The following is a 288358-nucleotide window of genomic DNA, read 5'->3' on the forward strand; positions in this document are numbered from 1 at the left end:
TATGTAACCACCTTCTCATCACCACTGTTACCCTCCCCCAATACTGATACCCTCACGCTTTAGGAGTTCTGACACTGTCACCACCTGCCACCCACACTCAGACACTGACACTCTGTACTGGCCACCACCCTGCCCTGGGGTGGCACTTTCTATAACCCATCTGGTCTCTGATACCCTATGCGGGGGACCCCTGATAAAAAGCCCTCCATGTGTTACATGGGTTTCAATATCCCCTGCCACGTGTTCCCCATTCTGAAACTTTCCTTGCCCTGCTTGGGTCCAGTCCCATCCCAGGCTGGTTCCCTTGTGCAAAAGGTCTTTTCACACTGCTCAGGCTCTTATACCCGGCACTGTGCTGCCCCACCTTCGACTCACCCCCCTCATGCTCCAATATTCTGGACAGCTTGTCTTCCAGTGTAGACTCTCTACTTGCTCTGTTCATGCTCTGACACCCTGCACTGGGGTGACCTCCCTACGTGGAAGTCTGTGTGCTCAGGCTCCAACTACTCCACAGTGGACTTCCTCCCCTGTACAGAAGTCCTCCTCCCCTCATTTAGGCTCAGAAACCTCACATTGGGCAACGCCCGCTCTACACACACACACACACACACAGGTAACCTCCTCGCCTGGCTGGTTCTTTGACTCCTCATGCTGGGCCACTGCCCTCCCATGTGGATATCCCCCTCACCCTTTTTTGGCACAATATTCCATGCCAGGCTGCCCTTCCCTGACACAGGGGAGCACTCCTCACTCCGGTTGGCCTCTGACACCCTGCCCTCAACTACTATAGCTTCTCTCCACTGGAAGACCATTTGCTTGGCACCACATAATGGCTTTTGACCTGAACTGTTCAGTAACAGGATGGAAGGGAAGAGAAAGAGGAGATAGAATCTGACACCTGGAACATGGTGTCAGGGAAATGTGGGTACAAAATGAGGCAAGTCCGAAAGGTATAATTGTGTATATGGGGAGCACGGTGACTATCATGGTTTCTCTGGAGCATAGAGTACATTAGGGGGCTTAACTTATTATAGGTGAAGATACAGAGCTAATTTGTAATGCTATCGTGGAGGGCCTTAAACGGTTAGGAAATGGTATCTCATTGGTGATTATTAGTTAGGCGATGGGTGTGATTGGTTTTGCACTTCAGAAAAATAAATCACAGCAAAGTGTGTAGGAGGTGTGGGACGACAGAATATTATTAGAATAACTTCACTAAGAATTGAGAAACTGACCTGGACCAGGTCTACTCTAGAGGGCATGAGAGGAAGAGATGCCCTCACAGGACTTTATCATTCCAGGATGCCAGACTGAGCCTGCGCTGGTTTGTGAAGGTCTGAGATTGCACGTGAGATAAGACGTTCAGCAAACAAGCTGCCAGGTGTTTGGCTTTTTGTGGATGTTCTGGATACTGGAATTTGACTGCTGGCAGCTCACTGCTGAGTCCCTCCTTATAATTGTCCTAAGCCAGAGGAAGCTGCGTTGCCCAACGTTATTCTTTCTCTAAAGGGCAGCCCCATTTAATGACTGGTCCATGAGGAGATACAAAACTCTGGCCCCATTGCCTCATTCAATGCAGGACAACTGTGAGAGGCCATTACGGCTCCAGAGTTACCACTGGGGTTGGCTGGGACTTCCTTTGCAACTGTGTCATGTTTCAACTTTCTCTCTGACCATTTCAGCTTCCCTCACCCCTCATGGGTTTTCTCCTGAGAGCATGACCCAATATACCTCCTGCAGGCAAATCCCGGAGTCTCAGGTCTGTTTCTGGGAAACTGGATTTAAAATACACCCAATCCCAAATGCAGATGTTAGTAACCATTCTCTGTCATTGGCTACATTCCCTGTTGGTCATACATAGAGATATTAACTTAGAAGTAATTGCGCCTTCCAAGAGCATTTTGTTGACTCTCAGGAACTAGTTCAGACATTGGGGAAATCTAATTCTTTAATGACTGTACTGACAGAGTTTAAATAAGCTTTGTCATCTATAGGTAGATTTATTATCTTCCTGTGAATCACGGTAGTTATCATATAATGAATCACTCTACACATAATGTGAATATGAATCACTTCCAGTGTGGTACTGTACTTCCAGGAGAGCCATGTTTGTCACTGTGGATGTCATACAAAGTTATCTACTTGTAAATAATATAGATTATATGATTTTTTACACATAAAGAATACATTTATTTTTATTTTCCTGTGTCTATTATTGTTGCTTATTTGTCTCTTCTGTTTGTTCATTGTTGGGGTCAGGGGAGATAGAAATAAATTAATGACAGGTTATTGGAAAGATGAACTCCTGAGAACAGGGGTATAAGTTTTATTCTTAGACTATTACCAGATATATAGTAGATATCAATAAATACTTGTTAAATAAAACTCAGTAAATAAATAATTAAATAAAATTTAACGCGAAATCCATAGGAGCTTTCTGGGTGCAAGAGATGGGCGATGATACAGGGCCTAGCAGACACTTTTAATCATCAGGTTAATGATGATTAATGATTAATCAATATCAAGCTATTCTAACTGCATTAAACTGAGTTTAAAATGTTTTTGGATTTATTAGCATATTTTATGTAGTAAGGTGATAAATTCTAACGTTGAACTAGAAGTTTGGTTTGATACAAAGAATAACTTTCAAAGAGTAGGGGCTTGCACAGGTTATGAAGCAAAATACTTCAGCAGAAATGCAGATAATTTGATAAAATAGAAATATTTTAGATTTATTTATCTAAATAATTCAGTGTAACCATCCCCCTCTGCTTAAAAATCGGCATTCCCTATCCCATCCGATCTTGATTTAAAATAGAAAGTTAAACAGTGTTCCAGCATGTCTGTAATGGTACAGAAGTCAGTTGGAAGCCTTACCTGGCCGTTGTCCAGCTGACACAATGCCCGAGTCCTCTCACCTGAGAGAGGGGAAGAGGAAGTGTTGCTGTTGTGACCGCTCCTTCTTCATGGCTTGTTGAGATTCCTAAGTCTGCCCTTGCTTTCACCTTCCCTCATTATTGCTTGGAAATAGTGTGGGCAAGAGCGTCCTTCAGGACAGGGGTCCCCAACCCCCGGGCCATGGCCTGCTAGGAACCGGGCCGCACAGCAGGAGGTGAGCGGCGGGCATATGAGGGAAGCTTCATCTGCCGCTCCCCATCGCTCCCCATCACTTGCATTACCGCCTGAACCTCTCCCCATGTCCCCCACCCCCACCCCGTCCCGCCACCCGTGGAAAAATCGTCTTCCAGGATACTGGTCCCTGGTGCCAAAAAGGTTGGGGACCGCTGCTTTAGGGACTATCCCAGGGACTGCCCCAGTTTTAGCGCTGGAAGTCCCATGTCACTGGACACCCCTCAGTCTGGAACAAATTGGGACAGTTTGTTGCCCCAGTAATTAATGACCTTCCCACTAATTTATATTAGATGAAAGTGATTTGATTAATTATTGGTCCGTGCTAGGTGAGGCCACATCCCTGCTTTGCTGTAGATCTTATATGAGCAAATGAGTGAAATGATAAAAGTTCCAGAACTGGGCAGAATTAATTACCCAAACAAACAAACAAAAGAAAGGTAACACACTTTAGTATGTCAATCACCTCTGCTGGCCTGGGTCAGGAAAGAAGAACTGAATGAGGGAAGTCTAGGAGGGCCTAGGAATTTTGAGGAAGAACAAGTTTTAAGTCCAAAGTATTTTGCTTTAGTTTGGGCCTAGCCCAAGATAGATCCTTAGACTAGGGTGTGGAGTTCCAGAAGCTGAGCAGAAAATGAGTCAGGAAGCTTGGGGAAAAGGAGGCCAACGTGAGTTTAAAATACTTCCTCCTGAGGATAGAGTACACGGTTAGCATTGTGTCTCATATTTCTTTACCTTCTGCCCCCTCTTAACTTGAAACCACTTGTCATTACTTTTTGGCAGATTTTTTTCCCCCCAGATTTTATTCAGTCATGTACTGATATGATATTAATTGGTAAAGGTATATGCTATCTTGGATTCTGTCTTCATTAAAACTAAAGCTGAAAAGGAAGACCAGTTTTAACCAACAGTAAATAATAAAAACCTTGGAAAAAAAAAAACTTTAACAGCTGTTAGCACAAGTTTCCTGAAAATGTCAGCCCGTTCCAGTTTTGCTGTGGGAAGTCAAAGAAATTAATGTATCTAGAGTTGGCCCTAAATTTGAAATGAGAGGTGGCACCATATCCCTGGAGGCCTGATGGCTGCAGAAGAATCAGAGTTTCAGACCCTTAAGAAGAGGAGAGACCGAGGAGCACAGAATTAGGATGCTTATCATAGAGCCATCCCTCTCATTGGGCTTTTTTTCTGGAGCTCAGTTACTTGAAAACAAGGGAGGATTTGCATTTCTTTCTAACAAAAGTGTAAGTTATCTTCCACTCAATCAGCCACTTGCCCCATCAGAACCCTCCCTACCCCCCTATCAGGTAAAAAGTGGTGGATCCAGTGGTTGATAGTGGAATTTCCATCTCTAAGTGGCAGACATTTCCAAACTGGGGATCTACCTGTATTTATTGAAGCTCTCATCCATTCATATCTCTCAGTTCAGCCACTATAGGGGTGATGGTCCAAGGTACCATTTTATTGTGTCCTGATCCTGCAGTAGTCTCCTGACTGGTTTTCCGGCTTTCATTCTTGCTGCCTCCAAATTCAGTGTGTCATATCAGCTAGAATGATCTTTGAAAAACATAGATCATATCACTTTATCCTATTCCCCACCCCTGGAACGCCTTTAATGGGCTCCAGTCGCACAATATAAAATATCTGAATTCTTTACCACAGTTTACAAAGCACATATACTAGTCCCTGCCTACTTCTCTTACTTCCTTTTTCTCACAGAACTCTAGCCACACTGTTTTTCTTTCTGTTTCTTGAATGTTCTAAGCTAATACTTACGGAAAGTTGGAGCAGCTGGGAATGTTTCCCTCTCTAGTTCTTGGAATGGCTACCTTCTTTGCGTTAGTCATCTAGTTGGTCATTCTCTATCATATTACCATATATTAAATCTCTGCAAACTACCTTCTAATACAGACATTTACTTACGTATTTTTGTCTGTTTTTCCTCCTCAACCAGACTGCAAGCTTCATGGAAACTGGGGCTTGTCATCTTGTTCGGAGCCTTAACTCTAGGTCCTAGAACAGTGCCTAGCACATAGTAGGTATTTAATAAATCTTTGTTAAAGTGGCAGGTTTCTATCTTCAGAGAGCTTGCAAATCTGGTTGTATGTCAAAGATTATGTAAATGAAAAGTTAAATACGCAGGACAACCAATAGAATTGCTAAGACGATATGTGATTAGGTACTATATGAACTTTTGATCGTAAAGCCTTGATTTAATTCAAATGAAAAGGAGGAGGTGACACTTCACTGTGTTTATACTGTGTTTATACCAGTGAGATTGGTAGCTTCTAAAAGCCAGTTTCTGCCAGGGGAAGGCAGATGTCACAGGTGTGGTGGGGGAGGAGAGGAGGGAGGGAATGCAAAATGAGTAAGCAGAGAATCCGAACGCCTGCAAACTTTTGCTCCTGCACAGTTTGGCAAGGGTGGCCTAGCTTGCTGCAAGATGCAACGCTTAATATCTGGAGCTTGAGATAAAGGACAGTGGGATGAAATATTTTGAGGTACAACTGTGCATTCCTGAAGAGTTCAGTTCCCACCCCCGACCCCACCCCCATTCCCCCCACCATGCTGTTTTCTAGGCTTGGTGAGATGAAACGACCAAGTAGGTTTATAAAGAAAGAGGAAGTTGCCTTCCTTGGGTAGCGGTGCAGCAAGTGTGCTTGTGGTCATGGGGGTGGGGCAGAGTGCGGGGGGCATCGCCTCTCTTGAGATGGCTGCACTTCAGTTTCCCAAACCACAGTGAGGGCTGCTCTGCACAGCTGCTGAAATAGGCCGAGGCTGCAGGATACATGGAGATGTTTAGTTTCTAGAGGACATCTGTTTTTCTAAACTACGTATCCTCTTTCCAAAAACTGACAAGCGTTAGTCATCTTCAACTCGGCACGAACCCACAAGTGTGCTTGTGTGTGGCTCGGCGGCCTTCGGCTCAGGCCCCGCCCTCGGGCGCACACTGACACTGCCGGCACCCGGCCAGATCGCGCTTTTGGCCTGGTGTGAGTGGCTTCTCCGGAGCCACCAGTCCCGGGGCCAGCTCAGCCTCCTCCCCTAAAGGGGACGGCCCGGCTGCGCTGTGCCGGAGTGGAGTACAAGGAAGAAAGTTCGGAGTGCAGAGCGGAGTTGGGCCGCCGGAGGAAGGGAAGCCGAAGAGAGGGGTCTCCACTCCAAGTTTGCGCGGCGGTGGCCGCGTCCCGGGGGTGCCTGTCCCGCTTCGCGCTGCAGCAGCCGGAATCGAGTCCTCCCGGCGGACTGGACCTCTCGGTCCGGGTTCCAGGCGAGCGCTAGAGGCTCGACCAGAGGCCGGGGAGGAACTTCTCTTGCAAGCTGTCGCCGAGGGCCCTTATTGTCTGCAGGAACTCTCCGGAATCGGGAGGGGGAGGACTGGATCGCTCTTCCACTGGGATTCGTCAAGAGTTCCGGCGGCAGCTGCGGCGGTTGCGGAGTCTCCCTTTGTCCTCCTAGGACCTCCCTCCTTCCCGGTCTCCCTCCCTCTGTCAGTTAGTAGGTCCTGCTGACCCAGGCGCCGGCGCCCCAGCTGCTCGCAATCCCCGACCCCAGGGTGCGTCCCTGCTAACTCCTACCACCCTAGCGTCGCCACCGAGTCGAGCAGAGGGGGCTGCGAGCAGGAGGGAGTCGCAGACCCCTGGCCGCAGGATGCTGGCGGGGCTGTCCCCGGCGCGCAGTCCCGGGAGCTGGCTGGTCCCCGGGCTGTGGTTGCTAGCTCTCAGCGGTCCTGGGGGGCTGGTGAGCGCCCAGGAGCAGCCCTCCTGCCGTGGAGCCTTTGATCTCTACTTCGTCCTGGACAAGTGAGTGCGGGAGGGAGATGCAGGGTCTTCTGGTGAGAGTGGCACTGGGTAGTGAGCTGTGGCTGGGGAGGCTGAGATGTATGTGCGAGCTGGGGAGGGGCGTGGGTAACCCGGTGATGGGTGCCCTGTTGCTATCTCTGTCCGAAAAGCGAGCGCTTTCGGATCTGTGCGGGCTGCGGGGTGATAGGAGGATCCCCGAGCTGCTAGGCTCGCTGGGAGATGGGTAGTCACTGCTGGCCAGTTGTGGAGTTTCTTGGGAAACTGCGGCCACTTGGGATAGCCTTCTGCGACCCTGTAACCCAGACAAGACTCTTTCTCGGCCCCTCTGTCCTCAGCGCCTCACGCTGGCTGAAGTTTAACATACCCACCAGTGTGGTTTGCGTTTCCTTCTAAGGAAGGCTGTGTTTATTTTGAAGAGCTGGGATCCTACTCCAAACAATTAGCAGGCAGGTGGTCCCTGAAGATGGGTTGACTTCCTAGATTCTCCTAGCACCTAAGTTTCAGATGCTGATGCTGTTACTTTGCTTGAAGAAGAGGTCAGGTTAGGCCCCAGTAAATGTGTTGTTTTTATGATCAGTTCAATTTCCTTTTTCAGGTCTGGGAGTGTGGCAAATAACTGGATTGAAATTTACAATTTTGTCCAGCAACTTACAGAGAGATTTGTGAGGTATTTCTCCCACTTTCCATTTCTAAGCAGGGGAGTTTAATGTGGAGGGAAGTTGGAAACCATTTGCAGGGAAAGCCTTTACTCAATTGTTGATTTTTAAGTGCCTCAAGGTCTTGTCACACACATGCTGTTATTAGGACAGCCCTTCAGTTGTTGAGGGCTTTTTTCATCTGGATCCCAGAAACTTGACTCAGGCTCTGGGGAAGTATCTTCAGATACAATTCCAAATGTCTTTTCCTTTCTGAATTTTCATCTGTTCTGAATTTCAGTTTTGCTTTCTCATAATTTACCACATTAAAAATTTTATGCTAATAGTATCCATAATATATTTTCCTTTCCATACAATTCTTAGCATTGTTGAAGTCCTCATTAAAAAAAAATAAGTGTTGGTAATCTTCAAATGAACACGTGTTAATAACCCACTACCAGGAGAGGCACTTGTGTGTGTTTAAAGAAACGACTTGTGTTTACGCAATATGTGGGCGTGTGGCTGGTTTAAAATTTAACTGTTCTATATATGCAATAAGCTTTACTAGGAAAGATTGGTTTCTCTCCTATAAAAAGCATAACTGCTATGAAATCCAGCTTACTCTCTTATTTAGAGGTAACCAGGAATTAGTGGCATCCCTATTTAAAAATAACCTTAGGACACTAGTCTTTTGAGGCTTTTTTTTTTTCTCCTTTTTTTTTTTTTTTTAAGAAGAAAAAATGCAATGAGCAAATGCAAGTTTATCAAGATAATGGAAAGGACATGAAAAGGAGCTGTATCATTAAATATTGCTTCTTTCAGTCTTGTTAGCCCAAATGTTTTCTGTAAAACAGGCTTGGATGATCAAAACATTTTGAAAGTCATGTTGCAAGTAACTTCAAACAATCTGTAGAGGCCTAGGCAATCCTTGCTTTTAGTTATTGGCAGCCGTAAGTTTATTCCTATAAAAATGTATGCTTGTCCATGTTTAATCATCAGTCTCCTGCTTAAGAAGCCAAGTATAACACTCATTTCTGGACAAGGTCTGAGGTAAACTTGTCTAGGAGAGAAAAATAAACAGGGCCCTATATCCTTAAATGTCAAAGGCAGAAGAAAGAGTTGTTTATAAATTTTCTGATTTAATCCAAGAGTGTGCAGAGTCCCATAGATTTTGATCAAAAGCAATGTGTCATTTCAGTATATTTCCAAGAAGTGGGGCTCTTATTTGGTCTGGTTTACAAATTGGAATTCTATAATACACAGTTCTCTGGCTCAAGTTTAGTTGCTCAGTTACTAACCAACAGTGCATTGTAGAAAGTAAATAAAGGGTGACTACTGAAGAGAATGACTTTTCAAATATGTATAACCCTTTGCCATCGTTCTGCTCTTCAGTTTGTAGGTCTTACTTTCACATCTTCAGTTTCAGATCTTAGTAAGAGTTGCATTGAGTGTCTTCAAAATGAGAACCGTTCTGTGAGATCAAGGCTTAAAGCTTAAAAGCTGTAGCTAACCAGGGCAATTGTTGCCAATTGGAGTGTGATATTTGAGACTTAGAAAATTGAAAATGTCTAATCAAAATGTGATTTGTTCTTCTCTTTCACATTGTCCGTGACACTCTTTAAGTAATCTTACTTCAGGATAACTTCTGTATGAACTCCTTTCATAGCTGTGGTAATTAAATCAAACGGACTGCTCTCCAGCCCTAAAATTGCTAATGATAATCACTCTGAAGGGACTGGCCTCCTAGAAGGAGATGAGATAGAACATCAAAGGAAGAAGCACTTTCTACAAAAGAATTTTCCATTGGCCTAGAATTCATCTTTCTAGTTAGCCTCTTCCTAAACAGTCCTATGGGTCAGGGAGGAGTGCTTGAGAGCTGAGAAGCACTGTCTAAATCCAAAATGACATATGCAGTAATGTTGAGCAGAGTTAAGTGTATCTACTTAGGGAGTTCCATTTAAAAGAAGCCTGGACCATTCAGTGAGACTGATTTTAAATGAGACTCCCTAGCTATACATCTGTATTATATCAATATTTCTTTTAAAAATGTTTTAACTGCCTCTTTTCTTATTTTGCAGCCCTCAAATGAGATTATCTTTCATTGTGTTTTCTTCTCAAGCAACCATTATTTTGCCATTAACTGGAGACAGGTTAGTGCATTATCATTTCACTGCAGGCTTTTAGTAGAGACTAATCTTAAAGGAATGATTGATATTTCCAAGTGGTGATTCAGGCCTCTCAGTGGAATCAAGCAACTGCACAGACAATTTCGTTCTCTTCACTAATAGAGGGAAAAGGAGGTATGAATAATATAAAAGAGTAGGTAATCTGAAAATCAATATCACTCATATTGGCTGTGGAATGTACAGTGAAACCCTTATCTCTGCTTTAGTTGTGTATTTACTGCCTCCCACTTTTCCCCTCTCTGTTACTGTAAGTAGTTCTACATCTTTCATGTTTAGATGTAATATATTAATCAACCAGGAATTGGAAGAATATTAGGGAGGAGAAAGATATGGATCAATTTGGATAATCTACTAGATTGAGCAGACATCCTGAATCTCCAGTCTTACTCTGAGGTCCACTGATGCTGAATATGTTTACCTTTATAAAGGGACTTGCTTTCATTTTCGTGTGTGTGTGTGTGTGTGTGTGTGTGTGTATGTATTTTTTTTTCCCCAAACAATATCATAGTATTTTATATGACCATTTCTGTGTCATTTGGACCCATCACTGTGGCAAGTTAGAAGTAGTCATTGACATATTTTAAAGAATGGTTCTTTCCATAGTGGGAAGGGAGATTTTCTACTTCATTTTTATGTCTACTTCATTTAACACAAAGTATGCAAGATAGTTCTTGCTCAATTCTTGTTGAATAAATGAATGGGTTAGTGTTATTTTGAAATCAAATTTCTCCAAACTGTAGTATTAGCAAGGGAGGCTGTTGTATCTTTTTTCACATAATATGTGGATTTCTGAAAAGTTTTGTCTTTAAAGTTTTTTTTTTTCCTTTAAAAATGTCAAGAAAGCATAATATTTAAAGGAACTCAGGGAGATAACATTTAAAATTCACATAATTGATTTGGAAAATCAATCCAACTTCTAATTTCTTTGTGCTTTAAGTTTTACTTTTCCTGGAGAGGAAATCTCTCTGTAGGTGGGGAGTCCAGCTTATGACCTCAGTCTCCTCATTGATATTTCCTCTCATACTTTTTTATGTGCATCTGGGTCTCATCAAGGGCCAGAGCAACAGTAGTCCCTAACAACCCATATACAACAGCTTTTTATACCTATTGATATAACAGTCCTTGCCTTCATGAAAAGAAGTTTTCTCTATTGCCCAGCTTAATTTCCAAAGAAACAACTTTTGATTCAGCCTATCCATTAAGACAAAAAAAGAACCAAGTTAACATTTATGGAGTATGTATAGAGAAAAGGATTTAGAATAATGCCAGACACATAGTAGACTCTCAGTAATTGTCAACTGCATACATTGTGCCGGGTTCTCTGTTAGGTACTTTACATGTGAATCCTTCAGCACTTTGATAATCCTTCTCTGTTAGGTACTTTACATGTGAATCCTTCAGCACTTTGATAGTCACAGGTCGGCAAGATTGGTATTGCATAAACATGCATGGAAAGGGTTTAAATCCTGTTCATCTCAACTAGAGATTCTTCCCTTATCATTGGTTGAATCTGATAGGGGAGGGGTTAGAATGGGATAAAGAAGCTTCTATTTCAAAAGGCAGCGTGATGTTGCACCTAAAAGTTGCTGAACCCATTTACTTGCCAAATGGTCATGGACAAGTTACTTAACTTCTTTATGCCTCAGTTTTTTCCATCTGTATAATGATGATGATGATGGTGGTGATAATAATAATACCTACTTCATAAGATTGCTGTAAGAATTGAAGTCAATGAATGTGGAGAATGTAGGACAGAGTCTGGCATATGTGTATTCAAGAGATGAGAGCTTTTTTGTTGCTATTATTATTATCTGCAGCTAGGGAGTATGTAGTATTTTAATGATCAGGAGGAATTATGCTTATATACAGGGATTATTATCCTGCTTGAAAGGATTTATAATAAAATTCCAGGAGGAATTTTAATAATGCTACTTGCACTTTTTTTTTTCCTCCAATATAGTTGGCTCCTCTGGCTCTTTTTAAATAGAAATAAGTTCAGTTTTAACAAATTGCACGATTTGGCACATCACATTACTTTGGGGTGGCAGAATGTACACTGAGAAGGCCTGGGTTAAGAATTCCAGTTTTGCTACTTAACTGATTAGAGACTTGGGGTAAATCATCTACTCAGTGTGTCAGTTTTTATGTTTATAAACTGCAGACATAATCTACCATGTTTTCTTAAGAGATTTGTGAGGATCAAAAATAAGACAATGCATAGAAAAGTTTTTTGTATATCACAGAACAGTCTGCCCTAAAGGATTATTTTCTAAACCTAGTTGTTCTTTTACTAATTTTATTTAATTAAGTCAGTAACTTTTCAAATTTCTTTGGTCCTCTATATTTGGATATAATGTCACTTTTCATCCATTATACAATTTTAAGTGTGTAGAAACCATTCACATATTTAGATGCAAGATCACTGAACAGATGTTTCCACAACTATTGGGGATCCTTGTTTCAAGGCCTAGAAAGGGGAATTCTATGTATAAACTTTCTCGATGTCACACTAAGAGATCTGAGTGCATGGAAAATGCAAAGGTCAAATATAGCAGGTTTCACAATTTTGGTTCTGTTACTTACAATTCGTCAGTACCTTGGTAAATATGAGAAGTACCTCTTTCATGTTTCTCAGAGTGTTGCTAAATATTTTCAGTAGAGATGAAGCAAGATTGGAAGACAGTAAGTCCTTACAGTAGGGCTGTGTCTTCTGTTAGGGTTTCAGCATGAATTTGGTACTATGTAAATGCATGAATAGAATAATAAACATGGCAAGAAATGATCAGTTATGCATTTTATATACTCATGATCTAAAAATATTATTATTTTGAATAATTCAATTTGAAACACTCTCTTCTTTTCTTTTGCCCCCATGATTTTTACCTTCCATATATCTGTTAGTCCATCCATCTACCTACCTACCTACCTGCTTTGCCTGCCCTATCTGTATATGATGTATTGAGCATTGTGGACTCTGGAGGTAACACAAGGATGAATAAGCTATGTGACAGTAGGGGGCTGTTTGTGTACACAAACACATACACAAACACATATAGCTCAGGGCTGTATTATAGGATCAGGTAAGAGGAAAGTGCTGACTGTTGATTCAATATGGAAATAGCCAGCCTCTCAATATTAGAGAATTTGAATCAGGACTAATTTTAAAGGATATTCTTAGTTATTGTGTTGCAAAATTGGGGGTAGTGAATTATGCTTAGTTCTGCTTAATGTAATCTTAACGATGTAAAAGTGATTTAATCGAAAACATTTAGTGAACAATTATTATGTGCTAGATATTGTGCAAAATGCTTTCCATTCATTACTTCACTTAACCCTTATATCAACTCCATGTAACAGATACTGTTATCTCAACTTTATAAATGAGGAAACTGAAGCTGAGAAAGGTAATGTAACTTGTCCAAAACACACAATTAATCAGTGGTGGGGAGTATATTAGCCAGAATGGTCTCTTAAAGTGTCAAGTAGATCATGCCCCTCTTGTGCTTAAGACAATCTAATGGCTTAGAATAGAAAGCACACGTTTCCCAATGGCCTAAAAGCCCTACCTGCTTGCTCACCCAAACCTTTCCTACAACATTGTATGCCATAGTTTTGTATACTGGCCATCTTTCCATTCCCTGAACAGACCAACCTTCTCTCTGCACTAGCAGTTTTGCTGTCTGCCCCAGATCTTCCCCTGACCAGCTCATGCTTGTTATTGAGGCCTCATCTCACGCATCACCTCCTTTGAGAAGCCTTGCCTCACCATCAGGTGTAAAGAAATCCTGCCTCACCTCCCTGGTAACGTCTCACAATACTCTATTTAGTTATCACTTTTTGAAATTGTTCTGTTAATTAATCAATTTATCTTACTCCGTAACCCTAATGTAAACTGCATGAGAGCAGAGGGGTCCTCTTTGTCTTGTTTACCTTCAGCCATATATCTAACACCTAGAACAGGGCTTGGCCCATAGTAGATGCTTGTAAATATTTGTTGAATGAATGATTGAGTTGGTCTGACTCTAGAACCTGAGTTATTAACTGCTATCATATATTTTCTCTCCTTGAGAAGTGATAAATGATGACTTATATTTGCTAATTTTCTCATTTTTATGTTATAGATCAGTTACAAACATTTCCAGCTCTCTTTTTGATATAACTGTCCCCAAATTGAAAAAGTCATATAATTGTTTGACCTGAGAATAATAATCAATAACTTAGGAAAAAATATTCCTTAGGCAAACTTGTGGGAAATTAAAGAGAAGTCGTTTGATTAAATTTATATGAAAATTTAAATAATATACACATTTCTATTATTTGAAAGGATTTCTTCTAATTCCTTTAAATCTGAATTAAAAATTTACTTGTGATAAAATAGTCTTTTTTTAAGAGTTGGTAACTTATAAATTGGTTCATTCATTTTGCAGCGAAATTTGCCAGTATCTGTAAAAGTTTAGAAGTCTGCTATCAGCAATTCTACTTTTTAGGACTATACCCTACTGAAATACTAACACCAGTGTGCAAAGATAGGTATGTGCAAAATTAAATACTGCAGCATTGTTCATTATAGTGAAAATTGTAGTAAATCTAAATGCTCATCGATTGATGATACTATAATAAATTTAGACATAGAATGGGATACTATACAGTCGTTCAAAGAATTGGAAAATCCATATATATCACCATGAAAATATATCTAAGATATACTAATTGAGAAAAGCAAGTTACAGAATACTCTGTTAAAGATGATAAATCAAAACAAACCAAAAATTTACCTGTTTTTATGGTGTGTGTGTGTATAATAATGAATGCATGGAAAAAAGTCTGGAAGTTGAGCAACAAGTTGCTAACGACAATGTTGTGTTAGCAGTGAGATTCAGGGTGGGGAGAGCCTTCATGTTTTTAATTTCCATACATCTAGGTTATTCAATTTTATTTCAATAGCAATGTAATACTATTTGTAAAAAATTAAACAAATACTTAAATTAAAAATAAATGTTATTGACTTCTGTAGCCAGAGACAGCTATCTTGGAATCAAAATGGAACTCAAGGGTTGGAAAGAGTAAGCGTTAGGAATAGAGCATATTCAGCTGTTAACTTGGAGGATCCTGAAGGCTCCTTGTTAAAATGAAAACACCAGGATTGGACTTTGGGTCAGAAAGGCATAGGAGCTGTATACTAGCTATGTGACTTTGGACAAGTTATTTCACCTCTTGTTGACCAATTCGCTTGTCTGCTAAAAGGAGCTAATCATTCTTACCATATAGAAATGTTGGGGTGATTAAATGCATACAATGCATGAGAAGGCCTAACTGATGACTGGTTGGGAAGGAGACTGAGGTTGAAATGGGATTTGGAGGTTATCATTGTACCGCACCAATGATGTGCCAATTCCCAAAGTTCTAGTCTTTAGCTTTTTTTAGTTCTTAAATATATATGCATTTTCTCAATGCCACCCAAGGTAATCATGTGCCAGGATTCTAGCAGAAGTTTGGAGAAGTCAAGTGACTTTGCTCAAAGTGACACAGCTAAGGAGTCAGAGCCAGAATTCACGCCTGGGTGTGGCTCCTGAGCGTGACCACCTAACCACTGCACTGCCTCGACTCTCTCTGTTCCCCCTTCTCCAGTTTTCACAATTAGTCAGAATTGTCATAATTCAAAGACATATTCATCCTCTAAATGTGTTCTGTTCTCTTACAAACCAGTGACGCGGTGAGAGGAAGTGACTCTATTGTTTTTGCTTTGATTCTATTAGGGCAGTAATTATTCCTGTTTAGAAAAGTCAGTTTTGGCCACACGTCGTGGTAATCCTGAGAGGTCTGGGCATGGCAGTAACTCGGATTCTGGGCGTGCATATGTGAATAGTTACTTTCAGTGAAGTCCCGTATCTGCTTCATGAGTGTGTTCTAGAAAATTAAATACATTGTTGCTTGTGCCTGGAAGACAGACCGGGCACACTGAGGTGGTAAAATGCAGAGGTCGGTTTCTCATGGCCCAGTAAGGCATTGAATGGGGAAATGGAGTATAAACATTCAAGATACAGCAGATGTGAACTTTAGGTGTGATCTGTGTACCACACTTTGGTAAGTGTAGACTAAATTGGAGAAAAAATTTTCACGAACCCAGATTGTGTGGGGCATTTTTTAAGCAGATATTTTTGAATCTAGGACTTTACCTTGGATTCATTGGTCTGGAATCTGGACCACAGAGACCTTGGCATATATTGGCTTTAGAGTGACATATTAAATAAAGACTAAGCAATTATATAAAGTACAAGTTACTAAGATGTAACTTGGGATGCATTAGAAATGTTTGTGTCTGGAAAGATCATCTTTTACTCTTTTGAAACCTTTAAAAATGTTTAAGTTGAGGAGCTAGTAGGGAATAATTTTTTTTTTTCCCTTTGGCAATTTGTCCTTCATACAGTACGTTGTATAGCAGTATATAATGACTCAATTAAATAGATAGCTAGGATGGGTATAGTATTTGAATGAATGAACAAATTTCCCCTCATGTAATTTTTCTAATTTTGTCAGACTGATTAATATTGTGGTTTATTAATGGAAGGAGACAAAAGTAGTAGATAAAGTTCATTGAGCACTTACTATGTATCAGACATTTTGCTAAATGCTTTATACGTAATAGCTCAGGTAAAGTACAATGCTAAGTGGATTCTAAATCATTTGTATAGACATGAATAACATCTTGAGAACACTGTTTTGTTTCATATTTTACTCAATCTACTAAGTTTTACCTTCCAAGAGAAACATTTAATTATGTTATGAAACTGACTAATTTTAAAATTCTTGTGTATTCCTACATTTTGTTTGCAGTTTTGTTCATTTCAAGGACTAATATCTCTGGCTAATATTCTCTTGAGGATAAAGAACAGAATTGACCTATGATATAAATACCTATAGCTAACTGACCTATGATATAAATACCTATAGCATTTATGCTTATGCAGTTATCTAAACTGGCATTTGATAGCGTAGATGCACGAAGCTTTTAGCTTTTGTGATAGATTGATCTTCTGTGACCTCCAATGAAACACAGAATACCTACAACATATATGCATACATGTGTATACATGATTCTATATGTAATATGTATAATATATATAATATATGTGTATGTAAGTATTTTTTATTTAAATATATAATTTTAAAAATCTGGGTTGGGCCTATGGCTTACTAAATTTAACCAATGGAATGCAGTAGACATGAACATGAAACTGAGCCTCCAATAACAATTTGCTCACTGCTCTTCCAGTCTTTACTGTCAATCTCCTCAAGGTCATTTATCTTTTACCTTAGTCACAATTTCTATTTTGGTTATCTATTACTGCATAATAAACTACCCTAAAATTAGTGGTATAAATACAATTTATTGTTTCTCATGATATTGTGCATTGAATGGGCAGTTCTCACGCTTCACATGTTGTCAGCTGGGAAGCTGGAATGGCTAGAAGAGTTGAAATCACCTCACCCAGGCGGCTAGCAAGTTGGTGCTGGTGCTGACTGTTGTCTAGGAGCTCAGCTAGGACTGTGGACTGGAGTCTTCATTCTCCTGCATGTGGCTTCTGCACATGGCTAGGTTGGGTTTCCTCCTCTGCATGGTGGTCTCAGGATAGTTAAAGTTTTTGTATGGCAGCTAGCTACCAAGGGTACAAAAAAGGAAACTCCCATGCCTTATTAAGGCTTTGGCCTGGAGTTGGCACCGTGATCATAGAAAAGCACCCCAAAACTTAGTGGCTTAAACAACAATTTTGTTATCTCTCACAATTCTGTGAGTTGATGGCTCAAATGGAAGGTTTCTCTGCCCCATAGGATGTTATCTGGTGTGCTATAGTCATAGAGGGTGGTTGTTGATTCTGAAGCACACCTGGCTGCGCATTAGAATACTCTGGGGAATTTCCAAAAAATACCCTGACCCCAGCACACACCAAGTGGATTAGAATCTCTTCCATTAGAGTCCAGAGGAGATTTTTTTTAAAGCCCTTCAGATGATCCCAGCGTCCAGCTAGATGGAGAACTACACTACATCTGTAGAGATGGGTGTGAAGGTAGCTGTGGACTAAGCATGAGTCGTTCTCATATCACCGTGTAGGATCACAGCGTTCACATGTGGTAGGTGCTCAGCAGATGTGTGTAGACTGATTGACTGAAACCTGGAAAGAGCTTTAAAATCTGGAAAGTTAAGATGATGCTCATTGAAAAGTTCAGGTTAAATATACAGATATATTTATAAATGTATATCTTTAGTCACAAGTAGAAGGTACTTAAAATTATGCCTTAATTGTGCTAGTTGGGCAAGTCAGAATTTTCTGCCAACCATTTTATTATGCCACTATTTATAAAATACATCTTTATTTTAGTTATGACATCATGCACATCTTCCACAGTCCCAAGTGTTCTATGGATGGAGAAAAGCCATTGATGTGGCACCGTGCATGGCAGTTGTAGTTTCCTTCCCCTCCCTTCTCTTTTCTTCTTGTCCTGCCTCTTCCCTTTTATCTCTTCCTTTCCCTATTGAGCAGAGAAACTTGAGAGATACTAACAGAGCTGAAAGTGTTAATTTTATAGATTAAAAAAATGAGTCAGTGTGTTTTTGTCTCCACCTCCCACCCCCGCCTCATTCTCTTTTCAATCAACATAGTTATAAAGTCAAGAAGAAAGAGTTGATTAGTCCCCTGATGCTCAACAACAACAAACAACAACAACAACTGTAAAACAGAAGTTTCATATCCTATTTTATTTGTTTAAATTCTGCCTCTTTCCAAAAAGTATTTGAAGCTGCACAGAATATAATAACATTGCAGAAAATTAATAACATATAAAAAGAAAATTTAGGATCTTGAAAAAGAGGATGTAGCAATATGATAACGATATGAACTTAGCAGAATTTTCTGAATGAGTAAGAAATTTATCATGGGGTTCCCGATAGGGCAAGAAACAGTTTACATAGCTGTAGTTAGCAGAAAGAAGGAAGTATATAGTGATTACTCAGAGATGGCAAAGAAACTTCTGCTGTGTGACCTCATGGGGGACTTTGTGTGTCTTGACAGCAGCACCCTTGACAACAGCTTCACAACAAACACCAAAGTAGTTTCGATATTGCTGTTCCTCGTAGCTGAAGACATAACGTTAAAGCCATACTCAGTGAAGCTGATCTTCTAAGATGATGTTGGATTGGAGCTGATCTTCTTAACATACCCATTTTTTTTCTTCTTTTATTTTTTATCAATTTCTCCCTTGCTTTCCTTTAGAGTTTTCTTTAAGTCACAGTATAGATGGATGAGTTGTGTTTTTCACCTGCTATATAATTTTGTTTCCCCCTTAGTCTACCATTTACTAATAGAGAAATTTAGAGCTTAGTTTTTAGTTTCTTGGGATCCTTCAAAGACCCTATCTTGTTTCGGTTTCCATTTCCCATTTGGTGACACTTGTTGATGGAGGAGAGGCTGGCAGATTATGTAGTTACTCTGGAAAGTGACGGACCAGGACTCAATGTATGTTGATGTTATTGGCTATGGGCAAGGAACACTTTTCCTCTTATGACTCTGCAGCTGTAAAAGTAATGATGCAATTCAGAGCAGCTTAGAATATTATGGTGGCAGGTATGGGTACAGATAGAAAAGCAAGAGGTGCTCTGCTTCTTCCAGTGAAATGAGCTAGCAGAGACCTCCCTTCCCAAACACTCTGAATCCCACATTTGGCAAGTTCTTTCAGCTTAAAGTCTTCTGCTGGTGTTGTCTGGTCCTCAGAAGTAATGATGAGCTGAATCTGAACTGAATGGAGAAGGTGATTTTTACCATGCAAAATTTGTTTGCGTAAACTTGGATTTCAGTTGTCTTTTTCATTTCTCTTTTGGCAGCAAACATTAATGCTTGAGGACATGCTGCCACTCATTTTGGGGAAGCACCAAATATTTGGTTTTTATCTGCATTCAGACAGAATCAGTTTCAAGTTGTTTCTGTAGATATTAAAACATAAATATTTAGATAAAACAAGTTTATAAATTATGTAATTTACTCCATAATCTGTGGAATTATGAATTTTTTTCCTATGGTAGATTGAAAAATTTATTGAACACTTACTTTGTAAAAGACATTATAATAAGTAGTTAGCGCAGAGTTGGGGGCTACATTAAAAATAATAGACATGATGATAGTCCACTGTAAACTTCCAGTCTAGTTAAGAAGTAAAAAAATTAAATTAAATTCATTAAATTATTTTAAAGTAGAATGTTTTTAAGAAACAGAATTATTCAATGTAGTAAGAGTTGAACATGAATATGTTTGGGGCACCTTAGAAAAAAGAGTACATTGAAGTTAGAGATAGGTTCAGAATAGGTAGATTTTAAACCAAGGATTAAAAGAGACAATCAACATGGGTTAGTAGAGATGACTGAATTAGGAATGAGGAAGATTAGGATTATACTTTGAAAGTTGTCTTGTGTTATCTGGAAACTTCTTGAGATGGAGAACTTGTCTGATAATAATTTTCATTACAATATTAAAATAGAATCAATAAGTTACTTTTAAAATGTGAATGCGGCCCTGGTGAATGACTCGTTTATTTGAAGTATTGGAAACACAACATTGCAGCATGACAGAATAATTTTCTTTTACTATTTTTGACATTTGTTTTAATAGAGTATGATATATACATATCATACACATATGTATATACATATACTTATGTATGTATATATACACACACAAATATATATATGTATATAAAATTTTGTGTGTGACCCCAGTAAGTTCCTTGATGTTCAGATAATATACTTTTTACAATTAATTTTTTATCTATCATCCTCAGGAGTGTGGATGATCTTCATGTTTTATTTAAAGCATTATACTTCAGTTTACCATATCATGACTTTTTTATTTAGAAAGGTATATTTTTGCTTCTATTTAAAGGCTAAAATTCTGAAAATAATATATTCAGATCTCTCTTTGGATCTTTTAATTTTAAAATTTTAAAAAGAAACTTTGACTTTATTTTGGATTGTTTTTGCAACACTTGTATTTGTGTCTTAAGATTCTTTTGATTTATTTTCAAAGGGGTCTCTGGAATCTATATTTAAAAAACCTGAAAAATGAGTCTTTTACTTATACACGCAAAATAGCTGTTAATATTGTAGTCCTACTTTGTTTAGACATACTCCATTGAGACAACTAATTAGTCTTGATGAGAAAGATTATTCTATGATTTTTCCTCTTTTTCATTTATATTGTCTCTGTCAAGAACCATTATCATCCATCCATTCATCCATCCAATCATTTATTCTTTCATTTGTTCATCAAATATGTATTAAGTACCTACAATATGCAAGAGAATGAGCTGGTGTCTGGATGGGTGAGAAGAAGCCACAGAAGTGACTAGATCATGAGACTTTGGGAGACAAATATAGGAAATGTTAATTTCCATAAGTAAGGGTTAAGTAATGTGCCTTAGGAATTTGCAGATAACACAGAAGATTTCTGACTTGTAGGGAGGTGGGGTGAGTGCTGCAGAAATACTTTTTCACTTAAGTTGACCTACTCCATCCTGGTTTTTTTTGAATGCAGGAAAATGTTTTACTCCTTAGCATTTAGTAAAACAAATGTGATAGAAGATATCTGTTCTCAGCTCAAAAAGCCTAGAATATGCCTGGCTTTTTCAAGATATTTCACATTGTTAGTATTTTTATTTTTTATGGTTAAAATACAGACATTGTTAAATACTCATTAAAATGACAAAAAGTATGAGGAGCTATCTGCCCTCAAAGCCCATGTTCTTTCCTTTCCTTCTTACTAAAGAAACTTTAGTTGCAAAACTGCAACTGCAACTTGAGAAGTGCTTATTATGATCTTTCTTCATTTTTCTTTTGTTTAATTTTATACTATATTATTTTCAGAGGCAAAATCAGTGAAGGCTTGGACAATTTAAAACGTGTTAGTCCCGTAGGAGAGACATACATCCATGAAGGACTAAAGCTAGTAAGTTCTTTTACATTTATGAGTATGGGAGAGAATGTTTTCTTACTCTGTAATGAAATAAATTGTAACTCTCTAGTAAAACTCAAAGACCCCATTACATGTTTATCTTAAAATTTTTCTAAAAAATGCTTTTAGTTGTTCTAGGGATAAGACAGATAGAAAACATTTACCATGGTGATAAGAAAAGTTTGGATGACATTTTGCCTTTTATGGGATTTTCCATTTTCTCTATGGCTATATTCAGAGAACCACATTTTCTATGTGGTTATAGTCAGCGAAGGCTAAAATCTTTATCATTTAAACCCTATACTAACTACTCTATAATGTGAATATATGTATATTTCAAATTAAAATAGTTAACACAAAATACCCTGTTTTAAAAGCCAGTTCATAATATTTTGATTTTGTCAGACTTAAAATTCAGCTTGATGGAACATGCTGGTTAAAAGTTAAGATTAACTTATGAGTTGGACAATTATTCTTCATTTTCAGGCAAATGAACAAATTGAGAAAGCAGGAGGCTTAAAAACCTCCAGTATCATAATTGCTCTGACAGATGGGAAGTTGGATGGTCTGGTGCCATCATATGCAGAGAAAGAGGTGAGTATTGAACTGAAACGGTTCTTTACACCCCAGTGTACTTTGCTGTATGTCTCTGCATGTATTAGCCTGACATTTGAATAATTCACCTCTCTGTCTTCCTCTCTCTGTCCCTCTCTCATTCTCTCAATAGGCAAAGATATCCAGGTCCCTTGGGGCTAGAGTTTATTGTGTTGGTGTCCTTGACTTTGAACAAGCTCAAGTAAGTCCAGCAGATCTGCAGCCTTTAATCTAAATCACATAACTGTCTTAAGGAGAGTTTATCAGATTTTTTTCACTGATGACTTATTATGACTCAAATCAGTCATTAAAGATTTTCTATAAAAATGGCCCCATGTCTTGAGCTCTATGTAAATAATGTCTGAATTTGACAGGCTTCATTACCTAATCAAGCTGAAGACAAAACTCTAATTTTCTTGAACATTTATTCCATTTGAAGGAACTAATATTGGAAAAGCTGTTGGATTAAAACAATATGCATACTCCTCTTCTTTAACTCAACTGACAGGATTATCATGACAAGTCTTGTTCAAATGTTTTAGTTTGAAAACTCAACTCAGGAGTTCAGGGATTTGGGAAGTCTGTGTAGGAGAAATCTTTAATAATTTTCCCTAAAGAACCAATTTTTTTTCATGAATTTTTGAGGGTTTATGTATTAAATTTTTTTCCCCACTCACAAAATGATTTTACATTTAAATATTTGGTTGAGTGTGACTGAGACTCCTGTGTCTCATGACATTTACAGCTAGTAGAGCTCTGAGCTGTTTTGAAATTGAAACTTGATGCCAGTGTAAAGGGGCTGTGTCTGATCTCAGTTCATTTTCTTGTGATGCATTTAGAGTAACACTAGTCCCATCACCTTCAGTTCCTGACAGTGAATTAATCCGCTGGTATAATTTTTCAAGTGAATGTAATTGACATGTAATGAAGTGTATAAAGTGTTGTATGTCTCAACCACCTCTCAATTAAATTTTCCTCCTTTTTCTAAAGCTCGAAAGAATTGCTGATTCCAAGGAACAAGTTTTCCCTGTCAAAGGTGGATTTCAAGCTCTTAAAGGAATAATTAATTCTGTGAGTATTTCTCTGGGGTCAGGAAAGGCTCGTAATTTTAGATATATTTTAAACTATAGAAAGTAATCTTGATATCCAGTTCAGTGGGTCATTATCTTGAAGAAAGAAGTTAAGAAGGAAGTTTGTTGGGTGTTGCAAATGCAGGGAAATTCTAAAAGATCTGGATTTTGTTTGTTAAGGGAGATTTGGTATTAATTCTTGCAAATTGAGCTCTGTGAGCCTGGGTTTGTGATTTCAAGTTTAAGATTTTCATAAACAGTCTCAGAGCCCGCTTTGAGCATGGAGTTCCTCACTGTATTGATATCTTGAAAGTTTTATAGGCTTTATAGAAGAGTAAAATAAAAATTTGGATTGGAATGTGTGATTGCTTCCTCCTCCAAATATGGTATTTCTTAACTATCAGTCAGGCAACTCGAACGGGTGGCAGAGTATTTGACTGCGATTGTTGTTCTTTCTATTTTAATGATTAATAGTTTCACTGGAGCTCATAATATTTCTGTTTGGAATTCAGTTGAGCTGTCTCTGGTGATCATTAGAATCTGGGCCATCCTAAACAGGGTATGGGGAAGTGGAGTGATGAAATGCAAAGCAAAACTCCTGGGCTTTCACAGCTGAGGTTTATGTTTCATTTTACTGCCTTTTGCTAGAAGCACTAGGAGCAGTTGCTATTAAGTATTTATGATATTTTGGTAAACAACATCCTAAAATAGAAGTGGATAATATATATTCTCTAAGCCAAAGCTTTTTCTTTAATCCTTGGGTATTTATTGAAGGAAAAAAAAAATCTCAGTTTTTTTCTGACATTTGGTTCTAGAATTTAAAATTTGTTTTTAAAAATCATGTTTTTCAGAAACACAGAGTGAGATTTATTGCATTTGTTTTTGGTAGTATGTAGGCTTTTTTCCTCTTAATAAATGGATCTTTTCAGGAAAAACATACAATTTGATTCTAAAACATATCAGTACGACTAGTGGACAGGCCAAATATAAGTGCAGGATGGAACAGAGATTCAATTATTTTAGGAGTTTACATATGTGTTTAGTTTTAGGAAAAAATTTCAATGTGAAAAAGTAATAAATATTTTCGTAGGTGGATTCAAGGTACATACTCTACAACTGCGATTTGTTTTACAATATAGGAAAATGTATTGACAATGCAAAAGGGAGGATAATTTGACCCTGTAAAAAACAAATCAGTGTATTGTATTTTAAATAGAATTTTATTGTACTTGGGAATTTGCAATTATTTTTATATTTGTACTGGGAAGGAGAAACGACCTCTGTGGGTTTTCCCCTTTGCATTTTTTTTCTCTATATAAAAGGATTAATTCAAAATCCTCCAGGTGACTAATTGGCTTTTGAAAACTCTTTTTGTGGGTTATGACTACAAATATCTCCTTCAAAAAATTAGTATTTGACTACTGGAGGAGATAAAGTTGTTATTGTTTTATTATATTTATTTGTTCAATTTCACTTTTTAAATTTGTATAAGAAAACTTTAGAATGGAATTTCGAACTACAGTGTTTCTCGCCTGAAGTTCTTGATAGACTTTAGCTCAAGTAAGTTATGTCGAAAGATTTAGCATGAACTTAGACAAATTTGCGTTATTTTAGCCACACATTATGAACAAAGCCTCTTGAATTTCATCTGGAGGGGGCTGATGGGTATAGCTATAATCTCATTATAGTTAAACTGCAGCTATTTTGTCACAAAAGGAGTTGTAAGTGATCCTGAGGGAAGCCCGCCTCTGGGGAAACCCTAGCAGTAACTTGGGAGAGGAGGCAGGTAGACAAACGGAGCCTTACAATCAAAGTTGATCTCACTAATGGTTGAGATTTCTATCAACATGATAATAGCTTGGGATTTCTGCCCACTTTGTAGAAATTTAAGGCACTAAATCAAGCACTTTATCTCTCTTCAGGGCAGAGATTGTACCACCTCTGATAATATACAAAAGCTGTACTTCTGCCTCAAATTTGAATTACCCTTTATATTTACAAAGTACCATCTTATCTTTAAAAATTATATATGGTATTTAAACACATATAGTGTATTTCAGGGTAAGAGCTGAGAGAAGAGAATCTCTCTCTGTTCTTTATGGTTTACCAAACTAATGGGTAACATGGTACTGTGGAATGTATTTACACAAAGCTAAGCAAATGGAAGAAATCAGAAAATTTAAATCTTTCAGATGTTTGGTACTCTGAAGGCAAAATATTTGCTAAATTGATCGATAATTTATTTTTCCTGCTAGAAGTTATTTAAATACATCTGACCTTATTAATTGTCAGTGCATTAATTTCCTTGAAGTTAATCTTTAATTGAGAAAAAGTGATAACATGGTTTTCTTGTTTTCTTTGTCCTCCCTTCCCCTGCCCACTAAAATCCAGTGACCTAGATGGTCTGGTCCCTATTGTAAAAGATATCACATTTTGTTAAGGCATAGTTTGTTTAGAATCAACTTTTTAATCAGCAAGGATAAGAGTTTAACTTTGGAGCCTTTCTTCATTATAGTTTTTGAAAAAAGAAGAAACACTGTAGTAGTTCTAACTTTTATAACTTCAAAACAAGGGACTGTAAAAGGCCTTTGTTATGAACATATTAACAACTTAATACCTTTTCTAAAATTTATTTGATTCGGAAAATCATTTTAATGGTCTATTTTAATTTGGAGGGAAATGTATCATTTCAAAATTTTTAGATTTCTATCCCGGCAAACATGATACGTATAACATTTTTTGTACTATTGGTTTAACCTCTACTCTTAATTAGCATATATGAGGGTTTGGAATTCATTATCTCAAGGAGGTACTGGTGAAAAACTTTTCCTCTTTTTTACCCTTCTTTTCCCGTTGTACAATGTATTCTTTCATTTCCTCATTTATTGAGCTCTTACTATGTTAGGGCATGGTATTAAGCTTGGAAGAGGGGGGACACAAACTTATATAAGACAAATTCTTTGTTCTAAAGGGGCTGGAAAATGACGATTCGCGGTTTGGAATATGGTGGCGCCCTGCGAGAATTACAAAATGTGGGAATTTGGAAAAGGGAAATTTCAGTGAGTCATCCTATGTGATAAAAAGGAATCCTGTAATGCAGTATGTGTTAAAATATCAATATGGCTAGAGTAACATTGACAGAGCGGTGGAATGAGTTTGGTTTTACGAAGTCATGGGAGGCTTTTTGTGGTGGGATCTGAACTGCGCTCTGACAATTGGAGTAGATTTAATTAGAAACAAGGAACACAGAACTTCAGAAACAGCCTGGGCTGAGTGGCTGAGACACAGGAGGGTTTGGCTTGGATGGTGGAATGATGTGGGGGATAAACATTGGTAGGTAGGTTGGATCCAGATTATGGAGACCCTCAAATGTTTGAGTGGTGAAATGGCTCTTTTTGCATAAATAGTCGAGGAACCATGGAAGATTAATTTAGAGCATGAAATTTATAACAGTGAAAGTTTACATAGAATATGCTTATGGTAATGTATGGGATGATTTGAAAGATGAAAAGCTGTGTTATGTCTCTTGCAATAGTGCTTGTGAAACATGGTGAAAGGAAACCTAACATAGTGAAGACAATATGAGATTGGAAAATACGAAGACCTGAGTGTGGGTTCCAACTCTGCCACTGCCTAGCCATGTGACCTTGTGTACCTCCTATAGTGTAATCTCTCTGAGTTTTAAAATTCTCATCAGTCAAATGAGGATAATGATATCTATATCAGTAAATTGTTTTGTGAATTAAATGAGATAATGATTAAGAATGATCTAAGAAGGGCTGACTTTAAAACATGTGGTAGGAAGCTAGGAATGGCTGGAAGCTAGGACCATGTAGGATGGGATTATTGATCCGTCTGTAGGGTAGTCCACGGAGAGAGCTGGCCAACATTCTAAATGATCAATGACTTAGGTCTAAAGAGGGGTGGTATTGATATGTGCAAGGATCAAATCTAGCAAGTGGGTCATAACAACAAGGATTTCTAGATGGTGTAGCTACTCAAAGTCAAGTATCTGGCTGTGCCCTAGTTCCGAATTCTCAGGGCGTAGGTCTAGGACCCAGCCGACAACTGGAAAAGAAGATTCAGAATTCCCATGGCAAAAGCTATGTAGAATTTCAGGATCCTCCATTCAGAAAAAAGAGCCACAATTCTTGTGGGAGAACTTGTGGTGCTAATTAGTGATTCAGAGTAGAAATGTTACTTTGTTAAGGGGAAACCACAGCCCCAGTGGACTATAGTTCCTTAGGGCTAATTTCAGGCACTGGGATTCTAGGTCTTTCACAATAAAACTAGGTCAAGGACTGCAAGGGAAGCAATTAATAAATTCTCTGCCCAGGTCAGAATTATGTCAGGAACAGGGTGGGGCTGAACCTCTAGGTATGAAACTGTTTGCTCTTTCTGAGCCAGGCTCAGAAGGCTCTGGCAAATATTAGCTGGCAAATACTAGTTGTTGTTGTTAAAATTGTGATGGCTGTGAAAACTGGAAATAAAAAGGTAAATGTGGGAAGCTTTAAAAAATTAAAAGAACCTGGGAGCTCACTGGATATAGGATGAAAAGGACAGAGAGGGCAGTCAGGTGTAACTTGGGCCTTCCAACCCTGATAATATGAGTATCTAGAAGCATTGAAAGTGAACGCTGTTTTCACAGAGGGGTCGGAGGGTTAGAGGACAAAGTGGAATTGGGCAGGAGGGCAGGGAGAGAAGGTGAATTGGGCCTGGGAAGAAATCCCGGTGGGGGGATGTCGCTGAGGGAAGTGGAGATCCAGGGAAATGTTCAAATCAGAAAACTGCAGAACTGAGTCATTCTTCCTCCTCTTGTTCTTTCTCCTCTCCCTTGCCCACCAACACAAGGATATAATTCTGTTTTCCACAGATCTTAGAATCGTTAAACAATTATTTTTGGTTTCTTGGAAAGGTGATTGTAGAACTTTTATTTGAAAATAAAATTGTATTCAAACTAAGATAGGCCAGACTAACCTGTGAGTACCATGTGGTTTCTAGTGCAGTGTTTCATAAGGCAGTGCTGTGTAAGAGAACATTAAAAATAAAACAAAACCACGATTAGTGAATAACAGGGAAAGAATAAAAATCAAAGTGATGTGGAAAAGCCCCTCCTTTTTTTCTAAAAACAAGACCATGAGATGTTTTACTCTTTCCAATTACTTCCATAAATTTTTTTTGATAGCACACCTCAAAAATATTTAGCATAAGAGATAAATCAGTTGTGAAGCTGTTTTTATAGATAACCCTGATCCAAAAGAATTAAGAACACTGCATCCTAGGTGATGGCAGCAAACTTCCTAAATACCTAATGGGGAAGTAAAGGAGCCTAAATAGGAAAGGAATGACCACTCACACATGTAGGAAATTTAAATAAAACTGTAATAGATTGTTTACTTTTTTACTGAAAAAAGTAAAATTTACATTTCAAAAAGTAACTTCATTCATAGTGCTGGAAATATAAGCTTCATTTGACCTTTGGAGCCAAGTTGTTTGTCTCAGTAATACCTATTGTTGTTATTATTATTTTTAAAAAGTATCTAAGAAAGGTGTCTAAACTATGTTTTAATGGAATGAGAAGACGTTGCAAAATCATTTTCTCTACAGGAAGATCATTTTCATAGAAGAGGGTACCTAATAAACATTCTGATAAGACTTCAGCTTAAATGCTTTTAGCAGGTTCTGCTATGAATGTCGACTGCTTAGTTGTGGAAATGTCTATTTATAAAATTATGGTTTAATGAAAAACCTAAAGTCTGAGCTAAATATAAAGATATATTCACAGGAAAAAAAAAAGCCAAACTGGTACAACTTACTCAAAATTGGAAATCAGTTTCTAGGACTCCTTTTAAAAAAGACTGGCTGGGCTTCCCTGGTGGCGCAGTGGTTGAGAATCTGCCTGCTAATGCAGGAGACACAGGTTCGAGCCCTGGTCTGGGAAGATCCCACCTGCCGCGGAGCAACTAGGCCCGTGAGCCACAACTACTGAGCCTGCGCCTCTGGAGCCTGTGCTCCGCAACAAGAGAGGCCGCGATAGTGAGAGGCCTGCGCACCGCGATGAAGAGTGGCCCCCGCTTGCCGCAACTAGAGAAAGCCCTCGCACAGAAACGAAGACCCAACACAGCCATAAATAAATAAATAAATAAATTTAAAAAGGACTGGCTGTAGCATGAGGCTCACTGTGCATCAGATTCTTCTGGGCTTCTATTTATCCAAGGATCTTTAGTACTGAATATAGATAAGGTGTCTCCTTATAACATCTTTCACATTAATGGTCAGGAAGGTTGGGACCGTATTTCCCACCTCCTCCTTTTTTTGCCTAATACAGTGTTGGGTTAGTAGTTATTGCCTAATTCATGTTTATCAATGAATGAATAAATAAAATCCATGCTTCTTGAAAATATTTTTAAATTTTTAAAATACAATTATGGTGTGTTTAAGCATTCAAAAAGTCAACTCCTTTTTTCTGCCAGAAAATACTTTATTTTGAATTGACTTCTGATTCCACATTACTTTGACTTTATCCTCTTATTTATATTCCACTGTATTAAGACTTTTGGTTACAAGTGACAAAAAAGCAAGTTCATACTAGCTTAAGGGAAAAAAAGAAAAAGAAAGGTATTGGCTTATCTAACTAACTGGGTGGTCCAGAGGAGGAAATTGCCTCAGGTACAGTTAGATCCAGGGAACCAATCCATGTTCTTAAGGTCTTCTCTCTTTGGAAGTTTTGCCTGTGATTCTATTTGCCTCATTCTCTCCTTGTTCCCATGAGTGGCAGTTGAAAGTAATTGCCAAGTGTTTCAGCTTACATGGGCCTCAATTAGCAAGCCCATTGGAAAGAGAGAGCTGTTGTCTCTGGACATCAGTATAGTCTGTCCCAGTTAAGGACTCTGATTGACTCAGTTGAGTCAAGTGCTTATTCCTGTAACAATTACATAGTCAACAAACATATTTGGACCAGCCTGAGTAACCTGCTCACCCCCGTGATGAAAGATTGGGAGCAAGGTGGAGAAGGCTAATGATTGACAGCCTCACCAGGACCACATAGAGTAGAGAACAGTTTCTCCAATAGAAAGGGAACACTTCATGGATGTGTAAGGATGAAAAAATGTTCTGGGTAGGGAAGAAAAATCAATAGTATTACAGTCCACTGTATTAAAATACATTTAAAATATTTTTGACATATTCTAATAAGGCACTCCATTCCTTCTAAATTCCAATTAACTAAAAAATACAAATAGAAAATTTGCTTTAAAATAGTCATTTAATTTACTGAAGTTTTATAATCTTGACATCCTTTGTCCAATGGTCTATTTGCATTTGCATGATAATTTTACTTAATAATAACATTATTCCTTCCTTCTTTCTTTGGTTGGGATTGTAGTGTAAGGAAATCAAATCCATTTTGGAAAAATAATTAGTTTTTTGTGATATTTTGTGAGAAAACTAAAGTGGTGGCATTAGGTTACATAGCCAAAATTAAGTGCCAAATGTTTATTTCTTAACATTAATCTGTTGGGCTACAAAAGAAGATGACCTTTAGAGGCTCACTTGTTTTTGAAAGCAAATTCAGTTGAGTAGAAGGACATTAAAAAGGGGGATAAAATGGTTAAGATTTATGATTAAATGTACCATCAGTGTAAATTATGATGCGTAAATGCGTAACTTCTCAGTTATATCTCATTTTCCCCCCTGAAATAACAATTCCTAATTTATTTGGAAGCATATTTTTGAAAACTTACTGTGTTCAAGACACTTTTCTGATGTTGGGTTACAGAGATGGATATGGTACCCTTGACTTTTCTGAGCTTACAATTCTTAGGGATATGTGTTTGTAAAGTCAATAGAACTGATAAAGCTTTTTTTTTTTTTTTTCTTTTCTATTCTTGTTGCATAGGGAAATAGTTTATTTGCCACTCTGGATTTCTGAAAAATCAAACAGAACAAGTATAGACTTATCATGCTTGTCAGGTCTATTTCATGTTTTATTTAATGAAACAAGGGAGTGGGTAAAGAGGTCTAATATGAAATAATATATGCATCAAAATGAAAAACATTTTGAGACTCAATTTCTTTAGATTCTGAACAAATAGTACATTTATTATTACTTTACCCCATAATTTCAGTGCACTTTTTATGGAAAGTCTATTTATCCTTTAGGAAAGCATTAAATGATTATTCTGAGTTTGTACTGAACAAAAGAAAATAAAAAAATCAGAGACATATAAACTTTTGTTTCATATCACAATGCACTTTGGGGTGTATTTCTATGGTATAGTGAGAAAGGAAGACCTGCTAATATGATTTGTTATGAAAACTGCAATTATAACATGCAGAAGAACTTAAATGTTGTTTCGCTATTTTGTTTCACAATTTGTGATATGGGCATAATTTCACCAACAGTATAATCAGAACTACTCATCTGTTATGTTTGGAGCAGAGAGGAGTAAAAGGCAATGATTATAACTTACATTCTTCCCTAGATTTATTAGAGTAAAAGTTTGTTTAGAATTTGTCACTTGTGCTTATACTACTCACTTACTTGCAAAGGGAGAGAAAATCCATATTTAGAAATGGGTCAGTGCAGAACATGCTGTATTGAGCAACTGGCATTTTGAAGCTCCAAGCATTTAAAAAAAACAAACACAACCAAAACACGTAACTACAAATTGCAATTGTTTTTCATTGACGTATTACCTCTTACAGAAAAATACATTTGGTAGGAATGTTTCACAGCTAGAGAGAAAATAAAATCATATCTGAATGTTGAAAGGTAAAAAAGCAAACAAGAAATGATTGTGAGAAACAATCTTTCCAGTTGTTTTAGCTGCTTATTTTATGCACATGTGTGGCTAACTACTAACGCTTCATTTTAGGGGGATCTTTTTTGGGGAACTAATGCTGTGCAGTGATTTTTTCCTTATGAGATTTAAACTTGGAATGCTTCATATTTGGGATGAACTCCTGTAGTGCTTAAGCTTCTCAGTGAGTCAGAAAAAAAGTAGCTTTTTTTTTTAGACCTTATTATTATTCTTACTGATATTTTCTGACATGCTGTATGACATGGAAATTAACAGTTTCTATTTGTTAGGATACACTGAAGGTATTTGTAAATTATCTGTAACGTTCTGTTGTACATTGTGTTATATACTCAAAGTCAGTGTTAGAAAATTATTGCTAGAATGAATATTTTGAATTTTGAATAAGGTCAAAAATGTTGGAGATGTTTGGGTAGCATATTGAATTTAAGTGTGAAGAAATAATCTGTTTTTTTGGAAAAATCTTTTTATTTAGAATTGACCTTAAAAAAGAAAGTCACATTCATTCAATGGGACTTAATATCCTTTTGCTCTTTCACATATACTATCCAGAATCAGCCCTCTTTTTAAAAGAAGATGCATATCTTAAATTTGTTCCTTTTCATGTTGTTTTTATTGTTTCTTTTTCTCTCTGTTAAAAAAATGTTATTTTTGCATTTGGCTCACTGCCTTATGAGTGCCATTGATTACCAAAATTTGAACTATACAAATAACTTTTCCTTTCATTGTGTGTGACCAAAGATGTGATTTGATTGACTCAAGTAGCCCCTCATTAAGCTCTGTAATTTTAAATATACTTAACTGTTTATTGTTACATACCCCATTTATTTGTCTTATAGCCAAAATGCTTGTGCTTTTTATTAGAAAGTTTTACATTTACTCTTCAACTAATTCAATAAATATTGAGAAGCTGCTGTTTATAACATTGTGTTATATACCTTTTATATTAGATTGGTTTTAAATATGAAGTATTATTATTCATTATAAAAGTTTTTACATAGTTTCTTCTGGAATGGGCTCTATTTTCCAAATACAGTAGCCTTACCATCACCATTTAGAAATTGGAAAAAATATAGATTTTTAAAATCTGTCTTGGTTTATACTAGTTGTAGGAAGTGGGTTTTTGTTTGTTTGTTTTATTTAAACTGGATGCTTGATCTTCAAATCATAAGACCTAGATATTGCTCCCAAATTCAACATGAACTTCCAAGACACTGTAGGTCCTAAGTAATATTTTACTTCATTCCCCCCCCCCATCTTAACTAATTCCATGCTAAATTTTATCTTGGATATAGCCCAACTATAATTCTTTACTAATTAATCCCATTTTATCTTCAATGCCAGAAGAAAAAGGCCACAGCTATATTCATTGTATGCATTTTTTAAGGCCATGATGTGGCTTTTACTACTTCCTACATGTTCTATATTTGTCATTATAACATGTCCAGTATGTAAACATGTTCAGGAACTTACAAGATCTCAATCAAAATATGGTTTCATATATATCTTAAAATATCTAAGAAAGAAGAAATCAAGTCTGATGCTATCTGGTTGTTTCTGCTGTAGATGTTTCCATGATTAACACTGTCACTTCACCTGGTTATTATTCAGTCCTTATAAAGATCTGATCCTAACCCTATAGGCAAGCGGGATAAGAAATTGCTTCATGGCCACTGGGATTCTTGGAAGAGTTGTGTCTCTGACTTAGCAGCGGTTCTCACCCGGCCATAAATCTTGCCAGTTCTGGCTCCAAAGTGCGTATCTGCCCCTTGTTGCTCTGTATGCAAATTGGACCTTTAGTGAAATCCTGCAGCCTGACCACATGCACTAGACGCAGACTCGATCCAAATTAATTTGGAATATGCCTGGAATATCCAGGGTGAAACACCATTCTGATACTCCATTCAAGTCAAACTTCTGGGAAGGGACAGCACAATGGAATCTACTTTCATCTCCTGCCAAACATCTGTATCTCAGAGAGGCCAGCGGGCAGAGCTGACTCCTAAGGCTGCATCTGGTCTTTCCACTAACCAAAACTAACCCAGAGGGGGCCATTACCAACCTTATCTTATCCTACCCCACTCCCTTGACAAATAGAGAAATTCCGTGAAATTCATGTTTACAGAGTTCACCAAACTATTGAGAGTATTCTGATGATCTAAATTGTACAAAGAACGTATCGAAATTGTATACGAGTTAGAAACAACAGAAAATAAATAGCTATAATTTGTAAGGATGAATGCTATTGTTCCGCCTGCAGTTTTATCCCAAACAACTCAGAAGAGGGGAAATACTTGGATTTTCACTTTCTTATGACATGTATTCAAGACAAATACATTTTAAATAGGACAGAAAGTTTTGATAATGAGAAACAACAGTGACGGTTACAGGGATTAAATATATAAAACCATCTTTAGTCATTTAATTCACAGTTTGGGACAACAAGCTGGAATGTAGACGCTTTACACAAAGTAACAGAATTTAGAATTCTATATATTTCAGCCTCTTTTCTATTATAGATTTGTATTGGTTTATGAACACAGGTCTTGCAGATGGTGTCGTGTATACCATCAGCTGCTCTGCCTAGACCTCTCCCTCCTGGAAGTTCACACTTTTATCTCCTACCCAACCTGTGCCTTGTGGGTGGAACTGTAGGTTTAAAGACCCTGTGGTTCACAGATTCTGGAGGGAAAGAGACTAAGAAAAAGAGTAACAGAGGGACAGACATGTAGGCAGACCTTGTTTTCCAATGTTGGCATCCCATTTTAGAAAATGTTTTCCCTCATGCTGCTTGCGTTTCTTGCTTTACTAATGTTTATGTTGCCTGCATTTCCATGTATAGGGATTTTCATGGTTTAACAAAATATCCTCCTGAGGCTATAATCCTGTCCAGGTTGTTTGAACGGTCATGCATTCACATGTTCACATTCATATATCAGTATGAATGCGTTCATGACATGAGAACAGCTATGTTGAAGTGGAATATTTGGGGAGATAGGGCAAACGTGGATCGTAATTGTGTTTAGAAAAAGAGTGTCTCTGTGTGTCTAGCAACCCAGATGAGACAATGAGAGGGGAGGGACACAGACTCATTTAGTCTGTATCAAAAATTTGTCTCTCCACGTCAAGAAAAAATAAAGAAAAACCAAACCAAACCAAACAAAATCACCAAACTTCTGCCTTCTGGCTCTGAATGTGCCTTTCTGTTCCCAGGACTCAGGCAAATTTTAGAGTTTTAGAACTATGAAACCTAAATACCATTGACATCATTACTTTTACGGAAAAAAAAATCTGTCCTAAGATCGAATAACAAATTAATTTTTCTAAGTTTGATTTTAGTTTCCAAGTGCTTGTTGTGTTCTTATACCAGTATTAGGACCTCTGGTAGCTTGTTGTTCTGGTAGCCTGGCTTGTCTTTTAGCTTCTAGATGATGCTGAGAAGTAAAAAGTACAAGTGTTTTATCTGTGCAAAACCAAATTTGAGAAAGAAAGCGGTAATAAAGTAAGACAATAGAGAAAAATAAATACATAAAAAGAGAGAGGCCCCTAACCATTTGGTTATCCCATATATTACTAACTCATAGGATGATCTGCAATTTGAATTTATTCACAGTCAGTGGTGTTGGGAACTTTAAAACAAACCTGTAAAAACCCCATAAATAAAAGTGAAAGCTTAGTGACATAATTTTGAAGATAAGAAATAAGCCCGATTTTAGATTGTTTTGGATAGTATAAAAGGTGTCCAGGCAAAACAAGCAGGTAAATTTCACTAGTTTGTTGGATATTAGGTTTTGTAATGGGTAGACCATTTATCACAAGTCTGGAGGGTGGCAGAGGGCACTGATTAGAGGAATGGGCTTTGGACTCAATCAAACCTGGGGAGATCTGGCTCTGCTATTTAAAAAGCTAATTGTTCTAGGACAATTTTTAAAAATCTCTCTAAGTTCTAATTTTCTCATCTGTAAAATGGGGATAAAGATAGTATGCATTCTTAAGACTTGGAAGGATTAATTGAAGAAATTTATATAAAGTGCTTAGCACAGTTCCTAGAACATAATAAGCACCCAAGAAATGGTAATTATTATTATTGTTAGAAATTCTTTTGAATTTTTGACTGCTGCTAGTTGTACTGAATTTACAAAGTTTGACTTTTGTCATCCATATTAACATTTGAGGATTTAAAAGTAGGGATTAGATAATAATGTACATATTTTTTTCATTTATAAATATTCCTTAATACTAATATTATTTTTTAAGTGAACAGATGCTTCAGTAGTATACTTTTTTCATGGTGATCATCAAGTTCTTTGCCAATTTATATATATATATATATATATATATATATATATATATATATATATACACATAAATGGACTCCAAAGTCTCAAATGATGCAATTTTGCATCTAGTGTGTCCATGACTTAGAGAACCCTGGTTTTATTAATAGCATTTGGTTTGTCTTTAAATTCATTCTATGGTGCTATTAGCTCTCTTGATGTCAACTAAGGCCGACCTTTATTGGAAACTATTTTCTGTTTCTGTTGAGACTTAATGAAGGCAGATGGCAACATATATTTGAAGAAACATCCTTACAAGGTCCTCTGTTGTACAGGTGATGAAAGTGCAGAGTATGAAAGATAATGCATCAATTATCATAGATGGGACACCTGATCCAATGTTCAATCAATCAGTAACAGTATTTAAGTTGGTAAAAATTAACTAGTGTTCAAAATAGGTGTCCCATCTGTCAGTTGTCATTTAGTGATGACAATTTTAATGTAATAGGTCCATTCTGAGGTCTTGAGCATTTGAACTTGTGCAATTACTTGGTGAGACTAGATTATGAAGTGCTTTGTATTTATGGAAGTGCTTGTTTAAAAATTTAATGTAAACTATTTGCATACGAATATTAAATCACAGCAACTTCTAGTTGTTCTTTTCTTAAAATAGCAACATGGTAAACTCTAGATAGAAAAACCAAATTTAGAGCAAATTTTATTTTCTAAAATGCATACACTTTCTTCTCTCCTTTCTTTCCCCACCACATTTTCTTGCTCTCTATTTTATCATGTGAAGATGGTTTAGGTGAACTTAGTTTCAAATTATGGGTCTCTGGATTTCCAACCTTTAAAATTTTTTGAAAGGCTAGATGCTTTTTCACATAAATTAACTTTATTTTGCTTTATCTTGGTCTTTTTATGATTGTTGATTTACTTACTAGATAGACATTTTTAATATTCTCATTAATTCGTGCATTCAATCTGTATTCTCTAAGCATTTTTTTTGTTGTTTTACTGTGTGTACAAAGCAATGTGCTAGTCCTGGAAGGCTAGCACAGTATAATATGATCCCATTTCTATGCTCAGAGTTTGTCTTCTAATAGAGGAGGTGATTCAACACTCAATAAGATCCTAAGAAATAAAAAAATCAAAATAAACTTTAGAGAAAGGTAGGTAGTGTTCTGAGGGGGATTCATCTAGATTTTGTCAGATGGTGATGCCACTTTAATGACTCATGGTCTAAACTGCTTGTCTTTCAATGAATGTGTTACCTGAATCACTTTTTCATTCAATAATATCATTTCTATAGAACTCATTTTGTTAAAATAATTAAGTATGAATATTAAACTAATGTAAGGGTATTCTTATATATAAATGTATATTATACAAGTTACTGCAAGATGTAACCAACCTTTAGTTATCCTTAATCTCTGCTTAACGTAATTTAATTTTGTTAATCTCAGACTTGAATAGAACATAAATTTCTAAGTTTTCCTGAACTTATTCTTGAAAATCAAAATACTTTACAGGGGATAAACAGGGTCTGACTTCAGAACAGTAGACCATCAATGGCCCTTGAAGGTGTTTATTCTCCAGTCTTAAGGAGAGCTCCATTAGAATTGATCATTTGATCTTGCTATTAGAACTACCATTTTAGAAATGTTTTGATGGAATACATCAAATCAAAAGAGGAAGTCAACACAAACATTTGTCTTAATAGTTTGAGATCTGATTTAATTATGGCCAATATTTTTAGGAGAAAGAAAACCAACATAATTTCAGAAATTCACACAGGTCATTCTGGGTTGCATAGTCTTTGACACAGCTTTTGGAAAATCTCTTTATAATTTCTTGATTTACCTTATTCTAAGGAATTTTTTAAAACTGATTTCTATTTCCAATAGACTCAGTCTTTAAGCCTCTCTCATAATTTTCTTGATGTTTAAAACATTTTTCTGTAATGCTGATAGAGGTGTGCCTAAAATAACTAGTAAAAAGATTGTAAGCTAAGATCAGTCAGTTTCCTTAACAGGATTTATTTTAAAATAAATTCTTTCAAGAATTGTCACCAGATAAAGTAGATTTGGGGGCTTTATGTTTTCTTTTGACTGTCCATTTTCGAGGCTCAGTTCTCACTTTTATTTCAAATTGGTCAAAACTAAAGCAATAATGCCCCAATTTTGTTAGTTAGGGTATTATTAGCTTCATATTCCTTTGGCAAAACCTTTTTAGCTTCATATTCCTTTGGCAAAACTTTTGTATTCTGTTCCCTTCAGAGTCTTGTTATCTGAATTATGTCAAAATATTTAAAGATGTTAGTGATTTGAGATACTTCCCTTCCAAGAGGGCACATTAACCTTTGACAATGGTCCTCAATTCTTAAATGAACAAAGGTACTCACTCATCAAAGGAGTGAGTGTTGATTGTCAAAGATAAAATAGCAAACCACAAGGTGTTTGGGCCCTGACAGTCTTTGGGTGACTCTGGAATCTCTTTGGTTATTTATGAGCTTAAATAAACCTCACTTGGAATTTCTCAGATATAGTATTTTATTCTATTTGTTTCCTAATTACTAAAACCTCAATCACTAAGTGAAAAGTGGATTCACTGGGAAATGACCTTAAAAAGTGCAAATGTTCCCTCTTTCAGAGAGGCATATTCAGCAACAAAAATTCCGTGATTTGACCCAGCTGTATTTTAGAGTCTGACAATTTATATTTCCACTGTTATTAAAGAAAGCACAGAAAGCATTTCTATATCCTGCTACAGTCCTTCCTTCCTGTTTTAGTTATGAGCAGGAGATGCTAGAAACTACTGTACATCATCTGTCTTTAATGTCTGTCAAGAAAGAAATGTCGTTCAAATATCATCTGGAACTTGTCTGCCTTTGCTAATGTAGTGCAGAGCAGTTCTAAAAATAAAGGCAGGATTGTTGAGTCCATTAGGAGCAGCTTATTTCATCATTGTTGTTTTTCGCTCGTAGCCTTGTGCCTTGTATGGTGGTTTCTGTTTCTCAGAACAAGCTAAGAAGAGCCATTCTGTTCCTGTGCTCTGGGAATGCTGGAGTAGAGAGTCTGTCTTTTTGAGAATAATATTTGGCTCATACAAGGGGCCTGTGTTCTGCAAGTGTAATGTTTGATGCATGTAAGGAGGATTAGCATCTATGGGAACTGAGGCAGAGAAATTGAATAGAAATGCCAGAGTCAAATAAAGAAGTGTTTATTTATTGATATTATGTTGAACCTTTTAATAGAAAACATTCAATTAGCATAATTAAATAGGAGGTCTGATTTTGCTATCTTGTTTTTGCCTGATGAGAAATTCAGCATTGATTTTATGGCTATCAGGAAATTTTAGTTATCTTTTCATGTCTAAGGTTCCCAGACTTTGAGGCAACAACCCACTTTATCTGTGCTTATCTGTATTTATTCTAATCAAATAAGGGTTCCTACAGAATACAATCTTAGAATATATACTGAAAGACGACACAGAAATTTCCTAAGAGCTTGGTAGCTGTATATGAGATGGTTAATAAAATTTTCTCTGCCATCTATTGAAGTTAAAGGGAGGACCACAGATTATTAGTAATCTTATAATTCACTTTACATGTTATGATTTAGTGCTATACCTTGGTCTTCTTTTTTTCCTTTTTAGATACTAGCTCAGTCGTGCACTGAAATCCTGGAATTACGGCCCTCAAGCGTCTGTGTGGGGGGTAAGTGGTTAGAATTTAAAAATACCTTGTAAGAAGTTGTACTTTTTTCCTAGTTAAAATATACGATTTGAAACTCATGTTGGAAAGAGAATAGCAAAATTAATTTTTTGGCATCTTTTTCTGTAAGAATTTTTAAATAATTCCTTGAAATATTTCTATTTTAAATTCAAATTTTTAAGATTGGAGTGTTATTTTAAATAATGAACATATTGTGTGACAGGCTTTTAAAATCTTCTGTATATTTAGTTCATGTTTGAGACCTTTCCTATGACAAGTAAAATAGAAAATTTTCTCTTTTATCTGATTATACAAACAGTCAGGTATCTGTAGACATTGAGCTCCATGCCTTGATGACCTGGCCAAAGTACAGTACATGCCAGCTCAGGGCCCATAAAGAAGTGATTTATGGGTGGATGGCAGGAAAGAAGCAGGTGGCTTCATCAGTTGGTTCTAAGAACAGACTCGGGTTTTAGCACTTTCAAGCCATCCAACCCAAAGAGAGTGCGATTCTCTCTAGCCTATACTATTTCTACTTCAAGTCTTACCTGGAGTCCATTTTAACCTGACTTTTCTTTCAAAGGAAAAACATTGGGTCTGGTGGGGAAGGAAATGTGCTGTGCAATTTACTGCAGAACCTCTAAAATGCTGGACATGGGATGAGGTTCTACATCTTTGGACTCCTCCATTAATGATTACTGAGAAGTTCAAGAGGAATAGTGCATTTGAACATTCCAGAGCAGGATGGCATTCTATGCATTTAGAATTTTACCTAATCCTCATAACAACACTATTCGACAGTTTTATAACCCCGGGTTCACGGATGGGGAAACTGAGACAGAGACATGTTCAGTACTTGCTATTAGTAACTGTCCTGTTAGACTCTTGTCTGTCTCACTCCTAAAGCTCATGTTCTTTTTCTGAGTCACATTTTAAGTTTCACTTGCACTTTATTTTAACTTATAAGAAAATTCCTTTCATAATACACTGAATGGAGAGTGGCATGGCAGTATTTTCTTCCACAGTTAATTACTCTATATGTGTTAGATTATTTCAGATAGGAGGTCTCTGAGAGGATTGAAAGTTGATCACTATTAAAATAGTTGACATACCACCTTGCAACTAAGCAGCAAACATTTAGTTGCCAATCAGAACATTGATTGGCAACTAAAATTTTCTTCTAGCATATTATTTCACTCTCTAACATTTAGTGACTGCTCTTCTTACACAGAATATGAGTTCAATCAACCTCTTTTACCTATTGGCCGTAGATTATTATTAGTCCAAAATGCATGACCCTTGATGAGTTATAAGTTTGTATGCAACAGAAAATAAAACTAGAATTAAGGATGTGAAGAAGCTGTTAAAGAAGAGCTATGTACGGGGTGTCATAGAATGAAGAAAATATAATACACGACTGTTCTAAGAACCAGATAATATGAGGCATTAACTTCTTTACGTTCTCATACCTCAGTTCCTAAGACAAGAGGAAAACAAAGGGTTTTCTTTCCTGTGGATATTTTCTTCAGGATAGAATTTGGGCAAGTTTGTATGGTGTTTGTCTGGGATGACTGTTATGCTTCAATTCTAAAATCTTGGTCACTATTGGAAAACACTTTGTTCAAAAAATAAAATAACGCATCTCTACGTGGCAGTGAAGGGTATCTTCACTGTACGTACCTGGAGGGTCTAAGAAAGCAAGTAGGACCATGTCTTCGTTGTTATTAGTTGGCTGATTAGTACTAAAAAATTCATTCTTTGTACCTTGATACTTTTGTTTCAAGTAATGCTTTTTGTTGTTGTTTTTGTAAAGTAGTGATTAAATTTTTTATTTTTCCTTTTACTTCTAGAGGAATTTCAAATAGTTTTGAATGGAAGAGGATTCAACTTGGGCAGTCGGAATGGCAGTGTTCTCTGTACTTACACTGTTAATGAAACATACACCAAGAGTAGGTCTCCATAATTTCAATATTGCTTTAATGTCTCCATAGTATATCAGCATCAAGTGTTTTCCTCTTTTCCCCAACTGAAACCAACTGTGCTATATTTTTTTATCAGAGGGGAAAGAAAGGAAGTCCAATGATAATACAAGTAGTAATAATAATTACTTAATAGTTATTTAATAATGGCAACATTTGTTCATAACTTAATAAATGCTGGACCCCATCCTAAGTAGCCTCATTATACAAATGATGCCCTTGTGTCTGAAAGAGTCAAATAACTTGCCTGTGGTGACACAAGTAATAATGGGCAGAGCTGAGAGTTGAACCCAGTTTTCCTGATTGCACTCCGTACGGACTCTATCCACCACCTTATTTAATTGCCTCTTTCTCCAGATTTGTTTCTTGTAACTCTTGCCTGAAAATCTAACTGTCTTGGACTATTCTACTACTTATTGCCTTATTTTATTGTCACTTGTTATCTTTATCTAATTTCCCAATAATTTGTCAGCCAGTTTCCTGAAGACGGGCTTTTTGCCTTATAGATATATCTCCAATGCCCACCTGGCACAGTGTTTGTTGATAATTATCATATTTAGGGAATTAGGTTTTATTTTCCCTCACTTGGCTTTCAAAATAGGAGAAGATGAGTGTAACATTTTTATCTTCATTTTGAGAAAAACTTCTGCTCTTTAAATAGATCTTAGTATGCTGAGCGTTTTGGGTCTCTATTAAGACATTTTCTCCTCATTGATGATTATATTGTCTTCTAAAATTTTATACTGTAAGGCAGATGCTGCAACTCTGTGAACTCTGGTGGAATTATTTTTTGAGAGGTTCATCTACAATTTTGTTGTTTATCTGATGGTTCTAAACCCTCCAATTAGCACAGCTTTGGCTACATACACAGTCACTGCTCCATACGTTTGTAGAATTAAAGTGGTGAGGATCTCAGCATGGTAAATGCCATCAGTAATTCCTCTCTTTCTTATTAAGATCATCATTTTGGTAAGGAAAGACAATAATATTTGTAAAAAACTTTCTTCCTAGTAGGTTCTACAACTGAAGAGGACAAAATAATTTTACCATTTTTATTCAGTAGTCATCTGTATCTAAGCATTAGCTTTACCTTACTCCTTTTGATTACATATTTGAGTTGATTATAATATAAACATATTTTACACTTAGCTACATAGGATTGAATTTATTAAAGTAAATCTCAAATAAATTGAGTCAGATTGTATTTTCATCATTTGTATTCTAACATTATCCATCTAATTATGTAACTTCTCTGAGTATTTATAGTCTAGATCATTTTTCTCATATGCTATTAAAATTGCAAGGCAATTTAAGCATTCTATAAAATGTGTTTATATATTATAAACCCAATTATTTTATTAAACTCTTGAAAGAAATGTATTATCCTTTGGACATTTGTCTTCTCTATCATTTTTAAATTCTGCTTTTAAAATATATATAATTTTTCCTTGAAAATCTAATATATTGGCAAAATTGAGGGAGAAAAGGTAATAATTTTATAGTATCTACAAGCTGTATGTGAACTTAATCTATATCAAAAAATCGTAATTTATGATTTACCAGTACTATATATCAATGAGGCATATAATCTCTTCCTGTTTTTCATTCTGTGTTCCTTCTCTTTCTTTAGATGAGTATCTTTTTGTTTTTTTCATGCTAATATATCTAATGTCCCACACTTGAACTCTGATTGCTGCGTCTCTTCATATTTTTAATGAAACTGTGTGAGATACATAAAACCCTTTATTGATTAAATGACATATTATTTTATAGGTGTAATGCCAGTGAGTGTGGAAAGTAATTCTATGCTTTGTCCTGCACCTACCCTGAATGAAGTTGGACAGTAAGTACTTTATTAAAAACATTTTAAAACTTTTTAGCTACAAATTATAAGGAAATGATGACAAAATATACATTGGTTGTTTTATTTTATCTTTTCTTGATATACAGATTAAACATGAAATAGTAAATCCTAGGCAAATCACTCTGGTTAGTACTAGTACTTTAACTATACGTATCCTTAGTAGGTTGAAAAGGGTAAAGTCTGTTTATCTTTTTTCTTAAATATTGATTAAAAGGCTCTATAAATATTTATCTGGATAGATTTGAGAACTATTGTTAGAGCCTTTAAATAATAAAGCCATAGCCATTATTTTGAACTTTAGAGTATTGAATTTACACACACATACATACACATACACACAAGAGTTTCAAAGTGGGATTTTGACTAATTACTATAGTGTTTAAATATTAAGATTGAAGAGCAAAAGGAACATGGCTCAATAAGGCACAACTTAGACTAGGAAATATTTGTGCATTAATTTGTGTCCCAGTCCTGTTAAGGAGTATATTTTCATGTTCTTTGGTGTGGCAATAAACCATGATAGCTGGATAAAATAAGGGATATTTAGTTTGGAAGAAGGGCTTTTATTTTAATCACCTATATACAGATAATTTCACCATCAACTTAATATTTCCATGTGTGATTTTTTTTCCCCCTGCCCTCTCTATTATGCAGGAAATGATTGCAGATAGTTCAAATGTTCTCTTGTCCAACAGTAGTAGATGTAATATGCTTAGGATAATGGATAGGAAGCAGTTTTCAAGAATCACTATATACTGATCTCAAACCTTCCTCTGGATCAGAGGAAACTAAAATACTAAGGCCCCAATCCAAAGTCTGGATTAGTGTTCAGAGAGTGAAGATTATATTTTCCTTTGTGGAACCTAAGAAAATCATTTTAGTAGTTTGAAGTTAACTTGAGCACTTAACTTTTGTGGATGCTTAAATATTCAAGATATCTGTTGGACATCACTTCTGGTCATCCAAGTAAATTGGAGCAGTATCAGCTTTCTATTTGAAATTGATTGTAAAGAGCTGCATAATATAACTTATAAAAGCAAGACTATCAGAATCTATTTTCTTTCTATAAAAAAGTATTCATTTTCTGAGTCATATAATAATCTGGTATTGGTAACATGCTTATGGCCAAATTAGACTGGCCTTGGAATTTAAGGCCCATCCATTTTACGTGGAGCCATCTGTACCACAAGGGCACAGTGGGACTCAATGGCTTTCTGAGTAATAGTCTTGTATTAGCAACGATAAATCTGTTGACTTAAAGTTTGGTCTTATTTTATTGAATCTATAAGTCCATATTGATTCTCCTGATCGTTCTCTGCAGTCTACTTTCAGAGCTGTCTTCTCTCTCTTAGTCACTGGCAGCTCCATCCTTTTTGTTGTTCAGGTAAAAAACCTTTGACTCATTATTGATCTCTTTTATGCAGCCCATAAGCAAATCTCAGCTCTGATTTCAAAACATGTTCAGAATCCAGTCCTTCCCCACCACCACCACGGATACCACCCTAGACCAAGCTACTGTCATTTCTTGCTTAGGTTATTAGCCTCTCAACCCATCTTTCTTCTTCTGTCCTTGGCAAAAGTGATCCTGTTAAAATAGATCAGTTTATGTCACCCCTCCTCTTAAAATCCTTGATAATGAGTTCCTCATTACATTTAGAGTGCAAGTCTAATCACTGCAATGTTCTATAAGGTTCTACAAGATCTGGCCCTCACTGCAACTTCATCCTCTTTTTGCCTCTTCTGTTATGGTCACACTGGCCTCTTTGTTGTTCTTTAACCACCTGAGCTTATTCCAGTGGCTTGAAAGGCTCCTTCCTTCTTGTCTCACTCTCTCAACTTCAAGTTTTGTTCAACACATCACCTTCTCAGTAAGCCCTTGCCAGTCACCCTATTTAATCATACAATCTTCCCCCTCCCTTGAGTTTAACAGTCTCTATTCTCTTTTCATGGTTCACTTTTTCTCCAAAGCATTTATTTGTTTGCTATTGTGTCTCCCTCCTGCTGGGATGAATTTGGTTTATTTTGTTTCTTTCTGTATCTCTAGCACTGACAATGCCTGACAGATAGTAGATTCACTAAATGTTTGTTGCATGAAAGAATGAATACATTTTTCTCAAACATTTTGATTTACTATTTATATAAAGAGCTAAAAGAGTGCATTTGATTACTGGGTATATCAGGTAGGAGAAAGATGATCAGAATTCTGTTTGGGGAATCATACCATTTAAGAGAGCAGGAAACTATCTTGACCTTTTCATAGTAATGACTAGTTAAGTAATGACTAGTTAAGGAAGACAGCTTACTTTCTTCTCCAAAGTAGTTATAAAATGCAATATACCTGTTTTATCCAACACTGAATTTGTTTTCTCTAGAATTTGCCTTGGGGCACAGTCTCCTTTTTAAAAGACTGCCATAGGTACTGCTGGTATTCTTTAGTGATTTGTAGATTGGCTAAATACTCAGAAGATGTGATTTTAAAAAATCATATAAGACATAATAAATATCAAGCACGAGAAAAAATCATTTGTTTGCTTTTTGACATTAATATTTCACCTACAAGCAAGCTGAGAATGCTTTGGAAGGCAGTCTGTCTAAAATAATTACTTTTGCTTCTTTTTTGTCTATCAAGTACATGACACCACTGAGGCAAAATAGGTGAAGATTTTATTTGTTAATGTATTGGACATTTGGCGACATCATTATTTGTTCTACTAAGTATGTTGCAAGTAATTTGGACCTTTCCTTTGCCTTGAATTTCCTTCAGATACTTTTGTAGGCGATGAGCTCTCTTATGATATTGGATTAAAATCAACACAACTGAAACAGTTTAGCCTTGTAAGGTGACTGTGCTTAATATGTTTGTCTAATTAGCTTTTGGCTAAGGATTCAAAACCATTAAGTAGCTAGTTAGTCTATGTTTCAAATAAACACATCTGGCCCAACAATGAATGAAAGTTTTTCCTGTGTGAGGGTGACAGATGTGGTGATGGTTCCCCCTGTTCTCTCACTTAAATAATTAACAGCATGCTGGTGAAGTAACCCTAGACAGACAGCCTCAAAGCCAGATGCACAGTCTCAGAGCTGGAGCCACGGACATGTGTCTCGTCTCATTAGTGTGCTCTATCAGTTCCTTTCTCATCTTTATGTTACTTCCTGAATTACATTTTCTTTGAGGATTATTCCTTTAAAAATCGAGGGCTCATGAATTTTGGTTTGAAAGAGGCTTAACATGAAGATGTTTTACTTGGAGATGGGAACTAAGAATGTAGCAGAGTAGCTAGGACATAGGTTTGCATTTGGAAAATGATGTCGTGGAGTAAACAAAAGTTAAAGCTATCTGGGCAAATCTTATCCAGGTTTATCATTGCTTAGCATTGTTGGAATGGGTCTTTGGAGTCCTTTCTTTGAGAGACATTGAAATTTAATCTCTATGTATTAAATTTCTTTATCTGGTATAGAATTTTAGACTAAAATGAACATATTTTTAGTTTTTAAACAGAAAGAATGCAAAGGTGAGATTGTTCTTTCTGAGATTGTTATTTCCTATTTTTTTTCATTAGACACAATTTAATTAAAAAATGTCATATGGTTAAACAAATTGTCTTACCTAGAAAAATCTGTAGATTGTTTGGGAATTAATTTCTGCCAGTGGTTCATTTGAACCAAAATGTCTTAAGTTTGAGTAGGAAGGACTCTGTGAAGTTCTGCAGATCCTACCCTTTTGAGGGCCGTGGCCTCCTGGTGTAATGTGCAGATGTCACCCATTCTTGCAAAATGGGCTTATTCTCTGACCCTTGTTTAGTGAGACATCAACAATAGCACAGCTGCTCTGCAATAGTTGAGATCTCAAACCTGTAATTTGGCAAGAAGAACAGAGCAAATTGGGTAAATATACATAAACACATTGTGAAGAAAGAAAAACAGAACAGAATGAACCAGATCCTGATCCTACAGCTTGTTTGATAGATTTAAGGAGGCATATGGTATAGTTAAATGTGCTTTCAAAAACATTGGCCAGAATCTTCTGGCAAATATGAAATAAATATCTAAATCAGATGAAACTGATAGTATTAGTTCCCTTAAAAGGCAGCGTGGAAAGACAGTTGACAGAGGGTTTAAGTAAGAAGTGGTGGGACATCAGTGTATGTGGAAAATTTGAAGCATCTGATACTGAAGGATCACTGAGATGCATGTGTGGCAGACTTGGGGTTAGAGCCTGACTTGGTAATGGAATCTTATTTTCCTCAAAGTTGTGATTTTTTTAAATATAATTCATCTTGCCTGGAATAAAATTAATTCCATTTCCCTTTCTTGGTTTGACAAATTCTGCCTTTAGCACAGCTTCTCACATGAACAGTTAAAAGAAATATATATATACCTATATATGTATGGTTATGTGAATTTATCAATTTGTTTTTTTTGAGAGGGAGACATGACAAAAGTTTTTTTTTATTAGAAAAATTCTTTAAAAAAACAAAGAACTGAGGTGATGAATTGGTCGTCAACAGATGACTTGGTGGATGAGGCTGCTTTGGCTGCACTGATCTCCCACTTCCTCCCTTGTTCAGGGTCCGTGTCAAAGCAGCGCCATAGCTGCAGGGCCCCCGTCTGGGCTCATGGTTGGACTGAGGACCTGAACTGTGTGACCTTTGAGCTGAGCCACCTTGGTTGGGTACTTACAAATAACAAGCTGGTTCTGGGCAAAACCATGGCCTGAGATGAGCTTCTTGTAGTGGGGGGACCAGAGGATGGACCACACTTGGAAGCATCCGCAGCACTCAGGCCCCATAGTAGACATTCTAGATGTGAATGTGTCAATCACTGGGCCTCCTTCTAGTTTCCAGGACCTTGGCCTGCCAGGGACACCAAGCTACAGCCTTGATAGCCCCTTGACAATGGGTGAATGTCTGCAGGGGAACCCAGCCACCCATGCCAGGAGCACTAGGCCACATGATGACCAAATATTGTCCATCTGTATATCTACACGATCCCCAATTCTATTATCTTAGTAGCAGGTGATGCAACCATAACTTTCTTCTTTATTCTCTTCCTTATGAGGAATGAGACTGGATTTATTTATTTTTTAAATCATGGATACCAGGACATTAGTTGTATCTTTATTTTGAACATAAACATTAGAATCTTGGTGAGATTGGTTAAGGCTGAGGAGCCTCTCAGTTTTTATATTTCTCTATACCCCTCCCCCAATGGTGGAACATTTATGTATTCGTTCACACAGTGTATCGCTTTCTGATTATACCTATAAATGTGATGAGTTCACCTAATCTGCATTGCATCTCCATCCTAAATATTATATTCAGTTCTGGAAATTGTCTTTTAAGAGGAACAATAGTTAATTCGAGTACGTCTAGGGTGGCCAACAAAATCTTGCCAAGTATGAAAATGTTAAAATACTGAATTAAAATACTGAAAAAGACACGATTCAGGTGTGACACATCAGCTCTCCAAACGTCAGGTCTGTCATGTGAAAGATAGATTTGACTTATTCTTTATTGCTCCAAGAACAAGAGAAAGAAAGAGTGGAAGGTAAAAGGAGGCACATTTCAGCTCAATATAAGAAAGATTTTTGTAAAAATTGGAATCATTTAGTGAGTGTTTTGGTAACTAAAAGTGTTCAAAGAGGGACAGCTATGTGATGATATGGAAGATATTCCTTTAATATGTATTTAAATCCTCATATATCTGCTTTTAAATTTTATATTATTAAAGTTTTTACTATTACTAAAATATTTGACTTTTTTAGATGAAAGTCACTAAAAATTGAGTGATCATTTTGAAGCGTCTTTTTAGTATTTAAAAAGATACACAATGCAGTTAAAATGGGGTTATTTTCAGTATAATACTGAAAACATTTACAATAAAAGTGTAGGTGTGATGTCCAGTACAATTCTGATACAGCTTTTTTTTTCTTCTGAAATCTAGCAATTTTCCTGACTGCAGTGTTTGTTTTAGTTATATATATATATATATTGAGTATCTCAAAAAGAAATTATTTTATTCAATTATTTTATCCTTTTACCCCTTTGAAGAAAATATCCTTAAACAAAACATTAATTTATATATATATATATTCATAACTAGAAGTAGAGTCTTTATTCACAAATTTGAAGCCTTATTTTCACCTCATAATTTATTATGCATAAAGCTAACTTTTAAAAAGCTCTGCAGAGTATTAAATAGTAGCACTTGATTTCAAAATATCTTAAGTCACCATAATTTTAATAGCTTTTTGAGTAGTTGCCAGTTTAATTTTCAGTATGTGCAAATTGGAGGTAAATTATTTATTACTTCCAGCAAATGTCTTTCACAATTTTATTTAATTTTTTCATCTTTTTAAATGGATCATAAAATGACAGTCTTTTATTGGACATCCATAAAGTCAGCAGCAAATAAATACTTAGCAAATAGGTTGCTATGATTGAAATGTCAACCGTATTTCATGCAGTATGAAATTTCCTCAGATCAGAGTAGCCCTAACGTATGGCAATGAGCTGGTCTTCTGTTCTGGAATTGTCTTACATCATTAAACATTAAATTAAAGCTCTGTGACCGTTAGGACTTTGAACTTTATTTACTTAGTTATATATCAGAATACTATTTAGTAATTTCTCATGTGGAATGAATTTAGTACCCTTGAATTTAGTTTTATCACTATTAATTGAGGACCAATTGACATTAAAATGCACTTCAAGCAGTCTTTTTGTTAAGTTGCTCAGGTTTCTTCTATCCTTCTACTTAAATGTTCTGAGGATGGAGCAAAGAGCCATTGAACATATTTGTAAGCAATTCTAAACAATGTAGAACCAACTTATAGAAAAGGGAGTTGAAAGAGTCCTCAGTTCTGAGCCTCGCCTTCCCTGACCACCCAGAATTATCTGCACTGTGGGCCAGTCCTGTCTCAGAAGAAGGTCTTTCCTTGTCTTTCACAACTTCATAGTCTCACCTCCGGGACTGTTTCTTCTCCAGTGTTACCTCCGGCTCCTCTTCTTACATTTCCTAGTCAGTTTTCACCATGGCTGGATTCCTGACCCATAAACTCACCTTCTCTAAGCCTTCCTTTTCTTGCTGATGAGTTCCAAATCTTCAGACAAGATCTTTCCCTTAGCTTTAAACCAACCAAATGTCCACAATCCAAATGTCAGCTCATTCACTTGGATTTCCCTTAGGCAAATTAAACCTGAAGTTCCCAAATTAAACTCGTGTACTTCTGTTCAAACCTGTTCCTTTCATGTTTCCTGTGCAAGATTACCCACCTTCCTGTGCAAAACACAAACTTTGAAGCCATCTTTAACTACTCCTTCTTCCTCAACTCCTACATCCTATAAATGTCCAAGTCCTTTTTAATCTAACTGCTTAATACCTCTCAATTTTCATTTCAGATTACCCTCATTGACACTATTTGGTTCAGTTCTACTTTGGTCCTTATCTGAAGAAATTCAAATCTTATCACTGAGAAATTCTTTAAAAAAATTTTTTTTAATTGAGGTAACATTGGTTTATAACATTATATAAGCTTCATGTATACAAATATTAAGTTTTGACTTCTGTATACACTACAGTATGCTCACCACCAAAAGTCTAGTTTCCATCTGTCAGCATACAGTTGACCCCCTTTACCCATTTTGCCCTCCCGCTCTTCCCCTCTGGTAGCCATCAATTTATTCTCTGTATCTAGGTGCTTGTTTTTGTTTTGTTTTGTTTCTTTGTTTTTATATTCCACATATGAATGAAATCGTACATATTTGTCTTTCTCCATCTGACTTATTTCACTTAGTACCCTCAAGGTCCATCCATGTTGTCACAAATGTCAAGATTCCATTTTTTTATGGTTGAGTAGTATTCCATTGTACATATATACCACGTCTTCTTTAGCCATTCATCCATCAGTGGGCACTTACGTTGCTGCTTCCATATCTTGGCCATTGTAAATAATGCTGCAGTGAACATCAGGGTGCATATATCTTTTTGAATTGGTGTTTTTGTGTTCTTCAGATAAATACCCAGAAGTGGAATAACTGGATCATATGGTAGTTCCATTCTTAATTTTTTGGGGAACCTCCATCATGTTTTTCATAGTAGGTGCACCAATTTCCATTCCTACCAACAGTGAAATACACTATGACATTGTTAACTGGTCTTCTACTGTAGAAATTTACTCTTCCAATCCATGCTCTACGATGCAAAAAGTGATATTTGTAAAACACAATTCTGACCATATTTCTGCCTGGCTTAAAAACTCATAAGACTAATTCCAAATATCTAAATATGGCATCCTGGGTTCTTCATGATCCTTCTCCTACTCTCCTTTTCGGCCTCAAACCATATATTCTCACTCTCACATTCTGTGTTGATGCCGTACTGAATGGCTTTTATTCCTTGACTGTTCTGTGCCTTTCTTATCTTCCAGCTTGTTAAATAGTGCTCCATCTTCTTGGGTCCCTTTTTAATCTCTTTTCCTAACTAATTCTTGATCATCCTTTAGGATTCATCATAGAGGTGACTTCCTGCAGGAAATCTTTGTTGATGCCCCCATGCAAGGCTCAGTCTGTTGTAACTCCCATATGGTCCTCTAGTACCTTTGTGCTTATACCTATTTTAGTTAATATCACATTCTATTGTAATTGTTCATGTGGCTTCCTTTCAATTACATTGTAATGCTGTGTTTCATTTGTTATTGCAGCCCTATTACCAAGCACAGCCTAGGTTGGCCTATTGTAGGCAATTTATAAATATTGGAGTAATAGACTGATTGAGTGATTGACTGAACTTACTGGCCAACATTCAAAAACCAATTTGGAGTACAGTTTTAAGTGTTAGGTTCAAGCACACAGCTCAACATAGTTGCAGTGTTGGGTTTTATCAAGAAAACATTTTGTAACAGGAAGGAAATAGCTTTGAATAATTTCTTTACACGAACTTACATGACATTATATGTTATACTAGGCATTTTTGGAACAATTTAGCTCTCTCTATTTTTATATGGAAGTAAGTAGAAGAGAAATTCTTTAAAGTAAACAAAAAAGTATTAGGCAATTATTTCTTTGCTGCAATACATTCTTCTCTATTATCTGTGCTGTTTTTTAACTTGGATCTAAAATTTTTATATAAAAGTACCTTGATAGCTGAATATTTTTTTAGACAAATAGTCAGATGTTACAGTAATTTATAGAGTACCCGCTGTGTTCCAGGCAGTGTGTTGGACATTTTATGTACATTATTTTATCAAGCTCTCCTCCCCAAAGCAACTCTGAAATAGGTATAGTTATCCCCATTTTACACATTGAAGAATGCAAGATTGAGAGGGTAGTGACTAGGGTTCAAACCTAGAACTCGTAATTCCCCAACATGTGGGCTGAATCTATCCCCTTTTTCAATTGTATTTTATTCTTGGGACAAATAAAGATAAATTCTTTACTCACCTCTCCTTTATGTATGGAATTGTGTAAAAACAATGTGGCTTTAATACATTTTTGCCCATAATAAAGTTTCTGTAACTGAGAGTATGAGTTCTACTGTCCTAAATATACTAACCAGCAATAAGAGTTATATAGCACTCAGAATGAGAAATCCATAGATACTAGCGCAAGTTACATAAAATATGACAAAACATGATATACGTATATTGGAGTCTTGGGGCAAAGAAAGGTCAAGGTATTGAGTCTGGGTTAGAGGGTGAGCTGGTTTTATCAATCTGTGTGCCAGCAATGGAGTAGCAGAGCTTTGGACAAAAGTATCAGCTCATAACAGTGCCAGTATCATACCAATAATTTCAAAAATTTTTTCTAAAGAAACAACAAAATTTAAAAGCAGAAATAACTTTTAGAGTGTATTTTTCATGTTTGCAACACTTCTGAAAACATTTCCCAGCAAATATATATACATATAAAAATATACACATATGTTCACAAATAAATATCATATAGTAAATACCATTATAACCATGAGAAATATATGAATGTAGTAAGAAATTGGAAGAGTGACACTGGAGAAGTGACACAAAGCTCTCGCCAGTGAGTGAAATTTAGATGTAAGACCCTAAAGCACTTACTGAGGATTAAGGTGGTATGCAGTAGAAGTGAAAGCACTTTGACTACAGAGCCAGAGAAGTCCAATATTTGGGTAAGTTACCTTTTTAAGCTTCAGGTCCTTTATTTGGAAAATGGAGATAATGCTACAGCCTCCCTCAGTGGGTTGTTGTGAGAATTAAGTGAGAAGATGTGTTAATGTGTTTAGCTCATAGTAAGGAATCGATAAGCACTGTTATTATTAGTACTGTTGTTTCTGGTAGTGGTTTGATCGTGCTACTACTGCTCTCAGGAAGGTGAATATTATATTGTTTCAACTGAATCCATGTGTCAAAAGAATCATCCGGTGGCTTTCCATGTCTGTGGAGACTAACCCAGTTTGATCAGACACCAGCTACATTATACTAGACTGAGATTTTAAGAATAATGTGCAAATTGGTTTGGTTGCCTACAAGACCTCATCAGCATGCTATGGGAAACTATAGAAAAGAGTGAATTTTGTTATAAAATACATCTTCTGTTCTTATTCCATTTGGATAAGTATTAAATGTTTTAAACGTTTCCTTCATTAATTAGAGAACTGGTTCATTTCTGGTGAGTTCTACGTGCCAGATTATAAACAACTTTGGTCAATGTCTACTGATCCCTTTAAAGTTGAATCAATAAGATTACCTGCAACAATCATACATTATTATGAATCCAGTAATCTTCCCCCACAAACCAAAACCATGTTTTCTGTGTCATATGCTTTCTGGTACATGCTTTAAAGTAGAGGAATTAGGATCTAGGAAACATTATTTTTGGATTGAACTATGCTTAATCTTCAAAAAAACAAAGCAAAACAAGGCACTCAGTTCTGCAGAAAAAGCAAGTAGGTTTAAGTTTTCTTTCTTAAATAAGCCACTTGGCATTCTGTGTTGGAATAGTTCAGAAGTTTAGTTAAGTTGATATAAATACCCCAAGTTCTTGTTCTTTTCTGGATTTAGCTGAACTTTTTTTTTTTTAACAAAATGTTTTAAAGGGAATATTTTACAAGGAATATTTTTAATAGGAGTAATCCTGAATTTTGAAGAAGAGTTCAGCTAGAAGTTTGTTAGTCCTGTCTTTCCTGGGGGCTCTAGCCCTGTAAGAATCCAAACTAAATATCACATTGAGGGAAAAATACATATTAAGAGCTTTCATTTCTTCAAGCCTGTGTGGTATGATGGAAAGAATTCAAAATTTGTGAGAATGCTAGCTTTACCACTTTGGGCCAGGTAATTAACATTTTGGGGCCTATGTACCCCAGCTGTAAAACTGTGAAACTACTTACTTTAAGAGTTCTTTTAAGAATTAAATGAGATAATATCCATAAAATGCCCAGGATAGCATCTGGCACATGGCAGGGACTGAATAATATTTCTCATCTCCTCTCCCTAGCATCATTACTGAAAATCTTACCAGTGGCTTGAGATTGCTTCCGTTTTATCCTAACTCTCCATAACTAATAGTATTTGGCACACAACTCAAGGCATAGAGAAGAACTCGTCTAAATTTAGAGTAATTAAGGCAAAGTTTCTGGCTTTTAATTCTTGGAATTTAGAATATTTTGTGAGCATTGGAGCATGGTGTTCTATAGAAGCTAGATTAACAAAATGTTGCCTACTGCTTCCACTTTAATGAATGGATAGCTTTGTTTTGTTGGTATCCTGATTATTCTGTGGTAATATATTTCATAAACTCTTTTGGAAAAGAGCTATTTCCTCAATAACTTTAAAAACTCCTTGTCATCTTTTTTCTCTTTGATATCTTCTTAGAGCTATGAAAAACAAAATTACCTACTGATCCCAAATGATGAATTATTAGAATCTGAATTAATGAAATTGTAATTATTTTTAATTGTATTATTAGTTGAAATCATATTTTCAGAATGAGAGCTGTATTTCTTAGCAATGGACAAAAATTATTCTCCCTTTTTTCTACCTTTGTCAGGATATTTTAAAATCCTGAACATTTACAACAAATGCCTACAAACATGTAAATTGCGTTCCTTTTTTTTCATTTAGTTTACTCTGTCTTTCATGATCACTTTCTCTATATTTTATCTTTCAATGGTTTGTTATTTCCATTTTTAAAAAAATTTTATTTTATTGAAGTATAGTTGATTTACAATATTGTGTTAGTTTCTGGTGTACAGCAAAGTGATTCAGTTATACATATATACATTCTTTTTCATATTCTTTTCCATTATGGTTTATCACAGGATATTGAGTATAGTTCCCTGTGCTATACAGTAAGACCTTATTGTTTATCCATTTTATATATAATAGTTTGCATCTTGTAATAACTTTTTTTAAATATCTTTATTGGAGTATAATTGCTTTACAATGTTGTGTTAGTTTCTGCTGTACAACAAAGTGAATCAGCTATATGTATACACATATGCCCATACCCCCTCCCTCTTGAGCCTCCCTCCCACCCTCCCTATCCCACCCCTTTAGGTTGTCACAAAGCATTGAGATGATCTCCCTGTGCTGTGTAGCAGCTTCCCACTAACCATCCATTTTACATTTGGTAGTGTATATATGTCAGTGCTACTCTCTCACTTTGTCCCAGCTTCCCCTTCCCCTCTCTGTGTCCTCAAGTCCATTCTCTACATCTGTGTTTTTATTCCTGCCCTGCCACTAGGTTCGTCAGTACCGTTTTCTTAGATTCCATATATCTGCGTTAGCATATGGTATCTGTTTTTCTCTTTCTGAATTACATCACTCTATATGACGGAGTCTAGGTACATCCACCTCATTACAAATAACTCAATTTCGTTCCTTTTTATGGCTGAGTAATATTCCATTGTATATATGCACCACATCTTCTTTATCCATTCATCTGTCGATGGACACTTAGGTTGCTTCCATGTCCTGGCTGCTGTAAATAGTGCTGCAATGAACATTGTGGTACATGTCTGTCTCTCTTTTTTTGTTAACATCTTTATTGGAGTATAATTGCTTTACAATGGTGTGTTAGTTTCTGCTTTATAACAAAGTGAATCAGTTATACATATACATATATCCTGATATCTCTTCCCTCTTGCGTCTCCCTCCCTCCCGCCCTCCCTATCCCACCCCTCTAGGTGGTCACAAAGCACCGAGTTGATCTCCCTGTGCTATGCGGCTGCTTCCCACTAGCTATCGGTTTTACATTTGGTAGTGTATATATGTGCATGCCACTCTCTCACTTTGTCCCAGCTTACCCTTCACCCTCCCCATATCCTCAAGTCCATTCTTTTGTAGGTCTGTGTCTTTATTCCCATCTTGCCCCTAGGTTCTTCATGACCATTTTTTTTCCCCTTAGATTCCATATATATGTGTTAGCATACGGTATTTGTTTTCCTCTTTCTGACTTACTTCACTCTGTATGACAGACTCTCGGTCCATCCACCTCACTACAAATAACTCAATTTCGTTTCTTTTTATGGCTGAGTAATATTCCATTGTATGTATGTGCCACATCTTCTTTATCCGTTCATCTGTTGATGGACACTTAGGTTGCTTCCATGTCCTGGCTATTGTAAATAGAGCTGCAGTGAACATTGTGGTACCTGACTCTTTTTGAATTATGGTTTTCTCAGGGTATATGCCCAAGTAGTGGGATACTGGGTCGTATGGTAGTTCTATTTTTAGTTTTTTAATGAACCTCCATACTGTCCTCCATAGTGGCTGTATCAATTTACATTCCCACCAACAGTGCAAGAGTGTTCCCTTTTCTCCACACCCTCTCCAGCATTTATTGTTTGTAGATTTTTTGATGATGGCCATTCTGATTGGTGTGAGGTGATACCTCATTGTGGTTTTGATTTTCATTTCTCTAATGATTAATGATGTTGAACGTCCTTTCATGCGTTTGTTGACAATCTGTATATCTTCTTTGAAGAAATGTCTGTTTAGGTCTTCTGCCCATTTTTGGATTGGGTTGTTTGTTTTTCTGGTATTGATCTGCATGAGCTGCTTGTATATTTTGGAGATTAGTTCTTTGTCAGTTGCTTCGTTTGCAAATATTTTCTCCCATTCTGAAGGTTGTCTTTTTGTCTTGTTTATGGTTTCCTTTGCTGTGCAAAAGGTTTTAAGTTTCATTAGTTCCCATTTGTTTATTTTTGATTTTATTTCCATTTCTGTAGGAGGTGGATCAAAAAGGATCTTGCTTTGATTTATCTCATAGAGTGTTCTGCCTATGTTTCCCTCTAAGAGTTTCATAGTTTCTGGCCTTATATTTAGGTCTTTAATTCCATTATGAGCTTATTTTTGTGTATGGTGTTAGGGAGTGTTCTAATTTCATTCTTTTACATGTAGCTGTCCAGTTTTCCCAGCACCACTTATTGAAGAGGCTGTCTTTTCTCCATTGTATATTCTTGCCACCTTTGTCAAAGATAAGGTGACCATATGTGCGTAGGTTTATCTCTGGGCTTTCTATCCTGTTCCATTGATCTGTATTTCTGTTTTTGTGCCAGTACCATACTGTCTTGATTACTGTAGCTTTGTAGTATAGTCTGAAGTCAGGGAGCCTGATTCCTCCAGCTCCGTTTTTCTTTCTCAAGATTGCTTTGGCTATTCAGGATATTTTGTGTTTCCATACAAATTGTAAAATTTTTTGTTCTAGTTCTGTGAAAAATGCCAGTGGTAATTTCATAGGGATTGCACTGAATCTGTAGATTGCTTTGGGTAGTATAGTCATTTTCACAATGTTGATTCTTCTAATCCAAGAACATGGTATATCTTTCCATCTGTTTGTATCATCTTTGGTTTCTTTCATCAGTGTCTTATAATTTTCTGCATACAGGTCTTTTGGCTTCTTAGGTAGGTTTATTCCTACGTATTTTATTCTTTTTGTTGCAGTGGCAAATCTGTTTCCTTAATTTCTCTTTCAGATTTTTCATCATTAGTGTATAGGAATGCAAGAGATTTCTGTGCATTAACTTTGTATTCTGCTACTTTACCGAATTCATTTATTAGTTCTAGTAGCTTTCTGGTGGCCTCTTTAGGATTCTGTACGTATAGTATCATGTCATCTGCAAACAGACAGTTTTAATTATTTTCCAATTTGTATTCCTTTTATTTCTTTTTCTTCTCATTGCCATGGCTAAAACTTCCAAAACTATGTTGAATAATACTGGTGAGAGTGGGCACCCTTGTCTTGTTCCTGATCTTAGAGGAAATGCTTTCAGTTTTTCACCATTGAGAATGAGATTGGCTCTGGGTTTGTCATATATGCCTTTTATTATGTTGAGGTAGGTTCCCTCTATGCCCAGTTTCTGTCTATTTCCATTTTTTTATTCTTAAACAATGATCTTTTGATAATGGTAATGTCTAGAGACAGGGAAAATCTAAATCGGATGGAAGTATTTTTCCCCATTTTCGGTTTTTGTGAACCTGAAACAATCTCAGCATTTTTCTGGATTAAGGATTTTTTTAATTTAATTTCTTTCCTAAAAATGTATTATTTTAAACTAGAACAATGACAATAACAAGAATTTCTTCATGTTTCTATTGACATTAATGCTTCTTTTAGGAACAATTAGATCACTTAAGGAATTTGCCTCTGGCTACTGAGTAAGGACTAGAACTAAGAAAGAAAAACACTAAGATAACTGATCAAACGCTTTGACTTTTAAAGTAGGCTCTCTGGCTAATTCTGAATTATTTAAGGAAAGAAAAATTTTCCACAAAACTCCAGTTTTTAATTTACTGTTAATTATTGTTTCTGCGTTTTCTTTCAGAACTCTTGATGTTTCAGTGAGCTTTAATGGAGGAAATTCTGTCATCTCGGGCTCACTAACAGTCACAGCCACAGAATGTGTAAGTCACTTTTCACCTAAAGTTACCTTTTAGAAATAACTCTCTCCAGAAATAATTTATGGACCTTCAATATTGTTGCATCCTACAGTAAAGAAAGTACAAATAATAACACTGGAGACCATTACAAGAATAGGTTTGTATAGAATTTATTGTAGGTTGTTTTGTTTTTTCCTTTAGTCTCCTTTAAAAGGGATTTTAAGAGAGTATACATTATATTTTGATATTTATAAAATTGAAGTCACGTTTAAATATTAGAATAAGGTAGGAAAATGATTTCTAAATGAAGCATTTTTTCTTAAAACATTAACTGTATAAAGGAAATAATGTCTTTCTGTTAATGAAGGTTGCATTATAATATCTAAGACATTTATCATATTTTTGAAATTGTTAGTACATCTTAATGAGTGAGCTTATTATTTTGTCCCTTTTAATGTTGGTGCTTTCTCAAGAGTAAGGAAATTGATTTTGAGAGCTTTATAATATCTTGGTTTGAAACTACACTGAAACTATAATTTAGTTAAGATGGTTGATTTGCACTACCTAAGATGCAATATTTGAATATATAAATTCCATTGATAAGAGAGTGTTTTCCTTATAGTTAATTTTTTTGGTTTATCTTGACATTAGATTGTTGAACATGAAAACACAAAGCACTAAAAGGAACTGATCACATGGCTGATATTCTTATGAGTGCATTTTCTTTGTTAAAAATACATAAATCAAAGCAAAAAAAAAAAAAAATTCCTGCCCTTCAAAAGACCAAAATCCCAAACCTAAACATTTTCTCACATCTCATGATTTTTTTTTTTTAACATCTTTATTGGAGTATAAAGGCTTTACAATGGTATGTTAGTTTCTGCTGTATAACAAAGTGAATCAGCTATACATATACATATATCCCCATATCTCCTCCCTCTTGCATCTCCCTCTCACCCTCCCTATCCCACCTCTCTAGGTGGACACAAAGCACTGAGCTGATTTCCCTGTGCTATGTGGCTGCTTCCCACTAGCTATCTATTTTACATTTGGTAGTATATATTAGTCCATGTCACTCTCTCACTTTGTCCCAGCTTACCCTTTCCCACCCCATGTCCTCAAGTCCATTCTCTACTTATGAGTCCTTATTCCTGTCCTGCCCCTAGATTTGTCAGAACCAATTTTTTTTCTTTTTTTAGATCCCATATATATGTGTTAGCATACGGTACTTGTTTTTCTCTTTCTGACTTATTTCACTCTGTATGAGAGTCTCTAGGTCCATCCACCTCACTACAAATAACTCAAATTCGTTTCTTTTTATGGTTGAGTAATATTCCATTGTATATATGCGCCACATCTTCTTTATCCATTCATCTGTCAATGGACACTTAGGTTGCTTCCATGTCCTGGCTATTGGAAATAGTGCTGCAGTGAACATTATGGTAAATGACTCTTTTTGAATTATGGTTTTCTCAGGGTATATGCCCAGTAGTGGGATTGCTGGGTCATATGGTAGTTCTATTTTTAGTTTTTTAAGGAACCTCCATACTGTCCTCCAGAGTGGCTGTATCAATTTACATTCCCACCAACAGTGCAAGAGGGTTCCCATTTCTCCACACCCTCTCCAGCATTTATTGTTTGTAGAGTTTTTGATGTTGGCCATTCTGACCAGTGTGAGGTAATACCTCACTGTAGATTTGATTTGCATTTCTCTAATGATTAGTGATGTTGAGCATCATTTCATGTGTTTGTTGTCAATCTTTGGAGAAATGTCGATTTAGATCTTCCATCCATTGTTGGATTGGGTTGTTTGCTTTTTTTGATATTGAGCTGCATGAGCTGCTTGTATATTTTGGAGATTTATCCTTTGTCAGTTGCTTCATTTGCAAATATTTTCTCCCATTCTGAAGGTTGTCTTTTCGTCTTGTTTATGGTTTCCTTTGCTGTGCAAAAGATTTTAAGTTTCATTAGGTCCCATTTGTTTATTTTTGTTTTTATTTCCATTTCTCTAGGAGGTGGGTCAAAAAGGACCTTGCTGTGATTTATCTCATAGAATGTTCTGCCCATGTTTCTCTCTAAGAGTTTTATAGTGCCTGGCCTTACATTTAGGTCTTTAATCCGTTAGGAGTTTATTTTTGTGTATGGTGTTAGGGAGTGTTCTAATTTCATTCTTTTACATGTAGCTGTCCAGTTTTCCCAGCACCACTTATTGAAGAGGCTGTCTTTTCTCCATTGTATATTCTTGCCACCTTTGTCAAAGATAAGGCGACCATATATGCGTAGGTTTATCCCTGGACTTTCTATCCTGTTCCATTGATCTGTATTTCTGTTTTTGTGCCAATACCATACTCTCTTGATGACTGTAGCTTTATAGTTTAGTCTGAAGTCAGGGAGCCTGAATCCTCCAGCTCCATTTTTCTTTCTCAAGACTGCTTTGGCTATTCGGGGTCTTTTGTGTTTCCATACAAATTGTGAAAATTTTTGTTGTAGTTCTATGAAAAATGCCATTGGTAGTTTGATAAGGATTGTATTGAATCTGTAGATTGCTTTGGGTAGTATACTCATTTTCATATTATTTATTCTTCCAATCCAAGAACATGGTATATCGCTCTATCTGTTTGTATCATCTTTAATTTCTTTCATCAGTGTCTTATAGTTTTCTGCATACAGGTCGTTTGTCTTCTTAGGTAGATTTATTCCTAGGTATTTTATTCTTTTTGTTGCAGTGATAAATGGGAGTGTTTCCTTAATTTCTCTTTCAGATTTTTCATCATTAGTGTAGAGGAATGCAAGAGATTTCTGTGCATCAATTTTGTATCCTGCTCCTTTACCAAATTCATTGATTAGCTCTAGTAGTTTTCTGGTAGCATCTTTAGGATTCTCTATGTATAGTATCATGTCATCTGCAAACAATGACAGTTTTACCTCTTCTTTTATGATTTGGATTCCTTTTATTTCTTTTCTTCTCTGATTGCTGTGGCTAAAGCTTCCAAAACTATGTTGAATAATAGTTGTGAGAGTGGGCAACCTTCTCTTGTTCCTGGTCTTAGTGGAAAAGGTTTCAGTTTTTAACCATTGAGAATGATGTTGGCTGTGGGTTTGTCATATATGGCCTTTATTATGTTGAGGTAAATTCCCTCTATGTCTACTTTCTGGAGGGTTCTTATCATAAATGGATGTTGAATTTTGTTGAAAGCTTTTTGTGAATATCTTGAGATGATCATATGGTTTTTATCCTTCAATTTGTTAATATGGTGTATCACATTGATTGATTTGTGTATATTGAAGAATCCTTGCATTCCTGGGATAAACCCCACTTGATCATGGTGTATGATCCTTTTAATGTGCTGTTGGATTCTGTTTGCTAGTATTTTGTTGAGGATTTTTGCATCTGTGTTCATCAGTGATACTGGCCTGTAGTTTTCTTTCTTTGTGACATCTTTGGTTTTGGTATCAGGGTAATGGTGGCCTCGTAGAATGAGTTTGGGAGTGTTCTGCCCTCTGCTATATTTTGGAAAAGTTTGAGAAGGATAGGTGTTAGCTCTTCTCTAAATGTTTGATAGAATTCGCTGTGAACTCATCTGGTCCTGGGCTTTTGTTTGTTTGAAGATTTTCAATAACAGTCTCAGTTTCAGTGCTTGTGATTGGTCTGTTTATATTTTCTATTTCTTCCTGGTTTAATCTTGGAAGGTTGTGCTTTTCTAAGAATTTGTCCATTTCTTCCAGGTTGTCCATTTTATTGGCATGTAGTTGCTTGTAGTAATCTCTCATGATCGTTTGTATTTCTGCAGTGTCAGTTGTTATTTCTCCTTCATTTCTAATTCTATTGATTTGAGTCTTCTCCATTTTTTTCTTGATGAGTCTGGCTAACGGTTTATCAATTTTGTTTATCTTCTCAAAGAACCAGCTTTTAGTTTTATTGATCTTTACTATCTTTTCTGTCATTTCTTTTTCATTTATTTCGGCTCTGATCTTTATGTCTTTCCTTCTGCTATCTTTGGGGTTTTTTTGTTCTTCTTTCTCTAATTGCTTTAGGTGTAAGGTTAGTTTGTTTATTTGAGATGTTTCTTATTTCTTGAGGTAGGATTGTATTGCTATAAACTTCCCCTTTAGAACTGCTTTTGCTGCATCCAATAGGTTTTGGGTCATCTTGTTTTCATTGTCATTTGTTTCTAGGTAATTTTTGATTCCCTCTTTGATTTCTTCAGTGATCTCTTGGATATTTGGTAGTGTATTCTTTAGCCTCCATGTGTTTGTATTTTTTACAGTTTTTTACCTGTAATTGATATCTAGTCTCATAGCGTTGTGGTTGGAAAACATACTTGATATGATTTCAACTTTCTTAAATTTACCAAGGCTAGATTTGTGACACGAGATATGATCTATACTGGAGAATATTCCATCAGCACTTGAGAAGAAAGTGTAATTTGCTGTTTTCAAATGAAATATCCTATAAATATCAATTAAATCTATCTGTTCTACTGTGTCATTTAAAGCTTGTGTTTCCATATTAATTTTCTGTCTGGATGGTCTGTCCATTGGTGTAAGTAAGGTGATAAAGTCCCCCACTATTATTGTGTTACTGTCGATTTCCTGTTTTATACGTGTTAGCATTTGCCTTATGTATTGAGGTGCGCCTTTGTTGGGTGCATATAGATTTATAATTGTTATATCTTCTTCTTGGATTGATCCCTTGATCATTATGTAGTGTCCTTCTTTGTCTCTTATAATAGTCTTTGTTTTAAAGTCTATTTTGTCTGATATGAGAATTGCTACTCCAGCTTTCTTTTGATTTCGATTTCCATGGAATATCTTTTTCCATCCCCTCACTTTCAGTCTGTATGTGTCCCTAGGTCTGAAATGGGTCTCTTGTAAACAGCATATATATGGGTCTTGTTTTTGTATCCATTCAGCCAGTCTGTGTCTTTTGGTTGGAGCAGTTAATCCATTTACGTTTAAGGTAGTTATCGATATGTATGTTCCTATTACCATTTTCTTAATTGTTCTGGGTTTGTTATCGTAAGTCTTTTCCTCCTCTTGTGTTTCCTGCCTAGAGAAGTTCTTTTAGTATTTGTTGTAAAGCTGGTTTGGTGGTGCTGAATTCTCTTAGCTTTTGCTTGTCTGTAAATGTTTTAATTTCTCTGTGAAATCTGAATGAGATCCTTGCTGGGTAGAGTAATCTTTGTTGTAGGTTTTCCCTTTCATCACTTTAAATATGTCCTGCCACTCCCTTCTGGCTTGTTGAATTTCTGCTGAAAGATCAGCTGTTAACCTTATGGGGATTCCCTTGTATGTTATTTGTTGCTTTTCCCTTGCTGCTTTTAATATTTTTTCTTTGTATTTAATTTCTGATAGTTTGATTAATATGTGTCTTGGCGTGTTTCTCTTTGGATTTATCCTGTATTGAACTCTCTGCACTTCCTGGACTTGAATGACTATTTCCTTTCCCATATTAGGGAAGTTTTCAACTATAATCTCTTCAAATATTTTCTCAGTCCCTTTTTTTTCTCTTCTTCTTCTGGGACCCCTATAATTCGAATGCTGGTGCGTTAAATGTTGTCCCAGAGGACTCTGAGACTGTCCTCAATTCTTTTCATTCTTTTTCTTTATTTTGCTCTACTGTAATTATTTTCACTGTTTTATCTTCCAGATCACTTATCCGTTCTTCTGCCTCAGTTATTCTGCTAATGGTTCCTTCTAGAGAATTTTTAATTTCATTTTTTGTGTTGTTCATCCTTGTTTGTTTGCTCCTTAGTTCTTCTAGCTCCTTGGGAAATGTTTCTTGTATTTTCTCCATTCTATTTCCAAGATTTTGGATCAATTTTACTATCATGGCTCTGAATTCGTTTTCAGGTAGACTGCGTATTTCCTCTTCATTTGTTTGGTCTGGTGGGTTTTTACCTTGCTCCTTCATCTGCTGTGTATTTATATGTCTTCTCGTTTTGCTTAACTTACTGCATTTGTGGTCTCCTTTTCACAGGCTGCAGGTTCATAGTTCCTGTTGTTTATGTTGTCTGCCTCCAGTGGCTAAGGGTGGTTCAGTGGGGTGTGTAGGCTTCCTGGTGGAGGGGACTGGTGCCTGTGTTCTGGTGGATGAGCCTGGATCTTGTCTTTCTGGTGGGCAGGACTGCATCCGGTGGTGTATTTTGGGGTGTCTGTGACCTTAGTATGATTTTAGGCAGCCTCTCTGCTAATGGGTATGGTTGTGTTCCTGTCTTTCTAATTGTTTGTCATGTGGTGTCCAGCATTGTAGCTTGCCAGTCATTGAGTGGAGCTGGGTCTTAGCGTTGACATGGAGATCTCTGGGAGAGCTTTCGCTGTTTGGTATTATGTGGGGCCAGGAGGTCTCTAGTGGACCAATGTTCTGAACTTGGCTCTGTCACCTCAGAGGCTCAGGCCTGACACCTGGCCAGAGCACCAAGATCCTGTTAGCCACACAGTTCAGAAGAAAAGGTAGAGAAAAAAAGAAAGAAAAAATATAAAATAAATAAAGTTATTAAAATAAAAAATTATTAAAAATAAAAATAAAAAATAATTTAAAAAAAGAAAGAAGAGAGCAACCAAACCAAAAAACAATTCCACCAATGATAACAAGCACTAAAAACTATACTAAAAAAATAAACAAAAAAAACCCTCAAAAAATGGACAGACAGAACCCTCGCATAAATGACAAGAGCAAATCTATACAGACAAAGTCACAAAGAAGCATACACATACATACTCACAAAAAAAATAAAAAGGAAAAAATATATATATATATTAAAAAAAGAAGAGAGAGCCCCCAAATCAATAAACAAATTGTGATAATAATCTCTAATAAGAAACTAAGATAAAGATAAAACCAGAAACAAATTAGATGCAGAAAGCAAACCCCAAGTCTACAGTTGCTCCCAAAGTCCACCTCCTCAATTTGGGATGATTCGTTGTCTATTCAGGTATTCCACAGATGCAGGTACATCAAGTTGATTGTGGGGATTTAATCTGATGCTCCTGAGGCTGCTGGGAGAGATTTCCCTTTCTCTTCTTTGTTCGCACAGCTCCTGGGGTTCAGCTTTGGATTTGGACCCGCCTCTGCGTGTAGGTCGCCTGAGGGCGTCTGTTCTTCGCCCAGACAGGACGGGGTTAAAGGAGCAGCTGATTCGGGGGCTCTGGCTCACTCAGGCCGGGGGAGGGAGGGGTATGATGTGGGCCGAGCCTGCGGTGGCAGAGGCTGGCGTGACGTTGCACCAGCCTGAGGCACGCCGTGTGTTCTCCCAGGGAAGTTGTCCCTGGATCATGGGATCCTGCAGTGGCGGGCCGCACCGGCTCCCGGGAGGGGCGGTGGTGATAGTGACCTGTGCTCGCACACAGGCTTCTTGGTGGCGCAGCAGCAGCCTTAGCGTCTCATGCCCGTCTCTGGCATCCATGCTGATAGCTGCGGCTCGTGCCCTTCTCTGGAGCTTGTTTAGCTGGCGCTCTGAATCCCCTCTCCTCGCGCACCCCGAAACAATGGTCTCTTGCCTCTTAGGCAGGTCCAGATTTTTTTCTGGACTCCGTCATGGCTAGCTGTGGCGCACTAGCCCCCTTCAGGCTGTGTTCACGCAGCCAACCCCAGTCCTCTCCCTGGGATCTGACCTCCGAAGCCCGAGCCTCAGCTCCCAGCCCCCACCCATCCTGGCGGGTGAGCAGACAAACCTCTCGGGCTGGTGAGTGCTGGTCAGCACCGATCCTCTGTGCAGGAATGTCTCTGCTTTGCCCTCTGCACCCCTTTTGCTGCACTCTCCTCCGTGGCTACAAAGCTTCCCCCTTGCCACCCCCTGTCTCTGCCAGTGAAGGGGCTTCCTAGTGTGTGGAAACTTTTCCTCCTTCACAGCTCCCTCTCAGAAGGGCAGGTCCCATCCTTTTTCTTTTTCTCTGTTTTTCCTTTTTTCTTTTGCCCTACCCAGGTACACGGGGAGTTTCTTGCCTTTTGGGAGGTCTGAAGTCTTCTGCCAGTGTTCAGTAGGTGTTCTGTAGGAGTTGTTCCACATGTAGATGTATTTCTGATGTATTTGTGGGGAGGAATGCGATCTCCACGTCTTACTCCTCTACCATCTTGAAGGCGCCGCCTCCATCTCATGATTTTATGGTTTTATATTTTGATCTTTTAATTTGAGAGACATCCTTCCTCCAGCAAACAAAACAAAGCAACTCAATATTATCTGTAGAGAGATAGTTTGTTTCTTGGTGTAAGAAAACATTGCAGGGAAAACAAGCTTCCATATGGACTCTTGGGTCATTGAATTGAATTCCCTGGATAACTCTTTAACAACACCTGTTTTTATTTTGAAAATAGCTAGTTGTTTTTTTCCCCTTTTTATCTTCAATTCATGTTGCAATTTATAGGTTTTGTGGATGTTGTAATGTGTAGGTTTCCTGGTCCCTCAGGATGTGGTTGAGATTACACACGTTTGTGGTATATGGTATCTCAGTGTTTTGCTCACTGAAATGGCATTCTTTCTCCATCCTCCTTCCTTTTCTGTACCTCCAGCCGTCTTTTTTCACCTCTCTTCCACAGAAGCAGGAAAACAAATCTTTGTCTGCATCCTGTAACCATGCACAGTTTCTGTGTGCAGGGATGCTGAAGCCAAATGACTCATTTGGAATGTACAGGTTGTTTGTTTCCTGGAAAGAGGAAGTCTTTCTAGGTCTTGCTAGTTCTAAGGGGAGCATAACGTGACTCGAGGTGGTTTTAAGAGTAAGGTGATTTCAGAAAAAGGAACATCAGTTGTGTCAGAGATGGAGAGAAAGTTTGGGGTCACGTTGTTATATTAAATAAGGCATCTGAATTCTTTCCCTTGAGAAGAGATTTAAGCAAAGCCTTGAGGAAGGTGAGGGAGTGAGCCCTGACGACCGTGCAAGGGAAGAGTGTTCTTGTGGAGGGAGCAGCTCGAACAGAGCCTAAGATGGGACTGTATGTGACTGGTTTAAAGAGGAGAAAAGGCAGCCAGTGTGCAGAGTGGAGGTAGCTGGGGGAGGAGGAGGCCTGAGATGAGTAGGAGAGAGTGGAGGGAGAGGAGAGATCATGGAGAGTTTTGTTAAGTCAGTGTAAGATTCTGAGTTTAAGTGAAACAGGAGCCACTGGAAGATGACATGCTATGACTGTGTTTTAAAAGGATCATTCTGGCTGCTGTGCAAAAATAGACTTTGCAGGTAGGGGCCAATGTGGAGACCTGGAGACCAATTCTGTGGCTAGTTCAGTAATCTAGGAGAGGGGATGGTGGCTCCACTAGGGAGATAGCAAGGGAGATGGTGGGAAGTGGTTAGATTTGAATATATTTTAAAGGTGGAGTCTACCGGATACCTAGACAGATTAGATATGGGTGTGACAGAAAGACAATAAGGACAGTTCCAGGCTTTTACATCTGAGCAACTAGAAAGATGAGTTGTCATCAGGTAGAGCCGTTTTTTGAAAAAGTTGAGGAGGTCTGTTTTGGAAATGTTGAGTGAAAGACGTCCATTTTTCATCTCAGTGGGAGTGTCAGAAAGGCTGTTGAATACACAAGTCTGAAGTTCTAGAAAGAGGTCTGGATTGGAGGTGCACATTTGGGAGTTGTTGTATGGAATGAAAGAGTCAACCAAATTCCACATGATTTTTAATAAAAAAAAAAAGGAGCTTTTAGTAGGTAGAGCAAGAAGGGAAAGAAAGCCAGAGAAATGTTTTGTATTTATGGACGAACCGAGATAAACTGGGTCTTGAAAGGAGAGCAGGTCTTAGGCAAAGGGAGAGGAGGGGGGAGCATTTTACAGATAAATAGCAAACAGAAATTGAAGGGAGGAGGGACAAATTAGGGATATAGGATTAACAGATATAAACCACTATATACTGAATAGATAAGCAACAAGAATTTACTGTATAGCACAGGGAGCTATACCCGTTATCTTATAAAACCTTTAAAGGAATATAATCTGCAAAAATACTGAATCGCTGTACTGTACACCTGAAACGAACAGAATATTGTAAAGCAATTATACTTTAATAAAAAATTAATGAAAAAAATTGAAAGTAGATATATTTGGTTGTGATAAAAATAGTGGAAGGAAAGCTTGGAAAGAGAAAATTTAGATTAGATTATCCATGGCCTAAAAAAAAAAAAAAAAAAGCTTAGAGTTCATCCTACAGGTCTGTGGTTCCTCAACTTCAGTACACAGTGTTAAAATGAATGAAGGGAAGAAAATCTTCCACATTCATGAGAGATTGAACTCAACTCTGCTGAGACAAAGGGCTAGAGAGTTTTTTTTCCTTCCAGTTTTATTGAGATATAATTGACATACAGCACTGTATAAGTTTAAGGTGTACAGCATAATTATTTGACTTACATAACCACAGGATAATTCTTTTTTTCTCATTAGATTTAACCATTATTTTGATTTAAATGCAAATATGTCTGGTGTGTGGTAGTAATATCACCGTTTTATAGATGTAGAAAGTGAGAATGGAGCTGATGAGAAAGTACCTGCAGATGTGTGCATTACATCTCTATTCAGAATAGAAGAAGACAGTGGGTAATATTATGATAAATACCGGCCTTGTATTTGTGTGATACCTAGCCTTTCAGGCATATTCGGATGTGATAATTAGGAGAGATGAAGTTAGTAATCTTACTCATTCTTGGATGATGCTTTCGGCTCTTCACAGGCATTCGAAAAGCCAAACAAAATAAAACACCATTATTTAGCAATTGATTAATCCTTGTGGAAATCTCACAAATAAAGAAGCTCCTCTGTTCTCCAAGAGCATCCGGGCTCGGTCTTATTAAGGCACTTATGTCACTGGGTTGTAATTTCCTGTTTACTTCTCGGCCTCTCTCTGCAGTCTGTGCCTTGCTCATTGTCTCCCTCTCAGTGCCTGTTCCTTACACGAGGCAGGTGCTCCAAAATTATTTGTTAAAGGAATGAGTGACAGTACCTGTATATTCAGTTTAAAAGTGGGGAAACTAAGGTTTGGACTTAAAAGATTTAACACTAGAATCTGAGGAGGGTTTAGACTTAGGCAGTCCATGCTTTTCGTCTGTCTCAGAAGATCTAAATGTGTCTCCGCTTTAAACAATTCAGTGAAAGATGTCTTTTTTCCCCCCTTGGGCCACTGCTCTTCTGATTCTTTTAGAATAATAATACTAAGAACAAATTTTCTGAGCACTAATGAAGTGCCAGACACTGTGCTAAGCCCTACACATGTGCTCAGCACTTCATGATTTCATTTAATTCTCACCACTCAAGAGGAGGCTATTACTATTACCTTAATTTTACAGATGAGAAAACTGAGGAACAGAGAGCCACCTCTAATCTTTAGTTCACATTGATGCAAACACATTAGAAGATGCTTCTGCTAGTAGGTGGATCCAACCCTCAGCATGCTACACAGCTTGATGAGCAGAATATTGGCTGATTTCAGCTTTCACTGCCCCCGAGAAAGGGGAGACTTGGAGCCTGGAGGCCCTGGGGTTAAACTGCTTGCTCAGTTTCATAGTCGAGTAAATGCTAGAATTGAGAATTGAACCCAAGTTTGTCTTCCCCTGGCCTGAATACTTGCACAATCTGCCATTCGTTACCAGGTCCTAATTTGATTTATATAAGACAGAGGTTGGCAATTTTTTTCTGTAAAGGGTCAGATAGTAATTATTTTAGGCGTTAGGGGCTACACAGTTACACTACTCAACTCTGCCATTGTAACACAAAGGCGGCCATAGACATATAAACAAACGGGCATGGCTATGTTCAACATACTATGTACACTAGAATTTGAATTTCATGTATTGATAATATATTTTTCTTTAAATTTTTTTCAGCTATGTAATAATGTAAAAAATGTTTTGTAGCTTGCCAAACATCTTATGAAACAGATGAGCTGATTTGGCCTTTAGGCCATAGTTTGCTAGTTCCTGATATGGAATATTTCAAAAGAATCTAGTAAATGAAATCATCACCTATTTTATGACTATTTTTTCTTCCCCTAGCTCTAAATTCATGGAAGCAAAATTGTGAAGATTTAGTTCCCCTTTTCTGTGTCTGTTTTATTCTAATGTGGTTGCTGTGATTAATTATTTTCTAGATAGATTGCAACAGGCTATTCACGCACTTTTGAAATTTTTGAGTGATTCCTCTTTTCCCATAGTTATTTTGCAAGTACAGTAGTGACTCTGATTTGTTTTTATACGTCTGTCATTTTGTTAGCTAGAATTTCAGTTCTATTTGGCGGAGTGAAGTTTTTCATTGCACATTATAACTTCCTTTTAATGAAGAAAAGGAAATTAGATGCAGATGAAGTTCAAAGACTGAATGTGTCCAGGATGACTAGAAAATATATTCCTTTTACCCTGAAATCAAGCTCAAGGTTCTGGTGTGTCCCCAACTTAACCCTTAAAAGAGTTTTGGCTTCAAAGCCTTGACCAACATCTGGGTACTAATCTCCAACTGGACTCCTCAGCTAATTTGTCTTTGTAGACATCTGAAAATGCTACTTGTTCAGAACTATAGCTAGGAAGAATTGATCCAACAAATGGCCGATTGGAAGGTCATCTAACAAATGGATATTAACCCAACAAGTGGCCAATTCTCTCTGTAATAAAGAGGATTACTGCTTTCCAGAAATTTGTGTTTCATTATTTTCTTCAGCTGCTTCAGGTACTACCAAGTCCTCTCAAATTCTATTTTTCAGACAAAGCTGTCTTTTCTTGTTCTTGACCTCCACTCCCTTACTGGGCTTTCTTATATTTCCTCAGGAGGTCCTCTCAGAATCCTAAACCAGGCTAGTCCCTGCTTTGCCCTGTTTCTGTTGTACTCTCCTTCCATACTTCTCACATTTATGATTGTGTGTTCAAGGGTTGTCCCTCCAACTAACCTGTGGGCTTCATGAAGACTTGTGCAACATTATAGCTTTGGCAGCTTTTTAACTGCCTAGTGTTTAAAGAGCAGCGCACCTAAACAGAGGTGAGAGGCTTTTAGTTTCCACCTATGATACATAACTCTGCGTAACCAGATCTAGTTTCATCTGACTCTGAAGTTTGCAGCATAGTATCTGCTCATAGGACTGAAATCTATGTGTTTGACCTTTTCTTAATTTGTTTATAAAGTTATGTGAGCAATGAAATTATTTCCCTTTCATGGCTGAAGTCTTTCATGCTCTGATAATGGCTCTGGCAAATCAAAACAAAGGAACTGGGAAAGCCTGGATTTGTATGCAGTGAACTGAGCTAATGTCTGGGACTGGAGCATCCAGGGCTGTGTTTATGGCAAGTTTGGGTTGCATTAAATTCTTCGCTTACTGTGACCTGTTTTCCATCATGCCTCTCTTAAATGTGATAAAGATTAAGTCTGTAGGTCTTCAGAAAGTGTGTATTTTCATAGTCAGTTTTCTTGTAGACTAATTTTCAGAATCAGTTGAGATGATAATATTATTATACTAAATGTATATTTGCATCTGGATGTGCATAATGTTTTGTCAGTGTTCCTAACAGGGGCATTTTTGAAAGAAAATCCAAGAATTTTGACTGCCTATCATGGCCAGCCCATCTACTTTATATTCTGTCAGTATGATTTTCCGAATTTCCTGCTCATGACACATTTGTAGAAAGAAAAAACTAACCACTAAACTTTTAGCATATTCACACCCTCCAGTTTCACGTCCTTATTTCTGAACATAGGATTTGAATTCTAAGAAAAGGGAAAAACAAATGTTCATACAACCCTTTTGGAAGCGGTGTGCACAGCCACATGGTGAGCATTTCCATGGATGCTACGGCTCGATCCTCATGTGGGAAAGGTCTGGTGGGGAAGGCTGCATTCATTCCATACATGAACGGTCACAGATCGGGGCTATCTTATGTAAGACCTTATATTTGAAGGTGGAATCATGAATTTATACATTTGACAACATTTCTCCCATAGGATATCATAGTCTTCTATGTATTTCTTTGACATTCTTTTCCCATTATATTCTTGTTTGTCTAGATTTCGGAGCTTAGTATAATCAAGCCTATGGAGAATTGTATGATTTGTTCATGAACTTTTAGAATTCTGTGTAGAAAGCTGCACTTTGAGTGTTTTCATAAGTATCCTGATTTGTGCTCTGAATTACTTTCTTTGGTTTTGAGGACAGAGAACTTAGATTTTTGCCAGGAAATTTCCTATAAAGTATTTATCTCCTCTCTCTCTCTCTCTCTCTCTCTGACACATACACACACACACACACACACAGAACTTTCTGTGTGCAAGACACTGATTTAGACGTTTAGGTTACATCAGTGACCACATGTTGAGCTTACACTTTCATTCTACCAAACTGTACATCAAGAAGTTGCAAGATGACTGCATGTCTTCTCATTTCTTAAATTTTAAGTTAATTTTTTATGGTAAATATGTGGTAACATCTTCAAGTGCCTTAAGAATGGTCTAATAGTAAATATTAGAGCTTTATGAATATTGTATGTGTATGTGTCTGTGTGTGAAGTTTCTGTAGTTATTTTTGTTGTCTTCTGAAAAATAAATTAAATGACATACTCAAGGATTCTACGTGATATTTTGGTGGTGTCTGTTTTGGTTCATTTGAAACCTAACATTAGTTACCTAAATAGCTTGTATGGTTATTCCCTCTTGCATCCAGATGCAAAATTAGAAATTAAAGGATAGCTTTAATTGTTCATGTATACTTGATTCTTAATATTTTCCTAAAAAAAATTCTGAAATTAATATATGTTTTATGGTTTATGCTGCTTTGAGAATTATTTTTAAAGTTATTTTTTAATGGATTTATTAAAACTGAAGTGCTGTTAGTAATCAACGTCTTTGAAAATTGATCTGTTTTGAGATGATAGTTTCCAAGTCACTATATGGTAATCTCTTTTTCTTTTTCTTCCATTGTGATACTAACAGATGATATAGGGAAACTGTGACACACATTTCAAGATTTTTGTGATTAGCTATACCAAGTATATTTTGCTAGAACTCCCTAAAGTAATACTTTTGAAAAGTACCTTCTCTTCTCTTTTCAGTTATTTACAAATAACTGTTTACATAAAGATCATTATCTCTTTATGCATAGGTTATTATGTATTACAATTCAAATTCCATTATAAAATGTTCTAATTAAATGCTACCACCATTGTTGCTTCAACATCTGAAAGTCTCTTAGCTTTGATCAATCCTAACATTTCCCAAAATGGATTCTAGAAAATCCGAGTTCTGTAGGGTATTGATAATGTTATGAGAAAAAAAAATTGATCAGTGTTGATGTAAGTTGGACTGTTTTTTTTTACTACAAAGCCATTCAGGGCTTTAAAAATATGCTAATGTGTGCAGTGCTTTTCTAAGAGAGATAGCCTGGTTATAGCTTTGCCACAGAGATGCTTTGTGGCAAAGCATGCTTTGGGAACAACTGACTTTCTTATTTTGTAGATTAGAAAATGGAGTCCCTGAGAAATTAAACAACTTGCTTAAAATTAGACCTCCAGACTAATATTTTTAAGATAATGCTATTCTAAGATGGAAACTGATAGGTTCTTCCCACCCAGCCTTTCTCTCTGTCAGCTCTTGGGCTAAATGTGGCTCTTGCCTTGACTTCTGGGCTTGTACTACTTGTTTTGAATGATAGGAAATGTATCCCTGAAAAGCTGCCTTATAAAGGCCCAAATTTCCACCCAGACAGTGTATTGATTTATTTACAGTTTTTTTTTTTTTCTTCCTTGAAATCTTCCCCTTCCCCCTCAAAAATAAACCCACAAACCAAACATGATTACTGGGGATCCCGGAGAGCAGTGGTTTGGAAGAGACAACTCGTTCTCTTGGAAACTTTATCTCTGCACTAAAAATTCAGCAAACACTCTTCTTTGTTTTTGTGGCTTTTTCAGTCTTATTTATTTGGAGTTCATTCTCTTAGTAAATAGTTTTAAGTGCCAGACATGGAGTGCACATTAGTAAGTAGGTTGGGCATAGGCGCTGCCTTCCTAGAGCTCACAGTGAATATAGAAAAGACAAATTAAATAAAAAATTGTAGTTCATCATAAATAAATAAGCAAATAAATCAATAAATATATTGTGATAAATGCTAAGATTAAAGTACAGAGAACTATGCCTTGTACAGTAAGGAGGGGCATTTTCTAGGCAGAAGGTACAAGGAAGTCTTCCTGAGGAAGTGGCTTAAGCTAAGCCCTATTGGATGCGTAGGTATTTGGTAGAAGAAGGGGGTCAGAGGCAGAGCCCAGAGCAGGGGTGTTAGGCCTGGAGGAGATCGTCATTAGAAAGTGAAAAAACACCAGTGTGGTTCTTGTGTGGGTAGTGCTTGAGCTGCCCTGAGACATCTTCTGATATATGAATGCATGAGGTTACATTCTTTTCTGATGCATACAAGAACCATTGTTGTTGGTTTGCCACCTGATTGGTGATTTTTGGTAATCATCTTGTCCTACTATTTAAATATGTAAAGTAAATAATGTTCCATTATCAAAAAGTCTGGGAAAATTCTGCATAAATTCTGCCTAGAGTTAATCATGCTTATAACCAGAATAATCCTTTCCCAGAGACAAAAGGTAGGGACCATACAGACCATTCATACAAACCCAAATTGTGATTTTTCCTATTTTTCTTTAAGGCATAATTTCAAACAGTTTGGAAGATTTTTATACTAATTACTGCCTGTCTTAATATACATGAAATATAAGAGAATTTAATACAAATAGATTATAATATACTTAATATATTATATAAATGTAATAAAGTAGAATATAAATAGGGTATAAGGTAATTTATGGAATTTAAAGAATTTAAAGGAATATAAGAGAAATCTGGTTTAGGATTATGATGCTTTCTGTAATTTTTTCTGATGTTTCCTTAAAAAATATGTGTTTGGGATTTGACCCTAAACTTTGCTGACATCCTTGTTTTTGTTTTGTGCTTCCTCTAGTCTAGTGGGATTGCAGCCATCATTGCTATTTTGGTGTTACTGCTACTCTTGGGCATCGGTTTGATGTGGTGGTTTTGGCCCCTTTGCTGCAAAGTGGTGAGTAAGAAGGATTTGCAATCCTACTCTCTTTTTTTTAAAAAAACATCAAGGTGTAAAGTAAGGCTGGAATATGAATCAATATTCAACAACAGCAAAGTTTCAATTAGCAAATTGAATTTTAAAAGTTTTTGTCATTATAGTAAGTTGTATTCATGCATGCCAATAAATGTTTATTATAAAACTTCATCAGAAAAGGCTTCAAAATCAGATTTGGGGGAAGAAGGAGAAAAGAAGGTAGGACAGGTTGTAGGGATAAAGGGTTTTCCATGCAAGTACAGAAGAATTTCAAGAAAATTGAATGATATGTTCTGCTGGATTCATTGAGAGAGGTTGATAATCTGTCAGTTTTTTTTTTTTTTCAGTGCTTATTGAATGTTTCATTACCTCTTTGAAAGATCTACTATTTCAGGACCTTCTCTGTTTGCCTCTTAGAAAAACATTTTAGAAATAAATCATGTGCAAATGATTAGGGTATCTGTTAAACAGTCACTTTTGAAGTTACGACAGTTGATTTCAGGTTGTGTCATCTTTCATGTTTGAGTCAAACCTCTGAAAGAATATGGGTAATAAGCTTTCTAGTGCTACTGTAACAAATTGCCACACATTTGGTGGCTTAAAGCAACACAAATTTATTATCTAAGTTATGTAATCACAGATCCAACATGGGTCTCACTGGGCTAAACTGGGTTAAAAGGTATCGGCAGTGATACATTCCTCTCTTAATGCTCTAGAACAGAACATGCTCCCTCGCATTTTCCAGCTTCTAGAAGCCACCTCCATTCCTTGCCTTGTGAGCCCCTTCCTCCACCTTTAGAGCCAGCCACGTTGCACCTTTGTCACCATTATTCTGTAGTCACATGTACCTCTGACTCTGAACCCAGCTGGGAAAGGACCTCCACTGTTAAGGAACCATGTGATTAGGTTTGACCCACCTGGATAATCCAGGATGATCTCCTATCTCAAGGTCCTTAACCTTAATCACATCTGCAAAGTCTCTTTGGCCCTGGAAGACAATTTATTCACAATTCCAGGGAATTAGGATGGGGACATTTTTATAGAGCCATTATTTTTCCTGCCACAGGGTGGAATGTTGAGTAAAAAACATCAGCACATTTCAAGCAATACAACTTGGATTGTTCAGGATTCGTAGAAAAGGTTGTTCTGAAGAAGCGCTCCTTCAAAGCATGCTACTACCTATTTTGATAATATTCCTTTCCTTATCAGCACATTATATAGAACTTTATATTCTGTAGATCAGAGTAGTGTTTTACATAATATTACTAGACTGACTTTTTTTCCCTTCCCACTGCTGACTGATTTCCGTTTCCTTGCAACTTCAGGCAGTGCTTTGTATTACTCCTGCGTTTATTATTCATTGTACTTCAGTCTGCTTTCATGAGACAACTGTACAATCTTTTGTCTCAGAGCAGTTGGCCCATGGAGGAAGCACAGAATTAACTTAGACAACAGTAGAGACAAGAAGCATCCTGTCTCTTTGCTGAACTAATCAGTTTCCTGCCATAGCAATTTATGCTCAAACAGTTTCCTGTAGTAATCTTGATTATCTTAGATATGGTGATTTTAGGCTAGCTAGCACTCTTGAATCTCAAATTAAAAAGCAAAAAGGTGCCTTAATGTGATGTGTGCTCCTTGTTTTTTTAATTTAAACTTCACAATGGTGGATTTCCTTATTTCATTACTTTGCAATTTCATATAATATTGACCAGAGGGCTCAAAAGCGTCAAAGTGGTATTTTAAAAGGATGCTTGTGAAGACTGAAATGGGCTTCTTTGGGAGGTTGCTAGATGTACTCAAATGAAGTCTCCACCATCACATGGGGTATTATAGAGAGGATTCAATCATCAGGTGGTGAGAATAGATCCGTTCCATCCCTGGGTCTCTGCAGATTGGGCATCATGCAGTATATTTCTTTAGGCAAGGCACAGAGGGACACCATTAAGGCATGTTTTTATGATGTCAGGAGGGCTTCCTATTCTCAGAAGCATCATGAATGCTTACTAATTTCTGCAACTTACTTCATAGAGAGAACCATCTTTATTATACATTTAGAAATATAGACTGTAGAGCAGCTAGCCCTGAGTATGAGCTTGTATTTAGACCTAGGAATAAATGAATCAGAGCATATGCTTCCTAAAGTAGGTTTAAAAGCAGGGAGAGAGAGAGATTGGTTCAAGATGACGGAGTAGAAGGACATGGGCTCACTCCCTCCTGCGAGATCACCGGGATCACAACTCACTGCTGAACAGTCATCAACAGGAAGACACTGGACTCACCAAAAAAGATAACCCACATCCAAAGACAAAGGAGACACCACAATGAGACGGTAGGAGGATCGCAATCAAAACAAAATCAAATCCCATAACTGCTGGGTGGGTGACTCACAGACTGGCGAACACTTATACCACAGAAGTCCACCCACTGGAGTGAAGGTTCTGAGCCCCACGTCAGGCTTCCCAACCTGGGGGTCTGGTGATGGTAGGAGGAATTCCCAGAGAATCAGACTTTGAAGGCTAGCAGGATTTGATTGCAAGACTTTGACGGGTCTCGGGGAAACAGAGACTCCACTCTTGGAGGGCACACACAAAGTAGTGTGTGCATCAGGACCCAGGGGGAGGAGCAGTGACCCCATTGGAGACTGAACCAGACCTACCTACCAGTATTGGAGGGCTCCTGCAGAGGCGGGGGTGGCTGTGTCTCACAGCGGGCACAAGGACACTGGCAACAGAAGTTCTGAGAAATAATCCTTAGTGTGAGCCCTCCCAGAGTCCACCATTAGCCCCACCAAAGGGCCTGTAGGCTCCAGTGCTGGCTCATCTAAGGCCAAACAACCAACAGGGAGGGAACTCAGCCCCACCCATCAGCAGACAAGCAGATTAAAGTTTTACTGAGCTCTACCCACCAGAACAACACCCAGTTCTACCCACAACCAGTCCTTCCCATCAGGAAGCTTGCACAAGCCTCTTGGATAGCCTCATCCACCAGAGGGCAGACAGCAGAAGCAAGAAGAACTACAATCCTGCAGCCTGTGGAATGAAAACCACATTCACAGAAAGATAGACAAGATGAAAAGGCAGAGGACTATGTACCAGATGAAAGAACAAGATAAAACCCCAGAAAAACAACTAAATGAAGTGGAGATAGGCAACCTTCCAGAAAAAGAATTCAGAATAATGATAGTGAAGATGATCCAGGACCTCGGAAAAAGAATGGAGGCAAAGATCAAGAAGATGCAAGAAATGTTTAACAAAGACCTAGAAGAATTAAAGAACAAACAAACAGATGAATAATACAATAACTGAAATGAAAAATACACTAGAAGGAATCACTAGCAGAATAACTGAGGCAGAAAAACGGATAAGTGACCTGGAAGGCATAAGGGTGGAATTCACTGCTGCGGAACAGAATGAAGAGAAAAGAATGAAAAAAAAATGAAGACAGCCTAAGAAGCCTCTGGGACAACATTAAACACACCAACATTCACATTACAGGGATCCCAGAAGGAAAAGAGAGAAAGAAAGCATCCGAGAAAATATTTGAAGAGATTATAGTCGAAAACTTCCCTAACATGGGAAAGGAAATAGCCACCCAAGTCCAGGAAGTGCAGAGAGCCCCATACAGGATAAACCCAAGGAGAAATACGCAAAGACACATAGTAATCAAATTGGCAAAAATTAAAGACAAAGAGAAATTATTGAAAGCAGCAAGGGAAAAACAACAAATAACATACAAGGGAACTCCCATAAGGTTAACAGCTGATTTCTCAGCAGTAACTCTACAAGCCAGAATGGAGTGCCATGATATATTTAAAGTGATGAAAGTGAAGAACCTACAACCAAGATTACTCTAACCTGCAAGGATCTCATTCAGATTCGACGGAGAAATCAAAAGCTTTACAGACAAGCAAAAGCTAAGAGAATTCAGCACCACCAAACCAGCTCTACAACAAATGCTAAAGGAACTTCTCTAAGTGGGAAACACAAGAGGAGAAAAGGACCTACAAAAACAAACCCAAAAACTTAAGAAAATGGTAATAGGAACATACGTATCAATAATTACCTTAAATGTGAATGAATTAAATGCTCCAACCAAAAGACACAGGCTCGCTGAATGGATACAAAAACAAGACTCAAATATATGCTGTTTACAAGAGACCCACTTGAGACCTAGGGACACATACAGACTGAAAATGAGGGGATGGAAAAAGATATTCCCTGAAAATGGAAATCAAAAGAAAGCTGGAGTAGCAATACTCATATCAGAAAAACTAGACTTTAAAATAAAGAAAGAGACAAGGAAGGATACTACGTAAAGATCAATGGATGAATCCAAGAAGAAGATATAACAATTATACATCTATGTGCACCCAACATAGGAGCACCACAATACATAAGGCAAATGCTAACAGCTATAAAAGAGGAAATCGACAGAAACACAGTAATAGTGGGGGACTTTATCACCTCACTTACACTGATGGACAGATCATCCAGACTGAAAATTAATAAGGAAACACAAGCTTTAAATGACACAATAGAACAGATAGATTTAATTGATATCTATAGGACATTCCATCCGAAAACAGCAAATTACACTTTCTTTTCAAGTGCTCATGGAACATTCTCCAGGATAGATCAAATCTTGAGTCACAAATCAAGCCTCAGTAAATTTAAGGAAATTAAAATCATATCAAGCGTCATTTCCGACCACAATGCTATATGATTAGAAATCAATTACAGGGAACACAAAGTAAAAAACACAAACACACGGAGGCTAAACAGTACGTTACTAAATAACCAAGAGATCACTGAAGAAATCAAAGAGGAAATAAAAAAATACCTAGAAACAAATGACAATGAAAACACGATGATCCAAAACCTGTGGGATGCAGCAAAAGCAGTTCTACGAGGGAAGTTTATAGCAATACAATCCTACCTCAAGAAACAAGAAAAATCTCAAAAAAATATAACCTTACACCAAAAGGAACTAGAGAAAGAAGAACAAATGAAACCCAAAGTTAGTAGAAGGAAAGAAATCAGAAAGATCAGAGCAGAAATAAATGAAATAGAAACAAAGAAAACAATAGAAAAGATCAATAAAACTAAAAACTGGTTCTTTGAGAAGATAAACAAAATTGATAAACCTTTAGCCGGACTCATCAAGAAAAAGAGGGAGAGGACTCAAATCAATAAAATTAGAAATGAAAAAGGAGAAGTTACAACAGACACTGCAGAGATACAAATCATCCTAACAGACTACTACAAACAACTCTATGCCAGTAAAATGCCAATTGTCCATTTCTGGAAGAAATGGACAAATTATTAGAAAGGTATAACCTTCCAAGACTGAACCAGGAAGAAATAGAAAATAGGAACAGACCAATCACAAGTTATGAAATTGAAACTGTTATTAAAAATCTTCCAACAAACAAAAGTCCAGGACCAGATGGCTTCACAGGTGAATTCTATCAGACATTTAGAGAAGAGCTAATAACCATCCTTCTCAAACTCTTACAAAAAATTGCAGAGGAAGGAGCACTCCCAAACTCATTCTACAAGGCTACCATCACCCTGATTCCAAAATCAGACAAAGATATTACAAAAAAAGAAAATTACAGACCAATATCACTGATGAATATAGATGCAAAAATCCTCAACAAAATACTAGCAAACAGAATCCAACAGCACATTAAAAGGGTCATACACCATGATCAAGTGGGATTTATCCTAGGGATGCAAGGATTCTTCAATATACCCAAATCAATCAGTGTGATACACCATATTAACAAATTGAAGAATGAAAAACATATGATCATCTCAGTAGATGCTGAAAAAGCTTTTGACAAAATTCAACACCCATTTATGATAAAAACTCTCCAGAAAGTGGGCATAGAGGGAACCTAGCTCAACATAATAAAGGCCATATACAGCAAACCCACAGCAAACTCTGAAAGTATTTCCTCTAAGATCAGGACCAAGATAAGGATGTCCACTCTCGCCACTAGTATTCAACATAGTTTTGGAAGTCCTGGTGACGGCAATCAGAGAAGAAACAGAAATAAAAGGAATACAAATTGGAAAAGAACTAAAACTGTCACTGATTGCCGATGACATGATACTATACATAGATAATCCTAAAGATGCCACCAGAAAGCTACTAGAGCTAATCAATGAATTTGGTAAAGTTGCAGGAGACAAAATTAATGCACAGAAATCTCTTGCATTCCTAAACATTAACAATGAAAGATCAGAAAGAGAAATTAAGGAAACAATCCCAGTCACCATTGCAACAAAAAGAATAAAATACCTAGGAATAAACCTACCTAAGGAGGTAACAGACCTGTGCTCAGAAAACTGTAAGACACTGTTGAAAGAAATCAAAATGATGCAAACAGATGGAGAGATATACCATATTCTTGGATTGGAAGAATCAATATTGTGAAAATGACTATTCTACCCAAAGTAATCTACAGATTCAATGCAATCCGTATCAAATTGCCAATGGCATTTTTTTTTGCAGAACCAGAACAAAAAATCTTAAAATGTGTATGGAGACACAAAAGACCCCGAATAGCCAAAGCAATTTTGAGGGTAAAAAATGGAGGTGGAGGAATCAGACTCCCTGACTTCAGACTATATTACAAAGCTATAGTAATCAAGACAGTATGATACTGGCACAAAAACAGAAATATAGATCAATGGAACAGGATAGAAAGCCCAGAGATAAACCCACGCACCTATGGTCAACTAATCTATGACAAAGGAGGCAAGGATATACATTGGAGAAAAGACAGTCTCTTCAATAAGTTGTGCTGGGAAAACTGGAAAGCCTCATATAAAAGAATGAAATTAGAACACTCCTTATCACCGTACACAAAAATAAACTCAAAATGGATTAAAGACCTAAATGTAAGACCAGACACTATAAAACTCTTAGAGGAAAACACAGGAAGAACACTCTTTGACATAAATCACAGCAAGATCTTTTTTGACCCACCTCCTAGAGTAATGGAAATAAAATAAAAAATAAACAAATGGGACCTAATGAAACTTCAAAGCTTCTGCACAGCAAAGGAAACTATAACCAAGATGAAAAGACAACCCTCAGAAGGGGAGGAAATATTTGCAAACAACTCAATGGACAAAGGATTAATCTCCAAAATATACAAGCAGCTCATACAGCTCAATATTAAAAAAAGAAAACAACCCAATTAAAAAATTGGCAGAAGACCTAAATAGACATCTCTCTAAAGAATACATACAGATGGCCAAGAGGCATATGCAAAGCTGCTCAACATCACTAATTATTAGAGAAGTGAAAATCAAAACTACAATGAGGTATCACCTCACACCAGTTAGAATGGGCCTCATCAGAAAGTCTACAAACAACAAATGCTGGAGAGGGTGTGGAGAAAAGGGAACCCTCTTGCACTGTTGGTGGGAATGTAAATTGATACACCATTATGGAGAACAGTATGGAGGTTCCTTAAAAAACTAAAAATAGAATTACCGTATGACCCAGCAATCCCACTACTGGGCATATACCCAGAGAAAACCATAATTTAAAAAGACACATGCACCCCAATGTTCATTGCAGCACTATTTAAAATAACCAGGTAATGGAAGCAGCCTAAATGCCCATCGACAGACAAATGGATAGGAAGATTTGGTACATATATACAATGGAACATTACTCCACCATAAAAAGGAACAAAATTGGGTCATTTGTAGAGACTGTCATACAGAGTGAAGTTAAGTCAGAAAGAGAAAAACAAATATTGTATATTAATGCATATGTGTGGAATCTAGAAAAATAGTACAGATGAACCAGTTTGCAAGGCAGAAATAGAGACACAGATGTAGAGAACAGACGTATGGACACTAAGGGTGGAAAGGTGGGGAGAGGTGCGGTGGTGATGGTGTGATGAATTGGGAGATTGAGACTGACATATATACACTAATATGTATAAAATACACAACTAATAAGAACCTGCCATATAAAAAAATAATTAAAATAAAATTAAAAAAAAAAAAAGCAGGGAGAAGGTAGAGGTAAATTCTGCATTCAGCCCTTAGCAATCTAATATGTGCCAGTCCTGGCTTGGAACTGGGGGTCCAGAAATGACTATCATATGATATGGAAACTCACATTTTAATATGAAACACAGAATAGTGGGCAAAGTGTGAATGGAGGGTTATGGGCACCCCAATAGCAACATGTGTAAAGAACACGAAGGAGGAGGGATTTGCCAGAGTTGAGGGATTGTTTCAGGGAAACCGGATGGAGCTACTGACTCCAAACTGAGTTTTAAATAATGAATAAGATTTTGGCAGTTGATGAGGGACTTTTCACATGAAGTGTGTGTGGAATTACAAGTTATTTGGGCATGCTTTGGGAAGTCCTAGGCTGAGGCCAAGTGAGCCAGGGAAAGGGAGTGGTGAAAGATGGTTTAGGATCCAGGCGTGAACCCCATTAAGGAGGACCTCCTATGTCTTTGAGGAAGTTTGAACTCACCCTAGGGATGAGGAGAAGCCACTGGAAAGATTTGATCACTGTAATCCCCTGAAAGAAGCTTTGCTTGCTATATGTGGTGCTGAGGTCTGGTCCTGGTGGGGATTAAGTCTTATCCATCTGAGTTCCATCAGCAATTGAAATGCAAAGCCAGTGACAGATAGTGCACATTAGATATGGCAGTGGGGAGGAGAGAGGAGCAATATAGGGGTTGGGGAGTGGGAGGTACAAACTACTGGGTGTAAGATAGGCTACAAGGATGTATTACACAACATAAGGATTATAGCCATTATTTTGTAATAACTTTAAATGGAGTGTAACCTTTAAAATTTGTATTAAAAAAGAAATATGGCCTGAGCAAGTACCTCTAACAGAATGTAGAGAGTTGGAGTATAACAAGGAAGCTAAGTGAGCTAGAGAAAAATGAGGAGGTGATGTGAAAAGAAGGGGAAAAGGAGACCATAACCTTGTGAAAATAAAGCTCTTGAGTGTACCAAAAGGTGTTATGGTACGGTTGCAGGATATTTATCTGATTATGATTAGAGAATATATTTCTGCAGTGTTGTTATTAGCATGTGGTTAGTTAAAAAATTTTTTTTAAATTGGGGTATAGTTGTTTTACAATGTTGTGTTAGTTTCTACTGTACAGCCAAGTGGAGTTCCCTGTGCTATACAGCAGGTTCTCATTAGTTATCTATTTTATACATATTACTTAGTGTATATCTGTTAATCCCAATATCCCAATTCATCCCACCCCACCTTTCCCACCTTGGTGTCCATATGTTTGTTCTCTATGTCTGTTTCTCTATTTTGACTTGCAAACAGGTTCATCTGTACCATTTTTCTAGATTTCACATATACGCATTAATATACGATATTTGTTTTTCTCTTTCTGACTTACTTCACTCTGTATGACAGTCTCTAAGTCCATCCACATCTTTACAAACAACCCAATTTTGTTCCCTTTTATGGCTGAGTAATATCCCATTGTATATATGTACCACATCTTCTTCATCCATTCATCTGTCGATGGGCATTTAGGTTGCTTCCATGACCTGGCTTTTGTAAATAGTGCTGCAATGAACATTGGGGTGCATGTGTCTTTTTGAATTATGGTTTTCTCTGGGTATATGCCCAGTAGTGGGATTGCTGGGTCATATGGTAATTCTACTTTTAGTTTTTTAAGGAGCCTCCATACTGTTCTCCATAGCGGCTGTATCAATTTACATTCCCACCAACAGTGCAAGAGGGTTCCCTTTTGTCCACACCCACTCGAACATTTGTTGTTTGTAGATTTTTTTTTTAACATCAGCCTATTCAGATCACCTACTTCTTCCTGCGTGAGTTTTGGCACATTGCATCTGTCAAAGAATTGATCCATTTAATCTGGGTTATCAAATTTGTAGGCATTGTTTATAGTATTCTTTTATTACAATGTTAATATCTGTGGAATCTGTGTTGATGTCTCCTCTTTCATTTCTTTTTTTTTCTTTTTTTTGTAGATTTTTTGATGATGGCCATGCTGACTGGTGTGAGGTGATACCTCATTGTAGTTTTGATTTGCATTTCTCTAATGATTAGTGATGTTGAGCAGCTTTTCATGTTCCACTTGGCCATCTGTATGTCTTCTTTGGAGAAATGTCTATTTAGGTCTTCCACCCATTTTTGTATTGGGTTATTTGTTTTTTTAATATTGAGCTGCATGAGCTGTTTATATATTTTGGAGGTTAATCTTTTGTCCGTTGATTCGTTTGCAAATATTTTCTCCTATTCTGAGTGTTGTCTTTTCGTCTTGTTTATGGTTTCCTTTGCTGTGCAAAAGCTTTGAACTTTCATTAGGTCCCATTTGTTTATTTTTGTTTTTATTTCCATTACTCTAGGAGGTGGATCAAAAAAGATCTTGCTGTGATTTATGTCAAAGAGTGTTCTTCCTATGTTTTCCTCTAAGAGTTTTATAGTGTCTGGCCTTACATTTAGGTCTTTAATCCATTTTGAGTTTATTTTTGTGTATGGTGTTAGGGAGTGTTCTAATTTCATTCTTTTACATGTAGCTGTCCAGTTTTCCCAGCACCACTTATTGAAGAGACTGTCTTTTCTCCATTGTATATCCTTGCCTCCTTTGTCATAGATTAGTTGACCATAGGTGCTTGGATTTATCTCTGGGCTTTCAATCCTGTTCCACTGATCTATATTTCTGTAGTTTAACAATTTTTAGCAGCATTAAATTATTAGGGATCATTCTGTACTTTATCATTATCAGTAATATTACTTTTTCATGGGAAATGAAATGTATTTATTTAAGCTTGGTGTTTTACAAATTTCTTTGGTTTGATTGTATTTTAAGTGCTAGGGCCAAATATTTAGTCTTTCAACTAAAATGTGATTAAACAGCTTAAAATGTCTGTTTTCAGGCACATTTAGATTATGTCAGCAATCACCTCCTCGGGAATCATATGCTCAGGAGCTCTTATCAAGATAGAAATACTGGAGGGAGATGCAAGAGGGAAGAGATATGGGGACATATGTATATGTATAACTGATTCACTTTGTTATAAAGCAGAAACTAACACACCATTGTAAAGCAATTATACTCCAATAAAGATGTTAAAAAAAAAAAGATAGAAATACTGGAAAATAAGCCCTGATCAGAGGCACCAATGTCTGTCACACATTCTTCATTCAATCATTTCATATTTTTAAAAAATATCTAATGAAATAATTTAACCATTCATTGTTCAGAGATTAAAAGTTCACAGATATTTAATTAATGACTCAGAGATGACAGTGTTACTTATATCTTAAGCAGTGGTTCTCAGGTTTTTTTCTGTTCCTAATAACTGGAAGGCTGTCAGAGTAGTAGCTGTCAGATTGCCGTTGGTAGTGCCTGTCTCTGGGGGGAAAGGGTGGTTGGGTGAGACATCTCCAGGGATCAGTATGGTTTAGGAAAGGCCCTCTGATAGGCTCAATAATGATCCCTAAATATATCCAGGTCTTAATTCCTGGAAACCGTGAATGTTATCTTACATGGCAAAAGGGACTTTGCAGATATGATTAAATTAAGGATCTTGAAATAGGGAGATTATCTAGGATGACCTAGATGGCTCTAAATGCCATCACAAGTGCCATTATAGGAGGGAGGCAGAGGAGATAAGACCACAGAAGGGGAAAAGGCAGAGTGACCATGGAGGCAGAGACTGAAGTGATGCAGCTTCTAGGCAGGGAATGCTGACAGTCAGCAGAAGCTGGGAGGGGCAAGGAGCAGATACTCCTCTGGCTCCTGAAGAAACAATCAGCTCTTCTACCACCTGATTTTAGCTTTGTAAGACTGTGTTTGGACTCCTGGCATCCAGAACTGTAAGAAAATAAATTTCTGTTGTTTTAAACCACTAAGTTGGTGGTAATTTGTTATAGCTGCATTAAGAAACTAATAGATTTCCTAAATGATTCTGATAATTGCCAGGGTTGAGAATCACTGCTCAGGGCTCTTGATTTGAGGAATTCACATGTAATATGTTTCTAGATCAACTCATTACAAAAACTGTTTATGAAGTACAAGAGATTGTAAGATGGGAGATGGTTCCACAACAAGAGGTTTTAAGATGGTAGATGGTTCCACGGCAATTAAAACCAATGTGCATTCTTTAAAATTAGAATTACCATTCTGTTTTGTTTTGGGTAACTGTAAAGTAAATATGCAATGCTTTATATACTGAGTAGAATTTACTCACTGTTTCAGAGTGACCAGGGATTTGTTGAAGAGACAGGTTTCTAATTTTCAGAAGTATCCAAGGTATATATGTTATTAAAACCTATTGACAGCAAAGCTCCATGGTCAGCTTTCTCAGGGTGCTTGTTATTTGCTGTAAGAGGCCAGAACAATCCCATTCATATTCAGATACATATCACTACTTCAAGATTATGACAGACGAAGACAAATACCGTATGTTTTCACTTATATGTGCAACCTAAAAACAAAGGAACAACTATAGCAAAACAGAAACAGACATAGATACAGAGAACAAACTAGTCGTTGCCAGAGGGGAGAGCGGGGGTGATGTGTGAAATAGGGGAAGGGGATTAAGAGGTTCAAACTACAAGTTATAAAATAAATTATTCATGGGGATGTAATGTACAGCACAGATAAAATAGTCTATAATATTGTTATAAGTGTGTATGGTATAAAAATATTGAATCACTGTGCTGTACACCTGAAACTAATATACTACTGTAAGTCAATTATACTTCAAAAAATTATAATAGTTCCTAGACCTACTATTATATTTCATAATTTAATGAATTAATAAAGCACATAGTATTTCTGTATCACAGATTTGGTTTCTTGTTTTTAAAAATAGATTTTTACAGTTATATTTCAATACAATTGGATTCCTTTTAATCCTGTGTATTTTAATTTAGCTTATTTATTCTCGGAAGAGGTTCATAGGTTCACCAGATTGCCAAAGAGGGACATAGAATAAAAAAGGTTAGAGAAAACCCCCTGCAATAGAATATCTGGCCACCAACGATGCTTTTAATATGAGACTATTTTAAAATTTTCAATCTTTCAGTTCATTTTAATGAGTATTTTCAAGGATAAAGGAGAGAGATGATATCATTTAAAATGTTGCAGAATTGTGTCCTCTGTGTACCTAGGTTTTCCATGACAAATAGGATCTAAACCAATGATATTTGGAGAACTTTATCTGGTGATAATAATAATAATAATAATAATAATAATAATAATAATAACAGAACCCTTATGCAAAGCTGGAATTTTAGGTGGTACCATTAGTGAATTACAGAGTATGTTGAGTTTGCAAAGTATTCCATAAGGGGGAAAGTTTTCATTTTTGCGTGAAGTTATTTCTCACCATCTGTTTACGAGTCTGTATCCTGCTCATTGAGTATCCTCACATCCATCCTTTACAACCGCTTTTCTATAACAAACATCAGCAGCATCCTTCCTTTTCCCTTAAATTAAAAAAGGGGGTAGGAGAGGTTAAAAAAATCATGTACTGAATCATGAGTGAGATATCAGAAAATACAACTCTTTTCATCATTGTTAGCTTAGAATGTATGTTGAGTTTATGGCAGATCTGTTTTACTATCAGGATGGCAGAACTGACAGTCCTATAGTTGCATCATTTGGAGTAACCAGACATTCTCCAGAATTACAGATGTAAGGCTAATGAGGTGGCAAACAAAGGCTTTCTGGAGTGTTGTCAATTAGAGTGTGTTATCCAGCTGCAAATAAATATCTGAATATCTACCTTGGCCAAAGTTCTCCATCCGCAAGGGAAAATTGCAAGCTCATTTTTCCTTAGTGCATTTAAGACGTTACAGAAAGATCTCATAAATCTTAATTTTAAAAAAAACATTTAAAAAAGTTATCTTTTTAAAGCCCAATTTGCTTATAAGTAAGTTGAGCTTTCGTGATGAGGATATATCTCACTGGAGCTCTATGGAGTCATTTTCTTAGCCAGCAACAGCTGTGCTGTTCTTTCTAAATAGTAATAACGCTTCTACATTGCACTTGTTTTTTATTGTTGAGGAGGGCTCTTGATGCCTTTATTGAGTTACTTTGAGAGCAGCCTGATTTTTTTTTTAGAATGCACAATAAAACAGAAGTAATTTAAATTTTTAATATGCCTTCCTTGCACCATTAATTAAAATGATTTATGTTTGGTTGCCTCGTTGAAATAGTGTGATGTTAGTACTTATTGCTTCCATGGTGATGTTTTCCAACAGAGCATCATTTACAAAACACGGTATCAAACCCTTCCTGGTCTTAGTTTATTTGCTTTGACAGCAGCACCTTTACTTAACTCCGGGAGTATATACTCTCACACTTTTCTTCCTAGTCCTCATTTGGCCTTTAAAATTGTATTTATTGTCCAGACTTCCAAGTAGCTATTTATTTGTTCAAAGCAGACTCTTTGAACATTGATGAGTCTGTCAAGGAGGAAAGGAAAGGGAGGTGAGAGAACCTCGACTATATCTTGGTCTGGATGTTGAAAGCACCTAACTTTGCGGGATTCAGAAAAGGGCTTCCCAAATACTTATGTCAGAGAACTTTGTATTCATGAGAGGAAAGTCGCTACACTTGTTCTCTGATTTTATCAAAAAGAAAGGGAAGAATGAAAGGAAATCCCACATGTATTTTAAACAAGTTTTTGTAAACACTAAGAATGATTTGTCTAAGTCTGTGGGCTCTTAGGCACTTAGATGACATTGCTGATAAATTGGGCATTTGTTTCTGTCACTGGCAAGAATTGGTTCTGAAATACTACTTGATCTACAGTCGTTATACAGTATCTTTTTTTTTTTTAATCCAAGGCAGTTCACTGTTGACAGTTCTTTTCACTCTTTTCTGAATATTGGAACATATGATTGCATCAAGCTGGCTGCAGGCTCCTGTACTGACATTTTCTAGCTCAAAGAATGCCCACATCACTCGAACATTTGAAAAGTGTTAATGAGCAGATCAAAAGGACTGTTGCCTGAAGCAGCTAACTTTTTTTTTCTTTAAGAAATCGGCTCTCCTCCAAACTGAAATCTTCATTCTAACAGCTAAGTAGATGAGATGTAATCCTCCCTGATGATGATAATAACAAATGAAAAAAAAAACTTGGAGAAGAATCAAAGTCTGCATATGGTTCACAAAGTGGTGAAAGTGTTTTCCAAAATCTTCAATACCGAGCTGAAGGATGCTAAGTGGAAAAAATCCTGGCAACTAGGCAATATTATGCCTTTTAAAATCTGCAAATTCTCATAAAATATGGTGCTTATGAATACATCCTTTTCAAAGATGAATGTATTCTTGCACTATTTAATACAAGAATGGGATTCTCATGACTGTTATTTTTAATGTATTTGGACCAACAGTCAGGTTTCCTTTTCTCCTGCACTAATTTTACTGAAATGTAGAAATATCAGTGGACACAGACTTTTGCCATTTTTGGCTTTGGGGCTGAATGGCTTCAGATTATTTTCACTCTCCTTTGTTACTTATGAAGCTGTGTGGTAGACTGGAGAGAGGGAGCATTTTGAAACATCACACACACACAAAAAACTTATTTCCTCTTCCAACATTTCTAGGGCAATGATGGTGGGCATATGAATGAATATGTTATATCCTTATAAAATGGGGAAGATAACATCTATCTCACACAGTTACCATAAATATTGATCTATATCTGTCTATATCCATCTATCCATCTATCTATCTATCCATCCATCCATCTATCTAACCATCCATCCATGCATGCATCCCAGCAAGTAATAAACTCTCAACACATCTTAAGCCTTTTCTCCTGCACCCTTTCCCTTTGCAATCCAATCCTTATTTTAAAAGGATGTCATGTGGCAGAGGAAGTTGAACCCAGAGTTTCAAGGAAGATGGACCAGTTTAAATACTAATTCTAATGTTTTCTCTTTGTGTATCCTTGGACAAGTTACTGAATTCAGGCCTCCCTCTCCTTGTATTTAAAATAAGCATAGTAACTGCATAGGATTACTATGAAAATGAGAAAAATATAAGAGTGCGTGGCATATGGCAGCACCAATAAATGTCATTATTGTTAATAGTATTAATAGCACACAGATGAGCCTTTGCTCTGCTTCAGTTTCTGAAAGTGCTGTTATTTGTTGTTGTGGTGGTGGTATCTCTTAATCTACTAGGTCAAAATTTGATTTATGTAGAGTATTAAGGGTTTTGTTTTCATTGTTAACAATGTAGAAAATATACTTGCCAGGATTTCAAAATTGATTTAAATTTATAATAAGCAATGCATTTAGTCATACATAAGATTAATTACACATTATTGGAAAAACAAACCCTAAAGTTCTTTTCTGGAATAAGGTGAAGACAAATGTATGTAGACATATGGCCTACTTAATTATGTAAAGGCATGGAAGAAAAAGACTTGGTGGAAATATTGTGATATGTATTTTGTTTTATCATTCTCTTAGAATTTTCATTTTGGAAAGGACCTACAGTGAATCAAATTTATTTCCCAAATGAAGAAACTTAGCATGGTCTTATATTTTCCCGTCTGTCTTTGAGTTCATTAGCTCTCTGACTTTACTGGTTGAAAGAGAAATTTGATACTTCATTTTCTTTGGAACTAGCAATATTTTAGTTTCATGGAAATCTTTCTCTATTGGTTATCATTTATATCTTTTTTTTTCCCCCTCCGTATTTTTCTTATAAATTTAGAGGTTGGCTATGAGCCTTTGCAAACATTCTCAGCTAGTTTCTTCAGCTCACTTTCAATCATATTTTTAGTATCTGTTGTTTGCAGAGCACTTTATTAAGTGCTGTGATATTTTCAAAGAGGGAGAAATGATATTGCCCCTAAGAAATCTACAGTTTTGAGGGGTAATTGAAAAATTCCAAAATAAATATATAAACCCAAACTGATGAAGCATGAATTGTTCAACTGTGCAGCACATATATTGTTAGAAGTTTTAAAGCTTCTAGGTAAAGCAATAAAAAGTTGGTAGACTACTCTGTAATGACTGGATGGGAATTAATATGGAAATGGTCATGTTTTGGGGGGTAGCAAAGGGATCTTCAGTCAGCCTGGAGTTAGATGTACACGTGCAGGGATGTTTATACATAGGGTGTTAGGGTCGAACTATACCGTGCTGAGGCATTTGAACAATGACAGTTCAAGAGGTGGCTCATGTAGATGTACTGAAAAAGGAGTTTGCATTTTCCAGGTTGTGGCTTATGATAACAGATAAAGAGTCTCTGATAAAGAAGGCAAAGATGCCTCTCATTATCGTGCTGCGAGTTTGTCACCAGTGGTCATATGAGGATTTTAAATTGAGACTCAGTTTACCCATATTAATGCTAAAACTTGATGCTATGCAGGATAATCAGCATGATAAATATGACATGAAAAAGGCAGTGTTATGGAGGGGGATGTTCAGTAATTCTTAGGAGATATAACATAGAACAGGGTTGGGGATACTGTTTAAGTCCTCAGAAGTTTATATATCAGTACAAGATGTACACGTAATAAGCAGAGTAAATTTGAAATCCTCACAAGGAAATGAAAATGAGTTCGGGTACATTATACTCAGACTTAGTGGAATGAAGGATGTACCTTGGGCTTTTTCTAGTGAGAGAACTCTGGAGAGCACTTTATGGTAGTTTGCAAAACTGAGTGGTAAGCTTCTTCCCAAAATTCGGTAATTCCTCGAGTTCAGTTGTGGCCACTGGAACCTTTGATCCATTTTGACTAGAGAAACGATCAGTTGAACTTCTGTTAGAAGAATAGTGACCTGGCTACATAGGTTAGAATGAAGGATGAGTTAGAGATAGAGGAACGAGCTAGAGGTCTAATTTAGCTACAAATAAAACATGTAGACAAAAAAAAACAAAAAAACATGTAGACATGGATGCCAAAATAAAGCTATGGTAATTATAGACTATCAATCAATGTTATCAATATGTTATTAGTTAAAATGCATAGAATCAAAGTGAGGATTGCTGGGGTGCATCTGTTTTGCCTGAGCACCACACATTTAATTATAATGGATCAGCCACACTTAAAATGCTATTTATCAGTTCTGGAAACCACACTTTGAGATATTGTTCAAATGAATACATACTGAAGAAACTGACCAAGATGACCCAATAACTCAGACCGTTATGCAAAAAATGGTTGTGATGTTTAGCTTCCAGATATGTAAGTTCAATAGATATATGGTTATTATCCAAGTATTCAAAAATAGGAACTGCTCTTTTCTGGAATTAAAAATAGTTGTGTGTATGCATGTGTTTCCACACTCTAGGATCAGGACTAAAGGGTGGAAACTACGGAGAAGGAGGCTTTGGCTTCTTTTGGGGGAAAATTTTTCAAATGATGTGAGTTCCTTGCCAAAGGAATAAATTGCTTTGTGAAGTTGTGAATTACTCTTTATTGCAGGAATTCAAACATAGTTGGACAACAGCTAGCTGGGAATTTTTCAGAATAATGAAATTTTGGTTGGATGTGTATTGGAGAAGTTGAAAAATATTGTACTAGATATTTTTAAGGTCCAGAGATCTTGAGTTCATGATTTTAGGTAGTGATAGTAGGAATGGAATGCAAAGAATCCTTCCTTCTTCCCGTGATCTTCCTTCCTTCCTCCTCCTCTCCCTTTATCCCTTCCTCTATCTTTTTTTTCTCTTTCCCACTTTCTTCCTTTTTCTCTCTTCCTAACTTCCCTTCTTTCCTTCCTTTGTGCTAGACACTCTACTAAGTACTGGGAATACAGTGAGGAACAAAGCAGACATAAAATCCATCCTCTTAGAAGTTACAGTGTTTTGGAATTAGATAAAATTATCAATTGTGACCAATGCTAGGGGAGAACAAATAGGCATCTGTACATATTAAGGTAATCTGATCTGCTTTGAGAGGATTGGGGGAATTCATGGTGGGGGGGAAGAAAAGAGGAAAAGATAGAAGAGGGAACGGGAGGGAGAGAGAGAGAAGAATATTTCAAAGAATCTTTTGAACATGGTAAATGATTTGGTGAAGTCATTTAGAAGTGAGAATAAATTATAGATTATGAGAAAATTTTAAGGCTGCAACTTTAAGGAAAGAGTGATTTACTTGAAAGAAACAAGGAAGATAGGAAGAAGAGTTGGCTCTTAAATGAAGCTTATTAGGTTGGTTTTGACCTTGTTGACTGTGAAATATTGATAGATCTGATTTTCATTGATTGATTTTGGACGTGCAGGTTGATAATATGAGTGCTTCCTTTTATAAAGGAAATGCACCTGTAGCTTGATAACCTTTATTTTATTTTACCATAGTATTATTTTAAATCTTTATCCTCTCCTGACATTTGTTTCTGGGCTAAATGTAAAACTTCACAGATTTCTATCCTTCAATATCAGTAAAAAGAACTGGGATTTTATGTTTATTGATAAGACAAAATTGAATTAAACAGAAGGGTTAAATAGAAGTAACAGCATTTCTTGTAGCATTCAAAAGTTTGAATGCTACAATGAGTTAGTTCAAGATTCATTCAGATTAAATTACTGTCCAGTTATATCTATGTAATTGTAGTTACTGTTTGCATTTTTTTCCTGAGATTTAGATCTAAACTAAAATTTGATGATGAAAGTAATGTATATGAAGAAAATTATGAGTCAATTCTCTAAACATTATCAGTAACAACAAAAAAAACTTTCATTATGGAAAATTTCAAACATATACAAAGAGACAAAGTGAAATAATGAATCTCCCATGTCTACTTAGTTTCAATGATTCTCAATTTATAGCTGAATTTATTTCATATATAACCTCTTTACTTCCCCACCCCAAATTATTTTGATGAAATATCAGAATTATATCATTTAATCTAGAAATGTTTCAGTATATATCTTTAAAATATATGCAGTCTTTAAAAAACATATTCATGATAATAGGAATATACCTGAACAGTAGTAATAATTCTTTGATGATATTCATTTTCAGAGCTACTATTGTTTTAAAATTTTAAAAATTTAATAACATAATTGAAACATTTGACCTTAGATGAAGTGAAGCAGTTATATTTTCAAACAGTTTTTCTTCTTAGTATAGAGACTTGGATGTGTACTTGAATTATCAGACACTACTGGCACTTGGTCAGTAATTTTCTATCATGATGGTATGAAAGTCCAGATACCCCAATACCAGTAAAGGTCATTTAAATTTGATCTCAGTCTGTATTCCTCTCACATAAAGAATTAACCACATCAAATTTCATGAAATAATATATTGAGTAATGATTCACAGGAAAGGACTCTTGGCTAAGAGGTTGATTTGTTTCTAGGTTAAAAGGTGGGGAAAGAGAGTATGTTAATTTCTCTATTATCGCATCCAAAGCAAGCTAACTTTGTATTGTCAATTTGTGAAAAAGTCAGTGAATCAAAGCAGGAAGACTTAGTAAATTCCTACTCCATTTGAGGGGACATACTGTAACCCAGTGAAAAATGTTTGCATTAGAAGAGCCACTTAGTGAAAGGTATTTGACAATTTTTGCTCTTGTTATTTACCTGAAAACTGAAGCTATATCTATATCATAAAGATAAAATGAATGAATGTGCTAGTTAGCTAGCTAGTTAGTCAAAAAAAACCTAGTAGTTGCTAGTTAGTCCAAAGCTAGTTACAAACAAGCCCAGGTTCAAAATGGGGGCATATGTTTTGGGAGGCTAGGTTCATCTGAGACATCTTTGGTGCCACAACAGTATTTTACTAATCTAATTATTTTTATACATCCTTTCTGTCTCCTCCCTGTGACACTGAAGTTTCTGCATTTGATTGTTTTTTTGGTTTTGTTTTTTTTTTTGGTACAGGTTATCAAGGATCCTCCTCCACCACCACCCTCTGCACCAAAAGAGGTAAATGAGTGCCTAATAAGTGATGTGGGTGTATTTAGATATTATCCCTAATTTGATCAATTACATTGTTATTAGATAACTGTGATACCTATGTATTGACTTTTGAAATTATGAAAATCAGTTATATTTTGTCTTCTCATGATTTCTTTCATGTGCTAGAGGAACGGGACCTTCACACGTTGATAAACATAGACTAGCCATCAGGATCAATAGTACATAGAGATTTAATTTACTTTTTATAGCAATATATCAATAGTTCTGCTGTCACTTGTCTTATTTACAAAAAGTTGGAAGATCCAAGCTGGCAGTTTAAGGATATTATTACTTTCTTCAAAATGATTATTACTTTTACATTACTCTGTTAGCCAAAATTGTGTTAACAACAGAAAATATGGTGTTGTGCATTTTCAAAGCTTCTCAACTACCTATCTTTTCAGTACAAATTTCACAGAGTTTAAATTTACACATACATGGAGGCTTTAAATGATCATTGAAATGCAGTCCTAATTTTAATGTTTTATCTTCTTAACTATGAAGTGATGAATAAATCTGGAAAAACCAAATGATGCTCATAGTTAAGGAGCAACTTCTGGTAGCCTAGTGAAATAAGGTAGATTCCTCAAATTGTGGAATGGAAGGAGTCCTCATATTCTGTAGACCCTCACTTGAAATTTATGCACATAAGCATAAGTACATCCACATGTGCTATATGTAATTTTTGCTATATTTCTTCCATATCAGTGTCATTATTCGGAAAAATATTTAAATGTGAGTTGGTTCTGACTAAGCAATATTTTAAGAAATCAATTAAACTCAGTTTTAAAAACTTGTATCCACATAGGAGGAAGAAGAACCTCTGCCTACCAAGAAATGGCCAACCGTGGATGCTTCTTATTATGGTGGTCGAGGGGTTGGAGGAATTAAAAGAATGGAGGTTGGTATCTTAAAAAAAAATTAGAAGCTGCTAATCTAGAATATGTATTTTTAGAACTATCAAGCCATGGAAACTGTACTTTTCACAACTCAGTATCCTAATATCATCCATTTTTACTTAACACTAGGTCTTTTTTGGACAATTTTTTTCTATGGAATAATCCTAGCCATTTCAGAACTATTCAAGAAGAACTGACTTCATTAGTCAAAGAACTACATTGATAAGATGTCTGAATTCTAAAGGGCAAAGCAAAATTAGGGTTTTTTTTTAGTATTTTGGAAAAAATTACTACGGAGAACATCAACTTTGAAGAAGCCAGCTACTTAAAGTTGCAACAATGCTTGTCTTTGAAAAGATCCAATAGTTACGTACTATTTGAGGAGAAAAATATTAAAATATTCAATATCATGGATAAGACCCTATCACAAATGTAGAGGAAATACATTTAAGGCTTTTTTTTTTTTTTACAGGTTTTGGTTACCACTTATGAATAATCAAAATTAATATTAAATATCATTTATAGACTTAAATTTTTAGACTGGCAAAACATGTGGACTATAATTGAACTTAAATATTATATCTTGAAGATGAAATGAGGTCTTCTTACCACCACAGAAATATTTTTCAAAGTGATGGATTAATTAATAATAAGCAAGCACTGTCAGCACTGAGCCCTTAACAACAGCATAGATAGGCCAACATCCCTCCCGGAGGAGAAATTGGAGGAATTTTCTCATGATATGGTGACTTTATTATTAAACACAGACCCTGGCATTTCTTTCTTATTAGTTATTCTTTAATTTTATTTCTTGATAAGAAAGAGTTTTTATGTGTTTTGCAATCTTTGCACATCTCCTACTGTCATATCTGCTTTGTCCCATTACTGCCAGCAAAAATCAATAAGCTGGGCTTCCCTGGTGGCACAGTGGTTGAGAATCTGCCTGCCAATGCAGGGCACATGGGTTCGAGCCCTGGTCTGGGAAGATCCCACATGCCGCGGAGCAAATGGGCCCGTGAGCCACAGCTACTGAGCCTGCACGTCTGGAGCCTGTGCTCCGCAACAAGAGGCCACGACAGTGAGAGGCCCGCGCACCGTGATGAAGAGTGGCCCCCGCTTGCCGCAACTAGAGAAGGCCCTCGCACAGAAACGAAGACCCAACACACCCAAAAATAAATAAATAAATTAATTAATTTAAAAAAATCAATAAGCTAATTAACAACCTCACAACTGTTGCAATTTTCTTTTCTTTCTTTTTTTTTTTTTTTAATTTTTTTATTGTGCCATGTGGCATGCAGGATCTTAGTTCCCCGGCGCCAGGGATCAAACCCGTGTCCCCTGCAGTGGAAGCGTGGAGTCTTAACCACTGGACCACCAGGGAAGTCCCACAATTTTCTCTTTTTATATATTTCAATAAAATTCAGATTCCCGAGGAGAATTTCCCATTTTCAGCATAAATTTCAGTACTCTTCAAAAGAAGCCCAGACTTACTTAAATGACTGTCATTACTAAAGTGGTTAAGTCATCTGATAGTGATTCTCATTTTCTTGACCACATTAGATCTTAAAATAATGCACATTTTCCTAAGAGCTTGCCACTTTATTGCTGAAATATCTTCTGAGACAGGTACCTCATTGCCAATAAGCCATGGAAAAGGCAGGTGCTCGAACTTACTACATTTGTCTTTTGGAGAAAATATTGCTTCTGTGTTTGCAGGTGGGTAATTGGGAATATCAAGCAGTACAAGAGAACATGGCGAGGCTAGCTCTTGTTGCTTGACATGGAAGGAAGGTCATTTTCCTTTCATTTGCCTTTGTTGTGTCATTCTAGGACTGGAGAGGTTAGGGAGAGTGTGGATTGGATGTCCCTACGTATATAAAAATACAATTGTAAATAAAATCGTTACATGTGAATATCCAGATATAATCTGTTATAGCTTATTTTTAGTTTATTTAGTCTCGTTCCAAAATGTGTGTATAAAAAGATGTATGCAAGGGGAAAAGGGTTTGACAGGAAATAGCACAACATGTTAGTAGCATTCTCTGAATGGAGTGATTTTCAATTTGTGTTATATATTTCCCTGTTTGTTCCCAACTTATTTGACAGTGAGCATGTACTAATTTATATTCAGAATAATAAACTTAATTCCATTTTGAAATCCACACATATAAAATACCACATGACAATGAGATTCAGATATATTAGTTCTTGCTAAAAACACGAGGAATTGTGGCAGATTTTTGTTACTCCAATATTCCATGTTCCAAAGATTAAGATCTCTTTCTACAGAAAAGAAAAGTTTATGCATGAGCTACTGAATGGGTTCTGAGTTAAAAGGCATATTATTGGAATATGGTCAAGAAAGCCAAGGGCCCATGAACATTCTTGAGTAACTCACATTTCACATTTTAAGAGTTATTGACTCTTTTACTTAAAATATAAAATTTAATTTAATTCAAATTTAATTGAAATTTATTTATTTGTGTTTTAGTTATTGACGCTTAATTAATGTGAAATTATATTGCCCTAGCTTTTTAGCTGAAGAAAATTTATGAGAAGGACTCACCCACTTTTAATAAATCAGAGTCCATTTTAGCCATGGATAATTTTGGCTACATTTTATGTAGTACTCCATCAATGAAATGGAAATGGGAATGAGAATGAAGAAAAAAATGAGAAAGTAAATGTGGGCTTCACAAAGGGGAAACACGATACGTAAAAATACACAATAAAAAATAAACTGAGGGACTTCCCTGGCGGTACAGTGGTTAAGATTTCATGCTTCCACTATAAGGGGCACAGGTTCAATCCCTGGTCAGGGAACTAGGATCCCATATGCCACACAGTGAGGCCAAAAAAAACAAAGAAAAAATAAACTAGGAATTAAGTGCCTTTAGACTTTTTCAAACATCAACTAATTTAAACTTGGAGAGGAAAAATAGAAAACATAACTTGCTTTAAAACCGTGCCTGGGCTTCCCTGGTGGCGCAGTGGTTGAGAATCTGCCTGCCAGTGCAGGGGACATGGGTTCGAGCCCTGGTCTGGGAAGATCCCACATGCCGCGGAGCAACTAGGTCCGTGAGCCACAACTACTGAGCCTGCGCGTCTGGAGCTTGTGCTCCGCAACAAGAGAGGCCGCGATAGTGAGAGGCCCGCGCACCGCGATGAAGAGGGGCCCCCACTTGCCGCAACTAGAGAAAGCCCTTGCACAGAAACGAAGACCCAACACAGCCAAAAATAAATAAATAAAAAATAAAAATAAAGGAATTCCTTAAAAAAAAAAAAAAATCCTATTAAAAAAAAAAAAAAAAAACCGTGCCTATTCAAACCTGAAAAGTATTTTCCTTAAAAAAAATTCCCCAGTTTAAACTGTGGAAAGTGAAAGGAATTATAGAAATTATGAGCACATCTGAACTAAAGAATAAATCTTCATAACTCAATGTTATTTTAAGCCAGTATAGGGATTTTACCTAGAAATTTTTTCTTCCTCCTAGATATTTAAACACTATCATAATCGCAGTTTGCAGAAAGCTGGAACTGAGCTGATGTTAATAACAGCTCTTAGCACAACTGATCCACAATACCTAATGGCTTCAAATGTGTGTTTCTGCCAGTTCCGCCTGAAACTGTTTTTGTTTCTTTTCTCAGTTCTGAAATTGCTCCTTTATGATACAACCTCCAAATATGCTGTGGAAATTATGGAATTTCATTGTTTATCATGAAAGCCAAGCAGAATTGGAAGAATTTAGCTATCAAGCTTGCACTTTTTTTTAAATAGTAAAAAGTCAGATATATTAATTCTGTTAAAACTGCCTTTAGCAATCTATTCTTGTTATTCTTTTATCCTTTTTGACTATCTCAATGTGGTCAAACTAAAATATTAAAATTTATACATATAAGTGTGTATATATATTTAATTGCTTTTAAGCGTTTTAGGAAAACTCTATATAAGGTGTTTCCTAGTTTGAGTGAGAATTGATTGTTGTATTGTCTGTGGTGATGGTGATAATAATGTTAAAACAGCTACTTCATGAACTAACACTAATGGATTTATTTAATGCATTTCCTTTAGACCTTAGCAACTATGTATCGCACGTTTAGAAATGCGATGTTGGGTCAGAACTCTAATTCAACTGTCTTCGTGTTCTTTATCTGAGAATGGTACAACGATACTTGGAGGAAGAATATGAGTACCATTACCTCTAGGATATCAACTGTGAAGCCTGGGCTAGTTAAAATCTAAGTTAAAAATCTATCATTTCTGAATGGATCTAAATTTTACCTACTTATATTTCTACTCTGAATTACTTCTCTCTGTTATGATACTCATATATTTATTTGACTATGTATCTTCATTTGTTTTTTGTTTTTTCCCTTAAAATTGAGACTTTACAACTGCAGGAGATGTGTCCTGGTTTTAAAGTTTTTTAGTTCAATTTAGATATATCTAAAGATTTTTAAAGTTTTAGTTTATCTAGGTGAAGACACTGTGATTTGAAAGAGAAGGTCATTTCTCTGGAAGGAAAGCCAACTATCTCGTTCTAAATGTTTAATGGTGTTTAAAACAAGTTTAACGACCTCATAAAAAACATTCTAGTACCACTGATAACACTGAAAGATACAGATACATTTTAATGACCCAACAGAGTCCACTTGAAATTGAAAACCTACTCTAAAATTGTAGTAAAAAAAGGTAAAAACATCTAAGTAAGCCTTATCAAAAAGCTATGAATAGATCTTTCTATGAACAGTAATCATCTGTATTCCTACCCACTAATTCAGGTCATTAAAATGCTTTTAAAAAGCATTTAATCATTTTTTTTTTTTTGTAGAAATTATTCAACTCTGGTGAGCCACTGTGTGCCCTGGACAGGCCTTCCTGTTTCTTTTTAGAGCTTCACTTATCTTTGTCTTCTTTGGTAATGTCCTTGGTTTTTAGACTTCTCTACTGTTCCTGGTTGGACAAAGCCTTTCTCCAGGGGCCACCACTTCTTCACATGCCCACACATGAAAAAATTTGGCTAAAATTTAGCCAATTTTCATTGAAAAATAAAGAAAACATCATTTGACCTTCTTGTTTTCAATGTCTAGGTTTTTCAGAGAAAGGAATCCTCCCAAATTTGTGGAATTCCCTGGTGTCCCTGAATTTTTCTCTTCAAAGCAGAGTCTTTTCAGATTTGTCTTCCTCAATGAAAAATTGATATGTCAAATAACCATACTCATATGAGCAGAGGAAGTAAAGACTGAGAGCTACTTTACAAAGTTGAGCTTTACAAAGTTGAGAAAAAATATATAATTATTTTACTTCCAAAGGCTAAATTTTAAATCATACTTTTTGCCTTAGTCAAACTTGATGGAAAGTTTGGAAGGAAAAATTAACTCCTTTGTATAAAATATATTTGTAAAATTCAAACCTATTTGAAACTTACTGCCCCCTTCAGACTACATATGTTCAAATCCCTGTCCTGCTGTTTACTAGCTGTGTGGCTTTGGGCTCATCACTTAACCTCTCTGTGTCTCAGTTTCCTCATCTGGAAGCAAAAACATAGTATCTATCTCATTGCATTTTTGTATGGATTAAATGCAGCTTGGCACATAATATCATTCAATAAATGCTAATTATCATCATCATTACCATCTATTTCACCCAGTGTCATCAGTATATATGGGTATGTGTTTAGCTAGAAGGAGAACATACCTAATTAGAGAATAGAGTTACACACTGTCATGCATTTCGTACGTAAAACACAAATTAACTCCTTATTTGAAACAATGGAGAAATGGCTGCATCAGATTTAATAGATGCCAGATTTTTATAAAGGATCTTTATTTCTAGGATCTTAATATTAAATACATGAGTGGTGAGAAACCTATTAAATCTCAGAAGAGTAGGAATTTGGAGCTAGGATACCTACTCATCTTTGGACTCTGAAGTGGTGAATCAAAGAACCAACTAAACGAGAGCCTGTTCCTCTAGGCCACTATATGTCTGATATCAGTATTTCCCCTTGTTTTAAAGGTTCGTTGGGGTGATAAAGGATCTACGGAGGAAGGTGCAAGGCTAGAGAAAGCCAAAAATGCTGTGGTGACCATTCCTGAAGAACCAGAGGAGCCCCTTAGGCCCAGACCACCTCGACCCAAACCCACACTCCAGCCTCCTCAGACAAAGTGGTACACGCCAATTAAGGTGACTGTTCAAACTTTGTGGGATTTAATGGCAACTTCCTAGAGAAAGTGTAATCCTTTTAGTCTCCCTGCCCGCCGCCCCCAACCATCCGCAGGAGAACCAAGGTATATCAAATAACAGACATTCAGTTTACCTTATAACAACTGAATATTTCTCAGTAACAAGAAACTCCATTTTTGTTATTTATTTATTCATTAAATTTATGAAAGAAATGAGAGGAGAAAATAAGGCTTTACCTTCTTCATTTTAGCTCCTTTATTTAACAAGCAGAGGCCGAGTACCTTCCGCAGGGATTTACAGATCATGTTTCCCTTTAGGGTCGGCTGGATGCACTCTGGGCTTTGTTGCGGAGGCAGTATGACCGGGTGTCCTTGATGCGACCTCAGGAAGGAGATGAGGTTTGTATGTGGGGATGTGTTAGGAAAATAGTGACCGCTCAGGTGTGTATAAGGAAGGGAGGGAAATAATAATCAAAAAGAACCTAAAGTCCTCATTACAGCTGAAGAAGGAATTATTATTGTCTCATGCAAATTCCTATTACGTAGGGTGCTTAATAAATGATTATCTATTGTTAGGATATGTCTTCAAGCCACAGTTTAACACGAGGCCCTTTTCAAGTAACATAAAAATTAAGGTCCACTGTACACATACTTTAATAAGCACACTCAATGCTTCAGCCTTTGACTTGGACGACATCACGTTCTGTTCTGAGGTTTTACCCAGCGGGGAGGACAGAGTGGGGATTAGTAAGGCTTCCTAACATTTACTAGCATTGAGGCCTGGGGTACATGCCTCAGATCCTCTGTTGCTTTAGGTATAAATAAGAATTTTCCTGCCTTCAAAGTTGATTTAATCTAATTTCTTGAAAATGTGAAAGTGCTTTGCAAGTTATAAAGCGTTATGGACATCTGCAATGGTGAGATACACACACACACTTATGTATAAAAATACATACATAAATACATACACACATATATGTGTATGCATTTTCCCTATCAAGGAAGCCTTTTTTAAAAAAAATATTTATTTACTTAGTTAGTTGCGCCAGGTCTTAGGTGCGGCCCACAGGCTCCTTAGTTGAGGCACATGGGCTCCTCAGTTGTGGCATGCGAACTCTTAGTTGCGGCATGCGTGTGGGATCTAGTTCCCTGGCCAGGATTGAACCTGGGCCCCCTGCATTGAGAGCACAGAGTCTTAACCACTGCGCCACCAGGGAAGTCCCAAGGAAGCCTTTTGAGGCTTTTTTATTTTTGGAAATTTGGCTAGAATTACTCCAGCTTTATAATTTCTTTACTATATAAGCACTATTTCCTGTTGTATCGATATAAGAAAAATAGTTCAAAACCTTTTCATATGTAACAATGAGCAGGTTTGGTTCAGAGACACAATACTGTTAGTAATAATAACAGAATCTTTTCATTGTGTGTCAACGTGATCATCATTCTGTTTTAACAAGTGCATGAACTTCATTCATTTCAGCTTCAGAGGACATTAGGTTATTCAGGTCTGATGGGCTTTTTTTTTAAAGGATGAAAAAATTGATGAGATTAATATTTATTTTTCAGTGCCAAGCTATATTTAGTGTTATATGATTCCAACTAGGTGTTTAAAATACCAAAACATCTAAATTTTTAGATCTTACTTCTATGAGATGGAGGTAGTTTTATAAACATCTGAGTTCAGCCATTTGGAGAAGCAACTTAAGAAAATATTCCTGGAATATTCCCAACAGATCATTTACCCTTTGCTTGGACCATAAGTAGAGAGAACCAGGTGGTTTATGAAGCAGCCTCTTTCATTACCAAACCACTGTGGTTAATAGAAAGTTCCTATATTTAATGAAATTTGTGCCTCTGTTTAAATTAATGCATGATCTGGAGTTCTGCTTCTGGAACAACATATAACAACACTATTCTTCAATATTCTAGACTTTTACTTTACAGGTTTTTAAATTGTTTTCATGTATTATCTTAGTTTTCTGTCCCCCAAGTTAGACATTAGCTCATTTGTTCAATAAGTTTCATCCTTTTGAGTGTTGGGTATAGTACTAGCACTAAAGATGTATTAGCAAAAACAGAGAGTGGTTCCAGGACTCTTGTCAGTACTTTCTGTATTCTTTTAACTCTCATGATTAAAATTTAGTTTTTGGCCTTTTTTCACTCGTACTAATTTTGACTTAATTCAATCATTTTTGCATTATAAATATGCACAAGTAATGGCATTAGGTGATACTGGGGAGTGGGTACAAACTATAACCTTTGCCCTTAAGAAACCTAAAATTTGTTTGGGAAACAAGATACATACAAAAATAAAATTTATTCCAGAATGTGATCTGGGCCATTTATAGGCAGGTGTCAGGTACTCTTGAGTGTATAGAGGAAGAGAGATTAACTGTTCCTGGAGGAATTTGGGAATGCTTCTTCAAAAATACAGGCCTTCTATCTTTGAAAATGAGTAGGGTTTCATCAGGTGAAGTTAGGTGGAATGGGTATTTCCACAGATGAAGCATCATGAACAAAATCTCTGAGGCAGCCAAGAACACTGGTTTGTGGATTACAAGATAGTCTGGGGCAAACATGACCTTCAAAGTCCAGGGGAAGAGAAATTTTTGACAATACTCTGTGATAAGTGTCTTTTGGTGTCCATTTGATCAATCTTGTTGTTGTGATTTACACTTTGTGTCCTGTTTAATTAATCTTTCCCTACTCTGATGTCATAAAGATGTTCTTTTGTATTGTCTTCAGAAAGTTTTAAAAAATTTTACCTTTAGTCCATCTGGAATTTATCTTTGTAAATAAGGTAAAGCAAGGTACTAATTTTATTATTTTCTTGTGTGTGTTAATAGTAAGCTGTCCCAGGACCATTTTATTTATTTATTTATTTATTTTTCCATGTGTTTGTGTTTTTTACATTTTTTTTCCCTGTAATTGATTTCTAATCTCATAGTGTTGTGGTCGGAAAAGATGCTTGATATGATTTCAATTTTCTTGAATTTACTGAGGCTTGATTTGTGACCCAAGATGTGATCTATCCTGTAGAATGTTCCATGCACACTTGAGAAGAAAGTGTAATCTGCTGTTTTTGGATGGAATGTCCTATAAATATCAATTAAATCGATCTGGTCTATTGTGTCATTTAAAGCTTGTGTTTCCTTATTAATTTTCTGTTTGGATGATCTGTCCATTGGTGTAAGTGAGGTGTTAAAGTCCCCCACTATTATTGTGTTACTGTCGATTTCCTTTTTTAGAGTTGTTAGCAGTTGTCTTATGTATTGAGGTGCTCCTATGTTGGGTGCATATAGATTTATAATTGTTATATCTTCTTCTTGGATTGATCCCTTTATCATTACGTAGTGTCCTTCCTTGTCTCTTGTAACATTCTTTATTTTAAAGTCTATTTTATCTGATATGAGTATTGCTACTCTAGCTTTCTTTTGATTTCCATTTGCATGGAGTATCTTTTTCCATCCCCTCACTTTCAGTCTGTATGTGTCCCTAGGTCAGAAGTGGGTCTCTTGTAGACAGCACATATATGGGTCTTGTTTTTGTATCCATTCAGCGAGCCTGTGTCTTTTGGTTGGAGCATTTAATTCATTCACATTTAAGGTAATTATTGATATGTATGTTCCTATTACCATTTTCTTAAGTTTTTTGAGTTTGTTTTTGTAGGTCCTTTTCTTCTCTTGTGTTTCCCATTTAGAGAAGTTCCTTTAGCATTTGTTGTAGAGCTGGTTTGGTGGTGCTGAATTCTCTTAGCTTTTGCTTGTCTGTAAAGCTTTTGATTTCTCTGTCGAATCTGAATGAGATCCTTGCTGGGTAGAGTAATCTTGGTTGTAGGTTCTTCCCTTTCATCACTTTAAGTATATCATGCCACTCCCTTTTGGCTTGTAGAGTTTCTGCTGAGAAATCAGCTGTTAACTTTATGGGAGTTCCTTTGTATGTTATTTGTCGTTTTTCCCTTGCTGCTTTCAATAATTTCTCTTTGTCTTTAATTTTTGCCAATTTGATTACAATGTGTCTCAGCATGTTTCTCCTTGGGTTTATCCTGCCTGGGCCTCTCTGCACTTCCTGGACTTGGGTGGCTATTTCCTTTCCCATGTTAGGGAAGTTTTCGACTATAATCTCTTCAAATATTTTATCGGGTCCTTTCTCTCTCTCTTCTCCTTCTGGGACCCCTGTAATGTGAATGTCGTTGCGTTTAATGTTGTCCCAGAAGTCTCTTAGGCTGTCTTCATTTCTTTTCATTCTTTTTTTCTTTATTCTGTTCTGCAGCAGTGAATTCCACTATTCTGTCTTCCAGGTCACTTATCCATTCTTCTGCCTCAGTTATTCTGCTATTGATTCCTTCTAATGTATTTTTCATTTCAGTTATTGTATTGTTCATCTCTGTTTGTTTGTTCTTTAATTCTTCTAGATCTTTGTTAAACATTTCTTGCATCTTCTCGATCTTTGCCTCCATTCTTTTTCCGAGGTCCTGGATCATCTTTACTATCATTATTCTGAATTCTTTTTCTGGAAGATTGCCTATCTCCATTTCATTTAGTTGTTTTTCTGAGGTTTTATCTTGTTCCTTTATCTGGTACATAGCCCTCTGCCTTTTCATCTTGTCTATCTTTCTGTGAATGTGGTTTTTGTTCCACAGGCTGCAGGATTGTAGTTCTTCTTGCTTCTGCTGTCTGCCCTCTGGTGGATGAGGCTATCTCCCAGGACCATTTATTAAAGGTTCTTTTTAAAGAAAAGAAAAAGAAAAGATACTCTGGAAGTTGGGGATTAAAACCAGAATGGAAAGGAATAAACGATATTGATATCGATATTGGGAATAGACGATAAGAAATCTTTCAGTTTGGATAAATTGATATATTTGTGCTTTTGAATGATGCATTGTACTCATTCTTTTATTCATTCAACAAATATTTATCTAGTGTCTAACATGTACCAAGCACTTTGTTAGATACCAAGTAAATCTAACATTCTTCTTAAATTATAGTGCTAGAATATTCTACATGTTGCCCCAGCAGGTTAAGTCATCATTCATTTTTCCATGATTGAAGAGTAATGCTTCCTTTATTTTGACCAAAATTTCCTTTGTTTTTTAGTAATTTGGTCACACTTCTGTCTAATAAAATCCTAAAGCCTTTTATTCTAATTCTTGGGGTTAAATTGTTTCAGAATTCTGAATTTTTCAGATTTTAGGAATCTGATACAGTCCATATATCATATTTCATGTAAAGCATCATCTCCTCAGCTCATTATTGAGACATTCTGCTACAGAAATATTAATTGCTACAAGTGGATAAATATAGACCATAAATACTCTCAAGTTAGTTAAGGTTAGGTTTTGGTGACAAACTTAACACAAAACTTTCAGTTTTCAAAGATTTTGTATTTCAAAAATATAGACAAAAGATAGTAAACTTTTATTGTGTTATTAACTAAAATTCCAATTTTTTCACTCTTCACCTATAGATGTGATTTATGATTTTTTAATTTGTTTTTATTTAAATGCAGGACTTTAAGCTTAGTAAATACCAATTGTTAGTGCAATTAATTGATTTGCTTTTCCGTCAAATATATGATTCTATATGTGCCTGACACAGTCTGACTTAATCTTTTTTCATAGTACCTATTCTTGATGGCTTTGCTGCTTCCAGAATTTTTGTCACTTAGTTCAAGCCACTGTTCAGACCTCAGTGGGGTACTCCATGAGAGCCTTGCCCACAGGTTGACACTCCACACAGTTAATTGACATGAATACGGTAAAGCTAGGAGCCCACCAATAGTATAAACTCAGTTTACCATCTTATTCTAAGGATATTTAATAAATTTTGTTAAATAGTTTGCTGAATTTAATTTGTTTAATAGTTTGCTGAACATATATTTATGTATTCCCCCATCTAACCAAACCAGTGATCCAAAATTATTTGATCGTGGAAATTAGGTAAGTGTGATATGATTTGCTCTTTTGCTTCTGATTCTTGCTATGATCCTTTATAATATTTATTATTTTTTTGATCTGGGGTTTGATGTCAAATCTATAGTTATCAGCATATAACTTTTTTCCTTTTGAAAACCTGGGAGATCTTTGCCCTCCCCTTTTTTTTATTTCTCATCTCCCCATTTTTCATGTTTCACAAAGATTATTAAGAATATCTGAGTTTCTTTCAACTCCACATCATCTATCAGATCCTCTTTATTTGATGGAATTAATTCCAATATAAAATTCCTGTCCCCCATACATACATGACTATAACCTGTATTTTTTCAGAGATTAAATTATAGAATTACCCGGCAAGAATCATTCCAATACTGTGGCAGAATTAGTGTTCTGTATGTTATTAGGACAACTGAAGAGTCCCTACAATTGTTATATATTTACATTATGTTTTAGGAAGTCAGCATACTGTTTCGGTTGTATGATCTCTAGAATGCTTTCCTTCCCCCACTCCTTCCTTCCTTCCCCCCTCCCTCCTTACCTCCCTCCCTCCCTTCCTGCTTTCCCTCCCTCCCTTCCTTCCTTTCATTCATCCATCTAATCTGTTTCTTCTCAAACACATTTATCTTCACTATGCTTTCACTTACACAGTTGCTAATTTCTTATACCAGTTTATGCATTTCTTATACACTGTGCTTATTTTCTTTTTGGCTTCTTCTTCCGAATGAAGTTTTTCAATTGCTCTATTCTTTTCCTTATGAACACAGTAAGTATTGTTATTGGTAAGGCCAACCCATGTGACTCTGTGTATTTGTGCCCCAAAGAATCTGAACCAATCATAGGACACTTAATCATAGTAAATATTTGGTGGATTTTATTTAAAAGACTTTATAATAACTGGAATACATCAAATATTATTATCCAAAAAGTAATATTTAATTATTTGTCTAAATAAAATCATGTTTGCATGGTGCATGGCATAATCTGTATTATAGTAGACACTCCAGCATCCCACAAATTTTATTTAAAAAAAAAACATATAATATTTTTAAAATTCCAGTACTTTTTTTGCTTTAAAGTAGCTTTCATTTGAGAAACTTTATTTACCTAGTAAGAAATTGAGGACTCAGAGGCAGAAAGAGAATAAGGGATTTAGAGGATATTTGGCCCAGCTAATTTTAATGTATGATATAAAGGTGGGGTGATTTGCTTTGGTAATGCTTTATCTATGCATGAGAAAAAGACCATGGCTCACTGTTACCTTCTGTTAGTGGTAGAAGTTACCGTGGCTAGTTAGTGAAGCTCTCAAAAATTAAACTGCCTGAACTCTATGGTTTTTATCAATTTAGTTTATACAGACATGGTTTGTCTCATAGGATTACATGGGGTAGAGAAAAATTTAAATTTAGGAGACTAAGATGTCCAAGTAGCAGTGTCCTCTAGTTTTCTGGCCATTTGTTGCTTTGGATTTTCTAGGCAAGCCAGGGCATAATCGTTGAATGAGAAAATGTCTTGGAGTTTTTTCTGATAGCTTTAGATAACTAGACTTACCTATGATTAGGTTCCATCAACATAAGGAAGGGTAAAATTCTGTCTTCAAAGTTACTCCCCTGAAACCAATCAGTACTTGATTAAACTAAGTTAAAATATTGATCTCAAATTACTCAGACTACTCATGAAAGATTTCATAAATACTATATATATGGTATGTGTACTATATATATGGTATATGTAGGTATATATATGTATTGATATTGATTCGACTAAAAAGGTTTGTCTCTGCATATCAAATAGTTCATTGGAACAAATGTTATTAGCTATTCAAGTTCAGTTCTTTTTAAGAGAAACTTTCTTATCAACATATAAATTGGTGAATACATTTTGCAAATAATTTTGTTATTTTCCTGTGCTTGTAAAGGCTTGTGTATGTTTACTTTTGATTATGCTTCTTATGAACTGTGTGTAATGGTATAGGAGGGGTGTGTGTGTGTGTGTGTGTGTGTGTGTTTAAAGTAATTTGTACATTGTAGAGATTAGGAGGACTTTAGGAAACATGTTCATATCATTAGACATGGATGCAGTTTGTTTCATATTGTCAAGAAACAAATGAGAATGCTTTCTCATTTCTGAATTTTAAAGGAATAGTCACACTTCTCTTAAAAAAAAAAAAAAAAGACACAACAAACTACACTGTTGGAGAGACAGTAAAACACAATTGTTTTCAGGTTGTGGCTGATGGTTCCAAAATAACACAACCTCTGCCTAGTCAACGGCGTATTTTCTATCTTGGAAACCACTCTTGTCATTTATTTATAAATTGTTTACTGCAGATTCTGCCTCTTGAGAGTTTAGTTTAATAAACAAATCAGGGTACGTAGGACTAAATTGGGAGTCACGCACACTTACTGTGCAAGTCCCATCACGCTGAATTTCAAGCCAAATGCTCTCCTTTTATGGCTCAGAGACCGCACCGGGCTCATTTGCAGAATGCACTGCTGAATTGAAGTCCTTGATCAAGTAATTGAAGTTCAGGCATCAAGAATCCAAGTGGCGCGAGAGATCTCTCGCTCTGCCCCTCGCTCCCGCTACCTATGGACGCCGCCAGCCCCTGCCGAGGTGGCGAGGTCCGCGGGCTGCACGCAGCCGGGCCCGGGCTTTGATTGTGGCTGCAACTCTTCGCAGTCATGAATGTTGCAGCGCGCCGTGCGCGTCCAGGTGTGAGCGAGCAGGTTGTCACCGACATCTGTTTGCAGCGGCGGCAGCGGCCGCCCCGGCCCGCAGCGAGCGGCCGGATTGTCAGCGGAGGTAGTTGAGAGCGGCAGGACTGTTTTTGGTCTCACACTCGCTGCCTGGAGGCTTGAAACACCAAAGGTAGGAGCTGGGGTGGACACAGCTGCGCTCCCTAACTTGCCTTAGGCACAAATAAAGAGATCTAATGCAGTTTGACTCCGTGGCGGTGGGGAGACGAGGACAGAAAGCCACTTCAGAGACAACTTAACGCTGCAACATCTGCCGCCAAGTTTCCAGGGAGTGACGGGGGACAGCAGGTACAGATCGAAGTCTCCACATAACCTCCATTAAGCCCTGGACTCTTTTGAAGGGCCTCTTTCAAACATGCTGGAGTCCGCAGCAGGAGTTTTGTTTGGTTTTCAAAGCGGTGTTTTGTTTTTGCAATAACAAGGTAATTTATAAATGATGCATTACCATGCGTTCTCCTTTTTTATCTGAGAAGAGAGAGCCAGAGAAGCAGCAAAGCGAAGAAAGAAGAAAGCGCAGCGCTAGTTTGGGAGCTGTTCCACAAACCAATTAAATCTCCAAGGAGCTTCCTGTCTGTAATCGAGGTTATGTTAACCTTCAGACCGCAGCCCCTCGTTCACCAGTAAGCAGACAAATTTAAATACGGCAATAATAGAATCCTAGTGATAGTAACATCCGTGAAGTACGCCCACTATGTCTGTTTTTAAACTTATAGGGCTTTTTATTACATGGAGATGAAATAGAATTCGATATTTTCCGATGTATTTCATTTTTTAGTAAGACAAAATTTAGAAAATTGCATTGACTTTTTTTCCCCCATTTATAAAGGCTTCATACTGATAGTTGGGTATTAAAAATCAAAAGTAAGAATCACATGTTAACGGAAGCGCTTTTCTCTTTTGAGGAAGTTCCCCCTCTCCCACCTAGATTCAGCCGGAAAAAAATTTAAGGATTTGTATAATTTTCGCTGGGAATATTGCAAAAACTCATAATTCTGCACACACACATCTATGGCATAACAGATTTGTTTAAAATATTAGTGAAGCTCCAGGGTATGGTAAGGTAATAAAGATTCCATGGTAATGTAAATTTTTATCATTAATAATATTTAGGCTGCCTCACCTGAGGAAATAGCTGTGTCACCACTGAGATAAAGGAAAGGTGCTGACTTGAAGGTGGCCTTTGGAGTGGGTGCAGCTGGGGAGCAATGGCCTGGGGAGAAACGCTGGCATGTGGCAAAGATTTCGTCAGTCAGTGGTGAAATAAGCAACATAAATGCGTAGTTTCCAATTAACCTAAATTTATTACGTGGAGAGGACTTCTGTTAATTGTGCAGATATTTTCATTTTTTAAAATGATTGATGGTACTGCTTTTATAAAGAAAAATGTTCATTATAACAGAACTCAATGCCAGTCCTCTGATTTTTAAAAAATCTACAGAAAAAAACAAACAAACAAACAAAACAAACCCACAAAAACCCAACCTGAGAACATAGGTAGCGCAGGTTCATTTAAAAGGCACCACAGAAGCCTGATAACCGCAGTGGCAGATGATTCAGGCTGGACCTCTGACTTACATTTCCAGTTCTAGATTTATGTTCACTCCTCTGTCAGTCCTGCTTCTGAATTCTCATGGTCAAAACAAACTGCCTCACCCTCTTCAATGGCACCTTCTTCAAGGATTCTTACCTTCCCAAGGATCACTCTGAACTCTATCATGCTTACAAATCACCCAGGGCTCTGTGCTATCAAACCACTTCATCTTCAGATTGAAGAAGCATCTGGAAGGCAGAGATTTTGTGCCACACTGCCTTTAAGTTCCCCATCACATTCGCAAAACGTAAACCACTTGTGTGTGTTTCTGAGCAGTTTGAAACCTTCACTCAGATGATTTGATATGTCAGATGTTTTCAGTGCTTGGAATTATGCTGCTGATGACTGCATTCTTTTTTTTCTTTTAATTTTTATTGGAGTGTAGTTGCTTTACAATGTTGTGTTAGTTTCTACTGTACAGCAAAGTGAATCAGCTATACGTATACATATATCCCCTCTTTTTTGGATTTCCTTCCCATTTAGGTCACCACAGAGCATTGAGTAGAGTTCCCAGTAGGTTCTCATAGTTGTCTATTTTATACATCGTATCAATAATGACTGCATTCTTAAACTTAGTTTTTCGATTCCGTGTAAATATTTTGTGTCCTATAGCCAAACTTTATAATAGATTTTAGGTGCTGTAAGATAGCCCTTTATTTTAGCCTTATTGACTCAGTCCTGTTGAACACAAAATGCCACAGTGCTTTCATACTTTTCCTTTTTTATACTTAAATGAAAGAAAAATATCAAAAAATTTAAAAATTGTAAAGTGATTGCTTACATTTTATTTCTATAAATTCTGAAATTTTGTATGGTCCTTTAGGCCAATTATGTTGCAACATCACTGGAAAAAAGTACCACTAGACTTTTCTATCCCTTATGTTACCACCAGTATCTTTCATTCTTATTACCTCTTGTCATTATATTTCAGGGCATCCTTAAAATACCTTAACTATCCCGTTTAAATTAGTAGAAGGAATTAACTTTAGTTTATACATATTTGAAAGACAAATTTTTACTAGAATAACTCACGTCATGAACACACCATTGTTACAATTCCATTGTCTGATTTATGAGTGTGTATGTGTGTATATTTGTATGTGTGTGTGTAAAATGTTTAATGTAAATATATGTGTATATATATTCCTATACAACATATTTTCTCAGTGTGTATGTCATCAACTAATGTCTGTTTCGGTGGAAAATAACAAATTCATGAAATAGAGTGCTTTTTGATACCATTTCATAGTTTAAATAAAATCATCTCTTAATGATGCATATAAGCTGGCAAAAGTGTTGACTCAGTTTGGTTCCCTAAAGTGAAATACAGAATATGCAAATTTTAATCATTTAAATTACCAAAAAGCTTTATTTTTTTCAGAGAAAGTATAAATAGAACTTAGATATTTAATTGGCTTTTTACCCCTCTGATCCAAAATAACTTGTATTTAGTGGCATCATATACGTGTTATGTATTAATTTATAAGTTTAGGTAGAGATATTTCTTGGTTAATGTTGATTAGCAATGCTTTGATAATCGAGACAAAAATTATTAAATTAGTTTAAATATCCTCAAATTAATGCACTGAGTTTAGAAATAAACCTTTTTTGTCATCAGTGAGCACACTAAAAGAATACTTTGAAAATATCAAGAGTTAGCATTGGTTGTCCAGGGCTAAGTATATTATTTTCTTAGGCTCAATATTCAGCTTTGATGTTGAGCACTTTGAGGACATCAATTAAATCATCCAACTGGGAGCAGAAATGTCAGCAAAGATAGAATTTTTAACCTTTCTTTTCCTGTGACTGAGTGCTTTTTGTGTAGCCTTTATGTAATTTTAATTACAGAAGATTAGATTTATATTTATTTAAATAAATCATTTTAAAATTTCTAATAATTTACAAAAATCTGTATTATTTTGTGTATGCTAAATATTCAGTTTTCAATTTAGAGCTCAAAAGATATAGTCCAAGGAGGGAAAAAAGTACATTATTTTGTAGACAGTTTATTACTTTAACAGAGTGCATAATGATGGTGTCTTTATGTCTACCAGACCCCCATTTATAAGTTTAGTTTAAGGCAACCTTCATAATGCAGTTACGAAAATCGGCCTGAGTAGAAAGATTTATTGCCCCCTTCTTAAAAATGAATTTATATTAATACATTACATAAATATATACTTTTAAGGAGAAATAAATGACATTTTGGCTAAATAGCTTTCATTTCCTTTTCTTTTTCCAAATAAAATACTATAATTTTTATAATATACACTTATAGTCTAAGTAAATCATCTTTAAAATTGCTTCACATAAACATATATTCTCCACTAATTCTTCTCTAAATCAAATCACAGCCTCTAACATTTGAGAAATTTGAAACTGTTGTAAACTTTGAGGTACAAAATAAAAATGATCTACTGTTCAAACTTTGCAACAAATTATGTTTAAGAGTGCCAGTGGACATTCACTTGTTTACCATTTTATTTATCTGACTTTGGATTAAAAATTAACTGTTTTTTTATTTCAAAGGTTTATAAGAAATTTCTTTTTTGTTTCTCCTAATGCTTTTTTTTTTCAGTTAATGAAATTGGGATAGTTTGACAAACTCTTTCGCATTTCAAAATAATTTTATTCACTGATTATACCTCATATCTCTCACTCTAGAGAGCTCTTTTCACTTAGAAAATATGTGAAAAAAAGATGGTTCTAATTTCCTAAACTTTAGATTCCCATGATTCTTCTTCAAAAGCAGTTTAGTGTACTGAAAATAGTACATATTATATATTGAATATTTTTTCATAATCCTGTCCAGTATTAAGCACATTTTGGTTTGCAGTCACACACATATCATATCATATCCTATCTTAACTGACAGAGTCACTAAATCTGTAAAACATACTTCAATAAAAAATTAAAATAGCACATTTATATACATAGCATACAGATAAGAGGTCGAGAATACAGTGCAATTACTCTCCAATTATCTTTAACACTTTCATTTCTCTCCTTTCTTCTATCTCCTAACATCGGTTGATTCCTACAGTTTAACCCTTGATCTTATGTTTTCTCTCATCCTACTTTCTCTAGAGACCATATAGAGTTTCACTGCTTTGCTATCATCACTATACACACCATTTTTAAACAATTCTATCCTCCCTCCTCCATTCTACTTGCATGTCTTTGAAAGCTTATATGAATTTTCATCTTGGATGTCTTAACTGGATTAGTGTATTCCTTATGTATGGCTTTCATATTCTAACTTTACTCCCAGTTGTTCTAACTACCCTTCACGTCATGCATCTAAGCTGAGGCCTGCAGACCCCATGGTTTCCACAATGCAGGTAAGGTCAAGACCTTAACCTTCTAATTCTGGGTATGATGTCCTATGCCAAAAATTCACAATATTTCCCTATAATGTGCACAAGATGTTGATTCAATGAACAGAATTGTGTGTACTAATGTCCCTTTTAGTTTTATTATAATTGATTAAAAGTAAAAATGAGCTATGAATGAATTTATGCGTAAACTCTAATGATTCTTAAGAGATACATCATTTTGACTTTGTAGAACATAAACGTTTTTTGTTATCAGGACTCCACCCTGAAACTAAGCTAAGACATCAGAGCAATTCTTAAATTAGACAAACTTGAATTATCTCTTAAAAAGATATGGCTGAGGATGCTGATACATAAAAATGCTATTTCTGTGGAGCTAAGATTTATCACTTTGGGAGGATGATTAATTTTTAATTTATAATTAAATCTATTGAACATTTTCTGAGTTATAGGAGCATGACACAATTATTTTCTCTTAGGTTGAATTCTGAATAGATGAAGGCTCATAATATTTATTAATTCTCTTTATCAGGATATGTTATTATTATCTTGCTTGCAGTTGCCTTTTTCTCATTTTTTAAAAAACAGATTTAATCTTTGTTTCATATTTGGTCCAAGAGAAGTTTTCAGTGATTGAAATTCTTGTAAGATGTATATTTATCCCAGTGAAATCATACATTGTAATGTCAGTCTCTTGCATTATCATCTTCTGTCCAGGCCTGCATGTGGCTTATGCCAGCTCTGAGCGTCTCATTATTAATTCATTAATTAATTTATTTATTATTTTTGGCTGTGTTGGGTCTTCATTTCTGTTCGAGGGCTTTCTCTAGTTGCGGCGAGCGGGGGCCACTCTTCATCGCGGTGCACGGGCCTCTCACTGTCGCGGCCTCTCTTGCTGCGGAGCACAGGCTCCAGATGCACAGGCTCAGTAGTTGTGGCTCACGGGCCCAGTTGCTCCGCGGCATGTGGGATCTTCCCAGACCAGGGCTCGAACCCGTGTCCCCTGCATTGACAGGCAGATTCCCAACCACTGCGCCACCAGGGAAGCCCCTGAGCGTCTCATTAGTCCAGTTTATAGAAACACTGGCTTCTCAACAGTGACAAGAAGGCTGGTGACTGAACTCAGTCCCTACTCTCCAGAAGAAGTGTGATGGCTTTATTTGTCCTCTGAATCCAGATTTATGAACTAGTCCCATGCTCTTAACTAGATTAGTTTCTTTTGCATTAACTGCTTAAAGTAGGGCAGCTGAGTTGTTGTTTGTAAATTTGCTAATGTCTACTTCGTTAATCTCAGATACAATAGGCAGCAGATAACAGGATCAAAGTTTCAGGACCTCAGGTTTTCATGCTGAAATAAGCATGGAAGGGTCAGTGGAGTGGGGAATTGAAGAGATGGGAGGAAGTGTTACATTGGGGAAAAGGGGCTGACTTCTGTCATTAATCTTAATTAATTGCCGAGAGTTTTAAATCTGAGTTATTAATACTGAAGTTAAGCCCTTAATACACTGTTCATGCTTTGGCGTCAGATGCTCCTTTATAAGATGAGAGGTTTAGGAGAGAGAGAAGAGTGTGTGTGTTTGTGTGTGTGTATCTTACATAAATATTTTCATTTACATCTTTCAAAGATTTCCCTGGGTTAATATTCAGGCCTTCACCTTTTGACAGTTACTGTAGGGCAGTTAGGAATTATAGACAAGTAACAATAAATCAAATAAAATTCCTAGGCATAGCAACAGCAGTAAATCTGAATAATATTACTTTCATGTTTACCAGCATACAAAATACTTCACTGAAGAGGAAATGTCAGATTATGAAATAGAAGAAGGGAAGATTAGGAGCAGAAAGGGGGAAAGAAGCAAATAAAAAGGAAAAAGGAATGAAAAATGGGGAAGAGATTATTCTTCTGAAAAACTTGCAGGCAATAGGAGAATTAAATGTTTATTTAAGTAATAAACTACAATTGTATGTTTGTATGGTTCCATATTCCACTGTTGCAGACCTAATCATTTGGAATTAAACAGATTGAACCTTGAAATGACTAAGCAGCCTTTCCTTAAATTTCTTTTTTTCTCCCCACTGTGGCTGTTCCACTCATGTTTGTCAGGTTTATCTCCCTTTACTATTAAATCTATGTTATAATTCCATGATACTTTTCAGTGTGAAACTACAACTAACTGTATTAATTGTGAGTATTTTGGCTAGGGAGGCTATGAAAAAATGGCTTGCAGTTCTTCCAGGGGAAATCTTCAAAAAGCAGATAAGGCTTAAAGCTTCAGAATTATGATTTCAGAATTATATTTCAAATTCTCCATGTATTTGAGCAAAATGAAAATATCTGTAATGAAAATATACAACACACTAAATTAATTTTTACAAGTATATCTTACTGCTGATGACTGTGAACTGAATTTCACTAGCAAGTTATAGCCAGTGACTTGAATATTATTGTCTATAATTTTAAAACCACAAATTTGGTTTTGAGATATATTATGTTTACTCTTTACAGCAGTGTTTTCTTCCTTTTATGATTAGCTTTAAATATAAATAAGATAAAACATGAAAATGAAATAGCATTTATTTCTTTATCTACCTATTTATTTTTGCACACTGGAATTATTGGAGAGACAATGCAAAAATCTGCATGTATCAAGAGTTTAGATTTTCATTTATAGGCAGTGGAGAACCAGTAAAGTTTTGGAGCTGGGTAGTAACATGACCAAATGAAATTTGGGATAGGAATGGAGATAATATGTGTTTTTCTGTACAGTTTTACCTGGTATCAATGCTTTTATATTTATATCTAGTCTTTCATCATGAGTTGCAAAAAGAATCACATGAAAATGATGATATAGTAAGCCTGATGGATTGTCAAGTGGTTAAGTGGTTTCTTGGATAAAATAACACTTTTTGCTGTTAGAAATCCCTTTTTTTTTTTTTTGAACACCAACTTAGGTTTATTAGCTAAAAAAAATAGAGACACATGGCTTCATGTATTTTTCCTGATTTGTCAGGGGCCTAGGGGTCTTCCTTGCTTCTTAGGAATATTTAGATAGATAACTGAAGCTCAGACTGGCAATACAGATATACGTGAACGCACGTATTTATTCATATGTGCATGCATGTGTGGGAGTGTTTATGTGTCTGATGGGGGTGAAAGCACGGCATTGCGCTTGTTGAGGGCACTCGTAATTTCAGGAAAGAGGGGACACTTTCTCCTCATGGGAAATACTGAGGACTCAAATTCAGTCATTGAGCACCTACTATGTCTTAGGTATGTTCAGTTAGGTGTGGTCAACTCTTAGTGCTAAGAGTTAGGTGTCATTTTATTCCCATTTTATAGGTGAAGAATATGAGACTCAGAGAAATTTAGTGCATTTGCCGAGGTTACACTGCTGAAAAATAACAGAGCCTAGATTCAAACCCAGGTTTTATTTATTTCCAGTTCAGTGAGTGCCCCATCGTGCCATGCCATCCTTGTTCAGTGCGGCACTTTATCCTTCTCCCTATTCAGTCAGTAACTGAGTGCATTAGGGCTTTTATACAAGTAGAGAAGTGCTTTTAAAATTTCCAGCTTTGAATCTGATTCTCTTGGGGCCAGAATGATCAATTTTTATCTATGTTTGTATCTATAAATTGTTTTAGCATGTACAGTTGAAATTCAATCCTCAGCTGGTTGAATCTGCAGATATAGAAACCGTGGGAAGGGAGGACCAACTGCTTTGCCATTTCATATAAAGGACTTGAGCATCAGTGGATTGTGGTGTCCTCGGCGATCTTGGAACCAATCCCCCGTGGATACTGAGGGCAGAGGGACAAATGTATTCAGAATGCATGCATATTACCCTATTATTTATATATATATATACTTTAAATAATTTAACCTCGCATGCATCTATAAATAAAAGATAATATTTAGAAGTGGCAGTAAATTCCACAGAAAGTTCATGAGCTGTGTGGAATAAGGAACTTCTGCATCATAAAGGACCTCAGAAGTCACGTAATTTAATGCCTTCTTATACTGCAACTTACACCGCCACCTCAATTCGGGGCTCCGAAAGGAAGAGCATGCTCAAAGGCACAAGATGCATGAAATAGTTTGTATATTCCAGGAATTGCAAGTAATTTTCTAGGCTGGAGCAAGAAACTGGGAGTTGGGGAGGTAAGTTATGGGATGAAGGTAGAATTACAGCAATTCCTAAAGCCCTTGGTGGCATATTGGGAAGATCACTACATTAAGAGTCAGAGGATGTGTGATCTCTATACTGTCATTGATTAGCTTGAAACCTGGCACACATTTCCTCATCTCTCTGGTCCTCAGTTTTCTCATTTGTATTTAGAGAAATAAATGATCACAAAGATACCTTTGAATTCTTGAAATCTTGTCTTTTTATCTAATTCCAATCAAGGCAGCTCCATGAAGATGGGACTTTTCCTGTCATGCTCACTAGGATAACCCCAGGACCTTGTGCATTGGCTCTCAGACAGTAGGCTATAATAATCTTTGAAGAATGAAACAATCTCTTGTAGGTTGAATGTTTTGGTCCATTGTTTATAAATCTGTTTAAATTAATTCATACTTTTTTAGTAATTAGACATTTCATGAGGCCATCAATAATTAATAAATACATATAAACATTTTACAAGTTACTTTAAGAATTAAAAATGGCATATATCCCTCAATATTCTGAAATACGCTTGAATAACTATAACAACACTATGATTCTAGATCCATAATGGATATTTTACTACTATTATGCTTTAAATAAATTGAAAATAACTGCACATGGAAGAAAGTAAAGAGGATACATATTTAAGAGAGTAGCGTAAATAAATTTATGCCAGTTTTCTGTCTATATATAAGACTTGTCTATTTCTTGCTGCTTCTTTCAAAAAAAGAGAAGATATTAATATGTGATTTTGGATTAGCTCCATTGTCATTCTGATATGTGGCAATTTGCTGCCTTGTGTCACAACTGCAAAATAATTTAAACACAAAGTTTCTTTTATTTAATACTATTATAAGCATTGAAGTACTAATGTGTTCTTGTCATTAAATATATATAGCTACATGGAACTGCTCTCCCAGTGGGTCATTCGGAAATTGATTTTCTAACTTGGGCTAACAATAGTGGACAAATGTTAAATGAAAATCAATCACTTTGATTTAAATCAGCTAAATATACTCCTTTTATTGAGTGGCCTTTTTCCCTACAGCTAACTAGATGACAAATTACATTTGTGGTAACCTCTAGCCTTTGAATGCTTTTAACTTGAACCTCTAAGGACAATGGTTTGATTGTATGTAAGTTTATTCTTTTTTTTAATAAATTTATTTATTTTTATTTATTTATTTTTGGCTGTGTTGGGTCTTTGTTGCTGCATGCGAGCTTTCTCTAGTTGCGGTGAGTGGGGACTACTCTTCATTGTGGTGCACGGGCTTTTCATTGCTGTAGTTTCTCTTGTTGCGGAGCATGGGCTCTAGGCACGTGGGCTTCAGTAGTTGTGGCACGCAGGCTCAGTAGTTGTGACTCTCAGGCTCTAGAGCACAGGCTCAGTAGTTGTGGTGCACGGGCTTAGTTGCTCCACGGCATGTGGGATCCTCCCGGACCAAGGCTCGAACATATGTCCCCTGCATTGGCCGGCGGACTCTCAACCACTGCGCCACCAGGGAAGCCCCATAGTTTTATTCTTATATTAGAATTATCTTACTCTTGATTAGTTAGATAAAAGTATTTTTAGATATTATTTATAAATAGAAAAATTCTATATTAATATTATTTAAACCACAAATTGTTAGACCTTTAATATTTCAAATCTATATCAGAAATATTTCATTACGAATACAATATAGATAGAAATAGCAATATGTTATTGGGAAGTACAAGGATCTAGCACGACATGGAAACACAGTTATCTTTAACTTCATTTTTACAACTAGAAAAGATAAAAATCAGGAAAGACCCCAGTGTAACATATACCTTCGATAACTGCATTCATGTTGCAACAGTGTCAGGATCCAAAACTGTGATGACCAGTGTAGAAAGTCAAAACTTGAAGAATATACTTAACTTAAAAATTAAGAATATAGTTCCATGAAAGTCAGTGTACACTGTCATTATTGATAATATAATCATCAGTAATGAAAAACCAGCATAATCACTAGAGCAGCAGCTATGTGCCAGGCACTGTACTAATGACCTTACATGTGTTACTGTAATTCTCAAAACAACTCACTTTCCTTATCTCCATTTTATAGATAAGGAAACTGAGGATCAGAAAGGACAAGTAAGTTGCCAGCATCACACAGAGAGGTGGTGAGTGAGTGGTATTAACTTTGAACGTTAAATAGGTTATAGGAAAATTAGTGTACCATTTAATTATGCTTTATGTCTTAAAACTAATTTGCCAATTATACAGAAAATGCACCACAGTTCAGAATTGTGCTTTAGTTGTAGTTTATAGACCCATGCACTGAACTGAGAAAATTATAACAATGAAATAAAATTGCAAAGTCAAACATAGAAATGGGAATTAATAGTCAACTATTTAAATAACATAGGAATCACTAGTGACTATTTAAATACAAAATATCCAGAACGTAAATGTTAAGTATTGTACTCACGTTTTTGTAAATATTGGGGTCAGAAAATTATCTGTAGATTTATTTGGGGGCACCTGCAGACATTATGCAGGGGCCAAGGCTTAGGAACAATTATAAAACATATAGTTTCTTTTAAAAAAGGAATAAAATATAATTAGTGGTAGAAAATATATTGACAGGTTATTCTTAATATAAAACTTTAAAAATTTGATTTTTATTTCTAATCTATAAAATCAAACTAAAAAGAAAAGTTCCATCCAGAGGCTAAGATTATGACACAATTCCAAGTTATGTTTTCCAAATGTGCTTCATATAAAAACTCATATTCACTACAGAAAGGTCATAATTTTTAGATTAGGATACTGTTGGCACAGTCATATAATTTATTGTTTAGAATCCCTCTTAAAATCTAGTTTTCAGACTATTTCATCATCATTTGCGACTTCAATTAAATTTATATTGAATTTACTGTTTATTTCCTCGATCATTCTCTCTTGCTCGAGCTCTCGTTTTGATCTATGGAGCAACTGATTCCACTTGTCAAACTTATCCCTTGATCTAGCTGCAAATAGCGTGCCCCAAATCATCCTAAAAAAGCCCACTGAAATGGTTTTTAAAAAGTGTCTTCCCAGGTACATTAGTGAAAATTGAAGCAAACAGGCTTCCAGCCATTACTTTTAAGACAAATCACTAGTGTGTAAGTAGAGGGAACTGAAGGTTGAACTTCTGTAGGTTGATGGCCCACAGTGTAAGTGGTCCTTACGTTCCTTTCACTTCACATGGGGAGGCCAGGGTTACCTCATTATAAAGCTGCTTTGATCAGGCATCTTGAAAGACTTTCATTGTCATGACATGCTGACATTGTCATTATTACTGTTGCTGTTGTTATTTTTATTTTTTATTTTTTTTAAAGTATAGTGTCTGGACTGGGTCCTATCTGTAGACATTCAGATTTAATTCCTGCGGGGTGCGGCTCAGTCATCGGTATGTTGTTGTTGTTGTTGTTGTTTAATTAATTAATTAATTAATTAATTTATTTATTTGGCTGTGTTGGGTCTTCGTTTCTGTGCCAGGGCCTTCTCTAGTTGCGGCGAGCGGGGGCCACTCTTCATCGCGGTGCGCGGGCCTCTCACTATCGCGGCCTCTCTTGTTGCGGAGCACAGACTCCAGACGCGCAGGCTCAGTAGTTGTGGCTCACGGGCCCAGTTGCTCCCCGGCATGTGGGATCCTCCCAGACCAGGGCTCGAACCCACGTCCCCTGCACTGGCAGGAGGATTCTCAACCACTGCACCACCAGGGAAGCCCCTGCTGTTGTTATTTTGCTGAGAAAATACCTTTTTACCAAATTGCAAGAAATAATATTTCCCTTATTTCCAAGGTATCATTCTGTGTACTCCCTCTCATATAAAAATACTAATATCAAAATTAATAGTAATGATAAGACAAATTTATGTAACTGAAAGCATAAGAATAATATCCATATAAACTATGTTTCAAAGCTTAAGTTACTATATTTTTAGTAAACAGTTCTTCTAATTCTTTACAAACATTTACTGATTTGTTTCTGAAATCTTTTTAGGAATAAGAAATGGGGAAAACACTGGAATAATGAATGGCATTAATGAAATTGTAATATATGGCCTATAAGATTGCAGGTGAACATCTCTTTGAATTTAAAAATTATTAATGCTAGAATTTTTCTTTTTGGTATATTGGGAAACGTGCATTTAAACACATTTCTGACTTTTGTCTTTTCTGAATTTTTGGTTGAAATGTTTTTTAGTAAAATTAGACTGAAAGGAAAATGAAGTATAATCTTGTCAATAGTCTCTTTTTATCTGAATTAAGAGAAACATTTTTAGAAATTTAATGATGACTAGATAGTCCCTAACCTTCTAGAAATTTATGATCTATTTGGGGCAGAGGATAAAGTAAAGCTTCAAACATTATAATTCAAAGCAGAGCAAGCAAATTTCAGTTAAAAACTAAAAGAAAAAGTAAAGCCAATTGTACAATCTGGATGGATTCTAATTTCTAATACAATTTTCTACCATTGTAAGGTCTTGAAATCTATGGTAGTGCTGCTTTTGATAAATACCATATTTGAAGAATGAATATTTTTGCTTTATGTTAATTCTTAGTAATGCATACACAAAGGTATTACAGATAATCTATACTATATATGAATACAGCAAAGAATGGTATAAAAAATATATATATATAATTGCATATGTACATATATATATCCACAATTATAATACCACTTCAAACAAATGGTAGTTTGAAAAAATGAGGTAGAATTATGATGTGAGGCATAAAAATAAAATTAATAATTTTTTCTTGAGAACCCTGTATTTTTAAGCAGTCTTTGAGACCCCAAAATATTTAGTACATAGTCTTCAATAAATTTTTAATCTATTCAAAGGACCAAGAATACATATATAGAAAATAAAATAATGAAATATTTAAGTATCAACTCAAAGCAGTAACAAGAGATGTAGCAAAAGTGTTGCCTAATTAATTTCCAAATGAACGGTCTAGACACTAATTGCTATTTGAGTTATCAGGGAAGAGCACTTCAGACAAGGTGGTAAGATGACAGTTTACAGAGGAAGAAAGATTTGAATTAACCTTGAAGGATTTGTATAGGTAGAGAAGGCAGAAAAGTTCACATTTGTTCCAGGACAGTGGCTCAACTATTTGCTTTAATCACTTCCAAGCTACAAGTGGGAAAATAATGGGGAATAAATCTACGTCATATCCATTTCTGAGGGGTCTAGTATATTAGACTCACACTTAGCAATCAATATCCAGCAAATATTTCATTGTACTCTTTCTCAAGCTTTTAGGCTTTTGCCCCAGCAGACAAATCATTTTATTGAATTTTGTTTTCTAGTTCTGTATTAGGACCTCATGAAAACATTTTTTTAAAGAGTATTAGCTTCATGACAGGCAGTATACACGGATAGATTGAAGGAAAGAACAGAAGACTGAACTAATGCAGGAACCACTGAGTGAGGGCACCAGCCAGGGCAAGGAACAATGGGATTCCAACGGAATGGGAAATAGTTGAAAAAGGGCCTCTGACAGGACTTGATTACTAAGGGGAGCTAGATGTGTGGCAGGGAGAATAAGGAGAAGAGGGAGCACCTGAGGATGGTGCCCTGGAATTGAGCTTGAAGAAAAAGTTGGAAATGCTCAGTAGAAAGTAAGAAATATTGGCTTTTGGGGGAAAAAAAAAAAATCACACCTGGACATGAAGACTGGAGAGGCTCCTTAGATAGTTGAAACTGTGTTTAAGAGACTGAGGATTAGTTTTCTCCTACCTTAGTACTGGGTATTTTTTCTTGTGGATCAAAATTAACATCTAATTTTAAAATTAGAATTAGCATCCCAACCTCTCATTGGCATATATTCTTATTTTCCAATTCTTTGCCATTTTTGATAATACAAAATATACAGAAACTGAAGTACTATTGGAATAATCTACAATGGAGGGTGGGTCAGCAGAGGGAATGAGGGAAAAGGGGAGAAGAAGAAATATTAGCTTCAGTTTGTAAAATTCTGAAGCTATTAACTTGCTCCAGCTATTTTCATCAGGTTAATTCTTTCAAGAGATGTAAATCTGTAGCTACTGGAGATGTAGTTTTTTTTTTCTCCTAAGATAGTAGGAGTTTCATAAGCCAACAAGGGAATAACTGAGAGATGAGGGTCTGTGGGTTCTTGTGAACCATTGTATCTGGAAATAAAGTGTTAAAGAATGATGTGAATGATGATATTGGATGTTTTGAAAGGAATAGTTCAAATAGTAACTACTTCAGTCTTAAATAGACTAGGGAAAGAGTATAAGTAAAGATATGATACAGGAATTTTTGGCTATTTTCTACAACTGTTTCTAAGATTGATGATCCAACAGAGTCTTAGGATGACTGTTTAGTTTAAAAGAATGTGAACAGATACTGAATAAAATAATGAATATTGAGTGGGAATTTTTTAAGAGTAGAACTTTTCTAGTAGTTTTATAGACTTAGTTGGAATCATGCATATTCAAAGAGGACAGCAGTGATATGATAGCTGTTCTAGTCCTTTCCTAATCCTAAAATTTTGAATATAGTCATCAGTTATGTGCCTTATTTGTTAAATATTGGACCATAATTCATAAATTATACTATTTGTAAATTGATGTATTTTCAGCAAATCTTTGTAGGAATGATACACATTCACTAACAGAAAGCATTTAGATTCGACCAACTTGTTCAGTGGCTTAGGAAATAACTAAAACTTATCCCATACCTTCAATGTGTCAGCTATGTTGCATTCATTTTTCACTATAGTCCTCATAAAAAGTAAATTCTCCATTATGCACACAGGATGTTAAAAAAGGTTAAACAGCTGGCAAGCAGTAAGGTTTAAACTCAGTTTTGATGATACCAAAGTTTTCATTTACATTATGCTGGAGTTAGTGACTTGTAAAGATATAATCTACAAAGAAGTAAATTCTTGGGGCATTGAGGACACTGAGAGTTTATGTGCATGTTTTTGTGTGTATATTATTTATATATTTTAACCTGCAGTATTGGCTTGTGCTTTCCCAGGAAGGACCTCCTTAGAGATAGGGATTATGGCAGTATGGTCACCCACCTGGGACAGTGACAGCTGCTGCAGCTGAATCCAGCCCTTGTCATCATTAATGACCTGCATTTGACACTTTATCCCAGCCATCCTTGTTTAGTGTATAATGTATTGCATTAGAATAATTACTACCTGTCATCCTCTATTTCACAGACAACTCTTAGTCATCTCAGACATGTAAGTGTCATGTGATAATATACCAAACCCTTCTTCACTCCTGTGTTCTCATCCTGTTTCTGGATACCTGTGTCCTCTGTCTTTCCTTTTTTCTCGTGATATTCGAAAATATTTTATACCTAAATTGAAGCATTTTCATTCTGTCACTCACATGGAAAGGATTCATCTCCTTAGTTTTTAAATACTAGCCAGACATTTATTAAGGGATAATATCTTCTGAACATAAAGCATGGCCAACAGATTTAGAGTCTCTATTCGTCCTGCTAAAAATACCAGAGAGCTAGAATAGAAATCAGAGAAAAGGATAGTAGTGCTGACTCAAAGAAATGATAATGACCAAATCCAAAGGGTATAAATCATATACAGAAAGTATTATAATGCCTATATTAAAAACTTTTTTTTAATTTAAAGATCTGAGTTACTTCCAAGGACAATTTCCTTTCTTCCTTCCTTCCTCCCTCCCTCCCTCCCTCTCTCCTTCCTTTCGTTTTTGCATTTAGTTTAAGGGAGACACAGGGGATTCACTAAATTACTGAAATGGAAAGGACCTCCACCATGATTTTAAGTCATCATAATATTATTACATATTTGTTTGAATGGTTTTAGAAATTCCTTTGTCGCAGAGATTGAAGACTGACTTTCTTTTTAAAACTTGTATTATCTTTGTTTTGCTTAAAACTCATAGGCATCTGTTTCGGTTTATCTTACTTAGGAGAGTTAATCTAAAATGTGCTTCTGAATTTTTTTGTGTATCTTAATTTGACACTTCAAGAAAACAAAATGTCATGCCTGAAATTTGGAATAACACATGCCTTGTATTCATTATGTAATTTACCCCAGCTTTATTGTCAAAAGACCAGGTTCACTTATCAGCTTTTGAATTTACCAACTGATTGGCCCCAAGCAAATTGTATAGCCTCTCTGAATCGTTTTTTTTTAAACAGGATTTTTCAACTGAGGCTTTTTATCTGAATCAGAGAACAGAGAAGATAATTTAAGGAATTATTTTCTCATTCTCCCAAGGATGCTACACAACTAGCATAAAGCTTGGGTGAGAAGTTAGCTTACCATATACAATGGATGCCTCCAAAGGTCTTAAGGCACTCATAGAACCCCTGTTGAGAAAGGCTAATGAGGATTAATAAAATTCCACTATACATATTTTTGCCACTATTTTTCTCATTAACTGAGAAAAAGCTTTGGTTTTGTAAGCTAGAGGTGAATGCCATCAACTAGCAATTTATTTTCTTTAGTTCCCAGATTATCTCTCAATGAAGAGGAGATTTCTCTGAAGCTAAAATTAATTTATCAAATATGTACCTTCTGGATAAAGTATAACTTTATAGCAATAATGAACAGAGAGGACAGGACAGAAATCTGTTTTTAGATGGGCTTATTCACATATATATTTGTGATATTAAGTTTATGTATACATTATGTTAAGTTTGGAAAGCAAACTTTTTTTTAAAGTTTTGTTTTTTGTTTTTTGTTTTTTTAAAGGAACTCCTTTATTTATTTATTTATTTATTTTTGGCTGTGTTGGGTCTTCGTTTCTGTGCGAGGGCTTTCTCTAGTTGCGGCAAGTGAGGGCCACTCTTCAACGCGGTGCGCGGGCCTCTCACTATCGCGGCCTCTCTTGTTGCGGAGCACAGGCTCCAGATGCACAGGCTCAGTAGTTTGTGGCTCACGGGCCTAGTTGCTCCGTGGCATATGGGATCTTCCCAGGCCAGGGCTCAAACCCGTGTCCCCTGCATTGGCAGGCAGACTCTCAACCACTGCGCCACCAGGGAAGCCTGGAAAGCAAACTTTTTTAGAGTTTTGTAATGTTGACTGACAAGATACTTAACAGTAGATAGTAATTATTGTGCATGCCTATACATATTTGCAATAAGTTGTATCATCACTGAAAAGTGACCTTGTTAGGTGAGGGGGAAAGCAAGAGACATACAGTGCCTCTTGAGAGAAGTGGAGTGATGCGTATCAGGAGAAGACACTAAAGATTTATTGTCTGTGGCAAAGGAAACACAGATCTCTGTGCAATAAGTGTTTTTGACATCGCCCACAGTAAAAGGTGATGGGAAGCTGTAGGTTAGAAAATGTTTTGCTGGAGCAAAATAATAAACATTTTTATGTTGTTGTTTATATTTTGAGCTTGTCTTGCTATTTAGTCCCTGTAGCAATTAAAACATGAATGATGGTCATGCCAAACAAACCCCTGTTGTAAATAGGACCTTACTACCCACATAATTAGATTTACCTAATTGAACCAATATGCAAGAGCAGATTTGGTTATGAGAAGAGGTAGCAATGCAGAGCAACGTAATTATTATTTCTTCTTCCAATTTCATATTTTGCTTATGAGCACTCTCTTCCCTATTTACATATGCTAGTTTAAAATAAGACAAATGTGGACAGCCACATGTAAAAGAAGGAAATTAGAAGATTCTCTAATGCCATGTGCAAAAAAATAAACTCAAAATGGATTAAAGACCTAAATGTAAGACCAGAAACTATAGAACTCCTAGAGGAAAACATAGAACACTCTTTGACATAAACCATAGCAATATTTTTTTGGATCTGTCTCCTAAAGCAAAGAAAATAAAAGCAAAAATAAACAAATGGGCCTAATTATATTTAAAAGTTTTTGCACAGCAAAGGGAACCATCGACAAAATGAAAAAGCCTACTGAATGGGAGAAAATATTTGCAAATGATATGACAAATAAGAGGTTAATATCCAACGTATATAAACAACTCATACAACTCAACATTAAAAAAAACCAGACATTCCAATTTAAAAATGGGCAGAAGAACTGAATAGACATTTTTCCAAAGAGGAAATGCAGATGGCCAACAGGCACATGAAAAGATACTCAACATCGCTAATCATCAGGGGAATGCAAATCAAAACCACAATGAGATATCACTTCACACCTGTCAGAATGGCTATCATCAAAAAGTACACAAATAACAAATGTTGGTGAGAATGTAGAGAAAAGGGAACCCTTGTACACTGTTGGTGGGAAGTAAATTAGTGCAGCCACTGTGAAGAACAGTATGGACGTTTCTCAAAAAACTGAACATGGAACTACCATGTGACCCAGCAATTCCACTCCTGGGTATATATATCTGAAAAAAACCAAAAACTAATTCGAAAAGATACATGCACCCCTGTGTTCATAAAAGCATTGTTTACAATTGCCAAGGTGTGGAAGCAACCTAAGTGTCCATCAACAGATGAATGAATAAAGAAGATGTGGTGTATATATACAATGGAATACTACACAGCCATAAAAAAGAATGAAATTTTGCCCTTTGCAGCAACATGGATGGACTTGGAGGGGTATTATGCTAAGTGAAACAAGTCAGACAGAGAAAGACAAATCCTGTATGATATCACTTATATGTGGAATCTAAAAAAATACAGCAAATTAGCAAATATAACAAAAAAGAAGCAGACACAGATATAAAGAACAAACTAGTGGTTACAGTGGGGAGATGGAAGGGGCAATATAGGGGTAGGGGATTAAGAGGTACAAACTACTATGTATAAAATAAATAAGGTACAAGGATATATTGTACAACAGGGAGAATATAGCCAACATTTTATAATAACTATAAAGGGAGTATAATCTTTAAAAATTGTGAATCACTGTATTGTGCACACCTGTAACTTATATAATATTATATGTTGACTATACTTCAATAAAATTTTTTAAATAAAATTAAGAAAAATAAGACAAATGTGAATAATCCACTTGGCCTGAAATTTGGAGAAAGGAGAACAATTCTAGTTGGAAGAACTGCTTTACCTTAGGGTAGCTGTTCTCAGTGGTCTTAAGACAGCCCCATCTGGCTGAGAAGTAGGGATTACAATTCAGTTGTTATAGTTGGTTCCCATTTGTTTCTGGCAGAAGAAGTAGGCATCTTACATATAGAAGAGGCTCGTAGCAATTTGGAATATTATCTATGTGGCTATATAAATTTTCACTTTACTGAGAAAAGAGATAAAGCATTGTGCCCTTTTTATTGTATATGATATCTAAATCCTAAGATGTTTGTTAGGATTAGGACTTTAGTTGATAGGGCATAAACTATCTGGTATAGATCTTCAGGTAGCATTAATCATCCTAAAAAAGTAAATGCCTTCAATTAATTAAAAAACAAAAACAGGGAGGGTTTTGTGCTTACTACCTATTGTCATTCTTTTTTTAAAAATTTTGGACTGTTCGTGAGAACTATAGGAAAGCTGTATTTCCTCTGAAGTTTCCATGGGAACAGAATAGGGCAACCCACATTCAGTGACTGACTGAATGTGGGCTTGACAACTTGAAGCTCCAGAAATCCCCATGGAGTTGGTTGAGGCCTCTGTTGAAACTGCAACACAAAACAAATTCTCACTTTGCCCAATCCTACTCTCTTCACAGAAATAGGGGTTGTTTCTGAAAGCACTCCTCAATAAACATTTTGCACACAAATATTCATCTTAGTCTGTTCACAGGGGCACATGACCTAACTGACTTATGATACCTGGGTTCCATTCCTGATTGTACGGTTTACTCTGTGCCCTTAAGCACATTCTTAGGCTCTCTAAAACTCATTTTCCTTTTTTTAATATTAAAAAAGAAAATTATTTTATAATACCACTTACCACACAGTGTAACTGAAGATTAAACGAGATAGTAAAGCACATAGCCCAGTAATTGAAACCCAGAAAGTATTTAGTAAATATTTGCTATCATATACTTATTATATTTCCAAAGTTAGCAGTCTCTGCTTCTCAGTTTCATCCTCACTCTACATTTTACCACTTTATATATTCTGCTCTAGAAGAGAATAAATTTAAATTAGGCTCTAGTTTGTGTAATTCAGATCTTTTTTGACTGCATGGGGATCCTTCACCCATTCTCCTTCTAACAGAAGTATGATGGCTAAACCTTCTGGAGAAGTGCCAAGTGAGCGCCACAAAGCCCATCTGAATGGCCATAATGCAAATGGATCTAATGAAAACTGAATATGTTGGTTTCAACTTGTACTGAGGATCTCAAATCGGTGGAGAGTAGGTTTATTAAGACAAAACATAAAATTGCCTCTGTGGCATTATTTTATGTCATATAAATACCCTGCTTCATTTTTGTGAAGATTGTATGAGTTAATACATGAGTAAATGCTAGATAAATGTTAACAAATATTTGAACCATTAATAACAGTACATGGGAAATCAGTGCATTAATTCCAAAGAAATGATGTAAGATGGCTGATGATTGACTTAAAAATCTGGAAGCTGAAATTGTAATGGGAATTTTGAGGAATATGATTATTCCATATTGAGGTTAACTACTGGTATATAAAGAAACTTTGGGGTATATTCCTAAAAAAGGGATTTCCATATTGGACTTTTGTACATATTACTTAACGTACTAAGTTGTCTTCTCAATCTCTACCTATTTACCTTCTCATCTTTACCTTCCGTGGGTGATTCTCTGTAGGCGAAATGTGGCGGAGGGCTGGGGGAACCTCACACTCATCATTGAAGTAGCCCTAGTGTGGACAAGTCTGTCTCCACCAAAGCCACTTGAAACTAAGCCCAGATTCATGAGTTAAATAATTCGGGTAATGTTTGAAAAAACAAGAATGATCTGTTTGAAAAGCACGTATGCTTGATTTTACAAAGTTTAAGAATAGAAAATAGTGGTGTTACTAGGCAATTACAAAACAACTCTGTAATTTTAACTGAACTTCTTTACCTTCCTATTGGCAGGAATCACTCTACTGCAACTTCAAGCCCTAGGGAGAAAACACTGGGCTAAGAAGGAAGGAGAATCAAAGGGGCAGGAGACCCTGGCAGCAGGGATGGACATGCTTAATGTATTTAAAAGATTAATAGCCTATTGAAATTAAAATTGCCAACACAAAACATGTTGTACTAAACTCACAAATATATGTGTAACCACCGTGCAGGCTACAGCTCAGGCCAATGGCTAGCTTTTATATTGTGACAGACATAGCGTAGGGCTTTTTTAAAATTCTGAAGTCTGAAAGAAATATCTTTTATTTGTCACACACATTAGAAATATACACTTAAGTATAAGAACTCATGTTCACGTTTTTTTCTCCCAAGTAGTACAGTACATCATTTTTTTGGTGTGGTGCCAGAATACAATACTGTAAAAATCTCAACTTTTTTTCCTACTGCAGCCGTTTAAAATGGTCATGTGATTTAGTGGTTTTTAATGAGTATAACAGTAGTAATTATTCCTATATATAATACAATATATTAACCGCCATGGATAACAAAGTAGCAATACTTAAGGTAATGTACTTCTTTTTCAGCATTATTCAGATTTTTCTATAGGGACTGAATTGCGTATAGAGAGCTTGGCATGAACCTGCAGAAGCATTTTGGATACACTTAATGGGCTTGAATTGTAGAGCTCTCTTCTCTTTCCTGCTTTTACGTTACTGTTCTGCAGCTCACAAAGATATCCTCCGGAGTAAAATAGTCTGTAATTTGTATGAGTAGCACTACCAGTGATGTTAGGCTTTCCCAGCCTCTAGCAGGTTTTAATTAACTTGATTCAAACTGAGAAGTGAATGACACTCTGCCTTCAGACTTAGCAAGAGAACTTGCCAGTTCGTTCGGTGTTCTTTCCTTCTGACCATCTCTGTCTAAATGGGCAGTAGTAATGTTTATAACCAACCTCATGAAAGCTTTGCAAAGAGTTGAAACAGCAAATTCCTAAAAAAAAGGAATGGATAAGGTAGTCATTTTTTAGTAAAAACTATAATAAAATAGTAACCAGGTATCAAAATATCATTTCTTGTTTTCACTGAAAAGCAATGAAGTATTCAAAAATATTAGGGTGCTTTAAAGGCACCAGCACAGTGCTAGGTAGCATGGTTGATCTTCAGTACAAATATTTGGCTCCATAAATACTTAATCGCTCAAGTTGTACTTTGTCAGTGACACAGCATTTGATGATTTCTTTATTTGTGGTTTAGATAATGAAACAGAAATCTGTTGTTTGAGAATGGCACAATCCAGGCATTATCTCTATCAGGGTAGATATGAGTTGCAAATTAGAGTTGGAAAAAAGTGGCCCAAGTGAGTGGCAGAAAAGTCACTTGCAGATAGACAATTTTCTGCAAATGTACTATAGTGAGAATTTCAATAAAGATACATCCAAAGGCATATAATCAGAAACTGGCTGCCCTAGCCTAAATTTTTATGGATATTGCAAACAATCTTCCAGAGAATTTCTTTTTCTGCCTTATTTTGTGCTACTTTAGATGGTTATATGAGATTGGTTCTCAAGGAATTTTTGAGCCAAATCTGAATCTTTTGAGGTTTTCCTATTACTGGTAATTGCCTCATTAAGAAACTGAAATGGGCACTTTGTTTTCTTAATGCTACTGTTGAGGCTATAGTGAGTGATTCCCATTCTTTATAACTGAATTAAAAGATTAATTAAATGTATGGGTGTTTTTAAGCTGTATAAAATTAGGGCTCATTCATTTATTAATTTCTTAAGAATAAAGCAAAAAAAATTATCACCAATACATTTTTCCTTCTTTCTAACAAAGATTAAAATGAGAAATGCCTCCAAGTGATTGAATTAATGCAAAGTGAAATTATTCATTACTTGCTGACTTTGTGTCTAGAATTGTGCAAGAAATAGAAAAATAGAAAATATAAAAATAGTTCTTATTCTTGTGTAGTACTAGGTAGGAATGATTATAAGTGCAAAAGTCGTTATAATCCACAGTGTAATAAATAACCAGAGCTTAAAGTGAATTATTTTAAATATTGTGCAATAATTTTTAAATTAATTGCTTTCTGATTGTTTCATGTGTTAGTTTTTTTCTCCTTCAATATCTTTTAGGTTTAATAAGAGATTTTTATTTCTTTTGCATCATTCTCCAATCCCTGAGACCAACTTGAATACTGTTGAAATATTTCACTATTTCCTTCCATCAGCAATTATGCCTGAACTTTTATGAGGAAATAAATTATCTTAAAAGGAAAAGAAACTTTGATAGAATTAGAAAAATGTGAGAACATTTTGGCTGTTCATTTAGGTTTTAGATGTGTGATTAAGGGGGAAACTTCTTGTGTGGGAATCCTCTAAGCAGGATTTTAAAGTACATTTATCCCTTGGTATCTGTTACCCACAGAGGACTGGTTCCAGAACACACCCGCACCCTGCCTGCAGATACCAAAATCTGCAGATGCTCAAGTCCCTTATGTAAAATGGTAGTAGTATTTGCATATAGCCTACACACATCTTCCTGCATATTTTAAATCATCTTTAGATTCCTTATTATACCTAATACAATGTAAATGCTATGTAAATAGTTGACAGTGCCTGGCAAATTCAAGTGTTGCTTTTTGGAACTTTCTGGAATTTTCTTCGAGTATTTTCAATCTGAGGTTGGTTGAATTTGCCAATGCAGAACCCACAGATACGGAATTTTGTATAGGGAGGGTTGAATGCAGTGCTTCCAATTATAGTGCTGATTTAGGAAAGAGACTGGTAAGAGTTTTGAAAGAGGATAGCCAAGGTTTGATGACAGAAGATCTGAAAATAGCGGTTGAATAGCATTGTGTCATTTAAAAATGTATCTGAATAGAGATTGATTAAAAATCCAGTGAAAAAGAATGCACCTACGACTAAATAACTAGGTCATTTGTAGTACTTGTTTAAGAGCTATGATTGAAACAAATGAACTCCTGGGACTTCCCTGGCGGTCCAGTGGTTAACACTCCACGCTCCCAATGCAGGGGGCACGGGTTCGATCCTTGGTTGGGGAACTAAGATCCCGCATGTAGCAGGACGCAGCCAAAGAAAGAAAGAAAGAAACAACTGAACTCCTTTAAAGAGAAGCATCATAGTGATACTGGCAATGATGTGGTCACTCCCTACATTTAGGACTATGAATAACATCTTATATTAGAATATGTGACCTGTAATCAGGATGTACATATGTCAAATCCTGATAAATCCCATTTTCTTACGACTTTAGAATGGGATCAGAGTTCTTGGTGCTTTTTTCTCCGAACAGGAATTTATCATTTAAGAAGATAGATCCTACTGGAAGCTAAGTCATCTCCAGAGAGTACATTAACTCAAATGTCACTCTTCAACATGGCTCTACAACAGCTAGACAGCAATAGAAATGCACTACATGTTAATGCAGTGAATGTGAAATAGTAAATGTTCCTTGCAAAAACAAGTAGCCAGTGTACACACAGTTGGGCACAGCATTCTCACTAAGTCACCTTAGATTCCTGCCCTTTGATTGAATTGTAAGCATCTTAAACTTTCTTCACATTACATTACATTCTGCAGCCAGGAGAAAGAAGACTTTCTTCCCACTTGATGCCACATACCTTAGGCAACTAAGTATACATGTCAGTGTGCTGTCTTGCTCTTTGGTTTCTACTTTGCTTCCTCATATTCGTGTTTGACCCAGCCTTCACCCAAGCTTCTGCCCCTTCTGGCATTTCCCCCAGTTTTAGGTTCCCTTTTTTCCAGTCCAGCTGGCCTTTGAGCTTCTCTTTTCGTGTTCAGTATTTCTCCCTAGACAATGTGCCCCCAACTCCTTGTCACTACTTCATTTTTACCTTTGTGGTCCATGATGTGCCACCACAGGTTATGTATAATTTCAGGACTGCTGTTTCTAGTTGAGTAAATTATGTTCTGCATAAAGGTGGAAACCGAGGGACTAATGGGGGCAGTCCCTGAAATCCAGCCCACTTTGCACTGCCAAGCTGAGTCTTGAGGAAAGGGTGCTTGTTCTGATTGACCAATGTAGTGCCTTTTTTTAAAAAAAAAAAGGAACATACAGTTTTTAATCTCTCCACGTTGGTGGAGGGCATGCATTTTAATTTTAGGAGCATGTTACAAACCTGTCATTCTTAGCAATGGCCAGCACTATTTCGTTGTTTTCGAAATAGAATGTCCGGAGTCAATCCTCTGAAAGCACACAAGATCTCACTCCGGTGACTATGTCTCCTTCATGAAAGAACCACTGAATAGATAGATATTTCTTTGGTTAGGAACTTGACTAATGGAGGCTTTTTTTTTTTTTTTTGGCTCCAGTATCTACTCTGAAGTTATATTTAAAACAATCCTATATGCCAGACTATTTGCCAGTTCATCTCTGTTAGAAACAGTGGTAGGAACACATGGCACTGATGAGTGTTCATCATGTGTCAGGCACTGAGCTTCACGGGCAAGCTCATAGTCCTCCCACTGACTCCATGAAGCTGTGATGTTGTCCACAATTTATAAATGAGGAAAATAAAGTGGAAAAGATACATCGCTCCAGGTCAAATGACTCAAATGGTAGATTTGGTTTTCAAAGATGGAAAGAGACTACATGCTCCTTTCATCTTATTCAAAAGCATTGACAGTCATTTTCTGATACTGTTCGTCACAGAAATTCTATTTTACTGTTTTTTCATACACACTTTTCATGTGCCACAGTCCATATCTGAGAGAAAACTCAATATTAACAGCTATTTAGTTTCTTTAGGTAATTTGATTCAATGGTAAGATTACAATTTAGAAAAAGTTAACCTTAATTTGTGGATGTATGTGTGTGTGTGTGTGGAATAAGATGGGATAAAATATGTAAATAACTGGTAAGGTGGTAAAGTTTTCTTTTAACTCTTTGTTATAAAACAAACATACTTATTAAACAAAAATTGTATAAGTTTCAGGACAGAGAAGAAAAAAGTATCTTCTTATATGTATCACACAAACCAAAGCTATTGAAGGAAGTATTGGGTTGGCCAAAAAGTTCATCTGGGTTTTCGTAAGATAGTATGGAAAAAACCCGAACGAACTTTTTGGCCAAGGCAATATTACCTCAAAATTTTTCTGAACCTGTTTCTTAAATATAGATGAACTCACACTATATAAATACTAATTTCTGCTTTAAAATGGTATCATTATTGTTTTTTATATTGTTACATAGTTTATATGCTAACATTCACATAAAATTTTACTAAGCATTTTACTGTGGTCAATGTAGGAATCCCTGTGTTTGGATATTTAATAATTTTTCATGGTGGGAAGGGTAGCATTATGACTAACGCAGCAATGATTACTTTTATTCCAAGCTGGGTATTTTTGAGGAGAAAATAAATAGGTTTATAATGAAGAACTAGGAAGGAATATCTTTTGCAAGGAAAATGCATCACTCTTTTATTAAGAATTGTTGTGAGCCGTTAAATAATTATACGAGGAAATTCTTTCTGTACTGCTGTTGCGACCCTCCTGGAATGCCTCCTTCACTAATCTTCCTGCTCCCTCTAGACTGAAGACCTTCTTCTCTTCTTGGTGGCATTTTTCATGAAACAAACTTAACTCTAGGGTAGGCATAGGTGTGATTACTAAACACAGTCAATTTTATTAATGTTTTGCTCGTATTTAAAATTTACCCAAGTATGAATATTGAAAGCCTTAGTTAATTTACCAAATAATGGATATTTTGTGAGCATTTTAAATTTACAGTATGAGGATATGGCTTAGTCTTAAAAAAAAAAAAAAAAGAAGAGAGATAAACTATGGTCAAAGTAACATTATATCAGCAGTTTACAAAACGTTTGAATGGATATCAGAATACTGTTATTTAATGTGTAAGCACACATTACACATGAGTGCCTTTATTCACTCCTTTCTTCTTTAATATTCATTCAGTCAACAGTTTATTACTTTGCACTGAGACAAGTGAATGAGATAGATCAAGTCTCTCTTCTGGTGGAGTTTAGCTCAGGAGACAGAAAACAAATATTTAAAATAACTATGAAATGTGAAGTTCTTTGAAGAGTGGTATGAATGAGAGTAAATAGGGGAGGCATATTTTCGTATATTAATAGGCACATGATAATTTCAGGTAGCAAGAGCTATAAAGAAGACAAAATGATGTAAGGAAATAGAGAATGGCTGGAAAGAGGCTACAGATACTCAGATGCGCATGAATTTGTGAATGCGTTCAGACAGTTGCAGGAATTAGATTATCCTCATTTAGTGTTATTTCTAAGGATATATCACGTATCTAAATACCATCTAAATTAATACATTTGTGGCAAATAAAACAAGTTAAATATGCTCGTTTGCTCAAGAATATCTAATGTTGATCTGGGAACAAATAGTGAGCTCTTACAGTTGCAGCTTTAACCTTGCCAATCACAGACTTCCTGTAAGTGCACTGCAGTTATTTGGAACCTTTTCTGGGTTGGCGTTGGCGTTCTTTTGCTAGATTACATTTATGCATTAGTACCATCTGTGCCTGCTGTACCTTCTGTGAGTGAGCCCTGGCCAAATGACTGGCATTTATCTGAAAGTGGAGAGAGAGAGAGAGAGAGAGAGAGAGGGAGTAAAAGTGAAAGAAAGAGAGAGAGGGAGAATGAGAGAGATCCTAGAGCATTTATTCTACTCACTGTTGGCACAAGTGCAATTTAGGAAAGGATAAAATATTTGCAGCTGGTGTCCCTGACTTCAACCCTTATAAAGTTAAGCCTACTCATTTGCTTTCTCTTAAAAATATATATATATTTATATATATATATATGAAATAGCTATTTACTTTCAGCCTGTGATATGCAAACTAGGTTAAAACCAAGTATTTAAATAAGGAAATACAACAAAGCACATTTGCAAAATTTTCAAGTTGAGAAAAATTATGTACAATTTGAATATATGAGTACTTCTTCTGTGACAGAGAATATACATAATGTAAGTTTGGTTTTGTTGATTAGATTTGGTAGACTGCTTGAATTGAACTCTATTTTGGTAAATGTGTTGAAATTGAGACTTAAGAATATTACAGTGATATGTAGGAAAAGTATGGAACATATAATCAGTGTACTGAATTTATTCTGTAGGATCTTTCTGAGATTATATCATTTTAAACTGTATGGTATTGCAAAATAGATCAGCAACTTTCATGCCTAAAACACACTTTAGAGCTATAAATGGAAATAAATAGATAAATAATTCTCTCATCAGTAAAAATAGATGTGGAAGAGTCCCAGCTCATTTACACTATTATCTGTTTTTACCTTATACCTACTTTCAGTGGACTTGGTTATCTGGTTTCCATACCTGTGGCAAATTAGAAGCAGTACAGTAGAATTGGGGGCAGGGGCTGCGAAAGGTGGATATATCACAGTAATGAGAGGAAGGAGTTGCAAGGAAGAGAAAGAGAAAACTGATGGACACAAGACTCAGACAAACACTGAAATCCGGAGTTGTTTAATGTAAGAAGAAGCAGCTTCACATTCCCCAGAATGCCCTAAGGACATTGCTGGACTACATTCTGGTATAATCATCGATATTCATCATTATGAAGCTTTGTCTTGGATATGAGAACATGGGCAGAAAACTCAGTGTAGGAAGATAGAAATGTGAGTATGTTATTGAAAAGAGTTCCATCCTAAATGGAAAGTAGATAAAGCTTTAGGATTTAATGTAGTTGATCCACAACTATGCTTACATGCTAGTTTGTATTGTGCAGGTGCTAAAGATCTGAGTTCATTTTCTATGGTCATAAATATGTAAGGTCTCTCTCATATAAGTTCCTTTTGAAAATTTTATAATTCTTTTCATAATGTTCTTCAGATTTAATTTATAATGTATTTAATTTCTGAATTCTCACTGGATTTAAGTTTCATAAATGTAGGCATTTTCCCTATATTCCCATCCAGTAATATTTCATTATCTCTAATGTAATTTTAAAAGTTCTATACATATATACAAAATACAGAATTTTATTAGTGCTTTAGTGGTGATGATTATGGGTGTTAGAGGTTGACTCTCCTGGGTCTGCAGCTGCTGTTTACTTGCAATGAACTTTTAAGTAAAGGATTTGCCTTCTCCAAGCATCAGTTTCCTCATCTATAAATTCAGGATATTAATACCTGCCACAAAGGAGTGATGATTAAATAACCCCAGTGCTTACAAAGTCCGTAGAAAAGCACTCAGTAAATAAGGACTAAATTGTATAATGGTTAGTCATAATTCTCATTGCTGTTGTTGTCAGAAAACTATTGGTTATATTCATCTGGAATATAGTTGGTTATGGTTCAAATTATATTTTTAAAAGTGATTGTAACTGGTTTCTCTGCTTTACTATTTTATGGATATTTAACCATGTATCAGTTTGGAAAGGTCTTCAGAATCACAGTGGTATTGCAAAGTTAGCACTAGGAGAAAGAAATGCCATAGTAGTTGCTCCTGTCCTAGGCACTGGGTCCTGCCTCATTTGGAGAAACTAGTGGTGGCAGCAACGTGAAGGACAACTAACGAAAACTTTTATTCTTTCATTAACAGTTAAAATCTTTACATTTTTGTTTTTGATGGCCGAGTCTGTGAGCCCCAATGGTTGTCACCTATGTCCACCAGATGGTAGGCAAATAGGGGAGAAGGGCCAACTTGAATGGCTGAGGGAACAGAACAGAGGCTGGGGGAAAACCAGCAGCAACTTTTTCTCCCAGTCTCAATTATCAGGATAATTGTTCCACTCTGAATTACTTATTCCCACCTATTGCATATAGTCAAGACTTTGTTAGCACTCTACTGGGATTCAGATAGTAATATATATATAAAACAATTTTGAGTTAACTTTTGAAATGTCAAATATTTTCTTGGCTATATGTCTTGCAAAAATACTAAGCAATAATTACTTTTTTCATGTCATCATTAAAATCAAGTAACTATCATGACAGATAAAATAATTATGATAAATATATATATAGATAACCACATATTAGTAATGTATAATAAAAGTCTGTTACATCTTTTAAAGTAAATTAATAAATATTTTTATTTAAACATATCTTCCATAATATTCCTAACAATTATTACTGGTCTATGAGAACGTTTTGATTTTTTATATCTTGAATTCATCTATCACTATAATCTATAAATTTTGGTAATAATTCAGTTGATTTTTAAATCCTGTAAATAATAATTCTTTATTGTGGTAAAATATGTATAACATAAGATTTACAGTTTTAACCATTTTTAGGTGTAAAATTCAGGACCATGAAGTACATTGACATTGTTGAGTAGCCATCACCACTGTTCATCTCCAGAACTTTTTCAACACTCCAAATTGAAACTGTGTACCTATTAAACAATAATTCCCCATTCTCCCTTCCCCCTAGCCCCTGGTAACCATTACTTCTTTTTCTGTCTCTATGAATTTGACTATTTTAGATACCACATAAAAGTGGAATCATACAATACTTGTCCTTTTTTGTCAGTCTTATTTCACTTAGCAAAGTGTTTTTAAGGTTCATGCATATTGTAGCTTGTATCAAAATGTCATTCTTTTTCAGCCTGAATAATATTACACTGTATGTATATACCATATTTGTTTATTCATTCATCTGTGGATGGACATTTGGGTTATTTCTACCTTTTGGCTATTGTGAAGAGTGCTGCTGTCAACCTGGCTGTACAAATATCTCTTTGACTCTCTACCATCAATTCTTTGGGGTATATATGCAGTGGATCCATATGATAATTCTATCTTTAATTTTTAAAGGAACTGCCATACTATCTTCCACAGTGCACCATTTTACATATCCCTCAGCAATGCATGAGGATTCCAATTTCTCTACCTCCTTGCCAACACTTGCTATTTTCTGTTTGTTTGATACTAGCTATCCTAAGAGGTGTGAAGTGGGATAATGACAGTTTTGTTTTTTAGCTTCTACTTTTCCACTTATTTTTTCCTGTTTGTAAACAGGTGGTATGTACTTCCAACTCAGGCATTTTGCTTAGCATAAGAATACAAAGACAAAAGACTTATAAGTTATGGTAACCTCATAGCAGCTTTTCCATATAAGAAACACAGTGGGACTTCTTAGTTCATTTAAAAATATCTACAGACATGTTATGTTTAGCTGTCTCCAAATTTGCTGAAATTGATGTATTTTAAAAATAAAATAGTTACTTTCACATGCAAGTCCTTACAGATCTTTAAAAATTCTCAATTTCCTTTCTAAGCTTAAAATCAAATCTCTTTTTGCTTCAGTATGGCAGCAGTCTCACTCATCTTTGCAGCCACATAAGCTAAAACTTCTAGATGGAAGTTGACATGTGGTTTGTAAAATGGTAAGGTTGTAACTACAACCTTCGGACATCAAGTTAGACACACTCCTAGCTCATTGATGACATGGTTTAATAAACTTTTTTTTAATAGACATGATTGGGATTGCTATGTTTTGGTAACAAACAAATATTCTGGTTAACTAAATCCCCTCAAAAACATGCACAAGAAAATATGAATGATAAATAGATTATTAATTCTTAAATAAATTGGATTCAAATTCTTGTTTAAAAATATTGGTTGATTTATCCAACACATATCAATCATTGTTAATTCAGCAGACCTTTGTCCATCTTGAAAGTTTTCCAAAACCATAATTTTGAATCAATTTTAAGTCTACAGTTCTCCCAAGGTAAAGAACATAGGACATTGAAGTGATTGTTTAAGAACACACTGATTGGTGGTAAATTGTAAGATCATTTTGTTAGGTAAAATTTGTCTTTTTCTCATAAAAGTGAAAAGCAACCGAAGAAAAATGCTTTAAAATTTCTTCCTGTCTAGATAACAGCTGACGGATGTTAAATTTTTCTTTGCTCAGTACTGACTTGTTCATGGACATCACCTCTGTAATAATGCAGTTAAGTGGATAGATGGAAGTTGTTAACACTGGTTGCTGCTAATTAATTTATTCAGTGGCTGATTTGTAAAGATGTTATTTTTAATATTGCTCAATAAGAAAATGACCCCAAGTCACACAAAGGCAAGGACTCTCTTGATCTAATCCTTTTAAAATCTGGGATGAATTTTGTAGAACCTGAACAATGAGATATCAACTGTGGAAATTCTAAGTCTTAAAGGTTAGCATGATTATAGCAAAGAGATTATATTTTTGTTGATGCTGAGTCTCAATAACTGGTATGATTTGAAATTACTATAAAGTAAAATTTGTGCCTGGATTTCAGATTTGCTTTTCTCTTATTTCCATATGCTCTGTCTTAAACATATGTTAAGTTGTATATTTAAGGCTAGAAGTACCAAAAACCCACATAAAAATATGTTTTCTTCATTATCAAAGGCTTCAATGCCATCATCATTTAGAAAAAAAAGAGAAACAGTGAATATAATTTAAGTCTGTAAAACAGACTTTTAATAGCACCATATAGGAGGAACATCTGGCTTTCTTTTCACAAGGTGCGTTGATGTTGTCAGTAGAGACAGAATAAAAATGCTGATATGATTGTCCAGGTTTGGGGTTTGCCAATACAAGCGTATTTCATTCATTCAGTCTTCTCTAAGTTCTAAAGATAGGTGTTGACTTTGAAGAAAAAATACAATGATATATATTTAGAATGACCCGTCTTCCTCATTTAAATCTAAAAATGTGCTGCTGCAGTTGGATTTTTCTCAAGGATGCCATTCAAACCACACATTACATTGTCATCTCACATAGCCTTTCTATCTGTGACAGTGGGATGGTAGGTTAGAGTATGACAGCTCAGCACAGCTTTCATTGTGGCGTTGTGCAGATGCATGACTACCAGCGCATCTCTTTTGTTTCAGTCAAAGAGACATTTTCCAGTGGCAAAGTTTTGGAATTGAATTTTCGTTGTCATATTTTAAAAGTGTGACAGAGACTGAACTTAAAGAAAGGAAGCTTTATGAACACTAGATTCTTTGCAGTTGCAAAAGGCAGTTTCTTGCCTTTTCCTTTCATGTTCCAGACTCTGAAGAATGTTCTGTTTACCAGCCCTGCCATAGAATGAATACTTTTCTAATAATCTCTTACTAAAGGAACAACAACTCCAATAATGCATTGTAGATTAAAGACTTTCTCATTAATTTTAAATAAGTAGTAACTGAAATTGATTTATCAAGTCATATTTTATTCTTTTAAAGAATGTTTTCATTATTTTCAAGCCCAAATCTCTACTTGTGGATAAAGAGTTCAGTATCCACTAAATATTAAACTTTCACATTTGTCAGCAAGTGTCATCAATTTTAAGAGGGTTTTAAAAATATGTGTTTTGGGAAATCTGCATGAATTGTGCTGTATTGTTTTCAAATCTAATAATGTTAGTAATCAGAAAATATAGAATAATTCCTCCTGATACATAACTTGGTCTCTGGAATTTTTATTGACACACGTAGAGATAGTAAGTGGTATGCCACTTGTGTGAAGAAACACCATGTTTCTTCAAATACTGATTTCTTTGACAGGGAATAACAGAGTCATAAAGGAAAATAAACACCCATAAAATCAATTAATTAATTGGGCACTGATTTAATATTTCAGTACTTCATGACATGTTTACATGTGGTTAGGTTACTCGTAATGACCACTTCTTGCTTGTCAAACATGTGTTGTATTTAGATCTAAGAATAATAATGGACTCAGAATACATACTTTTATCTTCTCTGCCTGTTGGAGGTTTCAAGCCTGAAGCAGACCTCAATTCCTACCATCTGCTCTCTATTTAAAATTGATATCACGTTCAGTTCCTCCCTGATGCCTACTTGTTTTCCAGCTTAGAACACTTCTATCCTCCAGTTCAGTCATTTCCCTATTATGCCTAGCATTGGGCTGACATATAGGAAAGGAGACCTCTAGGACTGCTTGAATATCCATGTCACAAAATAAGCCAGGAAGACTTTTGCCCTGGAACGATTGCCACTATTGCTTAATTATAAATCAGTTAGCAAAAACTGAAGTGTAGTTTTATAGTTTTGTGTTTATTTGTGTAGGCAAGTGAACCACTGTCTTTTATTTTATAGCTTACTAATCATCGTGTAGTTAGATTGAACTATCTCAATATTCATATGAATATCTATTATCAATATCAATTATATGTTTTAGAGAGATGTTTGCTGCATAGATCAAATTTAGTATTTCAAACTCAGTAGTTAACATTAATTCAGCAAATATGTTTAAACACAAACTGTAGGGTGAACACTGTCCTAAGCATTTACAAAATGGTAATGAAACAAAACGATCATGGAACTAATAGTCTGGGAAAGAAGATAGAGTTTAAACAAATACTTAAGATTTTTTTTGTTAAAAAAATTTAAAAGATTTGTTATACTGCTGAACAAATTTTGCTATCATCTGAATCTAATTATATTTTGTAGTAGGACATTAGGCTAATTCTATTATTTTTAATTTAGAAAATCATTTTGTCTTTGAATATCAGAATTTGTTTTTCTGAGCTAACTGAAAATTTATTTCTATATTCACATCTGTCTATCTATATATCTTCCTATGTATTTATTTATCTATTTGTCTATCAATATCTATCTACCTATCTACATATCCAACCATCCATAAATCTTCTATTTGCCCTAACACAAGACCCAATACCTGACTTGTAGATAGACCTAAACTCCAGTTTCTGGATCTGGTATTTATGTTGAATAATTACATGTAGACAATCAAATGGAAATTAAATAATCAAATCCAATCATTTTTAATTGTTTGACTCTTACATGTACATGTCTTCAGCATTTTTGAGTTCTATGGCCAAAGAAGCAAACGGTCATTTGCATATAGAGGTAACTTATTACACATGAATAAGTAATTAGTATTCTGAAACACTATCACAATCATGTTTGTCTACTTATTTGAATGTATCTGTATGCTTATCTGTGTATAAATGTTTAAACTTTGGAAGTTTATTCTTTCCGTTTGAGGGAGATTATTTCTCTAGAGATGGTTTAATATTACCTCAATTATTTTGAGTCAGTCTTGTTAGTTGAGATGTTATTTAGGCTAGGAATGTCTGTATTGATCAAGGGACAAAATTCATGTTTAGTTTCTTTTCATAGTGTGAAAAGCAAGGGATTCCCATTAAGTGCCACTGTATACTCATTGATAAGTGAAGTGACCATCTGGGTCACAGTGGCATCTATCTTTGCAATATAAATCCCTGTGGCTATATATGAAAGGCGCGTTCAGATTTGCATGTGCACATAAAAGCAGGGATAGTCTTCATGCTGTTATTGGCCTAATTTTAGTATAAACGATTTAAGGTGCTGCTTGAAGTTTTGTTCTCCTTGGTATAAATTTAGCAGTAAATGTAATCATTTGCCTGCTGCTCTAGCAGTTTAGAATGTAGAAGTGTAATGTGAAGAATTTTAATCCACATTACTTATGTGTTATAGAAAAGCATATATCTTCTGATATCATACATCTAAATATTAGTCTGTAATAAATATTCAAAATGAAATCCTGACTTTGGGGATTTGGATTCATTATTAAATATAAAAATGAGTTCAGCAATTGTTTAAAATTGGTTTTCCCAAATGTAATAAAAATACCTAAAGCATAAATTTGTTGTGAAAAAGTTGAATACATATGTACGTCTTCTATTAGGACTGAATACCTGGAATGAGTTCACTAAATACTTGCTGTGCTGAAAGAAAACAGCATCACAGTAGCTAATTTTCCAGATAAAGCATTAGGTAGTTTTTTTTAATAAATTTTTTTCATTTATAATCTAGAAAGTTATCTATAATTACCCTTCAAAATGAAGCTTTAAAAACTGTACATTTCTTTAAGGTATTTTTAATTGGTATTACCCATCAAGTATTAATTTTAAAACTTAACGGAAGTTTTTAATATTTGTTTTTCTTTGAAAGAGGCTGTTAAATGATTGGTCTTAGTCTCAAATTAGCTGGGAATTTAGCTCTCTGACAAATGACCCGAAGAGCTGTGAATACTTTTAAGTAGAGATAACTAATGAAACCATGTGCAGGCTGAATTCATCAACATGTTTTTAGGTATTAATTTTTTTTAACCAGGACAACAAACACTGTTTTAGAGTCCCAAAAGTAAGGATTTAATTCTTAGAAACTAAACTTAGCTAGAGAGAAATCATTGCATGTCTAAGATCGTATACATTAGCAAAATGTCTCAATAAATGTTTTTCATGAATAGTGATGTATAAGCATTCAGGGTTTCTCTTTAAATGTGCCTAAAGCAGTTTGATAAGACAAATAAATATCTCAATGCCTAATTTCCTAGGAAAAAGACAAATGAATTGCATGTAAAAGTTTTGCTCTCTGATGTTAACAACTGAGGTTAAAATTTTAAGTCTAGAGATATTCAAGTGAAAATTAATATTTTCATGCATCATGCTTCCACACTGAGTCAATTAATTTATTCTATGTATGTCCCACCTGATTGAACAGTAGTGATATAATAAACCTTTCATTTGGATTTGCCTCACATTTATCTAAATACATAATTCAAATATGGATTAATTAATAATTAAATAATTAATAAGGATTAATTATTATTTCAGTTAACCATTATTTGACATAATGTTTGGAGTTTGGGTTTTTATTCTGATTGTCTGTTGAGTGAGTGTGGGAGAGAGAGACTGAGAGAAAGTTTGTGTGTGTGTGTGTGTGTGTGTGTGTGTGTGTGTGTGTGTGTGTGTGTTGGCCTTAAGAACTTCGAAGAGTAAATCACTTAACATCTTATCTCAGTCTGCTGTAAAAGAGATGAGAAGGGATCCAGATGTTTACTTTTAGTAACCTGGCTTTTAAAAAAGAATTTATAACAGCTCCTGCTACAAGGCTTTGCATCATAGGCTCTCTGCTTCCTGTCTGACTTCATCTTCCACTTTCTTCATTGCTCAGTCTGTTCCTGCCACACTATCTGGATTACTTGTCTACAGATATGCCAAAGACGCTTTCACCCCAGGGCCTTTGCACTTGTTGATTTCTCTACAAGAATTATTCTTCCCCAGATAGTCATAGTTTCATTGACCTCCTTATAATCTCTGCTCAATGCCACCTGAACATTTTGATAAAATTATAACACCTCCAGCACTGGTCTGCCACACACATGATCATATATACTGACATTCTCTACCCCCTTGCTATGATTCAGAATCACCTTTTTCTTTTGGAATGGATTATTCATAAGTGGTGCTGTGCACTGGGTAACACATCACACCAATTGTTCTACTATTTGTGATGCCAAGTTTGATCAGAGAAACCATATTGTAAAAGCCTGATTCATCATATTGATTATTATATATTTTTGGCATGGTGCACATTAGTCTTTGATAAATTTCTTTAGTTTTGGCATAATATGTCCCAGACTCATCTTTTATGTTTTCTGTTTCAAAAGTAGAATAAACCATTCAACTCCAAGGAGCATTAGATGTTTTTAGTAGATAATGGTATTTAGAGAACACATTTGGATACTAGGGGTGCTAATTGTTATTGGGTTTTCATTGCTTCTAAGCATTTTCAGCAGGTAGAACTAGGAAATTCAATAGTTTTGAAAAAATCATGAGTTATGGTATACTTTTAATTCTGATTTAGCATCAAAGGATCTTAACGCTGAATGTTTTTGAATTTATACTTGTACCCCTTTTCTCTTACATGAAAAATCTTGGCCTTACCAATATTAAAATACTTATTTGCTCTATCCTATAATATATATAGCTACAAATTAATAATAAAATAGTATTAGTAAAATTAAGACTAATGAATGAAATAAAACATTTTTTGCTGGTCTATTTATCCTTAAATTATATTCTGTAGTTGGTATACAAACACAATACTGTGTTAAGTCACTTGAAGTAGTTCTTTTGTCAATGTGGTTATGTATCCAGTTCATTTGTTTCAATTTATTTCCAGTTCTTGTATCTACTGTATTTTATTTCTATCTGTCCTACCCATTCTTTGTTCTTCTGTTTCTCCTTTTCTGCCCTCTTTTGGATTAATATAGTATTTTTTTGTAATCTATTCCATCCCCTCTATTATCTTTTTAAGCTATACCTCTGCGCTGTTTTTCAGTGGTTGCTCTAGAGATAACAATATGCTTCTTTAACTTTTCACAGTCTACAATAGTATACTAGTTTAAAATAATACATAAATATTACCATGGCCTAACTTCCATTTACCCCTCTATTTCTATGTGCTCTTATTATCATATGTGGTAGTCTACATAAGATATAAATTCAATAATATATTATATTTTTCCTAATTTTGATGTTATTATTTTTGTAATCAATAGTGTCATAAAGAAATTTTCTTTTATATATTTATATTTCATGTTTATGCACATATTTACTTCTGTTTCTCTGTATTTCTTCCTGCACATCTAGGCTTCCATCTAGTATCTTTTCCTTCAGTTTCAGAACTTCATTTAGCACTCGTGGTTGTTGAAGCCTGTTGCAGATAGATTATGTCAGGTTTTGCTTGTCTTAAAATGTCTTTATTTTGCTTACCTTCTTGAGTGATATTTTCTCTGGATATGGAAGTTTAGGTTGACTTTTTTCCTCCCCATTTAGCATTTGAGAGAGTTCCACTGTCTTGTATTTTCCATTGTTTCTGATAAAAAGTTGGCTGTCATGCTTACAGTTGTTTTCTCTGTACAGAATATCTTCAGCTGGGGGATGATTAGGGACAGAGAGGTATACTCTTAGGATTTTCTTTGGCTTTCATAAGTTTTATTATGTGTTCCCTGATAAGGTTTTCTATGTATTTATCCTGCTTGAGGGTCATTACATTTCTTTGATCTGTAGGTTTATGCCTTTCATCAATTCTAGGAAATTCTTAGCCATTATTTTTTTCAAAATTTTCTTCCCCATTCTTTCTTCTCTCTTCTGGGACACCAATTACTCATGTGACAGACCATTAGATATTGTCCCACTGGTCTCAGATTCTCTTTAGTTGTTTGTTTCTTTGCTTTTCAATTTGAACAATTTCTATTCTCCTACCTTCAAGTTCAGTGAGTTTTTCTTCTGCTATGTTCAGTATATTTTTACATGAATCAAAAACATTCTTTATATCTGATATTGCATTTTTGTCCCTAGTTTTTCAATTTTGTTCTTATTCAAAGTTTCCATATTTCTGTGGATATTCACTATATTTTTATGCATGCTGTCCACCTTTCTCATTAGAACTTTTAACATTTTTATCATAGTTATTTTAAAGTCCTTGTTTATTAATTGTAGATTTGCCTATATTAACTGTATTTTCCATTGATTATGGGTCATATTCTCCTGCTTCTTTGTGTGTACCATAATTTGTGATTTTATTCTGGACACTGTCATAAAAAATAGAGACTAATCTAGATAATATTTACCTCTAGAAAGATGTGTACCCTTCCTCTGTCATGTTGCTGATTTGTGGTTGAGCTGGGTCTTGGTTTGTTGCCATCTTAGTTATTTTTAGTTCACTACTGGTTTCCAAAATTTTGAGAGTAAGATCAGGGATTTTCCTTTAGCAGAGCTCTCTTTCTTTTCCTTTTTCTGTCTCTGTCTCTGTCTCTCTCTCCTTTACAACCCACCTATGAGCTTCTTGGTTGCAGGGGAGTTCTCTTTGCTATTCAGCTACCAGGACCATACCTTCCCTATGCCCACCAACCACCACTTTCTGTACTTTGAGAGACCTATTTCCATATTGATCTCCTGCCTATAGCCTTTGACTGGCCCTGTTCCTTGAACTCTCAGAAGGCCCCATGAGTCTTGGAGAGCTCTTTCTCAGTTCTCTTCCTCCCAGGTTTCAACAGGTTACTGACATGTGGTTCAAGAAGGCCCTGTGTCCCTCAGAGCTGTTTTTCTCATTCCTCTTGCCATTCCCCAAATCTTCAATAGGCTGCTTCCTTTCCCTTAGGGAAGGCCCCATGTGTCTTTGAAAAGGTAATTATTTCACTACCCTCCTGATTTTCTCCCTAGCCTTCAGTTGACTACTTCTTTGGTCTCAAGGAAAATGTCATGTACTATGTAGGGGTCTCTCTCAGCTTTCCTGCTATGTCTCCAGCTCTTGGGAGGGTTCTGCCTTGCACTTAGTGAAGGCAGTTTTAGCCTTCATATCTTACTATTATGAAGTATGAGTTAGATGTTTCATTAAATGCCAACTATATGTCTGAATCTCAAAAAAATAAAGGTACATAGCTATTTGCAAAATAAATATTAACAGTGTGTATATAGTCACTAACATTTTGCAGATGCCATAAGAGAATGGAGAAGAAAAAAAAATTGAAGGTGAATTTATCAGGCAAACTCAGTACTTCCCTTCATGACATTAACTGAATATCCATATGGTGTGTTGTCTCCACTGTAAGGTGGAACATTTATAGGTTGAGCTTCCATTAGAAAAAAGTATATGGAACTTATATTTCAGCTCAAAATATTTCAGTTTTTTTTAAAAGCAGAGGATAACACAGATTCTTTTATATATTATATATGTATATATATATGTATATATATCTTTCTCTCTGTGTGTGTATATGTATGTATATATGTATATGTTTGTATATGTATATATTGCTGAGAGTTGCACATAGTCCTATTATACTGTTAGTATTAAATATGTAAGGACTACTAACTTGTCCTTTTACTAAAAAAAATGAGGTAAACCTTTCAAGAATTTCTGACATTCAGAGAGAGAGAGAGAATAGTAGGTGCCTTCTCTTCACTCTGTACCTCCAGTTGCTACAGGAAATCTTCACCCAAAGAGCCTATTGTGTTCTCAAGTCAAAATTCTTTCCTGGTATTTGTGATTTCCTGGACCTCTTGAATTGTCTTGTGTTTGTTTCCTTGTGTATCTGTGCTTTGTATATAATTTTAAATTTGAATCACTGTTCACTGTTGCACAAAGCATGAAGGTTTAGTAAACTCTTTTTTAAAGTGGAGATATAAATAAATCAGCTATCTGTGTTTGAAAAGTCTAAACCAAAGTGCAGTTGTATGCTTCAGCTTGTCAATGGATATTTATGAGGTGAGCATAATACTATTACAGTTATAGCAGCGAAATATATCCTGTGCAGATAGCTAGTAAAGGAGCTTGCAAATGTTAATGCCTGCAGAATTTTAATGCTCAAGAGATGGGAAATGTGGTACTTGCTCTGGCTAATGCTACTCTGGTCACAGTGAAAATGAATTGGCAAAATCAGTTTTCAAATATTGCAACAGAGTTGGGGTCTATATACTTAACCAACAGCAAATACATTGGTTCCTACTGTTGTCTAGTTTTTATCTCTTGGTTTAGTTAACTGAAGAACAGTTACAGCACTGGACATTTTTATTTTGGGCACCAACTTTCCACTCCTACTTATTATGAGACCTAAGAGAAGGTATTGACAACAATGAAACGTCAATTAACCTCTTACTCTAATAGATACTTGGTGTTGCCTGAAAATCACTTAAGTGGAGTTAAAACTGACAGGTTCTAATTGTGAGTTTAGCCTTTGTTATGACCAGAGTTCTGTTTGTGATGTATCCTTGGTATATTCTCTTCCTTCTTATACTGATGGAAGGTGAGTAATGGAGTAAAGCCTCTGCACAGACCTCTGCTCTAAGAGATGGATTGGGATATAAATACATTTATAGTTTATAAAGAATCATATTGTGCTTATTTTTCCTAGCAGTCAAAGAAAATGAAGTTAAGCTCTCAGTCTTTAGACCTAGGGGATTTATTCTTGCAGAACTTTTGGGATTGTATGGAATAGTATAGTTTCAGCAAGCTTTCATGTATAAGCTTCAAATTCATATTAATTATCTGTGTTAACTTAGTTAAGATTAAATTCAAATTAATCGTCATTTGACATCAGCTATCTGAACAGTACCTCAGTAAGCCCTACCAGAATAAGAAAAGATAACAAAGAAGGGAATTAGACATGATATGATCTTTTGTATAAGGTAGAGGTTGAGGTAGTACATTTGTTGGAGGGTTTTAAAGGTTTAGATGAGTGTGAAGTCTTTGTGATTAAGAAAGCTGAGAATTAAGAAATATATATTAGTTTCCACTTACTTATACCTAATCTACCTGTAGAGAAATATTGAGAAAAAATATACAATAAAACTTAAGGATAAAAATAGAGAAGTAAACATGGGCCAAAGTTAAGATAGCTATACCAGAAAATGTACACTAAGAGTAGCAATGCTTTTAGAACATGATGTAAATCTGAGCTTTTTGAAAGTCAAGGCACAAAGAGAAAGGCTGAGTTACATAATTGGCATTATATAATAAAAGGGAAGCACATGAGCTTACCAGAAGTGACATGCTTTTTCCTAGCTAGCTCTGAACTCTCAGAATTGATCCCTTAATATCAACATCTTCAATAGCAATTTTCCAAAATACAAAATTCTCTGTATGTAACCAAAATTCATGTGAGTTCTAGATGCGACCAAAAGTTGATAAGGGATGTTGAAAGGGATAATGCTGTAATGTTGAAAGGGATAATGACCAAAAGTTGAAAGGGATAATGCTGTAATGTTGTCATAGATTGATTTAGGAAGGTATTTCTAAAGAAAAGTAAAGAAACCAAGTCCAGGTATATTGATAGTTTACTGGTGATCTGGCTTCACCTAAGTATGAATAGCTTGAATAGGTATCAAACCACATTTTTAGGGTCAACAAAAAAAAATATTATACTGAACTGCAATTTTAAAGGGTAGATGAGAGTGCATCTTCTTGGTTTGGATTTGGGGAGGCTTGCATGTGCCTGCTTGCTCCATTCTTGTGCACCATTCCAGCCATAGTGGTCCCCAATGCACCTTGTAGAACCCCCAGGACTTCGTGGACTATAATATGAAAAACAAAAAAACCACTGACCTAGAGAAATCGATGGCTAGCATTTCATTTAGAACTCACTTTCAAAGATAGTTTTGCCAACAGATCTGGAGAGAAAGCATTCAAAAATTATTATTGATAAGTGCCTGAGGTATAAATATTCTATGTTGTTGACTGAGTGCAGATATATATGTGTGTGTATATATAAATACATATATATATATATATATAAATACATATATATATATATATATATATACCCTAGATACTGTGCATGTCATTAGAAAGTTTGATGTTGTATGAAAATTAAAGATTTACGTTATATTTTTATTTAAATATGGTCAACTCCAGTATGCACAGGGCTTGAGGTAGGCCATGTGTGCACATGTACACACACATGCGTGCATGCATGCACACACACATATACTTTTTAAAATAAGATTGCTGATTGCAGCCTGGACAAATGCTTGAGAAAGCATTTTATGAAAACTCTTAGAACTGTGTACCATAAAAATGAAAATGCTGACTGTGGATTATAAAATTTATTAATCAGTGGCTTCTGCCATACTCACGCACTCTTGAGTAGAACTGCATACACGTGGGTTCATCAGGATATTAACTGTAAAAGACAACCTAGAGACAAGTAAATGAGTTGACCTATGCGAACAATGAATGCTGAAGAACTTTGGTATAGTTGGTAGATGGTGGTGATTCCTGAGAGTAGTCAATTGGTTCCTGTAATGACTTTTTTTTTTTAATTCTTTTTTTCTCACTTGTCTTTCTTTTTATACATATTTTATTTATTTATTTATTTATTTATTTTTGGCTGTGTTGGGTCTTCATTTCTGTGCGAGGGCTTTCTCTAGTTGTGGCAAGCGGGGGCCACTCTTCATCGCGGTGCGCGGGCCTCTCACTATCGCGGCCTCTCTTGTTGCGGAGCACAGGCTCCAGACGCGCAGGCTCAGTAATTGTGGCTCACGGGCCCAGTTGCTCCGCAGCATGTGGGATCTTCCCAGACCAGGGCTCGAACCCGTGTCCCCTGCATTGGCAGGCAGATTCTCAACCACTGCGCCACCAGCGAAGCCCCCCCATAATGACTTTTAAAAACATAAATATAGATGTGTAGAAAAGACTGCATTTTTGCTGATTGAATTTGGTCTTTGAAAACTTATTTTTAAGCTATCAAATATATAAATATACAGAAAAGATATAAAATAGAATGTAAGAAATAATATGCAATTCCACTACTCATAGCATGTTTGGTGTAGTCTCTTAGTCTTGTCTTTTACTCTTTCGATATACATTGCATAATTATAATTACATATATATACAAGTTGGCATTTTTTCACTTATCATTTCCCTACATCTTTAAAATTTTTTTTAAATTTCTATTTTAATGGCTACATAACCGTTAGATAGATTAATCATAATTTAATTATTCTCTGATTGTGAGACAGAAATAAATATTAATTTACTGATTATATTTTTCACATTATAAAAACCCCATGGTAAACATTTTGAAATCTTTGTCTAGATACTTTACTTTACAGATACTTTGCTGAATTCCCAACATGAAATTACTGAGTCAAGGAATATAAGCTTTTAAAGACTATTATTACATATGTTGCTTATATATAGTTTTTGCCAATTTATATTTTCCCTAGCAATGCATGAGAGTTCTTTTCTTGCCACAGAAGCTCACTAATTAGGTAATGTGCTCAATATAAGGTTGCATAAGATGGTTTACATTCAATGGGAGGCAGTTTTATTCCTTTTAAACCATAATTTTTATTAGGCAAATAAAATGTCATACCCAGATTACAATACAATGATGTCAATTATTAATATATAAATAATTCTAATATTCTACAGCTTATTTTAAGTAGGTAAATATGCCAATAGTAATCTTGTTTACAGTTAATTTGCCTGGTTGTTTAATATATTGAGAAGGTAAATTATAACCTGGTCAGTCATTATCTGAATTATCACAATTTTTAAATTAATGTACTTTAAATGTACTTGGCTATAATCTAAAGTCAGTAGTTAAATTCTATTTGTTCTACCTAAATTTATTTTTTTTAATATTTAAGGAATTTTACTCCTAATCTCTATGTCATACAAAATGGATAAATTTTACAATTATTTCATTGCATCCAAGGAATTCTATATTCCCAAGGCAAAAGAATGGAATACATACATAGTTCATTTTTAAACTAATGCAGTCCTAAGGATACTCATTTAATTCAATTTTACATTGACTATATGTTCTTATTGTTGAAATTTATGACCTAGTGACTTATACGGCATGATATCAAATTCAAGTTGGTTGAAGTGATTGCCTAATTGAATAAATAATATGGGCATTACATAAAGCATCACGACAACAGTATACTTTGATTTTACCCATAACTTAGATGCATGATTAGAGCATGATTTTAAGTCAAGAAAATTATTTTAAAAAATATTTAATTAAAAATTTGAAAATATAGAGAAAATTAATGTTATTTCTCCACATCAATAATTATGCTTTATATTGCATGTTTTATTATTCCCTAAACACTTATGCCACCTGAATTCAAATTTTTTGAATTATTTTGCAAAATATAAAGCAAACATAATGTTACACATTTGTTTTAACTCTTGCTAGCAGAAATCTTGTGTTCATTTGTTTTAGCATATTACAAGTTAAGTGGTTTATTTTAGAGACTATATAGTCCTGTTACCTGATACTAGTATTAACCTCTATATAGAGAATAAAGTATTAAAATTATGTCTCTATGTATATTTCTGTATATTTAGGTTGCATTGAATGGTTTATTATTAACCTATTCAATTAACTTTTTAAAAATATTCAGAGCTTGTATTATTTGTAATTAAAGTGAAATAGTCTCAGAAAAATAAACACTATTACTACTAATATTTTCCATTCTGTACCAGCTGATGATGAGTTGTATGCTCAAGTTATTTTACATTGCTTTACTTGTTACCTTGATAACATACCTTTATTGTATAGGCATTGTAAGCATGAGGATATGGCAGACCTGTAAACCCTGTCATATCCCATTTCCTGTGAATAAAAATTGCTCTGCTGTGTTCTGGCCTAGACTGCTTGCCATGATATCAATGGCAGCCTAACATTCTTGACCTTAAACATAATTGGCATTATATTGATGCGTTTTGTAAGATAGTATTGAGCAGTATTCAAAGGGCCACAGACTCCTAATCACAGCCACTTGCAACCATGATATGTTGCCTTGATTTTAGAATATTCTGGTAAGTGGATGGTAGCAGCTAGCATGAAATAATCCCCTGGGAGTAAGGTGCCTGATGGAATACTAAATAAAAATTTCCTTTGGCCAATAGTTTCTTTTTTTCTTGATTATTCTTTATCTATCTTTTCTCTTTAGAACTACTCTTTTCTATTTTCTCCATATTCTCTCCTTTTCCACTGTTGTATTTTTCTCCTTTGTAATCTCTTTTTCCCTCTCTCAAATTCATACTTTTTCTATCTTCCCATTTTTAAGGTCTGGCTTCTCCCCCAGTAGAGGTCTAGTCATTACGTATTAATTCTTTTATACATCATCCATCCATTCACTTGTTTCTAAGTGAGTATTTATAACACGTCTGCTCTATGTTAGACACTGCGCAATGACATCGTAGAGGGGAGATGGATAATAACTATCTGCTTTTTAATTGCAAGTTTACTATGTGCCAGGTACTGTTCTAAGTGCTTTATAGATCTATATTAACAGACTTAATCTTTATAACAGTCCTAAGAATAGGTCCAATTTTTTTTAATTGTGATTAGTCACTTATTTCTTATTTATTTATTTATTTGTTTGTTTTTGGTTGCATTGGGTCTTCATTGCTGCACGTGGGCTTTCTCAAGTTGTGGCGAGCAGGGGCTACTCTGTTGTGGTGCACGGGTTTCTCATTGTGGTGGCTTCTCTTGTTGCGGAGCATGGGTTCTAGGCATGCGGGCTTCAGTAGTTGTGGCACGTGGGCTCAGTAGTTGTGGCGCACGGGCTCTAGAGTGCAGGCTCAGTAGTTGTGGTGCACGGGCTTAGTTGCTCCGCGGCATGTGGGATCTTCCCAGACCAGGGCTCCAACCTGTGTCCCCTGAATTGGCAGGCGGATTCTTAACCACTGTGCCACCTGGGAAGTCACGAATAGGTCCAGTTTTTAATCCCCATTTTATTGATGAAGAAACCATAAGTTGTTCATGGTCACAAGGTTAATAAATAACAGAGCTGGGATACATATTCAGGCTTTGGAGCTCTCAGATTTAACCACTGTTACTTTTCCTTTTGATCTTGAAGCAAACAATTATGGTGTAATGTAGTTTGGCTGTGGTAGAGATGCAATTTGGGGGAAGGAGCCCCATGACTGGGAGAGCTGGGAAAGGCTTAACAGTGGAAGTAACTTTGGAATAGAACTCCTCTAAGTTACCAACTTCTAAATTCCTGTAAAATAAAACATTATCAGATCTTGAAAAAAATGAAAAACACTGAGTCCATGATTAGGAGGTGAGGAGATATTTGGTTGTTTTTGTCAATGTGTGTGCTAAAACACGGGGTGTATATTGCATGTACCAGGGTGTTTGGGTACTTGAATCAATAGACATGCGGCAGCTGATGATTAATACTTAATCCCAAGCTGAAGAGCTGAAGTAAGGACCTCAGGGTCAAAATCAATAGGGCTTTCTTCATTTGAGTTGCTAAATCTTTAATTAAACCACACTAAATGAAATAGAAAATAATTTAGGTCTGGAATAATTTAGGTGTTAAAGTGATTTTGAGAATTCAGGTGAACTATGAATTTCACTTTTTAAACCCTCCAATTGCATAAAATAAATGAATCAGAGTCACCAGATTAATCTGGTGTGTGGAACAGAAATGGTCCGAAAAAGAGCCTTATATCTAAATCTAGTTAATTAGTGATAAAATGCAAATAAAAGTAGAAATTCATGGTAACTTCTTTTCAAAATTATGCAGAAGAGAAAAAACTTTTACTTTTTGGGTCCATAATAAATACACAAGAAAAATGTCATTAATGCATATCTTTGTTGTCAAAATGTCATTCCTCATATACTTCCTCATATATTTGTTTGATTCTGGAAAATTGCCAGAAGATAATATTTTTAATATTCATCACTGTTTTAATATTCATAGTTAAAATCTGTTTCTCATTGTATGTATAGTTATACTATCACAATGTCATGGCTTAGAAAGGCTGATTTACTGATTTGCCCAAATATTTATTAATTATGTCATTTTTCTGCCCTCTGAAAAAAATTTTTAGGAAAGGGATATATCATGAAAATAACATTTTTAAATGTTTCCTTGGCACTTGATGCCAAATGTAGCTAATCTGGAGAAGAGCATCTTTTCACTTAATATTCATTCTAAAAATCTTCTCTGAAGGTTCTAGGTAATACAAAATTACAGTCTGAGTACATGACCTATGACCATTGCATTACCAAGGAATTTTTAGCTCATTCTAAGGTAGTCTTCTCCATGCTTTTCGCCCACTTCCTTTTGCACAGATATTATTTGTAGACATTAGGCACAAAGTAATAAATTTGACAATTATAGTAATAATGTTACCTCCAAAATTATTAGAAGACAGATAATTTGATGAATATTTGCCTTTTAGGCAAGAGTAAATGTAAACTAGTTTGCTTTTATGCTTTTCTGTTTTTTCATTAATTTCTGAAATTTCCAAATTTGTTGAACAGTCACTTTTGAGAGGAAAATAGACCAAAATCTTGTTTTTACATTCCAGGCTTTCTTCTCCAACAATATTTGTTGTTCCTTTTGAATGTACCATTTACACTGGATGTACCAGATATTTGAAACAAATGTATTGTTCACATTTAGAGGGAAATAAAGAGAAGTTCTAAAATATGAAGTTAGAGAGCAGATATGAGAAATAGGAAAATCTCAATAGGGTGATGATCTGGACCCTAAAGTAGAAAGCAATATGCTACCTTTTGGCTTATTAAGGAATCTAGACATGATTTATATAGTACATCTGCAATGTCACACCAAGGAGAGGGAAGAAGGGGATCTTTTATTACTAATTGGAAACTTTATTTTCAACTAATTCTTAGATTATTTATGATTACATATGAAACAATGTGTTTCCACAAGCTTCATTGAACTGCTAAGGAATTGGAATGGCAAACTCTCTTTGGAAATGTGGAATGCAAATAAAGTCACCATTTATAGAGACCACATAATGGTGGTGTGCAGTTGTGAGAACTGATCAACAACAGTGGACAAGATTGCTAATAAATCTCTTGCAAAAGCCTATTATAAAATGGAATCACAAAGAGATGGCATCTCTTCCCTTTCTCCCTGACTTCTTATCCTCAATCTCTTACAACTTCTTAAATACACTTCTCATGCATACATTTTAGAAGCACCAGTTTTATATCAGTTTTAAAAGCACCAGATTGTATAAATGGGACACTTCCATTTTAATACACTGTAGAAACATACAGGGTTGTGGCTTTGATATTTTTATTGCTCGGATAGTAATGCTATTCTTTAAATAGCAATAACAAAGTTCTGTTTTCTGTAGTGCTTTTTTCACTCTAATTTTACCATACCATTGTGTAGGTGAACTTGCTGTGGAAAAGATCTGAATGAACCATCATGCTTTGACCCAAAGAAAAAACCTTATGACTTCATGTTTCATCCTAACATTGACCTTACCTTGGGTAATCGTTTGTTATATCATAGTAGGAGAACTAGGTGTTCTCATGCTTTTTTTAAATAATTACTTCTGTATTTCAATAAGGATTTGTTTCTTTCCTAGGGCCGATGCATAAACTTCTCCCGAGTTCCCTCTCAGTAAAAGGAAAGCAGGAAGACCAAGAGGTACGAAGATGGTACATTTTCACGATGCCGATTTCCAACCAAAAGAAAACAAAGTGCATTTCAGAAGTTTTTGGAAGAGCAGCTTTATTCCTCTCAGTCAGGAAATGTCTTCTCTGCCTTCTGCTTTGCTTGCATCAAACATTTTCAAACTCTTGTTCTGCCATCTACATGGGAATTGATGAAACTCAATGGTAACACATGATTCAGGACATTAAAAATAAAAAGGAACTTTAATGTACATGCTGTGGTTTATACAAGAAAGTTTTTTTGAATGTGTAAAAGAGGAAAAAGTGAAAACAAAAGCATGAAGATGATATCAAAATAGAGAGCACAAAACAGTTGGCCCTGGTGAATCTTTAATGGAGAAAGGAGCATTTTACATGGAAACATGGCACTTGTGTGTTTACATGGCAAGGTTGTTAGCCAAAGGCAGAGTATGAAATCTCCCACCAGGCTAAGCAAATAAAGGAGTCTATTGCCTTATAGCTGTGTCAGATCACAAAATCCTTCCAAGTCCCCTACCACGATGTGCCTTCCAGGAAGCTTCTGACTGGAAAATCTTGTCATTCTAACACTGAAAAGTGCACACGTATGACAAAATGTAGACAGGATGCCTCAAGGTATTGGTAGCAAGCAAGATTTTGCCCTTTAGTTTTTGAAGGCACCTTTCTTTCATTATGCACTTGGGAAAAGAAGAAAATTAATAGAGCATAATTCCACAGGAAGACGGCCTCTAACCAGAGATCTTCAATGAAGCTTAATGGACTCATGATTTGAGAACTTGTCCCTGGGATTGGTAGATTTACCCCTCTTTCTATGTTTAGGGCTTAGTAGTACATAAAGCAGTAATATCTGTAAACATACCTAGGAGTTTGTTTTGCTTTTAATTTAAAGGAAGCAGTAACCACAAAGCTTCCGCTCAGGGTATTTTCTTCCTCCAAGTCTCCAAGGGCTCTTCAGCGTCACAAGCCAGCAACTCTCTTTGCATGAAAATTTCAAAATTTAATTAATATAATTAAAGGCAACAGCAAGCAGCAGCCTGTGAAGATTTTGCTCATCTTTTTTATGCCTTTTGACATTGAATGACCTATTACTGTATGCGCATTACTTGGATTTTGAGGGGCACTCTACCTTGGTTGTGATTCAGTAGAGAGAAAAAAAAGGCCTCCTCTCCTCAATTTATAAATTAAATTTTCAGGAGGGTCTACCACCACAAAACATCGAAAATGTATGTATTATAATTCTTTTAGAAAAACCACCATCGTGTCACGTCAACGATGCCAAATTATGTTAGCGTGAGCGGAAACACTGTGGGGGAGGAAGGAGGCAGCAGCTGAAGAAAAAAACTCAAATGATCTAGTCACTTTCGATACTGTACTTCAGATGCGAAATGGATATTCGACTGGAAACCTGACAAAGCGCGCCTGCTTTGATGTGAACTGGTATAGACAATGACCAGTGGCTGGGTCAGTGGGATGTCTCTCTGCGAGCACAAAGGCTTATCAAATGACACTAAAAATAAGTTCAACAACCATCACATTGGAAGGGAGAAGGCGAACATTTCATGTTTGGCGGGCATGTGAGTGCACAAGATGGAAACAGTGATTTGGAGCATCCCAGTATAATTACCCCCATTGCGCGCTTAATGGAAATTTCAAAGGATGGGAGTGATTCTGATGGTTGGTGTCCAGATTTGTTGCACTGCTCCAATAAGCCTTGCTCACACACACAAATTTTTATACATAGATATATGTATACATATATATCCTCTAGCTTGAATCTTTTGCTCAAGTTTATTTATGTCACTGGCTGGCTGGATCCAAAGTCATGTGTCTACATATTCATAAATAAAATTTTACCTGTGCCTCGGCTACCATTTTTCTTTAAGCCCACATGAACTCAAGCCTTGTTTGGTTGAATATTTAATTGTCTTGATTAGTTGCAGGGACAGAATTGTATCCAGTTCCAAAATGTCCATTATGTTCACAAATGGTAGTGTTGGTACTAATTATCCATGTTTGCAAGTGTGACTTGGAAACCAGACATATACCCATTGAGTTCTTGTAGGCCATTGTTCTACATCTGCATCTGGTGCAGGGCCTACGGCAATTTTCTTAAATTGGCACTTCATTTCCAACCAGTGCACACCCCGAATTTAAGAGCCTCAAGGGTACTACAGAAACTAAGGCTGCTTCTTTCGTAGTTCCTTTGAATTTGTCTAGTATCATGGCATTTGTATGATACTTTTATTTTGTACATGAGCAGTGTAAGTAGACCTTTGCCCTTAAATGGCAAAATAGCTTTCTGTAGATTGTAATGAAAATGGATTTCCAGTTCTGATACCACTATGAAGAACTCTTAGTGAAGAGGGATTGAGAGTCAATGGTCATAGGCAATGGTCTATGTATAGACTAAAAAAGTATCATTCATAAAGTTCAAAGACAGATGGAATTTTATTGCACTTAAATATATGAACCAGATCTAGGTTATAATTTTCTCTGATTATGCTAACTAGCAAATTGAGAAGAATTTGCTTTAAAGAGTACTGTATTCTCACCAAAGGACTAAATTGGACACCGCTACACTTTTCAACCAGGAAAATGAAAGGTTAAAATAAAGCCATTTCTATAAGTTTAGTAACATTTTATATTTTATATAGAGAAACAGTTCCTGTTTAATTTTTTGGACATAATGTCAGTCAAGATCTACTTTCTGTGAATAAATTAGTTAAGTCTTTATCCATAATCCATTTGTGTTGCATAAGGTTGCAAAAACAATTAAGTGGGAAATGACTCCTAACTTATGTGTCTACTCTGCCTGGAAAGAAAGTTTTGAAGGCATCTATATATATTTCATAACAATGTCTGTTCTTTATGGATTTGATCCATAAATATTTATCTATCTGAAAACTTTGATACTTGGAATGTTTTCCTTAAAGCATTTGGTGCTCCAAGAAAAAACATTTGGTGCTAAGAGTTGCAGCACTGATGCCTTTCCCCAAGTTAATTCTATTTTAAATTTTTATATTTCCTTCCCAATGAGATGCAGAGTAAAATTTGAGACCCTCCATTAAGTAGGGAGCGGCATCTGTCATCCATGGATAATTACTCTTCTGGCAAAAATATATAAGGTTTAAACCTCCTACATTTTAAATTGTTAGAAAAGAAAATGATTTGCTTATATTTTTCCTGAATTTTATTCTAACCACTTTAAATCATAAATTATTCAGTATTTGTTTTTCTAATAAATCCATACTGGATACAAGATCTGGGTGTCTCTGTCAACTTAACTTTATTATGTAAATATCACTGACCATTGTTTACTGCTCAGAGGCAATTTATTAGGTTATTTTTAAAATTAAAACAGCCTATATTATGGCCAAGAAGGTGTCTAAAATATTTTTTGATTGATCTGCTTACATATATTGTTTTTCAATCTTAAGAGGGCAAAATATAAACGGGTAACATTTATGAATACTGTAAACATTGTAACTTCCTCTTCTCTCGCAAAGCCTTGTGGTTACTAGATTTTGTACAGTATCACACTACTTTAGGAAGTTCATTAGTATTTTATTGCTACTGGAAAATTTCAGTGGGTATATGTGCACAGGAGAGAAATATATACATTATTTTAATATGAAAGGAAATACGTATTGTAGAATCAGAGAATACCTCTGGTACATCTGTTGTACGTTTAAGGGAAGAAACAAGCAGGTGAGGCTGGAGAATGTTGTCTATCTGCAGGTGATGAAGTGGGTACAGCCATGTACTCTAGTCTCAGAGTTAAATTAATATTTCACTTAGTGAATTTCCATGGCTTATTTCTGAGAACACTTCAATTTGGGTATATTTCTACACTTATTAGTATCTAATTCAGTCAATTTGATAAAAGAAAGAAAAACTTGTTTTCTTTCTCATAATGTAGCAATCCCTGTGCTGGATTTTTTATGCACTTTATTTTTGGGCTCTTCTGCCAAAAGAAAATGCTGATAAGTACACCATGCAAATTTATATTAAAATGTGCTTGTTCAGATTGCTTTGCAGGAACTATATTAAGGTAAAGTGTCTGTGTGTGTGTGTGTGTGTGTGTGTGTGTGTGTGTGTGTGAGAAAGAGAGAGAGAGAGAGACATGGAGAGACTGAGAGAGACATGGAGATTGACTCAGAGTAACGTGCTAACATTCGTCTTGGCTGAAGAATCAGATGATGGAGGGACTAGACCTAGACCTAGCCACAACTAGCTTGATTATTAAAAGAAACACCAGGAAATTAAAAGTATCTTGTACTCTATTTGCTTAGGTACTTGGGTAACTGGAAAAATAAACTGCCTTTCCACTCCTACTCTTTTGTAGTGAACTACAGAGCATGACAGCCTTTGTCTAAGACTGTAACTCGACCAGGAAGGGTCTTGCAAGTCATACATTCAAAGCTTCAGCTGAGTTCCTCCACGCGAACTGAATCTCAGATCTGAGTTTTGCCATAGAGGCTGGACAAAACTGAATTTCTCTGCATAAAACAAATCTTGGAGGGATTCTCCACTCACCCCACCCACCTGAAATTGCAGGGAAATAAAATGGAGAAAAAAGACCAGAGAGAGGAGGGCTGAGCAATATTATAGGAGGTAAGAGCATCAATTTAGAAAATGACAGAGGAAGTTTTTTGTCTTTAAGAATGCAGATGCCTGCTATTCCATTTTAAATGGCATTGCATTCCTGCAATGTACACCCTTCCATCTCACAATTTCAGTTGTCTGCTAACTCACATTTTCTGTCACTTAAGGAAGTTGGCTGAATTCAAAAAGAGCAAGATGATCCCTCAAATTAGTATAAAAAATAAGCCTCTCTGAAAATTTGCAGAGATGATATTGAGGATTGGTTGTTCCAAAACTGATGAATGGATTCGAGGTAATAGTATATAGATCTTAAACAGCAAGCTTTCCTCATCTGTTCATTGTTTTTTCACAGAATAAAAAAAAATATTTTGAAAGAAAGGAGAGTGATTTTAACATCAATAAAACTAACATCTATTTCAAATATTGTTCAAGTAGTAATCTTGAACAAGACATCAATAAAACTGATAAACTCTAAAATGTTAGAAATAAAAGGGATCAGATTCTCTAGCTAGATTTCCCCTCAAATACAACATCGTATACCAATAGATCTTGAGTTTTTAGGAAAAATTATGAAATTCTACACATTAACTAGGAATAGTGTTCATGTTGCTCATATTTTTTGTCGCTTTATGTATCTATGTGCATACACGCACACACACACAATCCTTTCTAGGGAAAAATGCTAAAAATGACTCACAATGTGAACTTTTATGTGCTTCACAATCCTAAAGATATCCTTGATTATTCATGTGACGCAATATGACATCTGAAAATAATGATTTCTCAGCATGTTTATAGATAACCAGGCAAATCACCTGAAAATATTAATAACTTGCACTTATATATCATTTTATAATTTTCCAAAGTACTTCAACACGTGTTAGTCATTGTTTTTATTTAATAAACAGGTACTGGCTTCATGCTACATATTCAGCTCTAATTTGGCCAAAACCTAGGCAAATTTAAGTGTGAAATTGAGGTGTAAGGGAATGGATGGAAGGCAGGAGAGATGGCCTTCTCAGGATGCTCAGTAAAAAAAAAGTCTTACAGCATGAATCCTGAGTAGCCCATTGGAAAAGAAACCCTGATCACATAAAATGAGATTTAATGCTAAATGAGGCCTGTTTCATATGGGCAACCCTAGATAAACTCTGTACCACCGAGAGTATCTCATTTTGCTGCCACGCTATTTCCCGTGTATATTAACGGCCTTCCTGAGGGAGCAAAATACTTTTAAATCATTCTATTTGTTGCAAAACACTACTTTAGTCTAAGTCACAGATAAGTTAAGCCTCATAAAAATGTGATCTCCTCTAAGTGTAAACAAAACAAAACAAAATAACAAAAATGATGAGACTAAGAGATGTTTCCTAGGAAAAAAAGGTTTTTGTAGGAAATTGTTTTCAGGGCCAGCTGAAGGACATTATGATAGAGATCATTGCTTTAACATAATTTCAGAGGCAGTTAATGTTGAACAAGAAAGGAAAGAAAACCCAAGACAGTGAAAGGATAATTAATTCAGTCTTAGTTTTAATTTGATGGATTACATTGATAAAGTGACACTTCACAGTGGAAAACTGAACGACTAGATTTATATTTTGCTTTTCTACTTTGTGATAATGAAACTGTTCCAGGTGTTTATTCTATTTTGACATCTGTGTTTCCTATCCATTTTACCCACTGACCTACACAAAGCAGGTAAAGAACAGTGCTGTTTAGGGTGAAGGCAGGCCCCGCAAACCTTCAACCACACACAGCACCCTGATTTTCTGATAGCCCCTGGAGAACGGCAGAAATGACATATCTGGGGTGGAGTCCTGGGGGTAGAGGAAGTTAGTTGTGCTTAGTAGTCAGAAATGTAAAGACTCCCCCCCCTCCCAAACCTTTGCCAGATGAGTGCAAACCATGCCTAAGCTTAGGGAGTTTGTTCTGTTGCCAAGAGAAAGGAGCCAAGAACCGACCAAGAAAGTCAGAACTCAGGCAGCAGTTGTACCAGGGTTGAAAAACAATGGTAAGAACAAAGCCAGAGAAAGGAAATTGCACATTCATTAGCTTAATTAATGAAGATTGGCAGGTGCCTACCTTGTGCCGGGCTCTGTACTGGGCAATAGGATGCTGCAGCAGGGAGGACAAGTTGGTCTCAGCAATCTTACTGGCCAGTGGAGACAGACCCTGAACAAGAAGATGCGAGACCAGGAGTCGTGTAAAGGAGAAACACAAAGGGCTATAAGAGCTTGTAATGGGAAGGGACTAACCTAGGCTGAATCATTAGGGAAAGCAGTGAAGTTTTTGCTGAGATTGGGAGGATAAATAGTGTTTCCTTCCTTCTTTCCTCCCTCCCACCCTCCCTCCCTTCTTTCCTTCCTTCCTTCCTTCCCTCCTTCCTCCTTCAGTCCTAATCACTTAGCAACATGAGTAGAACATAAAATAGAGTTTCTGGCACATAATAGGCCCTCAGTGATTATTTGTTAATGAGTTAAAAAATGATTATTCGGACTTCTAGCTCCTCCAAGACTGAGTTAATCCCATTTCTCCCATGTCCTCCTTATTACAACTAAAAATCCCTGTACCTAACAAACGGCAAAAAACATAAGAAGTCTCTGAAAAGTGGAAAGGAGAAGGCAGATTGCTTAGAACTTGAGGAAAAACCTGCAGGTTGGTCTCCTGGCTGCCTGTATTGCCTTATCCCAAAGAGGGTAGTTCGGGGAGAGACCCACCGGTCATGGGGGACTGACACACCAACTGAAGCTGATCTTGCTCTCTCTCTTCTCTAAGAGTTGTTCCGTCCAGTGCTTGACTGCACTGTATTTTCCTTGGCATCTCCAATACCAAAATACAATGGGCAGAAAGAAGTGTTTAGAGTCCTCCTGTGGGACTGGTAAACAGGTACTCTGCTCCGCAGCTATTTTCAACTTTTTTATTGTGGTAGAATACACGTAAGATAAAATTTACCATCTTAAGCATTTTTAAGTGTATTATTCACTGGTGTTAAATACATTCATAATGTTGTGCTACCATCACCACCCTCCATCTCCTAAATCACACAATTAAGCATTTTTGGACTTGCTGCAACATTCAAGTGGTTTGACTACTTTTATCATTTTTACAAATTGACTGATGTGCCATTTCCTTCTTTTTCTCTGATTGTAGCATAAGCTTTAAGCTTTCCTCCACAAGAAAGTATAATTAACACATTTGGGTGTGTGTGCGTGAGCTTTCTTTTGAACTACTTCAACTTGTTCATTCAGGTTCAACATTAAAAGACCTCAAGGCCACAGTTACAATGAGATTCACATTTTGGAGGCTACATTAGTATAGTAATGCATTTCATGCTGTTGTTCCATAATTTGCCTAATCAAATAAAATGAGATCAAGCATTACATTGGAAGGGTCCAACCTCCCCATTCATACAGTTGTATTTAGCTAATTACATAAGAAATTACTTTTTTCCTAATGTTTTGTTTGCATTTTTTAAGCTAGTTAGAAGTCAGAATTTAATCAGTATATTTTATTCCTCTCCTAAGATCTAGTGAGACAATTTCCCCTACTGAGTAATGCCAAAATAAATGAGAACAAGGTATGCGGCTTAATAAATTAATCTATAGATATTTACTGATTACTGGCTACACCCCAGGCACTTTGTTGGCCACTTATTCACAGCAGTGAAAAAGGCAGAGACATGATCTTCACCTTTCATGAAGCTTCTTATCTCCAATTTTAATAGTTTTCTATTGCTGCCGTAACAAATTATCATAACTCTCTTGTCTTAAAGCAACACAAATTTATTCTCTTAATGTTTTGGGGAGTCAGATGTCTGACTGCATTCCTTATGGAGGCTAGAGAATCTGTTTCTTTGAGGTTATAGGACTGAGGTGTCTGTTTATTGCTGGCTGTCAGCTGGCTGGCATTCCCAGTTACTACGGGCGCCCGTCCTTGGCTCGTGGCTCCCTTCCTCCATCTTCGAAGCTAGCAATGGCAAGTCAGATTTTTCTCACTTTGCATCTCTTAACCTACCTTTTGCCTTTCTCTTTCACTTTTGAAAAAAAAAATTATATATTTATTTATTTTTGGCTGCGTTGGGTCTTCGTTGCTGCGCACGGGTTTTCTCTAGTTGCGGCAGGCGGAGGGCTACTTCTCGTTTCGGTGCGTGGGCTTCTCATTGCAGTGTCTTCTCTTGCTGTGGAGCATGGGCTCTAGGTGCATGGGCTTCACTAGTTGTGGCACGCGGGATCAGTAGTTGTGGCACAGGGGCTTAGTTGCGCCGTGGCATGTGGGATCTTCCTGGACCAGGGATCAAACCCGTGTCCCCTGCACTGGCAGGCGGATTCTTAACCACTGCACCACCAGAGAAGCCCCTGTCTTCCACTTTTAACGAATGATTAGACTGGGCAACCTAGATAATCCAAAATAATCTCATTTCAAGGGCCTAAACCTTAAATAATATCTGCAAAATAATTTTTGACAAGTAAGGCACCATATTCACAGGTCCCAGATATCTGTGGGTGAGGAGAGCATTATTCTGCCTCCCTCAGTAATATAGAGAATGAATTTAAGAATTAGGCCTGTGAAAATATCTTCTTGAAATAATTTTATTTCGAGTAACAGTTTAAATTCATATCATATGCTTTGAGAATGGAACTAAATTAAAAATTACACTAATTCTCATAATGCCATTTTAAAATGTCTGTTTTAATTTCAGATAAATCCAATTTATTGAAACCCATGTGGAAAAATTCTGTTTTTCCTCATCCCAACTGAGATCTCTTTTCTAACAATTTTGAATATTTATTTATTTATTTATATTTTGGCCATGCCGGGTCTTAATTGTGGCATGTGGGACCTTCGTTGCGGCATGTTTAGTTGGGGCATGCAGGACCTTTAGTTGCAGCATGCGGACTCTTAGTTATGGCATGCAGGCTTCTTAGTTGCGGCCTGCATGTGGGATCTAGTTCCCCCACCAAGAATCGAACCTGGGCCCCCTGCATTGGGAGCGTGGAGTCTTACCCACTGCACCACCAGGGAAGTCCCATCTTTTCTAAAAATTTTGAAAAGCTCAACATTCTCAGATTCTTCGTCTATAGGCAACTGGCCACACCTACCATACAAATTCCTAGTTCTAAATTATAGCTTTCAATTTTCTCATTGCAAGTCTAAAGGACACTGCTGGAGGATATTGAGTCAATCACCAATTCGCATCATATATATAAATAAATACACACACACACACACACATATATATATATATATATATGCACATACCTATGCACAAGTTTCCAGTATCATATATAGCTCTACTGCAATTGAGAATAAATAACTCTTCAAGAAGGCAATTTTGATATCTGACATAAAATCCTTAACATGAGCACTCTCTAGACTCAAATAGGTTTGCTTTATGTTTCCTAAAAAAAAAAAACAATCAGAGGTATGAACAAATATATAGCCATATGATTGAATACTATAGAACTACCAATAATAATAAAATATTGGAACCTGACTAAATAACAATAATAGGGTATTGGTAAAATAAATTCTGGTACATATGATATATTGAAGAATACTTGATCAAATGGGAAATGTACATGCAAACAAATATATATATATATATATATATATATATATATATATATATATATATGCTTGTTGAAAAACACTAGGTTATAAAATGTAGGTACACTATAATTTTCATCATAAAAACAATTAAGATCACAAACTAGAAATAAATGCAGCTAAAAACTAGAAATATAAATTTTAGATATTGAAATAGATGTACACAAAACGGTTGAGTTAACATGCAAATTCTTGGGCCCCGCTCCTGACCTACTGAAACAGAAATAGAAATTCTGAAGGTGGGACTCGTTAATGGGTAACGAGTACAGAGGAAAGAAGAGCAGATAGAGAGGCATGTAAAATGTTAATGAGGTAAAAGAGAGTATGGTCCATTTGGGGGGAAATTATAAAATTATAGAAGTTCAGAGTCAATGAAACCTGAAGTAAGGAAAATGTCATGAGATGAGATTAGAAAGTTAATCAAAGGCCCAAATGTCATGTCTAACCTTTTTTGTTTTTCTATTTTAAGGTGCTTAGAACATATTTATTATATAATGGGCTAATTGGCATTGTTTTGCTTTTTATTTGTTTATTTTTAAGCAAAAGAGAGATATAATTAGATATGCATGTTATAAAGGTTATAAAATGCAAGATGGAGAATGGATTGGAGGGTGAAAAATTTGTAGGGATGCCAGCTGGGAGACTGTTGCCATGATCTTAGCCTGTAATGGCAGTAGACAGAGAAAGTAAAATGTACTGGAAAAAGTATATTGCAGATTTAGAATCAACAAAATTTGGTGATTGATTACCTGTATGATTCGAAGATAGGGAGTCAAGACATCCTATACTCTGACTCTGGCAAAGTTGGCTCACAAGAGACTGGTGATGTCATTCATTAATGTAGGAAGCTTTGACCTGGGCTAAAAGTCATTTCTAAGATAACTCACATTGTTGGCAGAAGACCTCAGTTCTTTGACATAGGAACCTCTTGTTAGAGCTCCTTGAGTGTCTCCATGGCATAGAAGGTTTCATCCACCAGAGAAAGCAATGAGAGAGAGAGAGAATGCTTTCTATGACCCAGTCCTGGAAGTTGTACACTATCACTTCCACCATATCCTACTTGTTAGAAGGAAGTCACTAAGTCCAGCTCAGGCTCAATGTGAGGGTATTTGGCTCCACCTTTAGAAGGAAGGATGTCAAAGAATTTGTGGACATATTTTAAAACTACCTACACTACCAATTTTCAGTAGAGTTTCAGATGTATGGTTTTATATCTGAGGAGAGATATTGGTTGAAGACATGAGAATGGATGAAAATAACTCAAAGAAAGTTTGGAGAGTATAAACAAAAGAGGGCCAAAGACAGAACCTCTTCTAGAGAATCTTTTGTAGGGAATACCTACAGTAGGAAGATACTGATGGAAGTGGAACCCAAAAATGATTCTAAAAACTAGTAGTCAAACTGTGTGAGGAGAATGAAGAAAGAGTGATAGTATTCTGAAAAGGAAGGATTGACTATGACGCACATCACTTTAGGTTATATGCTACTCTGGGAGACAAAGATTCAGGGAAAGGATGGTGATGTTTAGTTATCTCTTATATTTTATTTATTTTTTCAATAAGATAGAATTCAAGAAAACATGGCAAAATGTCTACATCTGTTTAATTTGAATGGTAAGCAATGAATGTCTCATATTGTTATATGTACTTTTATATTTGAAACACTCGTATATTTGAAATACTTTTATTAATAAAATTCAAAGGAACTGATTAACTTTGCCAAATCCTGCAGAAGGTCAAGAAGGGCAAGCACTGAAAAATGCCCATTGGATTTAGTAATAAAGTGGTTAATAGGATTTAGTAATAAAGTAGTTAATAGGGTCCTTGATAAAAATAATTTCAGTGAACTAGTGGTGGTAGAAGCCAGATTCCAGTGGGATAAGAAGTTAATATAGAGAGGTTGGCTCAAAAGGTCAGAAATACATCTTTGTAGGATCAAAATTATAGAAGTTATTATACTTTGGTTACTGCTCCCTTTTAAAGCAAGGTAACAAATTTATTTATAGAGTAAGGGGAAAAAGCAGAGAGGGAAGACTTGTAACACCAGACCAAAACCCCTACAGAGCAGAACCAGATCTAGAATGCAGACAGGAGCCTTGCCACAAAAGGACGTGGGTCTTTCTCTTTTTTTGTGTGTGGTGGGGAAAAGAAAAGTGAGAGGGTAAAAATAGTGGTTCCTGTCACAGTAGGAAAGTGAGGGAGCCACTGAGACAGAGATAGATGAGAATGGATAGCTTGATGAGACTGATGAAAGTCTGGTAACTGTTTCAGGAATCAGAAACTGACTTGTCACCAAACTGTTCCTAGTGCCTGGGAGTAACTGCGTGAGTTACACAGGCTGGTTTCTCAGAAGCAGATGGTGAGATGGAGCTTGGGATGTGAATGTTTATTGAGGATCACTACCTATGAAGGACTGGAAATCATCGAATGATTTTTTGCGGGCCACTGGGTGAATAAGCTGTGGATCATTCATATAGTTAAAATAAGTGTATCGATATAAATCAATTACAAGAATTTAGCATTGAGTGAAAGAAAAAAGCAGCCAAATTTATCTACGATATGATAAAATTTGTCAATTTAAAAAACAAAACAATAATACATTTTATGTTGTGGATAAATATAGAGAGTAAAAGTATGAGAACATTCCTGGGAATGATACAAATTAACTTGGTTACCTCTGGTAGCTGATGAAATGTGAAGGAATGGGAGGCTCTGTGAGGCAAATAAGTTAAGCCTCGTGCTTGACACATAGTAAACACTATAGGTGCTAGCTAATATAATAATAAAACATGTTAACATATGTTTATTCTTACTGGTGTACATACAGGCGTCTGTTATATTGCCTCCTTGTTTGTTGTATGTTTGAAAACTGTCATACTAAATGATGAAAAAAGCCCAGCACCATCAGGGACCCTTTCCTAATTATACAAGGCCAATAATACTAATTTCCAACATAACATGTGACTTTAATCTCAACTTTCTGAGGGCCAAACCTCTTTGAATTGGTGAACGAGTGAAAAAGTCAAGCCAGACATATTCTTTGGCTGGACACACACATGCACACACATATTCACACACACGAGCACCCTCTTGGTGTAACATAAACACCAATAACCTCATTTAAAGGCTAAGGCCAAGTGCATTTGTCTTTTCTCTTTACCTGATGAATTCTTCAAGGGCAGGACAGTGTCCCTTTATGCTCAGCCAGCCCTCCCTGGCGTACTGTGAGTACTCAATAAATAATAATTAATTCAGTCCCTTAATAAATAAGCATGCATTTACTCAATAAATAATAATTAATGACAGAATGACTGAAAGGAATGGCAAAACTTGAGTAAAATGTTATAAATGAACTAAAACTGTTTAAATCTAACTAAACGTAATTTTTGTGGAAGATGTACTTAGAACTTGAGTCCTATGAATTTGATACAGATATTTATGTCTTAGATTTTAGGACACTCTTGTTCTTTTAGTTCATAGTGCCATCAATGTCTCAGCTGTATTCACATCATTTATATAAACCCATATTATGCATGTGTGCATATATATATGTATATATACCTATCCCTGCGTATATACTCATATATTTATATATTTGTACATGCATAAACACAGTTTTTTCCATCTCAGTCTATATACCACTGACCCTTGGCAAATCTGTGAAGCATTGCATTTAATCTTTGTGGGTGTGTATACAGGAATAAGCCGCTCCATCTTGTAACCCTGCTGACCCTGTGGTGGCCTCCTTGTGCCCCAGATCTTCTATGCCCTATGTCCTCAACTATCATAGGTGTTAGCTAATATTATTACTGTCAGATTACTATTTAGTTAATCTCATAAACTAATTTGTCATGAGGCATTAGTAGCTCAATGTATTACTTTCTTTCCTTAATAAGGACTGTTGATACTTTCCTCTGAAAAAGTGATTGCATGAATTCCAGAAATACCTCTGTTGGAATTACAATTAAACAGGGATCCTTTTGATGCTACTCAAATTATGGCATATTTACATACTCTTGCTACTGAGTTCAGATGGCAAGTGAAATATAAATTCACCCTGTCATCTGTTTTCAGACATCTAGCTTTTTCATCCAACAGATAAAACAATTGGAAATATTGATTTTGCATTATTTTACTTTACTTTTAGGTTGTACAGACACGATCTTATCAAAAGTTAAAACAAATTTCAAGAGACCATTTGGTAAACAGAGCAGCACTTGAAAGATCATGTGATATGTTGTAAATCAAGCTAAGTTGATATCACCACAATCATCTACCAGATTTCCAGTTTGTTTTTCACTTGGATATTTTATCTAAGACTCATTCATTTACTCCTTTCCCCTCAATAACTGCAACTGAAATGAATACTGTTCATCTCATTCAGGATCCACTCTGTGCCTCTTAGAAAAACAAATAAATGTCTGTCCTTTCTGAGTTCATTCCATAAAGTAACTACCAAGAGTGAATACCACATTCGAAGAAACATGTAATTCAGACAAGGCTTTTACTGATGAGAACAATTTTGCTAAAGCCTGAAACCTTTTCTTAAAAGAGGATAAAGTAAGAAATAGATGTAATAAAAGGAATGAGTCCTTTAGATGACAATGGGGTGATAATATGAACTTGATGCTGTGCTTATGAGTTATTATGTTATTTTAGTCTAATGGCCCAAAATCATCTAGGTGAATGGATGTATATCATGCGGAGACAATAGCATACATGGTTGTTTCCACTTGACTTTAAAATAAACTTCAAAGTCAGAGAACTTTCTGTATTATGTTGGGCTGTCAAATTATGTACTTTTGAAAGGCATGGTTTTCATATGCATATTTCATATGCAAAATATCTTCCCAACATGTGCCTATTTTAAAAGAATTCTTTTACTTGAAATGTAGAAACACAAAAATAAATACCTTAATTTAACCAGGGAAATTGGTTGAGTCAACTCTGCCCCTTTAAAACTCACCTTTGTCTCTAATGCCTGAGCCATCACTGAAGATTAAAGACAGGATTCAAAGAGGGCTATTCTTCATATTTTACCTGCTCATTAAATGCCAAGATAGTTTTTTACTCAATTATACATCTGCCAATGAAAATAGTGAGCAAAGACAACCTCAAGGCCATGTTTTCATTTCGATCATTGTTCCCTAGTGAATTACAAGGTTGCGAGCTCTCCTAAGACAATTTATATTGATCCAGGCTTCATAAATCTGGTACAGTAGACTGAGTTGCTGAGCTGTATGTTGTGATCATGTCTTTATACCAACAACATTAATCACTTGCTCAAGAGGAAGTAGCAGTTCAAGAGTGTTCTGTCTCATCAGAAAGGACATCTTAACAGAAGCCTTTAATGTTGCCCTTTCTCCCCAGGGGTTTCAGTACTCACTCCTCTCTATAGGTTTCCAAGCTCTAATCTATCTTGTCCTGCTTCTTAGGCAATGTCAAAATGAGCAAAATATTTACAAAGACTTATATACCCATGAGAAAAATATTTATTTTGTAAGCTACAATTTCTAAAGATTAATTAAATTAAAAGGACACTAGATGCACCTGCCTATGGAAAAATTTAATCCCCCATGTCTACAGTCAGTCAAAGTTGAAAATGCATCTGAGAGAAAATGATTTTTATTTAATTTTCTCCTTCAGGAAATATTAAACTTAACCGGAAACCAGCCAACGCATCTGTCTCTGAAATGTTCCAGAGCAGAGATACAAACAATGATTCCAATAGATTATGCATCTGGCCACCGACATTTTAAGTGGAGAAAAGGAGGGCTGTGACTAATACACAGGAAATTATGTTATTTGACATGATATTATATTAGAGAACAAACCCCCCCCCCCCCAAATTAGGCTAGTATGAATGAGATGAAATAAATGAGATTGTTTTAGGTATCACATACTGTAATCATGCCATTTCTTCCCATTGGTTTAGTGGATAAACAGAAGGAAACGTCACTATATGTTTTTTACTAAAGAATCACTAAAACTAAATGCATTACATGCCCTTTTACAATCTGATTTTTCATTTGCCCTCTTGTAACTGTTATTAGGTAACACTAATGGGAGACTGAATTTCTTTTATTTGTAAAGTAATTTATAATCACGTAGTCAATTATTTTAAAAAGTAAGATACATTTTGTTAAGCACTATTCTCCCTGACACTACTGGCTAGTCCACAGAACATTTCTTTCTTGCCTTTACAGTAGTCTCTTAAAAAAGAAAAAAAAAAAAAAACTTCCATGAAGTACAAAGTATGTAGGGGGCACTCAGTTTTAATTCTTAAGGCAAATATGATGGCATTTTATTGGGGAGAAACAGAAGAGTTCTCAACATTTTTTTTTTCTTACCAGTGTGGAACACGTGTCACACTTTAAGAAAATGTTACTCCTGTCCTTCGTTCCATCATTTGTGATAATTTTAGAAAACCATTTAAATAAGAGTTTAATTGTATACAATTCATCAGACTGATTTCTTTCATATTGCTGGCAGTTTTAATTACTGTTGATAATATTGATTTGCCAATTATAAAGAGTCTGGAAATAGGAAGGTTAATTGAATTGACTTTTTAAAAAATATAAAATGGTAATAATTTTCCCCAGCTTTTTGTACAAAAGACTAAAGTTTTAATCTCATTTCTGCCACTAACTGGCAGCTTTTAAAGCCATGGATTCTCTCAGCTTTATCTGTATGATAAAGACCATTTTTAATGCTACAATCTAATATAGAACCAGATTGCTGAAAGATTTGTTCACTGCTTATTAAGTTTTTTTTAAACCATCTGTACCTGGACTGCATTTTGCTTACAATAAAATTAAAATGAGTCTGTAGGTAATAAAGACATTTAGAAGAATGTTGGATAATACAATTCAAAGCACTAAAAACAATACCAGCACTAATATTATTTTGTACAAATACAATGCAATATGATAGTAAAACCATTGTAGCAATAATATTTTTTATGCTGTAAAATAAGTTTACAAACAGTCTAATAAGTACCAGGAGATTCTGACCTAAAGAAGAAAGTAGATTGAGATTTATGATGAGATATGAATCCTCCCATTAGTAGAGTCCATCAGCTTTGTCAGGTCCTGAGTTTGAACTCTGCTGGAAGGGTGGAGAATCTTCCACTTTGGAGCTTGTTTCTGTTTTTCTGTTGCAGCCTGAAGAATGCTAACTTCCAGGGCACGGGGCAAGCCTCATCTGTTAAGCCTCATTATTAAGGGAAGGGCGTTTCAGCTTTAGTCTCTCTGGGAAGGGTGGGGATGTAAATGGTTTATGCTCTTACTTGTTAATTTTAAGTGCATGCAGAAAGCCAGTGGTTGAATACTAGCTTTAAGACCAAAATCAAAATGAGACAAATGAAAATTAACAAGTTCAAGACATCAGACTAAAAGATTTACGGTTTTTCTAGAGAGATGCAGGAAAATAAAGATTAACTGCACAGACCCGGAAAATATTTGAATCAGCACTTTCTTCTTGATAGCCATTTACATTCCTTTTAAAGGCCCTTTTACATCTTCCAGTTTCCCTGACATGTTTCCGCTTCACCTACCACCTCCTGAAATACTCACACTTGCTGTATTTCTCCTGCTAAGAGCTCAATTTACTGAGCCCCAATACTAGCATATTACCTCTATGATATCATTAAATCTATATAATAACCTATGATGTATGTACTATTATTAGTCCTTATTTACAGATGAGAAAACAAAGACACAGAGAAGGTAAGGACCTTGCCCCAAATTACACAGTCTCTAAGAGTCAAGATTTTAACTCAGACAACCTGATAGAGATGGGATGTTTAACCATCCAGTTAAGCTATTGTCATCTCTTCCTTGCTCTTTCCTCCCTCTTCCTCAAGTATAACTTTGTGCCTTTACATACAATATCTAATTTAATCTTTGCAAATGATTTTGAAGGGTAGGACTTAAAATCTTCACAGGTTAAAAAAACAAACAAACAAACAAAAAAATGAAACATTAAAGTTCAAAAGGTTGATTAACTTGCCCAAGTTTGCAGGGCTAGAAAGTGTTGCTGACACCTGAATTTGAACCCGTATCTATCTACCTCCAGACTTGTGAGTCTTTCTACTTTAGAGACAAAATTTTAACCACAGAATTTCTTCCCAGGCCTATTTGTGTTTAGATAAATTGCTAATCCACAAACTGTGACGATTCAGGCATCTGAGGAAGTTATTTGGGAAGACGGTGTAGGATGAAGCCTCCTTAAGTGACACTTCATAGAGGGCACCTGTTCCCCTTCTTGTAAGGCTGGTGCTGAGCTGCGGCGTGGAGAGTAAGCAATGGAGACTTGTGGGCCACTTCTGTCTTCTCCCACGTGCACTGGCAGCTAGTCAGTGTCTGCTTGGCATACAGGGATTGCTATCTAAACTTGTCATTTGACATTTGTTTGACTGGCCACTTGATAACATTGCCACTCCATCCGTTTGGAATCTTCTAAATTTGGCTCTTCCTTCCATCTAACCTGGACAGTTCAAACAAGGTGGCTCATTGTGATCCGGCTTCAGCAGGTGCTGTAGACAAGGGATTTTTAATGGATCTTTGGAATCCATTTCCGTATATGATTTACCTAATTAGGTTTTACTTAAGCTAATTTTAAAATAGTTTGCATTCTTTGGGCAAATATATATGAAAGGAACCCAGAAGTGAGTTGGAGGTCAAGAGAGAACCAGGCAGTATGAATGTAATCGAAATAGTGTGGCATCCACACAAACTGTATATGTACTTTTCAGAATCTTGAAACCTCGATACTGTTCTAGTCAACTGATATGTTAAATTTCCCTAGGTCTTATTTTCCTTATCTTTAAAGGCAAGACATTGAACCTGTAGAGTATTAAGATCTTTTCCTAAAAAACATTTATCTTCTCTATACTATAGTAAGCTGTACCCATGTATTTTTACTTTTTAAAATATATATAAGTTATCATTTAAGGTATTCATCACTATTTCATGTATTCATCACTATTTCATGTATTCATCTTTTTTTTTCATCTACCCAAATTTATTGAGGGCCTACTAAGTGCCAGGCACTTAGTGTTGGCTGGGGTGCAATAAAGATAAATAAGACATAGCCCCTGCCCTCAAAGAGATCTCTGCAAAGAATAGGATAAAACTATACAGACGGCTAATGAAATTCTCACGAGTGACAAACTTGCCAGAGATGACAGATGACAACTGCTTTTCTTTTCATCACAAAAACATACAAAAGGTCCATTTACTTCATAAGCCAGCAGGCACAAGCCATTCTAGCCACAGTCCTACCTTCTGTGCAACTTCCTCAGAACCAGAAGTTTTTTTCTTTTTTCTTTTTCGCTTTTTTTTGGTACATAAATGAATAATACAAGAGACAACTAATAGCCAGTTTATACTCCCTGCTGTCCTTGCAAAGCTTCATAGCCCAAAATAAAGGTGCTGCGGAGGTGGAGAACCCAATTTCCATTCTAAGTTTCACACAGTGGGTTTCAGTCAATTAAAATTTCTGTTCCTAAGATACAGTTGCTTATGGAGGCAAGCAGCACCCACATTTTTTGGAAACAATGATCTTGGTCTGGAGGAACTCTCTTCCCCCAGTACTTGCTGAGACCCCAGTCAAGGGAGTCTAGTCAGTTGCTGTGGGGATGTCATAAAGCCCATTTCATTTCCTTTCCCAGGTGTCAACTTCTTATTACCTGGGGTTTTGACTCCTCTCAGCGACACAATGAACATCTTGGGAGTCGGGGAACAACGTGTTTGTCATTCTTTTTATCCTCACTAATGCATTGGAACTAGGCCATCTGGCTGCCTTTTGGGTAAATCCATTTTATAACAAGATTTGTGTGTGTGTGTGATTCAGTAATTAAGCCCCTTTGGATAGAGTTCAAGATGGACCTGCCTTATGCTGAATTTTGCTTTATAGGAAACTGTTAGCCACAGGTGCCAGTGATTTATAAATCAGGATGAGAAATCTCTTATAGATTTCAGAAAATTAGTCATCTCTCCAAGTTTCCTTTGACCTTAGGTTCACTCTTCTTCAGAGGTGAGTGAAGTAAGAACATGCTTAGAGTTACCCCTGGTCTAGCATTGCTAAGATTGTTATCTGCCAACTTTATCCTAAATCTAACCAACTAGGGCTAAAATGTTGAGATTAAGACAGGAGAGTCTTGATGTTGTTACTCATTGCTAATGTATTAACATCATAATAGACTTAACTATTCACTCATTCATTTAAAAAACATTGCTAGGGGGCTTCCCTGGTGGCACAGTGGTTGAGAATCTGCCTGCCAATGCAGGGGACACGGGTTCGAGCCCTGGTCTGGGAAGATCCCACATGCCACGGAGCAACTGGACCCGTGAGCCACAATTACTGAGCCTGCGCGTCTGGAGCCTGTGCTCCGCAACAAGAGAGGCCGCGATAGTGAGAGGCCCGCGCACCGCGATGAAGAGTGGCCCCCGCTTGCCACAACTAGAGAAAGCCCTCGCACAGAAACGAAGACCCAACACAGCAAAAATAAATAAATAAATAAAATTAAGAAGTGTTGTAAGAAAGGTTTAAAAAATAAAAATAAAAATAAAAAACATTGCTAGACACTAGGCTGAAGATTCAGAAATAACTAGAGAAACTCATGAGTTCAGCTTCATTATAACATGATTCATTAGACACCCAATGGCCCTTTCTTGTCATCGTTACATGGGGGCTTCAAACATCAAAATGTGACATGACATGATATCATCTTTGGAATATTTTCTGAGAATAATTTATTTTGAGCAAATTACCTTGCCATGTCTTAAACTCAAAAAGTGTAAATATTACAAAAATGTGGTTAAAAGTCAAGTGATCAGTCATGTTTTTTTTTTTGATATCTTGTGGGGAAATTTTCAACTTCTTGGCTAGTTGTGTTCCCAGTTTCTTTGGCCATGGGTAGTGGAAAGTTATAGTCAGTTTGAGAATTTTCTTCTGGTCACTGATTCATATGAAAATCCCTTTGCAAAACATGATTAATTTGATTGGACTCTACTTCTTTGGTTTTCTTTTTGCTGTCTCCTTTGCACCCACTTTCTGGTTGGTGAGATGAGCCATCTCTCAACAGGTCTGCGTGTTTTCTTAGCTACAATGTGGTTATAATGTCATTCATATCAGCAACACTGAGAGCTTCTTTGGCAAGGAAAGCAACCCCTTGTGACAGTTAATTGGGTAAAAATTCATTTTTATATCAAGCTAAATTGTTGGAATCTTTTAAAAAGATTATGAACTTAGAACCTCTTCTCAGGCATAAGAAGAACTTGCCTTGGGAGAAGTAGGCTATTTGAGTTCTGGCATTTTCCCCACTTGGACATAGATTTGCTTTCCTTTTTAAGACTCTATGAATGGTTACTCTGGTCTAGTCTCCTTGAGTAGAGACAGAATGATCCTGGAAATTCACCAGATGGTAACAGACTTCAGAAAACAAGGTGACTTTGACCTCCTTGTACTTCTATGTTGGCTGACATAAACCATACCCTCACGAATGGATAGCTGATGTTTGTAATTAGAGAGGAATGTGCTATATGGCTTATGCTTTGACTCTGCAAGGACTAATAGGGTTACTTAATGAGTTTGGGGTCCTAGACCCATTACTGGAATTACATTTGGGGTCACATTTGGGAAAGGTTTTCATCTTGCTCTCACTGAGGTTCTTAAAAGCTGCTTATACAATTGTAATTCACTTTGAAACTTCCTGAAAACAAACTTCATCGAGAGATTTTTTAAGGCATATTTAGTTCTAGTTGGGTCTCAACTAAAATTATCTAAATTATCTAAGTAGATGCCAAGACACACTGCCATCTAGACATGTTCACAAAAAGGCAAATTACTGCAGGTGCAAAACCCTCTCAAGAGCTCACTGAGTTAGATAAAATTAAACACAGTTCATGGCAATATTGTGAAATGTATTTTTGTCACACTTTCTTGTGAGTACTATGGCATGATCATTTCAAAGAATTATCAAACTGATCTTGTAATCACAGTATTTTTGTGTGGTAGTGGTTTTTGACTTGTGGGCTTTATTCTTCTTGACCACAGTTGAATGCTGTGAGGATAACTGGATGACTATTGGAAGGGATTAAAAAGTATACTGATGAATTTTACAGCTTGTTAGTTGGAAGCCCTCCTTATTAGTGAGGGGATAAACTCCAAAGATTCTCCTGATGAGAGTAAATTCCTACAGACCTGTGCTTCCTCTGGCCAGTGTAAGGCAGCGTTTGCAAACTACAGCACCTAGTGTTAAAGACCTGGGCTTAATTCAGTGACTCTGAGCTGACGAAGCCTCCAGTGAACAGCGGTAGGAGGCACAGTGAATATTCGGAACTGCAAACAGAAAATGTACATCAAGAGGACTGCCTGTGCTGGTCAAATTAGTGACCAAGGCAATGGAGTGTGTCACTGTATAAACAAATTACCTGTTTTTTTTTTTTTTAGGAGTCAAACCTGTGATTAAGAACCAGCAGAAGGTGGGTCAAAAAGGATCGTGCTGTGATTTATGTCATAGAGTGTTCTGCCTATGTTTTCCTTTAAGAGTTTTATAGTGTCTGGCCTTACATTTAGGTCTTTAATCCATTTTTTTTAAATAAATTTATTTATTTGTTTATTTTTGGCTGTGTTGGGTCTTCGTTTCTGTGCGAGGGCTTTCTCTAGTTGCGGCGAGCAGGGGCCACTCTTCATCGCGGTGTGCGCGCCTTTCACTGTCGCGGCCTCTCTTGTTGCAGGGCACAGGCTCCAGACGCGCAGGCTCAGTAGTTGTGGCTCACAGGCCTAGTTGCTCCGTGGCACGTGGGATCTTCCCAGACCAGGGCTCGAACCCGTGTCCCCTGCATTGGCAGGCAGATTCTCAACGACTGTGTCACCAGGGAAGCCCCTTTAATCCATTTTGAGTTTATTTTTGTGTATGGTGTTAGGGAGTGTTCTAATTTCATTCTTTTACATGTAGCTGTCCAGTTTTCCCAGCACCACTTATTGAAGAGGCTGTCTTTTCTCCATTGTATATTCCTGCCTCCTTATCAAAAATAAGGTGACCATATGTGTGTGGGTTTATCTCTGGGCTTTCTATCCTGCTCCATTGATCTATATTTCTATTTTTGTGCCAGTACCATACTGTCTTGATTACTGTAGCTTTGTAGTATAGTCTGAAGTTTGACACCCCCGCTTCTAGAGAAATGGAAATAAAAACAAAAATAAACAAATGGGACCTAATGAAATGTAAGAGCTTTTGCACAGCAAAGGAAAACATAAATAAGACAAAAAGAGGAGAAAATGTTTGCAAATGAAGCAACTGACAAAGGATTAACCTCCAAAATTTACAAGGAGCTCATGCAGCTCAGTATCAAAAAAAACAAACAACCCAATCCAACAATGGGCAGAAGACCTAAATAGACATTTCTCCAAAGAAGATATACAGATTGCCAACAAACACATGAAAGGATGCTCAACATCACTAATCATTAGAGAAATGCAAATCAAAACTACAGTGAGGTATCACTTCACACTGGTCAGAATGGCCATCATCAAAAAAATCGACCAACAATAAATGCTGGAGAGGGTGTGGAGTAAAGGGAACCCTCTTGCCCTGTTAGTGGGAATGTAAATTGATACAGCCAGTATGGAAGTTCCTTAAAAAACTAAAAATAGAACTACCATACGACCAAGCAATCCCAGTACTGGGCATATACCCTGAGAAAACCATAATTCAAAAAGAGTCATGTACCACAATGTTCATTGCAGCTCTATTTACAATAGCCAGGACATGGAAGCAACCTAAGCGTCCATCGACAGATAAATGGATAAAGAAGATGTGACACGCATATACAATGGAATATTAACCATAAAAAGAAGCAAAATTGAGTTATTGGTAGTGAGGTGGATGGACCTAGAGTCTGTCATACAGAGTGAAGTAAGTCAGAAAGAGAAAAACAAATAGCATATGCTAACACATATATATGGAATCTAAAAACAAAAAATGGTTCCAAAGAAGCTAGGGGCAGGATAGGAATAAAGACATAGACGTAGAGAATGGACTTGAGGACATGGGGAGGGGGAAGGGTAAGCTGGGACGAAGTAAGAGAGTGGCATGGACATATATACACTACCAAGTGTAAAACAGATATCTAGTTTTCAAATGTTCTATCCAATGTTCTATCAAATCTCTTTCTCTGATGTTTGTTCAGACCACTCTTAGTAACTGATCATTTCATACTTTCCAATTGGGGTGACACAGCTAAATCAGGAAGCTTTTCTTTTTCCCATTTGAATCATAGATCCCTACTAAATTTCTCTTTTACTGTTTTGCTTTTAAACAAAATTTAATATAGTTTATTTCACAAACAGGCTAAGAAAAAGAGAAATTATTCCTCATTCTTTGAGTGTAAAAGAAGAGTAATAATCTGGTACTGAATGTCTTTACAATAGTGTCTAGCTTTAAAGTATTTCAGAAACAGAAGTGTTAGAAGAGAGAGAAACATATGTCTCAGCAAACAGGTGGCTGTACAAGAAAAGGATCTCTATAATGACTTGTCTGCATTTCTGGAAGCTTGAAATACTGTACAAGCACAGTCTTAATATAACCATAACAGACAGCAGAGTGTGACTTAATGATCAAATAATAAATAGCAAAGAAAAAAATTAATCTACAGGTGTTACATGGTGAAGCATGAAATGGAAACCCTGAACCATGGGGCAGAACTCAGCCAAGTAATTTTAGCACTTCTGCAGGATTTAAAGATCTCTGGATTGAACTAAAATCCTTTTAAGAAAATAAATATTACGTCTTTATAAAAAATGTTTTATTCATATATACTCTGTCTATTATGGTAGAAATTATTTCTAATTGGCTGATACTCATTCATTCAGTCATTTACTTAACAAACCTTAACTGAGTGCCTATTCTGTGCCAGGCCTCATGTGAGGCACAACAGAGGCAAAGACATCTCACAGTTCATAGTCTAGCAGTAGAGATGAATAGCAACTGTACAATTACACTACAGGATGATGAGTTCTGTGATGGAAGCAAAGGATGCTGTGTAAGGAGGGCCACCTAACCTTGCCTAGAAGACTCTCAGAGGGAGCTGATATTGAGCCAAGTGAGACTAATGTAGAAGAAGAATGGTTAGGAGGGTCCTTCTAGGGAGAGGAAGAAGCGGGTACAAAAGCATGAGAGACTTGGGTCAAATCAGTCATTTGGAGTTGAGTACACTGGTATACAGGGTGCAAGGACTGGGGAGGTAAAATTAGATAAGTGCCATTGTAGGATTTAGAAAGATCAAACTCATGGCAGTGTGGCATGTAGGTCAAAGGGATTACAAGTGAAGGTGGAAAGACAAAAGGCTATTATAGTAAACAGAGTGAGAACTAATAAGGTTCTAAACCAAGGTAATGGCAGTTGATATATGCAGATATCAAGATCTAAGGAATAATTTAAAAAGTAGAATCACCTGAAAATCATGACAAATTTGATATGAGATAAAGGAATAAAAGAAGGTGTTGGGTCAAAGATGATGTTCAGGTCTATGATCTGAACCATGGGTATGGGTCTGGCCATTCACCTAGATAGGTTAGTCTGGGAAAAGAAGCTGATATGGAAGGAAACTGATGGGTTCAGTTTGAGTTGGGTTCTGTTTACGGTGTCTTTTTAGGCATCCAAGTGGAAATTCCCATAGGTGGTTGTTTATGAAATCTTAGAGTTCAGGAGGGAGATCTGGGCTTAAAGATGTATATTGGGAGTTATTGTATAATAAGAATGGTTGATGCCATTATTATGAATATATTATCCAGGAGGACTGGCCAAGGGATAAACCTAGAGAAATACTGATTCTTAAGGAGCAGATAAAGAGGAGATTATAAAAGAGACTGAAAAGCAATAGCTGGTGAAGTCCAAGTGTAACCATGTGAGAGTTGTCTCCTGGAGTCAAAGGACTTCAAAGAAAAACCCTGGGTTCCAGAGGCAATTACTGCAGCACAATCAAGCGAGTTAGGGTTACAAAGTGGAAAGAGTGATGGTATAAATTATCATTCAATATAGAATAAAATTGAGAATTAAAGGCATTGTGATGGTTGATGATATGTGTCAACTTGACTGGTGCCCCGTGTTTTGGTTAAACATCCTGGATATGTCCACGAGGGTATTTCTAGATGAAATTAGCATTTGACTCAGTAAACTGAGTAAAGGAGATTGCTCTCACCAGTGGGAGTGGACGTCATCCAGTCAGCTGAAGGCCTGAATACCACAAAAATGCAGAGGAAGGGAGAATTTGCTCTTTCTCTGCCTGACTACTTGTGCTGCAACATTGGTTTCTCTGGCTCTCAGGCTGGGACTTATACACCATTGGCATCCCTGGGTCTCAGGCCTTCAGACTTGGATTGAAATTTACACTGTCAGTTCTGCTGGTTCTCAGGCCTTTGGACTTGGACTGAAACTACACCACCAGCTTCCCTGGGTCTTCAACTTACAGACACAGTTCTTCTCAGCCTCTATAATCATAAGAGCAAAATCCTTATAATAAGTCTCTTTCTATATCTCTATTTATATCATCTCTCTCTCTATCTCTCTCTCTATCTATCTATCATCTATCTAAATAATCTGTTGTTTCTGTTTCTCTGCGAAAACCTGACTAATACAGAGATTGTTATTAACAATTATGACAGGACAATAAGTGTAAAATAGATGTTTTGCAGGACAACCAGTATGCATGGTCATCTGACATTTGGAAGAATTATTTCACTGATGTGGTAAAAGTGGAGCCTGTGGATGGCGAGAGTTAAGGAGTGAGGTGAATGATAAGAATTAAAGTACTTGCGTACAGACTTTTTTTTTTTTTTTTTTCAATAGCTTGTATTTAAAAGGGAGAGACTAGATGGGAGTTAGTGGGGGATACAGGGTTAAAGGAGAGTGTTTTGCATGGCAGAGGCTTGAGCAATCTTGTATGCAAGAGAGAAAATGTCAATGGAGAGAGAGAAGTCAGAGAACTTACCATAAAAGAGAATAGGGCTTCTCTGGTGGCGCAGTGGTTGAGAATCTGCCTGCCAGTGCAGGGGACACGGGTTCGAGGCCTGGTCTGGGAAGATCCCACATGCCACGAAGCAACTGGGCCCGTGAGCCACAACTACTGAGCCTGCGCGTCTGGAGCCTGTGCTCCGCAACAAGAGAGGCCACGATAGTGAGAGGCCCGCGCACCGCGATGAAGAGTGGCCCCCACTCGCCGCAACTAGAGAAAGCCCTCGCACAGAAGCGAAGACCCAACACAACAAAAATAAATAAATAAATAAATTTATAAAGTTCCTACCAAAATTCTTAAAAAAAAAGAGAGAGAATAAATGACTGAACAACTTCTGTATGGAAGCTGGAGGGAATGGCAGGATTAGCTTCAGAAAAGAGGATAGAATATTTTGTCTAGAGAAACAGGAGAAAAAAATAGAGAACAAATGTAGCATACGTGTAGGTGGGTGAGTGTGAAGTTGGACAAGTTTTCACCTGATTGTGTTTTCTCTGTAAAATTGGAGAGGAGGTCTTGTGCTGAGAGTGAAGGATGAAATTATGGGATAGGGAGCTTGTGAAAAGCGGGTAAACTTGGAATGGTTATTCTGGATAGCAAGAGACAAGCTGATTAGAAACATACTACAGAATTTTCAGGCAATATTAAGGGCCAACTGGACACCATTAACTTACAGTGACACAGGTCTACACAGTTTTATGTTTTATTCCCCCATTCCCATCCATTTTAGGTAGTGGGGATTGTGGCCTTGACCAGATTGAGGTTATGGCAGGCAGATGCAGCAGAAGAGAGCAAAGAATTGAGACACAAAGGAGTGACTCAAATGCTGGATTATGGCCCACATGGGAAATGGGGACAGGAGGAGGCTGATAGATGGGCAAGAATGGAACAGTCAATAAATTTCAAGTCTAGTTAAGGATTAGAAGCGAAGATGTTAATAGTACAAATAAGAAAGCTAGAAGAATAGGAAACTGTGCTTCGAGAGTGGACATAGAAATTTAAGGTTTCAGAGGTGCGTCAGCTCTGGTGGGGTCTTGTGGTTATGGTGAGTTTCTGCAGCAAAGAGGAGACGCTGTCTGATTGGTGTTTCCACATGGATGTGGGAATCCCTAATTATTATGATAAAACTTAGAGCAAAGAGGAGAACTTTAAACCAAATACAAAATTAGATAACCGAAGTGGACAAAAATATGGAGAAGATGGGAGTGATATAGCTAGACATATTTTTACAAGTGTTTAGAGAAGCAAAGGTTTGGTGTTGCCAGGTGGAGTTGAAGCTACAAATGCTGCCTTTCAGCCTAACTCCCAAGAAGGCTCCAAGAGGTACGGTATCATCAGAGTCACATTTTCACAAAGACATTGAAATCAAGGGACCATTCTGTGATGAGGAGAGTGGAAGCGTTGACAAGAGTAAGAGGACTGGTTAAGAGAAAAGAAAAGAAGACCAGCTTGGACATAAGCATATGGAAGAAAAAGGTGTAACTGAGAGGTATGTCTGCATTTTGGGAGGTGGGCAGAGATGATGAGGAGTTTGTCTAACTCTCTACCATGTTCTCTTCTTCATTCCCGGTGAACTTAATAGCACCTGATATATATGTGCAGAATGTGAGACCTAAGCTCCAAGAAAGCAGGAACTTGTAGTATTCTGTTTGCTGCTGTATCTAAAACACTCCGTAGCACATGGTCAGTGTGTCACAAGTATTTGTGGGAGAAAGGAATAAATGATTCCTGGGAGGTGAACAATATAAAGGAATAGTTAAGACCCTGAGCTCTCAAATCAGAGAGCCCTGAGTTAGGATCCCAGCTGGGTCATCTTGGGTAAGTTGTTTAATTTCTTTAGGTATCAACTTCCTCATCTATAAATTATAAGTTATCTTAGTAACTATGCTTCAGAGTTTCCAGAAGCAACTGGCACCTTGTTAGCACTCAATAAATAGCAACTATGGTCGCCCCTATTGCTTTTAACTGGTTTATTTGGTGGGAAGAAATATAATATGACAATAGTTTGAAGCTAGAGCTCTGATTAAAAATTAGGTTTCCAAGCAGAATGTTGGTAAGAAATCCTAGAAGGGGTGTGCCAGGTTCAAGATTAGTTAAACTGTTAGAAAGAGAGACTGCCTTCCTTGTACTTTAATAACCACTACAAAATTTCTACCCAGTTACTCTGAACAAGTGCTTTTGGGGATACCAACTTCCTGGGTAAAACTTGGATCCTCTGGGCAGAATGACAAGGATCCTTTTTATTCAGTGAATAGTGCAGTTATTTCTCCTGTTTCAAATCTACACTTACCTTTGAAGGAGGGTGTGACTGTGGTTTCTAGTTAGTCTGTGCCTTTCCTGGATTTTCTGTGATTTTTGTAAACTCTTGAGTTCCAGTGACAATCACTGTCTAAAGTATTCACTTTTCCCAGAAGTCCTGAGTCATGAATAAGAAATCTCCACACAAAATTATTTTAAGTCATTTAATTCATAGGAATATTATACTGTATCAAATGGGCATGTGGAGAATTTGGCTGTGATCTCTATCAGCAAACCCATTTATTTTATCCAAGTCTGACATTTTATTCTTTTCCTGGGTTTGCCTTGAGATCTTGTATCTTAGTTGCATCTTGGCTTTCTTGACTCTATACTTTGGCTCTAATTCCTTCTCAGTCAGCCCTGGAAACATCTTTGCTCGGGATAAGTAGCTCCTTCCTTCTCCAAGACTCACTCTAATACTCTTAGAATGCACATGACTCATGGGGAAGCTATGAAAATCACTTCCAACCCTTTTACACTGATTCTGGTGCAGCCTACCTTTTCCTCATGCTGTGATCCTTTTGCTTTCTTGCTTTAAAAATCCACAGACTGCAAAATAGCCCTTACCCATCTAAGCAACTTTCCATGCAAGTCATCAAAATTCACCCTGATTTTCCCAAATAGCGGAGGGAATTTGATTCCTTCAATGTTGAAACCACTTTGGTGTCACTAGATCGCTCATTTCCCCTCCAATCCATCAGTGAACTTCGGAGCCTTCTCAAGATTTTGATCCAATGCTAAGGATGGAGTCCAACCTTCCTGTGACACTTCCTTGATTTACGGTTGTGGTGTTTTTCAAATAAGGTAAGTATTGGGCATGAATATTTTAAAATGAAACTTGAGATTTTTTTTTCAACAGAGCCAAAGCCATGAATCGCTCATGTCTGCTCTTCTCTCTAGTGTGTGCTGTTGGATACAAAGCCCTCCTAAGAGCTCTGACAGTGCAGGGGTCTTGAAAAGATGCGGTGACTCTGTTGCTATGGTGATTCTGTAGCTGGCTAAGTGGTCACTGGTTGGTTTACCCAGCAGGAGTTTTTGCAAAAATAACTTGGAAGAGAGTAAAATAAAATGCTTATTTTTCTCTCCCCTGGAAGCTGTAGTCAAGATGAATCAATAAATATATTTTCCTTAATTAACCCTGAAGAGAAAATGGGAGAGAAGCACAGAAGGTCTTTGGTAAAAGAAGTTGCTGGAACTCTACTGAAGCAAGTGCTGATATTGTTTTTAAGGTCAAAGACTAGAGGACTGGAGTTTAACTTGACTTGTTTCTCCTGTGATATGTGCTGAGAACAGAGGTTCAGGGAAGTTGAACCCCTTTTATACAGAGATTGAATTATGTGGTCATGAATTTCTGTAGGACTGATTAGCTTTAATCCAATGAGAAATAACTTGATAGAGTAAGCATATAATGCCCAGAACAACCAGAGGACCTGACAGCTTTTTCATGCTATGTTGTGGCTCTAAAGACCACTACAATATTAAACAGAAGGAGACGAACATTTTACTTATTTTCTTTCTGCCGCTCAATTTGTTACTCAGCATCCTGACAGTCGTAAGTGCAAAATAATCTGTGAGGGAATTAGAGTCTAAATCAGGCGTATATAACTGTGTTTGTAACTGCTAAACTTATTTGGAGATAGATGCAACCTAGCCTGAAGGATTCTTTAAAAATGTGTTTTACTGATTAAAAGATAAACTCATACACACACATATAGACACACATATGTTCCTAAATTGATGATTAGATAAGTATTTGTATGTAGTTTTTAGGTTGTTGTGTATGAGCAAATAAATGGAGAAATTCAAGGCACTGAAGTAGCCTCAATGGAAGCATACTATCTTATGTATATGACCTCTTCAAAACTGTCTGATGAATGATGGAAAAGATGAATGAAAAAACATATTCCTCTTAGGGTATTGGGGCACCGTTTTACCTGAAAACCTGATGTGAATTTGTATTTTATTATGTATTCATATCTGTCTTAGAATTATAAGTATAACATCTCGTAATAACTTTTAAAGAGGAACAAAAATAGTGAAATCTTTGAGTAAGATGGATTTTCCAGAAAGATGTGTTCAGTCTTTATCCTACACTTTTGTGTACCACTGGGCACCCTGGAGTGTTGCCCAATTCAATGTTTGTTGCTCTAATTCAATTGTTGTAGAAACACTAGGGTACCTTTTTGAAAATGCCATTGCCTGGGCCTCACTGAAGGCTAGTTAAATCTGAATCTCTGGGAAAGATTTTTCTACTCTCCCCAGATGAACCTAGTGTGTACCCAGGGGTGAGAGCCACCTCTCTACCTAAAGACTTAGCCAGTTTGAGAAACATGGATGAGGTTATATTAGACACCATCTACCTGTCTCCACGTCACACCTCTCTTTGAAATTGTTTCCTTCATCCCTGGAACCTTAGGACAGCTGTAACTACAATGGTGAACTGATTGTAGGGAAGGGGAAACGTGGTCTTCATGGAAACCCAGGCCTTGTGTGTAGCCCTCTTTAGATCCTGACAATCAGTATCCAAGCTACTGTTTCAACAGCAAATAAACAGAGCTACTACTTCTTAACACTTGGGCCATTGATTTTTCTTTTTTGAAGTAACTTCCTATATCTTAAGAAAATTTTAATTTGACAAAATCCAAATTGTTGATTCCTGGAAATCTTTAATAATTATAATTTTATCAGTTTTAAAACCCCACAAAATTCTCCTACAATATTTTCAGTATTTGCTGAAGGATAACATCCTCCTTGCCTTAATCATGTGCCAGATTACTCGTAAACCTGGACCATATGCCACTGCAATTTGCTGATGGGCCCAAGCTGCTTTGGTAGATAAAAAAATCTAAGGGGATTAGAATGGCTCAATCCTCAGTGAATAGAGCAACGACAGTAGGCCAGCTCCATGCTCTCCTGTCTTTCCTTCTCTGTCCATTACCTATAGTCTCTGCCCTTAGGTCATTGATAACTCAAAACCCAAAGGTCACATCAGTGCCTGCAAAAATGTATTTCACCCTAATAAGGTCTTTCTTTAGACACTTAGACAGAAACCAAATTTCAGATAAACACAGAGCATGCAAGGGATGGAATAGAGATCGTTATGTGCAAAAGTAGGAAATATTTCCCCAATTTTGGCTTTAGGATGATCCTGGAGGGAAAAACACTCTAAAATTGATGAGGGACATAAATTGCATCTTTCTCCTTTACTTGGCTCCTGTGTTCTGTCTAGCACAGTTAATGATGTTATTCTCTGCCATCAACATTTGAATGACTACAAGTTTTTCTATATGTAATAAAATGGACCTCTATGACTCTTGACTTGAAATTGGAATCAGGTAGTTGATTAAATTATTAAAATTTAAAATGACCTTTGGGAAAATTTAATTTTCTGAAAGACACTTTCCCACACTCCCATTTTTCCTTTCTATTGCAAGTGAAATTTGCCCCAAATAAGGAGGTCATTGTGATTTATCTCTTGTATTTTGAGATCCGTTTTCTTGATAGCAGCCACTTGTTTTAAACATCTGACATGGTGTCTCTAAAGATAAAGCAATAAAGTATATTGATTTGAAGTATACTAGTTATAGCTAAGAGTGCTTTATACAAATATAAAACAGTAGGAAAATGCTAGTTATTCAGATTTCTGTGTTACTATTAAATAATTTGCATACTGAACAGTTATGTGTGGATTTTAGAGGGTAGGATACTTAAAGTTTAGAGTTGGAAGCACTGTAGAACTCATCCAAACCAATGCAGGAATGATCTGCATTTTGTTCTACTCAATTCAAGGGTCTTCTCTAAATATCCCTGAAAAGTCTTATTTGAACACTCCAAATGATGAAGAATGCAAGAGAATCATTCTTTTTATTGAATTTGAATCTTACACCCTATAGCTATTATTTATAGTTCTGCCTGTGAGAACTCAGCAGAATAACTTTAATTTTGTTTTTCTCCATGACCACCCTTCAAATACTTGTCTGAGAGACACAACTCCATCCTCAGGAATGTGACAGTCACAATGGCAAACTGTAAAAGCATTTGCCTTTCACTAGCAATCCCACTTCCTATATATACAGGGAACGATGTTCCAACAGCATTATCCAATATTACTATCAGCCAATACCAGTATATGTGTTCAAAATGAATCACACACATATTGACTGAGTGTCTTTTCTTGGCAGTCAAAAAGGGATCATGCTCTCCTGGGAATCCTCCTTACTTTCTTTTTTTGTGTAACATTAAAGTACAGCTTATTTAGAAGATCATGAATCATACTAAAAAGTAACTCAGATCCCTTTCATATTCCCTGTGGTGGGGAGTTCTTTCTTAATCACATGTAAATTAATTAATAAATTAATTCATGAACTTCTTACATTTTCTCTTAATCAAGTTTCTTTTAGTTGACAGTGACACAAACATAACTCCAACTCCCATTAGAAGCAAAGGGATTATTACTAAACATTATTGTTATTATTGCACAAGCAAGATTCAGGTAAAAGATTGCAGGTTTCTAGCAATGTAACCAAGACTTCCTTTCTCTTGATCTCTTGACATCTGCGGGAAAATGCACTGTTTTTCTTTACTCTCATGTGACCATCACACTAAAAACATTTCTGACACCAGATGTGTAGGTTTATTTCCTCAATGATCAATTCTCCAACACCAGCTGGGTGTCTTACAATTCAGCTCAGTTTTGACACTACTTACCTGGAATTAGCATCAGATCACACAAGTTAAGGGTTCAGTGCCATAAGACTGTCCCCACTTCAGGTGCCAATCACAAGCCCCAGGTTGTCACCTGTACCTCTAACTAACCAGCTATCAAACAGCCTTTCCACAACCATCTCCTTGGGTTTGGTAATTTGCTACAAAACTCACAGAACTCAAGAAGTCATTTACTTACAGTTACAGGCTTACTATATAATAAAGGATATGATCAAAAGGATAAAGATGAACAGCCAGATGAAGAGATACAGAGGGTGAGAGCCAGAAGGGTCCCAAGCACAGAAACTTCTATCCCCATGGAGCTGGGATGCACTGCCCTCCTGGAACGTGGATGTGTTCACCAATCATACTTTGGAAAATTCTACAGCGGCTTTACCATGTAGACATGATTAATTATTAACACATTTTCCAGCCCCCTCCTTCTCTGGAGAATGGAGGATGGGGCTGAAAGTTCCAAACTTCTAATAATGGCTTGGTCTTTCTGGTGACCATCCTGCATCCTGAAGCCCACCAAGAGTCACCTCATTAAAACAAGAGATGTTCTTATGACTCAGGAAATTACAGGGGTTTTAGGAGTTCTGTGCGAGGAACCAAGGTCAAAGACCATATATTAGCAGGAACAAGAGGCAGAGACCAAAATATGTATCTTCACACAGAGGGAGAACGTGAGGAGGGCACCTGCCTTCCAAAGTCTCTGGAGAGGATTACAGTGAGCATTTAGATGTGTGTTTAATCAGAAGCCTGTCCCTTGGGCTGCAGCTGTGAAGATAAGCTAATAGACCTCTTTCACAGGAAGACTGGGTGTTTCAGTAGGCTTCTTCTGCATTTGGCTTGGGGGTGTAGCTGTGGTGAGTCTTCACGAGCCATTTAAGAACCGGTTCTCAGTTCACTATAGCCTTGTAGGTCTTGTGGACACAAGCCCCATTGACTTTCAAAGCTAGATGTTTTGGGTGTCATCTCTCAGGTGCCCAGTCTTAAAAGTTTAGCTGCCATATTTGAGGTTGAAACCATTCACTCCTCAGGAGAAGTTCGGGGTTGTAAGTTACCACCTGATTGTGTGGGTTGCTGTGCTGGGGGTGAGGTTTATGATGAGATTGTGTCTCAGCCTCTCCTACCCAGTTTGATGTGGGTTTTTTCTTGTTCATCCAATGTGTGGGAGTTGCTTAGCTAGTTTTGGGGTTTCTCTCATAGGTGGCTGTAGAGTTGGTACGTCCATGGGAGGAGGTGAGTTCAGGATCCTTATACATTGCCCTCTTGAACCTGATCCTCTCTGGTTGTCACATAACTATGTGCAGGTTGGTCCCTGGATCCCCAGTATGTCCAACTTAGGCTGTAATCCAGTTTGTATGGACTGGAGGGAATTCAGGTTTCTCACTCTTCCAGATTATCACTTGATCTGTTATGGTCCCATTTTCTCCAGCTATAGCACAGGCTGTAGTATAGAGAGGGAAGCAACGTGTCTAGAGGAGAACTATAGATTCCCTATTGTTTTCCACTTGTTTTTGTAGGTCTCATTCTGTCCTACTCTAGATAGGTGTTCTCCATGTGGCAGGTGACATGTTTACATAGCCTTGAATTCATAACATCCCAATTCAGTGGGCCTTATAGGAATGAAAAAGTTCTTGTAAGCCTCTGCATCAAAAATTCTAGGGTTGTTGGGGCTACATATATACACCTGAACTGGTGACCATGACCACTGGATTGACATCATGATTGGTCAGGCCAGAGTCACATGCCCCACTTTATACCCAGGTTCCAGTACCTGTGTTCTTACCTGGTCTCTCCATCTCCTTTCTATATTGATATGGAAGGCAAGGCGGTGTGGTTTAATGTGAACACCATGACCTTAGGACTTGAAATTCCTAGTGATTTTTGGTATTTTGAAAGCTGGAAAAATATTTTTTTAAATTACTATGATTTTACTCTACTGAACTCCATCCATGAAATAGCCTAAAAAAGTGAATACATTTCTGAAAATAGTTTTTTTTTTGTTCTAAGATTAATTATGTCATTAAACCCACACAAAAAATCTGTCATGAAGAAAAGATATAAGGTGGATTTCTTTACAGTGATTAGAAAACAAAACAACAGAATTTATAATGAGGGCTCTGAGTTATGAGAAAGCTATTAACTTAAAAAGATTTCAAAGTCCCATTTTGTCCAATGAAAGCTTAGCAATACCAAACTGTATAAAGATGTATTTATTTAGTTTTGATAGTTAAATAACCATTAAAAACTCTTAAAATCTTCAAACATCATAAGCAATTCTTATAAACAGAGTACAAGATGTGGGAAGTGTGAAATCAAGAATGTTTTCACTCATTAGAGATGACCTTATATAGTTTCACCACTTATGAGTTATCAGGACATCTGTAACTTGTGAAAATGATCTTCCTGTCTTATTCCCAAATATTATGTATTTTCTCTTTATTTTCGAAAACATGTATATATGCAAATGCACATATTGAGGGATATATTTTTCACATTTACTTAGTTATACCAAGTTGTCAAAATAGGAGTTAAAAAATCCATTTGTTAAGACATCCCAACAAAGGCATAACTAAACATACCACCAAAATTATGTATGGCCTGGCTCCTTCACAGAAAAGGTCACCTTTCCCGAGGCATAATAAACTGGTGCATTGGAAGTTAGAGAAACATCAATAAAGGCAAGTACATTTTTCACATGTGTACTGAAGGTACAGGAAAGTGAGCATAAATTTTTAAAAGTTTTAAAAAGAGAAAAATGGGGAATGGAAGGTCAAGAGCTGGACGAAAGCGTTAAGCAGATAAAGAAATGGAAATCTGTTTCAAATCTGTTTCCACACAATCACTTCAAGAAGAAGAGAGAGGCAGTGTTGTAAACAGACAGATTGGAAAATTCAGGCTGACTTTTGGGTATAATTATGCCAGTTGACATCTGTATTGGGTGCATCACATGCAGTGCCTCACACATTCTTGGGCCACTTTTTACTCCAGCCATTGCTGCAGCAACCAGTGGTGTGCAGCCCTAACAGGACAGGATTTGACCTCAGCTGCACAGCCATATCCACGTCTCCATGGAGTAGGGTGAGGCAGAAATGATGCCCACTGGTGCCACCTGCTATGGGGAAAAGTAGAACACGAGAGCAGAAAAGGGTGTCAGCGTATGGAGCGGGGCGGGTTGCAATTTTTAGTAAGGTGGTCAGTGAAGGCCTCACTGGGAAGGTAATATCGCAACAAAGACCTGAAGGGAGTGAGAGAGTGAGACTCTCTGGGACAAGGGCCCTGTGGACACAGGAAACAGAGTGCAGCAGCTCTGAGGCCGCAGCATGGCTGGAAGGGTCACAAGGAACCCAGGAAACCAGTATTCCTGGAACAGAGTGAGCCAGAGGCAGAGAAGCAGGAGCTGAGGGGGGAGGTGATGGTGCCAGGACATCAAGAGCCTCATAGGCCTCTCTAAAGATGACGTCTTGGACTCTGATGGGATGGGAACTCAATGGACGGTTTTGAGAGAGGAACCGACATGTCATGACTGGTGTTGAGATTAGACTGGAGAGCATGGGGCCAAGTGTGGAAGCAGAGACATCTGTTAGGAAACTATTGCAATCATTTGGTAGAGAGATCATAGCATTTTTGCAAAAGTTGGGAGCAATAAATGCAGGAAGATGAGGTGAGATTCTGGATTATTTAGAAGGTAGAACTTGTAGAATTTGCTAACAGGAAGATGTGAGACCTGAGGAGAGGAGTGAAAAATAATTTCAAGGTTTTAATTGAGATACAGGAGGAAGAAATTGCTATTAACTGAAACTGGGAAGACTTTGACTTGGTTGTTGTGTTCGGGATTCAGTTTTGGATACAATAAGATAGAGATACCAATTAGACATCAGAATGGAAATATAAATTAAGCAGTATGCTGTGTGTATGTGTCTGGAATTCAGAGGAGTGCCTGGGATGAGCTGTAATTTGGGGAGTCATCCTCATCTAGATGGTATTTAAAGTCACAAAATTAGATGAATCACTGAGGTAGTGTGTGCAGGGAGAAAAGAGGTATGTGGACTGAGCTGTGGGTCACTCCAATGTGTAGAGGTTGGTGAGCTAAGGAGAAACCTGCAAAGGACCAGAGAAGGAGTGGACATTGAGGCAGAGGGTAGCAAACAACTTCTAAAGGGAAGACCAGAATGAAGTTATGGCTGAAGGGGAGCTGTGAGGGCAAGAGAAGGATTCTTTGATTAATTTTGGAGAGATAATAGCATGCGTATAAGCTATCGGTAGACAGGAAAAATTGGTGATGCAAAAGAAAAGAAACAATTGTGGAGCTATGGCCTCGAGTAAGCAAGAGGTCATGTGACTTCATATACAAAGGACCTTAAATAGGAACACAGGTTGTACAAAATGACAAGATAACAGGAAGCAAGCTAGGAAGGATACATGGGCACAGATGCCGAGAGGTGGTTAGATGTGGTGATTCAAGCTTTCAAGCTTTTGAGAGTTGTTTTTTCATGGTTGCTATTTCCCTGTTAAACAGGAAGCAAGGTCAACAGCTGAAGTGAGGATTGGGAGGAGGTATTGGGTGTATGAGGACAGAGGAGGTTAGAAATGGTCCTCTGGAAGTGTGGGAGAGCTAATGGATTAGGGAAACATACATTGTCACTGAGCTACATTAGGGACCTGTTTGACAGTGGGGCACATGCATTTAAAGTTGTGTGCTTTTCTCAACCATGTTCAGCTACGGGGAGGAGCAGAGCCATCAGAGTCGAATTTAACCAAGATTGGGGTTTTGCCAGTTTAATACGGTAAAATGAGAGAGAGCAGGGAACTGAGAGTGTACACAAGGAAGGAATTTCACAATAGCAATGGTTATATACTGCATCTTCATGTTTTCTTTTTTTTTTTTTATTGGAGTATAATTGCTTCACAATGGTGTGTTAGTTTCTGCTTTGTAACAAAGTGAATCAGCTATACATATACATATGTTCCCATATCTCTTCTCTCTTGCATCTCCCTCCTTCCCACCCTCCCTATCCCACCCCTCTAGGTGGTCACAAAGCACAGAGCTGATCTCCCTGTGCTATGCGGTTGCTTCCCACTAGCTATCTATTTTACGTTTGGTAGTGTATATATGTCCATTTGAGTCAATTCCCTCATCTGACTTTAGCCTTTCTACTAAGGGTGTCACCTCTTATTCATCCAACTTTGGAATCCCAGAATCATTGTTGTGTCTTCTTTCCTCTCACTCTCCAAATACACCCAATCACCAAGCAGCAGCTGTCACATCATTCCCACCCTCACCAGGGTCACTGTCACAGAAGGCAAGTGTAGGAGCTGCCGATGCATGGAATGGAGAGAGCAGGGTGAGGGGGACACAGCAGTCTAGTGTCAGAAGATGAAGGGTCTAGAAATCTGAGTTAAAGGATACTACACTTAATTAAATTCTCCATCCCAGGAGAACCAGGAAGAAGCTGCACGGTCCTTTCTGACCTAACCTTAGAAATCTGAATTAAAGAGTAATCTGTTTTTGTAAATGACTTTCATTGGAACGCAGCCACATCCGTTTCTTTACATGTTGTCTATGGCTGTTTTGGCACTTCAACAGCAGTGCTGAATGATTGCAGCAGAAACTGCATGGCCTGCAAAGCCTAAAATAGTTACTATCTGGCCCTTTATGAGGAAAAGTTTGCTAACCTCTAATCTAAAACACAAAGGAGTGTGCTAAGTGGGAGCTTTCAAACTGATCAGCCTTGACCTTTGTTGTATACTGACCCTCATAACATGTAATGGAAACCTACAGTATTTATAGAGCAATATCTACCCAAAGATCAAATTCCTCAGTGAGATTAAAGGACCATCGCTTCCCCTCATTTCCTATCTCCAGAGATGTTCCCTAAGACAAGACAACATACACGTACTGCACCCAGATTTAAACATTAATTTTGGGATGTTTGCCAGACCAGATGTTTAGAAAAGCTAAATACCATTGATTTATTTCTTACCCTTTACGAGACAACATTAGAGACAATGGACCTTATCAGAACAAATGAGAATAAACAACAGAATGCAGATCAGAGGAGAATTAGGAAGAAATTCTACTGGATTTTATGATGCTATAATTAATTTTGTATGTAGAAAATCGTTAATTATTAGCAAATTGTAACCTGCACCAACCGAGTTTTGTCTCATGGCAGCTGTGCAAGGATGGACTTTTCTGTTTCATGACTGTCACTCTTCCTTGTACAGTACTGTGAGCATAATTTCCAGTACCCTGAGAATGCTCTCCTGCAAATGCAGTTAATCACCCATCAAATGCCTTTTGAGCACTTAGTACACAGTAGAGGCTGGGAAAACAGAGATTAATAAGCCCTGATTGCCGCCAACAATATTGCAGTACAGTGGCGATTTGCACCCAGAACTGCAACTATTGTTCTTAAGTTGTTTTGGATCATAGACCCTTATGAGATTGTGATCAAACATGCAAATCCTATTTTTAGAAAAAAAAAATGTGCCGAGGCACATATAAACATAATTTTACATATAATTTCAACAGATGTTTTATTTCCTGAAGGTAATTTATGAAAGTCCATATGGGAGTTTACCCCGTTTTTAGAGTCCTTGAGGTATATAGCATGGGCACAACTGAAAAAGTGAGCTGGTGTGTGTGTGTGTGTGTGTGTGTGTGTGCATGTGCAAGTGTCTTATTTTCTTCAGGAGATTAAGATGGGAAAATATAATATTTTCTAGGTGGGAGGAATGGTTTATGCAAAAGTAATGAGACATGATACGGCAGGGGAATCCAGAAAGTCAAGGCAGTTTGGTCTGACACATTCCTAGGTTTTGTATATTGTATGGATAGACTTGTCACTTTTCCTGAAGAACTGTATGTCCCTCAGGGGCACACACACTATGAGACATACTGTTTATCACATAACACTTAAGGACACATATTTGTTTGCCTTTGGCTGGTTGTTTATTGCTGATTTTCTCTTTTCTTGATTTTTTTTTTCTTTCTCTCTTTTTTTTAAAAAATTAAAGTATCAATTTATGCTACAAAACAAGGATCTTTATACATACTATATCATAGAATTTAATCAAACTTCATAGCAATCTCGCTAGGTAAATTTCATATCACCTACAAGAAAACTGAGATCCAGAGAGGTAACTAATGTGATCAAACCCACACAGCTAAACATGGCAGGGCTGGTAACAGGACACCCTTTTTTTCTGACCCTAGGTTCTATACTTTTTCCTCTGGGCTTAAGACACTGCTCCAAGTAAATTTTGTATTGTAGGATAACTGATCATTTCTGGCTAATGTAGAATACTCCCTTAGAGTAAGTCAGGTTATTAATTAAAACCATACTTTTTATTTAGTATTTTACATAGCAATTTTGTTTGGGCCAAGAATTTTGGAGGGAATAGGACTTATTTCTAGTTTTCCGTGATCTTTCACTCTTATCTACCCTGACTTTGGTTTTTATTTTGGTAAAGAGGAAGCTGGAGGAAGGCTTATAGCTGGGATTGAACTGAACAAGTAGGACAGATTGGTAAAGGCTTGGAAGGGCTAACACCTGGATTACAAAGCCCTGGGAATTCCTCCAAAACACAAATTCCAAGCAGTAGACAAAATGACTCAACATCGTAAAGAGAATTACACGTTAAGAAGTTTCTAAAACATGTTTTTAGCCTTCTTCAGGGGTAGCGAAAATTTATAATGACATAACCACAAAGCAGAGAGGGCAATGATGGCCGATGGACAGGAGAAAGTCTACATATTCATTCACACATAGAGTCCTCTCCCATGTCCAAATGTGGCTTGAATCCTGTTTGCTTTGTTTTTTGACATAATAGATTATTTCTACAAGGTCTTTCCAAAATTTAAACCCAGTTAACAAATGAACTCATTTTGACATTTACATGCCAATTAAAGACTACAGGTTCTGAGGTGATAGAATAAGAAGGAAGTGACAGCACCCAAATCCATCTTAGCTGTGATAAGATTCAGGGAGACCAGACTTAAGTGTGGTACTCTGACATCATACGAGGGCAGTTATAGGATGTCTAAAATCCAACAGAAAAAGAAAAGTGATTGAAGATGTCAAAGGGAGGAGGCTTCAGTAGATTCATCTGTCTTGCTTCATAACTGTGCTGAGGGCCTGCTCGGAATACAGTACAAGAAGATCCATCGCTTGGTGAAATAATTTATAATGAGACATTGGAGCGTAGTCATAAGAAAGGGAAAGAAAATGTCAAAGGCACCTCCCAGTGTTGCGTAAGTGACAGGGAAGCAGATCTGGAACAGAAAGTGTTGAGCACTGTTTGTCTGTCCCCACTGGAAGAACAACTTCTAACCCTGTTAACCCAGAGCCAGTCGGGTCACAGCTCTGTTTATGTGAAAGTTTCTGTGACCTTTCCGGCTGCCTTTCCCCTCAGCTGGATCCCAAGCACAGTCCCATTTCACAGCCTTGCAACATCTCCTCGGAACCAGGCCAGGTGGAGAGGGAACAGCTGGGAAGGGATGATTGTAAAAAGCCCCTACAATTCTACAGAGGGTCCAGAAATCCCCTTCACTAAGTGAACTTAAGGAGCCCAAGGAGGGCACTTTCATCAAACACAATGGCAGTGTGAGGAGAGACACAAAATGCAAGTTGATTGGCGTGACCACATTGCAGGGCAAAAGACATTTGTAATGAAGCTAAAAGTTTTATATATGTCTAAGCATTTGGTAATATGACCACAGACATGTTCACTAAACCTAGGAACAGATGCTCTTGATTCAACAGTAGGGCATAAAGTCCCACAGCAAATACATAAAGTCCCACTGTATTTTCATAATTGAAATATATAGTTTAAAGACACTTTCAATTGTACAATGTCACTGCACACATTATGACTCATTTAAAAAAGAATCTCAGTTTCTAAAGTGACTCTTTAGTAGGTTTTCAGTAGATCCATAACATGAACTGAAATTATTCTGAGCATCAGTTGGTATCATTTAATCTTATCTCATTGCTCTAAATTGAAAGCCACTGTTACTCAAGCATATCTTGGAGAGATATGATGCCATTTTCCCCCTCTATTTTGGTTATTTGAATACATTTCATTGCTGTTTCATGATTTACAAGCTGGGCATTACTGTGGAACTTTTAATTCTCTCTGAGCCTGTGTAATTGCAGCTACAAGATGGAGATGCCATCAGAATCTACCTGATACAGTTGTCTGAGAATTAAGTGGGATAATATATGTAGTGCTTAGCAAAATGTTGGGACATAGAAAGTGCTCCGTAAGTGCTGGCAATAATAATCTTTATCATCACCATCATTATTCATCTAAATTCAGGTTAGTCAGACAACACAGTAATGATAAATTTTACATTTGAAGATAGCTTATAGCTTCTGATTATTAACTTAATGCAATTAACAATACCGTCTAACTTGAAAATGTACAAAAATTTCAGCATCCTCCAAATTTGCTTAGTAAGGGAGTCATATATACAGAGGGAGAGGGTTTTTTAAAAATTATTTAAAATTTTTTAAATATCCAAGTTTAATTTTCAGGCATGATAATGTTTCATATTTGGGACCAATCTAAAAATCTCAATGATTAAAATTTGTTGATAATCATATTTGCATTAAACATTTTATCTAATCTTTAAATCTAATATGCCAACATAGAGTCTTTGATGTTTTAAAATTTGTTTATTCAAAGAAAACATGGAAACATTTGTATACCAAAGTGGAATGCTATAAAAAATGTGCCACTCAGAGGAAGTTGGGAACAATGTTTGACCTCAAACCCATCTTGTTTGTTCTATTTTAGGGCAGCAGATTCTCAAGCTTTATTGAGAAATGTTCAGAGATGAGTAGAAAGTGTTTTGAAATCAGAAAAAGAAGATGTGCGTCAGTGCTTATCTGCCACAGCAAGGAGACCTCCTTTGTTTAAAGGCCAGCCAAGTATTGTCTTTGGATCTTCATGTACGCATCTCAGTGACATAAATGGGAGTGTCAGGTTGAAATCCTTCCAGACCTGGAGACCTCATATGCTGGATTTTTTAGACCTTGATATGAGAATAATTTCCAGGCTTAGAATCAGATGTAATGAGAATGAAATAGTTTTCTAAAAGCTTCAAATCTAATTTAATCAGGGTAAGTCCTGACATACTTTCATGTTTCAGAAACTTTTCATTCTGGCTTACCATGGCGTTGGCTTCCCTAATAGTAATTTTTCTTAGACATTCTCTGAAGGCAGATTCTAAGACAAAGGTTTCTGTATAGATAGCTAATTCATGTATGGATGTAAAACAAGAAGCAAGTGATTACAGAAAGCAAGAAGAAATGGTGGAGGGTTGAACAGGAAGGAGGAAAAGCCAACGCAGGGACTGAGTTGGCCACACGCAGTTCTGTGGTTCCTTCTGAAGAGCCTTCTGGTATGCGTTTCAGAATTGATCAACTGGATATCAAAAGGAAAATCTATCCTTAGCTTCTGTCCCTCATTTGTCAAGGGAAGCCTCACTGATCCTCCCTTGCAGGTTTGAATGATGCATAAGTATTTAAAGACTTCCCATGCAGGTGCATCAAACCCAAAACCAAACATAAAGCAAAAAACCCAGGGAGGAATTGAGAGATATTAACACAGGCCTGAGTCAAGTGCTGTCAGGTTGCACCTGTGGGAAGCTGGTTGAAGCCTTCAAAGAACTGGTCACCACCGTAGTTCTGGAGTAGGATGTAGAGAGGATTTGAGGTAGAGCCCAAGAGGTATCTGCTACTCTTCATCCCTTCCACTCCTCGGTTTCTTTCATTCCCTTTACAGTGTCCCTTTCAAGGTAGTGGTCAAACTTGCAAGGACTTAAGAAAAGAGGGTTAGTTGAATGAGCTGTAGTCCTCACTGCTGTAACTAGTCCTAAAGCCGTAATCAGTATCTCCTCTCCTCCACGGTCCATTTTGAATTTCCCTTAAATGTGGCAAGACACTGTAGTCGTGTGCCCGGTGGAGTGACCCTAGACCTTTATCCTCAGGGTTCAGAATAAAAACCACATTTTGGAGGTCTACGTGCCATCCTCACAAGATGCTGTATCTGAGCTGGTGCCTTTGCCAGGCAGTCCTATTCCATTCTATCGTTAGCTATTCTACTCAGGCAAAGTGCTTCTGAGTGATGAGGTGCGTAATACGTCTAATGCATTCTGTGAATATGTACCCATTCTTATGTCTCTTTTGCTGTAAAACTGGTCTGTAAAGAATTCTTCTTTTCAAGATGAAGCAGACAGAAGAGGGCAAGTGTATGATAAATGCACGCGCAGCTTTCTTTGTAATCTAAATAATGGTTTTGGGGGGGATGAAACCCACAAGGGTAACAAGATTCCTTTTGCGAACCATTCTGTAAATTCAAACTGCTATGCAAATGTTGTGATGGTTAATAGTGATCACAGGATAGGGATTTTTGGTAAGGGATTTGGTAAAATAGCTCATCACTGGTGAGGAGCTATTTTTTTGGTTACAGAAAGAACTAGGCTGATGCCCCGAAGTATGTGGGCATCGAAAGAGAGACGAAAATCCCTTGATGTTTGCTACCTATTCCTCCCCTTTCTTCTTCCTGTAGAACAGCTACCTTAGCTTCAGGAACCTCAAGTACTCTAGGCAATTTAGAAAAAGAAAATGCAGTTTGAAATTCTGCATTTGCAAAGTCCAAGAATAATTTACAGTCATGGGTTCAAAAATCAAATTTTTATTGCCTTCTCACCAGCTGCAAAGTGTTTTGTACCAGAAAAAATTTGCAGTAATGCAGTATGGTACAGTTTTCAACTTTGGATAAAGACCACTTGAATTTAGACAGAGAGCACAAGACCTAGAGAGAGAGAGAGAGAGAGAGAGGGCGAAGTGTGTGTACAGGCCTCGGGGCAGGCACCTCACAGCAAGTCTAGGAAGCAAAAGAAGTGGGTCTGTGCTGCCGCTGTAGCTCAAACGGTAAGCACTGTAGTTACTCACCAAGAACAAGGGCCACGAAGTAGCTGGAGTAAAAGTTAACAACCTGTGTTTAAAGACAGTAGCTTCAGGAGGCTGAAAGCAGATGTATTAGTTCCCCCTTTCTGTCCGATCCTTGTGGAGTTCATTGTAAGGGTGTCTTGGATTTTGAGCAGTTCTCCATGGTGAAAAGAGTCTCCCTGGACCCTACAGATGACACTTTCTACCCTCAATTTATTACGGGGTGTGGACACATTCCCCTGGCAGAATGAGATGATGAAATCTGAATGTTTCAATGACATCACTGAAAGTGAAAATGAGGAAAATATGGCATCAGAGCTAGAAGAGAAAACATGCCACCCAGCTCCCAGACCAAAGAGAAGTTTCTTCTGGAGACTCCTCAGAAGATGGGGCTACCTCAGCAGTGGCCCCAGGGAGGAGGAAGGACCGCCCCCAGCACCGCGCCCACTCTCTACGCAGAACCAGATCTCGACGCCAAGGAGCACGTGCTCAGTGTTTCGTCCTATCTGAGTTGTAATAGGGCACATCTTAAAATGTAAAAAACAAGAACCAATCTGTTAGCGTGAGGCAATGCTATATGTGATACCATGTCGATAGGCAGGCATTAGGTAAATCCTCTAACAGTCGTGCTGGAGGAGGCGCTGTAGCTATAAAAGGAAAACCCAGGTGTCAAGTCTGGTAAAGACGGTACAAGGTGGAAGAGGCCCAAAGTAATGACGCTGGAATCAGATGGTTGGCTGGTCTCCTCAGCGGTGGTTGCTTCTGGTGGAGGGCACTCCGTAGTGGCAGTAGCTAGATCATTCTTGATGAGAGAAAGCTCACGCTAGGTAGTCCGTGTATAGCCTCTGTCCCTAACACGATGGCCACAGCATTCACAACTCACTGCATCAACCACGCTGGGCTGAGTAAATAAGGTGATTGACACTAATAGGATGGATCATCTTGTCCAGTTGGTTGCTGAGTGCATCTTTTGTGGTGAACGCATGTCAGGGGGCATTCATGTGAGACATAAGTATTTGCATACTCTATGGCCACTTCCAGAGTTCCATCCACCTGCTTCTTCTCCAGACTTCCTTGCTTCTGCTCATTGATCGTTTTTCCTTCAGGCACAGGCGTCAGTGTGTATTCATAACTCAAACCACTATCCCCACCACACATGGTAAACAATAAACTGTACTGCTCACAGTTTTGAACACAGACAACCTCCTTCACCTCAGTCTTTTGAGGACACCTCTGTGGAAGGCTGCAGTGGGGCAGCAGTACATTTCCTGCTAGTCCTGATGTATTACATCTTCCCATCCATGGACCAGACCTGAGTTTTTCCTCCTCTGTCAGTTGATCATAATTGTTTCAGGTTGGGTTTCCCAGGATGCAGACGCTGTTAAAGGCAGTTACCATGCAGGGGGTTTATTAGAGTGTGCTCTTGAGGACAGTATCTGTGGAAGGAGAAGGGGTGAGGCACAATTGGGCAGAGAAGGGAGCTGTGATGCAGTATCTCTGGAGTGCCTCCGCCAGCCCTGAAGGAAAGACTGAAGGCCAGGAGACTCCTGAGAGCTTTCTTGAGCTGGGACAAGAGAACCAGATATTTACATGCCTCTGCCAGTGGTCACTGAATGTCGGCTGCTGAAGGAGGGGAGTGATCTTAGGAAAGGAAGCTCTATCCAGCTAGGGCAATCCCCAAAAGGGCTGACAGCTGAGAGCTGGACATTACAGTGTGTGGGATAATGAGCCCTTTGTTCCTGAAGGGAGATCTGGGTGGTGCATCTCAGCATACGCCAGAGCAATCAACATCTGGAAGGTATGATTTGAGTGAAAGGCATTGGTACAGCAGAGATGGTTTTCAGGAGAGTCTCTTCTCATGTAATTTGCTTGTTCTTTCTGAACCTGCTCAAGTCTGAACCCAAATAAAACTTTGTTCCCTTTCATACACAGGATTGTTGCTGTGCCCACTGGACTTTATGGCTTGGCTGATTTTATAATACCCAGCTCACGATGGGCAGCTCTGGCCCCATAGTCATCTGGTATCGCAGGTAAGGCTCCAGATCTGAATACTCATATTTTGAATTTTTGGGAGACAAGCAAGCTAGATTACCATCTAGAAATTTATCACATTCGTGAAGGAAACATGTAGCTCTGCTTTCAATCTCTGTGGTTTATTGATGACTCTAGCAATTCCATGGAGAATTAGGGTTAGAATTAGAACACTAGGGTACAAATCAAAGCTGAAAGTTAACGTATGGTGAAACAAAAAAGAACATACATGATATAAGGTAGGAATCCTTACAAGGTATCTTCAGTTTGCTCTTTTGGAAAGCAATATCTGAAAGTCATAGTTGAAGTTTCTTTGTTTATAATGTTTTCTTCTCAGAATGTAGTGTCACAGAACCCTTAGATTACTACAGATCTTAGCATCTTAACATCCAGAGATCTTAACATCTTCTAGTTAGTGCCTTTGTCTATAATTAAACGCCTATGTTTAAAAAATCAATCCTCTGGAAGATGTACTAATCTTTTAATAATCTGTTTTAATACTTGATACCTGTAAGTGAATACTCCTAATATCTATATCTGACCAATAGATGTAGATATTAGGAGAATTTATGTATAAATTATATATAAAGATATATAATAAGTAAAGTATATAAATACATACATATATACCTCCAATATATTATATATTCCTGGTATATAAATAGGAAAACTTGAGAGAAAATTAACCTAAATTTCATGGCCTATGCATATCTCAAATCTGCAGGATTATATGGTGATTTTAAGATCAATTGTTTGAACTTTGCCCCATCAAGATTTGGAGTCTAAAGTTCCCTCCCTTTGAACCTGGACCAGCTTTAGTGACTCTCTTATAATTAACAGAGTTTAGTAGATGTGAGCTCTCCAACTTCAAGGCCAGTCAGAAAAGACCATGAAGCTGGCTACCTGGCTGTCTTGGAAAGCTCACTCTGAGAGGTCAGAAACCATGTATTAAGTCTGATTATACTGATACCACAATGCCAGAGAAGGCAAAAGTAGACACTCTGGTCAACAGCTAAGCCTCCAGCCTATAATCAACTCCAAGTGTTAGCATTTGAGAGCCATCTTTGACAGTCTACCCATTCAGACTTTCGTCTGACTGTGTCCCAACCAATATCTGAGTGCAGCCATATCAGAGACCCTTAGGGCGAATGGCCCAGCCAAGCATTCCTCAAATTCAAATCTGTAACATGAGAAGCAAAGTGAAATGTTTGTTTCTATAGTTTTGGGGTTATTTGTTAGACAGCAATAATAACCGATCAGTATGTGCCAAGTGCTCTGCTCTGCGCTCAATCAACTCCTTTAAATCTTGACACTAATGCAGAGTAAGTGTTTTTTCATTTTAGAGATGAGGTGTTGAAAGTGGTCATTGAGAAGACGTGACTGCAGGTTGACCCCCGAGCTGCACCTGGGCAATCAGAGGTTCCCCACCCCCTCCCTTGTCCTCAGAATGTATGTTCTGCCCATCATTCCCACAGTGGGAGCCAATTTCAAGGATGGACCCTTGAGAGAGCAATGTGTTCTTAAGACCATCTGGACAGTATATGTGACTGAACCCTATTAAGACCTCTGTACATTTTTAAGATTCTGGCAGGCAGGTGTGGAAATTTACTCTTCTTGTGGCCGTGCAAGACAAGTCTTCATGTAAGTTCCCTTGCTTCTTAAACCTACCACCTACTAATATAGAGTGGTCTGCCTCTTTCTTCAGTCTCTCCTTGCCCTCCATGGATGGGGGCCAGTTTCAAATTTCACCTGGGAAACTCCGGGGGTCACAAACCAAGATGATGAAAGTGAGTTTCAAAGAGGTTAACACCCTCCTAATGGCATGCAGCTAAGAAGAGGCAGAGTTGAAACTCAAACCCAAGCCTTGCTGACTAACTGTAATCTGAAAAATGGTATCTAAAGAATCTTATATTTGTAGAGTAAGGTCCACTCCTTAAGCAGGCAACATATCTGATATTGATTGAATTAGAAGTACCCATATTTAAATAAAATAATTAAAACACTTTCTAGAGTTCAGCATGTGCAGGCTGGAAATGAAAACTTTGGATGAGAGGGCCCTAGTGAAAAACAAATTTAACTATTACCATATGAACACTGTTGCCTGAATAGTGATGGTGCCAAATGGCTGAGCAAAAGGTATTGGAAATAATCAGTAACAATTTTTGTAAAGATGTTTTGGCATAAAAATGAAGAGCAATTTTGTTTTGAAATACTGAGAAGCATGAGTGAAAATATAATTAGTACCTGTAAAAAGTGAATAATTCCAGCGCTTTCCTTTAAATGACCTTTGATTAAATTCTAGTTCTTCCATGTGCCATTACCCACTTAACCTAACATAAAAAAGGAGAAATCAGTTGTGTGTTTTTTTTTGCCTTTCATCTCCTTTATACATCTACTGTCAAAACAGAAATATCAAACTTAAACTACCGTATCATATGCCAAGACTGATTGAGGGACTATAATTATTCTTGTTCACACACTAAATGTATTTTTTATTTGTTCTGATTATGTGTGTGGTTTGTAGTGTATTTATACCAAATAAAAGCTCTTTTCCATTTCTATATTCTACTTCACTTATGTAGTTTTTTACATATTAATTCTGAATACTGGCAAAGAAACTTTTTATCAGTAATTACCCCTTTACCTCTCTGATTGTTCTTATATCTCCTTCTGAGGCTTTTTACGTTATCCCTGTATGATATTTAACATTTGGGGAATAGGTTGGATGCTTAGGGTACATTTATTAGGATTTGGTTTGTTTGCTCCATGGTTCTTGAGTATTCATACGTGTAAGAATCACCTGGGGAGTGCATGATTAAAACTGTAGATTCCTGGGCCATATGGCCAGAGATTCTGATCTGAAGGGTGCAGGGTGGGGCTTAGAGATTTATATTTGTAAGGAGGATTCTAGGACTTTCTTTTGCAGATGGTCTGAGTATCATATTTGGATAAACGCTGTCCTAACTATAATGCCAGTAATTTCAGTAACTGCTATCAGATTGCAGGATGCCATTTACTATAAGTTGCTAAGCATGTAGACCTCATCCATATAAAGGTATAAAGTTTCTTAAAAGTAAAAATCTTTAAAAAAACCTTTCATACTTTAAAAACATTCCTCAAAATAAATAAATGCTTAAAGTAAAACCAAATATATTTATTGTAGCTATTTGAATTATTAATTAAAATACAATTTTAGCAAAATTTACAGTATGCAACAACCTTAGCACAGAATGTATGCTTTATAATACTGATCATAATTATATATTATTATATATTTTATTACATAAAATAGATTATAGATAATATATATTCTATGTCATAATTATCTAGAGCACATAACAGTTATAATTATACATTAATTAAAATAATCATTGTTTAATGATTATTGTTTTATTGTTTAATTCATGACAGTTCGCAAATAATAAAAGGTAGTCAAGGTTTAAGCAGTTACATAGTGCTCGCAAGCTGGTTGCTTATTTATTCACGGGCTTGCTATTATCTTGAAATATCAGAAGTTGCTATAAAACCTATGAATGCTCTTAATGACTTAATTGCTCTTAGACTTGATTTTTTACCTGTATAGTCTTGTCTTTCAGATTATTTACCTCCAGTGTTTCTACATAAAATTTCTCCTCATAATCTACAAAATTGTCATATCTTATCTTAAAATGATCATCAAGTGAAATTAAAAATGGAAAGGACAAAGCCAGTAAAATTTCCCTCACCGCAATTCATTTTTGTATTAATTCGGCAACAAACCTATTAAGTAATCTCCATTACCAGATAGTCCCTCAGTACTCAGAATATAAAATAACACAAAGCAACTGCTCACTAAGATGTCTAATATAATAGGTCTCTGTACTTCAAAATCTGTTTTCCTGAAGTAATCATTTCTATTCTATATCCCTTCTTTGCTATTAAATTAGTTAGTGTAATATATTAAGAGAAGGAGCTTTGAAGTCTGCATTTGTAAGGGCTCTATTCAAATCCTCTCTCATCAATGAACTGTGATGTGGGATAAGAATAATTTCCTTATCTATAAAATAAGGATAATAATATTTAATTCACAGAGGTTTTATTTTCAAAGTATTTCAAAGTTTTCAAAAATAAAATAAGGCAATGTGGAGGGCTCTACCTTCAGTATGACAGTCTGGAGAGCTCCGCGAACCTGCTTCCCAGCAAAACCAATAAAAAATGTTAAAAAAAAAACAAAAAAAACAGCCATTTAAAGCCTCTGGAAATGGATCTAAGGGCATACAGTAAATGAAAAAGTATTCATTCAAGAAAATCTACTAAAACTTGGCAAGAGCAGCAAGAGTCAATGGTATTTGAATCAAGGTCCATTCCCTTCTTTTCTCTTGAATCTTAGCGAGATAGAAACTCCACTCCAGACTTATGTAACCAAGAGCGCAAGACTCCCCCTCATTCTAGCTCCAAGTCAGACGGCTATTTTCCTAGGAGGGGCAGGACAACAGCATTTCCCATGATGCTCCTGGTTGTCTCTTGCTGAACCTAAGTTCTGAGCAAGTGTGACTGACAGGTGGGAGCTCCTTTCTTCTACTCAGCCCCCACTCATGGGACAGAGACTCTACCTCGGGTACAGCACCACTGAGAATACAGAAGCCTGTCCTTTTCCTTGCGTGTAAGGTGGAGGTTCCATGCTGAGAGAGGCAAGCTGAGAAAACCTGAGGCTACAGTTTGCACTCAGCACTCAGCTCCAAAGCTGTATGTCTTACCATTGTCCTCACACCTAGCACCAGAACCCTGGCTAATATATTTCGCCTGAAAGGAGAATCAGGCTGTATGTTAGAAAGCTCTGAATCTTTTCCCAAAAGAACTGACTTCATTTGCAACAGAGTGTGGAAAAATTTGAACCTTGGGGAGTTCTCAAAACCAGCAGGGGTTGTGGGAACAAACATTTGATAAGAGATTGGTAGATTCATTGGGAATATAGGCAAAAGTGTTGGCTAGCTGTTTGCCAGGGAGAGCCATGGGAAGAGACAGTTGGGAAGAGCACTCCTTGGGTCAGAGCAAATCTCAAACACTGATCTTAGGAGCTGTCCCTTCAAAGCAGCCTAAATTTCACTGGATTGGTCTGTTAAACAATTCATGCCCAGGACATTGTTGAAAACAATAAAGCAATTAGTTGGAAATTATTGTAGTTTAACAGGTAGGTGTAAGCAGGGAAAGAGACAGTCAAAGAATGTTCTGCCAGATCATTGTCATCTGAGGGTGATGTGGGTTATCCAAGGCTGTGTGTTTTGATGAACAGCCTCAGAGGCTTCATGGAGTTGTGGGTGGCGGTGAGATGGGTGATATACTTCACAAAAATGGTACAGTCAATAACAATAACAAGCCCTGGAGGGAAGGGAACAGTACTAGAATTGCTTCAATGTATTATCTATAATGTCATTTCCAACAAAAAGATTATGCAAAGCAGCAAGAACATAGGATCCATACACTGGGAGAAAAGCAGACTGTAAGTGACCAGATGTCAGACTTAATAGATAAATACTTCAAAGAAGCATTATAAATATGTTTAAGAAACTAAAAGGAAACTATGGTTAAGGACATAGTGAAAGGTATAATGACAATGTTGCAACAAGTAGAGAGTATCAGTAAGGAGCTATAAATGATAAAAGGAACTAAATGGAAATTCTGGAGTTGAAAGTTTCAATAACTGAAATGAAAAATCCATTGGAGGGGCTCAACAGTCAACTTGAACAAGCAGAAAAAATAATTAGCAAAATTTAAAATAGATTGATAGAGATTGTGCAATCTGAAGAGCAGAGAGAAAAAAAGAATGAAGAAAAATAAACAGACATTCAGAAATATGAGACAGTATAAGTACCCCAACACACACGCAATGTGAATACCAGGAAAGGAGACAGAGATAAGAGCAAAAAATGTGTTTGAAGAAATAATAGTTGAAAACTTGCCAAATATATTGGAAGACATTACACATCAAGGAAGCTCAACAAACTCATGGGATAAATGCAAAGAGATCCACAAATAGACAAGTCATAATAAAAATGGTGAAAGCCAAAGGCATGGAGAAAATCTTGAAAGCAGGAAGAGGAAAATGCTCATTGCTTATAGGGAATCCCAAGAAAATAAACAGTAAATTCTCATCAGAAATAATGGAGGTCAGACAGCAGTGGGATAACATTTCCAATGTGCTCAAAGTCAAAACCGTCAACCAAGAATCCTACATGCAGCAAAGCTATTGTTCAAAAATGAAAGTAGAAAAAAGACATTAAAAGATAAACCAAAAGTGAAAGAATGTATTATTCACAGACCCATCTTTGAGAAATACTGCAGGAAGTTTTTCAGGCTAAAAACAAACGATCTCATTTTTTCAAATCCACACAAGAAAACAAAGAACACTATAAAGGAAATTATGTAATTGTGAAAGAGAAGATAAAGGTATATTTCTTATCTTTTCTTCTCTTAACTAATTTAAAAATCAATTATATAAAACAAAACAATATGTATATAATGGATTGCTGAGCCTATGACTCATAGAAAAGTAATATATTTGCCATTAACAGCATAAAGGAGGTGGGTGGGAACACAGCTTAGCTGGGCTAAGGAAATGAATCCAGATGCTAACTTGAATCCACAGAAACAAATCAATACATCCAGAAATGGTAAATGATGAATATTCTTGGCCTTTCCCATAATCCCTCTTTGCTGAATGTGATACTGACTTTACATCCTCTGTTTCTTACCCTCTCCTGAAATCTCAGGTAGTTCCTGCACTGGTGTGCTTTTGTGATGCAAGAGGGAAAGAAAAGAGAGAAAAGATCAAGAGGCAGGAGCCAAGGATCAACAAGGGATCCCTCTGCCACATTTCCCAGGGGAGCTGAAGACGGGGAGTTAAGAGAAGTTGTATGTGAGGAAAGAGGACTTAAAGAAGGATAGTTGTGGAATCCCATCAGGATATTCAATCAGTTTGTGTAAAAAAAAGAGAACTTATTTTGAAATTAACTTTTATTTGCTCATCTGCTCTTTTGATAGAAAGCTCTCCAAACTACACTAGGTCTTAGGAAAATAGTACCTACTGAATTCTCTACTAGCTTCTGCTTCAAGTTTTTCATTAGTGATTTTTTTCATCTTATATCTTAGACATTTTATCACTTGGCTTGAGTGACAGTTTGTATTTTTTACATCAATAATGTTAATTAATAATCATTTCATTATTTTATAAACAATATTAATTATTAACATTAATTATTAACATTTCCTAGACAGATAAGAGGCAGTTTGGGTAGTATAGTCATTTTCACAATGTTGATTCTTCCAATCCAAGAACATGGTATATCTCTCCGTCTGTTTGTATCATCTTTAATTTCTTTTGTCAGTGTCTTATAGTTTTCTGGATACAGGTCTTATGTCTTCTTAGGTAGGTTTATTCCTAGGTATTTTATTCTTTTTTTTTTTTTTTTTTAATTATTTATTTATTTATTTTTGGCTGTTTTGGGTCTTCATTTCTGTACGAGGGCTTTCTCTAGTTGCGTCGAGCGGGGGCCACTCTTCATCGCGGTGCGCGGGCCTCTCACTATCGCGGCCTCTCTTGTTGCGGGGCACAGGCTCCAGACGCGCAGGCTCAGTAGTTGTGGCTCACGGGCCCAGCCGCTCCGTGGCACGTGGGATCCTCCCAGACCAGGGCTTGAACCTGCGCCCCCCACATCAGCAGGCAGACCCTCAGCCACTGCGCCACCAGGGAAGCCCCTATTTTATTCTTTTTGTTGCAGTGGTAAATGAGAGTGTTTCCTTAATTTCTCTTTCAGGTTTTTCGTCATTAGTGTATAGTAATGCAAGAGATTTCTGTGCATTAATTTTGTATCCTGCTACTTTACCAGATTCATTGATTAGCTCTAGTAGTTTTCTGGTACCATCTTTAGGATTCTCTTTATATAGTATCATGTCATCTACAAACAGTGACAGTTTTACTTCTTTTCCAATTTGGATTCCTTTTATTTCTTTTTCATCTCTGATTGCTGTGGCTAAAACTTCCAAAACTATGTTGAATAATAGTGGTGAGAGTGCTATACTACCCAAAGTAATCTACAGATTCAATGTAATCCCTATCAAACTACCAATGTCATTTTTCACAGAACTAGAACAAAAAATTTCACAATTTGTATGGAAACACAAAAGACCCCAAATAGCCAAAGCAAACTTGAGAAAGAAAAATGGAGCTGGAGGAATCAGGCTCCCTGACTTCAGACTATCCTACAAAGCTACAATAATCAAGACAGTATGGTACTGGCACAAAAACAGAAATATAGATCAATGGAACAGGATAGAAAGCCCAGAGATAAACCCATGCACATATGGTCACCTTATCTTTGACAAAGGAGGCAAGAATATACAATGGAGAAAAGACAGCCTCTTCAATAAGTGGTGCTGGGAAAACTGGACAGCTACATGTAAAAGAATGAAATTAGAACACTCCCTAACACCATACACAAAAATAAACTCAAAATGGATTGAAGACCTAAATATAAGTCCAGACACTATAACTCTTAGAGGAAAACATAGGAAGAACACTCTTTGACATAAATCACAGCAAGACCCTTTTTGACCCACCTCCTAGAGAAATGGAAATAAAAACAAAAATAAAGAAATGGGACCTAATGAAACTTAAAACCTTTTGCACAGCAAAGGAAAACATAAACAAGACGAAAAGACAACTCCCAGAATGGGAGAAAATATTTACAAACGAAGCAAGTGACAAATGATTAATCTCCAAAATATACAAGCAGCTCATGCAGCTCAATATCAAAAAAAAAAACAACCCAATCCAAAAATGGGCAGAAGATCTAAATAGACATTTCTCCAAAGCAGACATACAGATTGCCAACAAACACATGAAAGGATGCTCAACATCACTAATCATTAGAGAAATGCAAATCAAAACTACAATGAGGTATCACCTCACACCAGTCAGAATGACCATCATCAAAAAATCTACCGACAACAAATGCTGGAGATGGTGTGGAGAAAAGGGAACCTTCTTGCACTGTTGGTGGGAATGTAAGTTGATACAGCCACTATGGAGAGCAGTATGGAGGTTCCTTAAAAAACTAAAAATAGAACTACCATATGACCCAGCAATCCCACTACTGGGCATATACCCTGAGAAAACCATAATTCAAAAAGAGATATGTACCACAATGTTCATTGCAGCACTATTTCCAATAGCCAGGACATGGAAGCAACCTAAGTATCCATCGACAGATGAATGAATAAAGAAGATGTGGCACATATATACAATGGAATATTTCTCAGCCATAAAAAGAAACGAAATTGAGTTATTTGTAGTGAGGTGGATGGACCTAGAGACTGTCATACAGAGTGAAGTAAGTCAGAAAGAGAAAAACAAACACCATATGCTAACACATATGTATGGAATCTAAAAAAAAAAATGGTTCTTATGAACCTAAGGGCAGGACAGGAATTCAGACACAGACTTAGAGAATGGACTTGAAGACACAGGGAGGGGGGAAGTGTAAGCTGGGACGAAGTAAGAGAGCAGCATTGACATATATACACTACCCAATGTAAAATAGATAGCTAGTGGGAAGCAGCTGCATAGCACAGGGAGATCAGCTCGGTGTTTTGTGACCACCTAGAGGGGTGGGATAGGGAGGGTGGGAGGGAGGGAGATGCAAGAGGGAAGAGATATAGGAACATATGTATATGTATAACTGATTCACTTTGTTATAAAGCAGAAACTAACACACCATTGTAAAGCAATTATACACCAATAAAGATGTTAAAAAAAAAAAAGACAATGACAAACTTGATTCAGGATTTAAGAAGTCAAAGTTGATAAGTTTAACTTGGAGACCAGAATAATAGGATGTTGTTAATAAAGAAAGAGATGTTGGGAAAAGAAGCAGATTTACAGGGGGAAACAATCAGTTTTGATCACGTAATCTTAAAGATGATGTCCATTAGAAAAGTGATGCAGCTAATTCTCCTGATGTGAGAGAATCATTTATAAATAATTAATAAAGAGAATTGCAATGTGGGGATGGTCAGGGTATGTTCATGGACATTTGGAGTTTTGTAGTATCATGCTTTTAAGGCAATGACAGACAGAGTATAAAATGGGATTGTTCTGATCCAACATGATAATTCATAGACATTTTTAAAATTTTATAGCCACTGAAGTCTGAGAACTGTGTTATATAGCTTAGATTCTCAGAGATTGTTCCTGGAACACAGTAGGTACTCATACTGTCTGATGATGATTAGATTATTAGAATTATGCAGATCTCTGAAGAGGCAAAGATACTTTTCAGGGTCATTTGAACACTGATTCTGCTTTCTTCCTCTGGGTGGTATGTAGCCTTGCAGATGCTGGATTTGATACAAAAACAAGGAAAAGTCTAATTTATGTCAGCATTCACTTAAGTGGAAATGTATCGATTTTTAGAAAAAACCCTCTATAGCTGCCACTGCTAGCACTCAACCCACGTCTCCTCAGGTCTCTACCATTTCACATACACAAGGCTGCAGTCAGCTTTTTTTTCTAACAGCCAGTACCTGTGTCTCTTGGTAGATGGATGCTCTCAGACCTTCAGATTCCCCTTTCTTACCTGCACAGAGATCTCCACTGCCTGGGCGCTGCTCCTCTTGCCTCACCACCATGGGCAATGTGTAAGCAATGTCTGGTCAGAGAGGAACTAATAACTCAGTCCTGTTGCCGTCTGATCTAGGATGATGTTGAGAAATGACCCACACTGTCTCCAGAGCTCCCTTGTGGAATTGAGCCAAAGTCTTTCCTGGGACTTAGCTTGCTATGGTTTCCTTGAGTGGCCTCCTTTCCTTCCTGATTCCTCTTTCCTACTCCCGGAAACAATTTTTCCTGGGAACACTTCCTAATAAAACACTTTACATAAGTCTTCATTTTGGAGTCTAAAACCAACTTAATTGAGGTGTATTAGTTTTCTATTTGCTACTGTAATAAATGACCACAAATTTGGTGGCTTACGATAACACGAATTTATTATCCTATAGTTCTGTAGGTTAGAGGTCCAACAGGAGTTAAAGCCAAGTCACTGTTAAAACTAGTGACTGGACTAAAAACAAAGTGTTGCAGGGCTGCATTCCTTTTTCGGGGTTTAAGGGGGGAATATGTTTCCTTGCCTTTTCCAGGTTCTGAAGGCCACCTATATTCTTTGGCTGATGACCCCCTCTCTCCATCTTTAAAGCCAGCAAAGGCTAACCGATTTCTTCTCACATCACTCCAACTTCCTCTTCTTCTCCCTCTTCTGCTTTAAAGGACACTTGGGATTATGCTGGGCTCACTTGGATGATCCACAATAATCTCATGTTAACTTCAGCTGATTAGCTAACTTAATTACATTTGTGATCTTAATTCCCATTTTTCCAGGAAACTTAGCACAGTCTCAGGTTCTGGATGTGGGGGGGCTTCATTATTCCACCTATAGCAGTTGTTAAACCCCGAGTATAAAAAAGGCTTGTGGTGAGAAAAATCAGACTGTTTTCTCAGATCAGGTATTATTCTACTCTGTTCAAAGGGTTATCAGTTTCTGCCTTTTTTTTTTGGGAACTGGAGGCCCAGGAAAAGTCACATCAAGATAAATTACATCTGTTTCTAACTTGTTTGGTCCATCTTGCTTCTGTTAATTATTTGTGTCCTTGGCTAATTAAGTTTGGAGTTTAATCTGTGTGTATCTGGGGAGGGTAGGGGAGTCTATTCTTGCTAATCCGCAACTAACACAAAAGACTGTTAAGTTCAGCAATGATGATTGTAATGCAGTATTTTTTTCAGCTTGGACATAAAGAATTAAAAGTGTGAGCAATACTTCTTTGCAAGCAAATTCTCTTTCTATCTCAGTGTTCTAAAAGAGATTGAGTAGCAACTGCTGGAGGATACTGTAATAAGAATTCAAAGTTTGACACTTCAAACTAATATAATATTGTATGTTAATTATAACATTGAAAAAGAATTCAAAGTACGATGGGTGTTACATGAGATTGTGTCTAAGATATCTTCTATCATATGTTTTATTATTGTAATGATAGCAACACAATGAAGTTAATAATGATTTGGGAGCTGTCTTTACATTACAGTATAGCTCAAGTTGCCATCAGCAAAGCAGAAAGGAGACCATATCTGCAGCCAAAATTGCCCACATTCTGACCAATGAAGTAATGGAAAACAAACTGCGAAAGGACAGAATTCTGAATCATGTTACCAAGGAAGCTTTTAGGTTTCCAGGGAAGTTTGGAAAACTCTCCTTGGGATACTCTTTTAAGGGACACCGAGCCATGAATTAGGTGCTCATGTGAAAGAGGACTTTTTGAAGCCAGAAGAAGATAGATGTTTAAATATGCTTATGCTATTTTATTTGAAGCCAAGAAAGGAGACACTAGGATCGTTTGTCATATATTAACTGTTGCTGAGAAACTAAGAAAGGTATTTCCAAAGTAAGATGCCAGCTAACTCTGGAAACCCTTGGGGCTGCTTGCCAAGACTGCAAACCCCATTTGTCACAGAGCATGTGTAGAACAGAGCTTCTTCTAAATTTATCGTTTCCATTTGTTTTTGTCATAGAATTATAAACAATGTGAGGTTAGACACATGAAATTGCTATATGTGTTGCCTTTTTTAGCTCTGTCAGAAGCAGCTTTGTTTAATATCAACTGCACTGCTAAAATCTATGAGGACTCAAATCCCACTAGATCCTAAAGTTTCAAAAGAGTTAGGTATGGTTATCTTGTTCCTTTCTGTATGCTCTAAATTGCCCCAATGAATGAAGGAAAGAAGAGAATGAATGAATTGTTGACTAAAAATCAATGTAGAGGTGCTTCTTCAATGTTTGTGAAATGTGATGTTGAGCAGACATGGTAAATAGAACTATATGAAATTGTCTATATGTTATTATTACTGATCTACACAAGTGGTGATTTCTTATGGTATCTGAGTAGATGACTAGTTAGCAGTTAGTTCACTTGTCTTTCCGCCTCCCAAAATATCATATTCGGAATAAATCAGTTTATTAGGCCCCTATTAAGGTCCAGATATTCAGATAAGTGTTTTTCCATGTTATCTTATTTAACCCTTAAAACAACCCAAGTAGGCAGAATTCTAAAACGGCCTCTGAGATCCCTACCCCAGTGTACATTTTTGTACATTATCCCTTGGACTGTGAATCTTGTAGATTTTACTTACATAATTAGATTATGTTAAGTAGCACCACTGACTTTAAGAAAGAGAGATTATCTGGGTGAGCCAGACCTAATCACATGAACCCCTTAAATAGCATGAGTCTAGAGATCAGACATAGAGGATTTGAAGCAAGAGAGGGATTTGACGTGAGGGAGATTCTTCTGTTGCTGGCTTTGCAGATGAAGGGAACACGTGGCAGGGAATGTGGCAGCTTCTAGGTATTAAGTGTGGTCCTATACCTACAGTAATAGGAAAACAAAAGACTCAGTTCAACAACAGCAAGGACATAAATTCTGCCAACAGCCCATGTGCTTTGAAGAGGAGCCTGAACCACAGATGAAAACCCACAGATATAGCTGACACCTGGGTTTTACCGGGTGAGACCCTGAACAGAGAACCCAGTCATGTGTGAGCTATAAAAAGGAAGAGATATTAACTTTATGTTGTGTTTAAGTTCCTATGTTTGTAGTAGGTAACTGGTTACACAGCAGTAGAAAACGAATACAAATCCTTTAAGCCCTTTCATTTCATTTTATAAAAGGGGAATGGAGACCTAGTAGGAATGCCTAATTTTCTCAGGGACAAACAGAAAATATTTTAACACAAAGATTTTTGACTATGTGGTTAATATTTGTCTTTCTAATGTGCCCTTTGTAAAGAAAAGAGGTTTGGAAGACAAGTGAGAAGGAAAGTTCTGTCAAGTCAATGGTAAATCCTCTGTAGATGAGAGGTCACAAAAAAGTCATAGGGGGACTTCCCTGGTGGTGCAGTGGTTAAGAATCTGCCTGCCAATGCAGGTGACACGGGTTCGAGCCCTGGTCCGGGAAGATCCCACATGCCGCAGAGCAACTAAGCCCGTGCGCCACAATTACTGAGCCTGCGCTCTAGAGCCCACGAGCCACAACTACTGAGCCCATGTGCCACAACTTCTGAAGCCCTCACACCTAAAGCCCGTGCTCCTCAACAAGAGAAGCCACCGCAATGAGAAGCACACCCACTGCAGCGAAGAGTAGCCCCTGCTCGCTGCAACTAGAGAAAGCCCTCACGAAGACCCAACACAGCCAAATAAATAAATAGATTTATTTATTTAAAAAAAAGTCATAGGGAAGGTCCCTTACTTGTGGCTCCACTAGACCTTTTACATTTCTGTGTATTTTAATCAGGAACACAAAGAGCCTCTGTGAACTCAATTTGAGTATGATCAAAAGTGTTTGGCAAGAAAGAATCACATGGTGTCAGATGAGCTTAAATGTCTTTCTAAAGTGAGAGATGAATCTGTGGTTTGTGGCAACTTCCCAGAGTTCATGTGATTTCTCCTTATTTATTTCTCTCTTGCTGAGAAAACAGCACACGAAACCCAACACGTGATGAACTATTTTTCTTATAAATCACATCATACTATTTCATCACATGTTGTTGTGTTTCCTGTGGATCTCCAGGACTAAGAAAAGCAGCATATAGCAAGATCGCCAAGAAAACTCCATATCTTATTACATTAAACGTTTTGTGTGTGTGTGTGTGTGTGTGTGTTTGTGTGTCTGTGCGTGTGTGTGACAGAGAGAGAGAGAGAGGGAGAGATAGAGGGTGTGGGTGTGTGTGAGTGTGTGATATCATTCTGACTTCTAAAACTATGGCATGTGATGGTCATATTTTATATAAATCATGTAACTAAGAAAAATCCTAAGAAGATTATTTTTCAAGTTACTCATAATCCCAATACATAGAAACTTACTGGTTTTAAAAAATTAGCTTTATTCTAGACATAGAATATTTATTTGCAGATAAAAGGATAGATAGAACAAAAATTAACATACTATAATAACATTTTGAAATAAATAAAATAGAATTTTACTTGGAAGAAAAGAAATTAAAGCTATGCTGAACTTTAGATAATTAACTTCCTTACCCCATGACATGTTAGCTCTAGAAGAACCCTCTGAAAGAGAAGTGGGAAAACTTTTTCTGTAGAGAGCCAGATAGTAAATATTCTAGGCTGTGGGCCGCACACGTTCTCTCTCATGTATCCTTGTGTGTGTTTAGGGGAAGGGGCGTGTATTTTACAACACTTTACACATTTAAAAACCATTCTTAGATCCAGGGCTGAACAAAAACAGGCCATAAGCCAGAACTGGCCCAAGTAAGAATAAAATATTATGGCAAATATTAAAAGATTAATTTTTAGGCAAATTCTTTTATTAAAGCATAATATACTAAGTAAATACACAAATCATGAGCACATAGCTCAAAACATTTTCATGAGGTGAACCCACTTGAGGAATAAACTGAACTGGAGTAAAGAAAAGGTACATTTTTAGCAGCTCTGAAGCCGCCCTTCTGCCTGTGGCAGCCATGGAGGTGTTGCCCCCATCTATCTTCAAGAAAAGACTTGCTTCAGCTGCCTGGAGTGCAAAGAGTTGAATGCCCTGAGCTGCAGCTTTTTCAGCATCTGTGGCCCCTGAGGCTCAGTTTTTCTGGGACAACCCCAGCCAATAGCTGAACATAGTGGGGTTATTAGAGCCTGACCATTTCTGGCCAATGTAGAACTCCTCTATTTGGCAGTCTTTTTGTGGAGCTTCCCATTGGATTGGCTGAGACTTTCTCAAATCTGAGTTATGCTCTGAGGCTTATCTCAATTCTGTTTGCTCGCACAGGTGTCAGAGCCGCACAGGGTATAGAGACTTTCACTTCTCAACCACGCTTCCACCTACTTAGATTTTTCAAGTGTTACCTCTCAGAAACCTATTGCCATCCTAACCCATCTCAGCATCTGCTTCCTGGAGGGCTCAGACTGACACCTGTCCCCTTGCATCCTCTCCTCCATCATATCAAGCATAACCACTACCCTCACTTCTAACTCCCTAGGTAGTTTCCTGGATTAAACTGAGTATCAATTGAATCATACACTATGTAGTAGTTTGTAACTGGCTTATTTTGTTCAATATTTTGTTTGTGAGATTCATCTTTCTTATTCTTATAGTTGTAGATTGCTCATTTTTCTTTAGTTTTCTATTGTATGAATATACCAATATTTAGTTATCCATCCTATGATAGATGGACATCAGGTTGTTTCAAGTTTGAGGTTATTATATAGAGAGTTGCCGTAAATATTGCTGTTATGTGTCTTTTGGTGAACATTTGATTCATACCTTTTGCTTGGGTTTATACCTAGGGGTGCAATTGCTAGGTCATACCGTATGCATATGCTCAGTTTCAGTCAATTTTGTCAAACAAATTTCCAAAGTTCTATTATGAATTTACACTCCCATCAGCAATGTATGATAGCTCCAGCTGCTCCATTAAAAAAATTTTTTTTTTTAATTTTAGCCATTCTGGTGGGTGTAAAGATATATTACATTATAGTTATAATTTGAGCATTATTGAAAAATGAATGCAGTTTATATGTTTATCGGCCATTTGGATGTTCTCTTTTGTAAAGTGTCTCCAGGCATTTTGCACACTTTTCCTTCCATTGTATTCATTTCTATGCATTTTTCATATTGATTTTTTGATGTTCTGGAGAAGAACAAAGCTGTTCTTTATATATATTCTGGATAGTAATCATTTGTTGAATATATATAGTTCAAATATATTCTACTCTTTTTACTCTTCTAATGGTGTCTTTTCATGAAAAGAAGTTCTTAATTATAATGTAGTCTAATTTATTATTTTTTCTTTATGGTTAATGTTTTTTGTGTTTATTTGCCTACCCTAGGAGATAATGTCATGAAGATATTTTCCAAAGTCATGAAGATATTCTCCTATGATTTCTTCTAAAAAGCTTTATTGTTTTAATGTTTACCTTTTGACTATATTTTTTGTGTATTAAGTGAGGTAGTGGTCATGATTCACTTTTTAATATGAACATTCAATTTCCCCAGCACCATTTATTGAAAAAGCATCTTTTTAGCAATGCATTAAATAGACGTCTAGATCATAAAAGAAATGAGGCTTTCTTTACTCTCAATTTTGTTTTATTGGTCTATTTCTACTTCCTTGCCTTATTACCATATTTTCCTAATTATTACAGATTTGTAATATATCTTGATATCTAACATTGTAACTTCCAGCTTTGTTCTTCTCCAAGAATGCCTTGGCTATTCTTGGGCCTTTACATTTCCATATAAATTTTATCATCAACTTGTCAATTTTCACTCAGTTCTATAAATTAAATCTATAGATCAACTGAATGACAATTGATATTTTTACAATACTGAATCTTCCAAACTGTGAACATGGTATAGACTTGTGTATATTGAATCTCCTTTAATTACTCTTACCATTATTGTGATTTCTTTTTTTGGTGTGGAGGTCTTGTACATATTTTACTATATCTATTTCTAGGTATTTATTAGTTAAAATAACTTTTCTGTAGATTTTTTCAGACTTTCTATATAGCCAATCAAATTGACTCTGAATAATTACAGTTTTATTTCTTCCATTCCAATATTTGTAACTTGTGTTTCTTTTTTTTTTTTTTTGTCCTTTTTATCAACACTTAGGGCTGCCAGCGCAACGTCTAGCAGTACTAAAATGATGATAACAGGCATCCATATCTCATTCTCAACCTTAGGAGAAAAACTTTCAGTAATTTATTATTAGGTAGAATATTTGGTAGATTTTTTTGTAGATAATCTTTCGAGGATTAAGATAATTTTTTATTATTATATAAATGTTGAATTTTGTAAATGCTTTTTTGCATCTATTGAGATTATACCATGAATTTTCTCCTTTTGTTCATTTATTTTCTAATATTAAGCCAAATTTATATTCTGGAGTAAGCTCCTTTTCCTATATTGTCGTATTCAGTTTTCTAACACCTTGCTTAGAATTTCTGCATCTATGATTATGAAAAAGAATGGTCTGTGATTTTTTTCTTTTGGTATCCTTGACAGTTTTTGTATAAAGATGATCTTGGACTCATACATGAGTGTTCCTTTTCTATAATTTCTGAAATAATTTTGGTAAATTATTTTTCTTAAAATTGTGGAAAAATTCACTGGAGAAACCATCTGGATCTGGAGCTTTCTTTGTGATTTCAATCTCTTTGATAGATTTAGGATCATTAAACATTGGTGTCAACATAGGTAATTTGTTTTTCTAAGGAATTTATCTTAACTACAGAGTCAAATTTTTTTGGTGTAAAGTTGTTTCATTATAGTTTATCCCTAATTTTTTTTTTATATCTAGAATCTGACTCTTGTTTATTCTTTCATCACTATTATTGGCAATTTGTGTTCTTTCCCTTTTGGGGGAGGACCTCTTTCTAGGAGTTTATCAATTTAATTAATTTTTTCTAAGAACTGACTCATGGCTTTGTTGATATTTCTCTACGCAGTTATTTTCTCTATTTCATTGATTTCTGCCTTTCTGATTTTATTTTATTTTTCCTTACTTCTACATCATTTGGGTTTGATTTGCTACTCTTCTTCTAGCTTCTTAAGGTGAAATAGTAGGTCATTGACTTAGACTTTTCTTCTTTTCTAATATAAGCATTTAGAGTTATAAATTTTCATGACTTTAGCTATTTCCTAGAAATTCTGATATTTTCTAATTCAAATCTTTTCTAATTATCTATTTTCTTATTTCTTTTTTAACGTATGAGTTATTTGGGAGTATGTTGTTTACAGGTATTTGCAGCTTTTCTAGGAATATTAGTTTTAGCCATTTCTAATTTAATTCTGTGGTGTTAAGAAAACTTACTCTGAAATATTTGTTTTCTTGATATTTATTGAGAATTTTTTTCTTGGCCCAACATATGTTTTATTCTGATGAACATCCTTTGTATACTGGAAAAGACCATATTTGTGCCACTTGTTAGGTTAAATGTTTATTAACATCAAGTAAAGTAAGATGGTTGATAGTATTATTCAAATATTCTCTAACTTGTTTGATTTTTTTGACTACTTGGTCTATCAATTACTGACAGAATGGTATTAGAGCTTCCAGCTATGAAGCTGTGTTTTTCTATTTCTTCCTTTAGTTCTATCTGTTTTTCCTCCATGTAGTTTGAAGTTCTGTTATTAGGTGCATGTACATTGTGATTTTTATGTCTTCTCAATGGTTTGTTTTTTCTACCATGACATGTTCCCTTTATCTCTGGTAATACTCTTCAAAATCTATTTTTTTAATGTTAATATAGTCATGACAATAGCATGTGATATAGCATAATTTTCTTGTGCTTATGGTTTTCATGATATATGTTTTCATATTTATTCCAGTTTCTCTCTTAAAATGAATCATTTATAGAAAGCATATACTAGTTGAATCTTACTTTTTTATAGTCTGACAATCTCTGATGTTTTTTCTTTTTTTATTAAATGAAAGATTCTTTAAATTCTATAGTGCTTTACAAATTTCAAAAATTTTTACACATATGATTTCTTATAATCTCATAATAACACTTTTCCCCCTACCACTATATTGTCCCTCCCCCTGACAATCTCTGATTTTAAATGGAATCTTTGATCATTTTATATAGAGTTCAATTATTTCATTTTGTTGGATTTATGTCTACCATTTTGCTATATGATTGCTCTGAATGTCATTTTATGTGATTTTCTCTATTTTAACTGAAAAGTTTTTAATCACATAGGTTGTAATTTGTTGTTGTTGTTGCTTTCAATGTGGTTTTCTTCTCTAAATGTATCTGTTTTTCTCTTACAATTTGTTTTTTTAAAAGCTTGCTGGTCCAATCTCATCTCTTGATTCTGTGTAATTTCATCTTTGAAAGTTTTGTAGTATTTGTTGGGTTTTTTTTCATATACAACGATGTCTATGAAGAACTATTTTTATGATTTTCTTTTCTGTTTCCTTAGGTATTTACTTTTGTGATATGTGTCTTTCATCTGCATTCACCCAGTGTTCCAGTCCTTTATTTATCCCCTTCCCCACCTAAGAGTTTCATGCTGATTTCATTCGTTATCACTATTATTATTTTTTATTGAATTATAGTTGATTTACAATATTACATTAGTTTCAGGTGTACAGTACAGTGATTCAATATTTTTATAGATTATACTCCAGTTAAAGTTATTATAAAATACTGGCTATAGTCCCTGTGCTGTAAAATATATCTTTGTAGCCATTAATTTTATGCATAGTATTTCCCACTTTTTAATCCCCTACCTTTATAGTTCCCTTCCCTCCTTCCCTTTCCCCACTTGTAATCATTAGTTTGTTCTCTATATGTGTGAGTCTGTTTCTGTTTTGTTATATTCATTCGTTTTATTTTTTAGATTGCACATATAAGTAATAATATAGAGTGTTTGTCTTTCTCTGACTTATTTCACTAAGCATAATACCCTCCAGGTCCATCCATGTTGCTGCAAATGGCAAAATTTCATTCTTTTTAATGGCTGAGCAGTATTACATTATATACATATATTGGGTTGGCCAAAAAGTGCCTTCAGTTTTTGAGTAAAAGTAAAAGACACATTTTTCATTTTCACCAAGAACTTTATTGAACAACATATTCACCCTTTTGTTCCACTACTTTCTGCCATTTTTCAGGCAACTTCATAATTCCATCTTCCCCAAACTTTTTATCTTTTTGAGCAAAGAGCTGTTCCAGGTGTCTTTTACAGTCTTCCAGGGAATTGAAATTTTTTCCATGAAAAGAATTTTGTAAAGACCGAAATAAATGGAAATCTGGAGATGTGATGTCTGATGAATATGGAAGATGAATCAGAACTTCCAAGCCAAGCTCTAACAGTTTTTGCCTGGTCATCAAAGAAACATGTGGTCTTGCATTATCCTGATGGAAGATTATGCGTTTTCTGTCAACTAATTCTGGACGCTTTTTGTCAAGTGCTGCTTTCAGTCAGTCTATTTGAGAGCAGTACTTGTTGGAATTAATCGTTTGGTTTCCCAGAAGGAGCTCATAATAGAGGACTCCCTTCCAATCCCACCATATATACATCACCTTCTTTGGATGAAGACCGGCCTTTGGTGTGGTTGGTGGTGGTTCATTTTGCTTGCCCCATGATCTCTTCCATTCCATATTATTGTACAGAATCCACTTTTCATGGCCCATCACAACTTTTTTTAAAACGGAACATTTTCATTACGTTTAACTAGAGAATCAAATGAGGAAATACGGTCAAGAAGGTTTTTTTCACTTAACTTATGTGGAACCCAAACATCAAAGCGATTAACATAACCAAGCTGGTGCAAATGATTTTCAACACTTGATTTGGATATTTTGAGTATGTTGGCTATCTCCCACATGGTATAATGTTGATTGTTCTCAATTAATGTCTCGATTTGATTGCTATCAACTTCAACTGGTCTACCTGACCGTGGAGCATCGTCCAGCGAGAAATCTCCAGCATGAAATTTTGCGAATTACTTTTGATGAGTTTGATCAGTCACAGCACCTTCTCCATACACTGCACAAATCTTTTTTGGCGTTTCAGTTGCATTTTTACCTTTCTTGAAATAATAAAGCAAAATATGCTAAAAATGTTGCTTTTTTTCTTCCATCTTCAACATTAATATGGCTACACAAAAATTCACCAATTTTAATGTCTTTTTTTAAATGCACACTGATATGACAGCTGTCACGATCTAACAAAATTGTTTCAAATGAAGTTAAAGACAACTAAGTGCTGCTAGAGCCATCTTATGGAAAAAACTGAACCTTTTGGCCAACCTAACATATTCACCATGTATTCTTTACCCATTCATCTGTTGGTGGACTCAGGTTGCTTCCATATCTTGGCTGTTGTAAATAATGCTGCTATGGACATCAGGGTGCAGTTATCTTTTTGAATTAGTGTTTTCATTTTCTTCAGGAGTGGAATTGCTGTATCACATAGTAGTTCCAATTTTAGTTTTATGAGGACCCTCCATACTGTTTTCCATAGTGCCTGCACCAATTTACATTCCCACCAATGGTGTACTAGAGTTCCCTTTTCTCCACATTCTTGTCAACGTTTGTTATTTGTAGACTTTTTGATGATAGCCATTCTGACTGGTGTGGGGTGATATCTCACTGTGGATTTGATTTGCATTTCTCTGATGATTAGCAATGATGAGCAACTTTTCTTGTGCCTGTTGGTCATCTGTTTGTCTTCTTTGGAAGAGTGTCTGTTCAGTCTGCCTATTTTTAAAGTCAGGTTGTTTGTTTTTCTGATATTGAGTTGTATGAGCCATTTATATATTTTGAATATTAACCCCTTATCAGTCGTATCATTTGCAAATATTTTTTCCCCTTCAGTAGGTTGTCTTTTCATTTGATGATGGTTTCCTTTGCTGTGCAGAATATTCTTTGATATAAATCATAGCAATATTTTCTTGGATCTATCTCCTAGGCAAAGGAAACATAAGTAAAAACAAACAAATGGGACTTAATTAAACTTAATAGCTTTTGTTATTATTATTTTGAATGAAGCTAATTATCTGTTAAAGAATCATGTGGGGAGAAATGGAGGTAGTGAAATAAGCCAGTCAGCTTCTTCATAGGATTACTGTTGCAAATATACTCAATAGATTTGTCATTTCCTTGCCCTAGGGACAACTTTCTTGTTGCTGTTATTGTTGTTGTTATTGTTTAAGAGGCTTATTGAGGAAGTCTTTGGGTCACAGCTCTCTGTGTTGCTACCAGACAACCACTTTATACTTTTTCTCCTTGATTTTACCCTCTAGTGGCTCCCTGGGCTACCATGATGTTCGTACAAATACCTGATCAACACATTTTCTCCTCTTGCTACACCTCCCTTCACATTCCCTGGTCACACACAACGTCTCTAGCAGGGTCTTATCCATTTTCCCTTGTGATACAGACATGCCCCTAGTTCTTGTCTCTCTCAACAAGAGATATTTGTATAGGTCACTTGAGATAATGCTTCTTAATTTAGGAAAAGTATTTAAAAATTGAGCAAATTCATCTTTCTTCTGCATTTTGGTCCAGATTCTGAAGGATTTTGCAAGTGTGCTTTGAGTTTCAGATTTTCTGTATTTTAACTATTTATTATTTTTCATGAATTTTAAGAAAAAAAAAGAAATTTTAAAAAAAGCTTTATTCTGCTATATTTAACTAAGAGTCCAGCCAGTACTTTTTGAAGTTTTCAGTTTATATTGCACCTTTCAGATAAAAGTAATAAAGATAAAGTGATGTCAGAGATTTGTGATGCTTCCTTTGAGCATCACGGGTGTTTTAGGATTTCTTGAATCCTGCAGTACAAATTTTACTGGATCTTGAATAAAACCCTCAGCTCAAGTGGTATTTACTAAAGGAGATAATGTAGTACAGAGGATAATATCGTTTTGAAGTTACACAGGCCTGGGTTAAAGTGTTAGATCTAACACAGACCTGTTGTACAGTTATGAGAAAATTGCTTAATTTCCCTAACTCCTAATTTCTCTTTCTGTATGTTGGTGATGAAAATACCTACCTCACAGAGATGTGGTAGGAATTAAATGAGATAACTCAGAAAGAACAATTGCTACATAATTGTTACTAAATAAACAGTGGAATTATGATTATTATTCTACATAAAGATGTCTGATTGAATCAAATTGTGAAATTGTTATAAAGTTTTATTGCAGAATTCCACCTTTCATAATCCTTGGGTAGAGAGATATATGTAACTCTCCACATACAAGTAAAATCATTTTGCTGCAGAAACAGAAAACTGGTAAACAATGATTCCTATGTCCTAGGACATTTGTATATGAGGGTTGAGCTTACTGGGAGAAAAGTTTTTCTCATGGAAGTATATGCCAGCTGGTGGTATGTTATCTTTGTCTTGTCTACACCTTGACCTTTCAGCTTTATAACTTCCAAATGTTTATATAATGAGAACTGCCCTTTTAAAATTGACCCAGTGATTAAAACTGAAAATGAGAGCCGAGACTGTTCTCTAATAAATAGGCTGGATCTGAGCATACATCTGTCCAGCAAAAATCTTCTAAGCAAGCAGACACACATTTCTTTGCTTGTATCTAAAAAGTGAAGGTGACATTTATACCGTTCAATAATTTTTCTCTCCGTTTATTCAATGGTGAGATCTAAGTTGGCAAATGCTACACTCCCATTTATACTACTCCTAGGCTATCTTTCAAGTACTCAGCTTTTAGATGGATGCATCCAGAGTGTTGTTGGCACATACATTTCTTATAAATTTCAACTTTTAAGAAAACACTCCTTCAAGAAGAGAACTGTAGTCAAAGCAGAACCCACTCTACTCTCTTGGCAGTTCATCTTGCCAATAGATCTCTCAGTTCCATCAAAGTTTCCCAGATCCTATAACAGGTTTTTTTAATGACTGCCCAATCATACATATAGCTTTCTTCATACCTGAATGGAGACATGTTGCAATTATTCAAAACCATCTTTGTCAGTGACTAACAGGTTAAAAAAATCCCCAAAGCATAACAGAATACCCATAGTAACTTCAGCTTTACACTTTTCAAAGAGCATAAAGATTCATAGGAAAGATTAAATAACAATACAATATTTTAATTCACATCTAATTGAAATCAAGTCACAGATGTGAACTGGACACAGGGATTTTAATTTCTTCTCTTTCTTACCTTGCTTTCCTCTACCTAAATTCTAGTTACAGAGGCCTTCTTATTTTTTTGAGCATGCTAAGTTAGACCCTTTTGACTAGTTTTTAGGACCTTTATCACTAGCTGATTCCTCTCCTTGGAATACTCATTCTCCGTATTTTAATATGACTCTCAATTCAAAAGTCACCCCTTCAAGAGGCCTTTCCTGACCGTCACTGTTTAACCCAATGCCCTGTTTTATTTTCTTCAGAGTACTTAACATTATATAAAGTTATTTTATTTGTTTTTTTCCTATAAAAACATTCTCCCTCCACTAGAATATAAACTACATGACAGCAGGTACTTGTGTTTTTCACTATTTCCCTGTGTGTAGAAAAGGCTTGTAATACAGTAGGTGCTCAATAAGTAGTTATTGAATAGATGAATGAATGAATAATATTTGTCAGCCAGATTTCAGCTTTCTTCTAAGTTTGACTGAAATTTGATTCCAACACCTTTTGTTTTAAGCTAGGACCTCAGGCTAATCACATTAAGCCATCGTGACCATCCTTATTTCATCTGCTCTCTGCTTTTCAGGGAAATAGAAGGTGGTTTCTTTCATTTCAAAAGCCTGAATCTCCTACTTGTCCTTCCACTAAGTCCTGTATCTGATTTTGAGGGATGCATCTAAATTTTACTCATCTGTTAGGAAAAGACAATTGAAATCACTGGGTCAAATAAATGTGACTCGCTGTTCACTTTCAAGTTGTTCTTTCTCCCTCTTGTGGGAAACAAAATGTTCATGACATCTGAATATCCCTATTTAGAATATTTAATCATCTAAATATTCAAGTAATAATAATAAGTTTTTCTGTCATTAAGTACTCTATAACAATCCTGAGAGGATAGGGAAGTCTCATCACTTTGTAAATGTACTTTACTATTGGAGCACGGCACCATTTTGTGTGCTTTAAGAAATACTAATTGATAAAAGTTGAGGCATGGGGCTTCCCTGGTGGCGCAGTGGTTGAGAATCTGCCTGCCAATGCAGGGGACACGGGTTCAATCCCTGGTCTGGGACGATCCCACGTGCCGCGGAGCAACTGGGCCCGTGAGCCACAACTACTGAGCCTGCGCGTCTGGAGCCTGTGCTCCGCAACAGGAGAGGCCGCGACAGTGAGAGGCCCGCGCACCGCGATGAAGAGTGGCCCCCACTTGCCGCAACTAGAGAAAGCCCTCGCACAGAAACGAAGACCCAACACAGCCAAAAATAAATATATAAATTAATTAAAAAAAAAAAAAAAGCAACAGTCTTTAAAAAAAAAAAAAAAAAAAGTTGAGGCATGTAAGGGATATAAAAATTATCCAGTCCAACTACTCTTCCAGTTTCTGGATTCTCTGCATAAGATTTCTTCCAAGTGATTGTCTTGTGAGTCTGTGTCTAAACACCTCTCTTAACAGGATTGACATAATGACTTGAGACAGTAAATCCTATCTTTGGACAATTTTGATGGTTTAAAGAAAATTGTCCCCTTATGCTAAATATTTTTCTGAGGTGTCCTTCAATTGGTTCCATTTATATTCCATGGTACACACTGAACAACTTTATTTCCAGTTATGAAAATAATTTTTCATTTGATATTCCTATTGTGAAATAACAAGGACTTACTCAAATAATATAAAAGTATATAAAATTAAAAGTATCTCTTCCTCACTCTATCTCCTAGCCCTAGTCTCCAGAAGTATCCACTATCAAAATTTTCTTGGGGAGTCTTTGAGAAAATTCTCATCTAAAAACATATATACCTACTGATACAGATATAAATTATATGTACTTTTAAGTACAGATTGGAATATAACATACACACTATGCTGCCTTATTTTTTATTGTACAGTGGATTCATATTTCCCTATGAAAATGTACAGACCTACTTCATTCCTTTTATTAGGTACAGAGTATTCCATTGGAAAAATCCTGATTGATATAAGTTTACATGCATTTATGAGACTATGTGTAGGATACATTTTCCAAAAAGGGTTTGTTAGGTTAAATTTTCTTTTATTTCTAAGCAAGAATTTTGCTATTTTTAAAGATAATTAATTACTACTTTGTTCTAATGTGACATAGCACAATTACTTTTTTTTTCAAGTTTCATAGCAAGTCTTCTCTTTGATAGGAAAAAGCATGAAATAAGTATATTGTGCCTGAGATTCAACCTTCTTTAATTTTTAGAAAAACGAGATGAAATTTTTAACATTGCTTTTGGTTAGTACTTTTAAACCTAGCATATATATATATATATATATATATATATATATATATATATATACACACACACACACACATTGGAAATAATAGCATGTTTTTACAGTAAAATTGTGAGAGATTAGTTGTTAAGGAAGTGACTGTTTTCTTTATTGGACTTCAAAGATAAATGTCTAGAAATGTATCCACTTATTCTTCTATAATAAAACCATTTTATTTTGAAATAACTTTAAACTTACAGAAAAGTTGCAAATATATAGAACAGAGAGTTCACACATACCCTTCACTCAGATTCCCGTAATGTTTATAATTTTCAAAACCATAGTACAATGGTCAAACCAGGAAATTAACATTAGTATGCTCCTATTAGCTGAACTAAAGACTTATTCAAATTTCAGTTTCCCCCTTACATCCATTTGCAGTTCCACAATCCAGTTAGGATCCCACATTACATATACTTGCTGTGCCCTTCATCTTCTCCAAGCTGTGACAGTTCCCGAGTCTTTCCATATCTTTTGATACTTGATAATTTTCATACTCATGGTCAGTTATTTTGTAACATCTGGTGTTTTCTCATGATTAAAATGAGGTTATGCATTTTGGCAAGAAAACTACAGAAGTGATGTGTCCTTTTCACTGCATTATATCAAGGGGAAAATGATTTTTATATGCATTATAACTAGTAGTGTAAACCTCAATCACAAGGCTAACATGGTGTTTGTTAGGTTTTTCCAGTGTAAATTTACTATTTTCCTTTAGCAATTGATAAATATCTTGGGAGAGTTATTTGAGGTTCTGCAAATATTCTGTTTCTCCTCAAACTTTCATCCACTTCCTTTTTCATCCACTGGTGGATCTTGCTGGCAACCATTGTAACTAGGGTGTTTACCTAATGATAATTCTATATTTCCCTCAGTCTTTCTACATGTATTAATTGGAAATCTTCTGTAAAAAAGAGCTGCTACTTCCTTTATTTATTTACTCAATTACTTATTTATACCGATATAGACTCACATACATTTATTTTATCCTATAGGTTATAGTTAAATACTATCATCATTTTTTTGCTCATATTGCTCCAAATTTGGCTATTGGGAGTGTAACAAAATACCACAGAGTGGGTGTTGGTACATATCTCACAATTCTGGAGGCTGGAAGTCCATCTAAGTGTAGGCAGGTTTGATTTCTCCAAGACCTTTCTCCTAGGCAGATGTTTGTCTTCTCACTGTGTGCCTTTTGTCTGTGAGGCACATCCTTTGTGTCTCTCTTTTTATAAGGACAGCAGTCCTAGGGCCCCACCCTTATAATCTCACTTAACTTTAATTACCTCCTTAAAGATCCTATCTCTAAATGTAGTCAATTGGGAATTAGAACTTCAAGGTATGAATTCAATACATAACTGCATTTATTTACCTTCAAGCATTTAGCAGTCAAAACTGGTTGCTGCCCTTTAGCCTCTCCTTCTACTCTGGCAATCTGCTTCTGTTCAGGCTGCCTTGTTTCCTTGATTCCTCATTCTACCTTTTCTCTCTAATTCTCTAGGATGAAAAGGGCTATGATGAAGCTCTCACACTTTTTCACTCTTTGCATTCTTATTGCAAACAGAGTCATTGTTTGAGCACTTCAGGCCTGGTTGACTGATTATAAGGAGACTGCATAATGAAAAGATTGGTAGGTGTTGATGTCCTCTCAGAAACCTTTGTTAGTTTGCTACAAATTCCACTGGATTTGGTAGCTTTCCATCATAGTACATGGCTTCTCTGTGCTTTCCTAGTTTTACTGCAGATGGAGTTTTCCCCTCTGTTTTTCATTCTCTTTATTGTTTTTAGTTGGCTTTGAGAAGAGCGGGGTGAAATGCCTTTATTTGGTCGTTATCATTAATTACAGATAAATTAAGTTAGTCATTGATATTATCAATATTATGGAAATTCTAAAGAGAGAACTGTGAATATTAATGGAGATTACATACTGATAAATTTTAAAGCTTTCCTCAAAATATTTGTTTGTGATAAACATAGTAATAATTAAAATAAGAGCCACCAACATCTATTGAACTCTTACACTATGCCCAGTATTGTGCTAAGTATTCATAATGAAAATCTAATTAACTCTTATGACCACTCTAAGACAGAGATAATAGTGTTACATTTTACACATGGGAATACTTGTTCAAGGTCACAAGTGTGATAAATATTAGAGCTGGATATCAAATGCTTGTCTATCAAACTAAATAACATATTTTCAACCACAATCTTGTAGAGATTATCTTAAAAGAAACAAAAACAAAGAAATAAATACAAAAGAAACAACAAAACACACCTCAATATCTTATAATACCATTTTCTTTACTGAATATTCTATTTCCAATAACTTCCCTACAATATATGTTAACTCATAAATGTACTCATAGAATAAAACAAACACATATATGTCATGGTCACTATTATGTGTAATTTTTCACTTACAAAAGCAACATATTGTCTCTACTCTGAGTAGCCTATTTGTTTCATAGTTTTTTACTTCCTTATACACAAAATCTACACAGGAAATGAACCCTGGCTCTGGTTACTTTGTACTAATATAGCCAACACAGATTGATGCAGTTTTCTCTCCATGCCCAAATATCTATCAACATGGAGAAAATCTGGATTATCTGGTACTGAATGTGCAAAAATGAGTTTAGCGCTCGGTGCTGGATGATTGATTTCATCCTTGGATCAGCCTATCAAGGTTTAATTGAACTACAAATCCAATGATACTTGGAATAGAACTCTGGTCCAAAACAGGACACCAATAATCTAAGCTTTAGTTAATGAACAGAGGCAAATGGAGATTTCTGCTATATTCATGGCATCCTTTGATTGCATCAGTCATTCAAAAACTATGGAATTGTAATATTTACGACAAAGAGTTATATAACAACAATTATGCAGTAGTCACTTTGTGCTCAGTAAACGAGATTAGAAAAATAAGATATAACAATGGAATATTTAAAAATACCTTCATCTGTGTTTTAGCTTCCTCAAGGCTCTACGTTTCTTCATACAGTATTAATGCAGCACTAGGTGCACAGTAGTTGCTAAATACACGTTTTATTTGTTTGTACGAATGGTTAGTCTTTGGAGGAAATAGATGAGTAGATGAGGTATAATAGAATCCATTCATGATAAAAGTTTTATCAGTTGATAAAAAGGTTTGTTTACTGAATAAGATGTACATCTAGTTAGTACTGTAGTTGCCACTGTCAGCATTTTCATCTGATATCTTGAGTGAGCTCATTGGTTTAGAATTACCTAAATTAGTTAAACTGCATGCTAATTCATCTAACATTGTCACTTTGTCAAGGTTTGAGAGCTGTGATGCTTATTTCTGAAATATTTTGGAAAGTGTTATTACTTAAAAAATTCACATTTAAAATGCTCAAGAAACTGAAGATAAAAGTGATTGAGTAAATCAAAATGACAAAGTTGTAGAGATGGAGAAAAGATTAGAGGTTATGAGGGGTTAGACATGAGTGAGAAGAGGGAGAGGGTGTGACTATAGAGGGTAGCCTGAAGGAGATTGTTTTGGTGATGGAATAGTTCTGTATCATGAACGTGGTGGTAGTTGTAAGAATCTATACACATAATCCACATGCGTTAAATGGCATGTGTAATAAAATGGCACAGATACATTGTATCAGTATCAATTTTCTAGTCTTGATATTTTTCTATTGTTACATAAGATGTAATCATTGGGAGGAACTGGGTAAATGATACACAGGACCTCTCCACTATTTTCCCTACTTCTTGTGAATCTATAATTATTTCAAAGTAAAAGTATAAAAATGATTGGTCAGAGTTAATCTTGACTTAGTATAATAGTTGTATGTTTTTTTTCCTTACCACTTACAGGTAAAAGTTTTCTACAGTTCTAGTTTGAGTGATGCTATTTACAAGCTGTACATACTTGGACATTTGACAAGAAGTTGCAGGTGGCATATCAACTCATCAGCTGCCTCATGGACTCTTGTTGCTAAGTGATAAATGCATGGCATTCAATCTGATACTTTTCTTTAGAGGGCAGAATATCTCAAGTGTTTGGGTCCAAACACTGTTGTGACACTTGCTGGTTTCTACCGTTATTGCAAATATGGTTTTATATATTTCACCAGTATAATAAATGTGAAATACTGGAGTTGTACTGATTTTATAGGTTTCTCTGTGATGTCAAGTATACTTTGAAACAATATATCAATATTCTGTAATTCACTGATTCTTTCTTGTGTTCATATATATATTACACTTATGTGAATGGTGTAGATCTTCCTCATAATACATATATAATGCTGCAAGACACATTGCTAGAATCTTAGTATATATGTATAAAAGTGGATGAGAAAGATATTAGAATTCTCTTTCCTTGCCTATCTCTGTCAATGCTAGGAACCCCAAAGGCAAATATACTATCTCATTGTTTCAACTTGCAGTTCCTTAAAAACTAGTGAAACTGAGCAATAATATTTATTTCTATTTGTGTTTCCTAGTTTATGAATTGCCTCTTTGTAGTGATTTGCCTATTTTTTCCTACTTAGATAATATTCTTTTCCCAAGTGATTTAAGGAGCTGCTCTGGCTAATTATATGGAGCTTTTGTTGTATATGTTGAAAATATTCCTCAGTGTATCTTCAATGGGAGGAAGGTAAACATGGGTGTATTCAATAAATTGATGAAAAAAGCAAGCAAACAATCAAGCAAGCAAGCCTGCTGTGGCTGATGCACACAGAGTGAAAGGAAGCAGGAGTGGAAAACCGTGACAAGTAAAGAAACTGTAGGCTGTGTAAAGGATTTTAGTTTTTATCCTAAAGCAATGAGAAGCCACTGAAATGTTTTAAGTTCGGTGCGGGTAGGATGAAGTATGGAGATGATGGTGGTGTTGTAAATTAGGTCTATTATAAAAATTCTTTAAAAATAGTTGATCTAAAACTCTTAGCAAAGAATGGAACACAGGGGACTTCCCTGGCGGTCCAGTAGATAAGACACCGTGCTTCCACTGCAGGGGGCACGGGTTCAATCCCTGGTTGGGGAACTAAGATCCCACATGCCACACAGTGTGGCCAAAATTTAGGAAAAATAAAAAAGAATGGAACAAAGTAAATATTTAACAAATATCTGCTGTTCGTTGTTAATATGAATATAATGATTACTATTAACATTTCTGTCAGAAGGAGACTGAAGTCTGGTGAGGTGAAATAATTATTCCAATGACACAGCTATAAAGAACCACAGATAGATGTTTCTAGGCTAGATCTCATTCTCATTCTGATATCCAGAATGTGCGAATGTCTACAGCGAGAAATTCATGAGCTCACAACCCAAATCTAGCCTGGGGAGTGATCCTGTTACAGACTAAACATTAGGAGTATTAACAACAAAAATTCAACAATGCATTAGGTCACTCTCACAGGCTTCATACCAAGTGCATGTGATTAATGTATTGGAGGCCAAAAGACTCGGTTACAATAGTGTTTACACAGACTAGGTCTTGGGAAACAGTATTATCCTCATTGTAGAGTGAGTCGGCCAGGATTTACAAGTGCCATTTTTCAAAATTAAATAACCTACAAGCTTCGTGTTCACAAACACGCACATACTCTATGGGTCCTCAATAAATGTTAGCTGACTGACTGACAGAGAAACACTCCCATAAACAGATAAACACTTCTAAGTGAAGTGTAGCCATATATTTAAAGAGGCAGTATCAGATTTACATGTATAAACTAGAGATTAAATATATGAGAAACATAGCAAAAATGCAATAGTGAGCTGCTTAAATAGCAAATGAAGATAAATTCCAGCAATTATTAAAGTATCCCAAGTGAAAGTTTTATAAAGTAACTCTACTCCACAAAATACATGCTCTTCAAAGATCATAAACAAATCCATTTTTGTAACTTTAAATCTTTACCCCGCCTATCAATTAACTTGCAAATAATGGAGACAGTGACCTTGTTAATATGTGTGGTATTTCTTGAGAAGGAGGTATAGCATAAGGAAACAGCAGAGACAAAACTAAAGTCAAGAAGTGGACATTTGATTACACCCTCTCCTCTCAGTTTACAGTATGCTAAAGTCTTATTAAATATCCTTACCTAAATTAATGAGTAGATTCCTAATAACTGAAATGCAGCAACACAAACTAACAATCTTGAGTTTAATACTTAACTAGTTTAATGAACTTAGGCCAGATTTAACCTTTCTTAACATTTTTTGCTCTCAATGGGAATAATTTAGTAAACTATTTCTTTAAATGTTTCATTAAATATGTGTAATAGCTGGTACAGTGCTGGACATTTAATGAGCATGAAATAAGTCTTCTTTGCTGATACTATTTACTAACTCATAGTGATGATGACAATTTCCCCCGTAACAAAGCTCCATTTAGCTTTAATCTCTCCTGACAATGGGACTGTAGTGAGGAGTTCCGGTTGAGGGAGTTTAGCTCACAGGATGAGAGAGTAGATTAGTCTCTGGAGGACAGGACAAGTCTGGTTAAAAGGTGGGTCCTGCTCTCCAGGTTGGCATAATTGGATGCTTGAAGTGTGTAAGTTACTGTGGCCAGACCCAAAGGAAAAACTGAAGACCACAAGCTCACCTTAAGGGGGAGGACAAAGGAAGTAAAGAACTTTTAAGTGTGAGTTAAGAGGAAATCCAAACCCTGGAATGAAGACATGATCCAGCCTATTGCATTAAAGGGCCAAGAAGAGGGTTTTGTTGCTGTGGTCATTTGTGTGTTTTGTTTTAAGAACTCGGAGACCCCATTCCTTCAAGTTATATTGTGTATTGATTTCAGTCATGCCGAGACTAACTGAACATTTTTCAACATCACAGTCACTGCTTCATTTTCTACAGAGGTTAGAGATTCTTTGTAAGAAGCAGTGAAAAAATATAGTGACATATTTTAAAGGTTGATCCAAGTTGTAAAATTTGTGAATACCATATTAATAGGGTATTAATGAATACTATTATTGGGGTAGAAAGTGGCTCATAAATATCTAAAATTATGCTCTTTCTATATCCATTCCTTCACTTCCCTTCTTTTACTAGGAGTGGGGCTAAGATTGAATGGAATGTATAGGCCTGTATAAGTATTAAATTTATCTTCTAAAATGACATCAGATGTTTTCTTTGTAGATTTTTTAATAATCCTGTAAGAAGTTATTTTTAGGCCAAATTTAGCTGAGAAAATTGATGTTAAGAGAACAAAACTAACAAGCCTAATATTAAATAACAAGTAAGAGATGGAATTTAAAACTAAGAATGTTTAAAATTCAGAAAGACGTACCATGTTTCTGGTTGGAAAGACAATATTACAAGGATGTAAAACAATCCCAATCTATATACACACAATAAAACTGCAATCAGAATTCCAAAGCAGCTCGTTTTAGCTGATCAAAATAATTTCAAGTCTGTTCTCTATGTCTGCGTCTTTATTCCTGCCCTGCCAGTAGGTTCATCGGTACCTTTTTTTAGATTCCATATACGTGCATTAGCATATGGTATTTGTTTTTCTCTTTCTGACTTATTTCACCCTGTATGACAAACTCTAGGTCCATTCACCTCATTACAAATAACTCAATTTTTTTCCTTTTTATGGCTGAGTAATATTCCTTTGTATATATGTGCCACATCTTCTTTATCCATTCATTTGTTGATGGACATGTAGGTTGCTTCCATGTCCTGGCTATTGTAAATAGTGCTGCAAAATAAAAACAAAGTGAGAGAGTAGCACTGACATATATACAATACCAAATGTAAAATGGATGGCTAGTGGGAAGCTGCTGCATAGCACAGGGAGATCAGCTCGATGCTTTGTGACCACCTAGAGGGGTGGGATAGGGAGGGTGGGAGGGAGGCTCAAGAGGGAGGGCATATGGGGATATATGTATACATATAGCTAATTTACTTTGCTGTACAGCAGAAACTAACGCAACATTGTAAAGCAGTTATACTCCAATAAAGATAAAAAAAAAGAATGAAATTAAAAAACAGTATTAAAAAATATATATGGAACAATAAGAGTGTAAGAATTGCCAAGAAATTTTGTAAAAGAATATAAGGGAAGAACTTCCCTTATCAGTTAATAAGACATTTTAAAGCTACAAACAGAGCAATATGACAGTGGTACAGGAATAAGTGGATAAATGAATGGTTCTGGCCGTAAACGCCTAACTAAAATTACATGAAGAATAAATTTCCTAAGGACTACTTACCTCTACCTATCTCTATCTCTATATCTACTCCTAACCCTAACCCTATCACTACTCCTATTTCTACCCCACTCATATCTCTATCTCTTTATTCTACCAGGATCAGAACTCTCCGTCTCTCTTCGTACCTATCTATCCATGTCTATCTCCATCTATCTATCTATCTATCTACTTATCTAATATATTTATATCTATGCATAGATATGGAGCAGGGAGGAACCCAAGATAACACAGATGTATTGGAAAAGGCTGAGAGGTTTGATTACAGAGAATATTTTCAATGTTTTTAGAGAAAATACATCAGCAGCAGAATCAAAAGGTAAATAATATAATTTAAAATGTCTCCAACACATACAATAATGGGATACTCCTAGTACACAAAGAGCTTTTACTAATTAATGAGAAATAAATCAAGCAGCTCCATTGTAAAATATATAAAGGAAATAAATAGGCACATCAAAATCTATATGGAATGTTATCTCTGCAACAATGTCTCTTATTCATTAAGACACAATTAGAACCTCTGTCAAAAATTAGTCAGAATTCTGCCACCTCTATTCCTCACAATTTTCCTTTAGGTTCTCCTCTTACCCCATGACCAGAGAATTCAGTACTCTATAAAATTGTCTCTTCCCTAAAATTCTTTCTTCTCCAAAATTTCTAGATCTTCCGATTAAAATCCCCAGTTGATTAGAGATACTAATATCAGCTAGATATTGATTTTTCAAAATACACACTAAGGTAAAAGAAGGCTTATGCCTTGTAAGGGATCTGCATTTGCACAAGTAAAAGACACAACTGTTTGATCCTGTTTTATAGGTTGAGGAGACAGAAGGCTTCTACTGATTGGTATTACAAGATTCTGGAAAGGGCTACTTTTAATATTAGAATTAAAATTCGGGGATAATTATCTTCTAAAGAGGTTAATCCTTATCTTCAGAGATATAAATACTCAACATAAAGTACTCAAGCTTATCTTTTAAAAACATGCAGCAATTATCAGAGAAGACCCAAACCCAGAGAGATTTGTGCTATATACATTGGATTGACTCTATACTGTGGCCCAAAGGAAAAATGCCACAGCAGTGATACCTGATATTGCAATAAAGTCAGAAGAACAGTAAAAAAGAACTATGCAGTCAGAAGCAGAAGTTGGATCACTTACGTACCTGGGCTAAAAGACGGCAAATGCCAGAAATCAATGCAGATAAACGTAGAATATTGAATCTTGAGAAGAAGAAGTGTGAATGTTCAAAAAAGTAAAATAAAACAACAACAACAACAAAAACATTGCATCATATTGCCCAAAGAACAGACGAGAGTTTTGGAAAAATTCTCCAAAGTGGGCAATACCTTGTATAGCTCTCCAAAGATGAAGGCAAAAAGATGGTGACACAGTTCCCCTTGAAATACAATATAAACCACAGGGAAAAGGGAAGGTTTTCAGATGCTCTCTAATGAAGTAACTAAACCTCTGGAACACATGGCTGTTATTAGCCAGATCTATGGATGGAAAAGCCTGAGTGGTGAACACGCATCATAGACGATTTTAATGGCACCAAAAATTAGAATTTAACTTTTTTCCATATTTTTTATCAAAATATTTTTATGGATTCCCCATAGGCAGTAAACCACATATCATTTTAAGAGTTTGAATATGTCAATGACCTTGTTGTTAAAAAGAATAAACATTTTTACATGACACTAACCTTCCAACCCAATCATCCCTCTCAAAATATTGAATTGAAAGATGTACAAATTTTTTCTACTTTAGAAACACATTATTTTGAAAATAATTCCTGTTGATAGATGCTTATTTCTTCTCCCCCTAACTCCTTCTCTCCTCTCCCTCATTTTATCTTTTCTTCCCAATAGCAGTCGATAGAAATTTGTTTTCTTTTCCCTAATTTTCTACTGCTGCTCTCTTTTGCTGTCCTTAGGAAGATCCTAAAAACATATTTATTTCAGTTTTTATTTCCTACTGTATTACATTCTTCAGTATCTTTGCCATAACGGATATGTAATTAACATTATTGGTGATTAGAGAATAAATTTTATAAGATCAATAACCAGTGATAATCTTATAGAAATTATTGCATGCTCACTGTGTGCCAGGCATTAAGGGCTTTATTTTTTATTTTTATCACAGTTTATGAGCTAAATCTTGAAATTACCCTATTTGCAAAGGAGAAAACTGAGGCTCGGAGAGATTAAGATTACAGGGCTAGTCACAGCTAGAGATGCGGTTCATAAAGGCAGAGATGTCTGAGTCTAGAGTAGTACTTACACCCCACCGTACCACTGTGAGATAAGTCTTGGAAACAAGACTTTTAACGCTTGTGGGGACACCATATTCATTAATAGTTTCAAACAATTCAAGGCACTGAGAAATAACATTCCACTGTGCAGTCCAATGATAAGTGAGGAACTGCGCCAAGTCCTGGGAGAGAGAGAGTTTTCCATCTCTCTGCCTCCTGCTTCTCATTTCCTTATACTTGTTTGTAAGATCAAATGTAAATGGATGAAATATTTAGTGAACAACTTGGCTTTATAAAGAAGACGTGCAGCCTGCTGTTTTCATAGATTTTCCAGACAATCATTCTTCAGACGTATTTACTTTTTGCTGTTTCAGTGGATAAAAGGGACCAAATTGAAACTCAGCCCTCATCTTCATCTCCTGGTTGGGACTAAGGTAAATATACCTTCAGGTTTGATTCAGTAGGAAAGGCACATCCAATCTCATTTCAATAAGCATCTGAGCAACTATCAAAGATCCATTACCTTTAGAAGGAGAGGGAAGAAATGAATGTCAGATTATTAAAGGCATGACATCCTAATTAAAAGAGTCTGTGTAGAACGCCAGAGCGGGTATAGACAGAGCCAAAGTGACTGTGAAATCTTGTTTCTGCAGATGTCAATAGCCTAAGAGCAGATCCTTTAAATAGAATCTTCTTTTATTTTGTCTACGCTCTAGACATGAAGACTCATTGCAGTCACCCTGCCTAGAAGCTGAGTTGCTTAGAACAAAAAGGCCTGTCCTGAAAAAAGAAAATCATGGTCGTAACAGTCCAAGTAGATAAATATGTATATAGACTATCATTTTCTTGCAACAAATGGTAAAAAGATATGTGGGTGACAGTGAAAGAGTCATGTGGAGGGCCTGCTTTATCACCTACCTCTGACTATGTTTCCCAAGAAGTGCTCCTCACCAATCCCAGGCCCCGGGCCATCATTAGTCCTTGCACATGGAAGCAATGAAGGTGTCTCTTCAAGTAAATCATTTGAGGATTTTTATAATCTCAAATAAAATTTTCTAATATTTTTTTCTAAGCTTTCTAGGTTTAAGGTTTTAATCTTTTATTATTTATTGAGCAGCAGTTTCATAGAGCATGGTGAGAAACCCTGGGTAAATAGTTGGATGCAAAATCTGTGCCATCCAATGCTCTATTAAAAACTAATGAGTTCTTTCTTTTTCATATTATCACTGTTCTATTCTCTGGTGCTTAAAAATTAATAGCATGTGGGTTTATATACCTTTGGCTGTTGATCAGTAAAATTGCTGATAAATGTATTTTAGAGATTGCACGGGAAAGTCTGCATATAAGTTTTTTCTTCAACCACTGGAAAGATCATAGGCATCTATTTCAACTGAACATATTTTCCAGTGTTTTTTTTTTTATGATATCGGGGTAAAGAAAATTACATATCACATAACAAAATAAAATAAATCTATTTCAAACTGCAACTTTGAAAATTAATCAGAAAAGATGTAAATAAGGCAAATGCTATGGAATAAAGTTAAATATTTCTCACTTCACTACTAATGAGGATCTGATAAAATATTTGCAAATCATTGCAAATAATGTCTTCTTGTTAGAATTAATGAGAATAAAATGAATAAGGAAGAAAGTACACTGCTCTAACTTCTTTTTTGAAAGTCTTATGTCTGTATTTATTTCTGGTATTAAGTAGAATTGATTTGCATCTGCCTTTTAAGTCTTAGAACTTAAAAGGTTCTGGTGGTTAGAAATTTATGAAACCTGAAAGGGTCTGACCCTTATCTAATGAGGAAAAAATAGAAAACAGGCACACTGAGAATCAGTACAAAATGTGAAGTCATAATGACTTTGACTATTGAATTATTATTCTTGTATTGTCTATACATTTGTAAGTCCAACATATATAGGAATAAGGGCAGGAAGAAAGAAAGAAAGGAAAGAAAAGGATGGAAAAAATGAAGAAGGGAAGAAGGAGGAAGGTGAATGATGAGTGGTGTGTGATGAGAACTGAATCAAATATAAAAGGGCTTTAAGTCCTATGCTGCTTATTTAACACAATTCTAGCTGTATTTTTTCTCGGTTTTATAATGAAATATCACATCTGTTCTTTCAAGATAAATATCATTCTTCCTTCTCTTAGACTATGATTTTGAAAAAACTTTAATTTTGGATTATGTATGCCATTTGGACCTTCAATTTATTTGTGGCAGCAAGCTCTCTGATGAATGTACTGTTTGTCCTATAATTGCTGTCTTCCACTGAGCATTTTGTTCCATTATGATCTCCTAGAACATTTTATTCTCAAAAAGATGTGGCACAGACGGATTCTTCATTTTAAGGATACTTCTTTAACTTCTCCAGGTTTTAAACTATTTAAAATTATATTTTGAATAATAAAAAGTGGGGGGGAAAGAATGATCAGAATTGGGACACATTTTAAAATTCATATTGAATATTTCTTTTTATTTTGGAAATGCAAATATATCATGGAATGTAGCCTAACACTTCTAGACAACTCATTCATGACATGCATTATTAATATAAATATGTGGATGGAAACAAATTTTGTTGTAGAAATACAGTGTTTTTTAGCAAACTATGTTCTTTAAACCTTTCCTTATGCAAGCTTTGTCATGAATGCAGTCATGCTGATTTTAAAATAAAGGCTATCAGTGAAAGTATTGCTGGCTTTTTTGATAAGTAAAGAATAATGACTTTATGTGTTTTATGAATGTTACATTGTTTCTTACAAGCCATCTCTGTGATTTTTGAAAATGAGGAATGAGTGATGAGGAGAATGTGCATTTTATTTCAAGTATATTAAGCAATTTAATTCTCAGCAACATTGTATCAAGGCCCAAGTGAGACTATCTTGTAAGAATTTACTATAGAGACAAGTATTTTCAATGTATATATACTTGTAACAAAAATGATCTGTGGTGACACACAGCATAGCAGGATGGTTGGAAATAAACTTAGAGAGGTCAAAAAACATATTCTTCAACAAAATGTGGTTGATGAAAAAAATTATAACAGGCCCAATGATTTATGTTTAAATATAACTCTGGGCTTGCAGATTGCCAAGTCAAATAAGAGTATATTTCTCACTGTATGACAAAAGAAAACATACCAAATCTTCCGACAAGAAAGAGTATCACTATGCAAACAATGTGGTAAATAATTCTGCAAGGAAGAAGCCAATTCTCAAGGCACAGGTTATAGATGGACTTACACAAGTATTTAGATAGAAATTTCCTAGATGTTTCAGGAGAAGGAGGGAATATTATTGCTTCCCATGACTGTTAATTTTTTACATCCATTTACAAATGTATTATATAACAATGTTCTATATATTGGGGTGAGCAGCACCTGTCTCATTTGTAGTTAGTTCTCTGCCTGAAATGCTCTCCTTTCCCGCTACATTCCAGTAACTTCTCACTCTTTAAGGCTCATCACAAACTTCTTCTCTTAAAGGAAGGTTTCTCTAGACATCCTGAAGCTTTCTCATAGCACCCCAGTAATGGTACTTTTCATTCTGTATTGTTATAGTTGATTTACTTCTCCTCACTAAACTATAAACTTCCTGAAGGTTGGAATATCTTGGTTAATATTTTATTCCTAGTACTTAACATGGTCTTTGACACCTAGTAGATGCTCAATAAATCTTTGGTGGATGGATGAATGGATGAATGAGTGAATTTAGGGTTGCACTCAGGAGTCTTGTCATCAAGAAAAATCCTTGTCATCAAGGGTTTGGGGCCAGGCAGTTGGGTGGGGAGAAGGAAAAGAGGGGGAAAGACAGCACTATGTATGGAGAGGGGTGGGCTTATCTCAGCTTAGAGCTCAGATTTCACCTACTCTCTTGAGTAGCTTCCCATTCATTAAAAGCCAGCATGGATATTGATTCTTGTGAGTGGAATTAGGTGAGGGATGAGAAAAGCTTTTACTTAATCACAGTTCCAAAGCTCAAGCTGCTGTATACTTGGAGGCTGAAGGAGAGAATCAGAGAAAATCTTGATAAAATCCTATTCTAGAAAATAGATTTTTTGTGCATTTGTTTTTAAGTGTCTTTGTCATAGTTGCCTTTGCGGAAGGCAATTTATATTTAGCAAGAACCGCTATTAATTAGTATTCATGTGCATGGCCTTTCTTTCTGTTTGTTCTGATGTTCCAAAATTGCAAGGAAAAAGTGCCTGCCATTTAATTATATTAAATCAGATACGTGAACAACAGAATTCTGGCGTCAAGGACTGTATTAGCAAATTGTGCCAATTAGAAACACACAGCAAGTACCATGCACTTTCCTTTTGCATTAGTGGCTTTTAAATCATATAGTGGCACAGTAACAAATACAGCTAGCATGGTATGACTGTCACATTTTCCACACGTTCATTTTTAGCTACTTTGCCTTTTAAAGAAAACATACAGTATGCTGTAGGCCTACACATAAAATGCTTCCCAAAATATGAGATAATTATATGCTTAAGGAGTAATATGCAAACACTCTTCTTCAGATAATTATGAACACTTATTTTTCCACATGGGAAGCTAGCCAAGAAGTAAAGACATACTGCACTTTGGGAAGTCATCCATTTTTAATACACGAGGCAGTGCCCTATCAAGTACCACAAAAAGAAAGTTAATAAATTTCTTGTAATCAAATGAAAAACCAAAAGTAAAAAAAATTCTAAAATGACAATTAATATCCATCACACAGTGCCCCATTAAAAAACAATGCTATGAAGGGACAAAATCTGCTATAAGAATAAATTTTGTCAGTCATAAATAAACATTCAATTTTTTAATAGATTCTGAAGATATATATATCTTCCTCCAAGAATATTCTTTAAAAATTAATAGAAATTGAAAAGTAAGTTTGTGTAAGCCATACTTTTGGGTATCTTTTATTTACACGTAAGTAAATCTTGATTAATTATGGTAAAAGATGATAATTATAGCATTGAATGAAGAAGATGGATAATTGAAATATACAAGATGCTAACTTATATTTTTGTCCATTGCTTAAACATTCTAAAATCTAAACTTTTACCAGGTCTCCATTATGATTTTAAACTAATTTGAGTATTAAGAAACTTTCAATTCTATTGCTTTGGAAGTTTTATTTATTTAAGGGTAAAATAAACTGATGATTAATTTTAGTTTCTTTTAAGGTGTTTTTGCACATATTATTAAGAATTTATTGTCTCTTGTTTTTAAAATTTGACTAATACTGTAATATTATCTGCTAAAGGAATTTTAAACATTCTTTTATTATTTTAGGTAAAGTTTACATAGAGTTAGATTCACAGCCAGTACTTTAATGAGTTTGACAAATTCACACAAATATATAACTAACACCCCAATCAAAGAACACTGCTATAACCCAGAAAGTTTCCTCATCCTCCATTGCATCAATCTCTCTCACCCACAGACAAACACTTTTGTTTCCATCACTAAGAGTTCAGTACGTTCTTGAACTTCAAATAAATGGAACTACCCAGTATGTGTTTACTTATGCTAGTTTTTTTGAGAGATTTTTGAGATTTATCTCTCTAGTTGCATGTATCAGTAGGTCATTCTTTTTTTATTACTTAATAGTAGTACATTGCATTATATGCAGCAATTTATTTATGTTCCTTCCTTCTGGTACACTTTTGGATTGTTTCCAGTTTGGAACAATTATTAATGAAGCTGCAATAAAAATACTTTTACAAGTTTTATGTGGACCTATGTTTTGATTTCCTTTAGGTAAATACTAGGAGTTGAAAGGCCAGGTCATATGAAAAGCATAAGTTTAAGAAACTGCCAAACAGTTCTCCAAGTTTGGGTCAGTTTGTATGCTCACCATCATTGTATAAAAGGGATTCATTTGCTCCACACCCTTGTCAATATTTTGTGTTTTCAGTCTTTTCAGAAGTGTGTTGCTTACTTTTCAAATACTGGAGAATTTTCTAGATAGCTTCCTGTTACTGACTTCTAGTTTAAATCCATTATGGTCTTAGAACATGTTTTGTGTGAATTATTTTCTTTTACATATGGTAAAGTTTGTTTAATAGCACAGAGTATTGCCTATCTTGATGAAGACTGAGTTTATGTTCAAACAATATTATACCCCCTCACATGTAGTAAGGACCTTATAACAGTGTATTCCTAATTCCTTCCCCTCATCCTTTGTTGTACTGTGTCATATATTTTAGCTTTTACATGTGCTATGAATAGCACTGTTATCTTTTGCTCCAAACAGGTATCTCTAGAGCAGTAAAGTTAAGAAAAACATAAATTTAATTTACTTAATTTATTCCTGTTTCAATGCTCTTCATATTTTGTGTAAATGTAAATTTCTTACATTCTTTCTGCCTGAATAACTTTCTTGAGTATTTCTTTTCAAGATGGCCTGTTGGCAATAAATTCACTAACTTTTAAAAATTCACTTATTTTTTGCTTGTTTGAGAAAATATTTATTTATCCTTAATTTTTGGATTATATTTTACTGGTATGGAATTCTAAACTGATAGTCTTTCTGTTTCTTCCAGTACTTGAAAGATATCACTCTGTTGTATCATTTCCTGCATGATTTCTGATGAGAAGTCTACTGTAATTCTTATCATTGTCTCTCTGTAGGTAATGTGTCTTCTTTCTCTGCAAGACTTTCTTTCTGTCTTTGGTTTTTAGCAATTTGAATATGATATGTATAGGTGTTCCATTCCCCCTCCTAAACCAAATGCTTTTCTGAGATTCTTAAATATGTGGTTTAGTGTCTTGTCACTAACTTTGGAAAATTCTCAGCCATTATTTTTTCAAGTAATACTTTGACACTGTTTGCTCTCTTCTTCTAGAATTCTAATTATACAGGTATGTTAGACTGTTTGATATAGTCTCACAACTCATGGACACTCCCTCTGTTTTCACTTTTTTCTCTTTGTGTTTCAGATTGGGTAATTTTTATTGACCTCTCTGTGAGTTCACTGATCTTTTCCTTGTTTGCATAAAGTGTAGTGATGAGTCCATTGAAGGCAGTCTTCATCTCTGTTTTTGTTTTATATTTCTAGCATTTCCATTTGATTTTTGTAGTTTTTATTTCTCTCATGAAAATATCTATCTGATCTTACATGTGGTATACCTTTTCATTAAGAGCCATTAACATGTTAATTATCGTTATTTTAAATTCTTTGTCTGATATTTCCAACATTAATGTCATATTTGACCCTGGTTCTGATGAAAAAAGTCTTTTCAAACTTTTTTCTTTTTTTTTTTTTGCATTTTCACATGCTTTGTAATTTTTTGTTAAAAGCTGGACATATTGTATACAACAGTAGATACTGAGATAAATACTCTTTTATACTTGGATATGTGTGTGCCTAGTCTTATGCTAGGCTTTTAGTGTGGAGGATTGTGTTAATATACTCAGGATTTGGGCTGGGTTCGCAGTTTATTGCACAGGCTTCACATCCCCTAGTTATAGGGTGTGGATGAGTTTTCCAGAACTTTTTTACTCAATACATTCTCCCCAGAGAGAAAACAGCTCTCTAGCTACATCCCATTGTTAAAATTACCAATGCTTGCTGGCACGGTGATGGAAGGTGGAGGAGGGGGAAATGCTCTCTGCTGTTCTGATTAAGCCTCATTCTTAGGCAGGGTGAACCTGCATCTCAGTGTGGGGTGGCTTTCACAAGTGTTTTTGCCCTTGCTACAGTTAGAGTACATATAACTTTGCTTAGCACACATTCCTGCCCCTTCCACAGAAGTAGAACTTAACTTTTTCTCTGTTTCTTTTCTCTAGCTTTAATGGGTTTCCAACAGTGCCCTAAGCAAGAGTTTTGTGACTATTCTCCCTGCGGACCATCTCCCTCTAGGGGAGGTAGGGGAGATGGGTTTGGGTGGAGTTTTGACAGTGGCTGCAATTCCCCTCCCCTGACAAGTGTCATGAGGTAACTATTCTCAGGAATCTACACAATTTTCTCTGAGCAGCTGGTGTGGCTCATGGAGAAAAAATTACATTAGAGGGCACAGACTCTCCTATAATTGCAGCCACAAATGACTTTATACCTTCCTATCAATAGATATTTGGCCTTTAGTAATTCATTTAAACATATTAACTGACTCTTTTTACAGCCTTATATGGCATCTGGTGGCATTTGACTCAGCTATTCAAATTCTTGGCTCCTTTTTATCCATGAAATTTCTGCCCTGAAGTTAAAGTTTTCTGATAGATTCAAGAAAAAGTCATTAATTTGAAATTTGAGGTTTTTTTTTTTTTTTTTTTTTTTGGTAATGGTGAGATCAATGTTCTTTACTGCTCTCCATATCTCTGAGATGAAACGAAGTTTATATATGTTTTTAGTATATCTATTTTAATGGGGGTGAAGTGGTATCTCGTGTATTTTAGTTGAATTTTTGATGGCTAATGATATTGAGCAGCTTTTTATATATCAGCCATCTGTATATCTGTAGCGTAGTTGAAAGAACTTTATGTGCAAGTTTTTTTACTTGGTTTAAAACTTAATTGGTTAATTGGTTTTTTTGTCTATTATTGATTTATAAGTGCTCATTACATATTTTGGATACAAGCCTTTGTCATATAGATGCATTGCAAATATTTTCTCCCTGGCTATGGCTTGCCTTTTTATTTTTTAATTATTGATGAAGAGAAGATTTTCATTTATATGAAATTCAATTTATCAATTTTTATGGTTCTTGTTTCTTGTGTCCTTTTGAAAAAAGTATAGCCTATTCCAATAATAAAAACATTCTCTTATTATTTTCTTGTAGGAGCTTCATGATTTTAGATGTTTAAGTCTATGATCCATTTCAAATTAATTTTTGTGTGTGGTACAATGTAGGAGTGAAGGTTCAATTTTCTTTTTCCCTAAATATTTACGTACTTGTTTCTAGAAGCATTGGTTGAAAGGTGTTCCTTTTCTCATTGAATTATGTTGATACCTTTGTTGAGAAACAGTTGGCCACATATATGTGTGCCTATTGCTGTATTCCATATTCTTTCCATTAATATACGTGTCTATCCTTAAGCTGATACCACACAAGTGTGATTACTCTAGCTTGATTGTTCTTCTTTGAGGGTATACTGAAGTTGGATGGTGTTTTATGTTGTGGGGACAGGGAACTGGAGTTAGATTCATAAGACTCAGAGTCTTGTGTCTGTTTCAATTTCATTAGCCGTGAAATGAAACCAAGACTTTTAAACCTTCTGAGCTCTTCTACCTTCTCTCCCACCCTCTTTTCTTTATTTACTTTCTTTTTTCCTTTTTATTTTATATACTAAAGTATAATATCTACCTTGCCTACACATAACGTAAAAATGCTTTGAAACAGCATTGCTCCATATAGAGTTATAAAGGATTTTGTATTTGCCTTATGCTAAAGGTCATGTGTACCTCTTTAGAAGCTTCAGATTTTTTATTTCTGATTTTGACTTAAAGACAAGGAGAACCAGGGACACAAAGCCATAGCAGAATGACTGTTGTATTTCAATTAAAATGGGGCCTCTTTTCTTCTCATCACCCAATACTTCTAGCTATAGTCAGGTAAAAACCCAATTAATTATTAATTGATGTGCATTAAAATTCATTAACTCTTCATGTGAGGCCTGGGCTATAATTAACTGTCTTTCTTACCTTTTGTTCTGAAATCTCTAGGTAGAAGATCCCATCGCTAATAAGAAGGAGGGAAACAGTTTTGCCGCCTGTAGTTAGTCAGAAGCAAGGTCTTCAGAAGGCTGGGTGACTGAGTGCCCAATGTCTGATCATAACCAAGCAGCATTGTCAAATCCCCCAAAACTATTTTCCTATGTGAAGTTTATCTTTGACATATCTGAAAAGGAAAAAAAGAGTAGTAATAGTTACAATGTTCTGTTCTCATGATATTTGCACATTAAATTACACTTTGTGTATGTCTTCAACCTAATAAAAATTTATATTCAAACTTAAGATCCAAAAAAAAATACTCCCTGAATGTGCAGTTTCAAATAGATAGTTTTAAACTTATCAATTTCAAACTAAATGTATTAAAATCACTATATATTTTCTTAAAAGACACCTTACAAATGAGCGATAGACAAAATAAATTACCTCAGACTCAACAGAAGTAAGAATTTTCCTAAATAGCTTGCATTAGCTTCTCAGTATGACATTTGGACAGATTTACAGTCACAGTTATGTTGGAGCTTTGGTATCTGTAATCTGCAAAAATAACCAAAAAAAAAAAAAAAAAAACCCACTGTTATTCCCTATGATCTCAAGCTCCTTAAAAACTAATTATACACAGACTTTAAGTGAAGATTTTAACCCATTTTACAGTGGATTCCATCCATGTGTATACTCAAAAGAAGGAAAATCATGTGAAATGAGAAACAAATCTTAAAATTTATAAAATTTAGAGAAAACCATTAAGAATTTTCAGTCCTTCCATTTCTCCACTCTCTAAATTGGACAACTGGGGCCCCATGATTTAAATGACTTTTCCAAAACTATAATTCTGGTAAGTGCCAGAATTGTAGGACAAACCTGTTTTCTACCTGGTTCACAACTAGTTCTCTCCAGGACATAAAAAATTAACTCTTAATTCATTCCTGAATCTAGAAAACTCTCACTCATTTTTATGTTAATCTGGAGATACTATAGACGGCTCAAGCTCCCAGAAGATAACAACTACGTGTGATGCTCATAGCTGATATTTATTTCAGTGCTATTATGTTCTAGGCTTTGTTCTAACTATTTACATCTACTAAATAATTTAACCCTTAGATTAGTCCTGTGAGATAGGTCCTATTATTATTATCTCCATTTCACAGATGAAAACACTGGGGCTCACAGAAACAACCTACTCAAAAAAAAAAAAAAGTGAAGGTCTGTGCTAAAAGCCTATGCTCCTAACCTCTGCATACGAAAGTTTATATATAATAATGACCTACTGTGGTTAAGTATACATATGAGTCCAATTCCATAATATAAGCATTATGAGAAATTTCTCCAAACTTATAACAATATTTTCAAATAATTACCTATTGAACTACGAATTAGACAATATCCTCTTAGGTCTTGCTGCTTTAGATTCTCACTAGTGCTGAGGTGAGAAATGATTGAAGAACAGGGTTCTATTTCACTACTCATATATTTAAATATTGAGAAATTATTGAATAAGATGTATTCTGATTCTTCTGGGTCTCTTTGCTGACTCTTCCTCCTCTCAACGTCAGTTACCCAGAGCTAGGTCCTGGGTCCCTCTTCTCCTTCTACATTCTCTCACTAGGTGTTTCCACTCAGTCACTGGGCTTTAAATCCACGTATATGCCCATGGCAACTAAATTTCTATCTCTAGCCATGACCACTGAGTTCCAAATTTAAATATTTGTTGATGTGCCTTTTGACATCTCCACTTGAATTAATAAATATCTCAGATTTAATATAACCTAAATAGAATCCTGTAATCCCTTCTGTTCTTAAACACAGATCAGAGAACAAAAGCAAAACCAAAACTTATTCTTAGTTCAATATTTTCCATGTCAGTTAATATCACCTTTATCTATCCCCCAAATTAGAAGTCATTCTTAATCTCTGACCCCTCATCTTCCACATTCAGACCTTTAGCACATGCTCTCAATTATTCTTCCAAACCATACTTCCTATCTATCGTCTTTATTTCTTCTTTCTGCTATCATTCTAAGCGAAATCACTTACATCTCTCACCTGGATTACTTGGGAGCCTGATATTTGATGTCCTCGCTTCCACTCTTTCCCCCTTATAATAAATTCTCTATATACCAGCTAGAGGTATATCTTTAAAATGTAAATCTCAGTATGTTGCTCATATCACTTCCCTGCTTAAAGACCTCCAATGGTTATCCATTGCACTTAGAATAAAAACCAGCTCTTCACTATCAGCTCCCATAATCTATAGGATCTCAGTCTCACCTACATGTCTGATTTCATTGTCTGCCACTTCCCTCTCTACTAATTATGTTCCAACCACAAAATTTTGGTTTCAGTTGCTTGAACAAGCCAAGCATGCTTTACCTTGCTGCTTTGCCCCAAGACTATGTTACTAAAGATTGGGAGTTTACAAAAAAATAGAGTCACCAAGGTACTCTTGAAAAGGGGGTTCCTTCCCCAGCCTCCAAGTCAAGTAGTTTCAGAGACCTCTTCCCACTCAGTGTGGCGTGGGAGAGGATGAAGAATATAGAAGCTGCTGCCTGACTTTCATCTGAAGATGTCTGAAGGCTAATAACCTGATAGTGAAGGAGTAGAGCATATTACAGAAAAAGGAAGTTGGGCTTCCACTGATGGAAGGATAGTGTGAATTTCCCAGCGGGGTTAGTCAGTCCTTGAAGAAGGACAGGATTTGAAATTGAACCCTGTCCGGAGGGGCAAGGTATCCTCAACAGACAGTCTTTTTGGAATGGACTGCTGAAAGCCAGGGGTTGAAAGGCTATCATGAGCATTCAGCTGGAAAGAACATTTCCCATACCAGGAAATCCTTAGTGAAAGGTTAACAGCAACAGTAGTGCTATGGACTGAATTGTGTCCCCCTAAAATTCATCTATTGCAGCTCTAACTCTATCTGGAGGTGAGGCTTTGGTAGATGAGGTAGGTTTAGATGGGGTCCTGAAGGTGGGGCCCTCATGATGAGATTAGTGTCCTTATAATAGAGACATTATAAGAGAGACACTAGAAAGTGGTCTCTCTCTCTCTCTCTCTCTCTCTGCAATGTGAAGACACAAAAAGAAGGAAGCCACTTACAAGCTAGGAAGCGAGCTCTCACCAGAAACCAACCATGCTGGCACCTTGGTCTTAGAATTCTAGCCTCTGTAAATGTGAGAAAACAAATTTCAGTTCTTTGCCAGCAAACTATGAAATTTTGTTATGGCAGCCAGAGTTAAATGGTTTCCATTTAAAGATAAAAATTTTCTATAAGATAAAGAACCCATTATTTATCATTTGCCAGACTCAAAGAGATAATATCATCCTAAAACTTGAAAGGCAGCTAAGATTTTACTCTTTTCATGTAATCCTACCTCCTTTGCTTGATCTGGCTGAGCTTGAAATGGCACCTAGTGAGCTGGGGAGGAGATGGTACATGGAAGAGGAAGAATCTGACCAAAATCCCCTGCTACTTCCAGGGGATTTTCTGAGTCTGAGTCATGCCTAAACTAGAGGAAAAGAGAATCTTTAAATTGGATAACAGATTAAGGGGTTTTTGGTTTTTTTTTAATTAAATAACTTCAAGCTTTTCCACACATGAAAAAGATGAGAAAAATAATAAGATTTGATCCAGAGTCAAGGAAGAACTATTAAAGAAAGTCAGCTTAAAGGGATAGTGATAAAGTTGCTTTCTGTTTTTCTCTACAAAATACAGATTATTGAATTAACCAGATACACAATTAAAATAATGCAATACCTACTACATAAAGGAAGCATGGAAATGACCTATAGGAATACACAGAAGTGGTGGGAGGGGAGAGCTTGGAACAATTCATGTTGCCTGTTGGGTCAGTAAAGTTACAGAAAGAAAAGTGGCTTTGAGCTGGGCCTTTAAAAATGAATAGAACATTCTAAGATATAAAAGGGGGGAGGAAGATAAAGACATCCCAAGAGGGGTAAATAATGTAGCCAAAGGAAGAGAAATTTGAATGTCCCTCAGGGTTCATGGAATGGTGCTTAGTCAAGCAAGGCTAGAGAATAAGGTGTTTGTGGCAGAGAAAGTTGGAACTGATTCTGCCAAGGTAGGCTGGGGCCACCTGTGCCTTGTTAAGTAATCTAAACTTGAACGATAGATGTAATGGAGAGTCACTTAAGATTTTTTAACAGAGAAATGACCTTGAAAATTACGTGCATGTAGTAGTAAAGGAGATTACTAATGGAACACATACAGAGAGATTAAAATGGGAGGACTGAGAATGGAACCTGGGGAAAACTCTCCTGTATAAGTTGAGCAGAGGAAGAGGATCCAGTGAAAAGTCAAGGAAGAGTCATAGAGGGAGAGAAAACCCAGAAATACAGGGTCATAGAAGCCCAATGAGAAGAGAGTGTTTAAGAGGGAAGTGGACAATGTCAAATCCTGCAAAGAGATCACAGGAAAGATGACTGGGAAGAAACCACAGGTTCCAAACTTGTGTTTTAACTTCCATATTTAGAAAATAAAGACCATTTTTCAAGTATGGTGTTGCAAAACAAACAAAATGAAACCACACAAAACTAAACACTAAGTTCTAGGAAATCCAGATTTTTCAAAAGTAACTAATAAAGATTTAAATTATTTTTTGTGCCCTTAGAGAATCATAGAGTACGATGAGTATGCCATGAACCATAAAGTATGCTGTGAAACTCAGAGGTTTTTTTGTTTTGTTTTGTTTACATTGTTTTATGTTTCCTCCAATTTTAAAGAGTCATCCCAAGATTTGGTAACTGAATAAATAATAAATGTTTTAAAAGTCGTGCAAAATTGTCGTTTCACCAAAAGTTATATTAAAATAGTAGAAATAAAGTCCTTTCTTTATATGTAAATGTAACTGGGATTTTACAGCCAGGGGGACCTTCGTGTCATTTAGTACATCATCCCCACCCAGCACCCCCAATTCTGTTTTGCAGATGAGGAAACTGAAGTTCAGAGAGATCAAAGGACTTTCTCAATGTTACTTGGATAGTTATTGGCAGAAATGGGAATAGAAATCAAGTCTCATGATACCTTTATAAGGGCATTTTTTCACGATATCTCACTGGTGCTTCTTAAAAATTAGTGACTGGAAAGTAGAAAATGATCATTAGCAACGGGATGAAGCCCCAGCAGATGCTCTAGTGAGGTAAAGCTTATGTCATGGAGCAGAGACACAATTAACAAATACTGTTGGATTTGCCATGGAGGAAGTGAGTTTTATGACTCATAACAAAACTCCACGAAGAGGATTTTGGCAGTCTCAGGTCAACTTTCAGCAGCCCTTGCTTAAGACTTAGCTTGTTTAATGGGCTGAGCTACCCTAAGTCCTCCTAGGGCTCATTAGATAAATGACTATGGTCTTTAGACCTTGAGATTTGGAGCTGGAGCTGCTTGTGCTGGAAGAGGCAGATTAGCAATGACTTAATATTAAAAAGCAATAGATCAGTGGGATTTAAATTAGGGGAAGCAATGCCAGTTCTCTTCTGAGGGCATAGAGACATCATACAAGGAATGGGATGAAAGTATGTTCTCAACTATACCTTAATCACAGAAACTTGAATCAGCAAAGTCATGTATGAGCTATGTCTTCTCATCGTTTTGCCCCTTCATTCTGGGTCACACCAATAAAAGTATTATTTTCTACCTATGCCAAAAGATAAACGTTGCATTAAAACAAAACATAAAGTAAAAATGGGGGAGTTATTTGTTTCTCTGAGTAGCACATACAATGATGAAACTGCAACAAAATCTAACTCACAAATCTACAGGGCAGGTAAATCCTACATAATTAACTCAGGCAGCCCTTCTAATGGTTGTTACCAATTTAACATCCAAAACACAGTGCCTTAAATTTGTGTCTTTCTTCTCAAGACCTCTAGGATTTCTGGAAAATTAAATAATAAAATTTTTTTAAATGGGAAAAAAGTCTTCTTTAAAACATATGAATACGTAAATAAGTGAAGGCATCTTTCACCAGCCACATGGTCTCATAGCCTGGTAACTGGTGTCAACAAGATGTTCTAGTCCTGTGAAGGGGGAGAGGAACTTGGCCTTGCTGTCTGTGTGGATGACCTTTCAGAGTTTAACCAGTTGAAAGAAATTTTGCTGAACTTCCTTCACAGTCAGTGATACCGGTGAGATTGGATGTGCTTGACTGCATTCTCTTTTACCCCTGGAAGGGCTTCTCCTCAAAGGGGCTGCATTAGCTTATTTAGAAACATTGCAAAAGTGATGCTAATTCAAGTAAGAGTTCGTTTCTTGCAAAGCCCTCTGGGGAACTTAGATGGTTAGGTTTTCAATTTTAGGCTGAAGAAGAGAATTTGTGAAATAAGAAGATGGGGCTGAACTTTGCTAGTCTTACAATAAGAAGGACTAAGAAGTGTGCACTAAATCTGCTGACAACTGATACATTCTAGTTATGAAAATCTCTGAACGAATAATGTACTGTCACAAGTTTGCTGCTTGTATTGAATTCTAACTTCCATTCTGTTGGGGAATTTTCACATTGGACTGGGTTTGATATTTCACTCTGCCAAGAATAATCGCTAAAGAAAGTGGTGCATACAGACCACTGTAATTCATTTAAAAATATTAATCCTACAGTCTCCTTCCACTCAAGGTTGTTTTTAAAAACCCTGACAATATTATTTTCTCTTGAGTGATAGATCGATATCAGCAGTCTTGAAGAGGGGAAAAAGCACTATTGGGAGAAGTTTTGAAAATGTAAAGCTCAACAAAATCCTTAAAAACATAAATCTATTGTTATTCTTATTTCGCTAATCCTAAATTTTCTAGCATTGCCTGTGATGTCTTCTTCCTTTATTAAGCAGGAGGGAGTATGCCAGTTAGAACAGTAATTAGCAAAGTGATGAAGCCAAAGTTTCTCATAAGTTGCTATCAAAATACAATTATTGAGACTTACCTGGTGGTGCCGTGGTTAAGAATCCACCTGCCAATGCAGGGGACACGGGTTCGAACCCTGGTCCAGGAAGATCCCACATGCCGTGAAGCAACTAAGCCTTTGCGCCACAACTACTGAGCCTGTGCTCTAGAGCCCGTGTGCCACAACTACTGAAGCCCACGTGCCTAGAGCCCGTGCTGCGCAACAAGAGAAGCCACCGCAATGAGAAGCCCGCGCCCCGCAATGAAGAGTAGCTCCCGCTCGCTGCAACAAGAGAAAGCCCGCGTGCAGCAACGAAGACCCAACACAGCCAAAAATAAATAAACACACACACCTATTTTTCTTTGATTGCTTTCCTGCACTCTCCACTGTTTCTGAATCTGGAAGTTTGAGGCCAGCAGAGAGATCAGATGGATTTGGTGGCTGATGTGAAGGCACAGGACGGCAGTGGACACGCGCCTGCTATGGATGGCCACGCCGAGAGCTCTGGACCAGTTGCTTCTGCTCTATGCTCTGTGGCTGTCCAGTGGGATGACCACACCCTCTATTTCCCAATTACAGCTTGGTTGCTATAAAAATGATGACTAATAATTGACTCATGTTGATTGTTCTTCATTGGTTTTGAGACACATTTTATTAAGTATACTTTCCCAACTTGTAAGTTATATTCTATGAGAGGTAACCCCAGAAAGTCACCCTATTTGGAATGTACCATGGGAAGGAAGGAAAGGGAGGGAGGAAAAGTGGGTAGCGCATTCACTCCATGATTCTTTGAGAAATGAAATTGCTACCAACAGGTGTCACTCTGACAAATTCCTAAGCAGATTTTAGAGCTTCGGAGAGATGTTTGAGGGGCCTGCATTAGCCAGCAGCTGTGAAGATCACCAGCGAGACCGAATGATCCTCTGCATAAACTGGGCATAAGCCCAATTAACAGAAAGATGGGAAGTGGAGAAAACAGGCATTTTTATCCATACCTCTATGATTCCTCAGAGATTACTGAGGTACCCTGTGAAGACCGAGAAGGTGTGTAGGGCATACTACTCTAGTCATTACTATCTATAAATGATGAACAGCCCCAAATGACAGTCTCTGTCTGAAGGAAAAAGACAAATTTAGAAAGTGTATTTTCAGCCCTCTGAAGCAATGTCATCACCCAGCATTTAAAAGAGAAACAACCACAAGTAGTAAATAGTGATTATTCCAAATATGCAGAATGTAGAGACCGCACATTACTGCCTTGAAAGCAGAAAAGTTTTCTTCTTTTCTGAAATCAGTGAACCCCAAACTCTGTCATTAGCAAAAATAATTAAAAGGTGCTCTAAGAGGGAATGGATGGATGATTGCCACTAAGAGGCCCATTCTCATTAATTTATTACTGATTTTTAACTTTGCTTCATTAAGACATGTCTGTTGAAGGCCATTTAGGACTCAAGGGATTTGCCTGTACTTCACATTGCCTCCATATTGGTTCCAGGGAAGGAGGATCATTTCAGTTTGTTGTACTCCATGGACCTATATGTACAGGGAGATGGAGGCAAATCTACTGCCTTGTAAATCTTCCAATCAAGGAAGTGGTCAACTTGTTTAGGATGTTCTTGGGACTGACTGAGTGGGCTTTTAGGAGTCAGTTCTGGGAAACAATCATCAGCTAAGCAAATTGTGAAGCAGTTCACATGTTATTTATGCTTCTGCCTCAGTGAGAAGTATGAATACAATTCAATCCTGTCCCAGATAAATTAGGTAGCTGAAAGCACACTAGGCTTAAGTTCCCTCAGTATCTTTAGCTCTGTCTGTGTTTCCAGCTGTCACATACTTCATGAAGATTGCCTCATGGGAGAGGGGGAGCTCTCCTAGATGTCCGATCTTAAGGCCACGCAACAGGTGCCATCACACCTGACAGTAGAGGGTTCATCTCAGAAATAATCTCTAGATGAGTTCACAGAGCAGAGATCTTTTTTCTTTTTAAAATACTCTTGGCCAAGTAAATTATTCTTATCATGTCTCTGCCTTCGGGCTAAACATCTACATCTATGTCTCTTTGTTTCCCCATGTATATCTCTTGTGATGGGGGTGTAAAGACATAAATTGATCTATCCCAGAGTTGGGCTACCACTAAGGAGACTGGAATTAGGCATTTGTTGGCTGTCTATGGCATAATTTGCTAGAGCTTGTCTTTGTCTCCTATAAAATAGCAAATGCCATACCAAATAGCCTTGAACTTTATTTGAAAGGATCAACTATTTAGGAGTCTCTAGAGTGAAATTTTCCCCATCGATATCATTGTTTTCATTTCCACAAAGCCTAACACAAAACCTGGTATAAAGTAGACCCCGAGTAAATGAATAATTGAATAAAGTGTTAGTTCATGTCATGGAGGCAGTGGCCTTTCTTATTCTTTTCCACATGGTGTTAGGTATAGAGAATGTAATCTAAGACCATCTGAAATAAATTCTTGAATAAAAACTGAAAATCATATTTGCTTTAGTCATGTAAATAAAGGAAAGTATTGCTTTGTTTAATTTGGTGGAAGGCTTGGAAATCTGGATTATGTTTTTAGGTATTTTTAAAATGAACTTATTTATGACAAGAGAACATCCAAATTGCCATGGTAAAATAAATGCACAAAATGAACCCATTATCCAATACTCATAGAGCACTGTTTGCCAATGATTAACAAATCCAACTGATATTAAGAACTTAGCCCCCTCTAATGGAGCAGACCACAGGGAAATATCAAAGAAGTGCTAACAGCTGGCTTAATATTCTCAGTCTTTTTTCTTTTACAAGAGAAAACAAATGGGAAAGCACAAAAGTAATTATACAGTAGTCCTCTTTAAGATAAACCATGAAAAGTAAAAGTACCGACTAGACTGAGGGCATTACCATATCTTAGATCATAAATTCTAACATTGGATATCAGGAATATAAAGTGTTATTAGCTTAAGGAATACTAATACATATAGAATTCATTTTATTCTTTGGTAAATACTTTACTATTAGAAAGACCCAATCACAGATCCTAATGAGGAGGAGCATTTATCTCATTAAGTCACTACTACACGCCATCTGTATCCAAGTCAAGCCCCTATGAAGGAGACTTTCGAATAGCAAATAAGAGCATAGAGAATGCCAAAGCTTACCTTGCCCTCGTGGTTTTTAAAAATATCTCAGTTTATTTTGAACCACTATGAAAGTAGTTATTTGAAATGGTAAAAATGAAAGATAAATACAGAGCTAATCCTTTCAAGAAAAAGGCACTATCCTGTCTTTTGTATTTCCTCTGTCCTTCCTCACTCCCTCCTGAACACACAAATTGGGTCAAAGGTCACTTAGTCAAAGAAGTCTTCCCTGACTCTTAGATACAGAAAGCTCCCCGCTCATATAGAGTACATGTTGGCTAGATCATCATACTCATCATATGCGAGTTTCCAGGGTGCTACGACAACTTTTATCATTGGCAGAGTTCCATTCCTTTTAGTACTCAGTAGAGTGCCTGGCACATGGTAGATATCCAATCCCTATTTGTTAAATGAATGAACAAGTGGATGAATGAAACGCTTAAATGGTAAAGGTTCAACTGTCCCAGCATTACCCTAAACCAAGTAGAGATTTTTAGATAATATTTTATGAGTATTAACTGAAAAGATACATTTAAAAACACTTTTTAATCAGCAAAACTTTATGCTTATTAGGCCTGATATACATAAAGCAGAGGGGGCAGTTAGATCCCTCTATAGCTTCTTGCATTAAGATACTACTTAAATTCCTAAAAGGCCATTTGTGGAAGATAATCTTTCTCTGAGTCATTGTAAGTGCCAGTTCTCAATGACTCCTTGGATCACCTGAAATTTTTATTTGTTTTTCAACATCTTTATTGGAGTATAATTTTCTACAATGGTGCATTAGCTTCTGCTGTATAACAAAGTGAATCAGCCATACGTATACATATATCCACATATCCCCTCCCTCTTGCGTCTCCCGCCCACCCCGCCCAACCCACCTCTCTAGGTGATCACAAACACCAAGCTGATCTCCCTTTGCTATGCGGCTGCATCCCACCAGCCATCCATTCTACATGTGGTAGTGTATATATGTCCATGCCAATCTCTCACCTCCTCCCAGCCCACCCCTCCCACGCCGCATCCTCATGTCCACTCTCCACATCTGCATCTTTATTTCTGTCCAGGCCCTAGGTTCTTCAGAATTTTTTTTTTTTTTTAAGATTCCATATATATCTGTTAGCATACATTATTTGTTTTTCTCTTTCTGACTTACTTCACTCTGTATGACAGACTCTAGGTCCATCCACCTCACTACAAATAACTCAATTTCATTTCTTTTTATGGCTGAGTAATATTCCATTTTATATATATGCCACATATTCTTTATCTAGTCATCTGTCGATGGACACTTAGGTTGCTTCCATGTCCTGGCTATTGTAAATAGTGCTGCAATGAACACTGTGGTACATGACCCTTTTTGAATTATGGTTTTCTCAGGGTATATGCCCAGTAGTGGGATTCCTGGGTCATATGGCAGTTCTATTTTTAGTTTTATAAGGAACCTCCACACTGTTCTCCATAGTGGCTGTATCAATTTACATTCCCACCAACAGTGCAAGGGGGTTCCCTTTTCTCCACACCCTCTCCAGCATTTATTGTTTGTGGATTTTTTGATGATGGCCATTCTGACCAGTGTGAGGTGATACCTCATTGTAGTTTGCATTGTAGATTTGCATTGTAGATTTGCATTTCTCTAATGATTAGTGATGTTGAGCATCCTTTCATGTATTTGTTGACAATCTGTATATCTTCTTTGGAGAAATGTCTATTTAGATCTTCTGCCTATTTTTGGATTGGGTTGTTTGTTTTTTTGATATTGAGCTGCATGAGCTGCTTGTATATTTTGGAGATTAATCCTTTGTCAGTTGCTTCATTTGCAAATATTTTCTCCCGTTCTGTGGGTTGTTTTTTCATCTTGTTTATGGTTTCCTTTGCTGGGCAAAAGCTTTTAAGTTTCATTAAGGCCCATTTGTTTGTTTTTGTTTTTATTTCCATTTCTCTAGGAGGTGGGTCAAAAAGGATCTTGCTGAGATTTATGTCATAGAGCGTTCTGCCTATGTTTTCCTTGAAGAGTTTTATAGTGTCTGGCCTTACATTTAGGTCTTTAATCCATTTTGAGTTTATTTTTGTGTATGGTGTTAGGGAGTGTTCTAATTTCATTCTTTTACATGTAGCTGTCCAGTTTTCCCAGCACCATTTATTGAAGAGGCTGCCTTTTCTCCATTGTATATTCTTGCTTCCTTTGTCAAAGATGAGGTGACCATATGTGTGTGGGTTTATCTCTGGGCTTTCTAACCTGTTCCATTGATCTATATTTCTGTTTTTGTGCCAGTACCATACTGTCTTGATGACTGTAGCTTTGTAGGATAGTCTGAAGTCAGGGAGCCTGAATCCTCCAGCTCCATTTTTCTTTCTCAAGATTGCCTTGGCTATTCAGGGTCTTTTGTGTTTCCATACAAATTGTGAAATTTTTTGCTCTAGTTCTGTGAAAAAACCATTGGTAGTTTGATAGGGATTGCATTGAATCTGTACATTGCTTTGGGGAGTATAGTCATTTTCACAATGTTGATTCTTCCAATCCAAGAACATGGTATAGCTCTCCATCTGTTTGTACCATCTTTAATTTCTTTCATCAGTGTCTTATAGTTTCCTGCATACAGTTCTTTTGTCTCCCTAGGTAGGTTTATTCCTAGGTATTTTATTTTTTTTATTGCAATGGTAAATGGGAGTGTTTCCTTAATTTCCCATTCAGAATTTTCATCATTAGTGTATAGAAATGCAAGAGATCTCTGTGCATGAATTTTGTGTTCTGCTACTTTACCAAATTCATTGATTAGCTCTAGTAGTTTTCTGGTAGCATCTTAGTATTCTCTATGTATAGTAGCATGCCATCTGCAAACAGTGACAGTTTTACTTCTTTTCCGATTTGGATTCCTTTTATTTCTTTTTCTTTTCTGATTGCTGTGGCTAAAACTTCCAAAACTATGTTGAATAATAGTGGTGAGAGTGGGCAACCTTGTCTTGTTCCTGATCTTAGTGGAAATGGTTTCAGTTTTTCACCATTGAGAATGATGTTGGCTGTGGGTTTGTCATATATGGCCTTTATTACGTTGAGATAGGTTCCCTCTATGCCTACTTTCTGGAGGGTTTTTATCATAAATGGGTGTTGAATTTTGTTGAAAGCTTTTTCTGTATCTATTGAGATGATCATATGGTTTTTATCCTTCAGTTTGTTATCACATTGATTGATTTGCATATATTGAAGAATCCTTGTATTCCTGGGATAAACCCCACTTGATCATGGTGTATGATCCTTTTAATATGCTATTGGATTCTGTTTGCTAGTATTTTGTTGAGGATTTTTGCATCTATGTTCATCAGTGATATTGGCCTGTAGTTTTCTATTTTTGTGACATCTTTGTCTGGTTTTCGTATCATGGTGATACCAAGGCCACAAGGGTGGCCTTGTAGAATGAGTTTGGGAATGTTCCTCCTTCTGCTATATTTTGGAAGAGTTTGAGAAGGATAGATGTTCGCTCTTCTCTAAATGTTTGATAGAATTCGCCTGTGAAGCCATCTGGTCCTGAGCTTTTGTTTGTTGGAAGATTTTTAATCACAGTTTCAATTTCAGTGCTTGTGATTGGTCTGTTTATATTTTCTATTTCTTCCTGGTTCAGTCTCAGAATGTTGTGCTTTTCTAAGAATTTGTCCTTTTCTTCCAGGTTGTTCATTTTATTGGCATATAGTTGCTTGTAGTAATCTCTCATGATCCTTTGTATTTCTGCAGTGTCAGTTGTTACTTCTCCTTTTTCATTTCTAATTCTATTTATTTGTGTCTTCTCCCTTGTTTTCCTGATGAGTCTGGCTAATGGTTTATCAATTTTGTTTATCTTCTAAAAGAAGCAGCTTTTAGTTTTACTGATGTTTGCTATCGTTTCCTTCATTTCTTTTTCATTTATTTGTGATCTAATCTTTATGATTTCTTTCCTTCTGCTAACTTGGGTTTTTTTTTGGTGTGTGTGCTGCTTTCTCTAATTGCTTTAGGTGTAAGGTTAGGTTGTTTATTTGAGATTTTTCTTGTTTCTTAAGGTAGGATTGTATTGCTATAAACTTCCCACTTAGAACTGCTTTTGCTGCATCCCATAGGTTTTGATCATCGTGTTTTCATTGTCATTTGTTTCTAGGTATTTTTTGATTTCCTCTTTGATTTCTTCAGTGATCTCTTGGTTATTTAGTAGTGTATTGTTTAGCCTCCATGTGTTTGTATTTTTTACAGTTTTCGTCCTGTAATTGATATCTAGTCTCATAGCGTTGTGGTCAGAAAAGATACTTGATACGATTTCAATTTTCTTAAATTTACCAAAGCTTGACTTGTGACCCAAGATATGGTCTATCCTGGAGAATGTTCCATCAGCACAGAATAAATTGTATTCTGTTGTGTTTAGATGGAATGTCCTATAAATATCAATTAAGTCCATCTTGTTTAATGAATCATTTAAAGCTTGTGTTTCCTTACTTTTTTTCATTTTGGATGATCTGTCCATTGGTGAAAGTGGGGTGTTAAAGTCGCCTACCATGATTGTGTTCCTGTTGATTTCCCCTTTTATGGCTGTTAGTATTTGCCTTATGTATTGCGGTGCTCCTATGTTGGGTGCATAAATATTTACAATTGTTATATCTTCTTCTTGCATTGATCCCTTGATCATTATGTAGTGTCCTTCTTTGTCTCTTGTAATAGTCTATGTTTTAAAGTCTATTTTTTCTGATATGAGAATTGCTACTCCAGCTTTCTTTTGATTTCGATTTCCATGGAATATCTTTTTCCATCCCCTCACTTTCAGTCTGTATGTGTCCCTAGGTCTGAAGTGGGTCTCTTGTAGACAGCATATATACGGGTCTTGTTTTTGTATCCATTCAGCCAGTCTATGTCTTTTGGTGGGAGCATTTAATCCACTTACATTTAAGATAATTATCGATATGTATGTTCCTATTACCATTTTCTTAATTGTTTTGGGTTTGTTATTGTAGGTCTTTTCCTTCTCTTGTGTATCCTGCCTAGAGAAGTTCCTTTAGCATTTGTTGTAAAGCTGGTTTGGTGGTGCTGAATTCTCTTAGCTTTTGCTTGTCTGTAAAGGTTTTAATTGCTCCATGAAATCTGAATGAGATCCTTGCTGGGTAGAGTAATCTTGGTTGTAGGTTTTTCCCTTTCATCACTTTAAATATGTCCTGCCACATCCTTCTGGCTTGCAGAGTTTCTGCTGAAAGATCAGCTGTTAACCTTATAGGGATTCCCTTGTATGTTATTTGTTGTTTTTCCCTTGCTGCTTTTAATATTTTTTCTTTGTATTTAATTTTTGATAGTTTGATTAATATGTGTCTTGGTGTGTTTCTCCTTGGATTTATCCTGTATGGGACTCTCTGCACCTCCTGGACGTGATTGACTATTTCCTTTCCCATGTTAGGGAAGTTTTCAACTATAATCTCTTCAAATATTTTCTCAGACCCTTTCTTTTTCTCTTCTTTTTCTGGGACCCCTATAATTTGAATGTTGGTTTTTTTAATGTTGTCACAGATGTCTCTGGGACTGTCCTCAATTCTTTTCATTCTTTTTTCTTTACTCTGCTCTGTGGTAGTTATTTCCACTATTTTATCTTCCAGGTCACTTATCCATTCTTCTGCCTCAGTTATTCTGCTATTGACTCCTTCTAGAGAATTTTTAATTTCATTTATTGTGTTGTTCATCATTGTTTGTTTGCTCTTTAGTTCTTCTAGGTCCTTGTTAAACGTTTCTTGTATTTTCTCCATTCTATTTCCAAGATTTTGGATCATCTTTACTATCATTACTCTGAATTCTTTTCAGGTAGACTACCTATTTCCTCTTCAGTTGTTTGGTCTGGTGGCTGTTTACCTTGCTCCTTCATCTTCTGTGTATTTCTCTATCTTCTCATTTTGCTTAACTTACTGTGTTTGGGGTCTCCTTTTTGCAGGCTACAGGTTTGTAGTTCTTGTTGTTTTTTGTGCCTGCCCCCAGTGGGTAAGGTTGGTTCAGTGGGTTGTGTAGGCTTCCTGGTGGAGGGGACTGGTGCCTGTGTTCTGGTGGATGAGGCTGGAATTTGTCTTTCTGGTGGGCAGGGCCACATCTGGAGGTGTGTTTTGGGGTGTCTTTGAACTTAGTATGATTTTAGGCAGCTTCTCTGCTAGTGGGTGGGGTTGTGTCCTTGTCTTGCTAGTTGTTTGGCATGGGGTGTCCAGCATTGGAGCTTGCTGGTTGTTGAGTGTAACTGGGTCTTAGCATTGAGACAGAGATCTCTGGGAGAGCTCTCACCTTTTGATATTACGTGGGGCCGGGAGGTCTGTGGTGGACCAATGTCCTGAATTTGGCTCTCCCACCTCAGAAGCTCAGGCCTGACACTCAGCCTGAGCACCGAGACCCTGTCAGCCACATGGCTCAGAAGAAAAGGGAGAAAAAAAAGAAAGAAAAAAATTAAATTACATTACATTTAAAAGTTATTAAAATAAAAATAAAAAATTATTAATATAAAAAATTAAAAAGTAATAAAAAAAAGAAGAGAGCAACCAAACCAATAAACAAATCCACCAATGATAATAAGTGCTAAAACTATACTTTAAAAAAATGGACAGACAGAACCCAGGTATAAATGGTAAAAGCAAACCTATACAGACAAAATGACACAAAAAAGTATACACATACACACTCACAAAAAGAGAAAAAGAAAAAATATATATATATATATAAAAAAAGGAAGAGGGCAACTAAATAAATAAACAAATCTATCAATGATAATAAGTATTAAATACTAAACTAAGATAAACATAAAACCAGAAACAAATTAGATGCAGAAAGCAAACCCCAAGTCTATATTTGCTCCCAAAGTCCACCGCCTCAATTTTGGGATGATTCGTCATCTATTCAAGTATTCCACCGATGCAGGGTACATCAAGTTGATTGTGGAGATTTAATCTGCTGCTCTGAGGCTGCTGGGAGAGATTTTCCTTTCTCTTCTTTGTTCACACAGCTCCTGGGGTTCAGCTTTGGGTTTGGACTCACCTCTGCGTGTAGGTCACCTGAGGGTGTCTGTTCCCACTCAGACAGGATGGGGTTAAAGCAGCAGCTGATTCAGGGGCTCTGGCTCACTCAGGCCGGGGGGAGGGACGGGTACAGAATGCGGGGTGAGCCTGTGGCAGCAGAGGCCGGCGTGTTGTTGCAACAGCCCGAGGCGTGCCATGTGTTCTCCAGGAGAAGTTGTCCCTGGACCACAGGACCCTGGCAGTGGCAGGCTGCAAAGGCTCCCAGGAGGGGAGGCGTTGATAGTGACCTGTGCTTGCACACAGCCTTCTTGGTGGCTGCAGCAGCAGCTTAGCGTTTCATGCCCGTCTCTGGTGTTCACGCTGATAGCCGTGGCTCTCGCTCATCTGTGGAGTTGTTTAGGGGGCGCTCTGAATCCCCCTCCTCATGCACCCCAAAACAATGGTCTCTTGCCTCTTTGGCAGGTCCAGACTTTTTCTTGGACTCCCTCCCAGCTAGCTGTGGTGCACTAGCCCCCCTCAGGCTGTGTTCACGCAGCCAACCCCAGTCCTCTCCCTGGGGTCCGACCTCCGAAGCCAGAGCCTCAGCTCTCAGCCCTCACCCATCCCAGCAGGTGAGAAGACAAGCGTCTCAGGCTGGTGAGTGCTGCTCGGCCCCGATCCTCTGGGCGGGAATCTCTCCGCTTTGCCCTCCGCACCCCTGTTGCTGCGCTCTCCTCCATGGCTCCGAAGCTTCCCGCCTCTGCCACCCGCAGTCTCCACCAGTGAAGGGGCTTCCTAGTGTGTGGAAACCTTTCCTCCTTCATGGCTCCCTCCCACTGGTGCAGGCCCCGTCCCTATTCTTTTGTCTCTCTTTTTCTTTTATCTTTTGCCCTACCCAAGTACGTGGGGAGTTTCTTGCCTTTTGGGAAGTCTGAGGTCTTCTGCCAGCATTTAGTAGGTGTTTTGTATGAGTTGTTCCACATGTAGATGTATTTTTGATGTATTTGTGGGGAGGAAGGTGATCTCCATGTCTTACTCCTCCATCATCTTGAAGGTCCTCCCAATCCACCTGGAATTTTAGTTTCAGTTTTAAACCAGAAGAGAATCCAACTAGTTATTATTAATTTACAACTCATTCCTTAGGCCCTCTTCTTCCAGCTCTTTGAAATAATAAACTTCCTAATCATATCAGACTATCTCCCTGCACACAACAACTTACACTAGGTCTCAGGACCCATGCTGAAAGAATCCAACTGTATGTGGAAAGTATTTGAGGATAATTTAGTCCAGCAAATAAAATTTAAGGCAAGAGATTGGTAAAATCCAATTCTGCTAAATGGAGAAGCATTATGATTTATCATCTTATACTTTGTGTAGTAATCAAACTCTTTCAGTTTAAGTATGTCTGAAACAAGTATATAAAAATGAAAATTAATGTTCACACACCTTCATGAATACTAAATGGATTAGATGGTGAAATAAGACAAGGAAGGAAAGAAAGGTTTAAAATATCATTCACCATTGCTTCTATTTCACTATTTGGTGGAGGAGCAATTCATGGTGTAGGTTTCAGCTTTTAGTTGTGTTGGCTTTGAAAGATGGTGACAGCACAATGAATTAAGAAGCTGCTGTAAACAACTTGTTTTGAAATAAGCATCCACTTGTATTTAATTGTACATTGTTGAACTTGAAAATGGTTTTGGGGGTTTTTTTGATGGTTATATTTATAATTTTTATATTAACAAAATGTTTTAGAAAGCTATTATGTGGCAATCTTTTACTAATCATCAGATCTGATTACTGTTTTCTTTTTTAAATTATTTTTATTAGAGCATTGTTGCTTTACAATTTTGTGTTAGTTTCTATGGTACAGCAAAATGAATCAGCCATACATATACATATATTCCCTCTTTTTTGGATTCCCTTCCCATTTAGGTCACCACAGTGCATTAAGTAGAGTTCCCTGTGCTATGACAGTATGTTCTCTTAGTTGTCTATTTTATGCATAGCATCAATAGTGTACATATGTCAATCCCCATCTCCCAATTCCTCCCATCTCCCCTTTCCACCTTGGTATCCATACATTTGTTCTCTACGTCTGTGTCTCTCTTTCTGCTTTGCAAATAAGATCATCTATACCATTTTTCTAGATTCCACATATATGTGTTAATATATGATATTTGTGTTTTTCTTTTTCTGACTTACTTCACTCTGTATGACACTCTCTAGGTCCATCCACATCTCTACAAATGACCCAATTTCATTCCTGAGTAATATTCTGTTGTATATATGTACCACATCTTCTTTATCCATTCCTCTGTTGATGGACATTTAGGTTGCTTCCATGTCCTGGCTATTGTAAATAGAGCTGCAATGAACAGTGTGGTACATGACTCTTTTTGAATTATGGTTTTCTCAGGGTGTATGCCCAGTAGTGGGATTGTTGGGTCATATGTTAGTTCTATTTTTAGCTTTTTAAGGAAACTCCATACTGTTCTCCATAGTGGCTGTATCAATTTACATTCCCACCAACAGTGCAAGGGGGTTCCCTTTTCTCCACACCCTCTCCAGCATTTATTGTTTGTGGATTTTTTGATGATGGCCATTCTGACCAGTGTGAGGTGATACCTCATTGTAGTTTTGATTTGCATTTCTCTGATAATTAGCGATATTGAGCATCTTTTCATGTGTTTGTTGGCCATCTGTATGTCTTCTGTGGAAAAATGTCTATTTAGGTCTTCCGCCCATTTTTGAATTGGGTTGTTTGTTTTTTTGATATTGAGCTGCATGAGCTGCTTGTATAAAAAATGGTTTAGGGTTTTTAAATTGCTCCTGAAGTTACTTTTATTTAAGTCCAAGAAAAAACCCTCAACTTTGCAAATATTTCTTTTCTCTTTTTATGTATATGTGTGTGTGATAATTGTTCTTTGTTTCATCTTCACTTTTGTGTTTATGTTAAGTATATGTCTGTGCATGTGATAATTGCTATTTTGTTTCATCTTCCTTCAGCCTCTTTTATTCTTTTTGATTACAAAATAAGTAAACTTAATAAAAGATTATTGGAAATAAGCATTAATCTTAAACCTTTTAAAGGAAAATAATTAATGATGTCTTTTCCTTGTGTCTATTTTCAATGTATAAATATTAACATGGATTCAGCACTTAAAAAAATAGTGCTTCCAATTTATATTGTAGTGTGAGAAATTACTAAATACAGAGATTCAAGCATCTATCCTACTCAAGCTAATATTCTTCATATTAAATACCTAATGATCCCTAAAGGAAAATTGCAATGTATCAGAGAGTCTTTGCACTTAACAACACTCTCCGCTGGGAATGCAGCAATATATAATGTAGCTAATTTCAGTATGATTTAAATTTGCTCCTATAAGTGAAAGTTTTGCTATCCCAATATATATGACATCATGGTAATCTTTTTAATAAAATTTCAGAAGAATAGAGAAAGAAGGTTTATGCAGTGATATGGGTTGAGGGATCTTAGAGTGAGTACAGCAGAATAAAAAGAGGGTGAGGCTGTCGAGAATGTTTATAAATGCTGATAAAAGGCTGAAGTGTGTAGCTGATGAGAGAAGAAAGTAAATTCAGGAGGGGTTAATGAATGAGGAAAGTTGTCTTCATTAAGTCTAAGGCCTAATGAAATAGGAGTAATGGACTGAAAACTGGATGAATGAGAGTATTTTCAAGGTGGGATAATTAAGTTTTCAGAGGTGAAGGAAATCCCAGTAATGGTTAGGCCAGGAAGCATCAAGAGAATGTGCTGTGAAAATAGAGAAGGGATAACAGAACTTTGAGACTACTTAATTGACAAAGCAATGACCAAAATGGCAATAGCATTTGGGGCTGGAGGAAACCTGTGACCGAGATGCCACGGTTATCAGGAAATTGGTTCAGGGTCCCTTGGAAGTAGGCAAAACTGCAGGGGTTAGAAGGCAATAGCCGGAGAGCCAGAGCTCAAAGAGGGACTTATCCCTGGGGTGTCAGAGCAATGGATGTATGATCTAGAAGCCACAGTGAAGAACTGTAGAAAGCTAGTTTTGTTGCAGAGAAAAAGCAGGCTCCGTTGTGAGACCTGTAAGTGTGGGTTCTTTACCCATGGGCCAAGTTTCCATAATGGGAGGAAGTGGAAGGAGCATCGTGTGAAGAACATGAGACAGTACAGGATGCTAGCAGACACTGTGCTAGGATCCCACCCAGATCCCCTTCGATCCCTTCTGTGGGTTCTGTGGGACCCGCTACCCACATCCCCATCACCGTGCCGCCATCCCCACAGCCCTTAGGATGAAAGCCCTGCAAACTGACCTTCATAGAGTTTCCAGATTAACTAATAAAAATCCAGGATGGCCAATTAAACTTGAACTTCAGGTAAACAACAAATAATTTTTTTTTAGTATAAGTTTGTTCCATGTAATATTTGAGACATACTAAAAAGAATTCATTGTTTATTTGAAATTCAAATTTAATTGGGTGTCACCTTTTATCTGGCAACCCTTGGAGGGGACCAAACTTGCAGGTGTAATTTAAGCTGCAGAGCTCCTCTGAGGGACCAGGTGAGGCCAAATCTGTGCCTGAAAAGGGACCCTTGATTGACTTCTTCCCTCTCCCTGCCCTGCTTCCCGGATTCTCTGACAGGTCTCTCCCGGTACCACAGTGAGTACCTTGTACACAATTCTTGTCTCAGGGTTTGTTTCTGCATAATCTGAATTAGAATGAGGAGTTTACTTCGAGAGAAACTGAGTGTAAAATTGAAGGAGTTTGCAGGGACCATGAGTCAGGAAGGAGCAAAAGGAGGGAAGTTTGCCCCAGTTTTACGGATGAGGAAGTTTCTTAACTTGCCGGGCTAATAGAGATAAAAAGTGGCATTGCTGAGGTTCAAACATAGGTCGGTCTAGTGCCTGAGCCTTTGCATATGTTTCCACCTACACTCCCTCCCTAAGGCAGAGGAAGGAGCATGTAAGGGACTGGTTGAGCACAGGGCCTTGACAATAGACCACTGACTGCCATCCGCACGGTGAACAATAAGCTGATGTCAAAGGAAGGAGCCTGGTTTGTGTTTTGTCTGGTGTCGCAGAGGAACAGAGATCAGAGCAATGGATGGAATGTACTGATTTCAAGGTCTGAGGCTTGAAAGGAACACTTTGGTAAAATTGTTAGAGTCCGGAGGTAGAATGCTTCCATGTGCTTCCTGAGCACTGAAGCCATTGGCAGTATCTCCCTGTGGCACTGGGAGTGCCAGAAGTGGAATGGAAATCAGCTTTCCAAATGCCCTTAATACAACGCACATGGGCTCTCAGAAGACTTTACAATACGAACCACTTCTGTGCTCATAGGCACATGTTTCTCCCTTATTATTTACATTTTCATTATTAAACAAGTTCCAGGTTAAAAATCAGAAAGATTTTGAGGTGAAAACATGAGGACATTATTTTTAAAGTAAAATATAGTTACTTAAGGTGCCTTAGTAATTTATGTAATGCTCTTTGTGATTTCTTTAATATGACCTATTTTTTCTTTTATTCTCATTAACACACATTCCTTAAATATGAAATATTAATGATACTTCATAAATAATAATAGTTATTGTTTTTCAATTGGAGGAGATTAAAAGTTTGGGGAATATGTGGCTGGGGGATGTGCGATACATCTTCGGCATTTGGACAGCTGTGGTTCCAAAATTTGGAGCTAGGAGGCAAGCAAAGGATGTTTTATTGCCAGTATCTAAAACAAATTTTATTGGAAACTTTTATGTTTGTAGCTTTGAGTAGTTTTCATAGTGAAGAGTTCTGAAAAGTGCCATAAAATTTTGCCTTGGGGGTTATGATTACATTTGTATATTTCTCAAACTTAGATAAATAAAAAAGACAGTTTTTACTGTGAGAGCTTAAAAGGTTAGAGAGGTATTTGGTCTGTGATGAACCTTTTATAGGTTTGATGTTATAGAAATTTATTTTTAAAATATCAATAAAAGTACAACTTTAGAGGCCTTGATAAAGAAATTGCAGGAAACTTGATGCTGAAGTTTCCATTCAAATAGACTCACCAAGATGATTTAATTAACTTATTGTACTATGCAAACTATCTTTAATATTGGCTGATGCTACAATTTTATATGGTTGTGATATGTAATTGATAATGTTTTTGGTGGCTAGATAGTAACAGGAGGTAGAATTTTTCTTGCTAGAGCTGTTTAAGCATCAGCTGGGCAGCCACATGGCTTGGAAATTATAGAGAAAATTGACATGTTAGAGGAGACCAGATGAACCCTAAGATCCCTTTCCAAACCAGACATTTGATTTTTCAGCTGTAAGGAGATAGTTTAAAAATAAGATGTGGAAATGTCCCCCTTTCTTCCTCTTCTTCACACCCGAGGTTTATCTTTTTGGTTCTATACCAAAAAGATAAGAGGAGGTAGAAGGAAGAAAGGGTGGGAGGGAGGGAAGAAAAAAGGGAGGGGGTATTTACAGTATAAATCATGTATCACACGTGATCTAAAATAACTATGTAAAGAAGGAAATATATCCTCATTTTCTAAATAAGGTAAATGAGTCAGCATAGAGCTAGAATTCAAACTTGAGTCTCCTTGATACCCAGACCTGTACGTTTCCCCATTATATCAGTTTTTAAACTTTACTACTTAGAGTGAAAGTTGAGATGAAAAGTAAGGAAGTGACTGTCAATTTATTATGTATAGTAATTAATATATAATAGAGAACATGGATTTGGGCTTCAAAGGCAATTGTCTGGAAACTTCTGAGTGAGTCAATCAATCAACAGATATCTACTGGGCACCTATTATGCATCAGACACTGTTCTAGGCATGGTAGACTCTGCAGTAAACAAAGTAAAGAGTTCTTGACCTTAGAAAGCTTACCTTCTAGTGGGGAATAGGCCAACAAACATAAACATAAGACAATTCCAGGCCTTGATAAATGCTTTGGAAAGAAAAAAACTGAGCAAAAAAAGTAAATTTGGTTTGGTTAAGAGTGTAAGGGAGTGAGGATGGCAGGAAAGGTTGAATGTAATTCATTGAGAGCATTGAAAGCTAAAGATTTGGGGCTTGATCTTGCAGGTAGTGGGGGATCCCATATGATTTTTTTTCTAGAAAACTACATGATTAAATTTGTGTTTTAGACAATTGCCTGTACTGATAGTATACAGACTGGAATGGAAAGGCAAAATACAAAAGGAAAAAGCAGGAAGCTCTTCTGGTAATTCAGGAATGAATGATGAAATTACCAAGGCAAGATTCATGAGCTATTAATGAAGAATAAGGGCAGGTATTAATGACTGGGTATAGAGATGAGGGAGACGATGAGTTGCACAGGCTGAATTTGCTATTTTTGGATAGAAAGATAGCTCTCTTAGTCTTGGAAAGATGAAGGATATAGAAGGAGGCAGAGAGAAAAACAATAAGATGTTTTCCCAGAGATTATAAATTTGGTTCTAGACAGGTTGAATTTAAGGTACTTGTGACATCATCCAAGTTGATTTTTTTCAGTTGTTATCTGGAAATATAGTGTTCTCTTGAGAGCAGTTGGGTCTGTAGATAAAAATTAGGGAGTTAGCAGCTTAGACGTATTAACTGAAGCTATGAGAATGGATTGAAGATGACGTTACAAAATTTAGGGGAAATGGATATTGAGTATACATTAAGAAATGTTTGTGATCATCCTGCTTTTCTTTAGAAACTAATATAGTAAGGACCAAAGCTACTTGACAAATATGCAACAAAGGAAGTTTCCCTGGAGTGTGCCCTCGTCTTTTGCTGCCCTGTTACCAGTTTTCTCATCCCCTCTTTCACTCTCTTACTTACTATTACTGTGCAACTTCTTCATTCAAGATAGTTCTCCCTCTCCTCTTTTCTCTTCAATCTCATTCTCTCCCTCCCCACATGCATACCACTTCTCACTTGGTTCTAATGGCATTTTATAAGATACTCAGCATTTTCATTTCCTTTGTGATAAAAAAAAAAAAACTCTTAAAGAAAATAAAAGTTATAGGAAGAAGAATGCTCTTGTATCAACCTTGTACAGATGAATAAGAAGGTTACCATGGTATACTGGAAAGATCAAGAAATATGCTGTCAAAAAAGCTGGGTTTCCAGTCCAGCATTTCTACTATGAGCTAGCTCATTTACATTAACCCCTTTGAATTCTGTGTTCCTCTTAAGAATACACACTTCACAGGACTGTAAGAAGTATTAGACAAAATGATATATGTAGATGTGTTATATAGAGGGCTATACATACATTAGGTTTTCATCTACTGTCTGGCTTACTCAATAAATGTTTGTTGAATGAATGATCACCTCTATTAAGGATTCTTGGATCTTCCCTTATAGATCTGTCACTCTCTACAAGATTGTTTCTTTAAGCCTTTATAACTGCCAAGATTTCTGGCCTTAAGTATGTGTTTACTACCCTCCTGTATTTTTGGTTGCACTGGCTTTATCTTAAGTAGCAAAGGTATTAAATTATCATATAAAATGGGTATCATATAATTATTATTAAATTATGCTAGCAATAATACGAAATTTTTCTTTTTGGGTATGCCTTTGCAATAATCTTGATTTCTCTTTTTCTCTAAATCTTTTTCATTCAGTTCTCAACTATACACAAAGAGCATAAAAATATTTAAAATACTCTATAAAACTAAACATAAAGGTATAGCAACCAGAGAAGGCTATCATTTATTTGAGTTCTCGTTCAGCCATGATTTTTATATTGCCTACTAAATCGTATTTACCTGATAATATTTTTCTTTACTGTAAAATATTCAAAACTGACTTGGAGACTTGTATTAAAAACTTGAGACTTGAAAACGATGATTTTCTTAGACCTCCTGATGGACCTCTCAGTATAATGATTTGACCTCAGAAGGGCATTGCGCTCCAGTCTGCAGCTTGCTTTCTTTTCTATGAGATACCATGAAGCTCCATTCCATGTTATGCTAATAGATTTGGTTAGATCTAAATCGAGTACAAATAAACTGCAGAGACTAATGATGAGGAAAACATAAAACTAAGCTATAGGCTTCATGAAAACAAAGGCAATGCCAGATATCTTTAATATATTTTAAGATCCAGCATAGAAATCATTCATAAAAGCTTATGTTGTGTGCAGCAAGTTTTAGATTATGATTTCACAAATATTATTTCACGCAATTTAGAGTTTCTTTCTCAGTAATTAGAAAGCATGCACTTGCTGTCCATGGGCTTCTTGCTGTTCTGTCAATATACCCAGCTTGTTCTTATTTTGGGAACTTCGCCTTAAATATTCTTTCTGAATGGAATTCTCTTCCTTCATAGACCTATATATAGTTTGGTCTCTCACTTTGTTCAGGTCTCTCCTCAAATGTCCTTTAGAGAGTCACCCTTTGACCACATTTAAATAGTCTTTCCCTTCCTTATCCCTAATTACCAGTCTCCGTCTCCTTTTTCTAAAAATTTTTATTTATAACATTTATAATTACCAGAAAGTAAACATTTACTTTACACTTTTATATTGTCCGTCTCCCCACAACCCAATAGACTATAAGGTTCACGCAGGCAGGGTTCTTGTCTGTGGAGATCACTGCCATATCTCCAAAGCTTAGAAGAATACCTGGCAAGTATTAGGTGCTCAATAAAAATTTGTTGAATTGATAAATGAATTCCTGATATTTATATTTAATTTATCTCCCAGGAATCCTGGAAGACCTTTGAGAGCAGAAATTAAATCCTATAACCTACCAATCCATAGAACATCAAATTCACTGAGTAAATATTTAAATAGACCATTTATTGAGGACTTATAAGCTAGGCACTTGCATTTTCCCACTTAGTCCTTGAAACAACTTTCTGAGGTAATTATTATTATCCCATTTTTATGATAAGGAAACTGACACAGAAAATTAAATAATTGCCTCAGAATCATTCTGTTGTAAGTAGCAAAGCTGGCATTCAAATCCCATTTAGTTTCACCCAAAACCCTATGTTATCTATCACTAAGTTGTGTTCCACTTCATATGGAAGCCTTTAGAAGCCTCCTGAATGGAAACACCGCATTTGTTTCTATTCTACAATCCCATGGCAAAATTTTCCACAGTCTACCTAAAACTAAATCTTAAATTCAATCTTGAGTTCAACAAGTCAGCCTGACGCCAATGCTCTCAAGATTAGGAACATGCTTTCCAGCCCAAAAACCATGAGACGGCAAAAACAGCTTCCCTGGACCTAAGGGCACCCAAATTTTCTTCTATTGTAATTCTTTCATCCAGAACATCTTACTACTACATTTTAGCACTTGGGTGAATGTTATCTGTTCCATATCCCTCCTTTGGGCATCATATAAGTACAACTTTATTAGAATCTGTGTTGTTACTAATACACTAGGTATAAAATGATTGATGGACAGCAGAAGTTGTCAATTCATTACTGACAAAAATAAATACCAAATATTTCAATACAGAATTGGTCCCCAGGATATGAAATCAAGGAGAGAACTGTCAAAGAAAACTTGTATCAGACAAGTTAAACAGGCAAAGAAGACTTTACTTTTTACTTATATCTTAAGCAATTTAAATGATGTGCAATTCGTTGCATACAATTTCTTGATATTTTCATTATGCATCATACTCCTAAGAGTTTATTTCTCTAATTTATTATATATGCTTAGTTGTTTTGAGTAATTGGGAAAAGGTATAATTCTGTTTTTAATTCTAGTAGTGGCACCTTTTATAACAAATAATAATGTTAAAACATATTTCTTAATCTATCATCCTTGGAAATGAGGTAATATCTAGTGAATACCCACTGTGAAATAGGAATAAATTAACACTCTTACAGACACTTTTATCCCTTCCCCCCTTCTTCTGTTTCTCAAGTTTTGTTAATTTGCTCTGATTTTTTTCCTCCAATCTATTTTAGGAGGCATATTATTATTATTTGTTACATGGACATGGGTGCCTCAATGACAGCCTTAGGTCCGTGTTTAAAGAGATTCAATGATTCCTTCCACTCCTTTCATACCACACCTCATGGTTGGTTAATTTACACCACCAAGGTAAATTGAGAACATAATTTATTCTGTGCAACACGTCAGAACTAGGGATTCAACAGTGGTTAGGGCAGCCTCTAAAACTATCCTACTTGACAGTAGCTTCCAGTGTAGTAAACAGAACTTCCAAATGAGGAAAGAAAAGTTGCTTCACTTTTCTTATACTTTCAATAATGTTCATTAAAAAAAATTCTTTCATTTCATTCTTTTACTTTTCATTGAGATCTCACTTGATAGTAGGAGCCTCTGTGGACACTCCTGCCTCATCATTTCATTTGTGTTTCTAGGCATGCATACTTGACATTTTAAATTTCTATTCTGTTTAATTCTCATAGCTTCACAAGCAGCTTTTCAGTTTACCTCTGAGTAAGGAATTTTCCCTGTCTCGTCTGCTTCATTCACTCTCACATATTTGTTTTGAACATTTGGATTTGTGTT

At 36.3% G+C, this 288358-nt stretch overlaps 1 protein-coding gene and 1 long non-coding RNA gene across 2 annotated transcripts in view; one reads left to right on the forward strand and one right to left on the reverse strand.

The window, feature by feature from the left end:
* Positions 1–6586: 6586 nt before the first annotated feature.
* On the forward strand, positions 6587–167667 carry ANTXR2 (ANTXR cell adhesion molecule 2). Its single transcript, XM_059922783.1, has 17 exons — positions 6587–6929; positions 7525–7596; positions 9643–9714; positions 21659–21740; positions 22233–22340; positions 22474–22542; positions 23331–23411; positions 40164–40224; positions 42072–42170; positions 43974–44043; positions 59860–59938; positions 76830–76925; positions 97795–97839; positions 98681–98773; positions 104791–104958; positions 105276–105356; positions 164406–167667. Exons 1-17 carry the CDS (start codon positions 6778–6780, stop codon positions 164442–164444), a joined length of 1467 nt encoding a protein of 488 aa, XP_059778766.1. The 5' UTR covers positions 6587–6777; the 3' UTR covers positions 164445–167667.
* A 110124-nt stretch (positions 167668–277791) lies between these two features.
* Positions 277792–288358, reverse strand: part of LOC132366422 (uncharacterized) — a 27988-nt gene continuing 17421 nt past the window's right edge. The window contains exon 3 of the long non-coding RNA XR_009503438.1: positions 277792–277935. This is a non-coding gene — a long non-coding RNA (uncharacterized LOC132366422). The remainder of the gene's footprint in view (positions 277936–288358) is intronic.

The sequence above is a fragment of the Balaenoptera ricei genome, chromosome 5, assembly GCF_028023285.1.
Source record: "Balaenoptera ricei isolate mBalRic1 chromosome 5, mBalRic1.hap2, whole genome shotgun sequence".
Taxonomy (NCBI): Eukaryota; Metazoa; Chordata; class Mammalia; order Artiodactyla; family Balaenopteridae; genus Balaenoptera; species Balaenoptera ricei.

What these genes read in the sequence shown, in the direction of transcription:
- ANTXR2 (XM_059922783.1), top strand. Translation starts at nt 6,778, where the DNA reads ATGCTGGCGGGGCTGTCCCCGGCGCGCAGTCCCGGGAGCTGGCTGGTC. An exon ending in GAGGAATTAAAAGAATGGAG is followed by an intron (nt 98,774 to 104,790) that starts GTTGGTATCTTA and finishes CTTGTTTTAAAG; the next exon opens with GTTCGTTGGGGTGATAAAGG. An exon ending in AGTGGTACACGCCAATTAAG is followed by an intron (nt 104,959 to 105,275) that starts GTGACTGTTCAA and finishes GTTTCCCTTTAG; the next exon opens with GGTCGGCTGGATGCACTCTG.